Source organism: Monodelphis domestica, chromosome 2, assembly GCF_027887165.1.
Source record: "Monodelphis domestica isolate mMonDom1 chromosome 2, mMonDom1.pri, whole genome shotgun sequence".
Lineage (NCBI taxonomy): Eukaryota > Metazoa > Chordata > Mammalia > Didelphimorphia > Didelphidae > Monodelphis > Monodelphis domestica.
This window is the reverse complement of record NC_077228.1, coordinates 373,380,278-373,668,635: the sequence shown is the minus strand read 5'-3', so window position 1 is coordinate 373,668,635 and position 288,358 is coordinate 373,380,278. Positions and strand designations below refer to the sequence as shown.

General features: G+C 40.3%; 1 protein-coding gene across 1 annotated transcript; it reads right to left on the bottom strand.

The window, feature by feature from the left end:
* Positions 1 to 122,224: 122,224 nt before the first annotated feature.
* FOXO3 (forkhead box O3) lies at positions 122,225 to 283,107 on the bottom strand. The gene is made up of 3 exons (XM_001368456.3): positions 280,699 to 283,107; positions 151,019 to 152,463; positions 122,225 to 127,367 (listed from the first exon to the last, which is right to left on the bottom strand). The coding sequence occupies exons 1-2, from the start codon at positions 281,380 to 281,382 to the stop codon at positions 151,054 to 151,056; spliced, it is 2,094 nt and encodes a 697-aa protein (XP_001368493.2). The 5' UTR covers positions 281,383 to 283,107; the 3' UTR covers positions 122,225 to 127,367; positions 151,019 to 151,053.
* Positions 283,108 to 288,358: the final 5,251 nt, after the last annotated feature.

Genomic DNA, 288,358 nt, shown 5'->3' with positions numbered 1-288,358 from the left:
AAAGAAAGGAAGGAAGGAAGGAAGGAAGGAAGGAAGAAAGGAAGAAAGAAAAAAGAAAGAAAGGAAGGAAGGAAGGAAGGAAGGAAGAAAGAAAGAAAGAAAGAAAGAAAGAAAGAAAGAAAGAAAGAAAGAAAGAAAGAAAGAAAGAAAGAAAGAAAGAAAGAAAGAAAGAAAGAAAGAAAGAAAGAAAGAAAGAAAGAAAGAAAGAAAGAAAGAAAGAAAGAAAGAAAGAAAGAAAGAAAGAAAGAAAGAAAGAAAGAAAGAAAGAGAGAAAGAAAGAGAATCTACAAGTTTATGGAGAAAAATATCAAGTTCATCAATGAGACTAAGGACTTAGCAGTATCCAATGCCATCTACATCTTCATCTATGCCATGCCCATTATATCCATAGACTAGGTCCAAAACAAGACCATGTCATCAGCACTGCATGATGTATTGTTCATTGCTCACAGTCTCAGATTAATCCATCTCACACTCAGTAATATTATAGACAAACTACAGTACTCCAAGAACTACACACATGAAAAATTCTTCCTTGAATACTCAACAGAGCTAATATTTGATGTCTCCTGCAAAGAAAACCAGACTCACCAAGCCACATCTTAATATTTTATCACATTTTGATGACAGCTCAGTAAAGACTATAAGGAACAAGATGACATTCTCATCATCGAACTCCAGAAGGGATAGGAACTCAGAATACAAGCCTATGCTAAGAAAAACTTCATCAAGGAACAGCAGCGATGGCCTTTAAATAAGCCCCTGATAATATGTGGTGGCATTCAGTTGATCCAAGTTAGAAGAATAGTCAAAAAGTGAGATTGAAGGAGATGAAGCCTTTGCTCCCTAGGATTAGGTCTTTAGTATATCTCTGCTTTGACTCTCTTTGTTGTCAGTTTTATGGGAAAATATCTTTTCTCAAAAGCTATCAACAGCCAAAGAAGGAACTGTTGGAGTCTGATTGCAAATCAAAGTATGCCATTTCCCCCTTCATTTCCTTCATGGATTTTTATTGTATATGTGGTATATGTCTTCTTTCACTGCATGAGGAATGTGGAAATATATATCGCCAGCACTGGCATAACCTCTGTCAGACTTCTTACTGCCTGGGAGAGAGGGAGGTGAAGGAGGGAGCAAAAGAGGAAGGCATTTGGAAATGCAAAATGTCAGATAATAATTGTCATAATTTGTTTTTACATGTGATTGGAAAAACCATTTTTAAGTTTTTTTAAAAATCCCTTCTCCAGGTTGAAGATACAATCTTTCCACAGTGGGTTACTTTATTTCCCAGCCTAGAGTTGAGCCTTGTTGGGTACAATGTTTTCCCTTGCTGCCAGGGAGCTAGCTTCCCTGCTGTACTTTGAAGTGCCCCATTCTAGCCAAAAGTCCCCAGGATAGACCCACCACTGTCATAGCCACAAACCACTACTGATGGCAACCAGAATTTGTCACTTAGTTGGGATATGAAAGCATTCCTCAATAATTCCTTGATGAGGGTGGATTGGTCCTTGTGGTAGGAACAATATGCTAAACCTTCCCCCAAGCAAGTTCAGATGGTTTTTCCTTCAAAGGTATTAATAGCTTCCTCAAGACTTGCTTGATGGGGCAGCTGGGTAGCTCAGTGGATTGAGAGGCAGGCCTAGAGATGGCCCAGGATGGGTTCAAATTTGGCCTCAGACACTTCTTTCCAGCTGTGTGACCCTGGACAAGTTACTTAACCCCCATTGCCTAGTCCTTACTACTCTTCTGCCTTGGAACCAATACACAGTATTGATTCCAAGACAGAAGGTGAGGGTTTAAAAAAAAAAAAGACTTGGTTGGCTCAGGGGACTAACAGAGACCATTGACTTCCTTCCTTATCACCGAGTACAAAGTGCCACAAGGAGCTCTGATCCTTGGCCAGTGCATTGCTGTGGGTCAAGTAAGGGAGCTTTGTTAAACTAAATCAGTTCAAGAGGTGCTCATTGATTATCCTCACTGAATATCCATCTTTTGCAACAGCTCTTTATGTTAACTGTTAAATGATCTATGAGATCAGACCCAGAGCTGAACAATTCTGGCCCTACTCCCTTGGCTCTGAGAGGAAGAATGACAGCAGAGCATCATTATGGCACCTAGTTAGATGAAAAATCACAGAAGTAAATCAGACAGTAAGATTCATTTATTGAATAGGTTATTTTTAAAGATTTTCTTTACAATATGCAGCATATAACTTTTTTAACCCTTACCTTCAGTCTTAGATTCAATACTGTATATTGGTTCCAAGGCAGAAGAGAGGTAAGGGCTAGGCAGTGTGGGTTAAGTGACTCGCCCAGGGTCACACAGCTAGGAAGAAGTGGATGAGGTCAAATTTGAATCCAGGACCTCCTTTCTCTTGACCTGATTCTCAATCCACTGAATTACCTAGATGACCCCTATAACTTTCTTTTTGAAGAAAGAATGGAAGGGAGAGGAGGGAGAAAAGAGAGAAAGCAACAGAGACAGAAAAAGAGAAAACAGGAGGGAGGAGGAGAGAGACAGAGACAGAGAGAGATAGAGAGAGACAGAGAAACAGAGATAGAAAGAGCAATAAGAGAGAGACCTGGACAAAAATATCATGTCAGGAGATAACTGGTCAAAAATAGCATGTCAGAAGATGTTTGTGATCTGGATTGGTGGTGAGCACACCCTCAAGGATGAGCTCATGGATTCATGGATCCATGAAAGTATCACAGTATCATTGGTTTTTCCAAGGTGTCTGTTTTGGGACTTTCTACTTCCAGGATCTCCACTCTCCAATTCATTCTCCAAATGGCTGCTATATTGATACTCTTCGACACAGATCTGCCTGGTTAAGGAGCCGCAGAGGATTCATAGCTGGAGAGGACCTTAGACATTATTTGTTCCCATTATCGTATTCTGCAGATTAGCAAACTAAGCCCTCAAAAGATTCAGTGACTTGTCCAAGGTCACAAAGGCAGGAAGTTCTAGAGCTAAGATTTGAACTAAGGTTCTCTGACCCTTGAACTTTTATTCTTTCTGATATACTACAGTGGCTTCCAAAACAAATTTCAATATCATTGAAAGCTTTCATACTTTGGCTCAAGACTTTTCAGATTTTTTTCCCTATTACTCTTGTTTTCCATTACTCCTTCTCTCCTCACACACCTGGCAAAGCCCACTGATACTGTGATACTTCCATGGATCCATGAATCCATGAACTTGTTCTTTTGGGTGTGTCTCCCCCATTCCAGATCAGAAAATAACATACTTGCTATTTTCATTTTAAGGATGCGAAAACTAAAGCCTCAGAAGATGATATGCCTTTTTTCATTTTCTAAAAATATTTGATTTTTCCTCAATTATATGAAAAAAAATTTTAACCTTTGTTTTTAAAGTTTGAGCCGAATTTGTCTCTTCCCCCCTCCCTGAGACAGCAAGCAGTCTATTATAGATTTTATGTGTGCAACAATGTAGAACATTTTTCCACATTAGTCACATTGTGGGAGAGAACTTGAACAAACAAACAAAATGACAAAAGAAAGTGAAATATAGTATGTCTCGGTTTACATTCAGACAATCAGTTCTTTCTCTGAAGACAGATGGCATTTTTCATGCTGAGTCCTTCCAGATTGTCTTGGATTACAGTATTGCTAAGAATAGCCAAGTAATTGGCAATTGTTCATCGTATAATATTGCTGTTACTACATACAGTGTTTTTCTGGATCTGCTCATTTCACTCTGCATCAGTTCATGTAGATGTTTGAAGTTTTTCTGAAATTTTCCTGCTCATCATTTCTGATATCACAATAGTATTCCATTACAATCACATACCACAACTTATTCAGCCGTTCCCCAATTGATGGACATCCCTTTAGTTTTCAATTCTTTGCTACCAAAAGAGCTGCTCTAGCTATGTGATATGACTTTCTTAAGCTCACACAGAAAGTAGGGATTTGCCAATTACCTTATATTTATTTAATGTATATTCTGAATATACTTATATATAAACATGGTCTCTTCTTCTTGGATAGTATGAAAGTAGAGATAATCTTAATTTGGTGTTTGTGCATAGCACTGCGCCTGAGACATAGCAGGTCCTTAATCAATATCTGTTCATTAAATGAGAAGCAGCACAACACAGTAAATAGCAGACTAACCTTGGGAGTCTGGAAGTCTTGAATTCAAGTTTTGCCTCTAGCACAAACTAATTGTGACCATGGATAAGTCACTTAATCTCTCCATGTTCCTAACAACTCTCTAAGACTAAATTACAGATCTTCATTGGTGGAGATGTTTGCCAATGGGTAAACATTATCCAATATGAAAACACGTGAAATCACATGTGTGGACCACCCCCTCCTCAACTGATAATGATGGCCAGAATCTCCATCAGTAGGGTGATTCTTCAAGTAGAGCTCCATCTCCAATTTCCCTGCCTTGACACTGGCTATACCCCATATTTGGTAGGCTGGCTATGGGAGCAATCTGGATATCTCTCTAAAATTTTAACATAATGGAAACACTGAATTATGGTTTTCTCTTGGGAGAGGGAAAGTAGTAAGCTAAGTGACTCCAAAGAAAAGTGGGCAGAGGGACTTTATATATGTTATCAGAAGGCTTCCTGATTTCCTAGATTTCCTCTTGTGAGCCTTTTGTGGACCAAAAAAATTTATCTAACTGACCATATTCTAAAATTTATTTGGGAGTGTCCTGAGATGCTAGACACCGGGGTTAGGAGATTTTCAGACACTAGCCTAGAGGCAATCAGCCCATCCACACTGGGTTTAGGGCCAAAAGCCAGATAGAATAGCTAAGTCTGAGTCACTTAGTTGGGACTGGGTAAACTCCATAGTCCTCCCCCTTTTATTACATTTCTCAGATTCCTTTACCCTGTTATGTTATTTTTGAATGTGCATATTCTCATTAATTTTGTGAATAAATATTAGGGAAAAAAGAAAGAAATGATGTTTGAACTCAGGTCATCTCACTACAGAAAGTGTTCTTTCTACTGCTGCCTTCTATGATCCTGTATTGTTTACAGCTTGATTACAGTCTAACAGGGAGAATTTGGGATCTGGAAGATCCCGACTCCAATTCTGCCTCTGATACTTACTGACTCTGTAACCCTGGGTGACCTCCTAACCTCTCTGGGACTCATATTCCTCATCTCTAAATGAGAATACTATAAATCAAGCACTATCCTCTCTATATGAAGTCTCTCCTGATCCCCTGGTCCCTAACCCCTAATTGTTGGTATCTTCTCTCCAGAATTACCTTGTATTTATTTTTGTGTTTATTCTCATATATTTAAATGTTGTCTTCCTCCTTAGAATGTGAGCTTCTGGAGGGCAAGGACCTTTTGTGGTTTTAATAAAAGCTTGTTTCCTCCCTTCTTTCTCTATCTCTTTATCCTCCTCTCTCTCCCTCTTCTTTCCATTAATATGTCCTTCCTTCTTTCCTTCCTTCTTTTGTTTTTTCTTTAATATTCTTACACCTTGGGGAAATTTCTTGACTATCCTGAAAAAGGAATGTGGGACAGCAAACTCTCTGTTTCCTCTGTTGTGGTTCAGATATGTCTGACTCTTCATGATCTTTCTTCTGTTATAATTAAAATTATTTTGAGGGACTGATTTTGGATAAGAATACACATTTAATGAGTAGGCAAGCATCATAACCAATCAAATAACAAGTCATTGGCCCTCTCAACAACCAAAGACCTTGAAGATTCTGGATCAGGAATATTATATATATATATATATATATATATATATATATATATATATACAGAGAGAGAGAGAGAGAGAGAGAGAGAGAGAGAGAGAGAGAGAGTTCATTACTAAGCTTCTCCTTTGAATATTCCAAGATATTTCTATTTGGGAAATAGTTAATTAAGAGGTGGTCCATCAAGTTCTCAGGCCTTTCACATCCCCATTTAATGAGGAACTTGTACACAGAAAAAGAATCTCTGTCAGTTAGCCAGACTTTGGGAAAGGTACATATTCCTAAGGACAAACAAAATGCCCAAATCTGCAGACTGGATGGTTCCTGAGGTCCAAGACTTTAACTCAGTAATCTTCTCTAATAATCAAGGATTAGGGTCTTTCTACTTCAGGGCTTTGTTATAAGAATCAATACAATATATGAAAAATACATTCTCACACTAGGCAAAGATATGGAGTGATTTGGTATTTCCTTCTCTAGCTCATTTTACAGAAGAGGAATCTGGGGCAAACAGGGTTAAGTGACTGGCCCAAGGTCACATAGCTAGTAAATGTCTGAGGTCAATTTTAAACTCAAGACTTCCCAACTTCAGGCCCAGAACTCTACCTGGTGTGCTATCTAGCTACCCCTTTGCTTCTTCTATGGACCTACTATAGTGACAAGAACAATTTCCTTATCTCATGAAGATCTATCTTCATTGCTATTTGCAGAGTGATCATCATCTCTGTAATACCTTCTATAGCATCTAAAACATGGTGTCCTGCCCAGGTGTTTGTTAGATTGGGTTATTTAGATTTAGCTTCAAGGTTCCAGGAGACAGTTTTGTGCCTTTACCAGATTCATCTGTCTGAAAATTTCACAGCGGTGAAGACCTTTTTGACCAATAAGACATTTCCATTCTTCTGGTCATGCATATAAGAGACAACCACCTAGGGAGGCAGGCAGGGATGGAGATTTGTAGATTCCCTCCATTTTCGACTGCTTCTCCATGCTCCCAATAACTAACAATCTGTTCACAGACTTTGATGAGTAAATGATTGGAAAACAAATAAAAATGTGTATGTTGTCCACAAAGACCAACTCTCTAAGTTGGATGAAATAACTGGAAACATGAATGTTGACTAGAAGTATGTTTCTGCTCATTCGAAAGTCTAAAGCAATGTTGAAACTCACAAATCAGCTAGAGAAGCTTATAGAAAGTGAGAACCCTCAGTATTTATGGGTATTAAATTTAATTGCAATGTCATCTCCAGATTTTCCACCTTGTCTTGGAGCTGTGTCCCATGACTAACTTTGGCCATTTTATTCATTTTATTCATATGCTTTCTCAGTTTTTCTATGTGCTACTTTAAATTTCTTTAAAAATAATTGAAAAGGGTAGCTGGGTGGCTCAGTGGATTGAGAGCCAGGCCTATAGATTGGAGGTCCTAGGTTCAAATCTGGCCTCAGATATTTCCTATCTGTGTGACCCTGGGCAAGTTACTTAACCCTAATTGCCTAGCCCTTATCACTCTTCTGCCTTAGAATCAATACATTTTTTTTAAAGGAGAAAAAAAAAAGACTGGTGACTTTATTGGAGGTGAGGCAGATTGTGTGTGTAGACGGTTAATCTCTGGCTTTTTGTTAATATACTAAAAAATGTGCATAATCATGTTTAATTTACGGAAATACTTTAATATCTATAATTTCATTTTTATCTTCATACATGGTATTGATTTGAAGACAGATGGTAAAGGTTTTTAAAAAATAAAAAAACAAGCAAACCTTATTGGGTTTGCTCCTCTGAAAAATAAAGGTGTTGCTCTTCCAGCTCTAAATTTGTGATCCTGGAGGAAGTTCCCCCTACTAATGGAGAGATTAGGAACTGTTCTACAAATTCTTAAAGAATTTCCTGGAGAGGCAGAGTCAAGATTGTGGCATAGAGGCAGTGAAAGTTCAGACCTCTGAAAACCATTCCTTACTGATTAAAAATCAAATGCTCCTAGGGGACTGAAAACTAAACCTAATAACAGGTCAGAGCCAAGGAACCATCCTGCTGGATTCAAATGAAAAGATACACCCCCCAAAAGCCTGAATTTGAGAACACTTAGGTTTAAGGAGAAAGAAGAAGGAAGGTTGCAGGACCCCTCCCCAACCTACAGTACTGAGCCTCCAGCAGTGGCTGGAATCTCTGGGCAGGCAAGGGCACCAGTCTGGAGAGAGTACCTTGAGGGCAAAGCTGTGCCAGGCTCAGGGCATAGAACACAAGTGGTGGGGAAGAAGCTGAAGAAGAAGCTCAGAGCAGGCAGCCTAGTCCCAGTGGAGACACTCCATATTGCCACCCCCATTGAGGTTCCTCAGGGCACATCTGCTCTGCAAGTTCAACTTTGCTGGGCTTAATCTTATCAAGCCTTCAGAGGACAGGGAAACTCAAGCTCCAACACCCCTCCCCCACAGACTGCTCTGAGTGCCTTGATAAGCTCCAAGGGTGAAGGTTGACAGAAAAGCCTAAACCCACAGATCCAACACATAATGAGAGGAGCAAGAGTGCAGGCAACTACAGGGGGAAGAAAAGGGGCAAATATGAGCAAACAACAGAAAAATAAAAAAGAATTTATAATTGACAGCTTCTATCCAGGCAATGAACAAACAGCAAATGTAACAGAGGAAGATCAAGGAACACCATGCAAAAACACAGAAATTCCAGCAAATTGGACATAGGCTTTGGACAAACTCAAAATACAATTCAAAATACAATTAAGAGAGGCTGAAGATAAATGGGAAAAGTACTTAAAAATCAAGATAAGTCATCTGGAAACAGAGGCACTTGAACTAAAACATGAAAATAGTGTCTTGAAAGTCAAAATTAATCAGCTTACAAATGAGGCAAAGGAGATGAAAGATGAAGCAAGAAAAATGAAAGATGAGGCAAAGAAGATGAAAGATGACCTCCAAAGAAAATCAGACCAGAAGGAGGATGACCAAAAACATAGGGATGAAATTCCGTCTTTAAAAACCAGAATACAACAATTAGAAGCAAGCGACTTCACAAGGCAGCAGGAAACTATAAAACAAAATCAAAAGAATGAAAAAATTGAGGAAAACATGAAGCATCTCATTCACAAAACAGGAGATTTAGAAAATTTTTCCAGCAGAGACAACTTAAGAATCATTGGTCTACCAGAAGACCATGACAAAAGAAAAATCCTGGACATCATCCTACAGGAAATTATCCAAGAAAACTGCACCAAAATTCTAGAACAAGAGGGGAAAATGGAGATTGAAAGAATCCACAGATCACCTCCTGTACTTAATCCCCAATTGACAACACCAAATTCAAGAACTACCAGACCAAAGAAAAAATATTACAAGCTGCTAAGAAGAAGTCATTCAGAAACCATGGAACTACAGTGAGGATAACACAGGATCTGGCTGGATCTACACTTAAGGACCAAAAGGCATGGAATATGATATTCCAGAAAGCAAGGGAACTACATCTACAACCAAGAATCAACTATCCAGCAAAACTGACTTATTCTTACAGGGGAAATTGTGGTGATTTAATAAAATAGCAGAATTCCAAGCATTTGTAAAGAAAAGACTAGATCTGAACAGAAAATTTGATCCCCAAACACAGAACCCAAGAGAATCATCAAAAGGTAATTTAAAAAGAGGGAAAAAAACAAAACAAAACAAAAAACTTTTTTTTAAGGGACCCAATAAGTTAAAATGATATGTAACCCTATAAGAAAAGAGGATATTGGTAACTCTTAAAAATTGTTATTATCACCTGGGTAGCTAGAAGAATTATAATTAGAGAGAACAGTGACAAACTGTATAGGATGAAATGCCAAGACATAAATATGTATATAGATATATGTATGCATAAATATATATGTGTGTGTACACACATACACACACACACATACATACACAACTAGAGCTAAAACGAGAGGTTAATACTAAGAGAAATGGGAAAAGAAACAAAATGGGGTAAATGTATACATCACAAAGAAGTGCATGGTGGGAGGGGTGAAGAACATCAATACACTGGAAGGGTAAAGAGGTTGGAGATAGGAAATACTCAATTCTTACGTGCATTGAAATTGACTCAAAGAGGGAAGAACAATCCAATCCATTGGGGCAGAGAATTGATTTGCACCCTATACGGAAGTCAAAGGTTAACAAACAGACTTGTGGGGAGGGAAGCAATACAAGGGAGGGAGAGGGTGTGGGGGTAGTTTTAAAAAGAATGCAAAAAAAAGGGGGGGGGAATAAGAAAGGGAAGTAAAATAAGGGTGGGAACTAGGGGGACTGATTAAAAACAAAACACTGGTATACAAGGAAATAGTGAAAGAAAAAGGGCAGGACTAGGAGTGGAAATCAAAATGCTGGGAAATACACAGCAGGTAATCATAACTCTGAATGTGAATGGAATGAACTCACCCATAAAACTCAAACAAATAGCAGAGTGGATTAGAAACCAAAACCCTACCATATGCTATGTACAAGAAACACACATGAGGAAGGTAGACACACATAGGGTAAAAGTAAGAGGATGGAGCCAAAGCTATTGGGCATCAGTGGAGAAAAAGATGGCAGGAGTCTCAATCATGATATCTGACAAAGCCAAAGTAAAAATAGATCTAGTCAAAAGAGATAGGGAAGGTAACTACATCCTGATAAAAAGCAGTATAGACAATGAGGAAACATCAGTACTCAACATGTATGCACCAAATGGCATAGCATCCAAATTTCTAAAAGGAGAAACTATGGGAGCTCAAGGATGAAATAACTAGAAAAACTATACTAGTGGGAGACCTGAAACTTCCTCTATCAGAACTAGATAAATCAAACCAAAAAATAAATAAGAAAGACGTAAGAGAAGTGAAAGAAATCTTGGAAAAATTAGAGTTAGTAGATATATGGAGAAAAATAAATAGGGACAAAAAGGAATACACCTTCTTTTCAGCAGCACGTGGTACATTCATAAAGACTGACCATGAGGGGACAGCTGGGTAGCTCAGTAGATTGAGTGTCAGGCCTAGAGACGGGAGGTCCTAGGTTCAAATCTGGCCTCAGCCACTTCCCAGCTGTGTGACCCTGGGCAAGTCACTTGACCCCCATTGCCTAGCCCTTACCACTCTCCTGCCTTGGAGCCAAAACACAGTATCGACTCCAAGACGGAAGGTAAGGGTTTAAAAAAAAAAAAAGATTGACCATGTACTAGGGCATAAAAACATTGTAAACAAGTGCAAAAGAGCAGAAATAATAAATGCAAACTTCTCAGACCACAATGCAATGAAAATAATAATTAGTAAGGGTAGATGGAGAGGTAAATCAAAAATGTATTAGAACTAAAACAATACAATTCTCCAAAATTAATAAAAGAACAAATCATAAAAACAATTAATACTTTCATTGAAGAAAATAACAATTATGAGACATCCTTTCAAAATATATTGGATGCAGCCATAGCAGTACTCAGGGGGAAATTTATATCCTTGAGTTCATATATTAATAAATTAGGGAGGGCAGAGGTCAATGAACTGGGCATGCAAATTAAAAAACTAGAAAGTGAACAAATTAAAAATCCTCAGATGAAGACTAAATTAGAGATCCTAAAAATCAAAGGAGAAAATAATAAAATTGAAAATCAAAGAACTATTGATTTAATAAATAAGACTAGAAACTGATACTTTGGGAAAAAAAACAAATAAAATAGACAAAGTACAGGTCAATCTAATTTTTAAAAGGAAAGAAGATAATCTAATTGACAGTATCCAAAATGAAAAGAGAGGCCTCACCTCTAATGAAGAGGAAATTAAGACAATCATTAAAAATTGTTATGCCCAATTATAAAGCAATAAATATGGCAATCTAGGTGAAATGGATGAATATTTACAAAAATATAAATTGCCTACCTAAACAACCCCATATCAGAAAAAGAAATCAAAGAACTCCTAAGAAAAAATTCTCAGGACCAGATGGATTAACAAATGAATTCTATCAAACATTCAAAGAACAATTAATTCCAATATTATACAAACTATTTGATAGTATAAGCAAAGAAGGAGTTCTACCAAATTCCTTTTACGACACAAATATGGTATTGATCCCAAAGCCAGGCAGATCAAAAACGGAGAGAGAAAACTATAGACCAATCTCCTTAATGAACATAGATTCAAAAATCTTAAATGGGATACTAGCAAAAACACTCCAGCAAGTGATCACGAGTGTTATTCATTATGACCAGGTAGGATTCATACCAGGAATGCAAGGATGGTTCAATCTTAGGAAACCTATACACATAATTGACCATATTAAGAAGTAAACTGACAAAAATCACATGATTATCTCAATAGATGCAAAAAAAGTCTTTGACAAAATACAACACTCATTTCTATTGAAAACACTAGAAAGCAAGGGAATAGAATGGCCTTTCCTAAAAATAATAAGCAGTATATATCTAAAACCATCAGCAAACATCATCTGCAATTGGAATAAACTAGAAGCCTTCCCAATAATATCAGGAGTGAAACAAGAATGCCCATTATCACCTTTATTATTTAACATTGTATTAGAAACACTAGTAGTAGCAATTAGAGAAGAAAAAGAAATTGAAGGTATTAAAATAGGCAATGAGGAGACCAAGTGATCACTTCTTTGCAGATGATATGATGGTCTACTTAAAGAATCCTAGAGAATCAACCAAAAAGCTAGTGGAAATAATCAACAACTTTAGCAAAGTTGCAGGATACAAAATAAACCCACATAAATCATCAGCATTTCTATATATTCCAACACATCTCAGAAGCAAGAATTAGAAAGAGAAATTCCATTTAAAATCATCCTAGACAATATAAGATACTTAGGAATCTATCTGCCAAGATAAATGCAGAAACTATATGAACACAACTACAAAACACTTTCCACACAATTAAAACTAGATCTAAACAATTGGAAAAACATCGATTGCTCATGGGTGAGACGAGCTAACATAATAAAAATGACAATCCTACCCAAATTAATTTACTTATTTAGTGCCATACCCACTGAATTACCAAAAAACTTTTTTACTGAATTAGAAAAAGCCATAACAAAGTTTATTTGGAAGAACAAAAGATCAAGGATATCCAGAGAAATAATCTTCATAACAAAAACTTAAAGGTCTAATTACTCAAATTTATAAAGAGCTAAATCAATTGTACAAAAAATCAAGACATTCTCCAATTGATGAATGGGCAAGGGACATGAATAGGCAATTTTCAGTTTAAAAAAATCTAAACTGTTAATAAGCACATGAAAAAGTGTTCTAAATCTCTTATAATCAGAGAGATGCAAATAAAAACAATTCTGAGGTATCACCTCATACCTAGATGATTGGCTAACATAATAGCAACAGAAAGTAATGAATGCTGGAGGGGATGTGGCAAAGTTGGGACATTAATGTATTACTAGTGGAGGTGTGAATTGATCCAACCATTCTGGAGGGCAATTTGGAACTATGCCCAAAGGGTGCTAAAAGACTGTCTGTCCTTTGATCCAGCCATAGCACTGCTGGGTTTGTACCCCAAAGAGATAATAAGGAAAAATTCTTGTACAAGAATATTCATAGCTGTGCTCTTTGTGGTGACAAAAAATTGGAAAATGAGGGGATGCCCTCCAACTGGGGAATGGCTGAACAAATGTGTGGTATATGTTGGTGATGGAATACTATTGTGCTAAAAGGAATAATAAAGTGGAGGAAATCCATGGGAGCTGGAATGACTTCCAGGAATTGATGCAGAGTGAAAGGGGCAGAACCAGGAGAACATTGTACACAGAGACTGATACACTGTGGTACAATCGAATGTAATGGACTTCTCCATTAGTGGCAATGCAGTGATCCTGAACAACTTGGAGAGATTTATGAGAAAGAACACCATCCACATTCAGAGGGAAAACTGTGGGAGTAGAAACACTGAAGAAAAACAACTGCTTGATCACATGGATTGAGGGGGATATGTAGTAGTAGTCTCTAGGAAGCCGAGAATGACTATTGTCTTTGTGCAATTCTAAATGATCATCCTAGTGCAAACATCAATAACATGGAAATAGGTTCTGATCAAGGACACATGTAAAACCCAGTGGAATTGTGGGCCAGCTATGAGAAGGGTTGGGGGAGGGGAGGGAGGCAAGAATATGATTCTTGTAACCAAGGAATAATGTTCTAAAGTGACTAAATAAAATTAAAAAATAAAAAAAGAATTTCCTGGAGCCCTGAGAAGTTGTGACTTGTTCTGGGCAACACAACCAGACTGTCAGAGACAGAACTTGAATCCAGATGGTCCTAACTCAGAGGCAGGTTTCTAATTCACAGTGGCACACTGCATCTCAGTTCTGTACCAAGCTTTTGTTATTGTTATTGTGTTCATCCAACTTGATTCTCCTTCAGGTTACAGACTGTGTCTCCTGATTAAAGCATCATAAGAAGTAGGATTTTAAGCCAAAGGGACCTTGGAGGTCATCTAATCTAACCCTTTCCCTTTATGGATGAGGAACCTGAGTTCCAGAGTGATTTGCTTGAGATCACCCAGCTAGTAAGTTTCTGAGGCAGAATTTGAATTCAGGTTTTCTTGATTTCAAGTCTATCCTCTCTATCCACTGAACTACAGATGTAGTTGTTATTCTACAGAGATAGTTTAATGTCCATACACCAAATCTTACCCCAAAAGAACAAAAACTCTTCACCTTTTCCCTAGATTATTCATAATACCAGTAACGACAGGTAAGCTGCACAAAGTGTTCAGAGAGCACTAGTACTTCTGGTGTGAAGGCTCAAACCCTTTCCAGAGCTGTTAATATGCCTTGGGCATCCACCTGTTACCAGACTCTCGCCATGGCTCCATGATACTGTAGCATGAGCTTCAGCCACACTCCAGTCAAACACTCTCAGAAGATGGGCTAACCAAGGTTGAAGGTGGCTAAGAGGCTTTCAAGCCATTGGTGATCTAGGGGGATGTCCACCCCCATGCATGTAAAGACTTCTCCCAGCTGAATGAGTAGATGAGGACAATGTGTTTCAATGGCCATGAAGGCAGCTGAAGCAAGTGCTGCTGGAGCACATTGAAGACGCCAAAGTCATCCACTGCATTCCAAGCCATCACCAGTCATCCTGACTTTGTCCTGTCACTGCACTTCAGTGACTCTATAATAAAGAGTAAATTTGCAGGTTCAGAGGATTGAGAACCAAGCCAAGAGACAGGAGGCCCTGCATTCAAATGCAAAATCGGACACTTCCCAGCAGTGTGACCCTGGGCAAGTCACCTATATCCCCATTTCCTAGCCCTTACTGCTCTTCTACCTTGGAACCAATATATGGTTCTCAGACGGAGGTAAGGGTTTAAAAAAAGAGAGAGTGAGAGTGATTTTTATGCAACTCTGCCTAACTAAATCCAATTCATTCACAAGTCAAGACATCCCTCATCGTGATGTCATTGATCTTCTTCGAAAACAGGATGAACAACAATGAAGAGTAGGAATAGACTAGCTAATCAGAGGCAAGAAATAATCAAAACAATCACCCAAGTCAGTAACTATCTTTAAACCAGTTTCACTGTCTTCCCACATCAACATGATATGCCAAGAGAGCCAAGAGCAAAATCAACCAGGTTTCATTTCCCCTCTATCCTCCTGGCCAAAACGTTAATAAGCGGTGAAATGGTCCCAAAGCAAGCAGCGTGATGGAGAAAGAGCTGTAAAGGACCAGCCCCAGAATAATCAGGAGCTGGTTGTCTACATACAGAGATGTACTCTTTTCAGTGGTCACCTACAAACACTGGCACAAATGTGTATGATTTTAATGATTATGAAAGAAAAAGTAGCATTGACCACTGTGCCAGTCAAGGTATGCGATTTGACAAAAGAGTCTGGACGTTAGCACAAGTGCCATCATAATTTACACATTTACAAAGTGTTCTGCTTCAAGGCAACTGGGTGGTGCCATGGAGAGAGTGCTAATGAGCCAGGAAAACCCAAGTTTGAATCCTGTTCTTAATGCATATTAGATATATGACCTTAAAAATTCACTGGAGGCAGCTAGGTGGTTCAGTGGATTAAAAGTCAGGCCTAGAGACAAGAGGTCCTGGGTTTGGATCTGAACTCAGATACTTCCTAACTGTGTGACCCTGGACAAGTCATTTAACCCCCTTTGCCTTGCCCTTACCGCTGTTCTGCCTTGGAAACACATAGTGTTGATTCTAAGACAAAATGTAAGTTTAAAAAGAAAAAAAGAAAAGTCATGTAAGCTCTCAGTGCCTCAGCTTTCTCGTCTATAAAATGGATGAGTCAACTTAGTGACTTTAAGTTCCCATCCAGCTTTGAATTTATGATCTCTGTGCATCGAAGATGAGCTTGAAGGCAGGGAACAAAAGATAAAACAAAGAGTAGCAAGAGTGCTTAAAGGACAGTAGTAGAAAAGCTAAGATCCAGATTGTGCTGAGGCTAGCCATGAATGCTAGACAACCAAAGGGGGGCAGGGAATATATGTCTCTGCTCTTTGTTCTTTGGGTTTTGTTTTTAAGCTACTTAGGGACAAGGGGAAGATCAAAGGGAGAACTATTGCTAGGGATGGATGAGAATGAAGAGGGCAGTGAGAAGGCTAACTTACTGAACTTTTATGTTGCTTCTGCCCTCTCTTTTAAGGAGATTAATTTTAGGGCTGGAAAGAAGAGAACAAAACGGGCTAACAGTGGAAAAATTAAAATTAATGTACAATACTTTCAAATATTATATTTTAAGAAATTTATTCATGATCATTAGAAGTAGCAAAATAAAAATATAACATTTCTAATTACACAACAGAGTTGGACCTGAATATGAGTGACTGAATCCATAGCCTTTCTTTTGTCTCTTAGCTTCCTTAGCTTTCTTCAAGGCTTAGCTCAGGTGCTACCTCCTACAGAAAGTCTTCCTGATATCCCCCATTTGTCTGTGCTCTTTCCTTCTTGAAAGTATATTGTATTTATTGGTTCAAATGTTGCATTTTCTGATAGACTACAAGCTCCATTTAGTCAGGGACAGTTTTTCATGTTGTCTCCCTTGCTCAGAACCTGGCACCATTCTTTGCACATCGAAGGTACTTAATAAGTGCCTGCTGAAGGAATGAATGAAAGAAAAGCAAGAGGGAGGTAGAACCAAGATGGTAGAATAATCCTTACTAGGATGTGGTGGGGGTGCAGGAAATAGAGCTTAACATTCCTATGCATCACCTCCATAAAGATCTAGAAAACACACCAGATTGAGACTTTAATGGGAAATCTAAGAGAAAAAAGATCACAGTGAATCATATTTCTAATCCACGTCAGCACAGGGAGACAGAGAGATCTGTAGATGCCAGAGGTGTCATTTAGGGCATTCCATTGCACAGGAATTAAAAGATGACTGGGGCTGTGTAACAGGGCAAAAAGAGGTCTCATAGCCATACAGAGGACTTTTACCTTGTACAAGATGTGGGAATAGGTACCAACTGGTGACATCTGTTGTTTCCTACATAGATCTGAGGTGGATTCAGGAAAAGAATGGGTGATGGTCTAGGGTGATAGTTATAGGTTATAACATATACTAAAAGAAGACATTCAATAACAAATAGTAGCTGTCTGGCTCAGTCCCCAGGAGAGCAGCAGGGTCTCAGTTTTAGCCTCAGCCCACACTAAAGTCTACAATTGAATAATCAGGGTAGGAATCCCAGATCAAAGGGGAGCCTGCAGTTCTGTCACTCTGAACCTGTAACGCTTTCCAACTGGTGATGGTGGAATCTAGCAGCAGTATATTACAACATCTGACCAGGGACAAACTCATGAGTATTGGGCAACTTTTAGCTTTCAGAAGAGAAAGGCAATGATCAGATTTTGCCCTGGAATGACCTGCTCTAGGAACTCTGAAAGCTTCCAGATCTCAATCCTGAACCATCTCTGATATTGTGGAATGACTCAATATTCAATAAAAAATACAACACTCAATACTCCAAGAAAGTAGCAGAAGGACACAAAAAGACAAAGGCTTACACAAAGCATAGTAGCCCCCTAGCAGTATATAGAGGCTAAAATAAGGTCCTAAATTAGGAAGTTGGAAGAATGAACAAAGAAAAAAAGAATCCCATGATAAAAAGCTATTATAGTGAAAAGGATACTCAAGAAACATACTCAGAAGAAGGGAATAACTCCAAAATATCTACAAACCTCAAAGAAAATTTAGCTTGGGCACAAATTCAAATAGAATTCTTGAAAGAGATGAAGCGAGAGTATTTTTTTTATCTAAAAATGATTCTTAATGACAAATGGGAACACTAGAAGGGGAAATAAGAAAAGAAATGAGATCTACAGAAAAAAGATTTAGAAAGAAAATTGATACCTTTGAACAAAAGATACAAACAAAGTCCAGGAATATTAGAATGGACCAAATAGAAACTAATTACTTCATGAGACAAGAAATATTAAAATAAAGTCAGAAGCGTCAACGAATTTAAAAAATTGTTATAGCTAAAACAACTGACATGGAAAACAGATTGAGGAAATATAATTTAAAAATCATTGGATGACCTGACTATCATGACCAAAAAAGATAAACAAATCATAAAACTTCCCAGGCCTCTTAGGACCAGAGAGCAAAGTAGAAATCAAAGGAATCCATTATTCACTTCCTTAAAAAAAAAAAACTCTCAGGCGAAAACTTCTGGAAATATTATAGTCAAAATTCAGAAATTCCAGGTTAAAAAAAAAAATACTTCAAGCAACCAGAAAGAAAACATTCAAGTACTTAGGAGGCATAGTTAGCATCACACAAGATTTAGCAGTCCCCACTATAAAGAACTGGAGAACGTAGTATTTGATATCTCAGAAAGGCAAAGATATATGTTTACAACCAAGAATAACTTATTCAGCCAAAGTGAGTACAAGGGGAAAATAGATCTTGAATAAGATAGAGGACTTCCAAGCATTCCTGATGAAAATATTACGTCAGAGTAGAAATTTTGAAATATAAACACATCAAGTGAAATATAAAAAGGTAAGCATCAGTGAATAATTATAAAGGACAAAATAAGAATAAAAATTTTATACTTAAAAAATAAACCCTTACCTTCCATCTTAGAATCAATACTATATGTTGGTCCCAAGGCAGAAGCGCAGTAAGGACTAGGCAATGGAGGTTAAGTGACTTGTCCAAGGTCACACAGCTGAGAAGTGTCTGAGGTCAGATTGAACCCAGGACCTACTGTCCTTAGGCCTAGCTCTCAATCTACTGAGCTAGCTAGTCACCCTTGTTTATACTTTTAATATGAGGAGATGATGTCCAAATTTCTTTAGAATTCTATAATCATCAAGGGTCATAGTGGAAGCCAAATCTGACATAGGGTCTAAGAATGTTTCTGTTCTATTTTGATGATCTTAAAAGAAAAAGAGAAAGGGAGAAGAGGAATACACTTGAGGGTAGGGGAAGGGAGATAAAAAATATAATTCACATAGTTGGAAGTGTGCAAGTAGACATCCATATAAACAAAGAGGAAGGGGTGAGGGGAAGCAAACATTAATTGAACCTCACTCTCATCTGAATTGGTCAAAGGAAGAACAGATACAAACATAGTTGTGTATAAAAATTCATTTCTCTCAACAGGGAAACAGGAGGACCCTGGGAAATGTATGTGATATAAAAACAAAATATATCAATAAAATTAATTTTTTTAATTTATAAGAAAAGCAGTGAAAACATTTATTTGCTTTTCAAAATGGATTGAAGATGAACTCCAGTGGTACTGTAGTCTGTGATGCTATTGTACAGTTTGTTCTCTGTTCAGGAAGAGAAAGAGCTTGCCCATATCATAAGTGGAGCATAAAGCCATTTAAATTTATATAATCTTAAAAGTAGGAAGAGTACTTTAGAACCATTGAACCCAATGTTCTGGATTGGGAATTTCCTTCTCGATAACCCTAAAATATGGTCATCTTCCAATTAGCAAGCAGCTAATGATCTCACCATGACACAAGGTTATCCATTCTGTTGTTGGACAAGGTCACATTATCTGGAAAGTTCTTCCTTATAATAATTGACATTTATAAGATACGTTACAATTTATGTAGCTTTTTCATATACATCATCTCATTTGATTCTTACAATAGTTTATGCCATTGGCAGGAAGGTACTATAAGACCTCAGAAGTCTAACCCCCTCATTTTATAGATGAGGACAGGAAGGACCAGGAACATGAAGCCACCTGCCCAGGGTCACAGAGCGAGTAAGTGTCAAAAGAGGGACTTAAACCCAGCTTCTCTGATTTCAGACCAAGTGTTCCCTCCATCATATCCATTTTACAGGTAAGGAAATTGAGGCTGAAAGTATATGATTTGCTCAGTTTCACACACAGAGTATGTGGTAGAGCTAATGCCCAAACCTAGGTCTTCTTATTGTCAATCCAAAATTCTCTGTTACACATCATCAAAATTTACTTTTCTATAATTCATCCATTGGTTTTGCTCTTTGGAAAAACACAATGTCTACTGCTTTTTTAGAAGACAGTTGTCCAAATACTTTAAAATAGTGATTTTGTCTAACACCTTTCTTCTCCAGCCCTGAATCACAAAATCCTTCAAGTGTTTTGTTCCTCAATGGTATTATTTTGAAGCCTCTCACTTATAATTATTTTCCTCCTCTGTACACACTATTTTGTCAACACCACTCTTAAAATATGGTGTCTGGAACTGAACACAATTCTCTGAGCTGTGGACAAATTAGATTGTGCCACTTCCGTAATCTGTATACCACTGCTAGCCTAAAATTATTTTTGATACAGCATCTCACATTACTGGCTTATAAAAAGTTTGTGGTCACCTAAAATTCCAGTATCTTCTTCACTTGAACAACTGTCAAAGACAGTGACAATTTTGAAATGGAAATGTTAAAATTTTAATTTATCTCTGTTGATTTCATTTTGTTGATTTTAGCACATGTTTCAGCCTGTCAAGATCATTTTAAATCTTGACAGTCATCTATCATTTTAGCTATCCCTCCTATTGGGTCATCCAAAAATTTTATTAGGATGTCTTTTAAATCTTCGTCTAGGAAATTAATAAAAATGGCAAACATGTAGAGGCTAAGGACAAATGCTTCTAGAATCTACCATCCCAGGTTGGCATTAGCCCATTCATCAACATCCTATGAGTAAATTGTCTAATTGGCTAGCTATGAATCCAATTAGCTGCATATCCAGATCACATTCTTTACATATTACGGGCTATTTCTACTACCCTAGAGTCCTTCCTTTACCCTTGTCCCTCATCCCCTAACCCAAAGAGTATCTGAAGTGCTATTACTGGAGATTCCTTCCTCTCCTTTAAAACCTCTCTTCAAATGTATGATTAAAGAAGAAAACTATTAAACTGATGCCATCTAAGGTGTCTAGGATGCAGAGAGAGATCCACAGGTATATGGAGGGAATGAAAAAAGAGGTGGGAAAGATAATGAGCAATGGATGGCCTCAATTTTTTTCAGTAAAGTAGTAGGCAAAATAACCTATGGGAGGAGAGGGTTTGGCAGGACAGTGGCAATATCCAGAGGGAGCCCTGGAGCATGGTTAAGTATCTTGTTCCTTCCCTGTAGTGCTGCAGAATGTCCCTCTGAAGAAATTCAATGTAACTCCCATTTTGAGGGGGGAAAGGATTGGAGAAGGGAGTTAATGATCTCCTCAGACTCATAACAACTTAATGAGAGATCTGAGAACAGCCATCTCAAGTCCCCCATTTTCAGCCCAGTATGTTCAAACTCCACATCTCTCTTTGCATTGAATGGATCTATCTGTAAGACTGAATAAATCCCAAATTTGTCCTCTGCCAAAATGCATCCTATTTGGGTGCCATTATCACCACTCATCCTAAATGCAGGCAATCAATAGCAAATGCTTCTTTCTAGGGTTTTTCTGCCATTAAGCATTCTCTTCTGACAGCTAAAGCAGAGAGAGAAAGAGAGACAGAGACAGAGACAGAGAAAGGAGAAAAGAAGAAAAAGGCTAAAAAAAAGTCTAATGCCTGTGAAATGGCTTTTCTTTAATGCTGAATGAGAACATGCTGTTGCTAGGTGCCTACTTTTTGGCTTTTCAGCTATAAAGTGACTAATAGGATACATTCCCTAATACATCTGCAAGTATAGTAGTTATCCTCATACTTCAGTGCCCTTTAAAATATTATTATCTAGCAACACTTGGACTCTGTGCTAGTATGCAAATTAGACATAATAAAGAAAGGAAAGGGGTTCTTTGCTCCTGGATAATCACATTTATAAGGTTAATGAGATTTATATATTACATCAGGGAGCTGAGGTTAGAAAGGAAGATTTTTTTTTTTAATATAATAGTTGGCAACAACAAAGATTGCCTGGTGCTTTTCCCTAAATGAGATCAAAGTTTCTCATCTACACTGTCAGTTTAATTAGGTGAACAAAAAAAAAATCCCTACAAATCCAAAATGCTTTGAAACTGACTTCAGAAACAAGTCAGAAAGATCCTAAATTGAATCTATTTTAACTATCAGAGCTGGGAAAAGGGATGATATCAAAAGAAAAAAAAAAGAAATGTATCGTGTTCCCCATTAAAGCTGAGCATCAAAAGAGAATACTCTAGTTAAACGCTATCAATTTAGCCAAAAGAGGTGGCCATCTTTGTGCTTTTTTTTCATTGGAAGAAGGGCAAAAAGCTGGGAAGTCCCATCTAATGAACTGGAAGACAAATACATTCCCAAATTCCCTTAGTCATTAGAAATGTTTAATCATTCACATTATCATAATATGTGATGGTTTATGAAATGCTTTATTTATAACTCTGTGGCGTAGCTAGAATAAGGATGATTTCTGACTTGGTTGAGGTTCTCACAATTAGTAGGCATAAGAGCCAAGACTTGATTCCAGGTCTGGTCTTTCCAATAAAAGACAAGAGTGCTAATTGAAGAGGCCTCTTACATCTTCATGTCCCAAATCCTCATTCAATTAATTCACTTCTAAAACTGGTTATAAACACTGCCTACATGCCCCAGTAGCTACATGTCACAGCATATAGAGTGCTGCCTTGAAGTCAGGAGGACCTGAGTTCAAATCCTGCATCAGACATTTACTAGCTATGTGACCCTGGGCAAGTCACTTCAGCCTCTTTGCCTCTGTTTCTTCATCTGTAAAATGAACCAGAGAAGGCAATAACAAACCACTCCAGGATCTTGGCCAAGAAAATCCCAAATGGGGTCATGAAGAGTCAGAAATAATGAATCTCCCGTACCATATTAAGTCTGGAGCTACAAAATAAACCAGCCCCCATCCTCAAGAAACTCCCATCCTATAAGGCAAGGGAGAATGAAATGTGTATATATGAATTAATACAAAATAGATGAAATACTTTCCAAGGGGGATATACAATTCCAATCTGAAGCCCAGTTAGTTAACAAGAAACTAAGATTCAAAGGATGGAAGAATTTTGAGTAAGGATACATGACGAGTTAGTGCCAAGTCCAAATCTCCTGACTAATACCTATGCGCTTTCTACTATGGTACATTACCTCTTAGGAAATGAAGTAATATATTTAAACATGAATGTTTTATATATATATATATATATATATATATATATATATATATATAAAGTAGATAGATAGACATTCAGATAGATAGACAGAGGGGCAGATAGGCAAATAGATAGACAGACAGACAGACAGACAGATAGATAGACATTCAGATAGATAGAGGGGCAGATAGGCAAATAGATAGACAGACAGATGGACAGACAGACAGACAGATAGATAGATAGATAGATAGATAGATAGATAGATAGATAGATAGAGAGATAGAGAGATAGAGAGATGGATAGATGGATAGAGAGAGAGAGAGAAAGAGAGCAACACACATATAATCTTAATACTAAGTATATATATATACTAAGTATATATATATAAAGTATACACACACACACACACACACATGGATATGCTTAGTATTAAAATATAATTGTTGTAAGGGGGCAAAGGGGTTGTTTTATTTTTTAAAAAAAGGTTGGACTAGATTATATTTTAAATAAGGTCACCAGGAATTTAATTTATTCCAAAGAGATTTCTTTATAATTTATTTACAAAATATAGAAAGAATAAAGTAGGAAAATCAGAGAGAAGATAGGGTAAGATAACCTTAACCAGAGAGGTTTCGGTCCTTGTAGCTGAGGACCTGGGGATGCAGGGAGCCTCTCTCAAGAGGATAGGTCTCTCAGCTCTTTCACTCACCATGTGTCAGTCCAGAGGGAGAGATTTAAGAACAGTCTCACCAGGAACAGGGTCTGGGTCCAGTCAGCAGATTCTTCTCCAGTCTCAACTCCAAAGAATGAAGAACTGCCTCTCACAGTTGTAGTTATAATTCCTTTTAAAGACACTTTCTTTTGCTTCACTTCCTGTGCCTTCCCCTAATCTTAGGTCTACCAATCACAGTTGAAGCTTTGATTTAGGATTGCCCAGGGGCAGTCAGTTTAATTCTGATTCGTCACCCACTATTGCACACATGGGTCACAGACCTCCCCCACAAAATGATTAAGTAGGATGTTTACACTTTTGGTGATTAAATCTAAAAATGGGCAGGGGAGTTCATTTAATTTTCACAACCAGGGGAGGGTTAATTAATTTAATTTTCACAATCAGGGGAGAGTTAATTTTAATCTTCACATGTATTTCTTCAAATATTTAGAATGCAATAGAATAGGTTCAGCACTGAATCCATATTGAAAAAGCTAAACTGTTAATGGATTAAAAGCTACTTGGATTTTGCAGCATCTCCATATTGTCAGAAGGATCATCAGTTCAGCAACATGTATTTATTAAATGCTTACTCTGGGCCAGGGAGGTACATACATATAGATAGATAGATAGATAGATAGATAGATAGATAGATAGATAGATAGATAGATAGAGATAGAGATAGAGATAGAGATAGAGATAGAGATATAGATATATAGAGCAATATATCTCAGCTATAATTTGTTAAACATTATCAGATGGACAGGTGTTCAAGGAGGACTAGAACCTCTGGTGTGAGGGCCTGTTAAGCCCTTTTCAGAGCTGCTCATCTATCTTTAGTGTCTACCTTGGCGTTCAATTCTCACCTGTGGCCACATCTCAGGAAACCTGGAAGATGGGCTAAATCAGTTTGAGTATAACCAATGAGACACAAGCCCATAGGTAGGTCTGAGGGGTGTCTACCAAAAGCATGCGAAGACTTTCCCCAGTGGAACAGGCAGATGACAACAATTTGCTCCAATAGCTATAACAAATGGCTGAAGCAGGCACTATTGAGTACTTAGACCAGGAAGACACCAAGACCATTCACTACATCCCAGGGCATGACCAGTCATCCTGACTTTTATCTCGCTGCTACCTCTTGATGACTCTAGAAGAAAGAGTGAGGCCAATGACTTTGTGCAACTCTGCCTCACTTAAATCCAATGCATGCACAAATCAAAGAATCACCTTGTGGTATCCCTGGTCCGTTTAAAAAAATAAGGAACAAACAACAATTGTATGTCATAAGATTTAGAGGTGGGAAAGGTCTGAAGGTGATCAATCACCTCAACCTCTTAATTTTACAAATGAAGAAACTGAGGGACAGAGACATAAACATATTGACCCAGTATCACCCAGGTAGTAAATTGCAGAGTTAAGATTCAAACTTAGTTGTTCTCACTCTAATTCCAGTACTCTTTCTACTATAGCATGCTTCCTTCTCATGTGGAAGCATCATAACACTTCCAATTCTGTTCTTTGAATGCCAGATAAACCAACAGATTACCCTCAAAAAGAATAAGCCAAGTGACCAGTAATCAGCTGACTCATTGGTATAGCCAAAGCACAATGTAATTTGTATAATAAGAGGCAGAGAGAAGCTTCAACAAGAAAGTACCAGACCTGTGACCAGAAGGAACTGGGTAACCCTTATTCAATGATCCTAGAAGTATGACCCTGGACATATAATTTAACTTCTCTCAGCCTCGGTTTCCTCATCTGTCAAATGGAGGTGATAATAGGACCTAATTCACAGGGTTGCTAGGAGAGCCAACTGAGATCCTATATGTAAAACATCTCCCAAACCTTACAATGTTATATAAATTTGCTGTTGTTCAATAATATCCAACTCTGTGACCCCTTTTGAGGTTTTCTTGGCAAAGATACTGGAGTGGTTTGTCATTTTCTTCTCCATTTCATTTTATAGATGAAGAAACTGAGGCAAATTAGGTTAAGTGAGTGTAAGACCATAGCCTGGTCTTCTTGACTCCAAGCTTCATGCCCTTTAAGCTGCCCTCTTCCAAAAGTTACAGTGTTATATAAATATCAACTATCAATATTATTGTTATTTTTTTCTTCTCCATTGTGCCTGAAAAGCAGGAGCTCCATGTATACATTTCTAGGATGACTCTTAGAACTTAATTTCTATTCCTTCTTTAGGTCAGAGTAACAGCCCAAGTAAGAGTAAGAATACTAAATAGTAGTACGTGGGCTCTTTAGTAAGAGCCCAAGATTAGGGGAGCTGACTAAGGCAGGCCATTGTTGCTCTCTGCTTCTTGCAGGGGCATTGGATATATTAACAGCTCACTACCATCTTGCCCAATGCTATAAATGTTCATGGCAACATGGAACCTATTAAAGATAGTGTCCATTGGCCTAGAAATAATATTAACATCCAATTGATGTGGGAGTTTATTCCATAAGGCATAAAATGGCCTGGATTATTGTAAAGATTAAATATGGCTCTGACTCTTTCAGAATGGATGCCTTCAATTTCGTAGTCTGACCTGTTACTCAGTTTCTCCAGGGTCAAACAAGATTGAATGGTTTCTGGTTTAAATGGCCTACTCTGAAATCAGCCTAGCATTTGTGTCTCAGTAGGGATGACCAGGAGTTAAAGAGCAGCACTAACATTTTATGACTCCATGGACATCTTCTTCTAATAAGAGTATGTTAATATGGTAGGTCAATGGATGTGCCATCTAATCAATGAAGCTATGGCTTCCGACAATGAAGATTGCAACCTATCTATCCCTGGCCATTCTGGGCTCTTTTCCATATGCTCTCATAAATCTGACATAGAGGGATCTACCTAATGTTCTGGGGTTCTTCCTTATCATATGTGGAAATTGCATGGACACTCATGGTATCTTCATTGTACTACTTAAGTGACAACACAAGTAGAGAAGGTCTTATTCCTTCACATCTCCCTTGAAATATTGGAGTAATTCAAGCTTGGGCATAGAAGGGGTAGCACCAGAATAGATTTAAAAAACAAGCAAACAATGAGGGACTTAGGTGGCAAAGGGACATAGGGCTGGACTTGGATTCGGAAAGATCTGAGCTCAAATCCTGCCTCAGACTTGGTCCTGGTTTGCTACTGTTGGCTCCATTGGTTGCATACAACTCACTCTTCAATATTACAACATCAATCCTTTTTTTTTTCCCTTGAAGAGATTCTAAGTGGTTGCACATCTATCTTCTCATGTGACCTGGTAAAATTTAGGGCAGGTAGAGGCATGTCTGATTAACCCTGTAGAATACAAATAAGAGGCAAAGAGAGATTAAATCAGTTGCTCCAGGACCCTCAGTGAGTCAATGGTACAGCCAAGTCCAGAACCTGGCTGGGCTTCTGACTCTTAGTGTGTTCTATCTACATCACACTACATTTGTTAGAATATAAGTCTGAGACAAAAAAAAAAAGGCAGGGGATTTTTTGGGGGGAGGAGGAGGGAGAGAGAAGGCAATACAGCAAAAGGGAAGGGAAGAAGCATTAATATAACACCTACTATATACCAGACTTCTTCAGGACTGGAAGGAAGCCAGTGAAACCAGGAGGCAGAAATAATTATGATTATGATAGCAGCTTGCATTTATACAGCATCTACTCTATGCTAGGTACTGTGCTAAGGGCTTTACAAATAATATTTCATTTAATCCTTACAACAATCCTGTGAAGTACATGCTATTACCCTCTCTAGTTTATGGTTGAGAAAACTGAGGCAGACAGAAATCAAGTGACTTGTTCAGGGTTTAAAAGCTAGTAAGTGCCTGAGATGGGATTTGAACTCAAGAACGATCTTCCTGACTCCAGGCGTGGAGCTCTTTCCATCGTACCACCTTGTTGTCCCTCAACAACACAAAACTAAATGAGAGCATCGCACCCTAAAGTCCCTTCCATCTCTAGCATCCTATGATTTTAAGTAGACGCCCATTTTCACACCACAAACACAAATAGCCCAGTGCCACCGAAGCAGGTGAGCCAAAGAACTCTACAAGCAGATAGCCCCAGTTCTTGTCAACTGGCTCAGTTTAGGAGATCGATAACCTTTCAAATACAGGCCAATAGAAACACAAAATGTGAATCCAAATAATGCCACTGCTTCAGGGGATTCATAATTTGCACTAATTGGGACCTAGTGGTAGCTTCAACTATATGAAGTCTATCTTCCACTTATTCCTTAATACAGTCATTTTCAAACTTTCTTTTTCTGACAACACAATGGTAGCATAACTTAAAAAACAACAACAACAAACTTTTACCTTCTGTCTTAGAATTGATTCTAAATATTGGTAACAAGACAGAAGAGTAATATAGTTAAGTGACTTGTCCAGAGTCACACAGCCAAGAAGTATCTGAGGTCAGACTTGAACCTAAGACCTCCTGTCTCCAGACATGGCTTTCTATCTATTGAGCCACCTAGTTATCTCTATAGTATTATTCTTTTTTTTTTTAAACCCTCACCTTCCATCTTAGAATCAACACTGTGAATTGGTTCTAAGGTAGAAGAGCAGTAAGAGCTAGGCAATGGGGGTTAAGTGACTTGCCCAGGTTCATACAGCTAAGAAGTGTCTAAATCCAGATTTGAACCTAGGACCTCCCAAGGCTCTCAATCCACTGAACTACCTAGCTGCCTCCTCTTATTCTTATTCAAGGAATTGTGGCATGCTGGGTCTGGAGTCAGGAAAACTCATGTTCATGAGTTCAAATCCTCAGAGACTTACTAGTGGCATGACCTTGGACAAGTCACTTAATCCTGTTTTCCCATTTCCTCATCTGAAAAATGAACTGGAGAAGGAAATGGGAATCCATTGCAGAATCCTGACTCTAGGTTCTCATCCAATTTTATCTCTAACTCTTAGAATATTTGGCTTCTTTCAGAACCTCTCAAATGAGTACCAATTCCTATAAGAAGCCTACTTCAATTCCCTCAGTTGTTAGATCTTTCTTTCTCCCCCTTCCTCATATTTGCATTTATTTTGCTACTTGCTACTTGTACAAATGCTCTTTCCCCAGTTGAGTCTAGATTCCATGAAGGCAGGCAAAGCTTCATTTTTTTTTCATCACTGTATCCTTCTGGGTCTAGCAAAGTGCTTAGCACACAGTAGGAATTCAGCAAATGCTTACTTGTTGTTGAAATTGGTGGTGCTCAGCTTGTGCCATTCCTCAACAAAGACAGATTGCCCGGGCCAGAAAAGGATCTGCAGCAAAGCTCACTTGCCATATGGAATGGGCAGCCATGCCAACTTAGTCATTTGGTACTCCAGAATACCAGGCAAGAAGCCCATGAGCATCCTCCCCTCTTTGTGCTCAGGGCAGCCCATGCTTTTGTTTCCACTGGCAACCTCCTGTGTATTCAGCTCTCTTTGGTAAAGCCTCTCAGCACAAAGTGGAAAGAACTTCCAGAATCTGGCATATTCTGGGGTCTTATTTCCAAAGTGGGGATGAGAAGACAGAATGTCTTTCGAGGTTTTGTTCAGAATATTACAAGGGATGCCAAAGGATGTCTTTTTTATGTTCTGTGGGCTTCATCTCCTAATGCTATTTCAGGAGGCTTACAGTGGAAAGCAATTGAAATGATACATGACATTCAATTTCTGGGTGGTGATTGTTGTTGTTTTTGTTTCTAAATGAACTGAGGGGGAAGTCTTAAAATCCTTTTCACGACAAAAAAGAGTTTTGACTGACACTAACTTTGGAAAAATAGCACCGAAAATTGCATCTTCCAAAAGCTTTTTTTTTTTTCAAAGCAAAAGTAAATGCCAAAGTAAAAAAAAAAATCTCAGATTCAGGTGGTGTCCAAGGAAAATGAGTGGTAATGGGTAATCAAGACTCCAGGACACAGTTAGAACTTTCTGAATGGCAAGACTATTTCCTGAGAGTGCTTTTACAGATCCTAAGGAAAAATGAGAACAAGGTCGAAATTGTTAGAGGAAAAAGGCAACGTGCTCACTAAGGAGGAGAAAAGCTGAGAAGAGTCAAAAGCCCCAGACTTAGGTTGAGTTTTATATACAAATAGAAATGATGCCAATGACGTTTTGTTTTTCAATTTGTTTTTGTGTCCCCTGCCTGGCACAGAGAACGTGTTAATTAGTTGCTTGTTGGATTCAAATGGCAAGGTTCAAATTCTCTATATTAAGCACATGAAAAATGTGTATTTAAAGTCACACAGATGAAAAAAAGTGCATGGAAGCTGTTCCAGATTTCCTTCTAACCTCCTATTTGCCCCCTCTAGTTTTCTAGTACCCTTCAAAATACTATTCCGTTCACTGTAAGCATTTGTCACGTACTTATGTGCCAGTCTTGGTGCTAGACTTCTGAGATACAAGGACAAGAAGGAAGCAAACTCGCCATCTGACTGGGGTCTGGGTGGGATGTATGCATGTAAATAAATATAAAGGAGTGTTTCCTAATATGATCAGAGAAAAGGAAAAGAACATATATTCTCTCATTTCTAGCAACTCTCTTTGTGATGGCAAAGGAGGGAATTGAAGGAATCCCATTAATTGGGGAATGATTAAACAAGTTCAGGCTCATGATTGTGATGGAATACTACTGTATCATAAGAAATAATAAACAGGTTAATTTTGGAAAAAAACATGGAAAGACCTACATGAAATTATGAAGAGGGAAATGAGCAGGATCAAGGGAACATTACACACAGCAACAGAAATTTTGTTTAAGAATGCCTTGTTTTTGTCTACTCTAGAGAAGGAACAGATAAATAGAAATAAGATATGAATTTATATACACATATATCTTTTTGTCATAGGATGCTTTCTCTAATGGTGGGAGGGGAATGATGGAGAGAGTTAACTGGGTATTTTAATGTAACAAACAAATAAATGAAAAAATACAAAATAGTCGAGTGGTGGAACAATAGAAATTGGGGAACAGGAAAAGCTTCTTGTATCAGGTGAAACTTTAACTGGATGTTAAATAGAGCAAGGGCAAGAATTCTAAATCTGAGGCCCTTAAACCCCAAAGGGATCCCAGGATAGGCTTCATCAGATCCCTGAATTTGGAACGTAAGAAATTATATCTTTATTTTCACTAACTTCTAACTGAAATTTGGCATTTTTAAAATTATGAATGTAGGCAATGAACCACAGCATTTTAAAATATATTTTATTTCAATTAGCAAAAATTCACTTTCTTGGAAAGTCTTCCTAAATCAAAACCTGTCTGCCTCAATTAAAGACTCTTATTATAACTAGAAAAAAAACAAAACAATGAAACAAAAACAACACTTCCCCCCCTCCTCTTCCAACTGAGAACAAAAGAAAGAAAAACATAATCTTACAAATGTAGAATTATCCAAAACAAATTTCCTCATTGACCATGCCCCCCCCCCCCAATGGTCTTATTCTGCACTCTGAGTCCTTCGCCTCTCTATCAGGGGTTGAGTAGTGTGTTTCATCATTCATCCTCCAGAATCATGAAAACCATGATATTATTAATAGAACCTGCAATGAATGGCCAAAGGGGTAAATGATACAAAAAATTTTTTAAGATCCACAAGCTAAGGATTTTAAGAGGTGGTGATGAGGAAGGAAAGCATCATGGGAAAAGCCTTATGCAAAGTTGGGGGACAGAATATTATGTTCAAGGAAAAGCAAGTATTATGATTACTATCTCATGAATGCTACTCTTATACTGAGCAGGGTTTGTTTGTTTGCTGGCACCCCCCCCCCAAAGTTTTTAATATTTTCAAAGGTGCCACAGCCCTCTTCTAAGAAGTCTTTGTCTTTTATTCACAGTCAATTAAATTTGAAAACCATTTATTAATTATTATTATCCTATTACCAGACTCTGTATATATAAAGACAAGACAGAAACAGTCCTCACTCTTAAGGAGCCTGCATTCCATTGGGTGGATACCCAGATTTTATCTACTTACTACTTATCTACACAGATAAGAACAAATCATCTGTTAGATAGAGATATTAAGGCACTGGGCCTTAGCCAAGTCCTTTCAATGTTTTACTGGAAGTCTTGAGGTCTGTCCTACGCACTAACATCTTGAAGAAGAGGCATTAGAGGGAAAATGGCCAGAAGATGAGTGGTTAACATGGCAATGTGGGGGAGGGGGCAGTTGGGTAGCTCAGTGAATTGAGAGTCAGGCCTAGAGATGGGAGGACCTAGGTTCAAATCTGGCCTCAGACACTTCCCAACTGTGTGACCCTGGTCAAGTCACTTAACCCCCAATGCCTAGCCCTTACTGCTCTTCTGCCTTGAAACTAATACCCAGTATTGATTTGGAGAAGGAAGGTAAGGGTTTAAAACAAATAAATAAATAAATAAAAATAAAAACAACTCACTGCTTCATATGCAATTTGCTAATAACCCCAATACCTAACCCTTATCTCTCTTCTACCTTGGAACTAATACACAATATTGATTCCAAGACAGAAAGTAGGGCTTAAAAACAAAAACAAAAACATGGCAATGGTTGTAGAGGAACCTAGCTCTCACAAAGAAACACCCCAACAAAAGAAAGTCAAAAATAGTAGAAGTAAACTGGCCTCTTCAGTAAAGAATTGAACAAAGAGATAGCCAGAACCTATCAGAGTCAGGGAACAATTCTCACCAAGGAAGTTGGCCAAAAGTAAACAGACTTTAAGCCAATAATTGCTAAAAAAGAAAACAAAAATTTTAAAAAGATTTGTGCCTGGGAAAATCTAAGTAAACAGAAGATCACATCCAACACAAAGAACAAATTGATCTAGAGCTGAAAGGAACCTCAGAGGCTATCCAATCCAACCTTCTTATTTTACAGATGAGGGAAAGGAATGCCTGAGGTCACATGGGGGCTTTGAACCCAGCTCCTCTGACTCCTCTGACTTAATAAATGCTCATTGACTTGACCTTGACTCTAGAGTCAGCGCTCTTTCAACTAGACCATGTTGATTAAGTAAAACCCAGGAGGTAATCCCTGATGAAAAGAGTAATCCCACAGCAAGCACCAGCAGGTTTATAGAGAAAAAAGAATGACTTGACCACAAGGAATACAAGAACTAAAGGTCTGAAGAAATGAAGCAAGAGGTAAAAAATAAAATTAGAATTAACTACCAACTCTGTAGGGGGGGAAAAGGGAAGGTGAATGAGAGTAAAATCTACTTAGAATAGCTCTCTGATGATTATGGAATGGGAATATAAAGGCATATACATATTTTTTGGCTGTGCATGTTGCTTTTATAAAAATTGCTCATTTTTTAGTGCATAACAACTTCATATACAAATGCAATTATTGAATATTGCAATGAAAAAATAATCAATAAAAGGTATTTGAAGGGCAGCTAGGTAGCACAATGGATAGAGTGTCAGGCTTGGAGTAGGGAGGACCTGGGTTCAAATGTGACCTCACATACTTCCTAGCTGCATGAACCTGAGCAAGTCACTTAATTCCATTTGCCTAGCCCTTGCCCTTCTGTCTTAGAGCTGTAAGAATTCTTAAAAATTAATAATAATAAAATAAAGGGCATTTGACAAAATAATTCAAACTCTAAATCTATGATCCTGATAGGTCAATCCTCCTTCCTCCCAACAAACATCAAAGAAAATTACAGCAGTGAGACAACATTCCAAAAATTTGGTGAGCAACCCTTGGGGGGGGTGGTTATTTCTAAACCTTTTAATCCACAAAAAAGAAAATAAATATATCAATGAATAAGGCAAGCAACTAAAAATACTAGCAAAGTCATACGTCTTGCTTGGTAAAAATCTTCCTTTGTGATCCTTCCAAAACTGATGTTTGTTTTGCCTGTCACTGTTCCTTCTCTGGTTCTGTCTTCCTTCTTAAATCTTCCTTGCTCCTTTTCTGCCTGCTTATTTCATCATTGAATATGTTTCTACATTAAATTGTTTGTGCATGTTTGACCCACTTATGTGAGATTCAGATATTGCCTCATCCACCTTTTCATTTTATTCTAATATTTCTTGTTTTTCTCCTGAAGTCATCAACTTCTACTTGGTCCAGTTTATTTTTCAGAGTGTCTATGACTTAAAGAAGGGAGATTTTAAATAATCATTATTGGGCCTTGCCACTATAATAAAAACTGTAATACTACATAAATTAACTTATTCAGGGCTATAAAATTCAAACTACCAAGGTTTCTACTTTGTAGAAGTAGAACAAAAGTTATAAAATTTGTATTTTAAAAAAAGGGTCAAGAATCCTAAAGGATTCTTGGAAATCGTGGGGGGAAAAAAGGAAATTGAGGGGCTTAGAACCACTAGCTCTTAAGCTGTATTTCAAAGCAACAATTAAAAAAACAACTTTTAATCCCAAAGAAAACATATTTATCATTTGTTTCCAGGGGTGTATGATTTGCGGTTTTGGTTTTAATAGATTACTTTATTACAAAAATGAATGACCTGGAAATGGGATTTGAGTGATAATGCATGTATAACCCAGTGAAATTGCTTGTCAACTCCAAGAAGGGGGAGGGTAAGCAACAAAAATCATCTAACCATGGAGAAAAGATAAAATAAAATAAAACTATTTTAATTTTAGTTGAAAATAGGGAAAAATTAATCAGTAGAAAAGATTCACTGACCTAAGATCCAGAAGCTCCTGAGTGATGGAATAAACCCAAACTCCCCAAGTGTTGGGATAAAAAATTACTATTTGGCAAAAACTGAAGGAAAAATTAGAAAGCAGAAAAACTGGAAGAAATTAGATTTAGCTAGACATCTCATACCATATACTGTGATAGAGACATGAAGAGAGAAAGGTTTTGCAGAACTTGTGGACCAAGATGCAGGGCTGGAGATCTAGCTCTAGATGTCAGTCAAGAGAAAATTCCAATGGAATGTTCCCAGGAGGGGCAGTTGGGGGCTTTTGCTGGCCACACTGAGAAGAGAAACTGGGCTTTTGGACTTGGTCTCTGACTGGAAGTCGCACTCTCTTTCCCTGGAGATTTGAAGCTGACTGAAAGACTTTTGTGAGGTTGATTTGGTTTTTGGGTTTCTCTGGTTCTGAGCAGTTGAAGTTGACACTAAAAAACAGATTTTCTTGGTGAAGAAGAAAGAAGATTCAAACAGTTGTCCTCCATCTCCCTAACTGTCTTAGAGTCACAGCTTGTGACTGAAATACTTCCTCAAACCTTTCTAAAATTACCCCTGTAGTCTAGGGAAATCCTCATCCCTCTTACCTCAGTTCCCCATCCTGTTATCCCAATAAATCCCTTGACTGAGAAAGCAACTGGAGTATCTTTATAGTTCACTCAGGAGGGAGGGAAGGAGCAAAGGCTTCAAGAAGATTTGGGAGGTAAGGGAGGCAAAAGGGAGAGGTTGGTTAAGGGATGGAGTGAGGGAGGAAGGGGTTAGGAAATAGATGGATTCCTATCACAATACAATGAGACCCAAATGGATACTGGATCAAGCTATAAAAGATTATATAATAAACAAGTTAGAAGAACTAAGAAGGAAATGCCTTTCACAACTGTGATAGTGGGGATGAGTTTTTGTTTAAAAAAAGGAATACAGGAAATATAGCAAACCTGGAGTCAGCAAGTCCTGAGTTCCAAATCAGCTTTGGATATTAATTAGTTATGTGACCTTAGGCAAGTCACTTAACCTTTGTCTGCTGCAGTCTTTTCATCTATTCTGTTGTTGTAGAGACATTTCAATTGTACCTGACTCTTCATGACCCTATTTTGGAGTTTTCTTGGCAAAGATACTAGAGTGGTTTACCATTTCCTTCTCTAGATCATTTTACAGATGAAAAAACTGAAGCAAACAAGGTTAAAGGACTTGCCCAGGGTTACACACCTAGTAAGAGTCTGAGATCAAATGTGAACCCAGAAAGATGAGTCTTCCTGACTCCAGGTCCAGGACCCTATCCACTGTGCCAAGTAGCTGCCCCTCTTTTTCATAGATAAAATGTAAATAATAAAAGCACCTACCTCCCAGGATTATTATGAAAATAAGAAAATATTTATAAAACTTTTTTAAAGTGCTACATAGATGCTAGTCACTTTTAATATTGTTATTTATTATCACAAAAAGTAACATGGATAACAAAATGGAAGTTTTCATAGAAACAAAATCAGTACTGTTAAAATTAAGAGGGAAACAGTTAGTTACCTGGGGGAAATACTTGCAACAAGTTTCTCATAAATATCTGATATTCAAGATTCATAGGAAATGGATTCAAATAAAATTAGAAAAAAAGGTTATTCCTCAACAGATACAGAACAGAAGGATATTAACAGGTAACTCTCAAAAGAAAAACAAAACAAAACAATTTATCAACAACTTAATAGGAAAAAATAATGTCCCAGATCACTTATAGTAAGAGAAATCCATATAATAACAAGCTGGGAATTCACTTTACACTGGTCAAATTGGAAACGATGGCCAAAAAAGGAAAACAACAAGGTTTGGAAGGATTGAGAGAGGACACACACTAATGGGAACTGGTCTAACTACACTGGAAACCTATCTGGACCACTTAAATTTCTAATTGTTTCATACTCTCTGATCTGGTTAGTGATGCCACTACTAGACTAGTAGCCCCCCAAAGAGCAAAAAATTCAAGAAAGAATCCATAGGAACAGTAATGTTTATTCCTTTAGTTTTTGTTGTAGTAAGAAGTTACTTAGAAACAAGGGAGGGGCCTATCAATATGGTTATAGCTAAGGAAATTATGATACATGAATATGATAAAATATTGTCATACCACGAGAAGTGATGACAGGGATAGATAGATAGAGAGAAGCTGGGAATGCTTGTATGCACAGAGACAGAGGGAAGTAAGCAGAATAAGGAAAACAATTTATACAATGACTATTGTATAAAGGAAACAACTTTACAAGACAAGAACTCACATTTATAAAATAAACAGCTATGACTCCAGAAAATGGGTGACGAGTCATATTTCCCCCTTTTTGACAAAGTAATGAATGAAACATACATTTTCTGATGTAGTCAATGTGGGTTTTTTTTTTTTGCTTGACTATGCATAGTTTAGAAGAGAGGCAACTAGGTGAAGCAGTGTATGTGACTAGACAGAGTCAAGGAGACCCAAGTTCAAATTCTATAGCAGATGCTAACAATATAATCCTGGGCAAGTCACTTAAACTCTGTCTGCCTCCCTTTCCTATAAGTAAAATGGGGATAATAGTATTAATACCTTCAAAATGTTGATATGAGGATAAGGTAAGAATTGCTATATAAATGCTAACTATTATTATGGGAGGGTTTTTTGTTGGGGAAGAATTACCCCCAATGGAAAGGGCTAGTAATAGTGATACCCCTCCTCTAAAAAAAAAAAGAATGTAGGATCAATGAAACAATCACAAAATAGGCAAAAGAAAGCAAAAATATGTTCAGAAAGGGACACAGACAAGAAGAACCATATTGAAATTAGCTACATTACCTTTGTCATTTTTTTTAAAGTGCTATATAAAAATATAAAAGTAAAGACCCAAGTTTGGGGGATCAGAATTCACTGTTTGGTAAAAATTGTTGGGAAATCTGGAAAGGAGTTTGGCAGAAACTAGATATAGATTGATATCTTGTACCATTTAGATAAGATCAAAATAGATACATGACCTAGGTGTTGTTGGTTGTCTCTCCAACCGAGGATGACGATTGTCTTTGTGCGTTTTTGTGCACAAAGACACCTGTGCACGAAGATTTAAGTGGAAAAGTCGATGCACAGAGACAGTCCCACTCTCTCAGCGTTGGAAGCCTGGATCCAGTGGCATGAAAAGTCGTTACACCTGGAGACTTCCTCAGCTGCATTGGATGGTCGTGTTGTCCTTTGTGCTCCATCACGCCCTAAGCACTCCACAGTGCCTTGCTGCATCGCCATCTCAGCCATTGAACCTTCTTGTTGGTTTCTTCCGCCTGTTCTGCTGAAGCAGTCTTCACATGCTGGGTGAGCAAAGCCCTGGTTCACCAGGGGTCGACGTCGACCCGATGGCTACCCTCACAAGGTCCGGCCTGTGGAAGCCGTTGCCCGGGTTGTGGCCGCTGCCGCATGCTAGCAGCTACTAGGAGCCCGCCACAAGTGGGAGCTGGGTGTCAGGTGAGGGTCAGTGGCTGGAGAGCTGCCCTAGAAGGGCACGACAAGCCCTCCATACCAGAGATATTACCCCTCCCTGAGCACCCCATACACCCCCTGAAGAGAGATATAAACAAATGAGAACAGGGTGCATATTATTTATCAGATTTATGGTTAGGAGAAGAATTGATGAATAAACAAGAGAGAGAAAGCACTGTGAAATGTAAACTGGATAATGTTGAGTACATTAAATTTAAAAGACTTTGTACAAATAAAATTAATACAGCCAAAATTAGAAAGAAAGCAATAAGTTTTGGGGGGGGGATTTTGTAGACAGTTTCTTAGATAGAAGTCTCATATATAAAATATATAGAAGAGGGGAAGCTAGGTGACTCAGTGGATTGAGAGCCAGGTCCAGAGACAAGCAGTCCTGGGTTCAAATCTTGTCTCGGACACTTCCTAGCTATGTGACCCTGGGCAAGCCACTTGACCCCCATTGCCTAGTCCTTACTGCTTCTCTGCCTTGGAACCAATATACAGTATTGATTTGCATATAGAAGGTAAGGGTTTAAAAATAAAATAAAATATATAGAGGAATTGTCAAATATATAAGAATATGAGCCATTCTCCAATTGATAAATAGTCAAAAGATATGAATAGATAGTTTGAGGATGAAGAAATAAAATCTATATTTAATTTTATGGAAAAATGTTCTAATTCATTATTGATTAGAGAAATGCAAATCAAAACAACTCTGAGATGTCATCTCACACCTATCAGATTCGCTAACATGATAAAAAGGCAAAATGACAAATGTTGAAGGGGATGTAGAAAAATGAGGACCCTAATATATTGTTGGTGGAACTTGGAACTGATCAAACCATTTTGGAGAGCAATATGAAATTATATTCAAAGAGGTATAAAACTGTGTATACCTCCTGATACCACTATTAGGTTATTTCCTAAAGTAATCAAGAAAAAAGGAAAAGAAACTATATGTTCTAAAATATTTATAGCAGCTCTTTTTGTCCTGGTGAAGAACTGGAAACTGAAGGGATGCCTGTCAAGTAGGGAATGGTTAAGCAAGTTGTTGTATATGATTGTGATGAAATAGTATTGTGCTATAAGAAATGACAAGCAAGATGATCACAACTAACCTGTAAAGGTTTATATGAAGTATTATATGAAGTAATGCAAAGTGAAGTGAGCAGAACCAGGACATTGTACAGAGTGACAACAATAATGTGTGATGATCAACTATGAATGATTTAATTATTATCAGCAAGGCAAAAATCTAAGATAACTTGCAAGGGACTTATGACAAAAAAAAAAAGATATTCACTGTTATAGAAGAAGCAGACAAAAATTGAATGCAGATTAAAATGTTATTCTTCACTTTATTTCCTCCATGAATTTTTCTCTAGCATAAGCAATATGTGTTTTATTTCACAACATGACGAACAGGTAAATATGTATATGATAATATATATACCTTTTAGTGGAGGGTGGATGGGTGGGAGGAAGGTAAAATAATTTTTTAAAGTTTTAATTCCTTGTTGAATAGAAGAATTTTGAAAGAAAGTAGAGTTAATGATAATCTTATCAAAAAAAGAAAGAAAAGATCATTGATTAATATGGAAATAGGTCTTGATCAATGAATGATACATGTAAAACCCAGTGGAATTGCATGTCAGCTGGGTGGGGAGAGAAAGAACATGAATCATGTAACCATGAAACAATATTCTTAATTAATTTTAAAATTTCCAAATTTAAATATATATAAATTTAAAATATAAAAATTTAAATAAAAAAAGAGAAAATAACATTAAAGAATCATTTCAAAATAGAAGTAAGAAAGTAAAAAACAATGTAGAATGGGACTCAGACAAGCAAAGCAGCATTAGAACTACCATTTTAAATTTGAAATATGGATGTTTTTAAAAGGTATGTGATCCTTTTTCTCCCTATTCTTTGAATATAGAAATGTTCATGTTTGTTAATGCATATAAGGTTCATAGTAATAAATGAGAAGAGTCTCGTGAAATTTGCCTTGAGCCTCTGGTTACATATATTCAAAATAAATATTTTACTATAAAGTAGGTAACTTAGCCTTGAGCCCCCAGTTATATATACACATTGATTGATTCGCCATTGTAGGGTTAGTAATTGGCTTAATTTTCAATATTGCAGTGACTCAGGGAATAGGGAAGCCTAAGAAGAAGGAAAAAAATGAGGGGTCCGTGCTACCACGGGTCTTTGAAGTAGGCAGAACACACACAACATTTATTGATCAAGCTTGCTGTCTTACACACAGTTTGTGGTACCTTAAAACAACTGTAACATCAAAGATCGCTGATGAGAGCAGCTAGGTAGCACAATGGATAGAGCACCAGGCTGGAATCAGAGCCTATCAAATCTGGCCTCAGATACTTCCTAGCTGTATGACCCTGAACAAATCACTTTCCTCCTTACTCTTCTGTCTTGGAATCAATACCTAGTATTCCAAGACAGAAGGTAAGAGTTCTTAAAAAATAAAAATAAAATCATTTTGTATTTACTTGCATGCTTGTCAACATTTATCTTATCAGTAGAATATCAACTCCCTAAAAACTGAATCTGTTTAATTTTTCTATTTATGCCACCAGGGCTTAGCACACACCAACTCTAATACCTGTCACATTTAATAATTGCTTGTTGAGTTAAATTGAATCGAATGACACCTTAGTGATTAGCTGGTCCAATAGTGCCTTACACACACATACATAGTAAATGCTCAATAAATGTTTATTGAATTAAATTGTTAGACAGCCCATATTTTATAGATGAAAAATCCTGAGGTTCCATTAAGTCATTTGCCTCAGGTCACACAGGTTTGTAAATGGCAGAGAATGTCCTGGCATTGGGAGTGAAAGGCACATATTGAGTCATAACTAAGCCACTAAGTTAGTATACAAATATACAACCTTTTTCTGTCCTGGAGCAGGTCTTCTCTTGGCTTTTCTTCTGAATATACATTTATACACTATGTGAAAGGAATCAGGGTAGTACAGTGGTGACTGTTCTGAGTTTGGAGTTGAAGACCAGGGTTCAAATCTTAACTTTGTTATTTGCCACCAGCGAGACACCTCTTCTCTCTATTTACATTGCCCCCACCTTATACCTGGACTATTATGGATCCCTATTGGTTGGTCACCCTACCTTATGGATCCACTTCAGTTTATCCTCCTCTGAGATCTCAAATTGAGCTCCCTTAAATATATGTTACAATGATGCTCTCCCATCCCCCCTTATTTGACAGACTCCAATGGCTCCCTATGATCTCTGAGATCAAATATAAAATCCTTCATTTGGCATTCAGAGCCCTTCACAACCTGGATCCTTCCTACCTTTCCAGTCTTCTTATACCTCACTACTCCTCTCTACCTCCCTATGCTTCCATTTCTCAACTCTGGACCTTCTTTCCCTGGCTGTTCCTAATGCCTGGAATATTTTTCTTCCTTATCTTAATCCCTTGATTTCCTTCGCCTCTCAGCTAAAGTCCTCTCTTCTTAAAAAAGCCTTTTCTGATACCTAATAAGGCTAATGTCTTTTCTCTATTGATTCTCTCCTATTCATTTATCCTGTATATTTTATTTGCGCATAATTATTTTCATATTGTCTCCTCCATTAGACTGTGGATTGTCCTTTTTCTTTCTTTGTATCCCCAGAAGTTAGCACAGTCCCTGGTAAATTCTTTTGTTGTAATTTAGTCATTTTTCAGTTGTGTCTGTCCAATATTTCACAACCCTGTTTGGGGTTTTCTTGACAAAGATGCTGAAATGGGTTTGCCATTTCCTTCTCCGGTTTATTTTACAGATAAGGAACTGAGGCAAAAAAAAAAAAAAAGATTAAGTGGCTTATCCAGGGTCATTCAACTAGTAAGTGCTTGAGTCTGGATTGTGCTCTATCTACTGTGCCACCTAGCTGCCCACTGGGCACATAGTAAGTTCTTCATAAAATACATATTTGAGTGGCCAGTTTCCCTGAACTTCATGTAAAATGCTCTAAGATTTCTTCAACCTTGTCTGAACCCTATGATTCTAGGAAAGGACAAAGCTTTATTGGGGAGAACTGTTTCCCAAAGAGAATTTAATTCCCAAAGAGGAGAATGTCCTCTTGAGGGCATTTTTAGTCCATTTAGTCCATTCCTTTAGTCCATTGAGGGCAGGGGCTGTATCACTTTTGTCCTTGTATCCCCAGCACCTACCACATAGGAGGGACTTGGTAAATGTATGCTGAACAATTGAATTCAAAAGAGACAACATAGTCCATGGATAGAACTAGAATTCAGGAAATCTGAGTTTAAAGAGCTGATTTAATTCTGTTTGTGTTGTACCTGACACATGATAGATGTGTTTAATACATGTTACTGATTAATTGGTTTTTTTAAACCTGCATCTTCTTGTCTTAGATCAACTCTAACTATCACTTCCAAGGCAGAAGAGAGGTAAGAGTTAGGCAATTGGGATTAAGTGACTTGGGCAGGGCACAGAGCTAAGAAGTGTCTGAGGTCACATTTTTTTTCTCACCTTCCATCCCAGAATTAATACTATATATTGGTTCCAAGGCAGAAGAGTGTTAAAGACTGGGTAAGGGGAGTTAAGTGACTTGCCCAGCTAGAAAGTGTCTGAGATCATATTTGAACCCAGGACCTCTCATCTCTAGACCTGGCTCTCAATCCATTGAGCCACCCAGGTGCCCCCATGAGGTCACCCAGGACCTGCCATCTCCTGACCTGGCTCTCTATCCAATGGGCCACCTGGCTTCCCCTTTACAGATGAACTGTTAAGATTGATTAAGTAAAAGTTACAAGCCTTTACATGCTCAGGCTGAGGTTTCCAAAATTCCAATTAAGACGACAATAAATGGCTATAATCATAGAATTTGGGAGCTGGAAAGGAACCACCTCCTCCTCCTCCCCTCTCAAGCAAGGAAGCTTGAGGTCCTGAAATGAACTAGCCTCAAGTCCCAGAACAAGTAAGTATCAGAACAGCAATTTGATCCTCTCTATCTTTTACCTCCCAACTCAGAGCTCATTGGCTTACCTGTGTGGTCAAATACCAGCGAATTCCTGTCCAGCGCCCAACCCTAGGTACACTCCGGTGCCCTGAAACAGTGTTTGGCATAGAGGAGATGCTTAAGAAATGTTTGTTGACTCACTTTATCATCACAGTTCCTTAAACAGAGCAGCTAGGCAAAAAAGCTGCCAAATGTGCAAACTGGCTCAAGTGGTGAGCCCCAGGGCTACTCATAGCCTCTCCTCATTCCTCTATTTTCTTCCAAAACCTCCCCCATCCCCTCCACTCGAGCACCTGGAGTGTAGAAGGAAATAAAAATTTCGGAGGCTTTATTTTGATGAAAGTCGATTCAGTAGCAACCCCGGGGCCATCCTTAGGATTCCGCCTGGAGGAACACACTTACCTTTCCCCGGTGCTGCGGCTCACTCTTCTAGAAACCTTTACTGGGGGGGGGGGGGGGGGGGGGGGAGGGGGGGGGAGGGGTAGAGGCTTTCCTTCTATGGGTTTTCAGAAGCCAAAGGAACTCCCTCCACCAATTCAAATCCACATATAGTTTTGGAGAAGTGCCTGGGACACGGTGAGGTTAAGTGATTTACCCTGAACTACGGACAGGTATTTGCCAGCGGCGGAACTAACCCGAACTCTTCCTTATTTGGAGGTCGGCTCTCTACCCGCTATGGCCCCGGTATCTCTGAAATCCAGTATAAAATCCAAATTGTCGATGCCCACTGAAGTGGGCAGAACCAGAAGGACAATGCATACGGTTACAGGAATATTATACCATGATCAACTGCGGAGGACTAAATCCTTATCAGCAAAGCAAGCCTCCAAGATAATCACCTGGGACTCGTGATAAAAAGGTTAGCCAAGCCAGAGAAGGAAGGGTTGGAGTCTGAGTGCAGATCAAAGCTTGCCACCTTCCACTATATTTCCTTCAGGAGATTTCTATTCTGTGTGTGATGTGGCTTCTATCATGGCATGTGAGCAGCATGGAAATAAGTATGGCATGAAAATATGGGCATAACCGAGATTAGACTATTCACGGCGGCACGATGGGGGAGAGGGCAAGGAGCGAGGCAGTCTGGATTTTAAGAGGTCAAAAACCAATTGTCGAGGTACTTAAGAAAAAGAATGCTCTCCACGGCTAGAGAAAGAACTGTAGGAGTAAAAATCCAGAAGAAAACATGGTCCATCACTTGTTTCTATGGGTATGTGATTTGGGGGGTTGGCTTTAAAAGATTGCTCTATTACAAAAATGAAAAATATGGAAATAGGATTTGAGTGATAATACATGTATAACTCAGTGGAATTGCTTGTCAACTTTGGGAGGGGGAAGGGAAGAGAGGAGGGAGACAACAAGAATCATGTAACCATGGACAAAAATTAAAAAAAAAGTTTTTTTAAATACAATTGTCAAAAATAGTTTTTATATGTAACTTAAAAAGGGGGAAGCAAAAATCTAATTTGATCTAAATATAGGAAACCATAAAAAAATCCAAAATCAAATCAAATCCAAATTGCATTTTTAAAACATAATGATTATGATTGAAAAAGTGATAAGCAGGCTAAATTTTTTTTTTAACTTGGAAAGAACTACATAGAATAATGAACAGCAAATGAGTAGAATGAAGAGAGCATTATACACAATTACTGAATTGATACTGGAAGAATAAATTGTGAATCTTACCTCTAAAAAGTGAACTGAAAGATGAAAACATGAAAGACTTAATTCATATGAACATGTTGGTCTCTCTGGAAAGATTCCTCCTTGGGAGAGGAGGAAAGGTCTGGGACACTTGTGGACAGGATTTGTTATGTAGATAAGAAAAAAAAAAGCTAGATGTAGAAGAGATTTGTGGTTTCGTTATTATACAATCTTTTCTTTGTATATGGAAATACTTGTTTTATTTGATTTTGTAAAATTTGGAATGAAAAAATGAAAAAAATACCTGCACTTAGAATCACAACTCATACTCCGAATCTACTTAGGATCTTTCTTTTCTATTTAAAATTCTAATCAGTAAGCATTTATTTTGACCTACTATGTGCAAAGTCTTCCACACAGTCCTGCTCCACTAACTAACCCTGAGTTCTCCTAGGTTGCATCAGCAGAGTAAAAACCCCATGGCATGCTGCCATGCTAAAAAGGCTTCATGTACAGCTCTGGGAACAGCCTGTGTCTGCTCTCAAAAGAAGAGTCTAGTTAGACAAGAAAGGCAAATCACCAGTTGACTGGCCACAGCAACAGACGAGACAAACAAAAAATGACTTTCATTTCTGAGTGGCCTCTTCTTTTGGAAAAGATGGTGACAGAGGAAAATAGGAGAGTAGGTCCTAAGATTTTAACTGTCTTTAACCTGTCTATAAACAATATAAATATCAGCAATTTAGGTGAGAGATCCATGTCCAATGACCAGAAAGTAGACATACCCCTGGAGGAACTGAAATACATCAGTTTTGATAATTTTGCCAGAAGCAAAACCAATAGACAGAAGAAAGTTGTAGGGAAATGAAAGGATAGATTGCAGCTTTTCCTATGAGAGGCAAATACCAGTTAGATTGATTATATGTTCAAAACTAATAAGAACCATCATTCCAGGGAATATTTGGTAATTTTACATTGCTGTGTTCATTGTAATTGTTTACAGAAATTATCAGCATGCAAATTATTATACTTTATGCACCCACATCTGTTGTAGAGGATAAAGAAATAGAGAAATTCTATGAAAAACTTGATAAGACCTTGATAAGACCATTTGATAAAAAGGAAAAAAGGGGAAAGTTAGAAAAAATAAAAATAAGAAAAAATATGGCATGTAATATGAAAATAACTCCAACTCAACCTATTGGTATTGAAAAATGAGAAATGGATGAAAGAAAGGACATTGACTTTGATTATAATAATTTATACAGAAATTTTACCAGCATAAATCAAATGCTATAAGATTAGCCCCCCAAACCCTTAGTAATAATTAAACACTTGACTTACTTGTCTAGAGATAATATATTGCAACTACACACTTAAAAAAATCTATTTAGATTTTGACCTTACTTGTCTTTATAATATGATAGTAGAAAATTATTAGCAATACTACCTCATAAAGAACTAGATAGTAAAACTAGTCTTTAGAAAGCTTTGCAAGCAATCCAGCTAAGTTCAAATAATTACAATGGCCTTGAAATGCTATACAAATCTGGGCTTGGTTTATTGTTTTGTTGAATGTCTACTTAAGAAAGAGACAAATAATGAAAATGCTAATTAAAACTGTAAATTAAATTTAAAAGTGTGTTGTAAATGCATATTTTCATCCATGAGCCAGTTAACATTTCCTCAAATGTAGTGACTTCAATAGAAGAAGGGACATTAGGAAAAGATATGGGTTTGGGTTGTTTTAAAGGAGCGCCTAAAGTCAGCATCCTGTTAATTCAGGTCTGATATCAGGGTGAAATAAGACACTAGTAAGTCAATCAAAGTTAACAAGGGGGAGCAGCTAGGTAGCACAGTGGAAAGAGTGCTAGGCCTGGAGTTGGGAGGTCCTGGGTTCAAATCTAGATTCAAACACTTCCTAGCTGTGTGACCCAGGGGCAAGTCACTTGATCCCTATTGCCTAGCCCTTACTGCTCTTCTGCCTTGGAACCAATACTTATTATTGATTCTAAGATTGAAAATAAAAGTGTTTTTAAAAAAAGAGAAAGAAAAGTTATCAAAAGGAACTTTACTATGACAGAGCAAAAATATAGAAGAAAGATACAATGGTGTTTAGTTTCTTTAGATATCCCCACCTCTACATCCTCACACTCAGCATCCGTAGAGAAATGCATCTGGTCCCTAGAGTATGATGACTCATGTGGTTTTTAGAAATCCACCAAGTTGGAGGAGCCCCACTTCTATCTGCTGGGATTTCTTATGCTCTAAAGTGAACAGAAAGCTCAGTTAAGGGAGACAGGAGTTAGTCCAATCTCATGGATATCTTTACTATCTTTCAGAAAAACTGATCTCAGTTACAAAAAAAAACAAAACAAAACAAAGGAACCCATGTTTTTCACACAAGCATAACATCTGGATTTTAACCAAAAAAAATAAGGCCATTTCCCCAAGAATAACATTGTTTATTAATGAATGTGTGCATCTGCTAACAAGGAATGAATCTTTTACCAGCCTTTTCAGTCAAAAGACCCTTAGTCCAGCCTGATTTTTGCTTTTATAGGAAGCTATGTCCTCTTTCTGATTGACCTGACAGTTTAACCTTTGGTCAGCCCTTGACATTCCCCATTGGTGGATATTTCAGAAGAAGAGGTGGACTTAGAGGCTTCAATTCCTCTCATTATTTCATCACAGGAGAGGTGGGATAATAAGGATAACACCAAGACCCATCTTGCTTCACAAGCCATGGAAATGTGGCTGGTTTCTCACAGTCTCTCTGTATCTCTCCATCTCTCTCTGTGTGTGCCCCTCTGTCCCTCTGTCTCTGTCTCTGTCTCTCTGTCTCCCTCTCTGCCTAGCTCTCAATCCACTTAGTCTCCTAGCTTCCCCCATCTTCCTTTCAAATGGGTCAGAATTCAACAAGACTGACCAACTAAGCCTTCAAATGCCTTTAATCCTATCAAAGTCTTAACAAAAGTCAGGAAGTCCTAACCCAGTTTGATAGCTTGGGTTCTGGGAATAATCTTACCTGGGAAGTAGGCTATCTCAGACTGACCTTGGGAGGCTAAGGGGTTGGGGAAATGATTTCACATAGAAATATTACTAAAAATGGCATGAGTCAATATTAATTTTCCTCACAGGAGGAAAAATGATGAGTTCTGTTTTGGGCATGTTGGGTTTGGAGTGCTTAATAAATATTCCATAGGCAGTTGATGATGAGGAATTAGAGCTGAAGACAGAAACCAGGGCTGGATATATAAATCTGGGCATCATTTGTGCTTGAAATGATAATATCTACCTATGAGAACTGAGTTTACCACTATGAGAGTATAGAGGGATAAGAGGACCTAGGAAAGATGGGAGTAACCTGGATGATGATCTAGCAAAGGTGACAGAGAAATAGTCAAACAGGTAAGAAAAGAATCAAGAGAGGCAATGTCACAAAAATCCCAAAGAGTATTTTGATTAAAATTCTCTGGAGACTATATATTAATTTATAATTATTTATTAGTAAAAAAAGAGAGAAAGAAAATCACATGAGCACCTGGTCTAATTAATCTGACTTTGCCACACTTGTCTTTGGAGCTAGCCAAAAGCAGCCTCATCAGCTCCAGGCAAGAGAGCGGAGAGCTGAAAGTCCCCCAGAAAAGACCTTCCCGCTTTCTCAGTCCCTTCTCTTATAAAGTCAATGACATTACTCCTTCTCGGTTTCTCTGGTTGGACAGACTTGACCTGTGTGAGCCAAGTCTTCCGGAAGACAGGATTCATACAAGACTAGAGGCCAGCCTCTTCTGAAAGCCAGGCAGCCACAAGACCTTGGGCATCCTCCCATAGTACGTATGCTTGCCCAGTCAAAGGATGGGGCTGATACAGACCAAAATGGGTTTTCAAAAGGAATAAGGGGTATAATTTATATTGGCTTCACATAAGAGGAAGAGAATTCAGGAGAAGAGTATGTCCAACAGGAACAAATGATACCAGTCACTAAGAATAAAGATTAACAAAAATCGAACCTCCTTATTTTATAGATGAGGAAACAGGGCAGAATGATTCAGTAACTTTGAGAAATGTAATTCAGTTAATGCACCACCACTCTATTACATGGACAAGAGACAAAGAGGTATACTAGAAAAAGGATTCGAATGGAGAGTCAAAAGTCATAGGTTCAAGATTCACCTTTGGCTCACTTCATGATCTTGGGTGAATTCCTTCTCTTTGGGTCTCAGTTTTCACATTTGTCAAATGAGAGCTATGTGGCATAGCAGAAAAGGTACTAAGTCATAAGTAGTAAGTACAAAAAGTATTAAGTCATTAAGAGTCATAAGACCAGAATCTATCTTCTGCCTCTGCTATTGTGTTACTTACTAGCTGGGTGATTCTGGGTAAATTATTTAACTTCCCTCCACTCCAGTTTTTTCCTTAGTAAAAGGAGGAAGGCAGACTAGACCACCTCTAAGGTAATCTTATGATTTTATGACTAGATAACCCCTTCAATGTTTAATTGTTCTATGAATAGAGAATAATTTTGTAGATGAATTCATTTGAAACATAACATACGTTCCACTCCACTCGGGAACCACTTGTTAAACTACATCAGTGTGGCATTTTTTGGAGTAATCAATTATACAAACTGTCTTGAGCACCAATCTGGTATATTCTCTATCACCAGATAAGGTTTGAACTATAAAGAAAATAGCAAAATGTCTAATTAAGACAGAATAGCAAAATAGCAGTGTAGGAAAATCAAGTAATAGAATCATTCATAGCACCCTGTTTCCCAAATCATAAACCAACTTCTACCCTGGAGGAGGAAATATTCCTTGGAGACTTCACACTTCAAGGTTAGAAAGGCTTTTGGCAGGGCTGCAAGATTTTTATAATTCCATCCCTCCACAACGTTCCTTGAGAATTTTCAGCCTCACCTTTCACAGTTCCTTTAGCAAAGTCCCCAACTCTTCTTGCCACTGATTTTACTCTGCATCTGAAATAGCACTTTGCTAATTGTTAATAAATAAATGATAACAGCTCACACTTATATAGGGCTTACTACATGCCAGGCCCTGGGCTAAGCACTTTACAATTATTATCTCGTTTGATCCTCATAACAACCATGAGAGGTAGGTTTATTATTATGTAATTATTATCCCCATTTTACAGATGAGGAAAAGGAGGTAAACAGAGGTAAAAGGACTTATCCAGGATTACACAAATAGGAAGTGTCCAAGGTCAAATTCTAATTCAGGTCTCCCTGACTCCAAGTCCAATGTAGCCCTCTTCTTTTGCTGTGGCTTTGCCAAAGGTGTTAGAGAGAATATTGGAGAGGAGTATTATTATTATTCTTTTCTGAGTTCTCTCACAGGACAAAATGTCTCAGACACTAGCAACTAATAATGTTGACCCATATTGTTGTTGTTTAGTCTGACCCTATTCTTTGTGACACCATTTTGGGGTTTTCTTGGCAAAGATACTGAAGTGGTTTGCCATTTCCTTCTCCAGCTCATTTTACAGTTAAAGAAACTGAGGCCAACAAGGTTAAATGACTTGCCCGGACTCACACAGCTAGTAAGTATTTGTGGTTGGATCTGAACTCGGGTCTTCCTGACTCCAGGCTCAACATTCTATCCATCTCTCCATCTAGCTGCACCATTAATCCATATACTTAAGACCTTTTATTAGGCAGATCCATAGCCACACCAAGATTCACTGGAAAGGACCAGGCAAGCTGCTCTCAAGATGTTTGCTTTTCAACTTAGCCCCACAAACAAAAAAAAAATCTCTCTGCCTTTGATCTCAGCTAAGTTAAGGAGGGCAAATTCCTGAGTAGGGGTGGGAGAGAGTAGAGGGGAGTGCTGCTGACTTTGGGCTTGAGCTTCCAAGGCTTATCTGAGAATGGGACCTACTTTGTATTCAGAAAATAGAAGTGAGTTCATATGGAAAGAAGCTAAAGAGCACAACCCTACCAATCAGAAGTCCAACAATTCTTTATTATAGGGGAAGTTTCTGCAGTGGGATAAACAACCTCTTTCAATGTGGCTTTGACATTTTCAAAGCTATATGGACATTTGGGCCACAAAATTCAGTTTCTATTTCTCTGCCACATATACAACTGAGTAGCAAAATAGATCCCTAAAATTCATTAATATGCAAGAAGAGGAAACCAATTTCCATGCCCTCAACAAAATGGATCTTTAAAAAAAGGTCTGACTTCCATGACTTCTCAGTCATATACTGCCTTTCCACTGTCCCAAGGACTTTTCTTCCCTGAATCTGATGTTGGGATGAACTCTTCTTGATCCTTTTATTTCTTTCCTAACTAGTCAGGGAAGAAGGAAGGAAACAGGCATTTATCCTGTGCCAGATACATTGCTAAGTATTTTATAAATAATATTTCAGTTGATCCTTACATCAACCCTGGGATAGGAGGTAGGTACTAGAATTATCCCCATTGAATAGTTGGGAAATGGAGGTAGACAGAAGTTTAGTGACTTCCTCAGGGTGACAGAGCTATTAAGTGTCTGAAGCATGATCTGAACTCAGATCTTTTTGAGTCCTGACCCAGCCTTCTATGCCCTGCACCTCTTAGGTACCTCTTAGTTCCTGATGCTGTCATCTCCTCTTCCTAGGTGTAGTCAGAAAAATCTGACAGTCTTAGGATCATAGGATTTAGAGACCATTTAATTCGATCTCTCATTTTTTATACTAGATGAGGAAACCTAGACCCAAATAATTTGTCCAAGATCACCTAAATAATTCAATCAGATCTTCTGAGGCTAGATTTAGTCTTTTCATAATAGAATATGTTGTGGGGCTGCTAGGTGGCTCAATGGATGGAACCTGATTTCTAAGCCTGATTTTAAGAGGACCTGGTTTCAAATCTGACCTCAGACACTTCCTAGCTATGTGACCCTGGGCAAGTCACTTAACTCCAGTTGTCTAGTCCTTACTGTTCTTCTGCCTTAAAACCAGTATTTAGTAACTATTCTAAGACAGAAGGTAAGAGTCTTTAAATAAAACAAAATTTAAAAAATAGAATGTGTCGAATGCTGAATGCATCTGCTGACTATGAACTGATCTTGCAATCTTCCCTGCCTCCCCAGCCTCTGGCTATTGCTGCCCTTTCCAGTTTCTCTAGTCTCCTTTACTAAGGTACTTCAAAGTCCCCCTGGTTGACCTTGAATAACTGAAACAGGAAAATGAAACTTCCAATGAGGGTGACCTGACTGTATCTCATTTGATCCTGACAATAACCCTGGTAGTCAGGTGCTGTTATTTTACAGTTGTGGGAACTGAGGCAGACAAAGATTGATTGTCCAGAGTAACACAGTTAGTAAGATTCTGACGACAATTTGGACTCAGGTCTTTCTGCCTCTAGGCTTAGCCCTCTAACTACTGTGCTGCCAACGGCCTCTTCAGAATAGTTGCTTTTTTGGACCATACCTGGGATTTCTTCTCTGGCTGCCCAAGAGATACTTCCTCTACTAAAACATTCGCTCTCAACTGAGAGTCTTGGAGAGCTGACCAAGGTTCTGAGGGGTTAAATGTCTTGCTGTGTACTCATCACATAACCACCAAGTGTCAGAGGTTGGATTTGAACCCAGGTCTTTCTGACACCAAAGCCAGCCCTCTATCTACTACAATAGGCTGCCTTTCTTTCCTTCTTTTTTTAAAAGCCTTTACATTCTGTCTTAGAATCAATACTAAGTGTTGGTTCCAAGACAGAAGATCTGTAGGGAATGGGCAATGGGGATTAAGTGACTTGCCCAGGAAGTCTAGGAAGTGGCTGAGGTCAAATTTGAACCCAGGTCCTTCCATCGCCATTACCTAGCTGCTCCCCATTCCTTCTAATACCATGCAATTTTTCTTCATGTCTTTACCAACTCAAGGCATCAAAGGAGTTTCACTCTTCTGTTGTCTTTGGAATACCAGTGCAATACTCCGAGTTGTTGACTCTCATCTCTACAATGTGACCAGTCTCCTTTTCTGGCTATACATGGCCTCAATGATATCTTTTCACTCACTTCTTCTGTTCATGACAAGTTTAGATGTCTTATGCCACTAGTCTTTTCCATTGTCCTTTGGATTACTGTCCAAAAAGTCATTTTGACTTTTCCAATTTCTAATATCCTGTGTATAGAAAGCCCTTAATAAATGCTTGACTGAATGACTGACTCTTTCAAGATTGCACTGTTCTGTTTCACAATTCTATCCCATTGCTAGAATAGTGGTGGTAAAGAAATGGACTTTTGTGTATTTTATCATTGAAAGTCCTGGGAAGTTTTCCCTATTTGATCCAGCCCTGTCAACAACGATTTCATTCTAGACTCAGCTCACTATCAATCTGAAGCTTTATACAAGATGTGTGTATGTATCTATATATGTCATATATATATATACATATTAGAATGCCCCTTCTTCTAGATGTCATAGTTGTACAATATATATGGGAAGTAACATGCTTAGGAAAAGCATAGGATTTGAGAGCTAGGAGATTTCTGGGACTGAATCCTACCTCCAATTTATTGTAATTGTTGTTTAATCATGTCTGATTCTTGGTGACCCTATTTTAGTAGATTTTCTTGGCAAAGATACTGGAGTGTTTTGCCATTTCCTTCACCAGCTCATTTTACAGATGAGGCCAATAGGGTTAAGTTACTTGCCCAGGGTCATATGGCTAGTAAGTATGAGGTTCAGGTCTTCCTGACTCCAGATCCAGCACTCTTGCTGCATCACTAGCTTCCCCATCACCTGCAATACCTACTACTTGTGCAACCTTCCCCAAGTTGAATCATCTCTCTAGACCTCAATTTCCTTAAATGTTAAGTTATGAAAAAATGCTCCAAATCACTAATAATGTGAAAAATGAAGACCAAAGGATCTCGGATCTCTCAGATTTTATTTCACATCCATCAGATTGGCAGTTGATAAAAAAAGAAAATGATGATGTTCTAGGGGCTATGATAAAACAGGCATATCAATGCACTATTGGTGGAACTGTGAACTGGTAGAGCCATTCTGGAAAGCAATTTGGAACTATGCCCAAAGGTATCCTTTGACCTAGTGATCCCACTGCTAGCCCCTTCAGTTGGGAAATGGCTGAAAAAACTTGTATATATGCTGTTAAAAATGACCAAAGAAACCTAGGAATATTTGCACCTGAAATGAAGCAGACTGAAGAATCAAGAGAATGATTTATATGATAACAACTTTATTATAAAAACAATTTTGAAAGATTTCAGATAAACACAGTGATCAAGCATGATTCCAGAGGACTGATGAAGGATGCCACCCTCTTCCTCTTAAAGAGGTAATGGAGGGGGTAGTGTGGTAACTGAGTGGATTGAGAGCCAGGCTTAGAGAAGGGAGGTCCTTAGCTCAAATCTGAACTCAGACATTTCCTAGATAGGTGATTTGAGGCAAGTTATTTAACCCCAAATTGCCTAGCCCTCACTGCTCTTCTGCCTTGGAACCAATACACTGTATTGATTTTAAGATGGAACATAAGGGTTTAAAAAAAAGTTAATGGATTAAACATACAGAATGGTTGGGGAAAGACTGATCAAATTGTGGTAGATGATGGTGATGGAATGAATACTAGAATGCTGTAAGGAATAATGAACACGATGATTTCAGAGTTGGAAGGACTTCCATGAACTGATGCAGAGTGAAATAAGCAGAACCAGGAGAACATCATACACAGTAACAGCAATACTGTGGAATCATCAACTGTAATAGACATAGCTATTATTGGCAATACAATGACCCAGAACAATTCTGGGGGATTTATGACAAAGAACACTGCCCACCTCCAGAGAAAGAACTGTTGGAGTCAAAATGCAGATGAAATCATATGATTTTTCAATTGTTTATTTGGGTTTATGTTTTGGGAGTTTGCTTTTATATGATTATTCACTTACAGAAATTATAAATATGGAAATACATTTTGCATGATAATAAATGTATAACCCAGATTAAATCACCTGCCAGCACTGAGAGGGAGAAGGGAAGAGAGGGAAAGAGTGAGGGAGATAAGTTCAATCATATAATTTAGGAAAACTTGTGTGGAAATGTATTACATATAATTGGTAAAAAATAAAATAAAAATATACTTAAAACCCTTAAAATAGGGGGCAGCTGAGTAGCTTAGTAGATTGAGAGCCAGACCTAGAGATGGGAGGTTCTAGATTCAAATCTGGCCTCAGACACTTCCCAGCAGTGTGATCCTGGGAGAGTCACTTGACCCCCATTGCCTAGCCCTTACCACGCTTCTGCATTGGAGCCAATACACAGTATTGATTCCAAGATGGAAGGCAAGGGTTTTTATAAATAACAAAAACAAAAACAAAAAAAAAACCCTTAAAATAAATAAACAGGAAGAATGGAACACATACTTTTAAACATGGAAATTTATTTTGCTTTATTTATATCTTATTTGTAAGACAAGTTTTGTTTTTGTTTTCCAGTGGGGAGAGAGAAGTTCAGGAGGAGAAAAAAATTTAAAAAACTAAAGCTCTTAATTAAAAAAAAATTTGTTAAAAATAAAAATCATTGGGGTTAGGCTAGATGTTCTTTAAGGTCTCTTGTATCCCTACCATCTTATGATCACTTAGTTCATATTATTAACTCTAGGTGCTTTATCTTGTGCAACACCACCCCCTCAATAGACTGTCATATTCATGAAGTCTGAATCTTAACTTTGTAGCTCCATCAACACCTCACCACCTGCTCTGGATACAGGAGGTATTTAATAAATGTTTATTAAATCGAATAAAATAGAATCCTAATAGCCACTAACTAGTGTTCTAGGAAGACTGAGGGCTTTGATCCCCCCCCCCCAGTCCCTGCAGGGGGCACCGATATGTACCATTTTGCTAGGGACAGTCATTACTTACTAGCTACCTTTCACATCCTTGACCCAGAAGTAGTGCTCACTCTCACCATAACCAGCTCCTTTTGTGCCTAGGATAGCAAAAGTAGAAAGTGCTCTCAGTCCAGGACAGCAACCTCTCTGGGTGGAGACCTCAGAGAAGCCCTCTGGTTGTGGGAAGAATTCACCTGAATGTGACCAGATGCCAGGGGGTAGGGGAAAAGCAGCCATCTGGTAGCTTTTTCAAATCATTCTTGCTAACTAGCTGCTAGTTTCTGTTGTTTATTCTGCTGAAGGAAGGAGAACTTCCTTTAAGTCCCAACTAAAACTCCCTCTTTTACTGGAATCTTCCCCTAACCCCTCTTAGTCATTCACCTCTGTTCATTATTTCCAGTTTAGCCCACATAAATCTTGCTTTGTACATATTTGTTTGTACATTGTCTCCCCCAGATTGTTAGCTTTCAGAGGGAAGGGTTTGTCTTTTGCTCCTTTTTCTATCTCCAGTGCTTGGCACTTAATAAATGTTTATTGATTGATTTTCTGTGTCCTCCAAATTCAGTGGCCCGAAGCAAAACCCTAATAACTTTGGGTTCCTGTCAGTTCTGTTCACAGTCTCCTTTCAGGAAAGCAGCAAGGAAGAAATAACTTTTGGCTTCAGGAAGGCTGTTGGCCTCCGTTCTATGAAAGCAGGGATTGTGTTTTATCAATTCAATTTAATCTCCCCATAATACCTTGTAATGTTCTCTGCATAGAGCAGGAGCTTGGTAAATGTTTGTTGACTTGCCTTGATACTTTTCAGGCTGCTCTTCCATTTGTGCCCAGGGAAATGCTGGTTCAGGAATGCAGTGAACTTCCTTTTTGAGAAGCTGCTCTATCTACGTGGAAAGCTTCCTTACTCCCTGAGATGTAGCAGATATATGGAGCCCAGGGGTATTTGGCAGCCCATGATTAGATTCTGTGAATGCACTACTCCACTCTCCTGTGGGGACTTGTTTCCCCAAATGACTTCCCATCCTTCAGGCTGCACAGCATCTCAGCAGTCTCACCTCTGGCAGCCAGTCACCATCAACTGCCTGAAGAGGGAGGAAGGGTTCTAAATAGAGAATGGCAGATTCTGCTCCCGTTTAAATCTTACTTCAGGCCCTTAATAGCTTGGAGATTTTAGGCAATCCACTTATCATAATCTCAATCTCAGCAGGGAATGGAAGGCTCAGTGGAGAAGGTAGCCATTTGGTTTAGAGTTAAGGGTGACAAGAAGCTCAACAACCAAGAAAGGCTCAAGGATCCATGATAGGATGACACCATTGTAGGAATGAATCAAGCAAACGTCCCCCACAACTCCTGTGGGAAACTGCTGATTCTGGGGAAACTTCTGAAAAATCTCTCTTAGAGCTGCTCAGTCATGACCTGGTAACTTTGACAGTCAGATAGGGACCAGGTTTTATCAGCTGAGCAGAAGACCTGGTCTGGGAAGTAATTAACAGATTAGACCAAATCCATCCTATGGGCAGTGCCCGACAGACAGCACTTGTCTCTGGTCAAACAGCCCGGATGAATCTGGCCCCACCTTGATTTTTATCTCTCTTTCTGGGGATTGCAAGCTCTAGGAATGTGCTCCTGGAGATGACTCAGAGTCCTACAGAGAATGGCCCAGAGCAAGCATCCTGGTAATAAGAGTAGGTCAGATTCCTTTGAATTTAGTAAGGACACTCCTGGAGGGCTGTCTTTTGTCATCCAAGGTACATAGTTCACCTTTAATAAGCAGAAAGTCCAACCCCTCCCCAGCAGCTAGGTGGTACAACCAGTTACTACCAAGCTTTTTGTCCAGACCTTTCAAGTTTCCACCCTTAGTGACTACAAGCACGTGAGCTTCCTCAGGCTGAAAATAGGCTGAAATGGGTTCCACGCCCAGGGAAGGATAGGGCAAAAGACTGGGCTTGGCCAAGGAAGTCAGGAGAAGGGATTACGACTTGCTCTTCCTCTGTCCCTCCCTCCTATGCCTTTGGATCAATCACTCCCTGTTGATGTCAGCAGGAAGTTCAGGAATACCAAACCCAGCAGTTTGGGCACTGTGTCTTGGGCAGTTTTATAGGAAACCTATTTAGATTGTAAATGGGAAAGCAAGACTGCAAGACCAACCAAGCTTTTTTCTACTTACTCTGCCCTGAGCCTTCAGACTGTAAAGAGAAACGCCACCCTAAGCATAAAAGAAAGCAAAAAGTTAAAGCTTCTCACTCTTCCCAAATTTGGAAAGCAATGGTAGACAAAAGAACATATGTAAGACCTCTGTTGATTCTGCTTCCACAAAAACTCACGCTAACACCTCCTCTCCACTCACAATGCCACAATCTTGGGAGTCTTCTATGTTGTTGTTGTTCAGTCATGTCTGACTCCTCATGACCCCATTTGGGGTTTTCTTGGCAAAGATACTAGAGTGGTTTGCCATTTCCTTCTCCAGCTCATTTTACAAATGAGAATCAAAAATTGTATATCATTCAAAAGCTAATAAAAGGCATGGGTATAAATAGTCTGCAGAGGGATCTGAAGATCATAGATTAAAAAAAATAAAATAAAGATCATAGATTTAAAAGATACAGTTTTCCCCCCCTGTTAAAATACAGCCCCCAAACAACAGATATGAAAAATAAAAGGAAAGTATGGGTGCTATGTAAGTGTAACTAATCATCTGGCCTTTTTAGTTTAATTTGTTGTGGCTCAAATTCACTTACAAGCCTGGGAAACTCAAGACTTCTAATCCTAATTCAGAGAGTTGTCTAGAATAGAGGACTTTGATATCTGCCAAGACAAAGGCATCTTAAAGGAAAAAAACAAAACACAATATTGGGCTAGGAGTACATTGCCTGTTTTTGCTAGCTATAGCTAAAGAGCTTAAAGCTCTAGATAACCATATGACCAGGAAGCAATATGGTATGATCTCTGATTCCACAGTCAGAGGACTTCAGTTCAAATAAAACTTCTTTTACTTTCTGTCTGTGTGATCCTGGGCAAATTATTCCTCCTTTCTAGGTCTCTTCTTCCTCATCTATAAAAGCAGGAGTTTGGACTAGATGACTTCCAAAGTCCCTTCCAGTTCTAAATCTATACTTTCTAAGGTCTCTCCCAGCCTTGTTCTATGATTCCATAAATGTTTTCTCCCAATTTGACCTTAAACCTCAACTATAAGTTATATGTCATTATTTGAACAGATAGAATGCCAACAATAAGTTCTTGGACATTGCAGTGGATTTTTTTTTTAGATGTACAAAAGAGAAGGGAATGAAGGGTAGTCCCCAAATCCCTCACATAAAAGGTAATGCCCAATTGCCTTCTGGGCTAGTCTAACCCTACACAGTGAGAACTCAAAGTAAAAACAAAAGCAAAAAGTTCTGGGGTCTAAATTGTAATCGATTCAGGCCAGCCACCTGTGAATGGAGGAATCACAGGGAATATGGAAATGATGCCCATCCAATAGGTTTTGGAAAGGAAAGGAAACTTACAATATTCAAACAAAACAAATATATTCTAAATTGATTTTCCAATTCTTTAGTAGACAATCATAGAATAAAATAATTTCAGAGTTTGACAGCCCCTCAGTGCCATTCTATCCTGTCCAACTCATTTCCAAAAGAAAATCCCTACTAGAACAAACCACAAAAGTGGTCATTGAAGACTGCCAGTGAGAGGAAACCTCATACTACCAGGGCCTGCCCATTCTGTCTCGGGGAAATTCTAACAGTTAGACAGTCTTTTCCTGACATCAAGCTTAAACTGTTCTCTCGTCACTCTCCTCCCCATTTTCCTGGTCTTGCAACAAGGCCAAACAGAAGTCATAGTTCAGTTCTACCTATAGCTCATAAATACTTGTCCTCCCTCTTCCTTATTATTGGTGAATAATAAGATCTCACAAATATTTGAGGAGGGGCACTATGAAATAGTGAATAGAGAGATGGTGTGTGTGTGTGTGTGTGTGTGTGTGTGTGTGTGTGTGTGTGTGTGTGACTCAAGTCAAATTAACCTCTGAGTCCAAAGAGCTTTCTAATTGGTTTGGCTGAGGGAGATGCCTCATTCAGAGTTCTCTATGCCAATGAAATTACAGGTCAAGTCTAAAAAAGAGAGGAAGATTTGTATAAGCTGAATAAAAAATTTTAATGTATATTTGAACCATATAGTTGGTGCCTACTGTTTTGCGCTTAGAGGAAGTGGTTAAGATTTCATTTTCTCTTCAATACAGGCAACTTGGGTTTCCTGCCAGTTCCATGCCCACCACTGGAGTTGAAGTCAACAGCAGCTGGGAATGCATAACTGAGGGCAGAAGTCAGCCCAGTATGAGGTTAATTGGACCAAATTAAAGCTATAGGAATTCAACCAATTCTGTCAGAGCTCTCCAGTGGACAGCCTTTAAGAGGGTTTCCCCCAACAACTTAAAAGTGTTTGAAAGAGACATTGCCTTTGGGAATGTAAATAATATTTAGAATAATCAGTGGCACACCACTATCCCTACTGTGTTTTGAAAAGCTATATAAATGCCACCTAATTTTTTTTCCAAAATAGCAGCTGAATAGGGCACTGTTCACAGAGGAGATGTCACACCATACCTCCTGCCTCATGCCCACTCCTTAATCACTGGGATCAACATCCCAGGTAATGCAGCCTACTTGGAATGGATCCAGGGAACCCAGGACACCTTTAAATGAAAGGGAATTTCCATAAAGTCCTCTCTCTACAAGTGTATTTCCCCCAAGAGTTTAGAAAATTATAAAGGCAGGGTAAGTGAGACAAATGGCATGCCTGATTTGGATAAAATGTTTGAAATAATAATAACAGCATTTTTTCTAATGACTACTATGCACGGGGTGTTCAGGAAGGACTAGCACCTCATCTGCCTTTAGTATATACCTTTCACCAACCCCCAATTTATGACTCCAAGAAGCAGTAGCATTCATAGTAAAACCATCTTGGCAGAGAGGTTCGATCAGGTTGAGGGTAACTGATGGATCTCAAACTCATTCATGAATTAGGAAGACTACCCCAAGCATGTGAAGATTTCCCTTGATGAAATGGAAAGATGAGAACAATTTGTTCCAATGGCCATGAAGGAGGTTGAAGCAGGCACTGTGGAGGGCTTAGAGCTTGATCAGACATGGAAGACACCGAGATTATTCACTGCATTCCAGGCTATCTCCAGTCATCCTGACTTTTGTCTTGCTATTAGACTTTGGTGACTTTGGAAGAGAGAATGAGGCCAATGACTTTGTGTCCCTCTGCCTCACTTAAATCCAATTCACTCGGAAGTCAAGACACCACCCTCTAAGGGCATTGGTCCTCTTTGAAATGAAGGATGAACAACTAAAACAACTCTGAAGCAAGCACTGTACCGTGCTTTACAAATATTATCTCATTTGATCTTTACAACAACCCTGGGAGGTAGGAGCTGTTATTATCCTCACTTTGCAGGTGGCATATAAATTCCCTCATAATCTGGATATAATTTTCCAGACTGATTTCATATTACTCCCCTTCAGGTACTCTCCATTCTAGCCAAATTGGCTTAACTTGGTATTCAAAGATAGGGCACTCCACCTCTTGCCTCTGGGCTATTTCCCATGCTAGATAGCTCTCTTTCCTCACCTTAGGCTTCTAGAATTCTTAGTTCCCTTCAAAGCTCAGCTTAAATGCTGCCCCTTGTGTGAGATCTTCCTGATTCCCATGGTGGTGAAGATTGGAATTAGATTTACAGATGGAGATAGAATTTACCTACCCCCCCAGTTCTTCCTGGGACTCTTCCTGGTGGAGTGTCATAAGGAATATATATTTTAATGGGTGAATTCATCACTTTCTTGAAATATTGTAAATATTGACAGGACCTGGAAATGGATTTGATATGGTGTGAGAAACAGTAAGGAACTGAGGATGACCCCTACCCTGGAGAACAGAAAGATTGGGGATGGGAAGAGAAAGAGTATAGATTTGGATACATGGAATTTAAGATATCTCTGGGATATCCTGTTCAAGATAGCAGAAATAAGAAATTGGAAGCATGCTATCATATCACCGAAAGAGAGAGCAAGAGGCGGGGCTACACCAAATTTATATCCTCCCTACCTTAGCACATAATGGTGAGAAGGAACATGGGATGCTGGGAATTGGAGTTCTAGGGTACAGAAATTAATTATACAGAAGAAGAGAAAAGGACTCATGATAGAGCCTTATTGTTGTTGTTCAGTTGTGTCTTCATCCTTGTAACTTCATTTGGGGTTTCCTTGGCTAGAGTGGTTTGCTTTCTACAGGATAAGGAAACTGAGTCAAATAGAGTTAAGTGACTTGTCCAGGGACAACCAGCTTGTGGCTGAGGCCAGATTTGAATTCAAGAAGAGGAGTCTTTCTGACTCTAGGGCTGGCATTCTATCCACTGTGTCACCTAGTTACCTCTAGAGCTTTGTGGAACACCCATAACTAATGGGTATGACTTGTTTGAAGATCCATCAGAGGACACTGAGAAGGAATAGGCAGATTAAATTATAGATTATAGATTGACTATAAAATACAAATATCAAGTTAGACACAAGAAAAGTACAACCCTGGAAAATGAAGATACTAACAGGTGAAGAAGGAAGGAAAAATAGAAACCAAACTATTCTGCAGGTTATTGGTTCCTCAGTTGTGCTTCTTGGGAGGAGAGAGCAGTGTTACAGAGAATATCTAGAGACAGTTTCTAGAAGAAGCCAATCCATGGTATCAAAAGTTGTAGAGAAATTAAGAAGGAAAAAAAATTGAGAAAAGACCATTAGATTTGGCAAGTAAGATATCATTGGTAACTGAGAAGAGAACATAATTTTACTTGAGTGAGGAAGCTCAAAGCCATACTGCAAGGAGTTGATAAAGATGAAAGGAAATAAAGAAAGCAGTTGTGGGTGACCTTTCCATGAAAGTGAAGAGATGTATGAGATGATAACTAATAAGGATGAATAGTTCAAGTAAGGATTTGGGTTTGTTTGTTTTTTGGAAGATGGAGGAGACATGAAATTGTCTGTAGGTAGTAGAGAAATAGCCAATAGGCCAAGAGAGATTGAATATTGGTGGGGAAAATATAGAGAAGGCAGAGGAGGTACAATCTTTATGAGAAGTGTGAATGTTAAAAATTGTAAATGCTAAAACTGTAAAGGTTTTGGCCAAACTGTAAAGATAATTTTAGTGTCTTGACTTAAAATCTAAATAAATGGTCGCCACGGGAAATTCCCAAATATGAAAATACCCAAATCAGCTGGGATTTATGGAGATTTTAATTAATATAAATGAAGGAATTAAGGGAAGGGGAGAGAGAGAGAGAGAGAGAGAGAGAGAGAGAGAGAGAGAGAGAGAGAGAGAATGAGAGAGAGAGAGAGAGAGAGAGAGAGAGAGAGAGAGAGAGAGAGAGAGAGAGAATGAGAGAGAGAGAGAATAGCCAAGCAGTAGAAAAGGGCCTAGGCTAAAATGGCCTAAGCCTGAGCCTAAGGGAGAGCGAGTCAGTCTTTATCACTCACCAAGAAAGCTCCAGTCCTCACTTCAACTCCAAATTCCAACTACCTCCAACTAACTGACTTCCAATCCAAAAATTTGCATTACCTGAACTGACTTCTCCTTTTAAAGAAATTTTCTCTCATGTCACCTCCCCTAAATTTTCACGTCTACCAATCACAGTAGATGCTTTTTCCCAGGACTGCCCATTCTTAGTTCTCATCTTCTTTTGTTCTCACCTCCTCTGGTTAGATTAAATCCTCTGAGTACTTCACACCTCTTTTGTTAAGCTTGCCTTTTGTAAGTTGCTTGACCTTTTAGGTACTAATTTAACCTTTATAGGTACTTAGTACCTTTTTGTATTTGATCTAAAAATAGACCTAGCTTAAGGTTCTAGCTTTACTATAAATATGAGTTAGGGACTTTTCATTGTTTAATCAGGAGTTTGCAACTTTATCTTCCACTAAGGCATTGTCTGAGTAGGGTGGAGTAATTTTTAAAAGTTTTCAATACATTTCTGATCAAGTACCTCCATTGTTAAAAATGGGGAATAGCTTAATCAAATCTTCTGAAGTAGAGTCTGAGTAGTTTTAAGTTTCACAGAAGAAAGGATGGAATGGGGTCATTTAGGCATGTCAAGGGACTCATCTTGGCAAAGAGAAGGGTCACATCTTCCTATGAGACTGGGGTAAAGAAAGAGACAAATGAGGAAAGATATCTGAGTGATGTTAGGTGAGGAGGAGGAAAGAAAAGGTGGCTCTTGGCAAATGGCTTCAATTTTATCAGTACAATATGTTGTAAGGTTCTCCACTGAGAGGGTGGTGGGAGCGGAGCAAGAAGATGTTTGAGGAGCATTCCTTAGGGTGGTTACTTCACAGAACGTGTTCTCCAGCCATTTGGGTACTGTCCTGAGAGCCAATAGACTTGAAGCCACAGCTCAGTCCTGCCCTGTTCTTTCTGTCATCTAAAACAGTTCATACAAGCTCTCCATGCCACGCTATCTTTCTTCTTCTTCCTTCTTCTGGACCCCTACCAAACCAAGCAGAAGAACATTTAGAGGAGTGAGTGGAGGGGCTGAAGTTTAGAGAACTGAAGAATGTTTACTTAGCACTTTAAGCTTCTGGGAAAATGCACTGGAAATGGAGAATATGAGCTCAATTCTCCAAAGTGTCTAAGTCTTTGTCCAATAGAAATTTAGGGGTTCAGGGAGGTGGCTTAACCCCTTCGTCTCACCAATGCTGCTCCTTAGTATTAGCAAAATAGACGCATCCATCCAGACAGCGAGACCATCAGAAGCAAACAGTTGGAGAGATGCAGGTGCAGGCTTCTCCAAAAGGGCCAGCAAGGAACAGGTGCAGGTGAGTCATACCCACAAAGTAGACAAGCTGCCTCCCTCACAGTTAGGAGTAAGGGAATTAATGAGTAAGCTTTAAAAGACCTTTGAGTCCCCTGGACAAAGGGACTTTGTTTTCTGGAGATTGTCAAGAGGTCCCCAGGACTTCAAAGCTATGACTCTATGTCTGTAAGCTTTTAAGATTGAACCCTCAACTATCAAATGCAAACTTCAAGGTGGACACAAGAAAAGTGCAACCTGGGGAAACAAAGACACTAACAGGTGAAGAGGAGGAAAAAATGGAAACCAAACTTTTCTGCAGGTGGTTGGTTCCTCAGTTGTGTTTACTGGAACATAATCTGGCACCTCGCAGAAGAAAGATTTCTATATATAATATATGTAATATATTATATATAATTTATATAATATACAAAAATATAATAATATACTAATATATTTAATATATAACTTTTAACATATTTAAGTATAACTTAGTAACCCTACAAAAAGGTACAATCCTAGCCTCCAATATTTGGAAGATGGATTTCAAATGTTACCTTAGTGATGGGGAAGGAGTTTATTAATTTCGCCAGAGATCTTTGAAGCAATGTAGTTCACCTGCCTATAACTTCAAGTGTTCATGTCTTAATTTCATATGAAGGGATGAAAAGTTCAGGATAGAACATATTTCTGTAGTAGGTATAGTTAAAGAAAAGAGACCATTTCAGCCAGGCCAAGAGTCAGAAAGACTCATCTTCCTGAGTTCAAATATGGCCTTATATATACTTCCTGGCAGTGTGATCCTGGTTACTTAACTCTTTTGCCTCTGTTTCCTCATATGTAAAATGGCTTGCAGGAGGAAATGACAAACCACTGCAGTACCTTTGCCAAGAAAACTCCAAATAGAGTCACAAAGAGTTGGACACAACTGAAATGAATGAACAACAAAATTTTATTTCCTGCAATTCTTGGATTCCAGAGAGCATTTCTCATTGAGAGAAATTCCCAAACCTACCTTTCCCAGGTCAATGGTATAGTTTTGGGGGATAAGTCACCCAATTTCTCTGATACTCAGCTTCTTTGTCTGTAAAATTGGGGAGAGGGGATAAACTAGATGAAGTTGGCAGTTAGGTAGATAGATTACTGGACCTGAAATCAAGAAGACTTGAACCTCAGACACTTTAGCTGGGTGTCCCTGGGCAAGTCACTTACCCTCTGTTTGCTTCTCTTTCCTAAAATGAGGACAATAATAGTATCTAACTCCAGGGGTTATTATGAGCATCAAATGAGATATTATCTGTGAAAAAGCTTTTTTCACATTGCTTAGCCCATGGTAGATACCTAATAAATGCTTGTTTTCTTCCTTTCTCTCCTTCCACTAAGATTCCTTCTAGTTCTGAATCTATTCTATTAATATCTTATGAAATTCTGATAAACTGAAAAGATGATTGGGGAAGGTGGGGATGGTTTCCAGGTAGTCTTCACTCACAGATGAAATACTGCCTTCCCTCTCTTGCTGAAAGAAAACAGGAGACATTATAAAGCAGACAATAAGACAACCTTAGACTCAGGAGCAAAGTTGTGTTTTGTCTTTCATTTTTGGAGAGGACCAATGACATCATAAAAGGATGTTGTGACTCTCGTGTGAATTGGATTGAAGTGAGGCAGAGTTGCACAAAGTCCTCAGCTTCACTCTCTTTTCCAGAGTCATCAAAGTCCAGTGGCAGGACAAAAGTCAGGATGACTGGCGATGGCCAGAGAAGCAACAGATGACCTTGTCTTCTTCAATATCTAACCAAGTTCCACAGCACCTGCTTCAGCTGCCTTCATGGCCATTGGAACAAATTGTTTTCATCTACCCATTCCACAGAGGACAAGCAGAAACACTCTTGTAGCCCTTGAGAATGACTAATGCCATGGCTCCAGTGAGAGGCAGGAAAGCAGATTCAAACATCTCCATTCAATATCTTAGAAACTTACTTTCTGAAACTTTCAGATGCTACCATTCCATTCAAAGCAGGGATGCCCTTGAGACATGTAACAACAACAGTAAATAGCTAACATTGATACACTAGCACCCATGATGTGCCACATACTTTACAAATATCTCCTCTGATCCTCACAACAACCCTGAGCGATAGTTGAAGAGATAATTACCGTTGAGGAAACAGAGAGAAATAGAGATTAAGTGACTTGACCAAGGGCACACAACAACTGTCTTAGGCAGACTCTGAATTCAAGTCTTTCCTGATTCTGGGTCTAGCACTTTATCCACTATGCAACCAATATGCAACCTATTCTCCTACTTTCTATGGTTTTCAAGATGCCTCTACCACTGAAAGATCCTCATAAGGATCTCAGAGGCTGTTTGGTCCAAACCTCTTTTGATGAGATTACTATTTACCAAGATATCCTATTCACATAGTTTAGTTCTTTCCCAAAGAGATAAGGAAGCTGTCTCCATGATGTGAGTGGCCTAAGGGACAAGGCTCAAGTCCTATTTCCCTTGATATACCTTCTGGATGGCTTCTGGTTATTTTTATATGGCTTCCTGGTCACTTAAGGGCATAAAATAGTCCACCCAGTTGGAATTAGTGCCCTTCAGACATGGCAGATGTCCCAAGGCTATGTGAGAAAATCACTACACCTTTGCCAACCAGACAGTTTTCCATATGAAGGTGAGTAAGGCAGGCTCTAATGTATCGAAATGCCTCAATGTCCTTGTTGAATAATCTTTCTATGATATAGCTAAGTACATCTTTTTTAAAACCGTTAAATGACCTATGAACATCTTTCTTCATTCCAATTTCAAATCTAAACTAATAGGGGTCAGATCTTCCCATCAGACTTCTCATTTTAAGAATGAGGAAACCGAGACCTAGTGAAATTAAGTGGATGACTCAAGATCACACAACTAGTAAATCTCAGAAGGGGCATCTGACTTGAGACCACTATTCTTTCCAATGTACTGAACTGCTATTTTCAGATCTCTTGGACTTCTAAGCAGCTAAGTGGATCAGGGGATAGAACATTGGTCTGGAATCAGAAAGTGCTAAATTCAAATATGGTCTTAGACACTTAATAGCTCAATGACCCTGGACAAGTCACTTAACCTCTATTAGCCTCAATTCCCTCATTTGTAAAATGGAGATAATAATAATAATGCCTACCTCTCAAGGGGTTGTTGTAAGAATCAAATAAGATAACATTTGTAAAGCACTTTGTGTCGTACTTGGCACATAACAGGTGCTTTATTCCTTCATCTTTCCCTCTCTCCTTTGGTTCATCTAACATATAAACCAGAAGGCAGAGGAAAACCTTTCAGAGTTTTTTAACTTAAAAAAAAAAAGAAGTTTAAAATACCAGAAAAGAAAGATCTTCATAGATGATAATGGGATCAGCTCTTAATATTTTTAAATTCCAGGAGACAGTTTCAACATAACCCCTGAATCTTACTTTTAGAAAATGGTAAACAATCTTGCTTAGATTTCCATTAAGCTGGCAATTTAAATCTCTTGTAAGTAGAATGAGTGACAATAGGGTGGGCTCAAAATTCTGTCTGCTACAGTTTTCTAGAAATGTTTTAAAATGAAAACCAGACTGCCTTAATTCCTCATCAGGGGGCAATTTTAGATTGATTTAGGGAGTGCCAAAGGAAAAATCAGCAAGGAATAGTGGTTGGAATATTATACTTGGGATCCGGAAAAGCTGAGTTCAAATTCTATCTCTTGAGACTTACTGATTTTATGACTGTGGGAAAGTCACTTACCCTCAGTAAAATGAGGGGATTGTGCTAGATAATGTTTAAGATCGCTTCCACTTCTAAATCCATAACCTTATGCTTCTGTGGCCTCCCTAGGGGTAGCAAGGTGGTACAGTAGTTAGAGTGCTAAGCCTAAAATCAAGAAAATCTAAGTTCCAGTCCAATCTCAATTCCTCTGAATTCTAGTGCCTTTCCTCTGTTAATTATTTTCTATTTATTCTGTATATAGCTTGCTTTGCGCATGTTTGTTTGTACATGATTATTCCCATTAGATTGCGAGCTCCTTGAACACTGCTTTTTTGCCTCTTTTTGAATTCCCAGGGCTTAGTATAGTGCCTGGCACAGAGGAAGCACTTAATGTTTATTGAATGATTGACACTGATTAATCTATATTACTAATATTTTCTCCATGGCTTTCTTAAGCCTAGATAATCAATAAGATAATAAATCAAGCCCTGATTTGTAACCTTGCCAATTTCCAATGTGTAAATGCTTACAATGAAAATTCAACAATCAGCTCCTTTCTAAGGTGAATTGGCTCCAGCACATAGGGCATAACCACAAACTGCTTTCAGAGACCACCTTCTTGCTGAAGACTTGCAGGGCCAGGAGGAATTAATTCAGATTATTCACTGCAAGGTCAAATACAGAAATGGAACCTTAAATACTTTGGCTACATAATGAGAAGATAGGACTCATTGAAAAAGTCCCTGATGTTGGGAAAGATTGAAGGCAAAAAGAGAAGGGGACAGCAGAGGCTGAGATGGATAGATAGTGTCATGAAAGCAACAAATATGAATTTGCACCATTTTCAAGAAACAGTGGAGGATAGGAGGGCCTGGAATGCTATGGTTCATGGGGTCACAAAGAGCTGGACACAACTCAACAAGAACAAGAACATAAGAGGAGCAAGAAGGGAGAGGGATATTTTTAGCTTTTTTCAATATTCCTAAATTCACTGTCACTGGTTGGTGAAACTATCAATTGACATAAAAATAGCAAGCCCCTTTTTTGGCTTGTTTGTTTGTTTAAACCCTTACCTTCTATCTTTGTACCAATTCCAAGATAGGTAAGGGCTAGGCAAGTGTACTTAAGTGACTTGCTCAAGGTCATATAGCTAGGAAGTATCTATGGCCAGATTTGAAAACTCTCTCTGGTTGACCTGTTGATTCAACTAACTAATGACACTGGTTTACTCATGTAAGTCTTTGTATCTCAATCAGATTCTACAACTTGTTCATCCATTCTCCAGCTGATGAGTATCCCTTCACTTGCCAATTCTTTGCCATTGCAAAAAGAGCTGCTGCAAATATTTTTGTATGAAGAGTTCTTTTTCCATTTTGTTTTTTACCTCTTTGGGAAACAGACCTAGTAGTATTCCTGAGTCAAAGGGTATACACGAATTTATAGCCCTTTGGGCATAGTTCCAAATTGTTCTCCAGAATGATTTATCAACCATGTCTTTAATATTTTCTTCTAGATTTTCCAAGAATTAAAGATCAAGCTCACCAGCTTATAAGACTTGGGTTCCAATCCTGCTTCTGCCTCTTCTACCAGAGTGAGTTTGGAATTAGAGTGCTGGACTTAGAGTCACAAAGACATGAATTTAAATTCTAACTCAGATACTTACTAGCTATATAATTCTTAGCATGGGACTTACCCTTCCTGGGCCTGATTTTCTTCATCTATAAAATGAAGGGGTTAAATTGGATGACTTCTGAACTCATCTCTAGGTCTAAATCTATGATCCCTGGCTTCTATGACTAGTAATCTTGATGGAATCAGGTTCAGTTCCTGTAATGACTTGGGAGGACGATAGTCCAAAGGGTAATGTGAGTCCTGATTGTCTGGAGGATGTAAAAATTAAAATTAATATACAATAACTTCAAATATATTTTGTAAGATTTTCTAATAATCACTAGAAGTAACAAAATAAAACCACATGCCTATGGCTAATTTACCTGCTCAAACAGCCTGCTCCACCAGTGTCCCAATCCAGGAAGGAAAGAGAGCTAGCCACAGAAGCCACCCAATTCATCCCCTGTCTATGTCTGTATGTAATGACAGGAAGTCAGTGGGATCCTGGGAAATGTAGTTCAAAGGCACAGGATTTCAAATTATACATTCCCCCCTGAGATTTCTTTGAAGACTAGTCTCTCCAATGGATCTTGTGAACATAACCAACTTTTAAATTACAATAATTTGAGGATAAGGGGAAAAGAGAACAAAACCAATAATTGCTTTCTTAATAATGGCTTTCTGAAGCTTAGATAATCAATAAAATAATAAATTGACAAAAAGCCAATTAGGGAGCCATCCCCTTCGGCATAAGAGTATACATACAAAACAAATGTATTCAAACCCACATAGTTTAAATCACCACATCTCAAAGTTCACTCTGGATCTTCTGGTGCAGCATGCAATCTGTGCAGGCTTCTTCATGGTGCCTTCTCCAAACAGCTCACTTTCTGGATTTGGAGAGGCAGCATGTTTCTTATCCTAAAATTACTCTCAAAAAGAACTTAAACTTTGTATTATAGGATATTAATACATTCCCCCCTGAGAAGGATGTTGAAAAACACAAGGATCACTCAGGAATGGATGGCTGAGTTATGAGGTATTTGAATCAATTGGCAAAAGAAAATAAAAAACATCAAAAAAATCCAAATAAAAGAGAAAAAAGTAACTTATGGATGATATATAAAGTATCAAAGTAAAAATCCTTAGTACTGGATTGGGGGTTGGAATGCTCTAAGTGCAGGGATTTTAGGGAGAGATGCTAACAGTTCAAAAGAAAGGAAGAGAGACCCTGAATAGAAAATCCATATAGAAGTGGCCCTGAGTTCTCAAAGGCCAAGATAATGGAATAAAGGCAGGCTGTGGCATGTAATCCCATGACAAGCTATGCCTGCTATCTAAGGACTCACTTAGCTAATGATGGAGAGCTCATCCCCAGTGGTATGGGTATATTAACCAGTAAAACTGGACATGAGACTTTGATGGTAAAGTAAAAGAACTAATCCCTAGTAAAAGAACTAATTGCCAGAAAGTTCGAGCTGGACCAAGGGGAATTCCTGGGATCACAACTGAGTCAAGGGGCAGGCCAACAGGTGGCTGGCCCCTGGCAATCTGTCTCCCTGGTCCTGACTAGTCTCAATAGGTGTGGGTCCTGCTGGCAGCTCCAGGGTGAATAACCTGCTAAACCTGTTTAGAAATAACCTCCAACTTTCTGGTTTGTGCCGCCAATAAAATGGAAGTTCTCATGTGTAATACACAGGCTCATAAATGGAAGGTTTATTGGAGAGTGTGCCCAGAAGGATCAATGAGGGCTTTGGGGTTTTAGTTACCCACCTGGTCAGCTCTCGGTGATCAGCACGTAGACTGTGCAAGGCTATTTTTAAGCCTTTGTTGGCTCGCTCCTCTAGCTAGCAAACACCTGGGCCAACCAACTCCCACTACCAGGCCAGAGTGTGCTAAGAGAATGCAAATTTAATTAGCTTAAGTGAGACATAATTAGTAAGCTGAGTCAGCTGCAGTGTCATCATCAACTTTTTGCCATAATCCACTTCACTCAAACTTCCAAAGCCCAAGGGAAATTACTTTGTCTGGCATTTATGTCCCATCACAATCTGGACAATTTGGCTCCAACATGGGCTTTCCAGCTGTGTGTGTTGTGGATGGGTGTTTTTATCAAATGTGTAGGGGGTGCTCCCTATAAGGAACTTGCTCTAACAATGGAAATTTCAACCTGCAATCTTAGAAAGTAACCTGGGAGCAGCAAAGTGACTCATTGGATTGAGAGACGGGAGGTCCTAGGTTCAAATTTAGCCTCAGACATTTCCTAGCCATGTAACCCAGGGGAAAGTCACTTAACCCTCACTGCCTAGTTTTTGCTGCCCTTCTGCTTTAGAACCAATGTATAGTATTGATTCTAGGACTGAAGATAAGGGTTAAAAAAATAGTCACCTGGGGCACTATTTTATGTGACTCTTAGAGTCACCAGGCCAATAGATTTCAAAGGCTAAACTAGACTAGACTAGACTAGAATCAAGTCTTTCCAACTCCTGAGGCTTGTTCTGTATCTTCTTCACCCATGCCTCTCTTTCCACATAGCTCACATTGTTCCCCTTTGTGTAAAGCACTTAGCACAGTGCTTGGCACAAAGCAGGTGTCATTGTTCAGTGGTGCTAGATTCTTTGTGACCCCATTTGGGGATTTTCTTGGCAAGGATATTGGAGTAGTTTGCCATTTCCTTGTCCAGCTCATTTTTTGTTTGTTTGTTTAAACCCTTACCTTCTATCTTAGTGTAATTTCCAAGATAGAAGAACAATAAGGGCTAGGCAATTGGGGTTAAGTGACTTCCTCAAGGTTATATGGCAAGGAAGTATCTGTGGCTAGAATTGAACCCAGGACCTTCTGCCTCCAGTCCCTGCTTTCTATTCACTGAGCCACCTTTTCCAGCTGCACTTTTCTAACTCATTTTACACATAAGGAACTGAAGCAAACAGGATGACTTGCCTGTGACCACATATTGAGTAAGTGTTTGAGGCTGGATTTGAACTCATGAAGGTGTATCTTACTGATTCCAAGCCTACTACTCTATCCATTTTATCACTGCCTCCATGTACTCTATTGTAGCCAATGGGGTTACTTGCTATTCTCCATCTCTATCCACCATCTACCAACTTCATGCATTTACTTGGACTGTCTGTTGCCTTCTCAAGTCTATCTGTCCAAATCCTATTCTGCTAAGGTCAGTGGCATTTTTTCACTGGAATATTCCATCCCCCATCCCCACCCCCTAATTATAATGGTTAAAAGTATTCTCTTTTTCATTTAGTTCTCCTAGAGTGGTTCTCTTTTGCCCCTATCATTGTCTATTGCACTTATTTACCTGTGGATGAGTGGTATCTTCCATCCCTTCCCTGAGTAAACCATAATCTCTCCTTAAGGACAGAGTGGCACCATATTTTAATTTTTGTATTCCTAGAATCTAGAACACTACTGTAAAAGAGGAGAAATGAAGGGGACTCTCCTCTCTTACTAATGGAGAGGGGTGAACAGGTTTTGACTCATTGGAGGGATGTGTTTCTCCAGTGAGAGGTTAAAAGGGAGAGGTGAAGGAAAAGGATGTGAAGGAAAGCTGAAAGGTCTAAGGAAAGATGGCTATGTCTTTCCTTCCTCAAGGCTGGCTGACCTTAGAGCTTTGGATTACTCAGATAGAGACAGGAGAAATCTGTCTACCTTCACTTCTCAAGGATACTGAATGTGGGCTCAACTGCTGGGAAAAAGGTTGAATCCCAGACAGTCCTTTCCCTTTTTATTGTTAAACCCTTCCCTATAAAGCACAGTGACAAGCTGGATGAAACAAGTTTCACCTTTGGTCCTGTTCACAATTTACTCAACTTCTGTCTTCTCAAGAAAACCCCAACCAAGCTCCAAACTGGCATAAACTGAAATGTATTTGAAGAAGATGGGGAATAAAAAGGTCGGAGGGTTAAGGCAGCAGGATGGAGGGATAGGAATGCCCTAACAACTATATTCTACAGCAGCTGGTATTCAGTGGTCCTTGGCCAGAGGTTTGCGCCTCCAGCCTTTCCCCAACACCCTGTTTCTTATATCTCTACACTACAATAACTTAAACTAATATCTCTATAATCTACCCAAAGAAAGGCAAGAAGGGGGAGACCCAAAGGGACTCTTTTCTCAGTCTTGAGTAGCTGGAGGCAAGTCAAGGGGGGTTGGAGAGGATTTCTAGCTGGAGACAGGTACACCACAGGAAGGAAATCAGGTTCTTTCTCCCTCCTGAGGCTTCAGATATCCTCCAACCCTCAGGAAAAAGCTCCTTTCAGTTTCCTTCCAAGGCTGGTTGAATCCTTTGGTCAGAATCCTCTCAGATCCCAGTTCTTTTTCCCAGAATCCTCTTGCTCCCTCTCCACTGCTTCTCAGCCAGCTGCCTTGACCAGGCTAGCTGTTCACCAAACAGCAGGATTCTCTTTATTGTTTCTTTTTTCATATATTACACTACCTTCCATAGAGCAAGCACCTAATACAAATTTGTTGAATTAAGTTGAAGTATTAACTTTCTGCCTTTCATTGGTACAACTCATTCAGTATATTGAAATATATATCAATAAATATGTATTTATGAATATTTATAAATACACATGGACATATAGGTGGAACAGAGGATAGAGTGCTGAATCTGAGTCAGGAAGACTTCCTGTCTCCAAATCTGAGCTCAGACACTAGCTGTGTGAACTTGGGTGAGTCACTGGACCCTGTTTGCCTCAGTTTCCTCATCTACAAAATGAATTGGAGAAGAAAAAGGCAAACCACTTTAGTACCTTTGCCAAGAAGATTCCAAGTGTCCAATAAAGAGTTGGACATGACTGAAATAACTCTGCATGCATAATTTAAAATGTATAAAGAAATAAATATATATTAAAAATACAGCTATGTGGTGTAGTGGAGAGAGTGATGAACCTTAAGAAAGTTAAATTTGTTCTTATTGAGACTTTTTCTCTAGATATGTCCAACTCTTCATGACCCCATTTGGTGTTTTCTTGACAAAGATACTGGAGTGCTTTGCCATTTCCTTCTCCAGCTCATTTTACAAATGAGGAACTGAGGAAAACAGGGTTAAGTGGCTTGCTCAAGAATCACACAACTAGTAAGTCTCTGAGGCCAGATTTGAACCTAAGAAGATGACTCTTCCTGACCCCAGGCCTGGTTTCTATCCCTTGAGCTGCCAATTAGAGTGCTGGTCAGCAAGACCTGAGTTCAAAGCTGACTTCTGACACCTATACTAGCCATGCAACCCTGGGCAAGTCACTTAACCCCTGCTACCTGACTTTCTTCATCTATAAAATGGGAATATTAATAGCACCTACATCCCAAAGTTGTTATGAGGATCAAATGAGATATTTGTAAAGTGCTTGGCACATAGTAAGCATGACATAGACATAGCTAATATTATTATTAATCAATAAACATTTATTAAGCACCTAATATGTACCAGGCCTTCTGCCAAGCACTAGGGGTACAGAAAGAGGCAAAAGACAATCCCTGACCTCAAGGAGCTTACAATCTAATGGGTTATTATTATTATATATTTCACTGAATGGCTTGATGTTTTCATTGCCCTGTATCATTAGCCTTCATTCATTTCTTCTCTTCATTTCTCCACTAATTTCCCTCTCCATCCCCACCTCTGCTAACAGCTCTTTAGACTTACAAATGGCTCTTATTAATCGCTGCTTCCCTTTCTAGATGTTCATCAACCATCTCTTTAATTACTTTTATTAGAATTTTTCCAGGATTAAAAAGTTAAAAAAAAATCTGTATCCAAATTCTAGTTCAATCCCTTCTACTGTCTTTGGAATTAGAGATCTGAAATTGGAATCTTGAACTTATAGAAGTTAGTTAGTGAAAGTCAAAAACATAAAATTGGCAAAAATTCTCTCCCCAAAGTAGCAGATAACTGGATCCTGTTCAGCTGTTTCTCAATCATTGCCAATTCTTTGTGACTCATTTGGAGTCTTCTTGACAATGATCAACTCCAGGGGGGAGTTAAGTGAATCAGCTAGGGAAATTGAGAGCCAAGCCTAGAGACAGTAGGTCCTGGGTTCAAATCTGGCCTCAGACACTTCCTAGCTGTGTGACCCTGGGCAAGTCCCTTAACCCCATTGCCTAGCCCTTTACTCCTCTTCTGCCTTGGAACCAATACATAGTATTGATTCTAAGATGGAAGGTAAAGGGCTTAAAAAAAAAAAGATCAATTCCAAAAGGGGGTGCAAAGAATTGGACACAACTGAAATGACTAAACAAAATACACATATAATTCATAATTTATAAATCCAGCTAGGTAGTGCATTGGAGAGAGTGCTGGGCTTGAAATTGGGAAGTCCTGGGTTCAAAAATGACTTCAGAGATTCACTAGCTATTAGATCATAGCAACATAGATTTGAGCTAGGAGGGCCCATCCCATCCGGCATTTTGTAGATTAGGAAGAGAGGCCCAGACAGGTTGTGTCTTTTTTTTTTTATTTTTAAACATTATTTTATTTGGTCGTTTCCATACATTATTCACTGGAAACAAAGATCATTTTCTTTTCTTCCCCTCCCCCCCCCACCTTTCCCTCTCCCATAGCCGACACACGATTCCACTGGTTATCACAAGTGTTCTTGACTCAAACCCATTTCCCTGTTGTTGGAATTTGCATTATAGTGTTCATTTAGAGTCTCTCCTCAGTCTTATCCCCTCCAACCCTGTAGTCAAGCAGTTGCTTTTCAGCGGTGTTTTTACTCCCACAGTTTATCCTCTGCTTGTGGGTAGTATTTTTAGATCCCTGCAGATTGTTCAGGGACATTGCATTGATACTAATGGAGAAGTCCATCACCTTCGATTGTACCACAATGTATCAGTCTCTGTGTACAATGTTTTTTTGGTTCTGCTCCTTTCGCTCTGCATCACTTCCTGGAGGTTGTTCCAGTCTCCATGGAATTCCTCTACTTTATTATTCCTTTTAGCACAATAGTATTCCATCACCAACATATACCACAATTTGTTCAGCCATTCCCCAATTGATGGGCATCCCCTCATTTTCCAATTTTTGGCCACCACAAAGAGCGCTGCTATGAATATTCTTGTATATATTTTTTTCCTTATTGTCTCTTTAGAGTACAAACCCAGCAGTGCTATAGCTGGATCAAAGGACAGACAGTCTTTTATCACCCTTTGGGCATAGTTCCAAATTGCCCTCCAGAATGGTTGGATCAATTCACAACTCCACCAGCAATGAATTAATGTCCCCACTTTGCCACATCCGACAGGTTGTGTCTTAACCAGAGATTGTAAGTAGCAGATCTATGATCTTCTGACTCCAAATCCATCATGATTTCCACTGTCCCATCTTGTATGGGGAGCTGCATATTTCCCTTCCTTTCTTAGAATTACTATAGATAGACTTTTTATTATTTATCTAAAAGAGATTTTTTGAATAACAAGATTTAATGATAGAGAGGTGGGAAAGAGCATTATTAAAATTAAAACACTGCTCCAGTAATGGCTTTGTGTATTATCTGTGCTCATTTGACTAGAAGGCAGGGACTTTTTCTTTCTACTTGCCTTTTTATCCCCACAATTTAGCAAGGTACCTAGCATATAATAAGGCTCAATAAATGCTTGATAACTGACTGATGAAGAATTTTGCAATTACATAAATAATGTTGGCATGAACATCTTTGAACAGATAGCTTTTTTGTTTTTGAAAACATTTTCAGGGTACCATGTTGGTTCAATGATAACTATGTTCTTATCTAAATAATCACAAACCATCCCTTTAATAACAGATTTTTAAATATTGCCAGGAATTAAAGGCTAGGTAAGAGACCCATAATTTAAAGACTCTATTATCTTGTCTTTTTTAAGACAATCAGTATATTTTCCAACCTCTAATCATAGAATCATAGATATGGGGCTAGAAGAACTCTCAAAAGCCATCTAGTTCTGCCTAAAGGCTAAGTGACTTATCTCTTCCATTTATCATAATTTTTCTATGGTAATTTCAGTCATTTTTTCTATAGTCCCCCATTGCTACTTTTCTGACTGCTTCCTCTTTGAGTGTGGTTCTTTGGGCTGGATCCTAATGCCATTTTAGACTCTTCCCATTCTGGGAAATTCAGGGCCCAATTCAAGATTCATCAGTCTTGGTCTCTGACCCAAATGACTTCTCAGGAGACAGAAGTAGCCGCAGATAGATGCTGGGCTCTTTTCCTCTGGCTTAGTGTAGTACTACATAGCCCTGCCCTAGTTTGTTCTGTTATCAGTTCCATCTGTCTGAACACTGTTGTAGCATAAAGCCTTGCTACAATCTGAATAAGCATCTGCTTTTGTTTTTTGCACACCCCCCCTTTTTTGCATAGTATATCATCCTAAACAGCTTACTCCCACATCCTTTGTCTATGTATCCTTCAAATTGCTATGATGATAAAAATCTTAAGTGTTACAACTATCATTTTTTCATGTAGGAATATAAACAGTTTTGACCTTAATGAATCCCTTAAATTTTCTCGTTCTTGTTTACCTTGTTATGCTTCTCTTGAGTCTTGTATTTGAACATCAGATTTTCTGCTGAGATCTTGTCTTTTCATCAGGAATGCTTGGAAATATTCTATTTTATTAAGTTACCATTTTCCCTCTGAAAGAACACACTCTATTTTGCTGGGTTGGTGATCCTTGGTTGTATTCTACTTCTAGTTGGCCTTCCAGAATATCATATTCCAAGCCTTCAATGAATAAGCTACTAAATCCTGTGTAATACTGACTGTGGCTCCATGATATTTTAATTGTTTCTTTCTGGATGCTTTCAGTATTTCTCGTTGGCTTGGAGGCCCTTGAATTTGGCTATAGTATTCCTGGGAGTGTCATTTGAGGATTTATTTCAGGAGGTGACCAGTGTATTCTTTCAATTTCTATTGTACCCTCTTGTTCAAGAATATCAGGGCAGTTTTCTTTGATAATTTCTTTTTTTTAATTTAACTTCTTTTTGTTACAATAATCACTTTATTTCCCTCCCTCTACCCCAGCTACCCTTCCCGTAGCTGATGAACAATTTCATTGGGTATTACTTGTGTCCTTGATCAGAACCTATTTCCATGTTGTTGTTTGCACTAGGATGTTCATTTAGTCTTCATCCCCAACCATATCCCTTCGACCCATGTATTCAAGCAATTGTTTTTCTTCGGTGTTTTTACTCCCACAGTGTTTCCTCTGAATGTGGATACTGGTTTTTCTCATAGATTCCTCCAAGTTGTTCAGGATCACTGCATTGCCACTAATGGAGAAGTCCATTACATTCTATTGTACCACAATGTATCCATCTCTGTGTCCAATGTTTTCCTGGTTCTGCTTCTCTCACTCTGCATCACTTCCTGGAGGTTGTTCCAGTCCCCATGGAATTCTTTCAGTTTATTATTCCTTTGAGCACAATAGTATTCTATCACCAACATATATCACAATTCAGTCAGCCATTCTCCAATTGAAGGGCATCCCCTCATTTTCCAATTTTTTGCCACCACAAAGAACGCAACTACTAATATTTTTGTACATGTCTTTTTCCTTATTATCTCTTTGGGGTACAAACCCAGCAGTGCTATGGCTGGATCAAAGGGCAGGCTGTCTTTTATCGCCCTTTGGCATAGTTCCAAATTGCCCTCCAGAATGGTTGGATCAATTCATAACTCCACCAGCAATGCATTAATGTCCTGACTTTGCCACAACCCCTCCAGCATTCATTACTTTCCTTTGCTGTCATGTTAGCCAATCTGCTAGGTATGGGGTGGTACCTCAGAGTTGTTTTTATTTGCATTTCTCTGATTACAAGAGATATAGAACACTTTTTCATGTGCTTATTAATAGTTTTGATTCTTTAACTGAAAATTACCTATTCATGTCCCTTGCTCATTTATCAATTGGAGAATGGCTTGCTTTTTTGTACAATTGGTTTAGCTTTTTATAAATTTGAGTAATTAGACCTTTGTCAGAGGTTTTTGTAATGAAGATTGTTTCCCAATTTGTTGCTTCCCTTCTAATTTTGGTTGCATTAGTTTTGTTGTACAAAAACTTTTTAATTTGATGTAATCAAAATTATTGATTTTACATTTTGTGACTTTTTTCTAGCTCTTGCTTGGTTTTCAAGTCTTTCCTTCCCCAAAGATCTGACAAGTATGCTATTCTGTGTCCACCTAATTTATTTATAGTTTCCTTCTTTATATTCAGGTCATACACGCTTTCTGAGTTTATCTTGGTGTAGGGTGTGAGATGTTGATCCAAACCTAATCTCTCCCATACTGTCTTCTAATCTCCCCAGCAGTTATTATCAAATAGTGCATTTTGGTCCCCAAAGCTAGGATCTTTGGGCTTATCATGGACTGTCTTGCATCTATTGAGATAATCATGTGATTTTTGTTGGTTTGCTTGTTATTATTGTCAATTATGTGGATGGTTTTCCTAATATTGAACCATCCTTGCATTCATGGTATGAATCCTACCTGGTCATAGTGAATAACCCTTGTGATGACATGCTGGAGTCTTTTTGCTAGTATCCTATTTAAGATTTTTGCATCTATATTCATTAGGAAGATTGGTCTATAGTTTTCTTTTTCTGTTTTTGACCTGCCTGGTTTTGGGATCAGTACCATATTTGTGTCATAAAATGAATTTGGTAGAACTCCCTCTTTGCTTATTCGGTCAAATAGTTTGTTTGGGATTAGTTGTTCTTTGAATGTTTGATAGAATTCATTTGTGAATCCATCTGATCCTGGGGATTTTTTCTTAGGGAGTTCTTTGATGGCTTGTTCAATTTCTTTTTCTGATATGGGGTTGTTTAGGTAATCTATTTCTTCCTCTGTTTTTCTAGGCAATTTATATTTTTGTAATTATTCATAAATATCACTTGGATTGCCATATTTGTTGCCATATAATTGAGCATAATAGTTTTTAATGATTGCCTTAATTTCCTCTTCATTAAAGGTCTCCCTTTTCATCTTGAATACTGTCAATTTGGTTTTCTTCTTTCCTTTTTTAATTAGACTGACCAGTACTTTGTCTATTTTATTTGTTTTTCAAAGTATCAGCTTGTAGTCTTACATATTAAATCAATAGTTCTTTTACTTTCAATTTTATTACTTTCTCCTTTGATTTTTAGGATCTCTAATTTAGTCTTCATCTGAGGATTTTTAATTCGTTCACTTTCTAGTTTTTTAATTTGCATGCCCAATTCATTGACCTCTGCCCTCCCTAATTTGTTAATATATGAACTCAAGGATATAAATTTCCCCCTGAGTACTGGTTTGGCTGCATCCCATAGGTTTTGAAAGGATGTCTCATCATTGTCATTTTCTTCAATGAAATTATTAATTGTTTCTATGATTTGTTCTTTGACTAACCAATTTTGGAGAATCATATTGTTTAATTTCCAATTAATTTTTCATTTACCTTTCCATGTACCCTTATTAATTATTATTTTCATTGCATTGTGGTCTGAGAAGGTTGCATTTATTATTTCTGCTCTTTTGCACTTGTTTGCAATGTTTTTATGCACTAATATATGGTCAATCTTTGTGAATGTACCATGTGCTGCTGAAAAGGTGTATTCCTTTTTGTCCCTATTTATTTTTCTCCACATATCTACTAACTCTAATTTTTCTAAGATTTCACTCACTTCTCTTACCTCTTTCTTAATTACTTTTTTGGTTTGATTTATCTAGTTGAGATAGAGGAAGGTTCAGCTATCCCACTAGTACAGGTTTTCTAGCTATTTCATCCTTGAGCTCCACTAGTTTCTCCTTTAGAAATTTGGATACTATGCCATTTGGTGCATACATGTTGAGTACTGATATTTCCTAATTGTCTATACTGCCTTTTATCAGGATTTAATTACCTTCCCTATCTCTTTTAACTAGATTTATTTTTACTTTGGCTTTGTTAGATATCATGAGTGTGACTCCTGCCTTGTTTTTATCAGTTGATGCCCAATAGATTTGGCTCCATCCTCATACTTTCACCCTATCTGTATCTACCTTCCTCATGTGTGTTTCTTGTAGAAAGCATATGGTAGGGTTTTGGATTCTAATCCACTCTGCTATTCACTTGCATTTTATGGGGGAGTTCATTCCATTCACATTCAGAGTTATGATTACCAGCTGTGTATTTCCCAACATTTTTATTTCTACTCCTAGTCCTACCTTTTCTTCTTTCACTATTTCCTTCTATACCAATGTTTATTTTTAATCAGTCTCCCTAGTTCCCACAATTATTTTACTTCCCTTTCTACCCCCTTCCCTTTTTATTCCCCCCTTATTTTCTTTGTAGTATTTTTAAATCTACCCCCCCTCTCCCTCTCTTATGCTGCTTCCCTCCCCACCAGTTCATTTGTTACCCTTCTACTTCCCTATAAGGCACAAATCAATTCTCTGCCCCAACGGATTGTAACCTCAAAATTTCTTAGACTTATAAATGTTGGAAAATTTCACCATTGGGAAATTTCATACTTGAAAAATTTCCTATTGATAGTGGGTCTTGGCTATTGGAATGTGAACCCCATTGGCATGAGAGTTTCCTCCTCCTCCCTTCTTAAGATTACTTTAGGACAGAAACCTTTTGCTGAACAATGGAAAGGACTTTGACCTATGCTTAAGCATAGAACAGGAATTTCTTTGAGTCATGATTGATTTTAGAATTGATACAATGGAGATACTTGGAATCAATCTCCACCCTACTCAGTCCTAACAGGATTGAGGAAGGGCTGCAGCATAGATCAAAATTTAATTATTCCAATCTCTACCCTACTCAGGTTAACAGGATTTAGGAAGGGCTGTAGCAAAGGATCAAAGATTTAATTATTTGAAAATATGACCTTCAACAGACATGTGCAAAGCCACAGACCTCTGGGCAGTCCTGGGTTAAGCTAGAGCCTCCATTGGCACAGGGAAATTGATGGACAGTGATTGGTAGATGTGAGAACTGAGGGGAGGGAACTTGGATGGGTTCCTTAAAGAGAGAGGGGTCTGAAGACTCAGGGTGGTGGTTGAAGAGTTTGTCTGAGTGGTTGGAGTGTGCTCTGAGAAGCTTGCTCTGAAGGAAGCTGAAGGTGGGGGCCTCTGAGACTGTTTCTCCATTTTGGTCACGTGAGTAATAGGGACTGATCTCCTTTCTTTGCCCCAGCTATCTAAGGGCTTGGGCCTTTTGGCCCAGCCTAAACAGAAGGGGTATTTAAGCCCTATTCCCTTCTCTCCCCTTTCTCTCTCCCTCTCTCTCTCTATCTCTAATTCCTTTCTTCCTCCTGTTTGTAATTAAACTCCATAAAAGGTTGACTGCTGACTTGAGTTTTCATTTAGGAATTACATAGCTGAATTCCTTGGCGACCTTAAATTAATATATATCAGTCTTTTCAAGTGATTTCGTCACAGGATTTGATTGTTCTTCCCTCTTTGAGTCAATTTCAATGCACGTAAGAATTGAATATTTCCTATCTCCAACCTCTTGACCCTTCCAGTGTATTGATGTTCTTCCCCTCCCACCATGAGCTTCTTTGTGACATATAAATTTACTCCCTTTTGTTTCTTTTCCCATTTCTTTTAGTATTAACCTTTTTTTAGCTCTAATTGTATATATATATATATATATATGTATATATATATACACATATATACAGGTATATGTATTTATGCATACATATATCTATATACCTATTTATGTCTTGATATTTCATCCTATACAGTTTGTCTCTGTTCCCTCTAAGTGTAATTCTTCCAGCTGCCCAGGTGATAACAACAGTTTTTAAGAGTTACCAGTGACCTCTTTTCTTATAGGGATACATATCATTTTAATTTATTGAGTCTCTTTAAGACAAAAGTGGGTTTTTTTGTTGTTTTGTTTTATTTTTCTCTTTTCCCTTTTTTTTAATTACCTTTTGCTGATTCTCTTGAGTTCTGTGCTTGGACATCAAATTTTATGTTCAGGTCTGGTCTTTTCTTTACAAATTCTTGGATTTCTTCTATTTTGTTGAATGACCATACTTTCCCCTGTAAGAATATCATCAGTTTTGCTGGGCAGTTGATTATGTAAACCTTAAAATTTCTTAGACTTATAAATGTTGGAAATTTCACCATTGGGAAATTTCATACTTGAAAAATTTCCTATTGAGAGTGGGTCTTGGCTATTGGAATGTGAACCCCATTGGCATGGGAGGTTCCTCCTCCTCCCTTCTTAAGATTACTTTAGGACAGAAACCTTTTGCTGAACAATGGAAAGGGCTTTGACCTATGCTTAAGCATAGAACAGGAATTTCTTTGAGTCATGATTGATTTTAGAATTGATACAATAGAGATACTTGGAATGACAGAACCAGGTCTTGGAAATTACAATCTCCACCCTACTCAGTCCTAACAGGATTTAGGAAGGGCTGCAGCATAGATCAAAATTTAATTATTCCAATCTCTACCCTACTCAGGGTAACAGGATTTAGGAAGGGCTGTAGCAAAAGATCAAGATTTAATTATTTGAGAATATGACCTTCAACAGACATGTGCAAAGCCACAGACCTCTGGGAGGTCCTGGGTTAAGCTAGAGCCACCATTGGCACAGGGAAGACATGGACAGTGATTGGTAGATGTGAGAACTGAGGGGAGGGAACTTGGATGGGTTCCTTAAAGAGAGAGGGGTCTGAGGACTGGGGGGTTGGTTGGAGAGTTTTGGCTCTGAGTGGTTGGAGAGGTGCTCTGAGAAGCTTGCTCTGAAGGAAGCTGGAGGTGGAGGCCCCTGAGACTGTTTCTCCATTTTGGTCATGTGAGTAATAGGGACTGATCTCCTTTCTTTGCCCCAGCTATCTAAGGGCTTGGGCCTTTTGGCCCAGCCTAAACAGAAGGGGTATTTAAGCCCTATTCCCTTCTCTCCCTTTTCTCTCTCCCTCTCTCTCTCTATCTCTAATACCTTTCTTCATCCTGTTTGTAATTAAACTCCATAAAAGGTTGACTGCTGACTTGAGTTTTCATTTAGGAATTACATAGCTGAATTCCTTGGCGAACTTAAATTAATATATATATATATATGTATATATATATGTATATATATATACATATATATATATATATATATATCAGTCTTTTAAAGTGATTTCCTTGTCACAATTATTGGTTGTAGACCTAGTTGCCATGCTTTCTGGAATATCATATTCCATGCCTTTCGGTCCTTCAGTGTAGATACAGCCAGATCCTGTGTTATCCTCACTGTGGTTCCATGGTATCTGAATGATTTCTTTTTGGAAGCTTGTACTATTTTTTCCTTGGTCTGATAGTTCTTGAATTTGTCTATAACAATCCTGGGTGTTGTCAGTTGGGGATTAAGTACTGGAGGTGATCTATGGATTCTTTCAATCTCTACTTTTCCCTGTTGTTCTAGGATATCGGGGAAGTTTTCTTGAATAATTTCTTGTAGTATGATGTCCAGGCTTTTTCTTTTGTCATGGTCTTCTGGTAGACCAATGATTCTTAAATTGTCTCTCCTGGAATGATTTTCTAAATCTTATGTTTTGTGAATGAGATGCTTCATATTTTCCTCATTCTTTTCATTATTTTGGTTTTATTTTATAGTGTCCTGCTGCTGTGTGAGGTCACTTAATTCTAATTGTTGTATTCTGGTTCTTAAAGACTGGATTTCATCCCAGCTTTTTGGTCATCCTTCTTCTTCTGGTCTGATTTTCTTTCGAGGTCATCTTTCATCCTCTTTACCTCATTTCTCATCTCCTTTGCCTCATCTTTCATCTTCTTTTCCTCATCTTTCATCTCCTTTGCCTCGTTTTCAACCTGGTTGATTTTGGCTTTCAAGACACTATTTTCTGTTTCCAGATGACTTATCTTAGTTTATAAGGTTTTTTTTTTTTTCCCAATTGTCTTCAGCTTCTCTTAATTGTGTTTTGAATTGCATCTTGAGTTCTTCCAAAGCGTGTACCCAGTTCCCTGGGATTTCTGATTTATCCTTTCATGATCCCTCCTCCTCTGTTCCATTTGCTCTTTGTTTGTTGTCTGTATAGAAGCTGTCTATTGGAATTTCTTTCTTCTTTTTCTGTTGTTTGCTCTTATTTATCCCTTCTTTACTCCCCATATTTTTCTGTGCTCTTGCTCCTCTCATTTTTTTAGTTTTGGGGTTTTCTGTCAGTCTTCCCTTTTGGAGCTTTGACAGAAGATCTCTCCATGCAGTCTGTGGGGTAGGGGTGTTGGAGTTTGAGCTTCCCTGTCCTCTGGAGCCTTTTGATTGGATTAAGGTTCAGGAGTCTGTGGGGGAGCAGTGTTGGAGCTTGGGAATCCCTGACCTCTGAAGACTTTTTTTTTAAACTCTTACCTTCTGTCTTGGAGTCAATACTGTTTATTGCCTCTGTAAAGATTAAAATTTAGGGGAGATGGGGAGACTGAGGCAGGTAGAAATTAGTTACTCTCTGCAAGGAATATTATAATTTTTAGAGGTTTATTAAAGTTTAAAGATTAAGAATATACAAGTAAGAAACATGTGCCTAGGCCAGAGGCCTAGACAAAATAACCTCACATCATGGAAGAGATGCCTCTGCTCCAAACGCGGAAGTCCAAAAAGCCGAGCCCTTCAAAAGCCTTTGCTTAAATATCTTCTCGATCTCGGCCCAGGTGAGATTACAAGGCATTCTGGGGAAGTGGAGCAAAGGCTCATGGGGATTGTAGTCCTGTATTCGAGTCTATTTTTTACACCTCCAAGGTAGAAGAGTGGTAAGGGCTAGGCAATGGGGGTCAAGTGACTTGCCCAGGGTCACACAGCTGGGACTCTGAAGACTTTTGATGGGATTAACTTTAGTAGGGTTGGGCTGGATGTGTTCTGAGGCCAAATCCTCCTGGAAGGACAGAGCAATATGGAGGGTCTGCTGCTGTAACCAGGCTGCCTGCTCTGAGCTCCCTCTCCAGCTCTTTCCCCACCATCTGTGTTCTATGCTCTGAGCCTGGCACAGCCCTGACCTCAAGGTACACCCTTCAGACAAGCGCCTTTGTGAGCCCAGAGGTTCCCGCTGCCGCTGGATACTTAGTGCTCTAGGTGGGGGTGGGGGGGAGCAGTCCTGGTACCTTCCTTCTGCCTTCCCATTAAACCTGAGTGTTCTCGAATTCTGGCTTTTGGGGGGAGTACCTTTTGTATTGAGTCCAGCAGGAGGGTTCCTTTGCTCTGTGTTGTTGTTAGGTTTGATTTTCAGTCCCCTAGGAGCATTTATTTTGTAATTGGCAAGGAAGGATATTCAGAGGTCTCAACTTTTTCTGCTTCTACACTGCCATCTTGACTCCACTCTCTTTGATAATTTCTTGTAAAATGATGTCTAGACTTTTTTTTTAATCATGACTTTGAAACAGTCCAATAATTCTTAGATTGTCTCTCCTGGATCTATTTTATAGGTCAGTTGTTTTTACAGTGGGACATTTCATTTTTTAAAAATTCTTTTGATTTTGTTATTGTTTCTTGATGTTGCATTAGCTTCTATTTGCTTAATTCTAATTTTTAGGAATTATTTTCTTCCATGAGCTTTGGAAACTCCTTTTCCATTTGGCCAATTCTGGGTTTTTTTTTTAAGCTATTATTTTCACTTCTCTTTCTCATTTTTCCTCTATCTCTTATTTGATTTTGAATTCTTTTTTGAGCTCTTCCAGAGCCTGAGATACTCCCATTTTTCTTTGAAGTTTTAGATGTGGCTGCTTTGATCTCACTTTCCCTTACTGAGTCTGTGCCTTGATCTTTTTTGTTTCCATAATTATTTTCTATGGTTAGGAATATTTTTTGCTATTTGCTCATTTTCCTAGCCTTTTTCTTTTTTCACATTTACTTTTATCTTAAAGGTGAACTCTCTTTTTAGTGTAGAGGAGGTACTCTAAAACTCCAGTTTTTCCCTGCTATTACTCTCAGTTCTAGTACTAAATTTCTGCAAGTTTCAGTTCTTCTAGGGTGTTATGATGGCCTGTGGGCTGGGAGTTCTAAAAGCCACCTCCCACTGCTGATTCATGCTTCTCTAGGGACTGCTGATGGCTTGGAGGGCTCAGAGCACTATGCACTACCTTGTGATGGGGTTCAGGACTTCACCTCAAGCCTAGGCAGAGGCTCTGGACTTCACCCTGAGCTTACACCATCCAGGTACACTGTGAACTGTCCTGTAGTGGAGCTAGGGTTATCACATGCTTAGGCCAGGGCTCTGAATCTCTCCTTGGGCTTGCATGGGCCAAGAGTAGCACAGACTGCCTTGCACTAGGATTTGGAATTTCTTTTTTTATTATTATTATTATCACATAAGACACATTTCTATATTAGTCATTGTTGTAAGAGCACACTCATAAAAAAACCAAAACTTCAAAATAAAACTGTAAATGCACTGATATGAAAGGCAGTATTCTCTGATCCACAGCCATCTTACTCCAATAGTTCTTTTTCTAGAGGTGGATAAGCATTCCCTGTCATTAGTCTTTCAGGATTGCTCTAGATCATTGCATTGCTGGGAGTAAATTATTGATTGTTTCTATAATTTGTTCTTTGAATCACTCCATTTTTAGCATTAGATTATTTAGTCTCTAATTTTAATTGAGTTTTCATGAACCCTTATTGATTATAACTCTTATTGCATCATGATCTGGAAAAGATGCATTTATTATTTTTGCTTTTCTGCATTTAGGAATTTTTATGTTTTTATGTAGGGCTTGGAGCTTCAAGGGATTGGCATGAAGTGCTCTGCTTTTGACTTGACAAGGTCTTGGGGTCTCAGAGTTGGCTTAGACCTAGGTTCAGAACCTGGAGCAATAGGTGGGGGGGGGGGGTGAGTGGCTTGCTGTTGGCTTGTGTTTATACTCTTTGGTGCCATTTTGCTGCCAGCTGCACACCCCTCTCAGCCCAGTGAAATAGACCTTCTCTGCCTTTCAAATTATTTTCTATAGGAGAGTTACAATACTCCATTCCTTGTTGGTTCTGTCACTCTAGTATTCATTTTGAGGCATTATTTTAAGGTGGGTTGGAGAGGATTCTCAGGCTACTTTCAGCTTTCTGTGCTTCTCCTCTGCCATCTTTGCTCCACTTACTGCCTTTGGTTTTTCAAAACCAGATTTGAACTCATGAAGATGAATCTTTATGACTTTGGACTTGGCACTCTATCCACTGTGCCACCATTATATTTATATTCCATATTCTTTTAGCTGTTTCCCAAATGATAGGCACCCCCTTAGCTTCTAGTTCTTTGCCACCACAAAAATTAGCAGCTATAAGTATTTGTATATCTGGAGGACCTTTATTTCTCTCTCTTTGGGGCATAGGGATGAGGTAAGATTTAAATTCTGGTCCCCTTAGAACGTCAAAGAAAAAATAAGATACCCAGATTCAGACTTTTTCCCCCTATCATAAGAATCTATCATATGAAAGTACTTGAAAGGTATAAAATATTATTAGAATGTAAAGTTTATACAACTCAATTACTTTATAGCAGATAGTAAGCATAGTGATTAGAGTGTTGGACTTAGAGACAGGAAGACATGAGTTCAAATCTGACATTACACATTTACTAAATGTGTGACATTGGACAAGTTACTTAACCTGTAGAGGTATGCCTCAGTTTCCTCATTTGTATAATGAGTATAATAATAGCATCTACTCCCCAGATAGGTTGTTTTTATCAAAAATGAGAAATTCATAAGTTTTTTTGCAAATTCTAAGGCACTATTAAATGCTAGTTATCTACTACTACTACTACTACTACTACTACTACTACTACTACTACTACTACTACTACTATTGTTGCTGCTGCTGCTGCTGCTGCTGCTACTAGTGTTGCTACTATTATTATTACTATTACCACTACCATCACTATTACTCCTACTACTTCAAAGATTTTTTATTTTATATCTACTTCTACCACTTCTAACTTCAAGGATTTTTTTATTTTATACTTTGGTTTATCATCAACTAACCTTGAGATGAGGTCTATAAGAATTGTTTTAATCTAAAAATTTGCAAGCAGGTTGTTGATTAACCTTGATAAAGATAATTAGACAGACAGGCCCTTAGACCAGAGATGTACAGATGATCACTGAGCTCATATTCAAAGTTGCATCAATGTCACAGGACCTATAAGAGATCCTGCTACATGGACACTGCTTTTGAAAATCAAGGGTCACCTCCACACTAAATAAGGTATCAGGGCAAGCCTAGTGAATGAATAATTCATTTGTTAAATGAAAATAACATGGAAAGGCAATTGTACTCTGACTAATTGGGATGACCAATATCTCCCCAGAGAACTGATGATGAAGCATAAACCTCCCCCCACTCTGTAGGGGAAGGAGGCAGAAAGAGGTATATGTTGTCAGCCAAGATTTCTAAATTATTTGGGTTTCCTTAACTTTTTTTTCTTTGTTATAAATAAGAGGTCTATAGTAATGGAGGGGTGCAACTAAGAAAAAAATTATTTTGGTGGGAAAAAGACCTCAATAAGGCTTTAAAAAATATTTCTGCAGGGCAGCTAGGTGACACAGTGAATTGAGATCCAGTCCTAGAGAGGGGAGATCCTGGGTTCAAAGCTGGCCTGAGTTCCTTCCTAGGTGTGTTACCCTGGGCAAGTCACTTAATCCTCATTACCTAGTCCTTGTCAGTCCCACTGACAGGGGTTTGATGAGAGGCAAATGAGGCAAGAATGAGATGGTGGTATAGCAAAGCTTTATTAGAGGAAAAGAGGGGGCAGAGGGGAATAGGAGGCCATTGGCAGTAGAAGTTGCAGTAAAGTGGGGGCTATGGAGGAGGAAGGGAGAGTGAGGGGGGAGCCCCAAACCAGTAGATGGCTAGGGGTCTCTTCCAGAATGGAGAAGGGGGCAATCTCTTATAGGGTGATTGTCTGGGAAGAAATAATCTGTGTTGCCTCTATTGGTTCAGGTGAAGTTACTTGGGTGAAGGTCATTGGATGGCCCTGAGGGGAACCTTGGGCTCTGGGGGTGGGAAGTTCTTTGGCCTGATGGTCAGTGATTCCAGAGGCCATTTGTCTAGGCTTGCCAGGTTTTTACTGGGGCTTTGTCTCACAGTTTAGACAGGTGCTAGGGAGGGAGGATTTTGGTCCCATGACCTATCAGTTCTTACTGCTCTTCTGCCTTGGAACCAATACACAGAATTGATTCTAAGATTGAAGGTAAGTGCATGTGTGTGTGTATATATATATATATATATGGAAATGGAATGGAAGAAAGTGAGAGAGAAAGAAAGAAAGAAAGAAAGAAAGAAAGAAAGAAAGAAAGAAAGAAAGAAAGAAAGAAAGAAAGAAAGAAAGAAAGAAAGAAAGAAAGAAAGAAAGAAAGAAAGAAAGAAGAGAGAGAGAGAGAGAGAGAGAGAGAGAGAGAGAGAGAGGGAGGGAGGGAGGGAGGGAGGGAGGGAGGGAAGAAGGAAGGAAGGAAGGAAGGAAGGAAGGAAGGAAGGAAGGAAGGAAGGAAGGAAGGAAGAAAGAAAGAAAGAAAGAAAGAAAAAAAAAGAAAGAAAGAAGAAAGAAAGAAAGAAAGAAAGAAGAAGAAAGAAAGAAAGAAAGAAAGAAAGAAAGAAAGAAAGAAAGAAAGAAAGAAAAGAAGAAAGAAAGAAAGAAAGAAGAAAGAAAGAAAGAAAGAAGAAAGAAAGAAAGAAAGAAAGGAGGAAAGGAGGAAGGGAGGAAGGGAGGAAAGGAGGAAAGGAGGAAAGGAGGAAGGGAGGAAGGGAGGAAGGAGGAAGGAAGGAAGGAAGGAAGGAAGGAAGGAAGGAAGGAAGGAAGGAAGGAAGGAAGGAGGAAAGGAGGAAGGGAGGAAGGAAGGAAGGAAGGAGGAAGGAAGGAAGGAAGGAAGGAAGGAAGGAAGGAAGAAGGAAGGAAGGAAGGAAGAAGAAGGAAGGAAGGAATCAGTGACAGAAGGTGAAGTGTCTTGTGGGAAGAATAGTAAGTTGGCCAATGTAGCCGGATGCATATGGTAAGTAGTTTGGAAAGGTGAGAAGAAGTCAACTTATGAAAGGCTTTAAAATGCCAAATGGAACATTTTATGTTTGGTCTGGAGGTAAGAAGGAGCTAGTGGAGTTTATTGAGTAGAGTGTTTGCATGATCAGACCTGAACTTAATGAAAATCCTTTTGGCAGTTTAGGAGGATGGGTGGAAGTGGGGAGATACTTGAGGCAGAGAGATCAATTAGAAGGCAATGGTCCAGGCATGAGGTAATAAGGGGCTGTGCTCTGCTAGTGACTGTGTGAGTAGAGAGATGAGGATATAAATGAGAGACACTGAATATGAAGAAAATGACAAGACTTGGCAAGACTGAATATGTGAAAAGAGTGGGGAGCCAAAGATGACCTTGAGATTGTGAGCGTAGGTATCTGGGAGGCGGAGGAGGGTGCCCTCAAAAGAGATAGGGGGATTGGGAAGGAATAGGGAGGGGAAAGATAATGAGTTTTGTTTTTTTTGGACATTGAATTTTCTTCTTTCCATCAGAGCAGAAGGGTATCAATTCTGATTTCAACAAATTAGAAGGTAGAAGACTATGACATAAGAGAGCAAAAAGGCAACCTTCAGAGGAGGAAACCACTGCTTATTCTCCAAAAATGATGATAGTGGGCCCCAGAAGTGCTATGGGGGAATATCATCTAGTAAAGGTCAGAGGAAGGAATGAGGAACTGTGAAGCCTGGTGACCCTTTGATGAGCCCAGAGGAGGCATCTATTTGTTGATCTAAAAACAAACAACAGCAGGGAAGTTTGCTGTCTTCCTCAGGGCACGGATCCAGGAAATGACAGAGAATCTCCCCAAACTTGTCAAACCAGATGATTACCACCCACTCCTGGTTATTCAGATGGGCATAAATGATGCTGCCAGAAGGAATATAGAAAGCATTGCTAAAGATACCTAGTCTTGGGCAACAAACAAAAGACCTTTGGGATCAGGTGATTTTTTTTTTAATTTTTTTAATTTATTTATTTTTGGTTAAGAAGAAGGTTGCTGAGGAAGGATTTGGCTTTTCTTCATCACAAATTAAAATACAGACATGAATAGCTTCAAGCCGGGGATGGAGATACCTAATGAGGGCTAGTATGAACATATTTGCTTGGAGACTTGCAAATTTAACCCAAAGAGTTTGTTTGTTATTTTTTAACCCATGACCTGCTGTCTTAGAATCAATAGTGTGTATTGGTTCAAGAATTGGTTAGGCAATGGGGGTTAAATTATTTGCTCAGGGTCACACTGATGGGAAGTGTCTGAAGTCATATTCGAACCAAGGATCTCCCATCTCTAGGCCTGGCTCTCAATCCACTGGGCAATCTAGCTGCCCCTCAAAGGGTTTTATATTGAAAAGGAAGGAGCTAGCCTACACTAAGCTATACAGGCTGTCCCAGTGGTCTTATCTTGAAGCTTTAATAGTTTAAAAATGCTTCAACTTCACTAAGACTTGCAATACATCCTATTTACATGCCATAGAGCAAGCATTCTTAACTTTTTGATTTCATAGATTCCCTTTACAATCTCGTAAAGCCTTTGGACCCCATCTCAGAATAATGTTAAGTGTATAAAATGAACTGATTACAAAGGAAGTTAATTATATTGAAATACAATTATGAAGATATATTTTTTCTTGTCTAAATTTTCTTTTCCCTTCAATTACATGTAAAAGCAGTTTCCAACATTTTGTAAAGAATACTGTCTCAAATTCTCTCCTTGTTCCCCCCCCCCCAACTTTGAGATGATAAGCAATCTCCTATGGATATTACATGTGCAATCATGTAAAACATTTTTAAAAAATATCTATTTTTAAAAGATATTTTATTTACCAATTACATGTTATAACAATTTTCCATGTCTGTTTTCTGAAGTTATAAGATCCAAATTGTCTTCTTCTCTCCCTTTGTTCCCCCTTCTGGAGATGGTAAGCATTTTGATCTGGGTTATGTATGTATTATCATGCAAAAATATTTCCATATTAGTCCTTGTTATAAAAGAATACTCATTTAAACCAAAACCCTCAAATAAAAACCTAAATAAACTAAAGTGAAAAATCACAGGCTTGCATGCTGACATTCCAACTCCAGTTCTTTCACAGGAGGTGGATAGCTTTCTTTGCCATAAGTCCTTTAGAATTGTTCTGGATCATTATATTGGTGATAATAGCCAAGTCTATCAGAGTTGGTCATTCCACAGTATTGCCATTACTGTGTACAATGTTCTCCTGGTTCTGCTTATTTCATTCTACATCAGTTCATAAAATAAAATACTTATTTTTCAAACCAAGTTCATAGACACCAGTTAAGAACCCCTGCCAGAGAGTCACTGGAATGCAAGAAGAATGACATTTGGGATACCTAGAAATTCAGAGGATCCAGAATACAAGAAAGAACTAATAAAATCCACGCCTCAGATGTCCGCACACAAATGGACAGGATAGAGATCATAAGCAGCATGAACTGCTAACAGAAAGATGCAACCCTGACCTCATCAGTCACCAAACCTAGACTAGAGTATTGCTCTGGAAGAGTATTCTTTATTCAGAAGGAAAAGGAGCAGCATGGTAGTAACACTGTATACATGCAAACACACACATATATGCATAGTAGTAACATTGTGTATATAGATGTATAAAACTTTACTTTCAGTCTTTGTATCAATTTTAAGGGAGAAAAGTGGCAAATACCAGACAATTGGGGGTTAAGTGACTTGCCCAGGATCACATAGGAAATATCTGAAGCCAGATTTGAACCTAGGATCTTCTGTCTCTAGGCCTGGCTTTCTATCCACTATATTACTTAGCTGCCCCCAGATTTTGTGTGGAGAGAGAGATGGAGGGGGGTAAGGGGGGAGGGGGGAGAAGGGGAGAAAGAGAGAGAGATGGATGAACAGATAGATAGATAGATAGATAGATAGATAGATAGATAGATAGATAGATAGATAGAGACTTTTTTTTTAAACCCTTACCTTCTGCCTTGGAACCAATACTATGTATTGGACCAGTAAGAGCTAGGGAATTAGGGTTAAGTGACTTGCCTAAGGTCACACAACTAAGAAGTATCTGAGGTCAAATTTGAACCCAGGATCTCCCATCTCTAGGCCTGGCTCTCAATTTATTGAACCACCTAGCTGTCCTCCAGGACTGTGTATTAAAAAGATATACTCTTGTGAGAAAATTCAGGAACTGGAGGAAGGAAGTTTATTGCATATCTAATAAGGTATCTATTAATTGGGGTAAAGATTAACAGAGGCAGAGGCAGAGAATAACTGGGGAATACTAGAATCTATCTGGATAGAAAAAGGAAGGAATTCACTGTGTTCGCTATTGTTTTCACAGAACAATATGGACCTATGAGGGCAGGAGACACAATATTCTTTAGCCAAAAAAAAAAATACACAAGCAAATATTTTCCTGCTCACAGCCATGGATGGATTTGTGGTCAGTGTGGTAAGACAGATTCATTAGGAGATTCTCCATTTCTGGAGAAAAGTTTTAGCTCAGCTATTTACTGTTTGTCTAACATTATGTGAAGTTTATCAAGGGAAGCAGCTTTCCCTCATTTGCTTAATATCTATTTCTTACTTGGTATGGGACTCGACTCCATCTGAGATGGCTTAGACGTGCTCAGACAGGACTAGCCTCAAATATTTTGGGGAGAACAGTGTCTACACAAATTACAGAACCCTCACTGACCATCTAGTCTCACCCCCTCCTGGAAAGGTATCTTTCCTATATCATTCCCTGCAAGCTGTCCCTGAGCTACTACTTGAAAACCTCTAGTGACAAGAAAACACTATCTTCTGAGTCAGGCCACTTCCCTTCGAGAGTAGCTCTAATTGTTAAGAGGGGAAGTTAGGAGGTGCAGTGTAGAGAGAGCCTAACCTGGGGTCAGGAAGACTCCTCTTCCCAAGTTCAAATTTGGCTCCAGACCCTTACTGGCTGTGTGATCCTGGTCAAGTCATGTAACCCTATTTGCCTCCATTTCCTCATGTGTCAAATGAGTTGGAGAAGGAAATGACAAACCACTCCAGTATCTTTGCCAAAACCCCACATGGATGACCGTAAATTGGATCTATTTTCTGTTTGAAATTTAACAAGTCTAATTCCCCCATCCTCATGATAGCTCCTCAAATACTTGATGACAGTTATGTCACCTGGTCTTCTCTTCTCCAGTTTAAACACCCCCAGTTGTTTCAATTGAGTCTTATATGTACTAGACTCAAGACCCTTAGCCATTTTTATGACTCTCTTTTGAATTCTTGGAAACTTTGTCCCCCAACAACGATCAAACGGAGGAATGTAAAAATGGATTGGAATCCAGGACTTCAATCCCCACAAGCCTTTGCTCCACTTCCCCAGGATGCCTTGTAATCTCACCTGGGCCGAGATCGAGAAGGGATTTAACCTGATTGCAAAGTCTTTTGAGCTCTTTTGGACTTCCATTTTGGGTCAGACGTGGCTCTCTCCATAATGTAGGTGAGGTCTTGTCTAGGCCTTTGGCCTAGGCATGTGTTTTTTCTTAATTGTATATTCTTAAATTCTCAACCTTTAATAAACCTCATAAAATATAATACTCCTTGCAGAGAAAAACTAATTTCTACCTGCCCCAGTCTCCCCATATTCCTAAATTTTAATCTTTACATTCAGTGCTTTTAAAGTGTTATGTAAGGTATTCTCTGAAGGTCAAGTCACTTTGGGGATTCCTTCTAAACCTTTGGAAAGACTAGAAATGAGTTGGAATCCTTGTCAGCAGGACTCGGGGAGATCTGACTATGGTTCTGGAGGTTGGACTGAGCATCAGCACCAAGGATCGGATCCCTGGGTATATCAAGGATGCCTGCAAAAATAATAAAAGTGGGGGAAGCTCAGTGCCTCATTGGATTGAGAGCCAGGCCTAGAGATGGTAGGTCCTAGGCTCAAATCTGGCCTCAGACACTTCCCAGCTGTGTGACCCTGGGCAAGTCATTTGACCCCCATTACCTAGCCCTTACCACTCTTCTGCCTTGGAGTCAATACACAGCATTGATTCCAAGATGGAAGGTAAGGGTTTAAAAAAAAATAATGGAAGAAAAGGGGTCCAAGGAGGTATTGGTGTCTCCTAGTCAGAAGTCAATGATCTAAACACAAGTAGTACATATTCTGGATAACAGACAAACCAAAGAGCTTCATTAGAAGCAGCTGCCAGAGGGATGGAGAAAGCTAAGGCCCTAAACCTTGACAAAGTCACTGCGTACTCAAATAATAATCAACTTGTCACCAAAGGAACGAATGAATGGATTAACAAATGGAAAGTAAATGATTGGAAAACAAGCAGAAATACGGATGTTGTCCACAAAGACCAATTCACTAAGTTGGATGAAATAACTTGGGACATGAATGTTGACTGGAAGTATGTTCCTGTTTGTTTAAAAGTTGAAGGTAATGTTGAAATCCAGAAATCAGCTAGAGAAGCTTATAGAAAGTGAGAAGCCTCAGTATTTATGGGTATTAAATTTAATGGCAAAGTTATCTCCAGATTTTCCACCTTGTCTTAGAGCTGTGTCCCATGACTAGCTTTGGCTATTTTCTTCATAGACTTTCTCAGTTTTTCTATGTATTACTTGAAATTTCTTTAAAAATAATTGAAGGGGTCAATTGGGGAATGGCTGAACAAATTGTGGTATCTGTTGGTGATGGAATACTATTGTGCTCAAAGGAATAATGAACTGAAGGAATTCCGTGTAAACTGGAACAACCTCCAGGAAGTGATGCAGAGTGAGAGGAGCAGAACCAGTAAAACATTATACACAGAGACTGATACACTGTGGTACAATTGAATGTAATGGACTTCTCCATTAGTGACAATTCAGTGATCCTGAACAACCCAGAGAGCTCTATGAGAAAGACCACTATCCACATTCAGAGGAAAAACTGTGGGAGTAGAAACACAGAAGAAAAACAATTGCTTGATTCCATGGGTCGAAGGGATATGATTGGGGATGTAGAGCCTAAATGAACATCCTAGTGCAAACAACAACATGGAAATAGGTTCTAGTCAAGGTCACATGTAATACCCAGTGGAATTGCATGTGGGCTACGGGAAGGGGTGGGGGAGGAAAAGGAGGAATAGAATATGATTTTTGTAACCAAGGAATAATGTTTGAAATTGACCAAATTAAAAAAATAAATTAAATAATAATAATTGAAGGGGGCAGCTGGGTGGCTCAGTAGATTGAGAGACAGTCCTAGATTCAAATGTGGTCTCAGATACTTCCTAGCTGTATGACCCTGGGCAAGTAATTTCACCCCCATTGACTAGCCCTTACCACTCTTCTGCCTTGGAACCAATACATAGTATTGATTCTAGTAAGAGTTTAAGACAAAAGGTAAGACAAAAGGTAAGAGTTTAAAAAAAATTTTTTTAAAATAATTGAAACAAAAATAAAAAGAAGGCAACCAGACAATTTTTAGTGGTTATTTACTAATTTTGTATAGTAAGAAAAGTTGGTATAAAGTACAGTGAATACATTCAGTTTAGGATCAGCTATTGAAACTGTTAGTGATCTGATTTTGCAGTAAGAAGTAGTTCCAGCCATTGATAAATTATAAAATTTAGGATTAATGGTAAACTAATCATTTAGATATGAAAATAACCATATAACTGGCTGTTTGTCAAAATTCCCCTCCTTTCCCCTTTTGGAATTCATTTCTTACAAGTTAACTACCTATTAACCAAAAGGAAGAGAGAGATTTCTTACCTCACCAAGATGGGATCCTCTTTTCAAGGGGGTTGTCAAAACCTTCCCTTTCAAAATAGAATAACCAAACAATGGAATATACTCCTATCCAATCCAATGTTAGAATTGTCAGCAATCTCACCTTAGACACACCCTGGACCCTCCCTTGTCAGGGTTAGCAGCAAAATACTGCAAATCACTTAATCCTGGAATCCCTATCCACCCACACCTCACTTTTGTTTCCTTGATATAATCCCTGTCTTTGTTCCTCCTATAAAGAAAATCCTGTCTTCATACCCACTGACTTTGTATGATCTGCTTCTCTCATTAAAGTCAATGGCCTGGTTAAAAAAAAATAATATAGTGTCATCTAACTAAAGTACAGAGGGACTAACTCTCATGTCTTTATTCCTAGAAATTCTCTCTGTCTCTCTTAATCTGGCCTGTGATTACATTAGCAATTATTACATTGCTGACTCACTTTGAGATCAAAATCCACTGAACTCCTTGGATCTCTTTCAGACAAATTGCTGTCTGGTTTTACTTTCCCAGTCTTCTATTTGTGACGTTGATTTTTGTTCTTGTTTGTCCAGGAGGGAATTTTCTTTGATAAATACATATGTATAGTTGATTTTTTGAGCCCAAGTTTTAAGATTTGACATTTATCCCTATTGAATTTCATTTTATTGGATTTGGTCCAGTGTGCTAGCCCAGTAGTGTCAAAGTCAAATAGAAATAAATCTCTGCAGGTCACATATTGCTTTAGAAAACCACCAATTAACATTATCTGTGTTTTATTGTATTTTTATTTAGTTATTTCTCAACTACATTTTAATCTGGTTTGGTCAAGCTGGGGAGTTTTACAGGCCCTATGCCAGGCTCCAAATTGAACACCTCTGAAAGTTTGTCAAGATCTTTTTTTGGATTCTGTCACTTGTCATCTGATTGGTAGTCATCTTTCCCAGATTTGTGTCATCTGCGAATTTGAAGCCAGATTATAAGGGGTTGAGGAATGAACAAATGACAACTTAGAGACATTGAGTATACACCAATTCCTTCTTGCAGTTTGGCGGGAAAGAAATAGGAAGGACAGGATCACAAATAATCACCCTATTTTATTTTTTAAATAAATGCTTACCTTCTGTCTAAGAAGCAATATTATGTATTGGTTCCAAGGCAGAAAATTAGTAAGAGCTAAACAATGAGCATTAATTAACTTGCCAAGGGTCACACAGTGAGGATGTGTCCGAGAGTCAGATTTGAACCAAGAACCTTCTGTCTCCAGGCCTGACTCTCTATCCACTAAGCCACCTACATGTCCCTCAAGTTACCCTATTTTAAGGATGGTTGATATTCAGTTATTTCAGTCATGTCCTACTCTTCAGGACCCCATTTGGGGTTTTCTTGGCAAAGATACTGGAGTGCTTTGCCATTTCCTTCTCCAATTCAATTTACAGACAAATGGATGCAAACAGAGTGATGTGACTTGCCTAGGGTCACAGAGCTGGTAAGTGTCTGAAGTCAGATTCTAACTCAGGAAGGCCTGGCACTCTTCTCACTCCACCCTCAGATGCTTCTCCTAACAATCAGAGCTATGCTTTAGGGAAGTGGGTTGGCTCAGAAGATATAGTGAATTCTCTGCCAGTGTGTCATTTAACTTCCCCAAGTGATGCTGTACAAAATGGCGGATGGGAAGATGAAATGTACAGACCAGCTTTGTGGATCTAAAGATCAGCTCACTAGGAACCCTATCTGGGACATAACTATTAGTGACTGTGGCTATCTAGTTTTCTGGGGGAACGTAGCTCATCGATGGATGTTATTCTCTTCCCTGAGCTCTGTTGTGACTCCATTTCTTTTTCTCTGACCTGCTTATAAACCAATTCATTCTTAGAACATTGTGAATTATGTGCTTGTGAGGAGAGCAAATGTCAACATGCTATGTATGCATTTAGGAATGAGATTTCTAGATTTTCTAGATGAAAGCAATAAGCGAAAGAAGCAATAAGCAGGGAAATCCCCTGAAGGGGTTCACCAGACCCTTTGACACAGGATTACATGTAAAATGAGGGAATTAGACCAGCTAATCTCAAAGGCCCCTTCCAGCTCTAAATCCCATGATCCTGTGTAAGGCCAGCTGTTGAATGGTCTTTGGGTAAATTTTATTGATGGAATGCCAGCTAATAATCTCACTGCTTCCTCTTGTGACTCCCACTCTCCTCCTTGCCTTATCGTATTTCTTATTGACATCATAGATTAAAAAATCCACTTCAAAAGAAGGCAAGCTAATATAAATTTGACTGCTTCCCTTTCCCTCATCTCTCCTAGTCCAGTTTAGTTTAACTGGAACCAAGTCAAGTCATTACTTTCACCAGACTTCCCCACATGGCAAAAATACTCTATGACTTAGCCCGTCTCAGTGTTCACTGTCAACTTCTAAATATATTGGTCAGGACTTTACCCAGTTTTCTTCCAAAGCTTGTGGGTAAGTATAATTCAGCAGCATGAGGTAGTGCAGCCTAATTCTGTGCCAAGAAAACCATAGCTTTTCATTTTTGTTCTGTAAATAGCAAAGACACAGGATTAGGATTTCATGGTGATGAAAGAACAAAGATTCTGCCTTCTTTGGACTCTCTCTGGGGGGGGGGGGGGGTTTAGCCTAGGGCCAAGAATCTGGCCCTTGCTTGAGTGAGTGTGGCTTAATTTATGTAATGTGTTAAGGATTTGGGAAAACACTTTCCATATATTATCCCATTCAATCTTCACAGGAACCTAATGAAGTAAGGTGGTATTATTCTGCCTATTTTACAGATAAGGAAATCAAGGCTTATGAAGGTTAAATAACTCATCCACAGCCACAGCATATTAGGTGCCGTTGTCATTGTTGGGTCACTTCAGTTGTGTCTGACTCTTCGTGACCCCCATTTGGGGTTTTCTTGGTAAAGATCATGGAGTGATTTCTGATGTCCTTCTCCAGCTCATTTTATAGATGAGGAAACTGAGACCAACAGAGTTAAGTGACTTGCTTAGAGTCATACATCTAAAAAAATGTCTGAGGACAGATTGGAACTCAGGAAGATGAGTCTTCTTAACTCCGCGCTGGGTACTCTCTCTGCTTTGCCATCTAACTGCCTCTATTAAATAATAGATTTAAACCCAGGGTTTTCCTGACTCCAGGACCTGTATGGGTTTTACAATGCCACACTGCCTCTCTTATAGAGAATGTCAACACAGGCTTCACAAGGTCTCGAGATTGAAAGGGACCTCAATAGCCAGCTTAGTCTTACCGTAGCTAGGAAAGAACACTTTATATCCTATCTTTTAATTCATCAGTAAACATTTATAGAAGACAAAAAAAACCCCAACCCCAAAACGGACCAAGGACAGTTCCTGTGCTCAAGGAGCTTACAGTCTGATGGGGAAGACAATCATCTAGCCTTTGCTTGAAGACATTAATGAAAGGGAGTGTGCTGCCTCACTAATAAGGAGACTTATTAGTTAGGATGGTGAATAGAGGGCTAGACTTAGAGTTAGGAAGACTCAAATTTGAAATCTGTCTCAGACACTTAGCTGTGTGAGCCTGGTTCGATCACTTTACCTCTTTCTCTGCCTTGGTTTCCTAATTTATAAACTAGAGATGATACAAGAGCCCAAATCCCTGGAGTTTTGAGAGGGCCAAATGAGATAGTAAATATAAAGTGCTTTGTAACTCTTAAAGCACTATATAAATGGTGGTTGTTATTATTAGGCAGCCCATTTCACAACAGGCAAAAATCTGTCTCTCTATAACTTTTGCCCGTGACCTCTAGTCCTGTCCCTTTGGGCCCAATGGAAAAAATCTAATTCTAAACCTAAGACCAAGTGTGCTGGATTCAGGTGCCTCATGGTCTCTGTCTCTACTCCCATCATTATGTTCATCAGACTCCACCCAAAAGGCAGATGAGAACAATTTGTTCCTAGGGCTGTGAAAAGAGCTAAAGCAGGCTATGGAGTGCTTAGAGTCAGACATCAAAGACACCGAGATCATTCACTGCATCCTGGCCAGAAATCCTCTTAAAAAAAAAAAAAAAGAAATTATTTTTGTTAAACCCTTCCCTTCCATCTTAGAATCAATATGGTGTGTTGGCTCCAAAACAGAAGAGTGGTAAAGGCTAGAAAATGAGAGTTAGTGACTTGCCCAGGGCCACATAACTAAGAAGTATCTGAGTCCAGATTTGAACACAAGACTTTCCATCTCAAGGCCTGGTTCTCAATTTCCTGTGCCACCTACCTGCCTCCTTGAATCATGCAAAACACACTTCCATATTGGTTATTGTTGTAAGAGTATATTTGTACAAAACCAAAACCCCCAAATAAAACTATAAATACACTAATGTGAAAGAGAGGATGCTTCGATTTACATCTATCTGACTTCAACAGTTCTTTCTTTGGAGGTGGATAGCATTCTCTATCATAAGTCCTTCAGAACCGTCCTAGATCATTGCATTGCTGAGAGTGGCCAACTTTTCACAGTCTATCATTGTACAATATTGCTGTTACTCTGTACGATGTTCTCCCAGTTCTGCTTATTTTACATCGGTTCATGTAGATTCCTTCGCCAAAGTATAACACGACTTGTTCAGCCATTTCCCAGTTGATGGGCATCCCTTCAATTTCCAATTCTTTGCCACCACAAAAGAGCTGCTATAAATATTTTTGTACAAGTAGGTCCTTTTCCCTTTCTTTGGATCTCTTTGGGATATAGACCTAATACAGAATCAAAGTTCCAAAGATCATAATTTCACTAACAATCTATTAATGTCTCAATTTTGCTAGACTCCCTCCAGCATTTATAATTTTCCTTTACAGTCATATTGGCCAATCTGATAAGTGTGAGGGGGTACCTTAAAGTTGTTTTAATTTGCATTTCTCTAATCAAGAGGGATTTAGAGCATTCTTTCATATGATTATTGATAACTTTGATTTCTTTATCTGAAAACTGCTTGTTCATATTCTTTGACCATTTGTCATTTGGGGACTCATCCCCAGCCATCTTGACTCTTATCTTGACACTGAACTTGGATGATTCTAGAAGAGAGAGATGTTGACTTTGTGCAATTCTACTCACTTAAATCCAATTCATATGCAAGTCAAGACATCACTCCCTGATGTCATTGGTCCTCTTCAAAAATAAAGGACAAAGAACATGAATCATGTAACCATGGAAAAATATTCTAAATTAATTAAATAAAAAATTTCAATTAAAAAAATAAAGGACAAATGACAACATGTCACCTAGCCTGAGGATCTCTTCTCCAGGAAGTTAAGTAGCACCTGAGATAGAGCACAGATAGAGTCTGAAAGACTAGAGTTCAAATATGACCTCAAACATTTACTAGCTGTGTGACCCTGGGCAAGTCAATTAACCCTAGCCTGGAGGGTCAAACAACTCCAGTGATCTTTACCAAGAAAACCCCAACAGTAGTTCATTCAGGGGATCATGTAGAGTTGGACATAACTGAAGGACTGAAGAAAAACTCTTGATGCACTTGATATACAATTAGGTATGCAGTAAGGACCTTTCTATGGTGAGAAAAGAATATGAACTGATGTAAAAAGAGAGGATTCTGGGCTTGGGCCATCTAGGGTACCATGTCTCTGGTCTTCTTCAATTTCCTCATCATAACAGCAAAACAGATTTTGTCCAACCTATATATAACATGTTCTACTTTCCAGTAGACACCCTTGAAGAGTGAAGGTCAGTGCGTACAATCATGATCCATAGCACACTGAAGTTTTAGGTCAGTGAACACATTGACCATGAGCTGATATCCCATCTCGTTCCCCATCAGCCCAGAGGGAATCATGCAGAATTGATGTGAGGCTTTGGTTCACCATGCTGCATCTGAGAAGCAAGATAAATATCATAACTACTTAAGCAAGCATGACCTCATGATCAGGGAAGTGTTTTTTAAAGTTTTTTATTGATATCTTTTTTTTTTAATAAACATTACCTTCATTTCTGAACATGTTCTCCCAACTCCTTTACCCAGGAGGCTATTTCATATAACAAAATAAAAGGAAGAAAGGAGGAAGGAAGAAAGGGAGGAAAGGAAGAAAGAAAGAAAAGAGGAAGGAAAGAAGGGAGGAAAAGGAGAAAGGGAAAAAAGAGGGAGGGAGAGGAGAGAAGAGAAAGAAATTCAGGAAAGCTAATCCACACAGATCTTAATTAGACAGTACATACATAGGCAATGCTCCACACCAAAGTCTACGATCTCTCCAATAAAGGGATGGAGGTACATTTTCTCATTTCTTCTTCAAGGACAAGATTGGTTATTATAATTGCACATTGTTTGGCTGAGAAGTATTTTCAATGAGAAAATAACAATTTACAAGTCTGCAGCACTTAAACATTACAAGGCATTTTTTTTTTCACAATGGTCTTAAGGCAGGAATTCTCTATTTTAGAGATGACAAAACTGAGGCCTTTCCGAGGTCATACAGTTAGGAAGTGGAAGAACAGGGGACTTGAACTTAGGTCTTTGGTCCTATAACTTGGGGCATAGTAATATTTTGAAAAACCTTTTACATATTGATCCTCACAAGAACTCGGTAAAGTGGGAATAACAATAAATACAACTGACACACATGTAACACATTAAGGATTGCAAAGCTCTTTATATAGATCATTCTAGAAATATTATCCTCATTTTATAGATAAGGACCTGAGACTCAGTTAATAGCTGTCAAAGGAAGGATTTGAACTCAGATTTTCTGATTTCAAGCCTAGTGCTCCATTTACCAGACACCTTGCTGAAGTCAACCAAAACATGGGCAAGAGTCAATGGATCCTTTTATTATTATTATTATAAGTTTATTTATTTAATTAATTGATTTTTCATGGTTACATGAATCATGTTCTTTCCCTCTCTTCCTCCTACCCCCTCCTGTAGCCAACGAACAATTCCACTGGGTTTTACATGTGCATGATGTAAGATACATGATCCTTTTCTTAAAAATTTTAAAAATAAAATTTTCTTTTTCATCATGGATTTAGCAACTATCAAAAATATGAATACCTTAATATTTTATGTAAAAAAGAATTAGATAATTTCATAGGAAACTATGACTTTTTGTTAGGTACAATTTGTTTAAGTTTGTATACCACCCTCACTTCTCTGCCATTCTCACTCTGTGTGTATATATACATATGTGCATATGTATATGTATATAAAATATGTGTATGCATATATATTCACACATATACACCCTATATATTTAATATACATTTAATATTTAACAAGAAAGTAAAAAGCCTTGTTCTTAATTCTTTTACACATTTTAAAAAATGTTTTATTGATGTTCTTTTTCTCTTTCTGCATCTCACAGGTAACTAGTTTTTTGTTTCTCTTCTAATCTAGGTTGCATTGGTTTAGTTTGTGCAAAACCTTTTAAATTTAATGTAATTGAAATTATCCATTTCACTCGCATAATGTTTTCTGTGTCTTGTTTGATCATTAATTCTTCCCTTATCCATAGATCTGACAGGTAAAATATTTTGTACTCCTCTAATTTGCTTTTGATATCCTTTATTTCTAAGACACATTTCCATTTTGACTTAATCTTGGTACATGGAATGAGATGTTAGTCTATGCCTCATTTCTGCCATGTTATCTCACAGATAACCAAAGGTTCCAACCCAACCTGTCACTCCCAGCATCTTTGCCTACAGTTAAATTTGCAATTGATAAATAAATGCTATCTAATATTTTTATTGTCATTTATCATTATGAGTGTCGGTGGGTCCATGTTACTAACAGAAACCCTCTATTTAATAGTCCTCCCATGCAGTCAACATTTATTAAACATATAGTATGTGCTTAAAAGTTTCTCCACCTCAAGAGATGGCTCTGACCAAGTACTCCAGAAATCTTCTAGAGAGAAGGAAGATCATGAATGACAGCATATAGAAACTTTTCACAGAAGAGAAAAATTGCGATTGCTCTCCAAAACACCAGCCATTAGGCTAAGTCCAAGGGCAGAAAAGAGACAAATATTTATCCCTGCCCTCAAGGAACCTGCCTTCTAGTGGGAAAGACAATATGTGAAAAATTGTATAAGATATGTGCTAAGTTAAATAGAAGAAAATCTAGATTTTTCTCCTCTCTAGACAGTATCTAGATGCTGTCATTCATTATTTCCTTCCTCCTCTGTTCTCCCTGGCTCAACTCAGCTATGAGTCCTTGGACCCAGCCATGATTTGCGGTGGGTCCACAGGATGTTAAAGGATGGATTTTGCCAAAGGGCATCTGTCCTCTGGGTTGCCTTTTTTTTTTAAGAGCACCAGTTCCTGAGACCTCCCTTGTCCTTTCTGAGACAAACCAGCCATAACAGATCTAATCTTTCACCCCTAGGTCCAGAACAAAGGGGAGAGCTGAAGCAATGCTATAGGTAATGCCAAGAAAGGAGAAAGTGGAGGGCTCACCTGGGTGTTTGTCCCAAATCTCTGCTTGGCTTGTGGGGACACAGCCCAGTGAAGCAAAAACATCCCATCCCATCCCAGGCTGGAAAATCCCATCTTCTACCCAAGCCAGCCAACTGGCCGAGAACCAACATCAGCCTTGCTCTGTGTCATGCCACACAAGGGGTGGCAAGCAATTTACTGGATTTACTATGGGTGCTGCTGGTGCCAGGGCTGAAAAACCATGTTCAAATAAGAGCTCACAGCTCCTCTCTGGAGCATAAAAACCAAACCAAAGTTGTAAATAAGAAAAACAACGTTCCCTTCCCAAGTTTCCTCCAGTAACACACAGTTCTAGCCGCCCCACCTCACAGCTGCCTGTTGCCTTCTCCTGCCTATCCCTCCTTCCATACTAATGATCCCCAGCTGTGCCAGCAACCAGAGTCACATTAACCCCTTGTTTCCCTCCTCATCCCAATGGGAAAGTAATAACTATAATGATAAGAAGGCATTAAGGCAGTGTGGTGTGGTGGTTAGAGAGTTAGCCTCAGAAACAAGAAGGCTTGTGGTTTCAAGTCCTGACACATACTGGCTATGTGATGCTAAGCAAGTCACTTCTCTCAGTATTCTAGGCAACTCCATAGAGTAAAGATTCTTAACTACGGTTTCATAGATAGATTTCAAGGGGTCCATGAATTTTGATGGAGGAAAAATATCTTTTTTTCCCCCCTAATCCTTGGTTTCTTTTATGCCTTTTATTTGGGGCATATATGATACATGTATGAATTTTGTTTTATGGATTTGGACATATTATTCTGAGAAGGGGTCCTTAAGCTTCCAAAGGGGTCTATGATACAAGAATAACTAAGAAACTCTGCTCTAGAGTCAGAGAATTCTGGTTCAAATCCCTGCCCCTGAACCTTGCTGTCTTTGAGATCCCAGAAAAGTCACTTAATCCTGGGCCTTAGTTTCCTTATCTGCAAAATAAAGGAGGTTGAACTAGACAGTTCTGAGGTCCCTTTGGTTTTGATCTGTGACTCTCCATGCAGTGTGGTAGAATCTCTCTGGTCTTGGAATCAGGAAGACCCCAAGTTTTTCTGTTTCTGTTTTTGTTTTTGTTTTTAACCCTTGCCTTCAGTCTCAGAATCAATACTAAGTATTGGTTCCAAGACAGAAGAGTAGCAAGGGAGACCTCAGTTCTAAACAAATCTCAGATATTTGCTAGTTGTTTGAGCCAGGACAAGTAAGTTAATGCCTCTCTGCCTCAGTTTCCTGGTCTTAGCCTCTAAAACTGTTCCCAAGTGGGCTGCCCACTACATGAAGCCTTCCGTGATCCCTCCAGGTGTTAGAGCGATTTCTCTCACTCCTCAAAATACTTTTGAGCTTATTCATCTGTGAACACACTATCTATCCTTCCAGTGCTTTCTTTGTGAGCAAGGACTTTGCCTTATCACACTGCCTACCCTGGACCTACTACAGTGTCTGCTACACTCTTATTTGGAAAGAGAAGGGGAACTGGTGACTGATTTCATTAGAGCAGGAAAATCCCCTGTCAAATGTAGCTTGGGGGAGAAGAGGAGCTATGAGGATGGGAGAGGGACCCAGACTGGAGGCAAGGGGGCTGGGGAAAGGAGAGAAAAGTCCCTGGTCTGCTTCTCTCCATCCTTTCCCTCTCTCCTACTGGACTCTGACCTTTGCTGATGATGGGATGTGGTGAGGTGAGGGGCAGCGAGGTTCCCCTCATACTCTCCTTTCGTCTTTATTGGTCTTAAAGGGCAACCACCACCACCACCTCCTCCCCTCCCCCCCCCCCCCCCCATTAGCAACAGCAGCTCCAGTTTCAGGGAACTTTAGTTTTAGAACTTTTAAAAACTTAGTTCTTAAGTGATTTTTGTTGCTTGTCAGACATTTTGGACATTTAAATTTTTGTTAAAATTGAAGAAAAGGCAACTTGAGCCATCACTAAGTCATAGCGCCACAGCAGGATTGACCTCCCAATAAATAATGTTATTTAACATTATTAATTAATATTTAATAACAGAAATTAATGAATTAATATTAATTAATAAATAATGTTCTTGTTTTTAAAAACCCAAACAAATGTAGCTTGGCATCTTTTCTGCTACCTAGAGTTTTAGACAGTTGCCTAGACTAAACCTTCGTTTTTGTTTAGTTGAGTCTGACTCTCCAAGACAGATTTTTTGGGATTTTTTGGGCAAAGATACTGGAATGGTTTGCCATTTCCTTCTCTAGCTCATTTTCCAAATGAAGACACGAAGGCAAACTGGGTAAGGTGACTTGCTCAGGGCCAGTCAGTGGGCATTCAGGTCACCAGGGGTATTTTTTTTTAAGAAGGTGACTCTATTATCCTCAGTGAGTAATGACAATCAGGGCAGCTTCTGCCATTACATGTGGAATTTATTATATTCTCTAAAAAGGAAAGCAAGCTTTTTCCATAACGGAGATTTGCCTTTTTGTGTCCAGTTTTCTCTTTCTGTTTAATATTATGGACATTCTCATTTTATTCTGTGTTTGTTAAATTTGGAATAGAAAAAGAAAAAAGTGATTGTTTTTTCAATAGATAAATAAAGCACTTATTAAGTGCTTCACTATATGACAAGTACTGGAGATATAAATACCAAAAAAAAAAAAGACAGTCTCTAACCCTTAGGAGGTATCTACTAGCTAGAGTGCTAGACTTAGTCAGAAGGACCTGAGTTCAAAAGTGATCTCAGTCACTTACTAGCTGTGTGACCCTGGGCAAATCACTTCGCCCTATTGACCTCAGTTTCCTCCTCTGTAAAATGAGCTGGAGAAGGAAATGGCAAGCCACTTTAGAATCTTTGCCAAGGAAACCCCAAATGGGGTCACAAAGAACTAGACAGATCTGAAAGAACTCAACATCTCCATTCATCTTTCACTCTTCAGTTCAATAGAACATTGACTCCTTGAGGGCAGGGATTGCTTTTGTATCCTCAGTGCTTAGCACATAGTAGGTACTTTAAAATATTTGTTGACTTGAGAAACCTTGTGAGGCAGGTAAAATAAGTATTATTATTCCTTCTATTTTACAGATGAGATCATTGGAAAAAGCTATGACTTGGCCAAGGTCATACACCTTGAGTCTGGTTTCAAACTTACCTCTTTCCTGGCCACTAGGTTTTTGTTGTTTGTTAATTTTTTGGAAACATATATATCCCTTTGGAGATGGGGCTCAAAATGTTACAAACATTCATTCCACTGAGTTCTCTTTCAAATGTGGTATCACCATGTACACAACTCCCTCCCCTGTTAAGGCACCTTTGTTACTGGGCTGGTCCTCTACTGAGCTGGATTTAGCAGATCATTCTTTTCTTTTTTTAAAATAACTCTTATCTTCTGTTTTTTAACTAAGTATCAGTAAGAATTGGGGTAAGGGCTAGGCAATTGGGGTGAAGTGACTTGCCCAGGGTCACACAGCTAGACATGATCTGCTTTCTGATTTGAACCCAAGACCTCTTCTAAGCAGTGTTACAAGGGAATCACTTTAAAAGACTGATATATATTAATTTAAGGTCGCCAAGGAATCAGCTATGTAATTCCTAAATGAAAAACTCAAGTCAGCCGTCAGCCTTTTTGGAGTTTAATTACAATAGGAGCAAGAAAGGAATTAGAGATATATATAGAGAGAGAAAGGGGAGAGAAGGGAATAGGGCTTAAATACCCCCTCTGTTTAGGCTGGGCCAAAAGGCCCAAGCCCTTAGATAGCTGGGGCAAAGAAAAGAGATCAGTCCCTTTCACTCACGTGTCCAAAATGGAGAAACAGTCTCAGAGGCCCCCACTTTCAGCTTCCTTCAGAGCAAGCTTCCTCAGAGCCCAGGAACCACCGACCAAAAACTCAACCACCCCCCGAGTCTCCAGACCCTCCTATCTTTAAGGACACCATCCAAGTTGCCTCCCCTCAGTCCTCACATCTACCAATCACTCTTCATCAATTTCCCTGTCAATGGAGGCTCTCGCTTAACCCAGGACCGCCCAGAGGTTTCTGGCTTTTGCACATGTCTGTTGAAGGTCATATTTTCAAATGATTAAATCTATACTCCTTTGCTACAGCCCTTTCTAAATCCTGTTAACTTGAGTATGGTAGAGATTGGAATAATTAAATTTTGATCTAGGCTGCAGCCCTTACTCAATCCTATTAGGACTGAATAGGGTGGAGATTTATTCCAAGTATCTCCATTGTATCAATTCTAAATCAATCAAGACTCAAAGAAATTCCTGTTCTATGCTTAAGCATAGGTCAAAGTCCTTTCCATTGTTCAGCAAAGGGTTTCTGTCCTAAAGTAATCTTAAGAAGGGAAGAGAAGGAACCTCCCATGCCAATGGAGTTCCCATTCCAATAGACTATCAGTAAGAAATTTTCCAAGTATGAAATATCCCAATGGTGAAATTTCCAACATTTATAAGTCTAAGGAATTTTGAGGTTTACAGCAGGTCATTCTTTAGGGTTCCAATGATGCCTCCCCCATCCAGATCTAACAGTCTCTGCCATGTATTCCCTTCACTGGACCTCCACTCTTCCAGCCTTCCCAGTTCTCACAAGGGTCTATTTCAGAGTCAGTAAGACCTTGGTTCTGACTGTGGGATCCTGGGGTCATCATTTAACTGCTCAGTGCTCTGGACTGGGCAACTGTCTAAAAATCGAAGTTGCAGAAGATACCACCCTACATCTGCAGGGGGAATTTTCTCCCTGGGAGTTCCTTGCACAAGGAAATTGCAAGGTGCGTGGTAGCCTGGGAGCTTGTGGCTTTCTCAGCATCACATAGCCAGTCTATGTCAGAAGTGTATTTGAACTCAGAGCTTCCAGCTCCAATGGCAGCCCACTGGACCCCCTCCATAAGAACTCATTAAGATAAAAAGTTTATCTTTTTAAAAGATGAAGCCCAAAGTCATGTAACCAACCCCAGCTTGCCTCCCTTCTGAACCAAATCCTCCTTCCCCTTCTCCTCTCCCTTCTGTCTTAGCGCAGGGTCAGGGAGCATCTGAGGCATGGCAGGAGGCACAGGAGGGCCAGATGGATATGATGGAGCAAAGCTGAAAGCAAAGGAGGCGCCCTGTTCTCCTTGGAAGCCAAGTTAGCCAAAAGAAAATCCAGTCACCTGTGAACAGCAGGAAGACTCTAGACCCTGTGGAGAGTGTAAATTGTGAAGCACTCTCTCTCCGTTTGTGCCATCTGTGTGTGTGTGTGTGTGTGTGTGTGAGTGTGAGTGAGTGTGAGTGTCCATCGACACTTTCCTCTCTGCTGGCTGGCCTGGGAAGGGAAGGGGTCCTCCCCCTCTGGGGCTCTCAAGGGAGGGAGAACTCATATGGAATCTGTTTTCAGGAGGTTCGAGGCTTTGTCCATTCTGGGTCTAGATGCTCAGGGAAGCCTTTTGGGGTTCAAGCCTGTTGAAAGTGGTTGCTTCTGGGCTGTGCCTGCAAAGGGTGAAGAGGGTTCCCTGGCCGTAGATGTATCTTATCCAGCAAACATTCTGATGTGTGGCATGTTCATGAGTGAGGACTGTACATATCAGAGGGCCACTAAGTGGAACTGGAGGCTAATGGAAAAGAAAGTGGGCAAAGCCCTCTCATAAACATTGTCGATGGCATGTCCGGACCACGTCTCACAGTCTCTCTTGCATATCTGGGGGTCTGAGGGCACAGCAACCCTTGTCCCTCCCAAAGCCATCTCCCCAAGCCCACGTTCCAGAGTTTTCAGCATCATTTAAGGATGGTAACATGAGTCCCCCTTGGTGTAAGGGTTTGTATGAACTTGGACAGATGAATAAATAAAACTCTTGCCACGGAGCTAGAAGGGATCCCAGAGGCCATCGAGGCTAAACCTCTCTCTCCCTTTTTTTTTTTTAACCCTTACCTTCTATCTTAGAGTCAATACTGTGTATTGGTTCCCAGGCAGGAGTGGTAAGGACTAGGCAATGGGGGTTAAGTGACTTGTCCAGGGTCACACATCTAGGAAGTATTTGAGGCCATATTTGAACCAGAACTTCCAGTCACTAGGCTTGGCTCTCTATCCACTGAGCCACCCAGCTGCCCCCTAACCCACTCATTTTATAGACTTACCAATTTGCCAGTCTTGCCTCCACAGCACTGAATTGCTCCATTTCTTCAGCCCATCTTCATTGCCTTCCCAGGTCTCAAGTATTAGGCTGGATCATGGCCAGAACTGGTACTTTATCAAGAAACAGCTCAGTCTTAGGGCAAAATGGCTTTTCTACAAGGGGATTCTGGGTTCACTTGCAAAGCCTCAAGGCAGAGTTATTTCCCCAAAAGATTCAAGGGTTGAAAGTGACTAAGGAGGGGGCAGCTGGGTGGCTCAGAGAATTGAGAGAGCCAGGCCTGGAGACAGGAGGTCCTGGGTTCAAATCTGATCACAGACACGTTCTAGCTGGGTGACTCTGGGCAAGTCATCACCTAGCCTTTATGGCTAGTCTGCTTTGGAACTAACACACAGTATGAATTCTAAGATGGAAGGGGAGGATTTAAAAACAGAGAGAGGAAAGAAAAGAAAAGAAAGTCCCTGAGGAGCTGGAGGGAGTGGGGGCATGAAGGTGGGACAGAAAGTACCCTTCTCCCTCCCCCACCCCCATAGGCTGATGGAGACTCTTCCCTCCTGCTGCCTGGGCTGGATTCAGCTTGCAGCCTTTCTGTGGAGAGCACCCGCCACTGGCAGGGACTCAGCTTGGCTTTCTGTCAGCTTCTGACAGACATTCCAGCTGAGCTCTGGGCTCCCGTATCAGCTTACTTCTTCAGGACAGTGAGACCTGGATGGAGCACGTCCCAGCACGAGCTGGCTCTCAGGGCTGCCCGTCTGGGCCCAAGGCAACTGTCTCCCCAGCAAATATCAAGAGGCCTCTCCTTTTCTTCCCCCCTCTTTCCTTTGCTCTTAATCTTCCGGCTTTCTCCATCTTCTCTCCAGTCTTTGTCCCTCTTTTCTCTGGTTTTCTTTCTCCTGTTTCAGCTCTCTGGGGCCTTCCTTTTCTTTGAGATATGGCTAGTAGGCAATGTAGAGTCAAGAAGACCTGAGTCCAAGTCCTACTTCTGATACAGGCTTGACTGTGTGATCCTGGTCAATCATTTTCTTTTTTCTTTCTTTTAAAAAAAATTTTCCCATGGGTCAATCTTTTTCATCTACTAATGCTCCAGGCAACACTAAAAACCAAAACAAAACCAAAAAAAGACTATAAATGACAAATGTTTAGCAGTTCCCTAAACCAATGAAATAACAGGCTTGGTTGTTGTTCAGTCATGTCTGACTCTTCATGATCCCATTTGGGTTTTCTTGGCAAAAGGTATTGGAGCACTTTGCCATTTCCTTCTCCAGCTCATTTTACAGATGAGGAAACGGAGGTAAACAGGGTTAAGTGACTTGCTCAAGGTCATACAACTAGCATGAGGCTGGATTTGAACTCAGGAAGATTGAGTTCACCTAACTGCTGATAAAGTCTTAGTTTAAGAAAAAAATGGGAGAAGAGCAAAGGGGTAGAAAAAAACATCTTTGCTGACAATATAGTAGAAGAGAAGAGTGGCATTTGGAGTCAGAGACCTTGAATTTATATTAAGCTCTGCTATTTACTGTGTGACCCTGGGCAAGTCATTTAATCTCTATGAGACCTACATTCTTTATCTACAAATTGAGGAAGTTTGACTAAATGGCCCTTGAGGTCCTTACTAGCTGTGAAAGTGTAAACCTGGATTGGGCAAAAGAGATAGCAAGCAGCTAGCCTTTGGGGAATGCCTACCACAGTGTTTTATGATGCTCTAAAAATACTAAGAGATGCACAAATCTCTGTATTTTTTTTTATTGCCCTTTTGTTGTGAGGAGCTCATAAAGTTACTCAATGATATCTCCTTAAAAACACTTGTGAGGAGATGGAGTCATAGCAATAGCTCACATTTACATAGTCTCTTCCTCCCTCCCTCCCTCCCTCCTTCTCTTTCTTTCTTTCTTTCTTTCTTTCTTTCTTTCTTTCTTTCTTTCTTTCTTTCTTTCTTTCTTTCTTTCTTTCTTTCTTTCTTTCTCTTTCTTTCTTCCTTTCCTTCTTTCTCTCTCTCTCTCTCTCTCTCTCTCTCTCTCTCTCTCTCTCTCTCTCTCTCTCTCTCTCTCTCTCTCCTCTCCCTCCCTCCCTCCCTCCTCCCTCCCTCCCTTCCTTCCTTCCTTCCTTCCTTCCTTCCTTCCTTCCTTCCTTCCTTCCTTCCTTCCTTCCTTCCTTCCTTCCTTCCTCCCTCCTTCTCTTCTTTCTTTCTTTCTTTCTTTCTTTCTTTCTTTCTTTCTTCTTTCTTCTTTCTTTTCTTTCTTTCTTTCTTTCTTTCTTTCTTTCTTTCTTTCTTTCTCTTTCTTTCTTTCCTTTCTCTCTCTCTCTCCCTCCCTCCCTCCCTCCCTCCCCTCTCTCTCTCTCTCTCTCTTTCTTTCTTTCTTTCTTTTCTTTCTTTCTTTCTTTCTTTCTTTCTTTCTTTCTTTCTTTCTTTCTTTCTTTCTTTCTTTCTTTCTTTCTTTCTTTCTTTCTTTCTTTCCTCTCTCTCTCTCTCTCTCTCTCTCTCTCTCTCTCTCTCTCTCTCTCTCTCTCTCTCTCTCTCTCTCTCTCTCTCTCTCTCCCTCCCTCCTTCTCCCCTCCCTCCCTTCCTTCCTTCCTTCCTTCCTTCCTTCCTTCCTTCCTTCCTTCCTTCCTTCCTTCCTTCCTTCCTTCCTTCCTTCCTTCCTTCCTTCCTTCCTTCCTTCCTTCCTTCCTTCCTTCCTTCCTTCCTTTCCTCTTCCTTAACTTCTGACTTAGCATCAATTCTAAGACCAAAAAATGGCAAGGGTTAGGCAATCAGCGTTAAGTGACTTGTCCAGGGTCACACAGATAGAAAGCATCTAAGTCCATATATGAACCCAGGTCCTCCTGACTACCATTTTCAGTGTTGCGCTAAGGCTGGGATATAGAGAAAAGTTAAAAAAAATAAAAAAGACAGTCTCTGCCTTCAAAGAGTTCACATTCTAAAGGGGGAGGCAACATGCAAACACCTCTGACCAAACAAGTTTTATTCTTTATAAACTGAAGATAAACAACAGAGTGAGAAAGTCTTGCAACAAGTGGGATTTATGGAAGGCTTGAAGAAAGCCAGGGAAGCCAGGCAGGGCAGCAATGAGGCGGGGTGGGGGGATATTATATACATTTTCTCATTTCATTTGACCCTTATTTTATATCCCCAGAAGTTACAGAGGGTCTGGCACAGAGTAATGGCTTTCTAAATGTTTGTTGAATGACTAATATAGAAATGAATTTTGTATGACTGTGCATGGATAACTAATAAAATTGCTTGCCTGTCTCAGGAAGGAAGGAAGAAACTCAAAACAAATGTTTAAGTATGTTAAAAATTGTTTTTGCATACAATTGGAAATAAAACAAAAGCATTTATTTTTAATTTGATAAATATTTAAATAATCTTTAATTTGATAAAAAATTACACAGAATTTTTAACGTTTTAAAAAAAATTCTGAGCCCTGGATTTTCTCCCTGCCTCACCTTCCCAGCTTTTGGGACAGTAAATAATCAGATATAGTTTTTATGAAATACTATTTGTATAAAATGCTTGTTGACAGAGGTCATAATTTTTATTTCCATTTTACAGTTGAGGAAACCGATTCGGAGAGGTTGTGACTTGCCCAAATCACCCAATTAGTAAAGTATTTGAGGTTGGATTTGAATCCAGGGCTTTCTTGGGCGCTCTATCTACTACGTGATAACCTAAAATATTGGGAAACTGAAACTGACCCCGAGTGGGTCAGTGAACCACACTCCGGAGCCAAATCGCAGTCTCCTGCTGCCGGCCCCGTTCTCGGCGTCTTGTGCAATCTCTCCATGAGCAGGTTCGAGGCCTGTGAAGCGGCCCTTGCTTGCCTTTCCTCCCGGGCCAAGGAGCGCCCAGGTAACTGACCTCCACGGGCCCTCTGCTCCAGCTGTGGCGTGAGGGGGCGTGGCGCGGCCGGCTCGGCCCGCCGCCGCAGGACTGGAAGGGCGGGTTGGGAAGGGCTGGCCTGGTATTGTTTCTCCTAACTCTCCTCGGATTCAGAAGCAGCCCGAGCCGGCTCTCTGGCCTCTCTGCGCAGTAAAGGGGAGAGCTTGTCTCCAAATCGGGGTGGCGAGCCCAGCTGAGGGAGATTCTTGTCTCTCTCCGTGGACCCAGCTGTAAAAAGGGAACCTGGAAGATGTGCCAGCCCCTGCTGGTCCACTACACCCTCCTCTGACTGCTGGTGACGCAATCACTTCTGAGGACACCTTAGGCACTTCCCTGGGGTCCTTCTTTTTAAACCCTTACCTTGCATCGTCTTGGAATCAATACTACCTACTCGGTCCAAAGCAGAAGAGCAGTAAGGGCTAGGGAATGGGGGTTAAGTGACTTGCCCAGGGTCACACAGCTAGGAAGTGTCTGAGGCCAGATTTTAAATCCAGGATCTCCCCTTTCTAGGCGTGGCTGTCAATCCCCAGCGCCATGGAGCTGCCCCAATGAAGGGTTTGAAGGAGTTAAGGTAGAGGCTCTTGGATCCTCAAGGCTCCATTCCCCAAACCTCTTCTGCTGGCCCTTGCCTAGGAAGGGGCATGCGCAATGAACACAAGGAGTGTACCTTTCCCAGAGCATTAGTAACCAAGCACAAGCCGCATCTAAGCCGCACTCCCAACTGGTTTTTTTGGCCCTCTCATTTCATCGGGAAGGGAGGCTCCCAGTGGGGAAGTTTTTCAGCTAAATACAGGCTTGGCAACTGCCCTGCAATATGGTCTTCGTCCCCTAGGCACACTGAGAGCTTTAGTCACTTACCCAAGGACTCGCAACTAGTACGCTTTGGAATTGGAGCAAACCCAAGCTTTCCCGACTCTGAGGCTGCCTCTTTTTATAGGTAATCAATCCATCCAATAACATTGATTAGTTCCAGGCCAGGCACGGTACAAAATGATAGGGATAAAAAAAAAGGGTCAAGAAGCTTCCATTCCAGCGACACAGAAAACTTGTGCTTAAGTGGGTACACCCGCAAGGTAGCCATAGAGAAGAAGGCTTCCTACAGGATGGGACACTTGAGCCAAGCCTCGAAGGAAGCCAGGCATCCCAAGAGGCAGAGGTAAGGAGGGAGGGCCTTCCTGGAAAGGGACACACAGGGCATGAGAAATGCAGTAAGTAGGCCAGTAGAGGCATGGACGGGAGGGATGTGTTAAAAGACTAGACAGATCAAAAAGGGGTCAAGTTGTGAAAAGTGCTAGATGCCAAGGAGTGAAGTTTATATTTGATCCTGGAGGTAGTAGGGCGCCATTGGAGTTTATTGAGTAAAGAATACTAGGGCCAGGCTAATGATTTAGGAAAATCACTTGGGCAGTTGGGTAGAGGAGAGATTGGAGTGGGGAAAGATTTGACACAGGGAGAGCAACTTGCAGTAGTCAAGGGGGAAAATGGTGAGGGTCTTCACTGGACTGGTGGTGCCCAGGGAAGTGGAGAGAAGGGGCCAATTTATGGTGATGTTATAGTATGCATTTTGCAAATGATTGGGTATTTGGGAGGGCTAATAGTGAAGGAGGCAGGTAGGTGGCTTAGTGGATAGAGTGCTGGGCTTGGAGTCAGGACCAGCTTTGGATGCTAACTGTGTGGCCCTGGGCAAGTCATTTAACCACTATTTGCCTGACAAAAGAGTGGGAAATGGCAGACCACTAAAGTATCTGTGCCAAGAAAACCTATGGATATCTATGGTCCACTGAGTCACAAAGAGTCAGACACGACTGAACAACAGAGTAAAAGTAGGGAGTTGAGGATGACCCTGAGATTGTGAACCAGAGTAATCAGAAGGAGGTGGGGAGGGGAAAGTTTGGGGATAAAGACAGCATTTTGTCTCAGACGTGTAGAGTATGAGATGCTTCCAAGACATCCATTTTGATACAGCCAGTAGACAGTTGGTGATTGGAGACAAGAAAGGTAAGAGCCAGGTAAATGGATTTGAGCAGAATATTTGGAGAGCTCCCTGAGCCACTGGAGCTGATAAGATCATTGAGAGAATAAAAAGAGAAAAGAGAAGGCTGCACAGGCCCTAGCGGCCTGGAGGATCTGACCTGGATGGACATCTAGAAAGGAGACAAGAAGGAGCGGTTTATCAGGGAGGAGGAGAACCAAAAGATAGCTGAGTTGATAAGGCAGAGAGTATCTCCTATGGGCCAGGCATTGTGCTAAAGAAGAGTAAAAAAAAAAGTCCTTGCTCTCAAGGAGCTTATAGTGTAACGGGAATGAAGAACATGCAAATAGCTAGGTCCCAATCATCTATCTTATGTGCATGTTACATGTTTATACTCACACATGTATATCTTACTACTTATATACATACTATATATACTATATACATATACTTTCTGCCTCCCTCTCTTTCTCCGTCTTCCTCCTTCCCTCCCTTTCTCTGTCTCTCTGTCATCTGTCTCTCTCCACACACACACACACACACGCTATAACTTTGAGATCATCTCAGAGGGAAGGTGCTATGATTAAGGAGGACAGAGAACTGCTTGTTGCAAATAGTTTAGCTGCGACTTGAAGAAAACCAGGGAAGCTAGGAGGCAGAGAAGGGGAAGGAGAGGGTTCCAAGCATGGGGGGAGCCAGTAAAGATGCTCTGAGTAGGGAGATGGAACGTCTTATAGGAAGAACAAGGAGGCCGGTACGGCTCAATTGCACAGTATGAGATGGGGATTAAGGTATAAGGATACTAGAAAGGTAGGAAGGGGCCAGGTTATGAGGGGTTTTAAAAGCCAAACAGAGGATTTTATATTTGATCCTGGAGGCAATAGAGAGCCACTGGAGTTTTTTTTTTTGAATAGGGGGATTATATAATTAGACCAGAGCTTTAAGAAGATCAATTTGTCAATTGAGTTGGAATAAGAGATTTGAAGCAGAGAGACTAACCTGAAGGGCAATAAAATAGCAGATGTGAGGTGAAGAGGGGCTACATAGGGCAGTGTTGGTGTCAGAGAAGCGTATTTGTGTGTGACAGTGTTATAAAGGTAGAATTGATTAGCCTTAGCAACTGATTGGGAGTTGAGGGTGAGAGTGAGGAGTCATCTAGGTTGTGAGCCTGTATCCTTGACTGAAATAGAGAAATTTAAATTAATGGAGAGGCCAGGGTTGGCCAACCCTAGGAGCTGAGATCTACGAATCACCTGGAGGACAATAATGAAATCTGTGGAAATTGATAACCCCAAATAAAATAGTATAGGAGACGAAGAAAAGATGATCCACGGAAGAGCACTGGGAGATAACCACCGGTATCAGGTATGTTTTTGTCATTTTTCAGTCATATCTGACTTCTCATAACCCAATTTAGGGTTTTCTTGGCAGAGTTCCTGGAGTGGTTTGCCATTTCCTTCTCCAGCTCATTGACCGATGAGGAAACTAAGGCAAACAGGGTTAAGTGTCTTGTGTGGGGTCACCCTACCAGGAAGTGTCTGAGACTAAATTTGAACCATGGAAGATGAATCTTTCTGAATATAGGCCTGGCACTCTATCCACTGTGCCACCTAGCTGCTCCTTCCATGACCTAGATGAAAATCCAGCAAAGGAGATTAAGAAGGAAATCAGATGGAGAAATTAAGGTGTGGTGACACCAAACCTAAACAGAAGAGAGTATCAAGGAATATCCAAGGCAGCAGGGAGGTCAAGAAGGATAAAGATTGACAAGCAGCCATTAGATTTGGCAACTAAGAGATCATTAGTGACTTTGAATAGAGCATTTCAGTTAAATGATGAAGTTGGAAACTAAATTAAGAAGTTAAGAAGGCAGTGTTCAGAGATAAGAAGTTAAGAAGATAGTGAACGAGAGGAAAGAAAATGATGGCACTCATTGTAGACAGCCTATCTAAGTTTATCCGAAAAAGGAAATCGCCCTTGGAACCAATATACAGTATTGATTCTAAAACTGAAGGGTTTAAATAAAATAAAACCAACCCAGGGCAGCAAGGCAGACACTTCCTAGCTCTGTGACCCTGGGCAAGTCACTTAAACCCAAATTGCCTAGCCTCGCCACACTTCTGTCTTAGAATTGATACTCGGAAGGTAAGAGTTTTCCAGTGGAATTGCACCATTGGCTATGGGAGGGGAAAGGAGGGGAGGGGAGGGGAGGGGAGGGAAAGAACGTGAGTCATGTAACCATGGAAAAATTTTCTAAATTAATTAAATAAAAAAAAATTTTTTAAAGAAAGTAAGGGTTTTAAAGCAGAAAAAACCCTGGAAAACATAACTTGGGGGATTTCTAGAAGCTAACTTATTTTTTCTAAAGGATTTAGCTATTAAAAAAAATTTAACAAACCAAAAAGAATCTTGAACTAAACTACTAAGAATAGTTTTACAATGTTGTGAAGTTCAGCAGCAGCAGCAGCAGCAGTTAAATGAGAAGCTCCAAACACTCCATAACCTTGAGTTTTGTGTGTGACTTGAGGTAGAAGGATGTGTGCCAGTGAGCTGTTTCTTTCAGTGTGCTCGCTTGCCACAGGTAGGTCTCCATGTGAACTTTGACTAGATCAAAGGCCCCAGACAGCAAAAGGTTCTGAAGGTTTCCTCCACTTGGACACTGGTGTAATAGAATCTTTACTTAGGAATCCTTAGCATCATACAGACCTCAGACACCTTGGGAGATCTTAATATTTTGATTTTGCTAAGGTGTCTGGGTGTTCCAAAGGACCAGATTGTTGGCATTTTAAGATTTATACATTCTGTTCCCAAATCCTAAAGGTCTTGGGCTGAATATTCTTTTTTTTTTTTTTTTAAGAATCAATACTAAGTATTGGTTCTAAGACAGAAGAGTAGTAAGAGCCAGGCAATTGGGGTTAAGTAGTGACATGCCCAGGGTCACACAGTTAGGAAGTGTAAGAGTCTGAGCCCTTCCATCTCTGGGCCTGACTCTCCAGCCACTGAGCCACCTAGCTTCCCAGGTTGGGTAGTCTTAATTGTGTGGAAGTTACATGGCACAGTGGATGGGGCAGAGCTTGAGTTAAAATCCAACCCCCAATACTTGCTAGCTGTTTGATCTTGGGCAAGTCACCTAATCTTGTTTGCCTCAGTGTCCTCATCTGTCAAATGAGCTGAAGAAGGAAATGGCCAACCACTCCAATATCTTTGCTAGGAAGACCCCAAATGAAGTCACGAAGGGTAAAATCTGACTAAACATAAATTCTTAATTGTATGAACCTTATTGGACACAAGACTGGCTCTCTTATACTATTTTCAACCAACAGCGTGAATCTGGGGGATTCAGTTACTGAAAGGGGCATGGAGTGGAGGGGGAAGGAATAGGAGAACACCACCACACTTTCTAAGAGCAGGGTAGAGAGTCATTATGCTTTATTTACATGCGGTCACCATCTCTTTTACAAACTAGATTACAATTGAAAATGGAATACACAATATGATATCTACAGATCAACACTGAGGAGAATGAGCAATGAATCTCTATTTCGTTTGGAAAGATTCTCAAATCAAAATGGTTTGATCCTCCTAAAGAGAGAGAGAGAGAGAGAGAGAGAGAGAGAGAGTGTAGAGTTGGTTAGTTAATCCATGGCAACACAGGGTTGGAGACAAGATTCTCAGTGAGAATGCAAGGATAGTGTTCACTCTAAAAGAAAGGATGAGGCACTCACTACCAAAGAGAAGTTAGTAGGGGCCTCTTAGCTCTTAGGTGTTTTCACTGTGGCCATGCACCAAAGACAGGGGTTTTAACATCATTCTAGTCTGTACAGGTTGTTAGCAAGAAACTAAAACAGAGAAGATGATTTTACAGATACTGTATACAGATACTCTTTTTCCATTCATGCAACTTTTTTTTTTTCTTAAAAAAAAAGTTCAACATGTGAAGCCAAAATGCACAATACATTTTTTTCCCAAAATATTAACTAATTTATCTGGTCCTCCACATCTGTTTACATTTCCAATGCACATGATGTACTAAGACAATTATATGAGAGGAGACTGATTGCCAAGCAATGACATAATTTTAGAGAAATAAATGTCCTAACATAGAGCTTTTTAAAGCAATGGTACAAATATTTCTGGAGTTAGGCAGAAGCCTTATAACCAATCGTTCACAGAAGAAAAAAAAATCACAAATAAAATTAAATAAGAAAAATACACAATCGTTCAAATTGCATAAATGTTACCACTTTAGATGCTTAGCACTTATGTATTAAATATTAACACTAAAACTCTTTAATAACTTGTGTATCTGCTATAAGATCTTATTTAATGGACATGATTTCAGGAAAACTAGTCTTTTTCCTTTATTTCCCCTTTCCCCAGAGATGCTGAGCTTCGTACCTCTTTGCCAAAGATTATCTCCCCATAAACCAACTGGTTTTCTTGATTTAAAAAAAAATCATAATCATATATTTTCCAAAATATTCCATGAGCAAATAGAATCAGTGACTTTTAGTATTGGAAAGATTAGTTTTCCTTAATCAGAGTGAAGACATTAGAAGAGACTTTTTTTTAAAAGGAAAGGCAGAGATTTTGATTTTGGTTGTGGAAAGCCTGAAGGCCTGAATTTCTCTACTGCTTTTTCCTTTTCCTTGCCCATCCCCATGGAGTCCCTGACATTCCTGTGGGGAATAATTAAGTGGCTGTGGTACTTTGGTCTTGGTTGCATCTTTGAGAAACCCAAATGATGATCGTTAAAAAAAAAAAAAGAGAGAGATTCATGAGGCAAAGATAATCTTGTTCTCATTATCCTTATTCCAATGAACACAAATTGTTAACCAACTTGAAAGCTTACTCCTATGAATGGAAATATCTGCTGGTAGTAGTGAGAGCCACCATGAGCTTCATCTTCAGGGAAGGGAGGCAGTAGATGTGTTTATTAAAATCAACACACACACACACACACACACACTCACACAAATAATACCACAAAGCCCGCTTTGTACTGTATCCAACATCCTCCTCTGATTAAAGTAAAAAAAAATTTAATAACAACATACATCCACCAAACAACTGCTTTTCAGCAAGAATAACATTATGGAAGATGAGGGAGAGAAAGAAAATTAAAAAAAAAAAGGAAAACATCAGATTCATTCAGATTCTGCACTTGAGTATATACAAGGAAAGCTTGTGATAAAGCTGTTTCCTAACTTTGGTAAAAGATGTTTGGGCTGGGGTCTCGGAGGGGAATAGTTCCCCAGAGTGCATGTCTAATTAGGAGCCATTAGTTACTCTTCTGGTTTCCTTATTTAAAAAAAAACCAAAAAAAACAAAATGGCAGCCCTCCCCATACTGTCCTTAGAGATGGGGGCAAGGAAAGGAGGGTTAGGAAGGGCTGGAATTTGGTGGCTGGTGCCAGTGACCAGATCACCTATGTGAACTGCATTTTCTATTTAGCAGCCTCTATTTGAAAATGGCCAGAGGGAGGAGGATTCACTACCTTGACTTCAAATTTTGTTCTACTGACACAAATCAGTAACGGTATTTCCACTTGGGTGCATGGGCTGAGCAGACGTTAGACCGGATTTTCCTTTAGGTCCGGTCTTTCAATGAAAGCCAGAAGTGGCACTTTTGTACCAGCTCAGGCTCATAGAAAGAACTCTGGCTTCAATTCTAGCAAGGATCTTGCTTCTTCTCTCTTTGGCCTTTTAGCTCAGTTTCAGTTTCTGGGGCTCCCCTCTTTGGGGCACATAGTTTAGGGCAGGGAGAATTCAAGCCAGTAGGATGCTAAAGGAGAGAACTGTAACCACAGCTTTAGGTGCAGAACTAGATGGGATCAGACTTTCCCCCACCTTGACCTTGCAGCCCTCCTGAGTCCTCATGTTTAAGCTGTTGTTTCTCTGAGTCATTCAGTAAGGGCAGGGGGACTTCCCTTCAGTTCTATGGCTCTCTGATCCCATGCTTTCTTGCACTCAGCTGTCTTAGATTAAATTCAAATCTGGGTTCAAGACATTTCTCAAGATAGTCTCTGATTAAAACCCAACAAGTGTGGGAAAAGTAGAAAATAAATGAGATACTATATAATTAGTAACTGGGGAACGCAAAGCCATTTTTATTTTCAACTGAAACATTTAGGGTTTTTTTCACCCATTTCCTGCCCTTCCCCCCCAAACAATTCTTGGGGTCTAGAGCAACAAAGAAAATAACTCAAGAACTGAACTCTCTAGGCTCTCTGTCTGGAACACTCTGGACTCTCATATAGCCTAATAGCTCCTTCCCACCCAGCTGGTTCTACTTTGGCCACCTGAGAAAATAAGTCAAAACAGTACATATCCCCTTCTCTGGCCCACTCCCCATGTTCCCAGCAGCGTGGCTAGCATCAGGACTGAGGAATGAAAATGGAGAGAGGCATGTGTTTTCCAATAATGCCTGACCAAGTAGTCCTTTCAGTTTTCAGAGATGTCTAGTAAACAAAATTTGATGAGTGCCTTATTTGTACAAATTTTCAAGAGTGTTGGCTATGGTAAAGGAACACAAGAAGCAAGTCTCTGCTATTGAAAACTGGACCAATCTGAATACCTTCTGCAAAGAAAATGGTAAGATCTTAAGATGTTCCAAAAATGGGTATGTCCAGGTTGGTCTACCATCACCACGACTGCACGAGCATTTACAGATTCTGTCAAAGGTGATGAAACAAACAGGGTCATCACTCAAAAAGGACAATATAAGCATGGCGGAGGTGGGGGGGGGGCATGAAGAGACCAAATGGAATACCCAATACCCCAGCTATAATTTCTACCAATATTGGGCCCCAAGATAATATAAAGGAAAAAAAAATGGGGCTCATTGGTAGACGGTGGCAGGTGCACGTGTGTGTTTTGTGAGTCATGGAAGGAAGTTGCTAGATGGTGCATGGGGCCAATAAACAGTGAGAACTTCTGCACTGAAACTTTGGGCTGGAATACAGATTTGTATTCTTACCACCCATGCATAATTATTTTTTTCTGTACTCTACATAGTAAAATATATTTATACATTTATATGCATAAGGATTTTATCCAAAGTGGGAAAAAAAGTCTTCATGGATCATATTGGACAAGTGCTCCAATGTTGGGCTAACTGGAGCTGCTTCTTACTGGGTTCTTCCTGTCCCAAAAGAACAGCCAAATTGCCTCCCTACCAAAGTAACTAACAAAAATAATCACACTTTCCAGGTTAGACAGAAAGCACCTATACAGCACCATTAACTTTAAAGAAAAAAGAAAGGAAGAAATCTGGAAAAGCCTGAAAAATAAAATGAAAAGTTTAAAATGGCCTTTCATTTCCATTGTTTCATTTCTTCAAATATAATCCAATCTTACAAAAAAAAAAATCTGTGCGGTATATAGTCTCTCTCCCTTGTACAGTTCTGGGAGATCTGATTATACATCAAGGTGGAAAGTGATCATAGAAAGGTATTTCAAGAAATATGAAAGACACAAACTCCTCCCCCCAAACTTGTTTACACTCTTCCCATGGGTTACCCATTTCGGATCTGACATATACCTGTGAAAAGCTTATCTCACATTCAATGCAAAATAAAACTATACCCCCCCCCCACCCATTTTCCTCCTTATAAAAAAAAAGGAAATTGCTAAGTGGCATTTGGCAATGAATGGGCATCTTAGCTTATTTCTCTCCTGAAAACAGTGGCGCTTCCAACCAATAAATAGATGTTCCACTACACTGAATGGGGATCAATCCACGAAAACCACAAGCCATCCTGAATTAGACAAAAACAGATCAGCTTTGGGGTCTCTTTGGTGGACCCTCTAAAAAGAATCTCCTCATTCAGAATTTAAAAAAGCAAAACAAAACACTGTATAGGATGAATTGTTCTTCTCTTCTCCTGTGCTATATCCTGTTTTTGGAAAATGACTGTGCCATTGTTAGGTTTCTAAGAAGAGAACAGTTTTCTATCAGAAAAATCACAAAAGAATATGCTCCTTAGATTATTCAACTTGTCAGGCTACCGAGTCAGAGGGATCCATAGGTCTGGGACTCCTGAAGCAGGAACTTAACTGGCAAGAGTGTTTGCTTCTTTCCAAAGTTTTAGACTTGCCAGAGGAAAAAAAGGGCAGATGAATCTAATTAACAGAAAAAAAAGGTACTGGTTGGGCACAGGAGTGAGAAAACAAACACAAATCTCAAAAGAGCCCATAAACCATCGCTATATTATAACACCACATAATCACTGGCAGAGAACTATGGTTAGAGGGTACACAGTGTGTCTTGACAAGATGGCGCAGAGGCGTTGGGTGCTGTGTCCACGGAAGGTGCGGTGCTCCATCATCCTGTACAGGGAACATTTTGCATACGTTCTCGAGTTCAATAGAAGCTTCGATGGGGGGGTTGAGGGGGCCATTAACAGTCTCTGCTTGGTTGGGAAGATGATGCAGGATTGATTCACAAAGGTCATTAAGCTGTAAACGGTGTCGCTGTCCACTTGCTGAGAGCAGATTTGGCAAAGGGTTTTTTTTATTTCCTCCTCTTTAGATCTTGTGTCAGTTTTTGAGGGTCTGAAGGAGAAAAAGAAGGAAAGCAAGAGGATTAAGACATTTAATCCATACCGTGGGATTTCCTAATGTTATCCATATAACCAAATGCCCTCAATTCCTGAGTCTGTTTTGCATTTATTTTGTATAGCTTGGAAGACAGCGACTGTTTCTGGTGTGTGTGTGGTTAATTTTTATATCCTTAGTGCAATGACAATTTACAGATGAGGTCACAAAGGTGCTAAGAATCAGAAGTAGGGTCACAGGCTATAGATTCGGGGCTGGAAGGGACATGAAAGACCTTCTCCTCTGACCTCATTTAACATACAAGGAACTTGGTGTTAAGTGAATTGTCTGAAGTCACGTACAGCCAACAAGCAGCTGAGCCAGGATGCAAATCTAGGTCTTTCCACTGCAAATTTGGGATACTTCCTATTGCACCATAGGTTGGAATTTCTTTGAACCAGGTCTAGACGCCCCTACCAATGCTCTTCCCACTGCCCCGTGCTTGCTTAGAATTCTCAGAACCCTCCTCTCCCTCAGCATTTTGGCCCTTGGAGTCATGCTTTCCACAGGGCGCCCCAACTTTTTCATTAACTCTTCATTACCAGGTGGGTTAAAAACTGCCACCTTTGAGAAGTGCTAATTTAGTTTGCAGTGGTGGGGGGATTTAAACTCCCTACACTATGGGAGGTTAATTAACATCTAAGTAGAAAGTCCTCCAAATTTGATGCTTAAGTCATTAAAAATCAGAAGAAAAACATATGTGTACACACACACACACACACACACACACACACACACACACGCAAAACGAGTCCAGAATAAAACAACCTGATCATCCACAAACATTGCTGCCTCCCACATTCTTCTCAAAGGAAAAATAGAAAGATACTTGAGAATGGAACTGAATAGACACAAAGCAGAGTCTTATTGAGATTGCAAGTGGCCACTTGATATGAATTGATGTGACAAGAAATTGTATGTCTGCAGAGAAGTGAGCAAAAGTTGCCACCCTAAGAGCTTTTCATGGAAGCAAAGAACTGGAAACAAAGGAGACGGACACTGATTGGAAAATGGCTAAGCGACGAGGCAAGGGAATATTATTGCACTTTAAGAAATGGATATGGAGACGTCAGAGAAGCAATGGAAGACTTACATGAATGAATGAGATGGGAAGGGAAGTGGAAATCAGGAAATAATGTTACCCTTTGACAATAATCGTGTAAATGGAAGGAGTGGCAGTAAATCAAAACTGAAGGCTATGAAGTGGTAACAACTACATTTGGTCCCCAAGAAGAGTTAACATGGATTGCACCTATCCTTGCTGCACTGGAGGAGGTTTGGGAGAGAAAAGGAGATTATGGATGTCAGACTATACACAAGATGTCAGTTTACATTAATATGCTGGTTAATTTTTCTAAATTGCTTTTCCCCCTTTTAAAATTTTTGTTTCTTGCTTTAAAGGACAGCTTTCTGGCATGGAGGAGGAAGTAGGAAGAGAAAAATATTGGGAAATACAGGTGATGCAAAACAAAAGATATCAGTAAATTAAAAAAACAACAACTGCTACAATGACAGGCCTCTGGCCACCAGTTGTCTTATTTTTGTGGGAGGGTGGGAGAGAAAAAATTAATTTAAATGGATACACCACAGCCTTGGTAGTATAAAGTTCCATAAACAGACAGCAAAGATGGAAATGAAGCAATCATCAAGATACACTAGCTGCCCATCTTTTTACCAGCTTGAGAGAGCAGGTGATGAAAGATCCATCAATATATTCACAAACAAATATGTCACATACATCTGCAACTTCCCATTAGGGGTGACATTAGCGTAAATGCATTTGGAATTTTCACAAATGTACTTGTGACTTTAAGCCTCAATCTGTCCCTCTGAAATGGCATCTTTGCTTCAGTCACACTCTTTGTATACAAATATGCAGGAAGCTAGCCTAGTCATGTTTCATCTCTAGAACAGAACACACCCATGGGCATGGGAGCCCTTGTTAACTGCCATTCAGTCTAGCGGAAAGCTTGTTAATGGGTTTCTTTCTTTCTCCTTTCCTTTTTTCTTCCTTTCTTTTTCTTTCTTCCTTTTCTTTCCTTCTTTCTCTTCCTTCCTTTTCTTTCCTTCTCTTTATTCCTCCCTCATTTTCTTTCTTTCCTTCTAGCTCTCTTCCTTCTTTTCTCCTTCCTTCCCCTTTTTTCTTTCTTTTGAGAAAAGGGAAACAAAGGAAATGACTGATTCCTCCCCACAACCCTTCCCTGTGGCTTATTTTCTTTAATCTTGGTGATTTCAGAGATCTCAAGCTGCTCTGTAGAAAAAGGAACCAGGCTTACCTCTTGCCTACGAGTGTGCTTCCTTTATTGAGAGGGAGAAAAGACTCAAAAACAAGTGTTACCCCTAATGTCTCTTCATCAGCCTGCTGATTTTTGGAGGGCCCCAACCATTATCTTTTGCTTTGCTGTGACTTGGTGGGTATTTTTTCTTTTGAAACTAACATTTCATAAGCCACAGACTAACATCACTATGCAGTGAGTCAGCAGGGAACGAAATCCCTCAGGTTCTGGTCTTAACTTACTGCAAAGTGCCAGGAGAGAAGTGGTAGCTTATTACCTAATTCAGGTGCTTCCCCCCCACCCCCCTAGTTCCCCTTGGTGTTAATTAGGAGGCCCTGAAAGCAATTCTGAATGGAAAGGTGACACACTTGGCTCCCCAAGTGGAGAGGCAGAATGATGTATGCCCCTGATGGGGCCTGGCTGGATGGGGTGCAGTTGGGAGGGTAACCAAAACAATCTGGCAAAGGTGTTCTGCGGGAGGCTCCCCGTTAGCCCTAAAATAGTCGGGGCCTCGTTCCCCAGGCCAGGGAACCTGGAAACAATTCCCTCATCAGAATGAAAAGTCTTCAGGGGCCTTCTTCAAGCAAGAGAGATTAATCATCATCTCAGAGAGAATATACATCAGTATTCTTCTTGTTTTCTTTCTTGGCCCATTACTGCCTATGACAATACGTCAAAGAACCTTTTGCAGGTTTCATAGGTAATGGAGCTCACGGGGAGACCTGCTCAGGAAAATCTTCCCCCCCCTCCTTTCCCCCCTCATCCTCTCTCTCTCTCCCTCCCCTTCTCCCTCTGACTCTCTCTCTCTCTCCCCCTGACCCTATCTTTCCCTCTCCTTTCCTTTTTTCTTTCCTGACTCAGAAAGGAACAGGCATACTTCAGAGATGGTCTTTGCAAAGGGCAAATTTAAGAAAGGGAACCCTGGTGTTTCTTTGCACACTTATTGGGCAGTCTATAAAGAAAAGGAGATAATATGGCACAGTGGAGAGAGTCAACATGGCTTTAGAATTACAAGTTTGGGGTTCAAGTCCTGCCTCTGACACATACTCTGAGCAAATCCCTCAACCTTTCAGCATCCTATGTTATCTTGTAAGTTCCTGAAGAATTGGTCATCTGCATTAAAGAAGTTTTGAATTCTCTATTCTAAATGATACTACAGGTCTAGAGGAAAAAAATAAAAATCCATAACAGGGAACCCCCCCCCCCCAAGCACAGTGGATAGAGGAGCAAGCCTGCAGTCGGTAAGATCTGGGTTCAAATCTGGCCTCAGACACTTTCTAATTGTGTGACTCTGGGAAAGTCACTTAAATGTGATTGGCTAGCCCTTGCCACTCTTCTGTCTTAGAATTGATAGTAAAACAGAAGGCTAAAAAAACAAAAAACAAAAACAAGCTGATATCCCTGTGTTAAAAGGAAAGCTGAGTGCAAAATATTGTGAAAACACTACTTAATATTGTGTAATTTTAATGCATCATTTGAACAGCTCTGGCCTTAGTACTACCCTCATTTATAAAATGAAGAGGCTGGGCTAGATGAGTTGTAGGGCTCCTTCCAGTACTCCCTCTCTGATGCTGTGGGTACAGTGGATAGACTCAAGAGTCCCAAACCTGCAAGACCTCTGTTTAAATCCCATCTCAGTCACTTATTAGCCCTGTGACCTTAGACAAGTCATTTAACTTATCACTCAGTTTCCTCATCTATAAAATAAGAGTTGTACCATATGGCCTGTAAGGTCCCCTTCTAGTTCCAAATCTATGAAATTAAGATATTATGTGCCAGTGAAGAATAATCTTTTAAGTAACAAGAACAAAACCCCTCACACCCATAATCCACTAGAAAGGAAAACAAGGGGGAAAAATAAACAAGAGAAAGCTGTATTGCATCTTGTCTGATTCCTCCTCACTCCTTTGTGGCTTAAAGCTGTTGCACATTAAACTGGCTCAAGCTTGGATTGGAATCTTCTGGCTCATTTTGAGTCCTGAGTGCTCAGTATGGTGTCTGGCACATAGTAGGTAGGTAATAAATGTTTACTGACCGACTGACTGGAGGAGCAGAGGAAGAAATAAAACATTTTGTTAGCCCAGGAACCAAAACGGTGGTGGCTAAAATGTAAATTGTTCTTGATCGCTTAAAGGGAAAAGGGTTTTAGGGGAGGGAAAGAGAGTCAGACAGACAGAGAGAGAGACAGAGAGAGAGGTTTTTAAAATACAAAATGGATTAAATATTAAGTCTTTGGAAAGGAAAGCAAGTTTCAAGACAACAAAGTCCCTAGACCTCACTGTTCTCAGGCATATGTCACCAGAACAAATGCTAATATATAATTCTTAACTACCATTATATTATACTGCTGTGGTGGGCAGGGGGGAGAAGTACCCCCCAAGAGCTTTGCAAAGCTCTATCCCTCAAAAGAAACAGATTTCAAAAATCAAGATTCTGTTGGATACAAAGAGAAAAGAAATGGAGAGGCCAAATGATGCAGCCGGTTCTAAAAATATTCGTTTATGCTGTCATCTGGTGAGAGTATGTCATCCTATAATCTTGGCATCTGCAGGGACAGCAAGTTTCTGCCTAATTATCACCAAGTCACATGACTACACATGATGTTCTAAGAACGGGAAACACCCCTTGACCCCCCCTTTAAAAACCCTAAACAAAAACATAAAAACCCCCAACCTATTCAAGTGGTAGAACATGAGACCATAAATGTTTGTATTGCTGTCCTCCCACAACTTAATTCCATGGAGAAAAACATGAATTTTTTCAAAAGGATTATTTTTATCTTTGTGGCAAAAGGAAGGGAAAAATTGGGGAAAAAATAGGACCCCACTGCTGAACATATCACAGTGAAAAAACCCAAACCAGCAGGATGAAAGCCTCACAACTCCGAATCTATTAAGCCCAATGATTCTTTTCTATAAGTGATTCTAGCAATATTAGTTGAAAAAAGCTCTAGTTACAGTGGTCAGCTAAGGCGATGTGAAGGGCACTCACTCTGTCTCTGTCTCTCTCTGTCCCTCTCTGTCCCTCTGTCTCTCTCTGTCTCTCTCAACAGATAATTTAAGCCCATTTCCCAGCCTGGGCAGGGGGTTGGGGAATGGAACAGGGACAAAAAGGGAAACAAAGCAACGATAAACTGATTTGAATACAGAAGTCTTCAAATGGATTCTAGCAATTGGTGGTGATAATGGGGGTTAAATTTATTTATCCCTACAGCCCAAATCAACACAGGTACAAGTGATCTGGCTTGCTGTCTCTGAAGTACAAGCTGGATCACATTTAAGGAGAGTTGAACCTGCAATGAGTTACCTTCGACACTGAGTCTGGCCTCCTTCCACTGCTCTAACTTTGAAGAGCATCCTCTAAGTTTTCCCAGCGTGGAGGTAGGGTGGTATAATGGAAAGCGCCCCTAGACTTTAGAGTAATGGGTCACAGTGGTAGGACCCTTTAGTTTAAAAAAGATTTAGGCAGAATTCCTGTAGTAAAAATCACCTAAATTGATTGCTTTTACTGACTATTAATAAACAACAAAATGTTCTCTAAAAACCAACACATTGTGGTGTTTCTGGGTTCCATGTAGTAGTTTGGAAACCGCGTTCAACTCTCAGATCTGCTCACCTGTGCAACCGCGGGCAACTTATTTCACATGCCTGTGAACCTCAGTTTCTCCATGTGTAAAAAAGGGGGAGTTGGACAAGATCTCTAAGAACGCTGCAGCACTTTTCAAGCTAACACAAGGCTTGAGTCAGGAATATTATCTGGATTTGAATCCTCTGCTCAGATATTCCATCTCTCAGCTCTAGGCATTCTCCTGCCTTGTCCTCTATGCCTGGAATTCTCTCTCTTCTCATCGCTGCCTCCTGGCTTCCTTCAAATTCCAGTTAAAATCCCTCCTTCTACAAGAAATCTTTCCTGATCTCCCTGAACACTGAAGCCCTCCCTCTTATGATAACCTCCAGTTTATCCTGTATATCTCTTATTATTTCATAGCTGTTTGCACATTGTCTCCTTTGTTAGACTTGGAGCTCTCTGAGAACAAGAACTGTCTTCCATCTTTCTTTGTATGCTCACACATGCCTGGCACATAGTAGGGCTTAATGTATGCTGGCTGACTTAGCTAGCAGGCAAGTCCTTGTGACCTTGGGTAAGTGACCTAACCTCCTGAAGTTCAGTCTCTTCATCTGTAAAATGATGATAACAGTTTCTAGCTTACAGGGTTGGGGAAAGATCCAAAAGAGAGCATACAAAGTAGGGGAAGCTAGTGAATAGAAAGCCATGAAGTCTTAGGTTCAAATCTGACCTCAGATACTTCCTAGCTATGTGACCCTGGGCAAGTCACTTAACCCCAAATGTCTAGCCCTGACTGCTCTTCTGTCTTAGAAATGATAGGTAGTGTTGATTCTAAAATAGAGGGTAAGAGTTAAAAAAATAAGTATCTACTTTGCAAATCTTAAAATACTATATAAATATTATTATTATTATTGTTGTTGTTGTTATTATCATTACAAGATGTTGAACAGCAACTGTGCAGGGGAACCTATACGTACAAAAAGTTATGCCTTAACTTAATACATTGTCAGACGTTTTCTAGGTCCAGGGAGAGAGTTGAGGGTGGCACACATCAAAAAGAAACCATTCAGTTGCAAAACTGGAACCTTCCTGGCCAAAACTGGGACTGATTGTTCAACCCACTGTCCCTTGAACACATCAAACACCAACCACCTCTTGTTTTTCCCCTCTTGCTGTTTCCTCTGCTTGGAATGCCCTTTCCCAGCATCTCCACTCACATAAATCCTGCACATCCTTCCGGGCCCAGGTCCAGGCTCATCTGCCTCTATAAAGCCTTTCCTACACTACGAAGACAGAACAGCATATACATACACTGTCAGATAATTTCTGTAACAGATGTTTTTGCTTAACCATCTCTTTGTCACAGGAGGGTTTGATCTAGTGGGGGTGCGGGGTGGTGAATGACCATGGCGTAAAGATAAAAAGTATCGATAAAGTGGACTTTTAAAAATACCTTTCCTGATGGCATCAGCCACAAAGATCTCTCCTTTCTCTCACTTCTCTACTACTCATTCATCATTGAATCTGGCAGAGTTTTGTATTACTTTTTTTAAAAAAACCCTTCCTGTGTATTTGTTCCAAGGCAATGGGAATTAAGTGACTTGCTCAGGAACCCAAAGCGAGGAAATATCTGAGTATTTCACTTGTGTGGGGGGGTGTTTTTCAAAGAAATTATAAACTCCTGTCATCAAGTATTTGCAGCCTGTTTGCAACTTTTTACAAGTATTTTTTGTGAGTAGTTATTCAAAGGCATATGAGCCAAGGAGATTACAATGTAGTTGAGGAAACAAGCCATAAATATATACTTTGTATTCCCTAATGAATCTACTCTACCCGACTTAAATCCAAATTCACTCCAAGTCAAGACATCATCGGTGCTCTTTGAAACAAAGGACCATCTTACCATCTTGCCTAGCTCGGGGCTAGGGTATGTGGTTGGTATTCGATCTTTGTTGACTGAATTAATGAGGTTCTCCTCTAGAATGTCCATCTTCCAAACCTCTGCCAATCTAAGTAGCTTCTTCTCAATCCCTCCATCCACTGATATATCTATCATTAAGCATGAATTAAATGCCCACTATTTGTGCCACCCATCATAGTAGGCACTGGAGATACAAACACAAAGCACCTCTGGTTCTCAAGTGTTCGTACCAGTACAATGATATTGGGTTAGATACCTTCCAATTGCTGGATGCCCTCGAAGGGATTTTTCCAGGTGTAAAACTATAATCCAGTGAGTTCACAGAAATCTCTTCTTCTACAGCACTGATGGCTGTTCTGTGTAATTTATTGCTTACTTTATATACTATCTTATATTGTTCTCTAATTGTTTTGCAGGTGGATCACCTTCCAAACAAGACTAAGTTCTTTGAGGGCAAGAATTAAGACATACACATAAATCAAGATGGCTCACTGGATAGGGCATTAAGCTGGAGTCAGGAAGACCTGAGTCCAACCTAAAATACTTCTTAGCTATGTGACCCTGGGCAAGTCACTTCACCCTGTTTGCCTCAGTTTCCTCATCTGTCAAATGAGCTGGAGAAGGAAATGGCAAACCACTCTGGTATCTTTGCCAAGAAAACTCCAAATGGGGTCGTGAAGAATCAGACATAATTGAAAAACGACCGAACAACAACACTATATGCATACATATGTACATGCACACACACACACCTATCTACAGAATCCCTCACTGCTCCTAGAATAGACATTTAATGTTCAATAAGCCTTATTTGTAATTTTCATAAGTATTCAACAATTTCCTCCCTATCATTCTTTGAGCTCCAATCACACTCTTTTACACCACTTTGAAATTAGGAACGTTGTCTATTGAATGATGTTGAAATGAAATAAAATCCTTAGTTCTAAGCCTCAAGCTGCTGCCCTGCTAAATCTGCTAAATTGATTCATAATTTAAAACAAAAGGGAATGAGAGGAAATGCTTAAGGTCATAAACCACATCTTGAAATATCACAATGTTTATGTTCACTGGGTGTGACTCTAGCTTGTTCCATGCGTCACTGAATTAATTGAAAATCCCTTGGCTAAGCAGTTGTCAATTGTTTGAGTAATGAGGGGAGCATGCATGTTAAGATTGGGGTGCCCCACATTCTCACCAATGGTGATGACAGGTAATGCCTGATTGCACAATATTTGGTTTGGAGGGTCCCGATATTAAAAGGAGAGACTCCTTTCGAGGCTGGAGCGGAGCATGGCTGGAAAGTGTTTGAAGGGTACTAAAGCCACATGCATTAATTTTCCCAAGTCATACCAAAAGTGGTTCTGAAAGGAATCCTGGTCTTAATTATTTAGTAGCACGCCAAGGGCCCAAACTGAGAAAAATCTCTGAGGATGTAGCCAAAGAGCAGCTGGCGGCATCATTACGCTGACCGCCCCCCCCATCCCAAATAGCTCAATGGGACATGACAACTCCTTAAAGGCAATGGATAACAGAAGGGAGAAAAGAAATAGAAAAGAATGAATATAGATGAGAAGGCCCAGTGGAGAGTACATACGCTATGATAATCCATAAAAGAATGCATCTCTGTCAGTGGATTTAATTGGAATATAGATTTCAAGTTGTGATAAAAATTCATGCTCCAGAATTTTCTTTTAAAACTCTTACCTTCTGTCTTAGAATTGGTACTAAGTATTGGTTCCAAGAGTAGTAAGGGATAGGCAATGGGGGTTAAGTGACTTGCCCAAGGTCACACAGCTAGGAAGGGTCTGAGGCCGCATTTGAACCCAGAACCTCCTGTCTCTATAAGCCTGGCTCTCTATCCACTGAGCCACCTGGCTGTCCCTGCCCCAGAATTTTTAATCAGAAATGAATTAGCGACATTACCAGCACTAAATGGACCAGCAGCAGACTAGCTGGGACCCTCCCCAGGGGCCCTATTGAAATTCTGAACTCTTTATGGGTCCAAGAGATGAGTCCACTGCCCATGAGATCAAAATAGACAGGTGAAGAGATGAGGAGATATTTTAACCCGTAGTTAACAAACACACTGCCGACTTGTGGCAAGGGCTTATTAGCCAATAATCACTTATTGATTATCCTAAAGTACCTAAGTCTGTATTATATCTGTTTAATCATTTGAAGATACCATTAATATGGTTCTCTCTCAGCAATGGTAAAGTATATTAAAAAAGGAGGTCTGAATGAAAATAAACTTAAAATCCTAATTCAAAATTATCAGACTTTACCTACTGGTCTTTCCTTCCACATCCTTAATTTTCCCAAAGAACTCAAACTGCATTCATCCTTAAAAACACAATTTAAAACAACCAAAAAATCTCTTACCTTCTGTCTTAGAATCTAATATTGGTTCCAAGGCAGAAAAGCAGTAAGGGGTTAAGTGACTGCCTACGGCCACACAGTTAGGAAGTGTCTGAGGCTGCATTTGAACCCAGGACTTTCTGACTCCAGGTCTGGTTCTCTATCAATGGCTCAGACTGTACCCATCATTAAGCTTTCATACAAGCACGCAGATTTGTGTATATATATATATACTTTATATATACACATACATATTTTTAAATATATTCATTAATATAAATTAAGAGCTATTTATTAATTTATTAAATAAGTTATATTAATAAATATATTTATTATCTTATATCCTACCCTTCTGTCACAAGAACACAAGGTGCCTATGCCAATGAGAACTTATTAAACAATGACTATGTGCCAGACACTTTTCTAGGCTTGGGGGATAAAAGTACAAAGAATGAAATCACCCCTAGTTGGAAGGAGCTTCCTTCAAACCATGAAGTGAATTGTATTTCTTAAGATATTATTGGAACTTTTACACATAAGGAGTTCCTACATCTTAATCCCAAATATTGAAGAGTGACTCACATTTCCACCATACTTTAAGGTTTATTGTGTCTTCATACACTATCTCCATAAAGATAAATAGTGCAACTATCACTATGTTTATTTTATAGATGAAGAAACTGAGCCTCTGGGAGGGGGTGGCTTGCCCAAAGGTCACACAAGCAGCATTGGGGACATTCAAACTCAGGTCTTCTGATTCCAAGTTTTAGGGCTTTCCCCACTACACCAGTCAATTAAAAATGAGAGGCTAGGAGAAAAGTTTAACAAGGAGAATTTATAATTGGCCTTTCGTGCCTTTCTATCGCTGGAAAATAAAAATTTAAAAACTTCTTTTGCCTGATTTTTCTCACAGAAAAATAAAAAACCCAAACCAAAAACTAAAGGTAATCAATTTGAATAAGGAATATGGGGCAGGCAGGTTTGATCTTTCAGGGAAATGCAAAAATGAATGGCTTACATAGCAAGTGATTTGAGGTAGCTTAGTAATAGGATGATGAAAAATCTAGTCCCACCCCCTTTCTTTTGGGAACTGATGAAATTCTTGGGGAATAGGTATAATGGAAGAGGAATGGGACTAGAGTTTTTTTTTTTTAATTTCTAATATGCATTCAATTTAACACGCATCTATTAATTGCTCACTGCATGCAGTGCACTGTGCTGGACCAGTAAGTCCTTGCCCTCAGACAGCTTACATTTTCCTGGATGTAAGCAGGAACATCTAGGATGCTTGAACCACTCATGTGCATTCCCCAGTCTTCATTAAGGTATGGGGCTCTTTATCAAATGCTGTTTTAAGATCCAAATGAAATAATTTAGGTTCTGACCACCTATGACTCCCTCACTCCTCTGGTGACCAATGAGCCCCTGTGGGTCTCCAGGGAGGCACGGTACCCTTGGCCTGAAATGACGACTTGGAAGCGCTTCACCAAACCTCAGCCCACTCCAAATCAGGCAGTTACAAAAATTTTATTATGAAAGAAACCGTAAAGGATTCCAAATCACTGAGGCATCCAGGTATAAGGCTGGCTTTTCTTCGCATTCCCTTCATCTTGCAATTTGCTCAAGCAGACTGATTTCACTTGGCTGTGCTTTTAATAAGTCCAGTGAAACCATCGGGCACTATTAATCCTTCCAGGCAGCATGGAATCATGGAGAGCTGGCCTTGGAGGAAGGAAGACTTGGGCTCAAATCCTATCTTGGGCACACGAGCAAATCATCTAATTTCTGGAGCAAACTCTCTTAAGTTTGTAGGTTTCAGAGACGGTGCCGGCTGGCACGGACAGAGAAAGCAGCTTCCTGTAGTGAGGAAGTCACGGGTCGCATCAAAAATGGAATTGCTAAACCTCTCAGGATCTCATCGACGAGGTCTCTCAAATCAATAGCACTTCTCAGCTAGAGGGACTTTTTAGGAAAACGTGTGTCCCCTTGCTTTTTGGGGAGATGCTCCAGGCCTGTGTTGTGCCATTCGAGGAAGGGGGCTCCTTTACGGAGAAAGGGGTGCATCTTCTCTGCATTCTTGGGGAAACACGGAGGGCGAGGGTGTGAAATTCTAAATGTTCCCATCTCTATAGACAAGGATGCCAAAGGGTGCGGGGATGCGCTCGCAAAGCAGAGTTAAATTTTACTCACATCTTAAAAAAAAAAAATCAATCTATGTCGTAGGGCACTTTGGGGGAGGGAGGAGGAGCTGAGGAGAAGATGGTGAGTTAATCATGAACTTCTTCAAACGCCAGAAAGGCTGGGAATCACAAGGACAGGGCAAAGGATGAAGCTAAGTTCTGGGTTGCAACAGTGAAAAGAATATGAAATTTAGTATCCAAAGTTGAGAAATCGAGTCCTGCATCAGGCAAGTCACTTCTTCATCCCTAAGAGGAGGGAGGTTGGACTAGAGACCCTCTAAGGTCCTTCCCCCCTCTGAGCTCCGATCTTGTGACAAGGATTCGAATTCTCCAGTGAGGGCAGTGAGGCAATCTCCCTGGAGCGTGGCCCCTGAGCCCTTGGGGCTGTCGGGCTCACCAAGTTGACAATGCCATGTACCATGACAACCACTCTCTCATTCCCAATGAAAGCAGAGTTGGTCTGAGGGTGCATCACAGACACAGGCAAGCATGGAAAGTTTGCTCGCCTTAATTATAGGGGTTGGGATGGAGATTAGGTGTTCTACCAAGGACCCATCCACTCCTTAGAAATATTTGTGTATGAAATGGGTCCATGCAAAAATTATTCTCAAGGATGCTTTTTGCTTTGCAATTAAAAAAAAAAACTTTTGAAAGGCACTTATAAGAGATTTCTCATTTCCATGCCCCAATCTAGCAAGTAACAATGATGCAGAAATTTGGGTTATTTGGTCCATTCCCTCCCCTCCTTTATTCTTTTTTTTTTAAACCCTTACCTTCTGTCTTGGAGTCAATACTGTTTATTGGCTCCAAGGCAGAAGGGTGGTAAGGGCTAGGCAATGGGGGTCAAGTGACTTGCCCAGGGTCACACAGCTGGGAAGTGTCTGAGGCCATATTTGAACCCAGGACCTCCCATCTCTGGGCCTGACTCTCCATCCACTGAGCCACCCAGCTGCCCCCACAGTCCTTTATTCTTTATAAGAGATTCTCTCGCCATCACAGGCTACCCCCTTTCCAGAAAGCTAGTCTTCACCATGCTCAGGGGAAGCCCCGGGAGCTATTTAGAATCCCCACTTTCAGCAGACAGGAGAGTAGAAACTCCTTCTCTAATGGATGCCCAGAGCACCAGGAGCATCAGAGGCCAGGGCCCTGGAGAAAAGAACGTCCCTAACTTAGAATGCCAGTCCTCTCCATAGCAAAACTCTCTTTCAGCCCCATCAACTTTCTCCCAGCAAGGAGAGAGCCTCGGACGAGTCCTGCCTCTCAGAATGACAAACGTTCAGACGCAGGGCTTTTGAAAAGCCTGCGGTGAATGAGGGTTCCCTGCGGGGGAAGCATCTTTCTCCAGGAAAGTCTATTCAGAGCAAAAGCTGTATAGTCAGAGGCGAGCACGAGCAGGCAAAGACCCAACACGGGGCCACTTTGCAGAGACTCAGCCACAGCCAGAGGTCAAACCGTGCCTCCTTGGAATGCAAATAACCACCTGGAGAAAAGGCGCCACAGACCGGGCGTACCCTGGTCCTAAATCCCACCACCAGCATTCAACAGACAGAAAAAACGGAAACTGGGGCAGCTCAGAGCAGCAACTTCTGGGAAGGAGGCAGGCTATAAAATTCACACACACACACACACACACACACACACACACACTCACTCACAAATACATAAAATTCTAGGAAGGGAAGAGCCGTTATTTATGGAGGATTAAATCTTCCCTTCCTAGAATGCTCAATCACGGGATCTCTCACTGGGGCTACTGACTGGACCATGTGTAACATACCAGGTTTCTATAGCGACACAAAGCTGGCTGGACCCCTTTAGATCTAGGTTTGAATTCTGATTCAATACTTCCGATCGGTGTAACCCTGGAAAAATCATCGGATCACTCGGGAGTCTGGGTTTCTTTATCTCTGATCCCACGTAATTAACACCTACCTCACACGAGGCTCAAATGAAATAAAATATATAAAGATCATATATGATAGACCAAGTATTTGGAGTTTTATTTTTTTCTCTGTAACTTCATGCCCAGTACAGTGCCTGGCACATAAAAGTTGCTTTGTGATTAATTGCTTGAAGTATTTTGCAAACCTTGAAGCACTATATTAGGTTGTTTGGAACCTTTTTTAAAAAGATTCTGGACCCTTTGGCAATCTGGTGAAGCTTAAGGAACCCTTCTTATAATGTTTTTATTTTTATTTTATTTTATAATTCTTACTTTCTGTCTTAGAATTGATACAGAGTATTGGTTTCAAGGCAGAAGAGGGGGAAGGGCTAGAAAATTTGAGTACACTGATTTGCCCCAAGGTCACATAGCTGAAGTCACACTTGAGAACCCAGTTCCTCCAAATTCCAGGCCTGGCACTCTATCCATTGTAATACCTTGCTGCCTCCTCATAATGTTGTTTTGTTTTTTTTTTAAACCCATACCTTCATCTTGGAGTCAATACTGTGTATTGGCTCCAAAGCAGAAGAGTGGTAAGGGCCAGGCAATAGGGGGGTCAAGTGACTTGCCCAAGGTCACACAGCTAGGAAGTGTCTGAGGCCAGATTTGAACCTAGGACCTCCCATCTCTAGGCCTGGCTCTCAATCCACTGAGCTACCTAGCTACCCCCTCATAATGTTTTTAAATGCAAAAAATAAAGAGTATGTTTACATGTGTGTAAACATATATATGTTTTAAAATTAAATACACAGAATTTCAAAGAAATTGAAATAATTATAAAATTTTTAAAAAGCCCACAAATGTTTTGTTTGATTGTACATATACAGCCTATATCAAACTGTTTGCTACCACAGGAAGGGGAATATAAAGGGAGGGAGGGAGAAAATTTGGAACCAAAAATTAAAAAAGAAAAAACAAATGTTAAAAATTGTTTTTACATGTAATTGGAAAAAAACACTTGAGCAAAATTATTTTTAAAGATTAAAAAAAATAAGTCTACAGATTTCAGGTTAAGAGCTCCCACTCTACAAGATCATAAGTTTAAGAGTTGGAAGAGGCCTTAAAGGTCATTTAATCCAAATCTCCTTATTTAAAGTCAGAAAACTGAGGCACACAGGTGATGTTGGCAGAAAAAAAATGGCGGCAATGACATTGAATCTAAGTCCTCTTGACTCCAAATCCGGCTTTATTTTTCCATGGTGCCATGCTAATTCAATTAGCCCAGCCAAGACTAGGCTCCAGGGTTCCATTTTGGGTCAGACTCTCTCACTGATGGTTTCTGTGCTTGGCTTCCTAGTTATTTGACCCTCGACTGCTCACTCCACCACTGGATGCCTTAGTTGCCTTAACTTTGAAAATGGTTCATAGGGTTGCTTGGAGGAAAATTATTTGTACACCTTAAAGGAGTGAAGTATGTGTGTGCTGTGAGCATTGTCAGTTGCTGCTGCTCGGCATTCCATGCTTTCTACCTTAATAATGTCAATCCAATTGCTGCTTGGATCTATTAGCTAGGTCTGATTCTACAACTCATCTCATTCTGCCGTCAGACCAGGATGGGATAGAGTCTGGTGCCTTTTGGCTGGACAACTCGCTTAATCTGCCTGGACCTCGGTTTCCTTATTTGGAAAAGAAGCAGAGTTGGAATGATCTCTTCCAATTCTAAATTTATGATTCTATTCAGGAACAAGAAATTAAGAGACTGTGCTCCGTCCTGCAGTGGACCAGTGAAGCAGAGAAACCCTGGCATGAAATAACAGATGGTGGGTATAGAAACGGAGGCAGGAAGGCTAATTCCTGGGTTCCTCAGGAAGAAAATGACAGGCGGATGACCTCAAAGCTCCACAAGTCCCTTTGCCACACTCCCTACTTCTGCTGCCACCCTGGCAACGGTAGATGTTTTCTTGGCATCCAGAGTCAGGACTCTGATGCCCCACAGAAATACTCACCCTACCGAGTAGACAGATTCTCTGAATCTCCTAGCATGGTATAATACTTTTTTTTTTTTAGGTCTTTAAATTTCAAAGGATGAGGCTGAATGTGGGTCCTGCAAAACCAAGCTCTATCACAATGTTGTAAGACAGATAGCATAGTATTGGGTAAAGAATGCTAATTCTGGAGTCAGGGATTCAAGTTCAAATCCTGGGTCAGTCACTTCCTAGTTGTGAGAAGTTGGGCAAATTCCTTAATTTCTCCAAGATTCTATAATGAGGAAGTTAAATTAGATGGTATTTTAAGGCCCTTTCCAGGTCCAAATCTAAGATCCTAAGATAGTTTAAGGAGCAACTGGGGACAAATAAATTACCCAGCGGTCAGCACTAGTGAGGAGTCTCTGTGAATCTAGCCATGTTGGATCCTCAAAGAGTCATACCATTCATCCCTGGGCCCGAATTTGAAGTTCTTCTATCTTGGTAGAAGGTAAGTCAGAGCCTTGGAGAGACCAAGGTCACCTCTATGCTATAGGAATCCCTTTAATCTGAAATCTTCCCTCTGCTAACAGTTTCCTATTTATTCTGCATTTAGTTTATTTGTACACATTTCTTTGCTTGTTGTCTCCACCATAAGATAATGAGTTCCTTAGGGGCAGGAACTGGCCTTTGCTTCTTTTTTGTATTTCCAATTGCTTAGAACAGTGCCTGGCACATAACTGGTACTTAATAAATGTTTATCGATTGATTAATAAGGCATAATAAGGTACCAGAAGAAGACTTATTGGAAGTTTATAAATTCCTTGGGAGTTAAATGGATTTGAATGGGCTAGCTTGGGGGCCATCACATATAAGGCTATTTTGACAGAGAAAAGAAAACTAAGGTCTAAACAGCCCATTTACAAAGTAGTAGAATGTAATATATTTCAAAAGTCAGGGCGGACCAAAAGAACAATTCTGGGCACAGGGTTAATGTTTATGGCCAATCTCAACTAGGTTACCTAAACCACAGTGGAAAACTACCCTGAACTTTATTTACAGTGACCATCAATTTACAATGACCAAGAAGTCTGGCCATGGAGTAGAGTTGAGAAAATGCACCTTTCCCCTCTCAGCAGAGATGGGAAACTACAGATGTAGAATACCTTTATTGTCAGAACCAACTGATATATTGATTAGTTTTGCTAAATTGCTTTTCCCCCTTTTTCTTTTTCATTACTCTTTGTTACAAGGGATGGTTCATTGGGATGGGGAAGTGGGAAATGCTATATTAAGAAATGAAGATGATTTTAAAAATCCAATGTAGGAAACATTATCTACACAAATAAACATGGTATTAAGGAGGTGAAGTTAACAGTTTTAGGTGTATAACCAGGGGACCTGGATTTGAATTCTTTCTGGCTCTAATAATTATTTTTACCTGTACTTAAGGTGTGTATTGGGAAGAAGTGTGTGGATATAGATAACAGGAAATTATCATGGCCCAAAACTCAAAAGCATCAATAATATTTTTAAAAAAGCCTAAGAACTCAAGAGGTCACTTTCAATTGGCTTTGAATGCCAGAATCAGTTTATACTTTATCTGACAAACAATGGAGATCCCCCTTTTTTCAAAGCCCAATTCAGAGACCACTTAAGCTTCTTCCTAAAACCCTCTCCTTTACAAGTTGGGCAAAAGTCACCTTTCTTTTCCAATTTCTCATTGCACCCTTAGGACTCTTCTCAATTTCAACATGACCAAATCAGTAGGAAAGGGAGGACTCTGGGAAGAGTGACAGGGAAAGTAAGCCTATTCATAGAATCATTGAAATTTAGAGCCAAATAGGGCCCTGAGACCAAAGCCCTCATTTTACAAGTGAAGGAAATGAAGCCCAACGGGTGTTAAGTGATTTACCCAAAGTCAGAGAAGTAGCAAGGGGCAGAGTCAAAATTCAAATCCAGAGCTCTTCTACTGTTCTAAGGATTCCTTTTTTTTTTTTTAACAAAGGAGAGCATAATGAGGGCTGGAAAGAACTTATCCTTTAACACAAATGCCTTATTTTTACAGATGAGGAAACTAAATCAGCCTATGTCTCAGTTTCCTTTAAATCTCTTGGTGTCTCAGGGACTAAACCAAGGCCACCCAAGCAATTAAGTGGAAGAACTGGGATTTGAAACCCCAATTCAGCTCTTGGTCCAGCCAACAAGAAATGAGGGCAGAGGGACTGGAGAGATTACTGTCATAGTGAAAAGGAGAGGAAGGATGGGAGAGATATTAGTGTTAACAGAGACAAGACTTCAAGTAATCGTCAATAGATACTCATTGAAAAAAAAAGATACTCACTGAATGAGCAAATGTGCTTTCTGTCATGTAAGAGGAGAAAGAGGCTGTTTTTACTTCAGAGAAGAGTAACAAATATTCAAGTCAAGAAGGTATATTTCTGGATGGGTGTGGGAAGGCTCTGCACTCACTAAAATTTCCACTGCCAAGATGGAAGCAAGAAGTTGTCAATCTCCAAATTTGTTCATAGAATGTGAGTGGTCTCAGTGCCCAGGTGGCTGACCTTCCTTCTCAGACAATCAGGTAAAAAAGATGTCTCCCCAATCTACAGTAAAAGGCATCTGGAAATGTGCTGTGCCTCCTGAAAGAGATTCACCACCATTTCTCTCTGGCAAAACACTTGGGTTGCTCAGAGAGAATTGTTCCATTGATACTGTGAACAACATGGCTCAGAATGACTTTCTGTAAGTCAGCCAAGAAATGTCTGGTGGAACATGGAGAGGAGGAATAAAAATGATTATGATGATGATAATAATAATAATAGGTAACACATATATAGCCCTTACTGCACTTAGCACTTTAGAATTATTATCTCATTGGATCCTCACAACAAGTCCTATCATCTCCATTTTACAAATGGGAAAACCAAGGCAGGCAATCTAAGTGACATGCCCATGATCACACAGCTACTAAGTGTCTGAGGCCAGATTTGAATTCAGATCTTCCTTGACTCTTGGCTCAGCACTTTATCTACTCTACGACCTAAAAGGACGAGTCAGAAAACATCTTCTGGAGTAGCTTTAGGGCCTCTGAAAAGCTTCATGAAAGCAGACACTGAAAAAGGCATCCTAGGTTATTTCCTCACTTCCTCCATTCTTCTGGATGGGACAAAAGTAAAGTGTTATACATAATACAGACTTGCTTTGATGTCCCATGCCTTGGCAGAATTAGGAAATCTATCCCATGTTAAAAAACTTAAAAAAAAAAATTTCTGTATTTGGATCTTATTGGCCATTTTCAGAGTTTTCAGTCTTCGACTCTGCTTGCTATAAGTCAATGATATCAGTAGAGGCATTCAAGAATTGGATTCAGGAAGTCCAAAGTTCAAATCTAGCCTCAGACACTTTGCTGCATATGTTTAGAACTAGAAGAGTCTCAGGGTATGAAAGTCCAATCCCCCCATTTCAAAGAGGAGGGAAATGAGGATGGGGACTTGCTCAGGGCCACATAGCTAGTAAGGCATTCCTGAGGCAGGTCTTATTGACTACAACTACTGCATTCTCCCACCATACCACCTGCCATGAATATCAGGTAGTCCAGTGTCCTCACTTTACAGATGAGGAAACAGATCCGGAGTTATTAAGTCACTTACTCAAAGTAGTAAGTAGCTAGGTCAGAAGTGAACTCCCATCCTCTAATACCAAATACAACAACCTTTTACCACTGTAGAACAATGCTCACAGGGTGGCAGAAAGCCACCAGATGATGTATGTCTAATCCTATAGGAATGGGGTCTCTGTCTCTCTCCCTCTCTACCTACCTTCCTCTCTCTTTACTTTTTGTCCTAGTGACAACTCTAAGACAGAAGGGGAAGGGCTGGGTAAAAAGGGTTAAGTAAATTACCCAAGACCACACAGCTAGGAAATATCAAAAGGCCTGATTTGAACCTAGGTCTTCTCCACTCCTGGTCTGGTGGTCTATTCACTGTGCCACCTAGATGGTCTGAAATTTACTTAGGATGTGCCCAATAGTGAGAAGCCTTTCAAGGTCATTCTACCCTGTAATTTCCTAGGTAGATCTAAATAATAAATATTGGACAAAAGGCAAAACCCTCTGATGAAACTGCTTCTTATTTTTGGTTTTTAAAATTAAAAAACTCTTTTAGTCAAAGAGAAGTGCTTCAGACCAACAATCCTCAAGTAAGTCCCAAAGAAAGTTGGAGTTTGGGGGGGGGGGGTTTAAAGGGAAAAGCTACTATTGGGTAACTAGTTTGTATCACTTCCCCAAGACAGTGTATTTGACCCTGCAAAAAAGGAATTCTATCTCAAAATTAGTTAGCTGTTTGTCACTACTGACACCAAATTTAAAAAAAAACAACGGAGGACTTTTTCTTCTCCTTTGAAGGTTTTTTTTTTTTTTTGTGAGCGTGTATGTGCCTATCTTTCAATCAGACCAAACAAGTGAATTGTTCGACTCAGGGGAGCTTCAGATAGGTTGTCTATGTGACCTTGGGTAACTAAGAGGGTTTCTCATCTGAAAAATGAGGCTTGGGTGATTGTCACAATTCCTAACAGCTGGAAACATGATCTGAGGAAATAAATATATAAACTGTCTTGCATATTTATTCTCTGAAATTATTCTTTTAAATAAGGTCAAAAGAAGTCTTCCTACCCCCAAATTAAACTTTTCTATCCTTGACACATAAGTCTCTTCTTTGTAATAGAGACCAAAGTATTTAATTTAGTCTTCCAGAACTAAATATGTAAACTTCTGAAGTCAATGTCCCATCACACTGATGTGGGCTCCAGGCATTAACAGGCTGGCAGGGAAGGAAGGGCTGTCACCCTAATTAGTAGCTTCCATTACAGACTCCTTTACCATCTCAAAGACTATTAAATCACTGAAAACAGATGTCTGAATTACATTAGGGTCCTGCCAATGCCTGGGAAAGTCGAGAAGTTTTACAATTATCACACTCCTGACATTCCCAGACTTATAACCACCCATCCACTGGGGCCAGTTTGTCTCTAAGAGACCCCTGAAATCTTTGGCTACAGCTTGTTGTTTTTGTTGTTCAGTCATGTCTTACTCTTCATTACCCCATTTGGGGTTTTCCTGGCAAAGACAATGGAGTAGTTTGCCATTTCCTTTTCCAGTTAAGTTAATGGATGAGGAAACTGAGGCAAACAGGGTTAAGTGATGTACCCAGGATCACGTAAGCTAGTGTCTGTGGTCGGATTTGAACTCATATTTTCCTGTCTCTGGGCTTAGCGCTTTATCCACTGCATCACCTAGCTGCTCCTAAACTATAGTAGAATAGGCCAAATAAAGTTTTAAGTTGTTAACAGCTTCTAATTTTAAGGCAGAGTGTTATCAGTGATGAACTTGGTATAAAAGGACCTAGATGCAAATCCTGACTTTGCTACCAACCATAGGAAATTCCCATTACTTCTCTTGGCCTCAGTTTCCCCACCTGAAAAACACAGGGGTTAGGCTAGGTAGCCTCTGAGGTCCAGTACAGTTCTTGGCACATAGTAGGTGTTTAATCAATGTTTAATGACTGGCCTCCTAGTTCCTATGATCCTATGATTAGATGACACCTAAGTTCCCTTCCAACTCAATACCTGTGACCATCGAGCTTATGATCATTCCTCTTTTTTTTAACCAATTACTGATAAAATCCTTGGCTCACTGTGGGGAGAAGCACGGGTCCTGAGAGCTTTAATTTGCCCAATTCTGCTGAGCCCAGACCTCTCTCCCTGAGAGGGTAGAAGTTGGCCAAACTTCAAAACAAAGTCTGGCTACACCTTGGCATTTGGTGAGAAGTCTTCCTTACATTTGGCCATCTAGATATAATCCCAAAGAACTGCTATGGTGGCAAAGAGTCTGGGAAGTCTTGAGATCAATCCCCATACTGTGTCTAAGTCATCCATCAGGGTCTCAATTAGCCTTCCAGCCTCGATGGACATCACTCTCCTTCCCTAGCTCAATGGTCCAACCAAATAGCCTTCTCTTTGTCCCTTACCCACAATGAACACTCCCCGTCCCAACTCCAACTTTTTCCACCAGTCATCGGCCAGCCTATGTGTTGTCTCCATGAGAAAGTAAACTTCCGCAGGGCAGGGCATGTTTTTGCTTTTCTTTGTACCCCAAGTCCTTAGCACAGGGCCTGACTCAGAGTAAGAGCTTAAAAAGTGGTCCTTTACCAAGTGACTGATTGGAATACACCTCAGAGAGGTGCCGTCTTCTCCACAAAGGCTTTCCGCTAGCATCCTCTAAAGGGCACTTCATTGCTTTGACATACTTCCTAAAATTTCACGAAGGCTTTTGGGACACCTTTAATAGTTATTAAACTTCATTAAGTTTAAATAATAGCGACATCAATCTCTAGATGATTATATATAACATATTACTATATATAATAATTTAATTTAATAAAAATTTAAAATTTTTGAGAAATCCTGTATTTATTCACCTTCTATTCATGTGGTCTGTCTGTCTACCTATCTAGATATAGAAACACCCAGAGATACGTATGGATCTCTTCTGATAGAACATGAGCTCCTCAAGGCCACAGAATATTTTCCAGTGTCTTTGTATCCCCTGATGACATAATAAACACTTAATAAATATTTGTAGATTGATCGATTATCTAGTTGCTAAAGGGAGAAACTGAAGGCACATTTACAGAGTTTTACCAAGTGCTTTGCTTCTAAATATATTTATTTATTTATTTTAAAACCTTACCTTCCATCTTGGAATCAATACTGTGTATTGGTTCTAAGGGAAAAGAGTGGTGAGGGCTAGGCAATGGGGGTTAAGTGACTTGCCCAGGGTCACACAGCTAGGAAGTGTCTGAGGCCACATTAGAACCCAGGACCTCCCATTTCTAGGTCTGGATCTCAATCCACTGAGCTACCCAGTTGCCTGCTCCCCGCCCCCCCATATTTTTTAAACTGACATCCGCATCATCCTATGGCTCATGCGGTTGTAGGAAAATAATTAATGAGGTTTTGTTTCTAGCAAGAAGATCCCTACAAAAATTAGAGCTTGAAGAAAATGTTTGGAAAGCCTATTTAAAGGGGGGGGGGAAACCCCACTGGTAAGACTGAAGGGAGGCAGGCTGATACCACATACAATTGGATCAGGAGGTGAGGAGAGGGTGAGTGGGGCTAAGCTGCCTATCACAGCCAGCAGAGATGCTGAAAGCACGTGCTGGGAAGATGGCGGCCAATGGACCAGCTTGTAGGGTTCCTGGCTAAGGAGCGGGGCAGAAAACAGTTTCCTATTTGTGGGTCCTTCGCGCGAGGGCCGTCGCTTGGCACGACCAGTTTCTCCATGAAGAGCCTCCCTTCCTAATGTGTTCTAAAGACCAAAGTCTGGGCAAAGGGAGGAGAATCCCCCCGGCCCGGGCCACCCACCCGCCTTGGAGGACGCCGTCCCGGCCCCGGGGCACTGACCTGCTTTGCCCATTCCCCCTTTCCTCAAAGGTCCTTCAGCCCGGCACCCAACTCTGAGATGAGGCCTGCTTAGCACCAGTGAAGTTCCCCACATTCAGAGTGACAACGTTCTGAGCGGAGATGAGGGAATCAAAGTTAAAATCCAACCCATCGGCATCCATGAGTTCACTGCGAATGATGGATTCCATGTCACATTCCAAGCTCCCATTAAAAATATCCAAGTCCAAGTCGCTGGGGAATTTGTCATGGCCCATGACGGGGAGGTTTACGCTAGTGGAATACAAAGAGGACCCTGAGAGTGAGTCAGAAAGGGTTTGCATAGACTGGCCGGCGGGCGACGGCTGCTGGTGCTTGGCCGAGCCCAGGCCGCCGGCGTCGCTCAGGCCCAGGCCGCCGCCGGCGCTAGACAAGGCACGGTTGCCGCCGAGAGGACTCTGGGCCGGGTGCTGCTGGTGCAGGAGGTTCTGAGCCACCAGACCCCCCTGGCCGGACTGGGCCGCGAAGGACATCATCGGGTCGCTGCGGAGCATGACGCTCCTGCGGGAGTTCTGGGCCGACACGGCCGTGCTGGCCTGGGACATGAGCGGGTCCGACTGGGTCATCATGACGTCGCTGTGGCTCAGGGAGTCCGACGTCAGCAGGTCCTGCAGCGTCTGGTTGCCGTAGTGCGACATGGAAGAGAAGGTGGCCGCCTTGTTCTCCTGGATGGTCTGCATGGGGGACTGGCGCAGGGAGTTCAGCGACGAGGGGCCGAACACGGCGTTGCCGAAGCCGCCGGACGGGGAGCCCAGGCCGGAGCCCTTGGCGGCGTACGGGAAGCTGGAGCTCCGCTGCATGAGGCCCGCCGACGGCGACGGCTGCGAGGGCGGCAGCGTGATGTTGTCCAGCAGGTCGTCCATGAGGTTGTCCGTCAGGCCGTCGTTGAGGTTCATGGTGCCCGCCATGTCGGTGAGCCGCGGGAGCTCCACCGTGCACGGTTTGCTGACCGACGGGGACAGGCTGGACGAGCTGCTGTACAGCATCGGCGAGAGCGGGGGGTCGTCGTCCTGCACGTCATCCAGCTCCGACGTGGCCAGGATGGGCGACAGGCGCCCGCTGATCGTGCTCGCGTTGGAGTTGGTCCGGGAGCGGAAGTCCGTCCAGGTGTCCAGCTCGTCGCTGCTCCGGGAGGTGGGGCTGCCCGGCCACTTGGCCAGCTGCGACAACGATGACGGGCTGTCCTCGGGCGCCTCCTGGGCAGCCTGCAGCGACGCCTTTTTCTTAGCCGCCCGCCCCCTGCTCTTGGTGTACTTGTTGCTGTTGTCCATGGAGACGGCTCTGCGCCGGGGGGCCTTTCCGCTCTTGCCCCCGTCCGGATTGATCATCCACCAAGAACTTTTCCCGGTCCCTTCGTTTTGTACCCTTTTGAATCGACTGTGTAGGGACAAGTTGTGCCGGATAGAGTTCTGTAAGCGGGGAAAAAAAACCAATGTAAATTTTAGGAAAAAAAGGTCCAACCCTCCTCCCCAACCCAAATCTATTTAAAGTCTAATTAAAAACAGACATATTGGAACGAAAATGAAATATTACACGAGGACAGAGTGAATTTGTCCTCCAAATGGTTCCTTTTCCTTCTGCTACTTTTTAACCTTTCCCCTCTGTCCTAGTATCCATACTGCACATCAGTCCCGAGGCAGAAGAGCAGGAAGGGCTGGGCAAAGGGGATTAAGTGACACGGAAATGTCTGAGGCCAGACTGGAACCCACGATCTCCCACCGAGCCCCCTCGCTGCCTCCATTCTTAATTTAATCCCCCCATCTCCCCCATCATTACATGACTCATGTCGTCTCCCTCCCCACTCCCGCAGCTGACAAGCAATTCCACTGGGCCCCCACTCTTTACTCCTTGTTGGTAGGATGGGTAAAATAGCCCTGTTGGTGTGGGGGTCCACTCCTCCCCACCGATGACGTGACTCCCCCAGAGGGACAGAAAAGTGTGCTGCAGCCTTAGGCGGCGGGAGGCAGAAGGAACCCCGGCCCCATCTTGCTCCGTCTTCCCCGCCACAAAAAAAAGCCCAAATCACAGCATCTGGCCCCAAATAATCCGCTCCATCTGGGAGAGAAGCACACCTGACGAGTATGACCCAGTTTCCAAGCCCAGCTTCCTCCCTGTCTGCCTCCGGTGACCACGGATGCGTCACTCCATCAGTCTGAACCCTGACGCCTCCATCTTCATTACAGTCCCGAAAGTACCTGCCCCCTGGCTCCCCGACAGGGAGGAGGCCGGGATAATGCGGGGCAATTGAGGTAAAAGCCCTTCGGTGCCTCAGAAACAAGGCTATCTACCTCCTTGGGGATCAGGGAGTCCGTGGGGTGCATCCGGAGGGGGACGGCTTACACCCCAGCACAGACAGACCCTAATTTGCTAAAGGCTTCTCAAGAAGCCCAGGAGACAGAGGGGACGGGAAAGGCCGGCGTTCTCCCGGTCCAGTCCTAGAGGGCGGCTGAAGGAACCCAACTTAAAGAGGAAATTGCTCTCTTGGCGCTCTATATTAAAAAGAACAAATTTAAAAGTTATCTGAGTTTTAGAAAATTGGCAATCGCCAACTGTATTTATGTAGACGATACAAATCCATGTGTTCCACCAGAATGTCTTTAAAAAAACAGAGAGTCAACAGGATTTTACTATAAGCAAACAACTCCAAACATTCGAAGCCTGTGATCTCATGGAAGACAGGACTGCAGTTCTGATGGGGCGACATAACCAACAGCCACAAAGCCAGTACCTTTGGCACTTCTACAGGCGCCCTAAAGAAGCGAGTGAGAGAAGAGTGATGAATGGCTGAACGATGAAAACAATTTTTTCCTGGGAGATTTTATTCTACAGTCTTCTACTCTTACTGTTGTCATTAAAAAAAAAATAAAACTCTTACCTTCTGTCTTAGAATCAATACTGTGTATTGGTTCCAAGGCAGAAGACTGAAAGAGCTAGGCATTGGGGATTAAGTGACTTGCTCAGCATCACACAGCTAGAAAGGGTCTGAGGCCATATTTGAACCCCTAGGTCTGGTTCTCAATCCACTAAGCCATTTTGCTGCCCCCTCTTACTGTAGTTAAAGAATATTTCTTTGCTAATGATTTGAGAAATTATATGTCTTTAAAACATGAAAAGAAATTATATTCCTATGTTTCTTTAAAAGCATGAAAAATGATATTTCTATATTTCTTTAAAACATGGAAAGAAATGATATTTCTATATTTCTTTAAAATCTAAAGAAATTATATTTCTATATTTCTTTAAAACATGGAAAGAAATATTTCTATATTTCTTTAAAACATGAACAGAAATATTTCTATATTTCTTTAAAACGTGAACAGAAATTCTCTTTCTATATTTCTTTAAAACATGAAAAGAAATATTTCTATATTTCTTTAAAACATGAACAGAAATTCTCTTTCTATATTTCTTTAAAATATGAAAAGAAATATTTCTATATTTCTTTAAAACATGAACAGAAATTCTCTTTCTATATTTCTTTAAAATATGAAAAGAAATATTTCTATATTTCTTTAAAACATGAACAGAAATTCTATTTCTATATTTCTTTAAAATATGAAAAGAAATATTTCTATATTTCTTTAAAACATGAACAGAAATTCTATTTCTATATTTCTTTAAAATATGAAAAATATTTCTATATTTCTTTAAAACATGAACAGAAATTCTATTTCTTTAAAATGTTTTTTGAATTTTCCTATCAAAGAAATGAGGAACACTGAAAAATATAGATTAAAAAGAACAACAACTGGGAAGCAAAGTTAAAAAACTGCCCTGGTTCAAGGTAGCTCTTCTATCAAAATTGACACAAATTAAGAAAATACTTTATGGAAGTCTTGAATCTTATTAGGAGACAACGTGGACAAAGACTATTCTTTAGATCCAACAGACCCAGGTAGGCAGCAGGTCACCACCAAGACATAAGCCAACCTTTCACCAAATTAAAGCATGTTAGAAATTTTTGGCATCATTCAGCTCTTTCACATTTAATGGGTCTAGAGCTCCCATCTGATGTAAGAGAGAAGAGTTCCAAATGACACCTACCACCCAGAAGATGCTCTTTTGGGAAATCAAATGTCAACCACTAAGAACCAGTCAGACTTGTTTTCTTTTGAGGAAGCCTACTTGTGCCTCGTGGCTCTGTGGGGTCTTGGATGTGGGCTTTTCTTCTATCCATGAAGCTTGTCATCTACTTATTCCTTTCTTATCTGAGATATTCATCCATGTCTTTCCAGAGAAACTCTTCCCCTTAGGATGCCTTCAGTGTGCTGGAAGTCTTTTTCCATGCACCAAATGTAAAACTAAGAGAGAGCAAGGTTTTTGTTTTTTGGATGGAGAATGTTTTTTCAAGTTTTGCTAAATCTAAATCATCTAGGAAAAAGGAGATTTATTGGAGGAAGGGGGTGCAGTGTGGAACAGGGACATTTGACTTAATTTTAAGATGTCCTTTAAAGAATTCTCCTATGTAAATAACCTTTTATATTACACACACCTATTCATGAAAGTCAGTGAGGTGGCCTCCAAATATCAGGAATGTGGACTTAAGGCTTCCCTTTGGCACAGAGTGCGTGATTCTGGGACAAGTCATTCCTGGCACCCCATGAAACTCTAAGACTAAATTCCAGAGCAGATAATAGTCTGTATTCATTGAGGAAGTTTCTTTACCAAGAGCTCCCTACATTGATAAAACCACAGCTCCACTCACCCTACCCCCACCCCCTTTTTAAAAACCTTACCTTCTGTCTTGGAGTAAATACTGTATATTGGCTCCGGGGCAGAAGAGTGGTAAGGGATAGGCAACAGGGATCAAGTGACTTGCCCAGGGTCACACAGCGAGGAAGTGTCTGAGGTCAGATTTGAACCTATCTTTAAGCCTACCACCCTTTTTAAGCCTATACTTATCAACCAGAATAATTCTTTTAGTTTTCATTTGGAGATCTAGAAGAAGTATTTTTTTTCCCCATTCAAGTTACTATTCAGAGGGGGTATGAGGCAATGGTTAGAACATTTCTCTCCAGAACTAAAGACTTGAGTTACTTCATTACATCTTACTTTCTGGAGAAAAGTTTTCAATAATAACCAGAAATGAATAACAGTTAGCATCATTTCATTTCATATTTACAAAATGGCCAGGGGGTAAATTCATTGCTCTTTAAAATATTTTAAGCTCATTATTAAAAAGGGGTTGTCTTTTAAAAGAGTAGCTTTGAAAAGTGAAGCCCTTAGCTTATACCCTCCTCTTACTTTATCATACAGCTGTCTTTTTTTTTTTAAATATATTTTATTTGATCATTTCCAAGCATTATTCGTTAAAGACATAGATCATTTTCTTTTCCTCCCCCCCACCCCCCATAGCCGACGCGTAAGTCCACTTGGGCATTAGATGTTTTCTTATCATACAGCTGTCTTAAGCTTGTTCTTGCCACTAGTAAAGTGACCATTATATCATGCTAAAGAGTCCATTATGGATTGTACCTAGCAATTTTGATTTTCCTTGGATTCTGAAATGAAATCTAATTTATTAAGTAGGTGACTTATTTCCACGTCCCAAGTCTGCAAGAATCATTTTAGAGTTTATTAGTGACAGAATATATTCCCTGAGGCATCTCATTAAATTACCTAATAAGATCCAGACTGGTTTTTCCAGTAACGTCAGTAAAATACAACACAACACACACACACACTCACACACACCCATTATCCCCATCATTACACACCCACATGTGAATAGCTTTTCAGATCCACAGACCTTCCATTGACACGGCTCACACTCTATATGGTAGAAAGTTGCTAAAATGTCTAGAGAGGATACCTAATTGCTTAAAAAACTACTTTATCTTTTACTGTCGTCTTAAAAATGGTCAAAATTAGCAGCTCCAAGGAGGGCTGGCATTCTTTTTGTGGTTGTCATGCTTTTGTTAGCAGAGTTTAAATCTTGTCTCAGATCTTTACTAGGCAAGCAAGCCACTCGACCCCTCCCTGCCTCAGTTTACTCATCTGTAAAATGGGAATAAAAGCATCAACACTTCCCAGAATTGTTGTTGCAAGGATAAAACATGAGACATGTGCAAATTGCTTTACAAACTTTAAAGTGCTCCATAAATGTTACTGTTACTATTCATTATTGTTGTTACCAGCTTCCCTACTAAAACTTCCAACTATCCTGGAAAATCCCAGTGAGAAGGAACCCATTCCCATTTAAAGCAGCTCATGCCACTTTGGAAGACAGCTATCATGATTCCCAACTCCTCCACTCCCCACTAAATTTTTTTCTTCTAGGCTAAATATCACAATTTCTTTTTACTAAGCTCCAGTTCCCTCTCTTACCACCTTGGTTATCTTATTCTGGAAACATTCCAATTTGCCTTCATTCTTCCTAAAATGTGGTGCACAGAATGGAACTCTGGCCTGAAAATATGTTCTGATCAGGATAGAATATAATGCAATTTATCATTTCCTCCTTAACATAAGATCTCTCTTAAAGGAGTCTAAGATGATGCTAGATTTTTTTTTTACCTGCCAGTTTGAAGTCCACCAACCCCATGCCTCCCTATCTAGCTGCATACCATCTATTTATATCTATGAAAGTGATTGACTGAATCAAATGTAGGAATTTTTAAGCTATTCCCACTGAATTTCATCTTACTGAATGCTCTAAATCACTAATAAGAGAAATGCAAATCAAAACATCTCTCAAGTCATCACATGCAGCAGAATGGCAAAGATGAAAAAAGATGGGAATAATTAATGTTAGAGAGGGAAACAATACATTAATGCTCTGAATTGGTCTATCATTCTCAAAAAGCAATGTGGAATCATGCAAATAAAGTAGCTAAAATGTCTATATTATTTGACCCATATATTCCATTGCTAGGAACATATTCTATGGAGATCAAGAATATAAAAGAAAGGTCCCTATATGCCACCAAAATGTTTATAGCTGTGCTTTTTTATAGTAGCAAAGAACTGGGAACAAATAAGATGCCTATCCATAGGGAAATGGCCAAACAAGTTTCAGTGCATAAACAAACCTAATGGAATACTACTGAGCTCTAAGAAACAAGGAATATGATGAATACAAAGTATGAGTAAATTTATATGAACTGATGCAAAGTGAAGAAGGCAGAACCAAGTTAACAAGAAACATTTTCAACAATGTAAACTGAAAGAACAATAGCAACAAAGTGATCAAAATTGTGAATGATGTGAAATTAGTTGAAATTAAATGAAATTTGGGCCCCAACTAGAACCCAAAGAAGGTGAAGGTGGGAGGGATGAGGGAGAAGGAGAGGAGGAAAGACCGAGGGGAGGAACCACAGGTGTAGAACAGGTAAACATCAGACTTTTTTTCAGGATGTTAGTTTTTATGAGCCTTTTTTATTTTATTTTTAAAACAAATTTTAGTGTAAGGCATGATTCACTTGGAGGGATGGAGGGAATAAGGAGAAAAAGAAAAAAATTGATTAAGCACTTACAATATGCCAGGCATCATGCAAAGCTCTGGGAAATATGGGTGATACAACCTAGATGGTTGTGTTAAGGACTTTCTTGATCCTGATTCTGTTTTCCCATGTGTTATCCTATCCAACTTTGCATCATCTTCCCATATGATAGGAAATATCCTTATGCCTTCATCTAGGAGACCAATAAAACTCTGGCATGGCACAAAGTCAAGCACTGATCTGAAAGTCATCCCATGAGAGACTTTCCTCCAAGATGATACTTTTTGAGTCTGGTCATTCCCCTAATTCCATATCTGTTATCCTCTACCATATATTGTTCCATTTGGTCCCAAAGGATAGCATGAGAGCCTGTCAAATTCTCTGCTGAAATCGAATCATGCCACGTCAATAGCATTCCTCTGACCTGTCAGGCTAATTACCCTGTCAGAAAGGTAATGAAGTTAGACCAGCATGACTCGCTTTTGATGAAACCATGTTGGCTTTTCCAGACCACTGCTTTCCTTTCTTAAATGCTCACCATTCATCTCTTTAATAATAATATGTCTTAGAATACTGCTAGGAGTAGAAGTCAAAATGCTTAGGTATAAAGACTACATCTATTTCCTTCTTTCAAAAACTGGACTGTTTGTCCTTTTCCAGTAAATGAAAATACTTATTAAAATGTCACAGCCTATCCTGCATGCTGAGGATACTTTAACAGATAAAAAAAGTTCTTGCCCTCATTCAGTTTCCATTTTATTGGAGGGGAAACAAGATACATGTGTGTATGTGTGCTTGTTATTTAGTAATTTTTCAGTTGTGTCTGACTCTTCATGACCACATTTGAGGTTTTCTTGGCAAAGATATTAGTGTACTTTGCTATTTCCTTCTCCAGTACATTTGACAGATGAGGAAACTGAGGACAATAAGGTTAAGTGACTTGCCCAGGGGAACACAACTAGTGTCAGAGGCCAGATCTGAACTCAGGAAGATGAATCTTCCTGACTTTAGGCTTGGTAGTCTATCCATTGCACCACCTAGCTGCTTGCACTCTTACTCTTGCTCTCTCTCTGGAAACAATACATATACATAAATGTATGCATACACACTTATATGTATATTTATAGATATATTTGCATACACACATACACACACACAAAAACCCTTCCACGATATAAATTTTTAGGGAGAGGAATTAGAAGTTGGAGAAAAGACATTATTTAGGAAATCTTGCTTCAGCCTACCCAGGAGGGAAAGCAGTCTTTCATTTAATCTGATTCTCTTCTCCCCTTTTATGGATGAGAAAACTGAGGTTTTAGAGTGGTAAAATGATTCATTAAATCCACACAGGCTACAATTGGCAGATCCAGGATTGATGTTTCATTTATTGTCTTTGCACCCCCAGCACCTTGCCTAGGGAGTGATACTTGGTAGGTGATAAATGTTTGTTTTAAAATTATTTTTTAAATGTATATACTGTTTTAATTTATCATTCATAATTAACCATTCATTTATTTAAGTTTATTTGTATTTAAATTATATTTTAAATTTTAAATAGATTGCTGACCCACTGAATTCTATTCCTCTGATTAAAAAATCAGCACACTTTTCCATTTTATGTCTATTGTCCAAATGTTGGGGCAAAGGGGGAGAGGGAGGTGGGGAGGGAGAGAGGGAAAGAGAGAGACACAGAGAGAGAGAGAGAGAGAGAGAGAGAGAGAGAGAGAGACAGAGACAGAGACAGAGACAGAGACAGAGACAGAGAAAGAGACGGGGTGGGGGAGACAGAAAAAAGAAAGAGGGAGAGGGGGGTGAGAGATGGAAACAAAGACAGGGAGAGGGAAGAGGAGGGGACAGAGAGAGGGAGATGGAGAGGGGAGGGAGAGACACAAACAGAGAGAGAGGTAAAGAGGGGAGAGACAGAGACAGGGAGAGGGAAACAGAGGAAGGGGAGAGACAGAGAGAGACTTGGACCTTCTTGAGTTTGAATGCCTAAGTTTGGAGAGGCTCATCACTAGAAAGTTAGCTACTAGGTCCTGACAAATTACCCAACAGAAAGAACCTCTCTGGGAAGGGTTCAGGATCACAAATAGTTGTTTTAGTTCCAAAGCAGAAGAGCTGTAAGGGCTAGACAATGGAGGTTAAGTGACTTGCCCAGGGACACCCAGCTAGGATGTGTCTAAGGTTGGATTTGAACCCAGGTCTTCCTGACTCCAGGCTGGGCTCTCTATCTATTGTACCACCTACCAGCAGGAACCAGGAGGACCTCTAGGGTCCTATGACCCAAAGAAACTAGCCTTGGATGAAAAGAGAATAATGCATGTACGAGCTGTACTCTAAGGTTTGCAAAGCACATTAAATGTATATTGTCTCATATCCTCCCCACAAGAATCCTGTGAGGGTAAATGCCACCATTATCCACATTTTACAGATAGGGAAAAAGATACCCTGCAGCTCAGCGGACAGATCTGTCGGGAGCTATACAGCAAGGAAGCATCTAAAATCGGACTTCCTATTTATTCCAAGCCTCGTGCTCTAACTACCACATCAGATAGATAGTGGAGAAATCATCACGTAAATAATTCATATTGGGTATTAAAACTGAAGATTTGGGGACAGCTAGGTAGGAGATGGGAAATCCTGGATTCAAATCTGGCTTCAGACACTTCCCAGCTGTGTGATCCTGGACAAGTCACTTAACCCCAATTGCCCAGCCCTTGGCGCTCTTCTGTCTTTAGAATTGATACTAAGACAGAGGGAAGGGTTTAAAAACCATCCAAACAAATAAAAAACCCAACAAACTGACATCTGCTCACACCAGAAGTTGAAATATCTATATCTATTTGTATGTATTGACTTATTTATTTTTATCTATCTATCTATCTATCTATCTATCTATCTATCTATCTATCTATCTATCTATCTATCTATCTACACATGTTATTTGCCACTAAGGTCCTCTGCTTTTTAACAGCCCCACGTGGAGCTGAAGTCACTGAGAGTGGAACAAACTGGGGGCTTCTTTTGAGTGTTTCGCGGGTGCTGGTACGGGGCAGGGGGCGAGGGCTGATGGCTCCATTCTTCTTGGTCTTATAAATGCAAGAATTCCCCGACTCCTCCTCTCCATGTCTGTTTTAGCCTCTTCCACACTGTGTTTACCTTGTGAAGCCTGTCCATTAACCCAGACACCAGCTGCAAGGGCTTCCAATGCAAAACAGAGACTTTTTTGTCTAGAAGCAACATGTGGTATCAATTTATCATTCTCAGCCACAGCAACAAGGAATCCACTCACTTTAAAAATAAAAAGAGAGTTGTGTAACTTAACTCTTAAGAGCTTCCCCCCTTCCCATTTTTTTAAAGGGGGGAGGGTGTCACGGGGAGAGAAGAGCAACAACATGAACTGCAGCTGGCCATCCCCAGCCCCCTTCCATGGCCGTGAGTTTGCAGGTCACCCTTCAGGACAAGCGACTCTGCCTGCAAACAGGGCACCCGCAGCCTCCTCTTCTCCCCTTCCCCCAGGGAGGCACGTGGTCATCCACAAGCTCCAGTATTTCAACTATCTTTCTGCTCGACTTGTGGTCACTGATAAGGCAAAATGAGACTGCAAAGTCTTAATTCTATATTTGCATCTGCTGAAGTATGGGAGATAAGAGTCACATGGGTACTAGGGTGTGGACCAGAGTGCAGAAAATGTCAAGTTACACCTTCACTGGGAACATGAGAGGGCCAGCGAGGTGACGTCATGGAGAGAAGAGCCAGGGTCTAGAGACGAGACGGGAGGTCCTGGGTTCAAACCTGACCTCAGATACTTCCTAGATGGGTGACTCTAGGCAAGTCACATAACCTCCATTACCTAGCCCTTACCGCTCTTCTGGAACCAATACTTAGTCTTGAATCTAAGACAGAGGTATGGGTTTAAAAGAGAGACAGAGAGACAGACAGACAGACAGACAGACAGACAGACAGACAGACAGACAGACAGACAGACAGAGACAGACAGAGAGAGTCAGAGTGAGAGAAAAAAGAGAGCAAGAGAGACAGAGAACAAAAATGAGAGAGTGAGACAGAGAAAGAAAGGGGGTAGGGAGAGAGAGAAAAAAAGGGAAAGGGCCAGAGAGACAGAGACAAAGAGAGAAAAAAAGTCAGAGAGAGACAGAGACAGAAGAGATAGACAGACAGAGAGAGAGACACACACACACAGAGACAGAGAGACAGACGGAGAGGGGAGAGGGAGAGAGAGACAGAGAGAGAGACAGAGACAGAGACAGAGACGGAGAGACAGACAGACAGAGAGAGGGAGGGAGAGACAGAGAGACAGACGGAGAGGGGAGAGGGAGAGAGAGAGGGAGACAGACGGAGAGGAGAGAGAGAGAGACAGAGAGACAGAGACAGAGACACAGAGAGAGAGAGAGAGAGTCAGAGAGTGAGAAAAAAGAGAACAAGAGAGACAGAGAACAAAAATGAGAGTGAGACAGAGAAAGAAAGGGGGGAGGGAGAGAGAGAGAGAGAAAAAGGGAAAGGGCCAGAGAGACAGAGACAAAGAGAGAAAAAAAGTCAGAGAGAGACAGAGACAAAAGAGACAGACAGACAGAGAGACACACACACAGAGAGACAGAGAGACAGACGGAGAGGGGAGAGGGAGAGGGAGAGAGAGACAGAGAGACAGACAGAGAGGGGAGAGGGAGAGAGACAGAGAGACAAAGAGAGAGAGGGAGAGACAGAGACAGACAGAGAGGGAGAGAGAGACACAGAGACAGAGAGAGAGAGAGAGAGAGAGAGAGAGAGAGAGAGAGAGAGAGAGAGAGAGAGAGAGAGAGAGAGAGAGAGAGAGAGAGAATGCTGGGGAACTGACTGACTTCAGGCATGGAGCACTTCACAAAATGTCAGACTTTCCTATCAGAAAAGTCATTGATTAGTTCTGCAGGTACTTAATTATTATTTATTGACTGACTGAGAAATAGGGACAGCTAAGTTGTCCTGTTTGAAACCTGGAAGACTTAAAGTTCAAGTTCTGACTGGCAGGCTGGCCCTGTTGTCCTGGGCAATTTACTTAATCTCTCACACCTCAAAGATTTGAAAAGAATTGGGGAATGGCTGAACAAATCATGGTATATGGTGGTGATGGAACACTATTGTGCTGTAAGAAATGATGAGCAGGATGACTTCAGAAAGAGCTGGAAAGACCTACATGAACTGATACAGAGTGTAATAAGCAGAACCAGGAGAACATTGTACATAGTAACTGCAATGTGTGTACATGATGAGCAACTGTGAATAACTTAGCTATTTAAATCAATTAAATAATCTAAGACTTATGATGAAAAATGCTGTCCAACTCCAGAAAAAAGAGCTGATAAGAATCTGAATATAAATAGAAGCATAATTTCATCATCTGGTTTTATTGTTTTATTTTTGGCTAATGACTACACATGTATAATCTATACCAAATTGCTTGTTGTCTTAAGAAGGGAAGAAGGCAGGGAGGCAAAGAGAAAATTTGGAACTCAAATAAATTTAAAATGAATATTAAGGGACAGCCAAATGGCTCAGTGGATAGAGGTTCAGGCCTAGAAAGGGGAGATCCTGGGTTCAAATGATATCTCAGGCATTGCCTGGTTATCTGACCCTGGCCAAATAACCCCAACTTCCTAGCTTACTGCTCTTCTGTCTTGGAACCAAAACTTAGTATCGATTCTAAGACTGAAGGTAAGAGTTAAAAAAAATGTTAAAATTGTTTTTATATATAATTAGGAAAAAATAAAACTAGAACATGCTTTAAAAAAAATTCTCATGCCTCTCATTAAACCATCTAGGATTATAAATTGCAGAAGAGCTGACCTACACTGATCAAGAGAGTTTTATCATCTGGGAATTTCTCATATCCTCAATCTGGGAATTTCCTATATTATTGAATCACCAATCTGCTCCCTAATCCCTTATAAAGGATGGCTCTTCTTGGGAGTCTATCTGATATCTTTTACCTTCTAGCCCTAGAAATGAATTCATTATCATCATGTTCCAGTCAAGCCTAACCTCAGATAGAGGCGGGGACCGAAAAACAAAGGCTATGAATAAAGACTCTTAGAGCGGGATGACAGAAGGGTCCAATCCAACCTTCAGGAATAGACTCTTGCTTTATGTGGGGGGCCACAGAAGAGCCCCTGCCTTAAACTTTGAGGCCTGAGAATGTTATCTGAGCAGAGCAAATCCTGGCTGTAGCTGGGAATCAGGGAGACTCAGGCTGGAATGGTGCCTTGGACATTCACAAGCGAGCTGTGTGACTGAGTTATTTAATCTCTCTGGGCCTCCTATGTAAAGTGGAGATAATACTACTTTTAGCACTCATTACCTTGAGAGGTTGCTACAGGTCTTAGAGAGATAATGCATGTTGAGTGCATACCCAAAGCTTAAAGTACTATATAAATGCAATATACATATAAATATATAATTTAAATATCACAACTATTATTATGGCACAGTGAAAGTGGCCCTTAAAGTTCCCATAATTAAGGTTATAAGGATAGGCACTCACTATTTTAAAAAAAAGGGCGCTGCACACACACAAGTGAAAAGAGGAATTGAGGGAATTATCTAGCTAATTAAAACACAAATTGACTTTTACTTGAAAAATTCAGTTGAAGCAAAAAAAAGTATTTCTAGTATTTCTGGGTGCTGAGGATACCAAAAAAAAAAGAAAGAAAACAGTAAAATAAAAGTTTTTGTCCTGGAAGAGTTTTTACACTCTCCTGGAGGTAATGGGTATAACATACATAAATCCACAGTTTTCTTAATCTCTTTAATAATTTGTATGCACATAGCCCGGAAATGTCTAGTGCAACTTAAAAAAAATCCCCCCCCCCTCAATGTAGCTCTTGGAAAGAAACATGGGTTAGGATTGGGCTGAAGGACACGGAGGTGACAAATTAATTTCTAATGCCTGAAGGTATAAAATATCAGATCCACTCTCTTCCCTGGAACTACTTTCACTCAAAACCTTCATCCTCCAACTAAATTAGATTAAAAAAAAAAAAGATTGGAAGAAAATCAAAGGAAGGATACCAAGTCCCCAGATACCAGAGGGCAGCTTAACTTATGGTATATCTCCTAGGTGATGGGATATAAGAATTCCATTGGGATGCCAGGATAACTTCAATAGTGAAAAAGAGCCTGGTTCTTTTCTCACTGCCTGGTGGTGGTAGTGGTGGGTTGTTTTTTTTTAATCCATACCTTCTGTCTTAGTATCTTTTTAGTTAGTTCTAAGGTTCTAAAGCAGAAGAGCTAGGATTAAGAGACTTGCCCAGGGTGGCATGGCTAGTAAATGTCTGAGGTCAAATTTGAACTCGGGTCTTCCTGACTCCACTGTGCCACCTCTCTAGTTTAGCCTGGAGACCCATGTCCAGGGTCCTGACACTCACACTACTTGGGTTCTCAGCCTTAGCGACTGTAATCAAGCTCAGAATAATTTAGAAGCAGGTTCAAAGGATGATATTTTGAAGAAGGAAGGGAAGGGAAGAAGATGGGCATTTATGAAGCACCTAGTCTGTGCCAGGCTCTGTGCCAAGTGCTTTTACAATTATGACCTTTGATCCTCACAACACCCCTACGAGGTAGATGCTATCACTATCTCCCTGTTGCTCTAGTCCAGGTATTTCAGTAGTGCCCCACTCTGTGACCTCATTTGGGGTTTTCTTGTCACGACCTCATCTTATAACTGAGGAAACTGAGGCAAATGGCGAGTAAATGACTTGCCCAGGGTCACAAGGCTAGTAAGCATAAGAGGCTGGATTTTACAGTCGGGTCTTTCCCCATCCATCGCTCCACCTACTAGGTGAGTAAGGTAGAAACCTGCCCTGGTGGATGTATGGATGCCTGATAGAAGGCAATGGAAAAACAAGCCCAAACGACTTAAATAAAAGCCCAAATGAATCCAGCCTTTGTGTAAAGAGGTTGTGAAATCAAAGGAGATCTGTGAGAGCAGAGCTGCCAGACCAGTCCCACTCTGAATCTTGTCTAAAACACCAAAAGTTTAAACCCTTAAAGTGGGATGGGGGGTGGAGGGAGAGGGATGATGGGCTGAAAATAAATACTGTCAGGGACTTGGCTGAATTAATCGCGTTTCCAGTTAGAAGCAAGATTTCCAGTTAATTTGCAGACAACAATCCTCTGCCCATAAAGATCTTTAATAAGTAACATTTGGTTCAAGTTTTCATTGAGTACGCAAGTGGCAGGTTCAACTCACTCATAAAGGGGAATGAGTAAATACATAAATGTGTATATATATATATATATATATATATATATATATATATATATATATATATGTATGTATGTATATATATCTGGGACTTGAATAATACAAGAGGGCTCCCAGAACAACAAGAGGGAAGCTTGTTCTCCCTCTTCTCCCTCCCATCTCTCTCTCTCTGTCTCCCTCCCACTTAATCTTCCTCTTCCCCTCCTTTGGCTCTTTGTCTCTCCCTCCTTTTCTCTCTCTCTCAATCGCCCTTCCTTTCTCTCTCATCCCTTTCCCTCCCTCTCTTCTCTCCCTCTCTTTTTCTCTCCCTTCCTCTCTCTATCTCCTTTCCCCTTTCTCCCTCTCTTTCCCTCCCTCTCAACTGTCTCAATTTTTCTCTCAATCTCCCTCCCTCCCTCCCTCTCAGCTGTCTTAATTTCTTCTTCAATCTCTCTCTCTCTCTCCCTCTCTCTCTCTCTCTCTCTCTCTCTCTCTCTCTCTCTCTCTCTCTCTCTCTCTCTCTCTCTCTCTCTCTCTCTCTCTCTCTCCCCTTTCTCCCTTTTTTCTCTCCCTCCCTCTCTCAACTTCTCCTTCAATCTCCCTTCTTCCCTCAAACTCCCTTTCCTTCCCTCCCTCCCTCTCTCTCTCCCTCTCCCCTCTCCTCTCCCCATTCTGGGTAGGGTGGAGCTGTCATAAACCAAATCCACAAAGCAAAGTCTTCCTTATCCCCTTTCCCAAAAGGAAATGAAGAACTAGAGTGGGTAAGAAGGGACTTTTTAAATAGGATGAAAACAGATGGCTATCACTATATCCAGTCATTTTTGCCTGGGTGTTCTGTGTGTATGTTTTTAAATTCAGTCTTTTTCCCCCTTTCTTGCTTTCTTTTCTTTCTTTTTTTTTTACAACCTCTTCCCCAGCTGTTTCTGTTCTTGGAGGGCAAGAGAGAACATTCCATTCCTCAAAGCCAAACCTGAACTTCCGTCATACGAGGAACATTCAAAATGCTGCTTTGGCAACCCTCTGCCCACACCCACTCCCCCAACTCTCGCCAAGCCCCACTTTCCTCCTCCCCAATGCCCTTGTCCTTGCTTCTTTTTTTATGGTTCATTTATTTTAGTCACGTCTGACTCTCAGTGACCCCATTTGGGGTTTTCTTGGCAAAAATACTGGAGCAGTTTGCCATTTCCTCCTTCAGCTCATTTTTATCGATGAGGAAACTGAAGCAAAAACAGAGTGAAGTGACTTGCCCAGGGTCATACAGCTAGTCAGTGTCTGAAGCAGGATTTGAACTCAGGTCGAGGAGTCTTCCTGACCCCAGGCCAGGTGGGGCTTTAACCACAGTACCACCTAGCTGCCCTCCTTACCCCTTATTCAAGGCCAGGATCTGTCTTCCTGTTGGAGTGAACTTTTGGGCAACCCCTCCTTGGTCAATATCAACAATAAGGCCCTGGGAATAATGCTGGTTCTGAATCCAGAGGGTGGGTTTCACTTTAATGCATGGTTCAAATCCCAGCCCTGCCCCTTGCTATCTGGGTGGCCTCAGGAAAGGTCACTCTGCCTGAGCCTCATTTTCTGCATCTGTAAAAAGAAAGGTTTAGACAAGATGGCCTAAGAGGTCCCCTTCCACCTTTATATCTGTGATTTTATGAAGATATATCAAGCATAGGTATTTCAGAAATACACTTTTATTAGAAAAAGAACTCTCACTTTGATAAAAATAAAAATTGGATGTCTTCTTAGTATGACATTTCATAAGGATGGAAGAAAAGAAGGGAATTAGAATTAATCAGCTCAGGAGTTTTTCTTATAAATGTGATTAAAATTTTTTTAATTTTTAATTTAAATTTAAAATTTTTTAAATTCTGAGCTCCAAATTTTCTCCTTTCCTTTCCTCTCCCCAACATGAGAAGGTAAACAATCTGAGATGGATTATACATGTGCGATCATGCAAAACATATTGCTATATTAGCTACATTGCAAAAGAAAACACAGATTAAAAAATAAACAAAAACCAAGAAAAATAAAGGAAGTTTAAAAAGTATGCTTCGATCTGTATTCAGACTTGCTCAGGGACAGCATTTTTATTTTCTTTTTTAAACTTTTACTGAATGTGAGCTAGAGTTTTCAGTCTCACGCTTTGATAATCTCTTCAAATTACATTACAATTTAAAAATGTTAGCTTTAGCCTAATAAATTAGATCTGAAGTCTTCTGCAAATAGATTTCAAAATAATATTTATTACTTTATCATAATATTTATTAAGGGCCTATGACGTGCAAAGCTCTCAACTAGTTCTGGGGAAATGGGGATACTTCTAGAGGGAAACTAGACACATCCTCACCTTCAAAGAATTAACCGTCTAGATATGAGGTGAAGATAAGGCCACAAAACCCCCCAATAATACAAAATATAATATAGCAAGTGCAGAGGAAGCATCACAGAGAGAGGTCTGAGGAATCACTTATAAAATGAAAAGGGGAATCTGAGGCTCTAGAAGAAAGAAAGGATGTCAAGAGGAGAGCCACTGACCAGGGGATGGGATGGGAAAAGTGTGAGCAAAGGTATGAAGTGAAAACTGGTTGATTGTTGTGTGGTCTGTTTATTCACCACCTGGAGGGAAAAGGGCTCCCTAAATCCATCCAGGTTATGCCACTCATTCACTGGTTACTCTAAGAAGTCATTAGCCTAAGATCCCACCAGAACATTTTCAAACACAACATCCCCAGGAACAGATTCAAAACCACTGTATGTTCTGAGCAAATAGGGAATAAAAATCTATATTCATGAAAACTGGACAGCAATGTTTTTGAGTGCAGGCTGAGTTGACAAGTATCCCAGTGTCTCTATTTGCCAAATATTATACCTGATGAATATCAGAATCACAGGAAATGAAAGTGGAAAAGAGGGAAGGAATAAAAAAAGGAAAGAAAGAAGAGGAGACAGGTAAGGATGGAGGGAAAGAAGGAATAAAAAAGGAAAGAGGGTAGATGGAAGGAAAGAAGGAAGAGAGAAAAGAAGAGGATCAAATAAAAAAGGAAAGAAGGAAGAGGAAAGAGGGGAAGGGGAAGGGGAAGGGGAAGGGGAAGGGGAAGGGGAAGGAGAAGGGGAAGGGGAGGGAAGGGAAGGGAAGGGAAGGGAAGGGAAGGGAAGGGAAGGGAAGGGAAGGGAAGGGAAGGGAAGGGAAGGGAAGGGAAGGGAAGGGAAGGGAAGGGAAGGGAAGGGAAGGGAAGGGAAGGGAAGGGAAGGGAAGGGAAGGGAAGGGAAGGGAAGGGAAGGGAAGGGAAGGGAAGGGAAGGGAAGGGAAGGGAAGGGAAGGGAAGGGAAGGGAAGGGAAGGGAAGGGGAGGAAGGAAGGAAGGAAGGAAGGAAGGAAGGAGGGAGGGAGGGAGGGAGGGAGGGAGGGAGGGAGGAAGGAAGGAGGGAGGGAGGGAGGGAGGGGGAAGAGGATAAAGGAAAATTCTGAAACCCTGTTCATTCAAACCATGATTATATTTCCACTTTTTATTTTAATAAAAGAGACATTTTACCTCTGGTTCTTACTTCTTGTGAGTGGCCTTGGCCAAGTCACAAACTCCCTGGATCTCAGGTTCCTGATCTGTAAAATGAGGGGATTGGAATAAATGGCCTCTGAGATCCTTTCGAACTCTGGATTTATGGTTTTACGATTAAGCAAACTCAAATTGGACATGATTTGCATGCTGTGGCCTGACTTGGGATGCTGAGTTCACTTTTGAAGATTAACATGGTAGTAGGGAAGGCACATTGCTCAATACTTCTTCTTGGGCCATTCTGCAAGGTCTGCTTTAATATCTAGAGGCTTGCATTTGTTGGTTGAGCTAATCTGAGCCTGCATCAATGGACTGATCCACTCTTCACCCTGCCAGTCCTTGCAGGCCTGGGCAGGCTTCACAGTGGCTGGAATAGAGCTCCAGAACTTGCAGAGAGGCTTTTGGGCAAATGGTGCTCTTGGGCTGGACCTTTCTCTTATGAAGCTTAATCTGCACGGGAGACACTGCCTTGTACTATTTAAAATATGGAATTAGTTTAAAATTGAGCCAGGAGAGATCAGCAGCTTCCAAACTATCTGAATTTTTAAAATATAATGCAGTCAGGACTCTGGTTAGCCTCCACCAGCCTCTGGGGGGATGTGAAACGTGGTACTTTTTTTTATTCTGTTTTGCTTTGCCCCTAAATTTCTTCTTCTTTTTGCTCTGTTATTTCTTCGCAGGCACAAGAATCCTTGGCTTAATTCAAAGAGCCGGTGGAGATGGAGCCAGAGGAACTGAGTGAATGAAACAGCTTGAAAGTTGGATTTGTAAAAGTTCAAGAACCCCCCCTCCCCCCCGTTAGCTCTTGAATCTTCTGGCTTTACCACGATGGACCAACACGCTATTTCCAGTTCTTTCCACATTTTGGCTTTGGAATTTGCCACTCCTCAACCCCTTCCATACACACTATTTTTGGGGGGTGGGTGTTATTTCAAGAGCAAATCCTTACTGCTCCTCTGAAGTGGGTCCCACTGTGTGGGCATAGATTCCTTTTGACTGGGTCCAATTTATACAGCCGTACCTAAGCACACACCCTGGAAAGACTGGGAAGGACGGAGGTACATTTTTTGGTTAAATGGGAAAGATGGAAAAAACCAGGGCTGCTATTTACAAAACAGGCAATGGTGCCTGCCGTTTGGAAACTGGCCATCTTTTGTACTTTGGTTTCAGCCAAAGTAAAAATCTGAGCAATAACAGCATCAATAATTTGACAAATATTTATTAAACACTGACTGTGCACCAGGTGTTAAGCTGGGTGGTGGGATGACCAAGAGGAAAAAAAAAAACCAAACAGTCTCCATCCCTCGACCGTCCCTTCTGGGAGGTGAAGAGGCAGTAAGTAAATACTAAGTAATTTGAAGAGGGACAGCACTAACAAGTAGAAGATAGATAGGGCATTAGCCGTGATTGTTAGGAGGATCTGGATTCAAATCCTGCTTCAGACATTTTACTAGGTATCTGGCCTTGTGCAAATTAGTCAACTGATTCTGTCACCATGCCTCAGTTTCCCTATCTGTAAAAACAAGGTGGTTAGTCTCTATGACCTATCAAGTTCCTTTAGATAATAATTAGATCCCTTAATACACATTATCTCACTTGGACCTCATAACAATGCTGTGAGTTAGGTCCTGCTCTTGTACCCATTTTAAAGGTGAGAAAACTGAAGCTCAGAGTTTACATGTCCTGGCCAGAGTCCCACAGTCAGTACGTGTCGGAGGAAGGGCTTGAATTCAAGTCTTCCCAACTCCACATCTGGTGGGGCATCCATTCCATCTCACTAGTGGCCTCAGGTTTCATGGAGGAGAGAAGGTGGTCAGGCCCTCGGACGCTCGGCTCTGGCCCCCTTTCCACGCTGGCACGTTATCTCTCGAGTCTGACCCTGCAGAGGCAGGAGAGCCAGAAACAGGACTCCAGTCCTCTTGCACGAGGGCAGGACTTCCTCTTTTGGGGGCCAAAGCTCCCCGGCCGTGACTCAGCCAGAGGAGCGCTAATGTGCCACGCTGGCTGCCTCCAGTATTTCCTGCTGCTCCTGTCCTCCGCCAGGGCCCCTTTCGGCACCGGGGAGGCAGATCTTGGCCCAGCACACCCTGGGCATGGGGAGGGAGAAGGGGCTGGTTTGGTTCAAGCTGTCATGTTGAAAAAAAGGAAGAGAAATGCCCTGGCAGGTGAGGATACAGACCCACATAAGTGACTTGAAAAGCTGATCACAGAGGAGTCATCTAAGGAAAGGACTATTTACTATTATTATTATTATTATTTAAACCTGTACCTTCCATCTTAGAACCAATACTATGTATTAGTTCCAAAGCAGAAGAGCGGTAAGGGCTAGGCAATGGGTATTAAGTGACTTGCCCAAGGTCACACAGCTGGGAAGTGTCTGAGTCCAGATTTGAACCCAGGACCTGCCATCTCTAGATCCTGGCTCTTTTCTCCACTAAGGCGCCTCGCTACCCCTCTCGTGTCTACAGTGAAGGTATAACTTGCCATTTTCTGCATCTCTAGGGCTGGTTCTCAATCTACTGAGCCACCCAGCTACCCCCAGGACTATTTATTATAGAGGGTCCAAAATACAGAATACAAGAGGAAACCCACTGGAACAAGACCCTTCTGCCCGGGAGGGCTCTTCTCAGAAGGAAGGGAGCCAAGGTGTGCCGGAGAAAAAGAGGAAGTGACCTCCTTGATATCATTCTGCCATCAAGAAACTCTGAAACCGAGCCCTGGTGGGGACGAGTGCGGTGCGAAGGGCTGGGGACCACCCTGATGAGGACTTCCTCAGCGATGCTCACTCCGTGTGTGCACGTACCCATATGGACACAAACACACCGAGATCTTCTCATCTTCTTACTCAGTTTTTACATAAAACTGATTTCTAAATATATTTCTCCTCCCCTCCCATAGTCAGCAAACAATGGCGTTTAGCAAAGAACTCCAAAGAGAGAGAAGAGTTATCTCAGCAAAATCAACCAACACACGAGCCATGTCTTGCAGCATATACAATATTCTATATCCTCCCTCTCCACTCCTGCAAAGAATAAAGTCTCTCACCACCGCGCCAGGGCTAATCTTGGTCATGAGAATGATGTTGTTCTTTTGGATGGGGCGAATCCTTCCCACTCTGTACTCTTTGTGCATACTGTTTTCCTAGTTTTACCTACTTCATTATTACACTAATAATTTAGACCCTGATGCAAATTCTCCTTTCTAGCATTTCTCCTTTACCCCCGTCCCCCATCTCCCTTCGCTGGTCCCCTTTTTCAGCACACCTTACTGACAACAACCCCCACCCCAAAACAACAACAAACCCCCAAACAAGTTTAGGAAAGGAACCCTGGGCCATGAGTCACCAACTATATTTCATGAGGGACGCCTTCCCCTTCCCCCATTCCATGATAATTAACAAAATTAAGGGTCACTGTGTCTCATGTGGGGTTCGCTTTCTGGGGTGCTGGATTCTAACTAGAGGAGATCCTGAGAGTAGCTATTTGTCTATGAAGCTACTGATAGCAAAAATATCCATTTACCTGTCTACCTGTCTGTCTATGCCTAGCTATCCACATACCTGTCTACTTATCTATCTAATCATCCTTCTATCTCTTTATCTATCCATCCACCCATCTATCTTATCAGCCTGTCTGTCTCCTCCCTCCCTCCCTTCCTTCTTCCTCCCCTCCCTTCCTTTCCCCCTCTTTTCTTCCTTCCTCTCTTGCTTCCTTTCCTCTTTTCTTCTTCCTTCCCTTTCTTCCTTTCCTTCCCTTCTTTTCTTTCTTCCTTCCTTCCCTCCTCCCTTACTCCTTTTCCTCCTCCTTCCTTACTCCTTTTCCTCCTCCTTCATCCCTTCCTTCCTTCCTTCCTTCCTTCCTTCCTTCCTTCCTTCCTTCTTCCCCTCCCTTCCTTTCCCCTTCTTTTCTTCCTTCCTCCCTTGCTTCCCTTCCTCTTTTCTTCCTCCTTCCCTTTCTTCCTTCCTTTCTTTCCTTCCCTCTTTTCTTCCTCCCTCCCTCCTTCCCTCCCTCCCTTTCTTCCTTACTTTTTCCTCCCCTCCCTTCCTTTCCTTCCTCTTTTCTTCCTCCTTCCCTTTCTTCCTTCCTTCCTTTCCTTCCCTTCTTTTCTTTCTTCCTTCCTTCCCTCCTCCCTTACTCCTTTCCTCCTCCTTCATCCTTTCCTTTCCTTCCTTCCTTCCTTCCTTCCTTCCTTCCTTCCTTCCTTCCTTCCTTCCTTCCTTCCTTCCTTCCTTCCTTCCTTCCTTCCTTCCTTCCTTCCTCCCTCCCTCCCTCCCTTCCAAGATAGTACAGTGTGGTGTGTTTATACACAAATGAAAAGTTAGGAGGTTATCAGAACCTTTTTTAAAGCTAATGTCTGCATGACCATGGGGCCAGTCTGACTATAAAGATCCCCTGTACAAATGATATGATGAGAAAAAAAGAATCAAAGGAATAAATATGACTTCACCAATTCAAAGGTTTAAGGGGAACTTCAAGTAACACACTTCCAACCCCCGAGGCTTTCTGAGAGATGAAAATGTACCATATTAATGATTTCCACAAAAACAAGTTCATCAGGTTCATTCAATCACAGCCATGACCCTGGCTGGCCTTTCAAAGAAAAAGGAAGCTGAGTCACAGATGCTAAGCTCAAGCCTGAAAGAGAGTCAGGATGCTCCCTTGCTAAAACCTAAATACAGTATTTAATGTCATTTACAAAATAAAATTAACAAGCTGGTTGCCTTTGGCTTATAAATCACTGCTATGGTGGCAACGTCATCAAATGACCTCAATACATGAACAGGGAAGGAAAAGAGTCACTGGTGGAGAGAGGGATGGGTAGGAGGGAAAGGCAAGATCAGAAGCAAAAGTAAAGTGTATGGAGAGAACAGGGGAGCAGGCATTTTGTGGGGGGGCATTCTGGCAAGTTCTGCCTATCCATTCTGGGTAGTGTGGAGAGCCACATATGGCTAAAAAAGGAATCTCGTTTATAAAACAGGGCACAGAGAATAAAGGGAACAAAGCATACAGGGAGATTTTTTAATTAAATATAACAAAGTATTTGTTAATGGCACAATTGTTAGGTCTTTCTCATTCTCCTTATCTAGTCCCAAAAGGACAATTAAAAACCTTAGAGCCTTCTAACCCTGTCGTCCTCCCCACAACCAAATGGGTTACTTTATCTTCTAGTGGTACTAGTGGTGATTAATATTTACTAAGTGTTCACAGAACACAAGTCACTATCTGGAGGCTTAGGGTATCTCCGAGAGAAGAACTCTCCTTAGTTCACCCTGCCTGGCTGTGGGCTGCCCTGAATTTAACCTCAGTGGAAAGCTTTGGGCCAGTTCTCCTCACATAGACCATGTGGTTCTGATCTATCATGAATGGTCAAACAAGAGGATTCTTCCTTCTTATCACCTAACCTTTTAGCTCTTCTATGAAGAACACAGAGTCTGTCATTTTCTAGACAGTCTCTAGCATTTATAAATCTACAAGAAAAAGAAAAGGAATATGCAGGCTCCATAAATTCATGAGTGAACACTGGGATGCTTACAAATCTGAACATATCTCTATGCATGTATGAGTAGACACTCACATTTCTAGAATAACCTGGAAACAGGTAAAATGTCAATTTTCTAGATTATCAACCAGGTTTTCTCTTTAAGTAACAAAATACAAAATTCAATCAGAAAAAAAGATTTCAGTTGCTCCATTTTTTTTTACCACTAATTTAGGTCAGATATGTATTTTGGTACAGCCATGAAGGCTGGTTTCCACCTTCCATCCCACTAAGTCCTTTCATTCCTCCCCCCCAATAAAGTATTTCCATTCTTGGCAAAAGGAAGTCTATTTACTAAAGTGCTTGCATATACCTACCTATCAAACACCTCTGGATTGTTGCCACATGTCCAAATAATTCGCTCTTTGAAAATAATTATCAATTAGAAGGCCATAAAACGGCTCAGCGGTTCAACTCCCATCACACTGTGTGGTATTTTGGCCACCAAACACAAGAAGCTTTCTCTCGTTCTTTCTTATACGAACCAAAACGTTAGTGCAATTTGTTGGACGCTGTTTGTGGTAATGTATGGAAAAGGAGAAATTAAAGGAGCAAAACTGGACCAAAGGACTCATCTCAAGTCAGGAGCAGACAAAAGTCACTTGCACGTGGGTACCACAAGTCATCATCACAAGGGATTCCTCTTACTGGAAGGTACGGGGGCTTAGGGGGCAGCAGACGAAATATACTTAGATGAATAATAACTTTCAAGTCATCAATTTTGATCCCGTGTGGCTGCCAAAAGAATTTGGCTAAAACTGTAATTTTCAAAGCATTTTCTTAAAGCTAGACGAAAATACTTTTATTATAGCCCACATGAGTGGGTTCTTGGTTTGCTGTCTGAAAAACTCAAATGAAATAGACAGCGTGAGAGGTCTGAAACAAAAGGTCTCGATCTTTGAACGAGCAGTCACGACCTGGAGTCTTGAAAATAGAACAATTTGCCTGGCTTGGTGCTTTTAAAATTAAGATGTGATCATGAGAATGACGACTAATATTTCCTGAAAAACTAGCAGAAAAAAAATCCTTCCATGTTTCTGATTCATACTTTGATGCATCACTGATGATACTCTCTCCATGAATACAAATCATTGGAGAATTCATGCCTTCTCTTCCTGTGCCAGGCTTGTCTGTGGCCCTAATTGTCAATCTCAAACTATCGATCTGTTCCCCCTGCTCGAGGCCTGCTCTATTGATCTCTCGACTCACAGGCTATACATCTGTGACCCCTTATTCTAGCTAGATGACTGGCCTGACTCCTTTCCTGTGGATAATCTGAATAGCATTCTTCATTGGCCTCTCCAGGGCCATTTGGATGCATCTTCAACTTCAATTCTTTAGAGACAACCTTAGAGCATCCCCAGAATGGCCGCTGGTTGATATGGGGCCTGGAGTCAGGAAAACATGGGTTCAAGTCCAACCTCAGGTGTTTATTAGTTATCTGACCTTAGGCAAGTCACTCAATTTTGCCTCAGTTTCTTCAACTGTAAAATGGAAACAACAACAGCTACGAGACAGGCGAGGATCAAATGAGGGCATTTGCAAAGTGTTCATCTCCTTTGATTTTGAAGAGGATCAATGACCTCATGGGGTGATGACATGACTTGCCTGAGAATTCGATTTAACTAAGGCAGAGAGGCACAGTCATCACCTTTACTCTCTCTTCTAGAGTCACCAAAGTCCAGCAAGAAAAAAGTCAGAAGGACTGGAGGCAGCCAGGAAGCAGCAGAGGACCTCAGCATCATGAAGAACATCCACAAAGCTTGAAGCATCCCATAGTGCCAGCTTGCCTTCCTAGCAGCTAGAACTTAAATGCTCATTCTCTTTCCTTTTCTATCAGAATAAAACTGATTATACAAAGAATGGATATTCAACTTTTATTAAAAAAAAAACCTATGAAGACTTGTCAAACAATTTCATTAAATAAGAGACGACTATAGCTGTTTTGTTTTTTTTCCTGGCAAGAGGGATATAGCTGGCATATTTTGTCTTACTTTTAATTCACTTTTGCTGAAACAAAGGAGTACCTAGAAGAAAGCTCATACAACCTAAGGGTTTTCTTTGCTTTATTGACTTTGAAAGAATTGATATATCCTTGTACCTAGGTTTTGCTTTTTTTTAAATTTTTACCTTCTGTCTTAAAATCAATACTGGGTATTGGTTCCAAGGCAGAAGTGGCAAGAGCTAGGCAATAGGGGTTAAGTGGTTTGCCCAGGGTCACACAGCTAGCATCTGAGACTAGATTTTAACTCATATCTTCTTGATTCTGGTTCCAGCTCCTCGATTCATTGTACCCATCCTACACCATCCCTACGAGGCTGATACTACAGGTATAATTATCCCATTTTATAGCTATTGTATAATTATTATGTGTTGTATATTATATTGTAAATATTGTATAATTATTTCCATTTATAGTTGGAGAAACTGAGGCTCAGAGGGGCTAAGTGACTTCTCTAAAGTCACTCTAGTTTAGTCTGGACTAAAATCACAACTAGTAAATGTCAGAAATGGGACTTGAACACAGGCTTTTCCAGACTCCAAATCCAGAATGCTAGATCAAATCAAAAGGCAGAGGGCTCTGAATTGACTGAATTGGTCTTACCTCAGTTCAGAAACTCCCCTCTTGACCTGAGGACTAAATTTAAAAGAGGATAATGAAATCTAAAGAACAAGAAATTCACTCCTAGCCAATTATTGTCTTCTAGAAGTTGCTGTGAATTCTCAGAACCTGGTAGTTCCCCCCACTTCCCAATAAACTACTTAATCATCTCTTTTTCTGTATCGCACTGGAAACTCAAAGCACCAAGGATGCACGGTACAGTAGGGAACTCAGATTTCAATCTTTTGATTATAATTATTTTGGTAGGCTCTTTTTTCAGGTCGACACTGCCCACAATCCAGAATTCCTGAAGCTTTTGATAAGACTACTCAATTGGACCCAGACATGATAAAATTGTATCTCCAGAGCCTAATACAAGGAGAGGAACCTAGTAGGTGTTTAATAAAAACTTGCAAATTGCACTTAAGTCCAAAAAAATCAAATGCATATGGTAGTTATTTTTCTTTCTTTGGGGGGGGGGATAGAGAGAAGATAGGAGGAAGAGCAAATAATTTTGTTAGTTGAAAAAATGAAATTTAAAAAATAAAAAAATGATTAAGTGCTAGATGGAGGATACACTATAGGTTGTTTTGGTTTTTTTTTTTAAATCTAATGTGCAGATACAGTTTCTTCTCTAGGTATTAAGTTTCCTTATTGGTAAAATTGGGGGGGAGAATAGGGATATTCCCTGTAACCTATAAGAGTGCTACAGAAATATGAGCTATTATTATTGTTATTATTAAAGCAAAATTTTACATTTGCTCTCCCTTTATATAGACTGGCCCCCAACTCCAAACAAACCAAACAAAAAGTTGTATTGTTTCTGTACTTAGAACCAAAAGCTTTCCTGATCAAAAAAAGCTAATGCTTTTATGTAATGAAACCAATGGAATAAATATTTTCTCTCTCAGAGTGGTCCTTGTGCTAAGATTAAGTTTTGCATATGAATGGCAAGTTCTCTTGGGTTCTCTTTTGGTGTGTGAGGATAAGAGGGCCTTTAAGAAAGAGAAGGATGTGATGGGAGCTCCCAGAGCAAACACAGCTGGCCCTGAGCCAGGTACCCCAGGTGTCTTCAGCACATAAGAGCAACTCAGATCCCCTCTGCCCTCTTTAGCTTAGATGTACAATCTCTAAACGAGAGGTAGCTGGCGCTCTGCTCTAGGACTCACCGGATCGGAAACTGTGCTGAAAAGTCTGAGATCCATGGCTGGTACGGGCAACAGTAGGCTGGGGCTGCCTGCTGGCCCCAACTCTTTTTAAGTTGTCTTAAACCATCCCAACCTCCTTTTTTAAAATGAGGGTTTTTTTTTTAAGCTAAGTCAACTAGACTCATAACTGTGTTTTTTCTTTGACTTTTTTTTTTAACTAAAGAAGCTTCAAAAATAACCAGTATTAAGAATTGATCATCCTCAGTTTTATTCTTCCCAACACCAAGTAAACTCTTTTTTTTAACCCATATCTTGGCTTAGTATCAATTCTAAACCATAAAAGGGGGAAGGGCTAGGCAACTGGGATTAAGTGACAAAGAAGGCTAAATTTGAACCCAGGTCTTCCTGACTCCATCTACTTCCTCAGTAAACCCCTAATAAAAGAACTTGCTTGCAGACAGGATAAAACAGTCATGGGAGGGCTTCAGCTACTTGGGCATCTCTCTGCACAACTATAGCTAGGCAACTGAAAAATCCTCAACTTGCCTTTTTGATTGCTCCATCCATCACAAGGTAGAAGATGCAGCTGTTCTGGACTCAATTCTTTAAGTATCCCATTTCCTCTTTTGTTAATCTAGGCATTTTATATTTTTGTAAATATTCCCCCATTTCTCTTAGATTGTCATATTTAATGCCATATAATTGGGAAAAGTAGTTCTTAATTGTCTTTAATTTCCTCTTCATTAGAGGTGAGATCGCCCTTTTCATTTTTGATACTGTTCTTTGATTCTTTTTTAAAATCAGATTTACCAGTACTTTTATCTGTTTTATTTGCTTTTCCAAAGTACTAGTTCCTAGTCTTGTTCAATAGCTGTTTTACTTTCAATTTTATGGACCTAATTCTTAACCAACAAGGAGAAATGGGAGTCCTTGAAACAGAACTGGTAGAACATTCTGGGAAGTCATTGTGTGATCTTTTTAAAAAATATTACTGATGTTTTTTACACAGTTGTTTTTAGAACATACATCCCTCTCCAGCCCATTTGGAATTCTGTGAGCTTTCTCTTGTAGCAGAGGAAAGGAAAGGCTGAGCAAACCCCAAAGACCCCATTGGAAAGCATTCCATCTCAACAATCTACCCTCTACCAGCAACAACAGAGGGAAGTGGATTTCCTTATCACTTCTTGGAAATCAAGATAGGTCATTAGAATGACACAGAAATTCTACTCCATTAGATAGTGATTTTTATTTACATTTTTATAGTCATGTCCATTTTTTCCCCCTAGGGTCTTAGACCTGTGCAAGATAACATTTCTCCAAGTTCCCGGCAGTCCTCATTTCTTATAATATTCCATTATGTACATAGGTCACCACTTGCTTTCATCAATTTCCCAGTCAAAGGACATTCCCTTTGTGTCCAGCTCCGTCACCACAAAGGATATTAAGGCCTGACTATCTTGGAATGTGTGTCTGTGATCATCCTACCTGAGTCAGTGATTCTCAGAACTTTCTGTTCTCAGGACCCTCTGGACACATCTACACTATGGATTAGGCCAGTCCTTTTATCCCCGAGCCCAGGCAAGTCCATGACCTGTTTGCCTCAACTTTCTCATCTGTAAAATGAGCTGGAGAAAGAAGTGGCAAACTGCTGCAGTATCTTTGCCAAGAAAATCCCAAAGGGGACACGAATACGCTGTTGGTAGAGTTGTGAACCAATCCAGCCATTTTGGAGAGCAATTTGAAATGATACCCAAACAGTTATAAAATTGTGTATATACCTTTATACCCAGGAGATCAGGGAAAAAGGAAAAGAACTTGTGTACCAGAATATTTATAGTCGCTTTCTTTGTGGTGGCAAAGAATTGGTCACTGAAGAGATGTCCATCGATTGGGAAAAGACTGAACAAATTGTGGCTTAGGAGGGTGATGGAATACTGTGTCATAAGAAATGATGAGCAGGTTAATAAAAAAAAATACCTTAGAAGAAACTAAATGAGTAGAACCAAGAGAACCTCATATGCAGCTATAGATTTAACCCTCGAAGAATAAATTGTGGATGTTACTTCCAGAGCATAACAAGAGAGGTGGAAGACATCATTTCTATGTCCACATCTATCTCCTAGGTGATGCCTTCAGTAATGCAGGGATGGGGGAAAGGCTGGGACATTTGTGGATAAATTTTTTAAAAAGAAAACCCCAAATGAAGTCACAGAGTCAGACACATCAGAAACCACTGAAGAACAACAATATGCAGATAGTTGTAGGGAGGGAAAATACGCAGAAATAGTAGGGAATATTGATTGAAGGAGAAAGTATTTCTAGTTGGGGAAATCCAGAAAGAAGCTGAAAGCTAGGTCAAGGAAAGGAGCAGGAGCCCGGACACAATCTGAGGATAAAAAAAAAGGAAAAATGGATGACAAAAGGGTTCTTGGAAGAGGAGATTCCTGAAGTCCCCGAGCCCTTGAAGACAAGAATAGCTTCTCCCTCTACTAGGAGCCCGGGACATGTAGTCAGCCCGTCTATCCATCTCCTTACCCCATCATCCAGGACTGAGCTTTTGAATCAATAGAAGCATTCAGAAAGGGATTACATCACTTCATTATAGGCAGCCTTTGTGGCCCAACAATCAAGGGGGTTTCAAAGACAGCAGCCAAATACAGACATCTTTACTTAAGAGACAAGGTCCCAGAAAACAAGGTCTAGTACAATAAGAAAGGAAAAGTCAAAATGAAGTTCATCTGAAGTGGGAATCACAGAGGCAGTCTTTCCAACACTAAGGAACAGGTCCAGCAGAACAAGAATCTATTGATTTGGATGGCTGCTGTCCAGGGCATTGGATAAAATTTACTTTCAAAAACTTTCCCCAAATATCACTAAAATAGCCAGATAACTGAGGAAAGAAGAAAAATATAAATCATTTCTTAGTAAAAAAGAAGATGCAGTCTCATGTCTTATTTTCTTAGCAAGTTTTTTGGGGGAAATCTTTATTCTTTGTGAACTAAAAGAAAGCACAGATGTGCAAATAGATAGAACGCAGCCCTGTACCCACCATAGTTCCAAAACTAACTCTTTAAGACAAAGGCTGGGTCTCACGCCCTTCTCTCAACAAGCAGCACCCATTCAAGGTATCAGTAAAGATTTATGAGTAAATATATCAGGAAAATATATTTGCATGGCAGTCCACTTAAAACTGATGCCATCCAAACTGATGCCAACTGGGCTGCAACAAAGGAAAACTGTGACCTGTAGATTATTTTACTTCTTTCTTTCACAATATTAATAAATATTTGAAGTCCTGTTATGTAGGATCATAGATTGAAAGTTGGGAAGGGCCTTGGAAGTCATCAAATCCAACTCCTCATTTCATAAAGCTGACTAACTTTGCACAGTTCTTTATCTAAAACTTTTTTTTTTAAACCCTTAGTAACAGCTCTTAAGACAGAAAAGCAAAGGCTAGGCAATTGGGGGGAAATGACTTGCAGGGATCACACTGCTAGGAAGTGTGAGGTCACATTTGAACCTAAGTCTTCCAGACCCTGGCACCCTACCCACTGTGCTATCTAGTGGCCCCAGGACACTGTGTTTTTGTGGATTGGCAGGGCAGGTAAACTATTCTCAAGTTTTAAGTAAGTTATCCAACTTTCCTTAATGAGAAATCAACATGGTCTTAAATTTTAAACAGGAAATGGAGAAACTGGGAATAAAGGTGCCTGGAATCCACCCATACTTTGCTCCTTGCCTCAATAAGCCACTTATATGGCATGTAAAAAAAGAGACAGATCATGCTGTTTCTGCCTGAAAGCATGTGATCCTTTAAGTTCAAGAACACAGGATGGCCACATCATCAAAGACCTTATTGTAACCTCAAACACAAAAGGGCACAGAATTATGGTAACTGAAGCATCTGATCTTTAACACAGTAAAGAATGGTCTTAGATCAAATTTTTAATCATTCATAAATGGTTATGAAGTTTGCTTTTAATGGATTTTTAAAATTTAAATTAAAAAAGATTTCCTTTAAAATCTCCCCTGTCTATACACAAATCTCTCTTCTTTCCTTCCTTTCTTCCTTAATTCTTTCCTCCCTCCCTTCCTTCCTTCCTAAATTCAGCATTTCATTAGCTTACTAATTAAAGACACCTTTGCAAATCTTAAAATGCTATATAAATGCTAGTTATTATTACTATTCTGATTCTGGTTATTATATTACACTGGCCTACTCTAATAATGTATAATATTAAGATATTTTATAATAGAGCAAATATAGGTTATATATTTATATTATTATAATTATATATTAATATATTAATACATTTATTACATAAATTATATATATAGAATAATGATGTGCCTATGAGTGTGTCTGGTTATTTAATTAATTAAATTTATTGTTAATATCAATTTATTTGTATTTTTATGTATTTTAATTATATTTTCATAATTATATATAATATATTTTGATATATTTAATATATAAATTTAAAAAGTGAATGGCCTCAGGTATTCATTTATTCAATCAATAACCATTTACTAGTATTAGAAAGTCAGTGGATAACATGCCGCGGCTACAGTCAGTTCAGATCTGGCCTCAGACATTAGCTATATCACCCTGGGCAAGCCACTTAACTGGTTTGCCTCAGTTTCCCCGTTCGTAAAATGGGGATCAGAACAGGGCTGTAGTGAGGACAAAATGAGAGGATGATTGTCAAGCTCTTCGTATAATGCCTGATACACAGCAGGTGCTGTATAATTCTTGGTTACTGTTATTAAATACCTTTGAGAGATTTCCCTCCCAGTCCAAACCCAATAGAAGCTAATTAAATAGATGAAACCTGCAACAAGGGGAGGCTGGACTTGAAGAGGCTCAAAATGACACGGGCCCTGTTGGGGTCCACTGTGTCCCCAGCCTGAATAGAGCTCAGAAGGCTCCCCACAGTAAGGTGGAAGGAGGAAAAGAAAAAAATACTGAATCACAATAGTGCAACCATCAGTGCCCCTAAGGATAATTCATAATGGGTTATTAAAGCAGATATGCATCCCAAGGATGCCCTATAATCAGAGAGATAATACAAGGTTGAGCCAGGGGTCTGAGCCACAGTAATAATTTTGTGTTCTTAGGACTAATAATTTATTTTCTTTCCTCCCCAGAATTCATTTTCTGATAAGATAATGTCACCCACAGATGTGGGGGAAAAATGAAATTTTATATTATTTATGAGACATGCTATAGCTACATAATTGGGCCGAGACAAGCTACACAGAACAGATTGAACCAAATTCCCATGACACTAAATCCCTAGATAGCATTTCTGGGGGCAGATGTGGCGGCTACTGTTCCCTGCCCCACACTGGGAAAGCAGAAAAGTTCAAGTTATCCCATAATAAAGCGAGCAGATGTTTCAAATGTTCTGGGGGGGGGGGGGGTACGGACACCCTGAACACTTTGGTTGTATTTAATCAAAAGCTGATGATAAAAAAAAAGTAGATTTTTTTCTCGTGTTTTTGCTTTTTGAGTCTTTCTTATAACTTACATATGTTTAAATTTACTTTCTAGCCTTCCCTACTTCTTATCCTCTTCTCTTTCAATGACCCCCACCTTGGCCTATGGCTTCCATCACTTTTCTCAGCCCTTCTGGGTTTTTTTCCTTCTACCCAATTTTTCCATCTCCTTACTCTTCATTCCTTCTGAATCTCTTTCCTCCAGTTTCTTCGTTGGTATTCTGGAGTGGTGGGATCAAACTCATTACAGATTTCTCATGCCTCCCATGCTTTTACAGAAGGCCAATGCTGATGCCCCATATGGGAGAACAATCTTTCTATCAGCTGCTGAGGTCCATTCTAGCTACTCAGAAGGAATTATCACTAAAGATTAGTCACCCAGTGGATGAATTTTTTTTTTTAAGGTTGTAGCAACTCATAGGGACGGATAGGGAGTTATAAGATTATTCACTTACAAAAATAAATAACATGAAAATGTTTGGTGTAATATGAATTGTTTTGCTTGCCAACTCCAGGAGGGGAAGGGAAGAAAGGAGGGAGACAACATGAATCATATCACTTTGGAAAACATATGTGGAAATTTATTATTTAAATAAAATTAAGACATTAAATTTTTTTTAATTAAAAAAATAGAGACAGTACCCATACCTGGAAATCCCAGCACCTGTGACATGGATAATATTATGGTATAATTCCATGGTATGACTTATTTATAGGAGAGCTAGAGGACAGTGCAAAAAGTACTGGACCCAACGTCAAGAAGATCTCAGAAACTTACTGTGTGACCCTGGGCCAGTCATTTAACTTTGTTTACCTCAGTTTCCTCATTTGTAAAATGAAACCGCAAACCATTTCAGTATCTTTGCCAAGAAAACCCAAAATGAAGTTATGGAGAATTGAACACAATTGAATAACTCAACAATAACAACACAAGCCTGAGTTATGAATTTCAACATTTCTCAAATAGTCAATCACCTGTGAATATGAATGCTTTTAGGTAAAAGTATGGTTCTAAAATCACCCACAATTGCCAGCCATGTCTTCCACAATGCACCAAAAGGATCTCATATTTCCTCAGTTTCATATAAACTGTCAGGAATGAACCAAAACATGATTTCTCCCCTGTTGCCTTCCCCAAGACTCGTTGTAGCCCTCAACTGCTGTCCCTGGAATTTCCTCTCTCTTCATCTCCCCCTCTTCTCTTCTCTCAATCCCCAACTAAAAGCCCCCCTTAATTAAGTGATTAATGTCCCAAATTAATTAATTAATTAACAATGCCTTTCCTCTGATAACTAGATCCCATTTATCCTGAGTATAAGAGCTCCTGTTGTCCATAGCTGTCTCCTCCATTAGCCTGTAAACTCCTGCTCCTGAGAGCAAGGATTTTCTTTTGTCTTTCTATCCCCAGTGTTTTAATTCAGTGCCTGGAACGTAGTAGGCACTTCATTCATGTTTACCGACTGAGTGCCCTCGCAGCTGACACTCCAACGTCTTATCTGCAAAGCAGCTCGGTTAAGATTTAACAACCGATGATTCCTGGAACCAAAAAACCGAGGAAAGGGCAGGCACTCTCAACTGTATCAGGGAGGGCCTGATTGTATCATTTCCTCTCTGGTTATATAAGCTCCTGGTTATCTCAAATAACAAATGACCTCCTCCCATGAACCATATCCGTTTATCTCTCACACCTGTGCTAAAGGTATGAAGTCAGCCAAGAATAAAGACTGAAAGCCTAAGAAAAAAAATGAAGTCTACCTTGAAGGAGTAGCCCATATGCCAGAGAACTGGGACTCCTTGGTAATGAGGATTAGGAGGCTATGGTTACGGGTTCCAATAACCCAGCCAATACTGCTTCTGAGACTCGATGACAGATCCATCCCCTCCTGATAATAGCCCTTCATTAAGAAGACTCTGAACTTAGTCCAGGACTGGGCTTCCAGAGAACTCAAAGCAATCTAATGAAAATTCCTGAGACTCCAACAATGTAACTGGAAGTAACAAAAAAAAATAAAAAATAAGGATGAGAAGCGGAGCCCTGGGAAATTACAAGAAATGTGCCTGGTCCCCAAAAAAGAGATGGGAGAAGATAACTCCACACCCCTGCTTTGCAAAGACTGTGGGACACTTTACAGAAGGTAAGGCTTTGGGGATATGTTGGCTAGTTTTGCAGAACTTCCCCCCACACACACACACACCCTTGTTTTGTAAAATCAAAAGCTATCAATAAATATTTATTTGGAAAAAAAGATACAAAGTAAACAAAACAAGGACTGTGGGACACTTTACAGAAGGTTAGGCTTTGGGGATATGTGAGCTAGTTTTGCAGAACTTTCCCCGCCTTGTTCTGTAAAAACAAAAGCTATCAATAAATATTTATTTGGAAAAAAAGAAACAAAGTAGTCAAGACATACACAGCACTTAGCTTGGAGCTTTGAAAGTCAATCTTTGTGTGTTGGCACATTGTAGCGTGTAAAGTTGGGAAGACTCATCTCCCTGAGTTTCAATCTGGCCAAGGACACTTGTTAGCTGTGTGCCCCTGGGCAAGTTTCTTACCCTGGTGGCCTCAGTTTCCTCATTTGGAAAATAACCTGGAGAGGAAATGGCAAGCCACTCTAGTGTCTCTGCCATGAAATTCCCAGATGGGCTCATGAAGATGGGAAATGACAATTAAAGACAGGCTGAGGCTGGCTGGTGAATCACGCACTGGAGCTGGAGAGTTTCTGGGTCCCCCAGGCTCTAGTTTAGCTTTAACTTCATGGCTCTGATTCAGGCATGTCTTCCCTTTTCTCAAACATTTCTCAGAGAGTCCACCTCAAAGGACCCTGCCCTCCCTCCACCTATCCCAATCAATGATTCAATTCACTTACAGGAGAGGGGAAAAAACTGAAAACTGTGCTCAGAAAAGTCTGAAATGTGGTCTGAAGGCCACTCTGGGATGGAGTACTATCTTCCAGGGTGTTTTTAAGCAGGATTATCCCAACAGGTTTGGGGAATATCACTGCATCACTAATAATGATGTTCATTTTTATAGTTCTTCCCATGGGACAATTTTAATCCTCATCATGACCAGCCAGGAGGGAGAAACAAGCAAGGAAAACAGGAGATTTTCAAAGAAGATAACCTCATTTGTCCAAATTGTAGCTGAAGAAATTTTTGAGTATTAATTTCAAGATTAGAATTTTGGAGATATGAAAACTGTGGCATTAAAAGTTTTATGACAAAAATGATTTGGGGGGTAATTAATTTTTTTTCTCACTTTGGACCCCCCCCCCCAACTTTTAATTCCCTTGGATTGATACAATGGCTTTCTCTTTTAAAATCTGAAACGTTATACAAATGTTAATGGATTTATTTTTTTGAGATACAAGAAAATCAAGGAAGGTAAGTATTATTTACTATTTAATTTTACTGACACATTGTTTTTATACAATAATCACTTCCCAATGAATAAAACTCTGCTAAAGTGCCTTCCCGTTACAAAAAAAAGCCCAATATATTGACTAGGAATGTTTGTTTTTTAAATTATTATCTTCCTGTAGATCATTGATATTAAGTTTCTGTTACAAGGCAGAAGAACCCTAAGGGCTAGGCAATAGAAGTGTCTTGAGGCCAAATCTGAACCCAGGACCTCCTGAATCCAGGTCTGGCTTTCTATCCACTGAGCCACCTACCTGTCCCTTAGGCATGTTTTTTAATTGGTCATTTTCTTATGTGAAAGTGTATTTTATCCAACTCATCTGGAACCAACAAAGGCCATAAAGGAGGTAGGTATTACTGTCCTTCTTGAGTTTAACTAAATTAGACAACACATTTTTTAATGTACCATTGTTTAGATAGACCCCAAAGGAGATATATGAGACAGGAGTTTTGGCACAAAACAGAAAATGATGAGTGTTTAAAAATGGAATGACAAGTGATGAAGAGAGCTACAAACTGCTAGAAATTCTAAGAAGGAGGAATAGGAGCAAGGACTCCTTTGCATGGAAAAGGTGAGCTGGCCTTGAAGGGTGGGTAGAAATTCTCTATATATAGGTCCAGCTGGTAGATGGAAATGTAGGTGAGAAGAGATCAAGAGAGAAGTTAAGGGAAAAGACATAGACCTGGGACTTATCCTCCTAAAAGGAAGGGATGAAGCCATGAGAATACTAAGAACCGATAGAGAAAACAGGAACTTGGGAAATGCCTTTATTAAAAATTAATATTAAATTTTAATATTAATTAATATCAAAAACATTAAATATGTGTATGGGTAGGAATGAACAAAGAGCTTAATACGAATATGGGGGGACTCATGGATAAGCCATTATTGTCAATAATTTCAATATATTTTAAAATTTCATATCATTTTTAATATAGATATACATTAGATTTATGTTATATTCATAATACAAATTTTATGAGACATCGATCTATAAATGAAAATTATTATCAACAATAGTCAAGAAGAGACTAGCCATCTGGGAATTTAAAAAAAGTCATTGATTGAAAAAAACCCTAGGAAGTAAAAATTATTAAACTTTTTGTAGGAGATTTAAGTATTTGAGTACTCTAACCAGTCCAGGATTTGGCCAGTGTGTTTGGTACTCTTGAAGGCATGGCTCACCACTCCTCCATGCCTTAATAAAGGGTCTTCGTGGGTGGTTATGACCAAAAAAAAAATTCACCCACTGATAGCTAACTTTTTGGTGATGAGCCTCACCAAATAGAGGTAGGTTGGTTTTTGGATGGCAGGCATATCCAGTCATCTCCTTTAAAAAAAAAAAAGATTTACCTTCAGTCTTAGAGAATACTAAGTATTGATTCTAAGACAGAAGAGCAATGAGGGCTAGACAACCAGGGTTAAGTGACTTGCCCAGGGCCACACAGCTAGAAAATTTCTTGAGACCAGATTTGGACCCAGGACTACCTAATTCCAGGTCTAGTGCACTATCTTCTGTGCTATCTAGTTAATCCTATTCCCATTTTATAAATGAGATAACATAATCATTATTGAAAATAAGAAAAGAACAATTCTGAAAATACTCTGGCTTATTTTAATTCTAATCAGCCCCCCCACCCCCCCAATTAGGATGCTCAGAGGGATGCATTCCAGAGTTTTTCTGGGCACATTCTCAGAGAGAGAGGAACTAGGCTAGTAGTGTTCACCAAAAAATTTTATGGTTTTGCTGCATAGACAATCAATCAATTAGCGAGTCTGGGATCAGGTGGTCAACATCAGGCACTCAGGGCCATCAAATAGTTAAGTGAGTGAAATATCTGGTCCAGGATTTTTAAACAATTTCAAATCACAACAGAGAAAAAAAAAAACCTCAGGAAATTTCAACATTTGCTTCCATTCTGCCAAGGAAGCATTGTGCTTTATTTCATCTCCTGGTTGATTCAGGTGTATGTTTTTGGTTTGGTTTGTTTTTTAACTAGTGAAGAAATAAGGATTATTTTGAGAGATATAAAGTAATTCTAAAGCTTAAGCAAATGGAGGCAGAAGCTTCAACCCTTGGACCCTTCTTGGTTATTTCATTTATAGGAAAGTGGCAATCTCTGGTCTTACTTCAAGACAACAACAAATAGGCACCTGCCTTTCTGAACAGGGAATAATCTTTTTAAAAACTGCTTTTATCCTGGATTCCTGGCTCTCCTCTTGCAATATTTTATCAGGTGAGTACCCTACTAGTCTGGTACACTTGATAATTCCAACCAACACTGCAAGATAAAAATATAAAACCTAATCCTCACTTACCCTATCTTGGAACTGTGCCAAAATATTTGTATCTTCTCAGAGCAGACTTAAGTTAGGCCTTCTGCCATTAGTTTGCACCAGGAAGGTCTTGTATGAGCACCAAAAGAGGAAATTCTTTTTTTTTTTTTAAATCATCCACAAAAGGTGTCAAAAAGTCTTTTGCCTACAAGACAGGAAGTGCCCTACAAATGTCAGGTTAACTATAATATTTTGGTATTAAAACATGGGCCTTTGCTGCAAGAAAGCAAAATCGATTTTAGAAAAAAATAACTTTTACCTTCTGCCTTAGAACTGGTACTTGATATTTGTCCCAAGGCAGAAGACCACTAAAGGCCAGGTAATTGGGGTTAAGTGACTTGCCTAGGGTCAGCCAGCTAGGAACTATCTGGGGGCCCTATTTGAACTCAGGACCTCTCTTCTGTAGTTCTGGTCCTCTATCCACTGAACCACCTAGGCACCCCATAAAACCAAATTTTTCCTAAAGAATGCTCCCTGATTCTGCCTTTGGAAGAGTAAAGGACTCCTTAAGTCAGTTAGCTAACATTTATTAAGGTGCCAGGTAGGTCACCTAAATGGTACAGGGGATACAGCCCTGAGCCTTGGGTTAAGGAGGATCTGAGTTCAAATCTGACCTCAGACACTTATTAGTTATGTGACTCTGGGCAAGTCACTTTATCCTGTTTGCCTCAGTTTCTTCATCTGTAAAATGAACTAGAAAAGGAAGTCATAAATCACTTCAGTATCTTTTGCCAAGAAAACCCCAAATGGGGTTATTAAGAATCCAACACAACTGAAATGACTTAACAACAAATGTGCTAGGCACTGGGCTAAGTGATGGGAATATAGGAAAAGGCAAAAAACATTCCCTGCTTTCAAGGAGCTCCTGATCCAAAGAGAGAAACAGCATTCAAAACAACCATCTATCTCACTATCTGTCTATCTCTGTAACTACCTGTCTGTTTGTCTGTCTTTCTATCTATCTGTCTACTTAACTATCTGCCTACCTGTCTATCTCTCTGTCTACCTATCTGTCTACCTATCTGTCTACCTATCTGTTTGTCTATCCATCCATCTATCTATCTATCTATCTATCTATCTATCTATCTATCTATCTATCTATCTATCTATCTATCTGTCTGTCTGTCTGTCTGTCTGTCTGTCTGTCTGTCTGTCTGTCTATCCATCCATCTAACTATCCGTCCATCCATCCATCCATCCATCCATCCATCCATCCATCCATCCATCCATCCATCCATCTAATTAACTATTTGTCTGTCTGTCCATCTATCTATCTATCTATCTATCTATCTATCTATCTATCTATCTATCTATCTATCTATCTATCTATCTAATTATCTTTCTATCCATCTATTTGTCTATCTGTCCATCTATCTATCTATCTATCTATCTATCTATCTATCTATCTATCTATCTATCTATCCATCTAACTATCTATTTGTCTGTCCATCTATCTATCTATCTATCTATCTATCTATCTATCTATCTATCTATCTGTCTGTCTGTCTGTCTGTCTGTCTGTCTGTCTGTCTGTCTGTCTATCTATCTGTCTTTTCTTTCTCTCCCTCTCTACATCTGTCTGTCCATCGGTCTACCTCTCTATCTATTTGTCTCTCTATCTAGATCAAACAAGATATCTATCTATAAATATAGATCTATATCCAGGATAAAGCTGAGATAGTTTGATAGAAGGCATTAAGATGGGAGGCAAGGGGAGCAGCATGGTATAGCTGGGTAGCTCGGTGGATAGAGCCTCAGCCCAGAGACCTAGATTCAAATCTGACCTCAGACACTTCCGAGCGGTGTGACCCTGGGCAAGTCACTTAACCCCCATTGCCTAGCCCTTACTGCTCTTCTGCCTTAGAATTGATGCTAAGACAGAAGAAGAGTGGGTTAAAAATGAAGAGCCATGGGAAATAATTGTCCCTTTCTGCTTGGTTACCCAATCCACTCTTCAGTGGGTTATTAGAATGTTGGTGGCATTCTGTGAACTCCGGCACACAGAGGAGTTTCTCATTTCTCAGGAACTCCTTCTAATGTAAAAATAGTGAAATGGCCATACTTCAAAAATTATTTTGTTTTTATTTTCTAAAGGCTCATCTTTCTAGGCATTCCCGACACGTGGCATGATGTGCTTGATAAATACTCGGTGACCGGCGGATTACCTGCTCCGCGGGTAGGAAACCTTCACGCAGCCGAGTGTCTAAAAGGAAGAAAGGTCTTCCCCATTAATTCCCATTGATGAATCCATAGCTACTGACCTGAATTTCCTTCCTTCCTATTCCACAGAGTCTATAGCTGAGATTATTTACTCCTTAATGAAACCACCACCTGACAGATGGGCAGAGAATTAATTACATTAACAAAATATACAGCCCAGATGCATGTAGACTTTATTAGTTAAAACTATTTTCTCTATAAGCTCTAGAAAAATGAAGGCTGAAAGATTAAGATGCAGGACTGATCCTTCTGCCTCCCAGGGAAGAGACTGACAGGGACCAAATCACAGGGTCACAGAACAGGGATGTAGGGTCAACCAGGAGGCCTGGAGCCAGGAAGACACATCTTCTTGAGTTTAAATCCAGCCTCGGACACTTATTAGCTGCATGACCCTGGGCAAGGCACTTGACCCTGTTTGCCTCAGTTTCTTCATCTGTCAAATGAACTGGAGAAGGAAATGGCAAAGTGCTCTACTATCTCTGCCAAGAAAACCCCAAATGGGATCACAAAGGATAGATCATGACTAAAAATGACTCCAAAACAAGGATGAATTAAGAAGTCTTCATAGATAACCTGAAGGAATTCTAGCCAAAAAGGACTTAGAAAAAAAAATCTACCTATGAGAAGCAGTGCCAAGTCTTGGTCTTACGGTCCGTATGATCTAAGTTCAGGTCACACCGTTGACCGTGGCCACTCATTTCTTGGTGGGAGCCCCAGGCAACTCTTGGAGAGGATAAACTGATGGTCAAGTTGTCCATCTGCATCAGTGGGAGTAATTGAACCCACACACTGACATTACCAACCATTTCTCTTATCCTTTTATGTTAAAAATTTTATGTTGCTTTTCTGATTTTTTTTTTACAGGTATCTATGTCCCCAAGTCTCAATCTTTAAATGTGTGTCCAAGAATCAGAGAGGCGGGCTGGAGGATGATATAAATGGTTCTCAAGTTGGACTACACTTCTAGAAAGCTGAGGATGGTGAGGCTCCCAAGTCACAAGATCTCATTCCATGGCAGGCCAACGTCTCTAGCTATTTTTTTTAAACCTTTACTTTCTGTTCGAGAATCAATATTGTGCATTGGATCCAAGACAGAAGAGTGGTAAGGGCTAGGCAAGGGCTAGGCAATGGGAGTTATGTGACTTGTCCAGGGTCATTCAGCTAGGAAGTGTCTTGAACCCAGGACTTCCTGTCTTTGAGTCACTTTGCTGCCCTTCCCTTGACCATTCTTGAGCTACCAGCACTAGGAAGCTCTTCAGGGTACTATCTCCATCACCACTCTAATTAAAAAAGTAAAAGCTTAGTCTAACCATTGGTCACCACAGAGCCACTAATGTGGGTTTGGCCTGGGGGGGGGGGGGGAGGGAGAAATGGGATAATCTGAGTGAAGAGCTATCCCAGGGTCATGCAAACCAAATCCAGTGCATTTCCAAGGGAGTGAAGCCTCCTGAGAACCCACTCAAGGAAGTCTTTGAAATGCAGAGTCAAGCCACTGGTCACCAAGCCTGTCAGCCTCACTCTTGGGCTTGGGGGTCTGAGGATGCCAGATATCTCTGGTTACCCCCCCCCATCCACACTCCATTTATTCCACAACCCTCCTACTCTCCTCCGGGAAGAGGAGCCTTCTCAAGGCTCTGCTCAAGGTCCATTCCGTAGGTTTCTGGGAAACCAGGGAGGGGAATTTCTGAAAGAATGCATGAATGAGGGATCCAGCATCTGAGAGTGCAGGGCTCTCAGACGTCAGGGTCATGAGTCATTCTCTCTGTGCCTGCTACTGCTACTACCACATTTGTTTAGAGAAAGAGTAAAATAAATTGATTTGGAGGGAGCCCCACACGAGAAACACCGACCCTTAATTTTGTTAATTATCCTGGGATGAGGGAAGAGGAAGGCGTCCCATGTGAAATACAGTTGGTGACTCATGGCCCAGGGTTCCTTCCCTACGAAAGCAAGTGGATTTGTTTGAGGGTTTGTTGTTGGTTGTTGGGTTTTTTTGGGGGGGGTCGTTAGTGAGGTGTGCTAAAGAAGGGGCCATGGAAGGGAGATGGGGGCATAAAGGAGAAATGCTAGAAAAACACTGGGAGGAACCAACAGCTCTGTCACAGACTAATGATAAGGGCAGTCCACTGGCTACCACTGATTTCTGTCTTTATTGCTAGGAAGTTACCCAAGAATTCCTCCCTCTCCACATGTTGCTTCACTCTGACTTCTCTGCCTAGAAGAGAATTCAAAACAGAATAAACTGGTTGTTCTTGAGAAGAATGATGCCTCTCCCTTGCTTCCACCTCATCCTCTTAACTTTCTGCCTGATGATCATTAACTTTTTGCCTTTTTCTTTCTATACCAACGGGATAAGAAATTGTGAAACATGCTGGGAAATGGACTCCACAGAGCTACAGCTCAGCCCTCACTCTGCCATTTGGTTCAAGCTGTGGGCAGGGGAGAGCCTGAGAAGATGCTGAATGGTTTCCCACCATCAAAATAGCCTCCTTCCCCTTCCCCTGGCCTATTGCTCCAAATCACGTAGGAAAACATTCATTCGGATAGAAGGTGGTACCTCGCCTTGAGAAAGGTAACGCACGAAATCTGTTCATCCTTGAGCAGATCATTTCATCTCCCTGAGCCTCAGTTTGCTGATCTGTACGTAAATGACAGCTAGAAGAGACGACCTTTAAAGTCCCCTCTACAATTCTGTACTTCTATCCATATACTAAGCTTTAGATTCTAAAATATCAGCTACTAACACTTTGGTGGGAATTAGTTTGTGACACCAGAGAGAAAGTGAATGGGAGACAAGAAAAATATTTTGTTTATTTTTTTTAACCCTTACCTTCCATCTTAGAATTAATACAGTGTATTGGTTCTGAGGCAGAAGAATGTTAAGGACTAGGCGATGGGGGTTAAGTGACTTGCCAGGAACTCAGGAAAATGAATCTTTCTGACTTTCTGCCTCTAGCCCTGCTGCTCTATCCACTGCCCCACCTACAAGACAGGAGTCTGAAAGACTTGAGTTCAAAACTTTCCTCAAACACAAACCACCTGGGTGACGTTAGGCAAAGTGCTTAATCTCTGTCTGCCTCTATTTCCCATCTGTTCAATGGGGATGATAATAAAGCTTTCCAAAACTGTTATAAAAATAAAATATTTGTAAAGCACTGTGCAAACACCCCCCCAGACATATTTTATTAGTATTTATTATTATTATTTTTTTATTCTTGACAGGGCCAATACACATTCTCCAGATAGTCTAATGTTCTGTACTCTTCCTATGTGAAGATGATACTGCTGATCCACTGTCAGCAGGACACGCACTCAGAGCTATTTTTCTTCTAGTCACAGTGATCGGATGAATCGAGCCAACCCCAATCTCTTGCCCAATCCCTCTTGTGACCAGCAGTGCGCATCGGCAAGAAGACTGGCGAAGATTCAAGTTTCTGCCTTTGTCCAAGGAACAGAGCTTTTTCTCTGTGGGAAGCTAAACTAGACCATATGGAGACTGAACCAATGGCCTTGGCCTCGTTGGCCAACCAGGTAGCCACTTGAAACAAAAGCAATAAAACTCTACTGATCTAGCTAAGGGAAAAGAACACCAATTTTAAGTCTCTTGGTAGAATTAAAAAAAAACACCCAATAAAAATGTATGGCGTGTCCACTATGCATGTGCCAGGCACTGGGAAGGGCTGGTGATGCACTCCAGTGCATCCTTTAAAGATTCCAAACAGGACTCGCACAAGTCTGGGGTGCTCCTGAGTGTAAGGGAAAACTCCCATCATGCCATGCAGACATTCTGTGACTTCATTCATTCATTCATTCATTCAGCAAACATTTATTAAGTGCACCCCCCTAGATGCTAGATAAATAAGACACAGAGGGTTTTAGAAACCCTGCAGGGATAGGATTAACATTATAGCTACCAGCCAACAAGGACAAACGGGTAGGGGTTTTTGTTGTTGTTAAAGATGTTCAGGGCAGCTAGGCAGCACAGTGGATAGTGAGCCAGGTCTGGAAATAAAAGGTTCAGGGGTTCAAATCCAGCCTCAGACTCTTAGCTGTGTGACCATGGGCAAGTCACTTAACCCCAATTGTCTAACCCTGACTGCTCTTCTGCCATGGAATCAATATTCAATATTGATTTTAAGCTGGGAGGTAAGGATTAAAAAAATTTTTTTAAAAGATATTATCCCCATTCTTGAGGAGTTTGTACCTATAAGGAAGTAAGACAGAGACTCTTAAAAGGACAGATAATAGTAGAAGGCTGTGCATAGAACATGTGTTTTAGCTTTATTTCCACACTTTCCTAATGCTGACAAACTTTAGGAGAATGTGATTTGTACCAATTTTACAGTTCAACTGGGTATTTCAAATATGATCCAGAAAGGTACCAATCTGGTTTTGCTGCTTGCACCACACAAGGAGTCACCCTGCAAGGCAACCCATGAGGAACGGGGGACTCCCTGCATCACCAGCGAGGTTATGATTTGAATGAGCTGCAGAGGCAACTCCCAGCTTTTCAGGCAGAGCAAGGATGCTCAGACCTTGCTTCTAGAACGCCAAGTGGCCATTACCCTGCTTTGGTGATTCACTAAGTAGTACAGGATGTGCCCAATTACAGGCTGTATTTTTCCAATCCTGTTTCATAAACTCCAATTGCATAAGGGCAGAGATTCTCCATTAAAACGAATTCGTATAAGGATATCCTACGACTTCAGCAAAATAAATTCAATCTGGACCAGCTCAAAGTTATCCTGGCTGGGTCCTTTGGTGACCACACCATGGGCTGCTGGTGGCAGTGAGGAAGCATTTCTTACAAGAGCCATCGGGATCAAGCCCCTATCCTATATAAGGCAACATGTCAAAAGGCTTTTTGGGGGGGAAGGGGGGCATTAATTCTTATTTGTCCTGCCCCCAAACCCAGAGTAAAAACAGCACCCAAACTTTTAGTAAACTGCCAACAGCAGCCACTTCAAGATCAGGAGGAATGAGAAGTAAAACTGAATTGTTATGACTAAAAACAAACTATTAGTTCTTTCCAAGATAAATAATTACTTAGTGTTCCCATAATCAGTCTCAGAAGTGTGGCTTAGAACACAAAATTGTTTTACCAGCACCAGAGAGATAAAGGGGAACAGATAAAGGATTTGATTTTGGGGAAGGGAAAGGAACTTTTATATCAGATGATTTCTAACAACTCCCTGCTTCACGTTTTTTTTAAAAATCTCTTTCAAAACTTGAAACGGGGGCAGCTGGGTGGCTCAATGGATTGACAGTCAGGCCTAGAATGTGAGATCCCAAATTCAAATCTGGCCTCAGATACTTCCTACCTTTGTGACCCTAGGCAAGTCACTTAACTCTCATTCCTTAGCCCTTACTCTTTTGCCTTGGAACTAATACATAGTATTGACTATAAGGGTTTAACAAAAAAACTTGAAACAATCTCTCTCTCTCTCTCTCTCTCTCTCTCTCTCTCTCTCTCTCTCTCTCTCTCTCTCTCACACACACACACACACACACACACACACACACACTTTTTGGCTGTATGACCCTAGTCAAGTAACTTAATCTCTGGTTTCAACTGTGAAATGTAATAATAAATAGCACTAACCTAAGGATTATTGTGAGGATGAAAGGAGATATTTGTAAAAAGCTCTTAGCACAAAGTAAGCACCATATAAACGCTTATTTTTCTTCCCTGGTGTTTGTTTTATCAAAAAGCTGAACCACCAAGAAACTAAAGATTGCATGTATGTTTTGGGTTTGCATGGGGGAGAAATGGGGGGTGGGGATGTAGGACTCCATATAAAAGAGGCTCCAGTACAAGTTTGTTAATTACCTGTATTCTTTGGGATTACAAAATGCAAACAGGTAAGACAGGTCAGTTTTCTGGCCTTGAAAATGTCAAGGCACAACAGTCAAGGTCTCTAAATTTTGCAGATTGGTGTTATTTAACTCCTGAGAGCAACTTCTGGAGATGCTGGCCCAGCCCAGCCTTCCCTCCCTTGCTTAAAGCCCCTCCCAGTCTACATTATGTCTTTCTCCTGCATGATGCACAAACCCCAGGGGGGTGGTGCCAAGGGACAGTCATTTGTCAGGCTTTGCAACCAAGCTTAAATGAGACTTAAGAGTAAGACAAGCCAAATTAAAACTCTTAAAGCCATTAATCACACCCCCGTGACTTCAGATAAGGTAGTGAAACATATGCTTATGCAGGGCTGGTATTTAGTTTTAATCAGAGACACAGGGTTTGTTAAAACAGCAATGCTGCACAAGTGGGCATTCCTGTTAAAATTCCCTGTAACTTTTTTTTTTCTAAAATAATAACAAAAACAGCTTTATGACCGTGAACACAAACAGGCAGATGGTCACTCAGGAAATGAGGTTCTTGATGGTGTACCCTCCTGCAGTTAGCTAAGAATAGGATTTAATAAAGGCTGACAGTCATAGGTTTGTGAAGTGACATGCTGTACTCTCTCATTGGGATCCTCACTGCAACCCTGAGGAAAGGCAGGTAGACACTATTATTATCCCCATTTTATAGAGGAGGAAATAGAGGCTCAAGAGGGAACACAATTCTCTACAGATTTAAGTCTAGAACCTTTTTCCTCCCTCTTTTTAAAAGGGTGATTCTAGATTCCATTTCTACTTTCTAAATGTTAAGTCCTATAGAATGCAGGCCAAAAGGTCCAACTGTTAACCCAAAGTGGAAATTTATCTAGAATAAACTTGGCATCAGTCAAGGGCTGGGGAGTAGAGGAGTAATGCTTTGCATGCACCCCACTATCCACCCAGTAGGTGTCTAATAAATCCTAATTGTCTGACTGACAAAGACAGGCCAGCAAGAGCAATTATTCAAATGATGACTGGAGGAAATTCAGGTGTCTCTCTTGAAAATTGCAAAAGCCCTGAGTCAGAAAGAATCCTACCTTATTTGTGGTACACAGGTGGAATATTATCTATCATTGTTCCACAATTAAACAAACAAATTCCAGGTGGCTCTTCCCTCCCTTGGTCAAAACTATATCTAATAGGGCTAATATATGCTACATGGTTTACAGAGAAACCACATTTTTGTGGTCTTAAACAAACAAACAAACAAGCCAGTCAAGTTTGGAGATAGGTCAGGTTCATTTTTATCTCCCAGTACATTCATAAGAGTGCTTCATGCAATGATGGGAGAAAAGCATTCATCCCTCCAGAGGCCTACAGATGGTCTGTATTTTAGACTAAGTGGATCACAGTCTCTTCTCCCGGTGCTTGAAATGCCCTCTGTGCCTGCAGTACCTCTAAAGGCTGGAATTCTTGCCCAATTCTTTAAAGCCCAACTCAAATGCCACCTTCTGCAGGAAGCATACCTTGATTCTCTGTTGTTCCCTAATTGCTAATGACTCCCTCCTCCCAATCTTAAATACTAGTTTGTTCTGCATCTTTCTAAAGCACAGTATAGAGGCAACTAGGTGGCACAGTGGACAGAGCACTGGGCTTGGAACTGGGAAGACTCCTCATTCCTGACGATAATAAGAGCACCTACACCTCTGAGGATCAAATGAGTAATATTTGTAAAACATTTAGCTGAGTGCCTGGCACACCGTAAGTGCCAAATAAATGATTCTTCCCTTCCTTCTTTGCAGAGAGGGGATTATTTTATATAAAGTAGTATATATATTACATATTTATAAATATAAATGTAGTATATTTTATATATGTATATAGCAACAATATATACACACATTCGACATATAATATACATTTATATGCAATAGAACATTATATATAATGTAATTAATTATACATTATATATAATACAACCACATTATATTATAATATAATTATAGATTTTATATATAAGAATACATATATCTATATATACATTAAATATAATGTAACTGCATTATAACTATACATTTTATATATAATGTAAGTATACATATAACTACATATACATTATAAGTATACACATAATATAACTATGTTACATTATAATGTAACTATACATTATACATAATGTAACTACATTTAACTATATATTGTATATATGCTGTAACTATATTAGATTATGTTTATTTTCTATATAATGTAACTATACATTATATGAAAAACTATTATACATTATATCATAATATAGTATACATTCTATATAAAACTATACATGACATATATTGTCACATTCGGAGGATATGCATTTTAGCTTTTCTTCCTGGCTTCCCTCTTTCCTTTCTTTTTAAGATTTTTGGTTACAAGAGAATGAGGAAGGGATTTATTAGAAAATGCAGGACAAGTTAGAACAAAAGGTAACATTTTAAAAGCAGGCTTTCAAAAATAAATGACCTGCATAAACATATATGTACGCATATTTTGGTCTGGAGACAGGCTTGGGCTCTTAAAGCAGGTAATGGGAGTGGAGAAATGAGAGGAAGCAGACAGGTGAGAACACCACACTTCCATCCAAAGAAAGAAGATATTCTTCTGGCCCATGTGGCAGACCCAGAAACCCAAGTGCCTCAGCCCTAGAAGGTGATCTCAGGCATTAAGCGACAAGGCCAATGCAATTTAAATGTAAACTAAACCTTTCAGTGAAAGCATTAAAAATCTCTCCCATTAAAAAAAAAGGGGGGGGGGATAGGCCATGTTGCCCCTGTCAACAGAGTCAAAAGTCAGCCTGCTTGGACACTTTCTCCATGTCCTCCCACCTCCAAAGCCTGGGTGATGAAACAAAGCAGGCTTTGTGAGTGCAAGAGCAAACTTATCTGTAACATAGAAAACAGATGGAAAAAAAGATAGGCAGAGATAGGGCTGAAGAATAGGAGCACTGTGGCCTGGAGTTTCCTGAGCCTCTCTTCTCCCTCTTTCTGAATAACAATAGCACCTCCAGATTTAGAAAGGCATGCAGTTGGACAAAGTGGATAAATTCATTTATTTCGGACTCTAGAGTGGGAAGAGTCCTCCCAGGCAATCTAAGCCATTCTCTTCCATTTACAAAGGAGGAAACTGAGACCCAAGCAGTTTAAGTGACTTCTCCCAAGTTATAATAAATGTCCCCAAAACACGATTTCTTAGTTGACCTCTACTGTGTGTCAGATGCTGTGTTAAGGGCTGGGGAAGCAAAATACAAAAATATATTAGGAAGTCCTTGCCTTCTAAATTATAAAAAATATATTTTATTATTATAACAATAAAATATAAAAAAATGAATGAATGAATAAGGGAGGGGCAACTAGATGGCACAGTGGATAGAGTGCCAAGTGCAGAGTCAGAAGAACCTAGGTTAAAATCTTTCCTAGCTGTGTCACCCTGGGCAAATCACTTAACCTCTTCTTCCTAGCCTTTGCCCATCTGTCTCTCAGAGTTATTACTAAGATAGAAGTGAAGGGTTTAAAAAAAAAGTTCTTGCCCTCAAGGAGCTGACATTCCTTTGGGATAGATGCATAGCATATGTGATATGACGGCTTATAGAATATAGATGAGCTCAAGCTAACTTTTAAATGAGACTTTAAGGACCTTGCAAAGGCCCATTTCCTCATTTGATCCTCATAACCACCTTCTTTGGGTTAGTGCTAAAGATAACATTCCCATTTTATAGAAAAAGATATTCAGTCTTTGAGATTAAGTAACCTGCCTATAGCCACAGATATATCAGGGTGTGGAGACAGAATTTGAACCCAGGTCCTCCTGATTCAGGTCTAACATTCTCTTCACTTTGCATTTATTGTTTAGTTGGGTTTGTTTTTTTCCCCCAGACCTGTCTGACTCCTCTTTTTGTGATACCTGTTGTAGGAATAGAGAGATAAAGGAAAATGCAAATTTTTCTCTAAAAGGGAAAGAGGAAAAATTAGCCATGAACCCCGGGAAAAGATTCTGGAATGAGGACTAGAGAGGAGAGTTTTCGGAGTAAACTGTCACTTACTGGTTTTCCTGTCCCTGAGCTGAAAGGGAGAACAGCAGTTCCATCAGCTACTGTGACCTGAGAAACTTGGGAGGTTTCTGCCCCTTGGAAGATATTTAGGAGGTGATCTGGTTTTCCCTGCAGTGCTGTGTCAATTTGGCTGACATAATCCAAAGATTTTAACATCTGGGATTTGGGATTTGTACCTTAGAAGCCAACCCCAGGCTTGGGGAAGGACTCACTCTACCTGTGGATCTATTCTCAATAGCCTTTTAGAGAAAATTTAAAGTTAGCTTATTAACAATCTGGGAAACTTAATCTAGGTAGTTAGTCAGATGTTTTTTGGGTTTAGACAAGAACAGGGAGCTGGTAGGAAGGTTTTGGAAGATCAGAAGAGCTCTCTGGTGAGAGAGGAGTAGAAGTTGGTTGGAGATATAGCTCTGTAGAATCAGGGACATTTTGGATCTTGTCTTCTCAGTTCCCTAACCTAAAGTTGCAAAATAAACTTAAGTCTTGTGTTTTTTCAATATAGTTTCAAGGGGTTTTGCACTTCACTGGCCCTGGGAAGGTTCTTAGATGGATTTTTTTTTACCACCAATTCATCTATGTCCTTCACTATATACATATCTCCTTTTGGAGAGCCACTTCTTTTTTCACTGTTTTCGAGTTTTCTTGAGATACTGAAACAGTTTGTGGTTTCTTCCAGTTCATTTTACAGGTAAGGAAATTGAGGCAAAAAGGATGAAGTGATTTGTCCAGGGTCTGTCTTTTACTAATTTTTATATCCCTGGCTCATAGCCCAATGCTTGGCACATAGTAAGTGCTTTAATAAATGATTATTGATTGTTAAATAAAATGAATTATTGGTCATTAAATTAGAATTTTTTTAAAAAAACCTAAGTATCAGTTTCAAAGCAGATCTGAGTGTCTGAGGCTGGATTTGATTTCAGGTTTTCCTGACTCTAGTCCCAGTGCTCTATCCACTGAACCATCCTGCTGCCCTTCACATGCAATCCTCTAGTGACAGCAGAGCCACTGAATGCTAAAAGCTGGAAGGTGTCTTCTAAACCATTTGGTTCATCTTCACCAAGGTCTCCCAGCTTATAACCATCAGATCTAGGATTCAAACTAAGCTGTCCTGGTCCAAGTCCATCACTCTTCCTGTGAACCTCTGCCCTGTCCAATCTGATCCTCACAACTGTATGAAATGGTCTGGGAACACTGTCCTTATTTCATGAGATGGAAACTGAGGCTCGGAAATGACCTGCTCAACATCACAGTAGTGACCGACAGCAGAGCAGAGACTAGAAATCCAGTGTCTTGACTCCTCCTTTGGTGTCATTTTATAATCTATGACCTTTCAACAGTCTATCTCATGGGACAGCCAATGAGGTGGTTCAGTGGCTAGAGATGGGAGATCCTGGATTCAAATAGGGCCCCAGACACTGTAGCAATTCTAAAACAGAAAGGGTTTTTTAAAAATACATACCCATAAGTCAATAATAGAGGCGGTTAGGTTATATAATGGATAGAGTGCTCAATCTGGGTCTAAGAAGATCTGAATTCTATTCCAGACTCTGATACTTAGCTGTGTAAGCCTGGGCAAGTCCCTTAACTCCAACTGCCTGGTCCTTGCTACTCTTCTGTCTTGGAAATGATAACTTACTTTGGTGGTGGTGGTGGTGGTTTTAATGCTAGCTTAATGACCAACAAGTCATTTTATTTATCTATCAATAAACATTTATTAAGCACCTACTATGTGCTGAACACTAAGCTATGAGCTGGGGATATAAAGGTAAGGGTGCTTTTTTTATCCTAGTTTAATGACCAACAAGTCATTTTATTTACCCATCAATAAACATTTATTAAGCACCTACTATGTGCCAAGCACTGGGCTACAAGCTGGTGATGTAAAAAGAAACAAAAGATAAGTCTCTGCCCACAAGGAGCTAACAATCTAATGAGAGAGACAACATGCAAACCAACAGGAGCAAAGCAAGCTATAGTCAGGATAAAGGGGAAATAATTAACAGAGGGAAAGTCCTGGGATTAGGAGGGGTTAGGAAGCCTTCCTGCAGAAGGTGGGATTTTAGTAGGGACTTAGAAGGTCAGGAAGGTCACGGGGGAGAGCGATTATTCCAGGCATGGGAGACAGAGAAAATGCCCAGCGCTGAGAGATGGAGCATCTTCTCCAGACAGAGGCAGCTTCCCAAATTCAGGCCTTCTGTCTCTAAATCTACCTTCCACCGCCTTCCCAGGAGGGTCCCCCGAAAGAAAAGTCTCTTAAATTAAATGGCGAACTGGTTCACAATCCACTTCTCTTTGTGGCAATGACAAAAATAGTATGGCCTCAGAGACTAACCCACTCACTCAGCTTTACCTGTTTACCTGTCAATACTTCTTTAGTCAATGTGGGATAGGAAATGGGTGAACCTCCAGTAACCTCTTCTGTACCACACGTTTTGGCCACTCTTTGTTTGAGTTAAGGTAGAAAGAAAACTAAGCCATTTCTATCAGTTTCTTATGCTTCTGCTCATGAAACATCACAGACACGCCACCTCAGAGATCTATCTGGCTGCTGCTTCCTGTTACAGAGGAAGTCACGCCATATGCCGCCAAACATTAACTCTTTACTGGCTAGCCAGAGCTAGACAGCAAACTGGCTTGTGAACCTGATCAAGTCACAGGTGCTTGGGTTTTTCTTTATAACAATGACTAAGACTTAGACAGTTACTATCTGTGTGACCTTGGGTATCCTCAGCTATAAAATGGGGAAATGGGGCAGCTTGTGGCTCAGTGGATAGAGAAGGTTCAAATCTAGCCTCAGATACTTCCTAACTGGGTGACCTTGAACAAGTCATTTAATCCCAGTTGCCTAGCCCTTTCTGCTCTTCTGCCTTGGAACCAATACTCAGTATCGATTTTAAGATGGAAGGTAATGGTTTATTAAAAAAAAATGGGGGTAATAACAAGACTTCACAAAGATGCTTTGGGGACCAATTATGTAAAGATCTTTGCAAACCTTAAAGCACTATATAAATTCTAATAATCATCATCATCACCATCACTGCAATGATGATGATGATGATGATGATGATGATGGCGATGAGAGATCATTCTCAATATGGAAACTCCTTCCCCAGATGCACATTTAAATCACCTCTTACTTATGGCATTAGAGAATTGTCTATGGCATTGCCCATAGTCCCATAGCTAGACACAAGTCTTGAACCCAGTTTTCCTGACTCCAAAGCTGGCCTTCTATAATCGTTTTAACAGTAGGTTGGCCAAGAAAGCCAACTACTACTGAATCACAGATTTTAATCGATGAAAGGGACATCACAGAAGCCAGAGTGCAACCCACATCCTAAAGGAATCCCCTCCCTCCCTCGGCCTCTCCACACTCCAAGACTCCATAATTCTGTGACAATGGTATCAGTTTCCTGAAGCAGAGAGTGGTAAATGAGAAACGTAAACTTGTGTGGGTAAGTGATGCATTATTTTCCTGAACTTGCAAAAGTCTCCCTTAACTGTTTGGAAAAGGACTACTATTAGAAATACTAAACCCTCATAAAAGGTCGGGACAAGCTCTTTTAAACACTCTAGCTTACAACCATAGTGGAAGATGTTTTCAAACAAACCAAATGACAGCTCAGAGAACTCTTAAATAGTACACTGTGTTCAGAAACCATAGAGCTGGCTAGCAGGTAGGATATCTGGTTTCCTGGTTTCTGCTCGTGTATTTTTGTTTCTGGGTTTTGTTTTTGCTGAAGAAATTGCAGCAGTATCAGGAAAGGTTTCGTTTTGGGGTTTTGGGGGGGTGGAACAGAAAGTTTCTGCAAAGTTATTCTAACTTTAACCTTCTCCCACCTGGAAAATTTGGGTCTTGGTCATATCTTTGAACAATTTCCTGTTTGTTTACCTTTTGGGGCAAAAAAGATAATTCCTTGGTAAGCCTTATCTTCCTTGGCAAAATTACCTATGGAATCTGGGAATGGATAGAAGATAACCAACTCACAATCACTTTTAAATGAAGTGACTCAGTCCCTGGCCAGGGTCTGAATAAGCAAGTCCAACCCTAAGGTCAACTGGAGGTGAAAGGGAAAAGCTACAAAATTCAATGACCAAACCGAGTGGTGAGTATGAAGTTTTGAGAAAATGCCATAAAATATTGGCACAAGAAGGGGCCTTTAGAAAACACTTTGGGCAACTGCCTCCATTTTGCAGATGGGGAAACTAAGGCCTGGGGAAGTAGTAATTTTCTCAAAGTTACATAATATATTAGTACTATGTACTGGGCCAAGACATTTATTTATATAAGCCAGGAAAGTCTGGGAAACGGTCCACTTCCCTCCCCCACCAAATTAGAAAATTGCGTTGGTACTATCCATCGAAGCCTTTGAGACTTCACTGCCACAAGACCTGACACTACCCAGAACCAGAGACTCACGGACTGGAAGGAACCTCAGAGACCATCGGGTCTAACCTGTACCTGCAGAGGAATCCCCCTACATTGAGAGAAACCTGGTAAAATTTGGAGGAACGATATAAAGTGAAGTGAGAACCATGGGAACAATTCACAGAACACCAACAGTATCATAAAGACAACTTTGAAGAACTTGGGAACGCGGATCAACCCAATGATAAACCACAGCTCCAGATGATTCAGGAAACACGCTCCCCACCTTTAGATAGAGTGAGCTAGACTCAAGAGTAAAAGGCCGAGGCCTATTTTTCTTGGACGTGGTCAGGGTGGGAATTTGTTTTAATTGACTATACATGTTTGGATGGGTTTTATCCTCCTTGCTTTCCTTCCCAAGAAGGTGGGGAGAGGAATAGAAAAGAGACGAGAACCCGAAAATAAAATATAATTGAATTAAAAAATAACAAAATCAAAATGAATAGGAAATCCCTCTATAATTGCTTCAGTAACTAGCCATATGGCCTTTTGGACAACTCTTAATTCTTCAGAAATTTTCCCCTAAGCACAACAGAAACACATCTCCGTAACTCCTATTCACAGGTCCTGGTTCTGCCCTTCCAGGTCAAGCAGAACTAGTCTAATTCCAACTGAATAAATCCAATGAAATTAAGTATGGTCGGAGGTTGTGAAAGAGCTCTGTAACTAGTAAGACAGAGGGGAAAGCAGGTCAGCATTTCCCTAAATCTGTATGCCCTGCGTGCCACGCTTTGGGCTGTATAAAAGGCAAAAATGGAAATTACTGTTCATGCTCCGGAAAACTCTTTTCAGTAGTTTCCTTGATTAAATAATACTATTTTCCTCTCCCACCAGTGTTTTAAGATTGAAAGATAGACTCACCAAAGATAAACTCACCAAAGAATTTGATAAATGACCTCTGCAGAGATGCTTGCATTATAATTACAGTACAAGGATTAGAAGGGGGGTGGTGTTGATATTCTGGACTTTTGAGAAGAAATGAAGATAATAACCCAGGTTTATCTAAAGTCTTGGGCCTTATTGTTGTGTCAACCAAACATGTATAAAATGTGCTTAAGTTCCATTTTCCAAGACTTAAACCCTTGACCACCAAAAAAAAAAAAGACATTTGTTTGAGTTGGAAGGAGGTGGTGGTGATTGGGAACCATTACTGTTGGTATAGCTTAGGATGATCTGATAATAAATCTCTCAGCCCCTAAAAGAAGGCCTCTATTTACCTGGGGTGATAACTCATTAAACACGTGCCCAGCTAAGTCTGAAGAGCTAGGTGAGAACATGCTTGAATTTCATGTTCCCAATCTTCCAAACACAACAGACCAGGCCCAGGGGTTCAAGATTTCTAGGTGCTAAACAATTCAATCACCCTCAAGAGCCAGATAATTTTGAGCCCCAGTTTCCTCCTCTGTAAAGTGGGGGGGATGCCCTAAATGGCCTCGTTGGCTCTCATTTTCTGATCTGTAAAAGGAGGGGGCTGAAAAAGAGCATGTTCAAGGCCCTTTTCCAGCTCTAAATTCTTTGATCACTTCCTACTCTCATGAAAACCCTGAAGCCCGCTGGATTGAGTTACCCTTGCCTCCTTCAACTCAGGTTTCCATCTATTTACTTGCATATGCTTTCACAGTTGGGAATAAAAATTCCAAGTACACCGGCGAGGTAACTTCTGTGAATCCGATACCTTCCTTCCCTCAATTAATCAAGCAAGTTTTATTAAGAGACTATTAGGTGTTAGGTAGTGTGCTAGGCTTAGGATAGAAAGACAAACATGACCCCAAGAAGTTTGGTCTAATTGGGAGTGGTGTTGGTGGTGTTGTAGAGACAGGGTGTATAGACTTGTATATACAAATCCCAAAGGAAATCCAGGGGACCTTTGGAGGTTGAAAGCACCTGGCCTTTGGGAGAGAGCAGAAAAGATCTCAAGGCTTATCTAAGCTTAGCCTTGGGAAAATCTTGTAGAAAGTCACATATTCCAAGAGGTAGAAATGAAGAAATCCAGGGAGAGAGACAATGAAAAGGTGATGGAGTGGTGTGTGTGAGGAACCACACAGAAGCCTGGATAATGACCACATTTATTTTTTAATTACCTTATTTTTTTTCCTTCCCTTTCCTTCCTTCCTCTTTTCTTTCCTTCCTTTTCTTTTCTTCTCTCTCTCTCTCTCTCTCTCTCTCTCTCTCTCTCTCTCTCTCTCTCTCTCTCTCTCTCTCTCTCTCTCTGTCTCTGTCTCTCTGTCTCTCTCTCTCCTTTTCCTTTTCCTCTCTCCATTTCCCTTCCAGAAGACTTACAGCTCATCTCAGAGGTTATAGTTCCAGGACTGTATAACCTAAGACCTTAGTTTCCCATCTGTAAAATGGGGAGGAAGGCCGAGAAAGACTGTAAGTTCTCTTCCAGTTCCAGAACTATTATCCTAATGGTGTGAAGAGTCTTCCCTATTACTTCCTAAAGATAAGCCGTATAATCACAAAGTGTCTGTTCTGGGGGTACAGCAGCAGATATAGTAACACGGGCTGACTCATCAGCTTAACAAGGATTTCTTTTTTCTTCTTTCCTTTGTGACTGTAGTATCATGAACCAAAGAAGAGAGTTTGGGGCCAGGAAGAAGGACTTCACAGACAGATTTGCATAGCAGAAACCACTGGCCTTTCAGGAAGACTTGACTTAGTGTTTTTAGAGAATTTTTCTGGAAGAGAAGTCAGGGCCAAGCCTAAGACTAAAAAGGGAATATCTTGCAAAAAAATTCACCAATTCTTTTATCTCCAAACCTTCTGGATTTTTGCACCAGATAAGAAGCTAAACACAAATCATTAGATTGACTCTCAGGGGAAGAAGCCTCTTCTCCACACCAGATGGAACTCTACTCTCCATACCATCAATCCTAAATTAGTTTCTTTTCTGATCCTGCCCCACCTCTTCTACATCTATAATTGTTTTGTTTCAAACCTAAGTTGCCTTGTGGCACAAAGTGACAAGATCTTAATTTACTTGTAAAAACCAGGAAAAAAACAGCAGCAACAACAAACCCCCAATACATTCTCCCAATAATTTGCAAAACAATTAATTATCTTGCATCACAAGCTCACATTACAATACAAAACAATTTTTTGTCTCTAAAAACAACACATTTTTACACTTTAATTGGACCCTCTGCCTCTCCCCAATCCCATTTTGTTCTAATTTGCTATTTTACCCATCTCATGCTGGATACCCACCCCCTTTGGAATTGTTCAGTTATCTAGGCTGCTTGATACACCTATGGAAGTAATCAAATTACTGATTAAGTGGCCCAATTTACTCAGCTCCCCAAATTAGAACAAGGACAAAAAAGCCTCTACCCCTCTACAGGTCAGTTTCAGTCTGTCCTGTGCCTTCCAACCCTGTAAAAGAAGGTTCACAGAATATTCCTGGCAAGATTTCCTTTGGAACTGAATTTATTTTATCTGAAAGTTCGCTCAGGCCTAAGAAAACTTCTCGATTTTTTTTTTTAAGTAAATAAAGCCAGGAGGGCAGCGCCCTGTGGAACAGTCAGGAAAAATCCACAAAACAGATGGCAGCCAGTTTAAAATAACTTTTTTCTCCAATCTTTTCATCAGACCATCAAAAGTTATAATGTGCAGGTGTACAGCATCAGTAACTGAAAGGAGAAGAAGGCTCTGAAACCCCTTATGTACACAGTGCCTAAGTCTTATAGCCAAACATTAAGGTTGTGTGTTGACAAAGGAAAGTTTCAGTGGAGAAAAGAAACAATTATGCAGAGAGTGCAAGCCAAGAAAACCTGCTTCTGCAGGGAAAAAAAGATTTTGGGGAGGACTTGAATGATCCAGATGGGCTGTTTGTTTTGGCTCAATTCAAAGTTTGCTCCAAACCACCAGTCAGGTCAGTGCAGGCCCACTTTTCTCCTCACATATGTGTCAAATAGAAATGAACTGTATTCATGCCGAGATGAAGGACAACACACCTACACCAAAACAAATGCCACAGAAAAATCATGTGGCTGCTTCTCTTGAGGTCTCTTGCTGGGTTATTTCTCCATCTGGATCAGCCTACTCTTCTCTTGAAAAAAATAGCATGGATAGGAACCAAGGGCATTTAATTTGCCAATGGAAAAACAAATCATCATATAGCACTTCATATCTGTACCATGCCCAGAGTGCTGTGTCCAGAATGGAAACCCACACCAAAAAACCCGGATGACACCCTCCCTTCACCTCTAATTAATGTACTCAAGTGTTAAAGAATGTCACCCAAGTCAAAATCATAAAATCCAGGACACCCAAACACAGTCCAGTGAGAATTTTTTCTTACAGAGGAATCCAAAAGGTCATATAAAAATACACCTCATTGCTTACTAATAAATACTAAGCAGATTAATATAATTTTTCTTCCTCATTTAACATTTAATCTTGAGTAACTTACTAACAAGCTACTCTTCTCTTCCAAATCCATTTTATTTTTATTACTGACCAGAACAAAGAGCTCCATGTTTTTTCTTAAGTCCTTGGGAATGACTTTTTCTTCTTTTTAGAGGTCATATCGAAATAATCAAGTTTCTCATCTGTGCAATAAATCTTGATTTTTTTACAGAAGAGGTAACATGGTCTATTGAATTCAAATCCGGGCTCCATCACTTACATAATCTTCTAAACCCCAGTTTCCTCGTCTGTAAAATGAGAATAATGCTTATACTACCAGTCTCCCAAGGTTATAAGGAAAGTGTTTTGGAAACTTCCAAATGCTACACAAAGTCACCCCCTCTGAACTTCTGATTTCCCATGGCTATAGATTATATATTGTTTTCTTTTTTTCACGAATATGATTATAATTCAAATCCTGAATATATTTGTGTACAAGCTCTATTATTAAACCATCTATATGACCACTTAACTTTTCTAGGTCTACAACATACCGACACAAAAACAAATGCCACCCAGAAAAATCATGGGCTATTTCCCTTGAGGTCACTTGCAGGGGTTATTTTATCTCTTTTCTAATGGAATGAGGGCAGGGAGAGGTATTGGGTTTGAACTCAGGGATCTAACTAGGATCTAATTGGGGGTAAGGAATTTAGAATGAATTGACAGCACCGGTGGTCCTTAGGGATGCTCTAGGGTGAGATCCTCTCCTGCCCCATCCTGCTCCCCAAACCTCACCCCAAGGGGCCACCTCAGCAGGCCGGTGTCTCTCCCTTGATTCACCATGGGCATCTTGCATGTCACTTGTTCCAAGTCACGACCATCCTGAAATAACTGAGCAATTAGCCCCCTACCGAGCAGCCTCCATTTAAACCTATACTACAACAGCCATTCTGACAACCATGATGTTTTATTTAAGTAGAAAGGCTTCCTCTTGATTCTGGTCCCATGGTTGGAGAACACTGAACCCACGAGGGGATGGCAGCTCTCCAAGGAAAAACAGATGAAAAGGGGAAAAAAAGGCACAAGATTGGAGAGTCCTGTTTTCAGCATCAAACAGGGAGCATCTATTATTCCTAGTGTGTGTTCCAGGCACGAAAGACAGACAGCCTCTGACTTCAAGAACTTAGAAAACAACATGCTCACCCATAAGTAAATATAATAAATTTAAATGTATAGTATTGGAGGAAGCAGAAAAGAAGGCCCCTCCTTGAAGGGGGGCATGGCAATGGCCTGAACCCTGAAAGGAGCCCCGGGAGTTGGGGAGAGAAACTGTGGATTTGGGATCAAAAGGTCTAGCCAGTCTCGGGTGCTGACTGCAACACTTAGCTAATGTTACTTTGGGAAGTCAAGTAACTGTTCTAGGCCTGTTTTCTCATCTTTATAAACGTGTACTTATCTACTCTGCAGGGTTGTTGTAATGAGCAAAAGAAATAATTTATGTAGAGTGCTTTTTAAACCTTGAGCGCAAATATACTTTCCATCCTCTCTCTCCTATTCCTGCTAAATCACTCCCTAGTCGCACAGAGAGAAACACTCAACAATTTAGTGCACGAAGGGAGAGAATTAAGAGCATTTCACCTATCTCTTCTTTCCCTGGGTACTTCCATTAAAAAGCCACTTAACCCTTAGCTCTCAGACCCATGGCTAAGATGCACCCAAAATTAGTATCTATTCACTGATGCTTTTTAGATTAATCATTCTTCGTATAGTGTTTCACATTCAATTCCATCCACGTTTAAGCATCTACTATTGCTGTATAAAGCACCATGCCTCACAGGCCCTTGGAATAATATAAATTTTTTAAAAAATCATATTCCAGTTCTTAAGAAGCTTATAACTTACTTGGGAGAAGACAGATGTAAATAAGGATGATTTAAGGGTGAATGTGGTATAAAATTAAAGTGATAAAGGAAATTTTAAAATTAAAAATTTTAATTTAATTTTAAAATTAAAAATGATGAAGGAAAATTAAATATGAAGGAAACCCAAAGTACAGTAAGAAATTCAAAAGGAGGAAGAAATCATGTTCGAATAAGGGAAATGGAGAATACTCCTATAAAAAGGGGATTCCTAAACTGGGCCTTTTGAAAGAAGAGAGAATTAAATGGGTGGAAATATGGAGCTAGTATGTTAAAATCACAAGGAAAAACTTGTGAGACTTTAGAGCTGAAGGGTATGGAAAGATAAGTCTAGTCTAACTGGGATAAATGAATGTGGAAATGAGCTAGACCCTAGAGGAGATAACAAAGTTGTAATAAGACAATGCCCTCAACCTTGGGAGCTTGCAGGAGTGACCACTCTGAGTTTTTAAGGGTGAATGACTAATCCAGTCATAGAAAGAGGAAAGATGGAAGAAGGGGCAGATCTGTGGTTGTAAGAGTTTTTATTTTTATTTTTTTATTTTTTGTTTGGATGAGTTCAATTTTGAACATGAGGTTGCTGGCAGGACAGGCAGGCAGAGATGTGTAGCAAGACATCTTTAACATTTAAAGTTAGCTACAACAATATTATTCCAGTCTGGTGGTTCAGAATACGAAACCCTATGACACAATAAGGCAAAGAAAGGTAGTACGCCCACTGTGACAACACAGTTCCGTGAAAGGGCCAGCTGTAATTCCTCAAAACCGTGCTCTTCCCCACCCCAACCCCATATAAACACATGCTCAGAGAAGCTGGTGATTAACACCTTGAACACAGGCTTTTACCACTTTTCTTTCTTCAAAGCTTTTTGCAAAAACAGTCTTAGCAGCTTCTTCATGATCCTAAAGGTTAAAAAACGATTTAGTAGCTGAGATGGAAAAATCCATGACTATTCCAACATGAGCCTAATAAAGGCGAGAAATCATTCTGTTTTTAAAGTAAGGGATCTTCCAAATATCCAGAGAGGTGAACCAGGTTCTCAAGCCTCTAGGAAGCCTATATGTCCAAAAACACTTCTGATATCTTTGAACAACCTTGGCTTTATTGTGGGGTTCAAACACAACAATAACAGCTCTTTACATATACAATCTGATTCTATCTCCCCACCAAAATGACTTCTTACTCATTTTATACATGCTGGCTTCTTTGGATGGAATGTAAGCTCATCAAGGGTGGTGTGCTAAGTGTTGGTGGTAGTATTAGGAGTGATAGTTGTAGTAGCAACAACAATAATACTAACACCAGTACCACCATCAATAGATAGCATTTATATATTGCCTTAAATTTTAAAAAACACTTAATATTATATTTGTATTATATTATTTACCATAATTTATGTTACTATATTATAATATATTCTATCTAGTAATGATATAATTATTTATATCAATTTATGTTTATATTACATATTAAGAAATTTACAATAATATTTCATTAATTTGTATTAATTATAATAATATTCAAAACAACCCCAGGAAAGAGATCCTATTATTATCCTCATTTTACTGGTCTCCAGCACACTGTGCAGTATCTTTATAGAGAATGAGCAGAAAGACCACAGAAGACTAGAAATGGACAGAGGTGAAGTGTCTTGCCCAAAGTCACCCAGCTAGTAAGCATCAGGGGCAGGAATAGAACTTGAGTCGTCCTGACTCCACATACAATGTTCTACTCTAGCACCTAGAATAGTGTCTGGTACACAGTAGGGATAGGGACTGGATCTGGGATTTCTTTTTATTTTATTTCTTTTTTAATTTCTTTTTCAAATTTTTAAATTTATTTAGAATATTTTCCCATGATTACAAAATTCATATTCCTTCCCTTCCCCTCTTCCAGAATCAATAAGCAATTCCACTGGGTTATACATGTCATTGTTCAAAACCTATTTCCAAATTATTGCTATTTGTAACCATGTTCTTCTAAAGCCAAAACCCCAGTCATATCTCCATTGAACCACATAATCAAACATATGTTTTTCTTCTGTGCTTTACTCCCACAGTTCTTCCTCTAGTCATGAATAGAGTTCTTTTTCCCAAGTCTCTCAGGATTTGGACCTGGGATTTCAGGGACAAAGAACACCTTGGAGAGAAAACTCCCATTGTCAATGAAGGTCAACATCTTCCCTATGACTTAAGTTACTTGAGTTGCCAGAATTAACTGACTTGAGCCCTAGTCTTCCTAATTTCAAGGTCAATCCTCTATCTACAATGTTAGAGCTGCCTCACTGACCATAGCAGGTCATTAGTAAATGCTTATTAATTGATTAATTGATTGGTGGTCAATCAGTCAACTCAGGTCCAAGTATTATTATTATTATTTTGATTTCACTCCATTTGATAGAAAAAAGCAGACATAGTAGGTCATTAGTAAATGCTTATTAATTGATTAATTGATTGGTGGTCAATCAGTCAACTCAGGTCCAAGTATTATTATTATTATTTTGATTTCACTCCATTTGATAGAAAAAAGCAGACATAGTAGGTCATTAGTAAATGCTTATTAATTGATTAATTGGTTGGTTGGTCAATTGGTCAACTCAGGTCCAAGTATTATTATTATTATTATTATTATTATTTTGATTTCACTCCATTTGATAGAAAAAAGCAGCTTCTAGAATGTCAAATGGTGGCTCTTCTCCCTTCCAGCCCAGTGTACTCTCCACTCCAGGGTGCTTTGCCTTACTACTACCCGACCAACAGGATGAATTCTTGAGTGTCTTCCGTACGTGTAGGAAGCAGCCAATAATTTTGAACATTGAGTGCTGCTATTGTATCAAGATAGCCTTGAGTCTATGGAACTGCCTGAACCAGTTTTAAAAATAGAAACTACTTATCTAGTTTGTGGATAATCTGGAGCTGTCACTGACTGACTACTGGCCATTTTCTAGAGTGCATTTGCACTAGGTAGAGGCAAGGTACTCTCAAGAACCGCTTCATCAAATTTTGTTTAGAGTTCTGGTAAACGGTCGAGGATAGAAAAATAATAGGAATGATCTGCTAAAAATGGGTTTCAGAATTATCATCGATGGGTTCAAAGTTTTGAGATTTACATGTATTTTGTAAAAAATATTCTTAAGTGGGTTGGCTCCATTTTAACATCAAACACAGAATGATATCGTGCATCGACTCAGCAACAAGAGACTGGGTTATTTTAGGTCTGAAGTAGCCATGGGACCCTAAACAATTTCATTTAATCCCTTTGGACCTTGGTTTCCACATGCATAAAGAGAATAGAGTTGGATTAGGGCTAGCATTTCCCAAAATAATTTAACCATGGGACACAATTGTGGGGGCTTGAAAGTCTTCAAGGTTCCTACCTTTCCTAGGTCTTCCTCCTTACTCCAATGATCACATACACACTTATCTGTTTACTGGTTTTCTTCCAGAAGAACATAAATTCATTGAGGGAAGGGGCTAGCGGTTTTTTGGTTTGCATTTGTATACAAAGAGCCAAAATACACTAATAAAAACCAAATTTTCACAAAAGGGCCCACTTAGAAGAAATCAAAACAATGACAAAAGCAACAAAATATATAACTTCATCAGTTACCCATTTTTTAGAAGTATTTGAGTTTTTCTTTCAGCTAAAAGGATACTGATAATACTTGTTAAATTATTCTTTCGTTTAGTATCTTGTTGCCACAACCTCCTTCTCATCTCTTTCTCCATAAAGAGTTGTTCTCACTAAGAATCAAAACACTCTAAAATGAAGCCCTTTTTAGCCATGTCCCAGTCTGCTTGTCTTGTTCATCTCCTCAATACCAGAACACAAGAAATCTATGCTAAGTTATGAACTGAAACTGTTATTAGAAAATCCGTTACTCTTTGGATAGATGATAAACAAAGTACCTATTTTCAACTTAAATTATACTTTTAACTGGTAAAGCATGACTGAGACCCAAGAGCCAATTTATGATTGCTCTTGGCTGGAAAAACACCAGTGGCCTTGGAGACTCAGCAAGCAAATTTCTAGAAAGATCCTGCCTGGATACCACAATCCTATTGCCAATATCTCTAATGAAGAAAGGAAAAGAAAAAAGTTATCAGCTTGTATACACACTCATTCTTTTGGATAAAGCAGTTCTCACTAGACTTATTAAGTAATAAAAGAAAGTGAAGGGAAAAGGAGTTTTTTATAAGAGGTTTTCTCTGACTAAAAAAAGAAACACCTACCATGCTGTGCTCTACTGCCTTCACTTTCTCCACTCTCATTCACTTAAAATGGGTAAATTAATCCACTGTGTATTTTGGTTTATGTGTTTTTGTTTTGCTTTGCATGTTTTTTAACCTTTTTTTTTTTTTTAATACCAAGGTGGTCAGTAAGTCAAAACGGATTGCACTGAAGTCCAAGTTAATTAGATTCCACTCTTTAAATAAGTGATCTTTTAGGCTTCATTTGAAATTCTGATTCTTTCTGGAAAGCGTATTTCTGGACACACTATTTATTGTTTATTAGTTCATGTAAAGTGGAAGAAGAGGGCATCTAACTACTAGAGAAGTGTCTGAATGTATCATTAAAGATACTAAAGTGGGAAGGGGATGAGAAGAGAGGGGATTTCAAAGAGTCCTTATTGTTGCCTTATAAAGTAAAAAATACATATAAAAGACAAGGTGAAAGACTTTTATGATCAAAAAGGTAGTAGTCAAGCTTGAGAGAATGTAGGTGGGAGCATCCAATGGTCCTATAAACATCTAGAAAATAATAAAATATTTAGACAGTGATGGCAAACCTTTTAGAGACCAAGTGCCCCAAATTGCACCCTCACACCACCTGTGAGCCAACCTCCTTACCCCAGAGAGGGGAGGGAGGAAGTGCTCCCATTGGGTTGCTGAACAGAGGGGAAGGTCATATGATAAATGTCTTCAGGATTGCATGGAGAGGAAGGAGAGAGCAGCCCCCTCCAGAACATGTGCCAGAGGTTCGCCAACACAGACCAGACCCAAGAGAAAGTCTCTAGCCCATTGGGCAGAATCTCTATAAAGGATATAAAGAAAAAGACTAGAATTGGACAGGTAGAGATGGGCTATAATCTACCCCAGACAAAAAAAACAAAAAACCTAGCCATAAAATTACAGATCCATTGGAGTAGGCTGAACTAATATAATAAAAATGACAAATTTACCCAAATTAATTTATTTATTCAGTGCCATACCAAACTCCCCCAAAATTATTTTATAGAACTAGGAAAAAAATAACAAAATTCATCTGGAAGAACAAAAGGTCAAGAATATCAAAGGAATCAATAAAAAAATGTGAAGGAAGGAAGTCTAGCAGTGCCAGATCTCAAATTGTACTATAAAGAAATAATCATAAAAATATTCTGGCTAAGAAACAGAATGGTGGATCGATGGAACAGATTAGATATACAATATACAGAGATAAATGACCATAATAATCTAGTGTTTGATAAACCTAAAGACCCCAGTTTTGGGGATAAGAACTCACTATTTGCCAAAAATTGGAAAATAGTATGGCATAAGCTAGATATAGACCAATATCTCACAGGGTGATACTAAAAGCAAATTACAAGAACATAGAATAGTTTGCCTGTCAGATCTGTAGAAAAAGAAGAATTTATGACCAAATGAGATAGATAACAAAAAAAAAATTTGTACAAACAGAACCTATGTAACCAAGATTGGCTGGAAAACAATAAAATGGAAAAGTTTTGCAGTAAATTTCTCTAATAAAAGTCTCATTTCTCAAATATATAAAAAACTAAATCAAATCTGGAAGAATACAAGTCATTCCCCAATTGACAAAGGTCAAAGGATTTGAACAGGCGATTTTAAGATGAAGAAATCAATGCTATCAATAATCAGATGAAAAAAAAATGACCCAATTCATTCTTGACTAGAGAAATGCAAATTAAAACAATTCTGAGGTACCATCTCATACCTATCAGACAACAGTAAAGGAAAATGACAAATGTTGGAATGGATGTGGCAAAATTGGGATACTAATGAGCTGTTGGTGGAGTTGTGAACTGATCCAATCATTCTGGAGGGCAATTTGGAATTACGCCCAAAGGACTATAAAACTGTGAATACCCTTTGATCTTGTAATACCACTTCTAGGTCTGTATCCCAAAGAGATAATAAAAAAGGGGGAAGGACCTACTTGCACAAAAATAACTATAGCAGTTCTTTTTGTGGTAGCAAAGAATTAGAAATTATGGAAATGTCTATCAATTGGGGAATGTCTGGACAAATCATGCTATATGATGGTGATGAAATACCACTGTGCTGCAAGAAGTGAGGAGCAGGATGATTTCAGAAAAAGTTAGAAAGAACTACATGAACAGATACAGCGTGAAATACGCAGAACCAGGACAGCATCTTATACAGGAACAGCAATATGATCAATTGTAAAAAGACTTAGCTACTCCCAGCAATACAATGATTCAGGAGACTTCAGAAGAACTTAGGTCATTAATGCTATTTACCTCCAAAGAAAGAACTATTGGAGTTGGAATGCAAATGAAAGCATACTATCTTTCACTTTAGTTTATTTATGTTTTTACTTAGGGATTTTGGTTTTATATAGGTATTCTCTTATAACAATGACCAATGTGGAAGTATGTTTTGTATTCTAATACATGTATAACCCAGATCAAATTGCTTACCATCTGTGGGAGGAAGGAGGAAAGGAAAAAAAGACAATTTGGACCTTATAATTTTGAAAAATATTTGTTGAAAACTGTTATTACATATAACAGAGAAAATAAAATAGTTTCTAAAAAGGAAAAAATATTACAGATTCATTGAAGTAGAGAAGTTTTATTTTATTCCATTTGGCTTATCATTTTACTTTATTGAGACTTTTTTAGAATACAATTGTCATCTAACATATTATATTAGCTATCCCTCCCAGACTCCTGACATGTGCAAATCTATAAGAATTAAAGAGTATCATTTATGTCTTCATCTAAGTCACTGATAAAAATGTTTATTAAAACAAGACTAAAGAAAGGGCACTTACATTTTAATAAACTACTTTGTCTTATGTAATAAATGATTTTTTTTAATTAAAGGAAGAGTTTTATAAAACTAAATCCACTAAAACCCAGGCAAAATTCAGCATGATGAAATGTGGAAAGCCTTCCTTCTAACGAAAGGCCCATAAGAGCTTTCCTCAAAGCATAATTCTGCCATGGTGCCAGCCACTGGGCAAGACTAGAACTGTATGATGGCTATTATGGGTAGCATTATGGAAATCCCTTAATCTTAAACTAATTAAACCCTTGCTGGCTAGATTGAAAGTGATTCCTAAACTAGCTACTAAGGTTCATTCAATTGGATGGAAGTACAATTTTACATAAACCACTGACACCCAGAAACTCTTGGTCTTCATGAATATTCCCACTCCAGTCCATCTTCCACTCATCTATTAAAGGGATCTTCCTAAAGGCCAGGTGGGATCCATGCCACTTTTCTCTCTCCTTAGCCTTCAATAAACTTTAGTCACTCCCTATTCCCTACAGGATCAAATAGAAAATCTTTTTTGTTTTTTAAAGGCTTTTAGAACCTGGCCCATTCCTACCTTTCCAGTAGTCTTACTACTCTCCTTACTACATACTCCTCTTCTTGCTGTTCCTTGAACAAGAGATCAGACCGGTCCCAACTATATGGTGTTTTCACTTGGTTATCTTCCCTAGCTTCTTGTCTGTGTTTCCTGGGCTTCCCTGGTTTCCTTTCAATCCCAGCTTCTGCAAGAAGCCTTTCAGAACCCATCCTTAATCTTCGTTCCTTCCCTGATGATCTTGTTTGTACAGTCATTTATATGTTGCCTTCTCCATTTGACTGTGAGCTCCTTGAAAGTGGGAAATGCTTCTTGACTCTGTGTCCCCAGCACTCAGTACAATGCTTAGCACCCAGTCAATAATTAATCATTACCAATTCATTAATAATGCTAGTTAACTGAGTCGGGCTCTTCTCTAGCTTCTTTCAAGCCTCGGCTAAAATCCCAAGCTTCTGCAAGAAGCCTTTCGTTGTCCTCTTTAATGCTAATAATGTCTTTCCTCTGAGATTACCCAGTCTATCCTGTATATATCTTGGTATTAGCTTGTGTCCCCCCTATAAGACTGTGCTATTTTTTTTAGTTGGCTTGACTAGGTGTGACTATTAGCAATGCCAATCCACATTCAAAATGTAATTAGGAGAAACTGTTGGAAAAAAATATAACTTTTGATCCCTGGAACCCAATCTTTGTTCAGTCATGTCCAGCTTTTGGTTGACCCCATGGATTCTGTCCTCCACCATCTCTCCAAGGCTGGCCAAGTTCATGTGCTTTGTTTCCATGACACAAACTATCCCTCTCATCCTCTGTCATCCCTTTTTTTCCTTTGGTCTTCAGTCTTTCCCAACATCAGTTTTTTCCAAAGGGTCCTGTCTTTTCATTATGTGGCCAATTTATTTAAGCTTCATCTTCAGTATCTGACCTTCCAGTGAATAGTCCAATTTAATTTCTGTAAGTATTGACTGATTTGATCTCCCTGCTATCCAAGGGACTCTAAAAAGTCTTCTCCATGAGGAAGGACCTAATTTTTCCTCCAAGAAATCTTAGGCAACAACCCCAATTTTTTAAAATTGCATTTCTGGAGAATATCTTCAAATATGTGTAAATTTCAAGGGGCCATCAATGTTGTAAAGACACTGGAGAAAGCAAATGGACAGAAGGACTTCTCATTCTAGGAACTGGGACATGGCTCTCATTCAACTGTCTAATGAAATGAGCTTGCATCCTAAGTTTCTCATGAAAGAGAGTATCTGATAACTAACTACAACAGCTGTCAGGAACCTCTTAGAGGAGTTAGAACTAAAGAAAAAAGGAGAGAAAGCGCATGCCTGAATAACGTTCACCTTCTCCACCTCCCCAAAGATAGGTAAAGTACAGGCTAAGCTGTAAAGTTGGTCTTAGGAAAGCCCTTGATAAGTCAGTGTGAATTACTAATATTACTGTTATTACATCCAGCAGGAAGTCAGGTGTTGGTGGCTAGATAGTAAGGAGTAACTGTTCAAATCTTGCTGAAGCTAGAAAGCAAGATTCCCAGCTAAAGTCAAGAATAAATTTGGTTTGCATTTCTAAGAAGCTCCCTCTGTCTGTAGCCACTGAATTCCATCAATAGGAAGCTCTGGGAAATTAATTATGAAGTCTTTCCTTATTTTTTTTTTCTTATTTTCAGGGGGCTGAATTTCCACTATAACTCTGTATTCACATGATCACAAATTTGGGGATGGAAAAGTCCTTAGGAGTCACTGAATCCAGTTCTCTCATTTTATAGATAAAGAAACTATAGAACTCAGTTCTGTGTCATATGTATGAGTGTATATGGGGGGGTGGGGGGAACAGGAGGGATTCTTTACAGATTTAGAGTTGGGAGGGATCTCTGAAGCTTCTATTCCTCTTTTTTTACAGATCAGAAAACTGAGGCAGTGGTAAAGTGAGTTGTCCAGGGTCACACTACGGCAGAATTTGGACCCAAGACTCCCTGACTTTGGGTTCATAAATCTATGCACAATAGGCTAATACTGTAGAACTGTCCAAGATGCTACTTTGGACATATCTTCTACTAGGTGATGCTATTTAAAAGGAGAAAAATCCTTCTTCTGAAGGAATAGTGTTCTCAAGCTGGAATTTTTGCCTCTCATTTCTCTGAGAATCTAAAGTAAAACTACATTACCTAAACACCTTAACACTATGCTTCCTGATTTCACTGAAGCTTTTCTTTTGGGTACTACTCTGCTTGGGATTGCCTCATTTCAACCACCACTCAGGAAGTGCTTGCTCATCCTTTGGTTGTATGTTCTCTATATGTGTGTGACTCAACAAGATTGAGAAGGAAATCAGCAGGACTGGACCATCCAAATCTTTGATGGGACAATGAGAAAGGAAGAAACTCTTAAGGACCAAATAAATGTGAATGACAGAAGGACAAAGTCAGGCAAATAAGGCTGTGCAAGGTAGAAACACACACAAGAGACTGGGGAACAAAGCGAGGAGGCAGGGGCAATTAAGGAATTCACAGGATTACAGATTTACAGCTGAGATCTGAAGCCATCAAACTGCCACTTTCATTTTACAAAAGAGGAAATGAAAGACAGATAGGTTAAGTAACTTTCCCAGGGTCAGTGCCTGAAAGCAGCTTTTGAACTCAGATCTCCCAGACTCCAAATCTATCACTTTTTCCACTTTTCCAAAACAGAGTCTTGCCCAAACATGCCATAAGAATTCCTGATAGGAGAATCCTCAAAGGAAAGCCATTCCAACTTAACGAGAACTTTTGGATGCTGGTTCCATCAGTATACAAAGTTACAGCTTTTTCTAGTAGTTTTGTAATAGTATTTGGGGTTGAGGAGGGACCCTTCAGCTTGGGTTTGTGAACATCCCAACTAAAATGCCACCTTCTAGAGGAAATCTTTCCTGGTCCCTCTTAATTCTAGTGCCTTTCTTCTGTCCATTATTTCCTCTCTATCTCTGTATATAGCTGGTTTGTATACATAGTCTGCTTCTTTCCTCCCATTAGATCATGAGCTTCTTGAGGGCAAGGATTGCCTTTTGCCTTTCTTATCCCTGGCACTTAGCGCGATGCCAGGCACACAATAAATGCTGGATACGTTACTGATGATTATAGCTTTAAAGTTTGGATTAAGAAGAAGCAAGAAAACTGGAAAAGGAAGTCACTTTGCAATGTATCTGTGGTTCAGCATTTTGTATTCAGGCTGAGCAATCTGAAAATAGGGAGCAGGAACCACCTAAAGCTTTTTAATGCAAAACTCTTTAATGAGCACAGTCTGTGGCAGGCAGCACAGAATAGTGTCAAGAGCCCTGGATCTTTTTTAAAGTTTATTTATTGGGGGCAGCTGGGTCGCTCAGTGAATTGAGAGTCAGGTCTAGAGTCAGGAGGTCCTAGGTTCAAATCTAGCCTCAGACACTTCCTAACTATGTGACCCTGGGCAAGTCCTTACCACCCATCTGTCTTGGAACCAATACACAGTATTGATTACAAGACAGAAGGTAAGGGTTTAAAAGTTTATTTAATTAATTTGGAATATTTTTCCATGGTTACATGATTCATGTTCTTTCTCTCCCCTCCCTCCTGCAGCCAATGAGCAATTCCACTGGGTTTTACATATGTCATTGATCAAGACCTATTTCCATATGATTAATATTTGCACTAGAGTGATCTTTTAGAGTCTGCATCCCCAATCATATCCCCATAAGTCCTGGATTTTAAGTTGAAAAAATGGCTTTGAATTCCAACCCTGACCTTGACTACCTTAATGTGATATTTAGGCAAATCATTTCATTTCGGGGTACCACTATTTAATCATCTGTAAAATGAGGTTTGGCCTAGATTACCTCTTGAGGTCCCTTCCAGTTCTAAATCTAGTATTCTATGAAAACATTTGTAAATAATCCATTTAAATAAGCATCAAACAAGAATCCTATGACACCCAGAGGCCCTGGTAATGAGTAATAAGGTTCTTTGTTCTTTATATTATCTAAATTCTTCTATATTATCTAAAGTATTCTTCTATATTATTATATTTATTCACTCATATCTATTATGTCTACCATCTTCTATATTATGTCAACATGGAATCTAGGAATCCCAAACTTGTGGCCTAGTGAGATCTGATGAGCCCCAAGTTTCAGGACTAGCATCTAGGTTGGAGACCCCAATATTTGTACTTGTTCCCTCTTCCCATGGGAATCCACCCTGAGGGGAATCCCAGAGGCTAGCAGTTTCAGACTGAATGGAGGACTCTCAGGGGAATGGCAATCCTAGTGGGATGAGACCATGCATATGCTAAGGACGCTCTTTGTTTTAGGTAATCTCCCCTAAAGTATCAGACCCTTTCCCAAGAAGATCCACACCTGGGCAGGAACCTTCCTTTAGTATCCATTATGTGTAGCCCTTTTCTCTTACACCCTAGCCTCTAGCTATGGTTCCTTTCCCAAGCTTACTTGTATCCAGTCAATGTAGTTTGAATACTTCCATTTCCTTGTAGATATGGAAATGTCAATCATCTTTCCTGGTCCCTGGATCCCCAAATGGTATAGAGGAGCCCCAAATTACTTGTCCCCTGGATTCCATCTTGCGTGGTGGCATCCCAGGGGTCAGTGACCAGGACGGCCAGAGTTTCAATCCTTGGACTCTGTGCAGCAGCTCTGTGTCGAGGCCCACTAGCACTGAACCCCTTTTGCCCTTGATTAAAGAGTGATTTTAACTATTTAATAGTTCTGTGTTTTTTCAAGTCAACAATTATCTATATCTATATTATCTAAATTATTCTAAATTCTATCATCTAAAATTTTACTAGGAAGAGCAGTAGTAGCATTGAGCCATTACCTCAAAAGTGTGTCATGATAACCAGTCGGTGCTCAGTGGGTACGTTAGGGCAATAAAAAATAGTATGTTCATTGTTGTTTAGTCCTTTTCTCAGTCATGTCCAAATTCTTTGTGACTCCTTCAGGGATTTTCTTGGCAAAGACACTAGAGTAGTTGGCCATTGGCTTCTCCTGCTCATTTTATGGATGAAGAAACTGAGGTCAACAGGGTTCAGTGACTTCCTAGGGTCACCCAGCCAATATCTGAGGTCCCACTCCAAGGCCTGAGCCACCTAGCTGCCCACGTAATAAGAAATTAATTTCTCTTAAAAGGAAATTGAGAGGATGAAAGCAAGGTTGCTTTCCAGTCTCAGAATAAGGAATGACATTTTCTTTTGGATAAATGTCATGGCCTTTGATCTCTATGACAGCCTCATAGTTTGGGGCTCCCAGAAATGTATACTTAAAGAACAAATGAAAAAGATGCCACAGAAACACATTACTTCTGAGTCAGAAGGGTTCTCAGGGGCTATCTAATGCAACTGAACCTGAGCAAGAACGTCTTCTCCAACATCTCAAAGGTTGTCTGTTCAAAGCTTAGAAAACCTCCAGCAATCGGGGAATTCACTGATATGGGAGATGCTCACATTTTGGACTGCTCCAATTTGGAATTTTTGTTCTTATTTTATCAGGCTAGATTCTGCTTCTCTGAGGCTTCTATCCACAGCTCCAAGTTCTGCCCTCTGGGGTCAGAGGCAAATCCAATTCCTCTTCACTTGAGAACTCTTCAAATATCTAAAGACAGCTAACTAGCAATTTTCTTGACTGAATTAAATAGCCCCTGCTCCATTCATTGATCCTAACGTGAAATGATTGTGTGATATGAAAATCACAAAATGTATCTGAAATAAATAGGTTGCCATTTTCTGGGAGAAGGCACTAATAGCTTGGGTGTGGAAAAGGAAAAGCCTCATGTTTAGAAGGTGGCATCTGAGTTGAATTTTCTAAGAAATTAAGGAATCTAAGAGAGAAAGGTGGGAAGAAAGGCTTGGGGGAAAACTGTGCAAAGGCCCTGGGATAAGACTGTCATGTGTGATGGACAGCAAAAAAGAGGCCAGTTTGGTTAGACCAAGTCAACAAATATTTACAATACACTATATATAAGGCCTCATGGAAAGTATTGGTGACACAAATATGAAAACAGAATAGTTCCAGATACCAAGTTTTTTTGTTTCATTATGACAACCCTCTGAAATTTTTATAAAAATATTTAGTCCCATTTTACAAATTAACAAACTGAGGCTCAGAAATATCAATCGAAATGTCAAAAGTCACAAAGGATAATGACTACCAGAGCTGGATCATGAACCCAAATCTTCTAAGACTAAAGATGTTCCTTACTATGATACTCCAACATCTATCTGATGCACAATAGACTTCCTTTTCAGTTTTCCAAGACCTATGTGGTAACCAGCTAAAAGTGACAAAACTTTTCAGTTAAACCAATTCAAGACTTTTCAGTTAAACAGATTCAGAGCAGGCTTTTTACTTATACTCTTCTCCCCATTTCTACCATTCTGTTCTGTCAGTAAATTTATAAATTATGATAAGGTATCATGGATTATTCCAACGCATTAGATTAGATTTGGAAAGAATGTGTGGAAGGGACAAATGAAAAGATGGTGTCTTTAAACATGTAGTTATAAATACAAATGCAAATTATAGAGGAAAGCCACTGTGAAAAGTGAAAAAGCTACCAGAGAGAGAGACAAAAGATTCATTTGTGCTTCTATAGCAAGGGTTAAACTGGAGTATGCTCTATTCACCAAACATAGGAAGTATCTGACTAGCTCTTCCTGAGATGAAATCTAGTCTCAGACACTTACTGGCAGTATGACCCTGGGCAAGTCATTTAATCTTGTTTGCCTTAGTTTTCTCATCTGTCAAATGACTTAGAAGGCAAACCAACTCAGTATCTTTGCTAAGAAAATCACAAATGGGCCAGGAAGTGTTGGATGTAACTGAAAAAACGACAAAACTAAAAACCTCTGTGACAAGACAAATAACTTGTTACTCTTTCTGAAAGTGAGTTTCTTCATCTAGATAACTGGAACAATACTAACAAAGACCAAAATGAAATAATTCCTAACTTCTAGGATCTTAAATTCTACTCAGATCCTTATAACAAGTTGAGGGTAGAAAATGCCTCAGGATCTTGCAAAGTATATGGCAATATATATGTTGAAATAAATGTGTTTTACCTTTCAGGCTGGTTTTCCCAGAAAAGGCAATTTAGGGAAAGGAGAAAAGAAGGTGGGTTTGGATCAAAGGGATTAAAAAGTTAGGGATAAACTTTGCCACCACCTTTAAAATACTCACTTTACTTGATATAAGTGTTTAATAAACCTAAATTTTAATGTAGATTAGTTTCCAGGGAAATGAAATTCTAAGAGAAAAAATGTATATGAGCTTATATGTAATAATTAAGGACCACATGACAATATTCACAATAGTTATAACAATGTAAACACAAAAAATAAAACAAAACTGAATATTGTATAATTATAATGACCAAGCCTGGTCCCAGAGAACAGTTGAAAAAATGGACTTCCCTTCAGCTTCAAAAGAAGTAAGTACTGACTAATGCTAAACTTTCTCATTATTTTAAAATCTTTGTTAGAGGGAGGAGTTCCTGGGTTACTGGGAGGTAAAGGAGTATTTTTGGAAATCATTATGCTATAAAACAAAGTATTTATACTTTTAAAAATGAAAAAAGGGAAGAAAATGGCACAGAGGCATAAGTAGGCCCCTCCTCCCAGAAGTACAGGCTGCTACAGCTGTAATTTCATGCAAGAAGTAGCAGAACCCTTAAATAGGCACCACAAACATAGAAACACTGGGCTTTTCCGAAAACCCCAAGGACTAGGAGACACAGCGAAGCCTACACAAATCCTTTGCTTCCTTCAAATTCTCTATCCTGAAAACTTTCCCCATCAAAAGAGTCAATAAATAAAAATCTCCTCTCTCTTTTGGAGGAAACAATACATTCTGAGGAGGTATATTAGAAACACAACTCATCTCCGTAGAGGAATGCTCTTAAATACATTATATACATACTTTCTGGTGGAGACAATACAGAAAGCATCAGGAGTACAAAATGATGACTGTAACAGAAACTGAAAAGTAACTCTATATATAGTCTGGGTGACAGAGCAAAAAAAAAAAATCCTCTGGGTTGGCTTTTGTTGGCTCTTTAAAAATAGATACTTAATCGTGCTATATTTTCACAAAACAATGTCTGCATTTGGAAAAGTAAATTCCTCAAACACTGAAAATTTTCACAGGTCAGCAGTTAAAATTAGATGAAATCACAGATACAGAGGTGGCAGGCAGCTTTAGTCGAAGGGTTCTTTCCCCCCTCCCTTCTTTTTAAGATCCTTCCTAAGTGTTCCTAAAAATTCAATTTGCATTCCTCACCAGGGCCCCAAAATACTATGTCTGCGTGCTCACACCCCTCACAAACCAGGGGAAACAACAACAAAAACAATTCTAGAAGCTTGCAGCGTCTGAACACTCTTGGTCTAAACCAAGGGGTTGCAAGGCTCAGCTGCTTGAAGGAAGGGGGGGTTGGGGTTGGGAAGACACGCCTCCACAAAATATCTCTCCTTGGGTAGAGTATTAAAATACCAAGAGGATAAACTGAACTTTTAGTTCTTGCTTGTACTGTTTGGGGAAGCACCGTGAAAATGCCTTAGATTAATCGCCTCTCCTCTCCACCAAAGGCATTAGTTACATATTTGTTCTAGTACTTAGGGAAAAAACATGTTTTAGGACACATGTTTTAATCTTTTACATTTCTCTATTTTCGAGGTATATTGAGGAAAGGGGGACTGGGGAGAGAAGAGGAGGGGGGAAAACCCCTACCAAACTTGGCTCCTGTGAAGCCCGTTCTTATCACAGCGCATGAGGCTGGGCAAGAGTAGTATTTAGAAAGGACTGGAGCCCGGCCAGATTAAACAAAGCTGGATTTGGGAATGAGAACAGCTCGTCAATTCCACATTGCGATACTGACCTATATTAACTCTCAGTCAGCTGAGCCAAGCTAAAGCCAGTGGGCCAATGAGGCAAGAGGGAGGGGACCAACAGAAGCCTATGGGGGAGCGGCCATGAGGACAGGGCTCAAATTTGCTTTATATATTTTTAGAGGCAAGGAAGCAGCTAGAACAAAAACAACATGGAAGAGAGAGGAGGGGACAATGCTAACTGACTGTCTCTCACTTGACAGAGACCTCTTACAAAACTTAATGCTGCGAGGTCACGTCAGACCTGTAGGTTCTATTAAAGAACAAGCCCAGAACGCTAAATGATCCCCCCCCCCCCCCGCTTCTTTTAATTTCCAAACTTTGGACTTTTAAAACATAATTTTTGACGTGTCTTGTCTCCCTTGGGAGAAGGGAGCGGGTGCGGAGGAAGAGAGAGAGACAGAGGGTGGAGAGGCAGGAAGAGAGGGGACAGACATACAGAGAGACAGAGGGAGGGAGAGGGAGAGAAAGACAAAGGGGGAGAGGGAGGAAGAGAGGAGACAGGGAAAAAGAGGAAGAAAGGGAGGGACAAGAAAAGAGAGGGAAGGAGAGGGAGAAAGATTAACAGGGGAAGAAAAAAAGGGGGGAGATGGAGGGAGCTAGAGAGGGAGAAAATGGGGGGGGTTGAGAGGGAGAGAAGAGGGAAAGGAAGTGGGTTTTTAAAGGATACCTATTTTCCCCTCTTTCAATACCTTTCTTTTCAGTTACCCACAATATCTGCTTGGGTTGGGGGGAGGGGGAAGAGGAAAGTAATTTCAAAGTATCTTCTTTATAAACTCACTTTTTAAAAAGATGGAAGGGTGGTTAGAGTTCAAGAGAAATGGAATATTACTCCAATGCTATATCCCTCCTAGTAGCAAAGTTGCAAGGAAACATAAAAATCAACAGAAATGTGAAAAAATAAAGAAGGAAATGCACTGGGTTCATTTTTTCTTGAATTTTACCTTTTGACATAATCATTTCCCATGAACTCACCCACAAGCTGTTCTATATAAAGATAGGGATGATCTAAACACTGTCAACCCCCATTTCACAATCAACTTCTTCTGATACATTTAGAAAGCAAAGGAAGAAATCTTGGTATTATAACATGTAATCTTTCCTTCTAAGAAAACTTCACACCCAAATCTTCTAGCCACCTTTGTCCATGAAAAATTGCAAGGGCCTGCCTGTGCTGATTAACACATTAAATTTCCATCATTTTCACTCAACAAACACACAAGCCTCTGGCTTAAAAAATAAAAAAGGCACATCCCTTCCCCCTCAAAACCCAGACATCTGATGACACTGAATTATCTATTTTTTTGCCATGGACCCATTTCTCCATGAGCACATTTAGAAAAGTAGCCCTCCCTCAATAAGGATGCTATGATTAAGAGTAAAGATTGGCAGCTGTATCATTGAAAGTTGTTATCCTCCCCTTAGGGCTCTGAAATTATTGCTTTCAATGACCATTATCAGAGCTCTCACAGGAACTAGGCTGCTAAATGATTTCTCAGATGGTCTCTGAAATCTGCAACAAATGGTGAATTCTGAGGGCCCAGCTGTAGCCAACAAATGCTAGACAGAAATCTGTGCCGCCCCATCCCCTCTAACCCAGAAGTTGAAACAGGTGTGAATAGGTAAAGCGAATCCACCAGAAAAAGTACAACTGAAAATCCAGATATGTTGCTACTCCCCAAAATAATCAGGCTCCTTCCACCCACAACAATCCCATTCCAAAGATGTATTTCATGCTTAGCCTAAGCACATAGACAGACTCACAATAACCACAGTGTTGATTTAAAAACACAGTTGCCCACTTAGATAAGGGATCTGAGTTTCTGAACAGTAAGAATTATTGTTGCTCATTCTGGATATAATTTCTTTATTGCAATATTATGGGATGAGAAAGGTGAGGTGGAAGGGAAAGAGATGGCAGACCTATTTGGTAAGAAAATAACTAGAAAATATAAAACCAAAAGGGCACGGCCACTATTGCTATACTAAGTCGGACCAATAGTACTGTACTAAGACAACACCAGGGATAGCTAGGTGGCCCAATGGATAGAGAGCCAGACCTGGAGACAGGAGGTCTTGGTTCAAATGTGACTTCAGACACTCACTTTCTAACTGTGTGACCATGGGCAGGCAAGTCACTTAACCCCAAATGCCTAGACTGTATCACTCTTCTGCCTTAGAATGGACCCATTCTAAGATGGAAGGCAAGGGCTTTTTAAAAAAAAAAAGTAAATAAAGGCAACACTAAGAACTCTTTTTCATAATGGAATTTTTTGAGCCTTATAGATAGTATTAACAGTAAGGCATAGTAGGGAAGGTGGCACAGTGGATACAATGCCAGGCTTGGAGTTGGGAAGACCTCAGACACTTACTAGCTATGTGATCCTGAGCAAGTCATTTACTGTTTGTAAATGTTTGTCTCAGTTTCTTAATCTGTAAAATAAGCTGGAGGAGGAAATGGCAAACCCAAACTGCAATGTCTTTCATAAGAAAACCTCAATAGAGTCATGAAGAATTGGACCCAATTAAAAATGACTGAACAACAACAAAAATAGAAGGAAAGAATGGATATTAGAAAAGGGATCAAGGATTTAGTAACCTGGGCATTAGGCTAAGTACTTACAAACAAATTATGTCCTTTGTTCCTCACAACAACCTTGGGAGGTGAATGCTATTATTATCCCCATTTTACAGTTGAGAGAACTGAGGCACTTGGCACAGTTCATGGCACATAGTACTTAATACATGTTTATGCATTGAGGAAGGCAGAGGTTAAGTGACTTGTTCAGGTCACCCAGCTTTTAGGTGTTGGAGGCTGGATTTCAACCCAGTTTTTCCTGCCTCCGTGTCCAGCACTCTTATCCACTATGCCACCTAGCTGCCTCTTAGTCCAGTACTAGACCAGCGAAAACCCGGGGTCAAACCCCACCTGTGACACATATTAGTTGTGAAGACCTTGGGCAAATCACTTATCATTTCAGTATGCTAAGCAAGATTGATAGGACTATAATAAATTCTTTTTAAAAATTTTATTATTTTCAATTATCCAGCACTCATTTTTTCCTTCCCACTTCTCATCCACTGGGGGGGGGGGGGGGGGAGAGAAATACCAATTCCTGCATCACATAAACACAAGACAAGAAACAACATTCCTACATGATCCAAAAATCATTTCTTATTCTGCAAATTAGTCTAACACTACTTAGTCAAGAAATGGAGGGGGCTTTGGGGCTTTGGTTTTACTCATTTTTAGCAGGTTTCCAGTTTGTATTGCTAGAGGGTATTTCTATTCCAGGAGTTTCCTACAGTAACAAATCACAGGTCTGAACCTTGGCTTTCAGACCCCAGTGCTAACCTAGGCAGCTATGTGGCATAGCTGATAAGTGCTGGGGCCACCCTGTGTCATTCCTATCTTAAACATGGAGACACAGAGGGTTCAGATGTGAAGTGGACTTACCCAAGGTCACAGAGCTAGTCACAGTGAATCTAATGCTAGCAGCCAAGTCTCCTGACTTTCCAATAGGCTATTCCTTCCACAAAGTCAGTACCTTAGCCTGTGCTGTTCCAAAACCTCTGGCCCCAGAAACACAATATGCTGCCTGCTTAATTTGGTTCCCTGTTCTTTTACAGTCCTATCTTTTCTTTCTTTTACCTGTTCAACAGCTCAGAGGGGCTTAAATCAGAGAGAAAGAAGAATATAACCCGAGTTTTGTTTACTTCCAAGAGCTCAAGTTATTATTTCAAGCCACTAAAGAGCTATGAGGAAATAGTGCCTGGGCAACTTTTCATGCACTGTTTCCTGAATTCCTGACCCAACTGTGAACTTCAGGCTAAGTTTAATATGGGTTCTGATCCTTATGCCTCTTTACAATTACTCAGAACTTTGGGTTCGGAACACCCCTGGCTCTCCTTCCTACTTCCAGAATTTACAAATCAAAAAGTAGCATTATGGGGGGAGGACAAAGGGGGGGAGGGCTGGGGGTGTGAGAAGGAGGAGAAGGGAGGGCACTAGTTTCAGCACATGGGATTCCACTGCTGTCCCCGGGGGAGGAATCCTATTTCTAGAACTCAATGTTCTCAGACTTGCTTGTAAATGGAAGACTTTCTGGATTAAGCAGAAAGATTAAACAGTGTACATTGGCCACTCTTCAAATGTATTTTCAGATTAGGATTCCATCCCTTCTGTAGGAAATGTCTGCCCTAAAATGTTGGGTTTTCCAGCGAAATATCACAGTACAGCTGCTACTGACTCCTAAGTTTCCCCTCACTGTTTTTACTCACAACACCCCCCCCCATCCCAACACAGCTGATCATCTAAATGAAGCAGTTTATAATTGAGATATGGTTTTCTTTTCTTTCCTCCTTTCAATTCCTCACTGAAGAGTGGGGGGGGGGAGGGAAAGTGTGGGAGTTATATGCCATTTTCATAATAAAAATTTTAACCTAGTTAGTAAATGAAAGAGCCAAATTCCCTTTAGGAAACCAGCCACTCCCAAGCCTGAGAACACAGAAAACCTCAGAAAACACTAAAATGAATTTTAATTACAGTTTAAAACATTAAAAAAGCAAACCATAAGAGAAAGGAATTTTCTGTCTGCCTCTCTTCAAAACACACCCAACTCTTTCCTTCCTCAAGCTTTTTTGCTGCCTAGTTTTCAACTTGGCTCATAGTAAGCAAATTGCCCCTTTTCTCCATAAATTCCAGGGCCCAATATAGTTTCTCACCTTTGGGACTCAAAAGGAAAATAGGTTGTTTTGGTTGGCAAGTTCAACCACTTTCAGTGGTAGCAATGAGCATACAAAGGAAAAATGCTTAAGAAAGCAATTCCTGTCTGTCAGATTGGCGTGTTAACAGAGAACACTGGTACCATTTAATAACTCTGCTCTTCTCTATCCTCCAGCCCAGCCACAAAGTCATCTGTGACCACAAACTTGACTGGCCATTCCCCCACTGGACCCTGTTGTGTTAAGACAAGGTATTTGGCATTGGTGCTGTGATTGGGGCTGATTGGAAGTAAACCTTTTAAATCCATCACTCCCCAAGCCCTCGACATCTCCGGTGTCCTTGGCGTTGTACCATGGAAGGCACTGGAGGGAAACAAAAATGAAATGGTTTCTGCCCTCAAGGAACTTTCCATCTATCAGAAACACATTTATAAATGTATGGAAACAAAATACAAGGTAATTGGGCTGATTCAGGTCAGAACAGACCCTCTGCAAAACGAGGTACTGAGGCTGTCTTAAAAGAAAATGGCCATTCAAGGAAGGAAGAATTCTTTTCTTCCAAAGCGACAGAAATGGACTGTACTGTACCAGGGGCATCAAGTAGGCAGGTCTGGCTGGAACAAACCCAAGGCAAGTAAAGGGGAAGTATTATGTAATGAGCCTGAAAAGGTAGGCAAGGCAAATTGGGAAGTACTTTAAATGACAAGGTAGTTTGTATTGCACGCTAGAGGCAATAAGGAACAGATTGGCGCTTCTTGAGGGGAGGCCTGATCAGACCATTAGCACAGTGCCTGGCATGTAGTATATTTACTGACCAGGGCAGCTAGATGGCTTAGAGGATAGAATGCCAGACCTGGAGATGGGAGGTTGGTCCTGGGTTCAAATGTGGCCTCAGACACTTCCTAGCTGTGTGACCCTGGGCAAGTCACTTAACCCCAATTGCCTTACCACTTACCTTACCCACTCTTCTGCCTTGGAACTAATACAATGTATTGATTCCAAGACATAAGCTAAGAATTTTTAAAAGAAAATTCTGGGGCATGAATTTTTACCATAGTTTGAAATCTATATTCCAATCAAATCCACTGACAGAATAGGGATTATCCTAGTGTACCCTCATCTGTCAAAGGAGATGGGGAAAGAGAGACACAGAGAGACAGTAGAGAGAGAGAGAGAGAGAGACAGACAGAGAGAGAGAGAGAGAGAGAGAGAGAGAGAGAGAGAGAGAGAGAGAGAGAGTCAGAAAAGACAGAAAGAGAGAGAGAGAGACAGTGAGGAGACAGACAGAAAGAGAAGAGAGAGACAAAGAGAAAGAGAGACACAGACAGAGAGACAGAGAGAGGCAGACAGAGAGTAGAGTCAGACAGACAAAGAGAAGAGAGAGACAAAGAGAAAGAGAGACACAGACAGAGAGACAGAGAGACAGAGAGAAGAGTCAGACAAAGAGAAGAGAGAGACAAAGAGAAAGAGAAACAGAGACAGAGATAAAGACAGAGACAGAGATCTATTGATCAGTATTGAGATCAAGCTGTGAGTGACCCTTCCAGCAGGTGCAAGATAGAGACAGCCTCAAAAAGCAAATAGCTATAGGAATATCCCAAGTCCCCTTCTGACAAGTGAGGATCTAACTGGGGCATTCCTTACCCACTCTTTGCTAGGTAGAAAGTTACTGGTCTGTGTTAACCAGGTGAATCACTGGTAGAATCAGGAGGACTCAGGAGGAGCCCTGGATTCTTTGAAGCTGCTTCTGTCACTACTTACTAGTGTGACTGACCATGTAATAGAGGTCACATAATCTTATATTTAAAGTCAGAAGAGATCCTAGAAAATTGTCTTACCCCTTTCACCTGACAGATGTGGTCTCTGAGATCAAGAGAATAATTAAGTGACTTGTCTAAGGCCACAAAACCATAAGGAAAACTTGTTGCTCAGTCATTTTTCAGGACCAAAGACACTAAAACAGTTTGCCATTTCCTTCTTCAGTTCATTTGACAGATGAAGAAACCGAGGTAAACATGATTAAGTGACTTGCACAGGATCACCCCACTACTAAATGTCTGAGGTTGAGTTTGAACTCATGAAGATGAATATTCTTGACTCCAGGTGTGACATCAGTAGAAGAATTAAAACTTTTCAAACTTGGGTCTCTTGACTCCAAATCCATTACTCCTTCCACTACACTTTGTTGTCATGATATAGTCAAAGTGCTGTCGAGGGAAGGCTCTTAGCCTCAGTTTCCTTTTTGGTCAAGTAAGAGAATTAAAACCTAAAAACCTCAAAAGTCTCTTCCAGCTGTGAAGATACGTATTTAAAGCAAAGGATTATGGTATAATGGGAAAAGTACTGGTGTCCAAATCATAGGATCCGGGTTTTGAGGCTGCTTTAGATGTCTGCTACCTCTGTGACCTTGGTGACAGTTTTTTCATCTATAAAATTTGGTGACTAAAATAGATGGGCTCTGCAGTCCCTTCCAAATCTAAATAGTATAAAATTCCTGTTACATTAAAAAAAATACATATGTTCCATAGAGATGAAAGGAAATGGATCTGTGAATTAATTAGTATAAAGAAATTCTCAGATGAGGAAATTCCCTTTATGAATGAAGGGCAGACCTTGTTTCCAACTTCGGGATCTTAGTGAGTTTCTGTATTATAAGCAAATAAAATAAGCAAATGTGAGAGCAAGAAATTCAAATCTCCTTCCAAAATTTTTTGTCTTTAAATTAAGGTTTTTCCTTCCCTCTATTAACTTTCAGAATTTTTTCATCTAACTTGGGTAAAAAAATACACACACAGACAAGGTCAATTAAAATCTCTTACATCAGTTCCAATTTTAAGATTTAACTTTATATTTATACTTCTCTAAGTCTCTCTCAATATTATGGTTGTTTAGATTTTGATTCATTATGATGACTAAATGTGGCACAGGATATGATCATTTTCTTTAAATAGGAATGAAATCTCTTCATGCCAAAGAGAACATAGGGGGTTAAAAAAACAAACCCATTCTCTTTTGCCCTAATAACCTGACACCTTGATTTTGTTTTGATTACCCATGGCATTGACTCACATATGAACCAAATATGATGGAGAGAAAAAGTAGTGAATTTTAATTCAAGAGAACCTGAATTCAAACACTAGCTCTTCTATTTCCTTCCCACCTGTATGACCTGGTTAAGTCACTTCTCTCTGGGTCCCAGGTACTTCTCCTATAAATGAGGCATTCTAATTAGATGGGATCTAAAGTTGGGGTACTTAGGTACTTAGGTAGTAGATAGATTCCAGAGCCTGCAATCAGGAAGTCTCATCTTCAGGAGTTCAAATCTGGCCTCAGACACTTATTATGCTGTATGACAAGTTATTTAACACTATTTACCTCAGTTTCCTCATCTGTCAAAGGAGCTAAAGAAGGAAATGGCTAACCACGCCAATGTCTTTCCCAAGAAACCCCAGTAAAATGAGCTGCAGAAGGAAATGCCAAACCACTTCAGCATCTTTGCTAAGACAACTCTAATTGGGGTCAACTAAGAGTTGGACATGATTGAACAACACAAAGGTTAGAGGCTAGACGGGTCTCTATGGTTAAAGATTAAAAGATGATTTCTACGGCTGGAGACCAACTCATCCATCTACCCCACTCATTTCCGAGCAAGGTTAACCAGGACCCTAAAAGAAGGAAGTGACTTGCCAAGTCTACATACAGTAAAAGGCAATATTTGAACTTGGGTCCCTCAGACTCCAAAGTCAGTGCTCAGTTTTACTGTTCCATGCCCACTATGCCTTTAAGCCTAAATTCTATAGGGAAGTTTTTGTACATTTAAAAATTGACACAATTTTATCCATTTGGCAACATTGATACATTATACATTTTCTATATTTAACAATTTTTATGCATAAAAATACACGTTACACATTAGGAGCCTTTCTATGACACTCCCCCACAAAGCACAAACTTTACAAGGCAACAGTGTATAATCAGTTCAAAAGTCCCAGGAGTTTCTGATAAGCATACAAAGAAAACATCGCTTTCCTAAAGAATATTACTTCCAGAACAGTAACGGAAAGCCCAAGCAAGCCCCATGAATCCAACAAGACCTGCTCTCCCCGCCTGACTCCCCTTCTCTCAAACCAGCTACTTTTCAGCCCTGGGTTAAATTGCATGGAAATGAACCTGCAAGTCTGTACTAGATTCCTGTAAAAGTCTAAATGATTAGAGAATAATGCCTGCACTCTAAGAACAAAAGCCTCCCTTACAGATTAATAGCTTTCCAAGACTGGAAAGGAAAGATAGGCTTGAGAGATAAATCTGGCAGGAGTGTTTATGCAAGCATATCAGCCTCCTTGGTACTGAACGTCCTGACCAGCCTTTCCAGAGGAAGTAAACAATGCCCTCTGTGTGTGTGTGTGTGTGTGTGTGTGTGTGTGTGTGTGTGTGTGTGTGTGTGTTCGTTCAAGCACACAGGCCTCGCTGGGATTGCCTGCAAAAGAATTCCGGACTCAGAATTAAAGAGAACATGCGTCATAGGGTCTCCCAGGCGTGGGCTGTAATACTTCGTCCTAGAAAACTGACACAAAGTCTAACTCAGACACAAACCTACATGTCTCTCTACTACTTTCCATCCCTCGTTCTATATGAATCATCAGTGCTGTTAAAAAAAAAAAGAGGGAACCAGAGAAAAGCTGGAGAGAGAAGAGCAGCTGGTTAGCTAAGCCAAAGGGACGGATCCCATCCTTCCTCTTCCCCAGAACAAAAGTAGCCCCAACAAACACTAACACGGCTCCCACTGGGGATAAAAATGCTCTGTGTATCTTAGCATTGGGGGGCTAGGTAGAGAACGACTCTGAGGGTCAATTCAGACCCAGGATTTCATCCATGGGGGTGTTTCTCTGAAAACTGCCCCTCTACCACCCCCAATGATGATGCCCATGAGTGAGCTACCTGCAGGTCATGGTCTCCCAGAATTGCCTGCAGAATGTTAAGTGAGCTGCCCACTGCTAGTTAAGTTTTAGAGGCATGACTTGGACCCCAAGGCAGAAGAGGGGTAGCCTTCATTTGAGTCAAAACTCTGCCTGGGACACTAAATCTGATGACCTTTCCCTGTCTGAATCTGTTTTCTCCTTTACAAAATAAAAAGGTTGGCTCAGAAGACCTGTCTGTGATCCCTCTGTGTACTCTGCCCTACCTGTTCTGTATTATAAACCTGCCAAGCTCTAATTCAATGTACTTCTGTGGAGCCTACAGCATTGTTTGCATAGTCAATGTTAAATAAACTGAGGTAGAATAATAATTCTCTTTCACCAAAGTTTCTCACGTTCCTTCAAACTTTTCCAGCTGTACCAGAACAAACTAGGTGTTTGTTTTTGTCCCAGCTAGAGAAAATCACCCTAGCACAGCAGAATCTGGGAAGCACTAACAGCACCCCCACTGCTCTCCCCAGGGCTGACCGCCTGGGGTCCGAGCTCATCCAGACTCTCTTTCAGTGCTGCCAGCCTGTATGTTTCCATCCAGCAGACCAAGGCACTTGCAAATCGTCATAAAAACATCAATGCCTTAACATTCTGCATTTCTTTCTGCCAGATTCTGTTTTAAATTTACTTCCCTTTTTAAAGTTTTACATTGAATTTTACAATTTATTTTACAATGAATTTTACTAAGCATTGGTTCCAAGGCAGAAGAGCAATAAAGAACTGGAGTCAAGTGATCTGCCCAGGGTCACACAGCTAGGAAGTATCTGAGGCCAGATTTGATTCTGATTTCCCTCCTAGCTCCAGGGCTGGCTCTCTATCCACTGACCGCCTCACTGTCCCACTTGTGCTAGTTTTTTACCAGTTTTGATGGAAGGTTTAATTGATAGGAATTATGACAGGAAAAGAAGGGAGGGTGGATCTGGGAGTATGTATCAATTAATATGGGTTTATCTCACCCTGCATGATAAACATGTTTTCTGCAAAGTTGAATATAAGCTGAATTTTTTTATCATGCAAACCTCATTTTAAATTTGTTAGGGGAGCCAATTACTTAAAGGAATACAAGTATCCCTCAGGCTACATTGTGGAGGTTATGGGTGCAGCACCCCTGCAATCTGATCCTCTCTTCAAATCAGAGATGTCTTGACTTTTTAAAAATTAAGTTTATTTATTTAATTAATTTAGAATATTTTCCCATGGTTACATGATTCATGTTTTTTCCCTCCCCTCCTCCCACCACCCTCCCTTAGCCAATGAGCAATTCCAGTGGGTTTTACATGTGTCATTAATCAAAACCTATTTCCATATTATTGATGTTTGCACGAGGGTGATTGTTTAGTGTCTACATCCCCAATCATATCTCCATCAAACTATGTGATCAAGCATTTGTTTTTCTTCTGTGTTTCTATTCCCACAGTTCTTTCTCTGGATGTGGATAGTGTTCTTTCTCATAAGTCCCTCAGAATTGTCCTGGATCATTGCATTGCTGCTAGTAGGGAAGTCCATTTCATTTGATTGTACCACAGTGTATCAGTCTCTCTGTACAATGTTCTGCTTCTGCTCCTTTCACTCTGCATCACTTCCTGGAGGTCGTTTCTATTCACATGGAATTCTGCTCCAGTTCATTATATTGAGCACAATATGAACTTTTTCTTTTATGGGGTGTTTGCAGTACCTTATATGCACTTATGACCTGCAAGGCTTTTTAAGACATCTCTAGCTATAATGTATCATCTGCTGGCTTTTGTGTTCTTTTCACAAACTTTAACTTTAAAAAAAAGAGATTTTTTTTGTATATTTTTGTATTAAAAGATAAAATATGTTGATACAATACTATACATATGTTTTGTGCATTTCTGAGTTTCTAAACTTTTTCTGTGTCATCTGCTGGCCTTTTGGGTGGCTTCTGCAAAACTCCTCCAAAATTCCCACTAATTTCTTATGTCCACTTTCTATATATTGGAACTGCAGTAGGGAAAATAGTGATGTGGAAGGGAAACCTGGATATATCTGTATATCTTTGAAAAGGATTATCCTTCTCAATTTATCTTTTTTATCTAATGCTTAATTTTTTTCACAAATTATACTGAAATGGATCTTTGATCTCATTGATTTGAGAGCTCTCTCCAGTGATAAAAATTGCAACATTATTTATGCCCAAAGTTTACCAAAAGAGATCCTCCCAAAATGAAGGGATCTCTCAGTTTCTCCTGACACTGCAAGAGTAAGAATGAGGTAGTTTGTCAATCAAGACAGTCATCTACCAGTTATTAAACTCCTACAATGTGTTAGGCACTCTGCTAAACACTAGTGATCCAGGGAAAGACACAAAAATCAGTCTGTGCCCCCAAGAAGCTTACAGTCTAATGAGGGAGATGACATATAAACTAAGTACAAACAAGATATACAGATATATATCTATACACATGCATGTAAGATATAGATGTAGGTGACAAACTGAGGAACTCTCAGAAGGAAGGCACCAAAATGAAGCAAAAACTTACTAGACTTTAGCTAAGACTCTAGGGAAGTCAGAGACTTAGGAGTTGTGGATTAGGAGGGAGAGCATTTCAGATTGAGGGACAAAAGGTGTTCAACAAAAGCATTTTGAAATCTAGCCTACTCACATTATTCATCCATTTGGTCTTTCCTGTATGGCTAAATAAGCCAAACCACTTTGAGAGACTACAGATCCCTTCCAAGCCTTTAGGCTTGATGAGACCAACACATCATCTCCAAACAGGAGCATCTGGAGGATCTCCCTGTCCACAAGGAATTTCTTCTTGACCTGGGTCTTCTAGTGAGCAAACTTCTCCCAGTTTGATGCCTCTGCTGATGTTCAATGGTCAGAGGTCACTGAACAGTAATTTTAATTGTTCTCTCTATCTTCTAAGGAATCTTGAATGAGTGATCTTTTCAGATAGAGTATCTACATCTTGATTTTTTTCTCCAAAAGATTTACCTTACTTAAAAGACATCTTAGAGCCTCAAATGAATAGAAACTGGTCCATCTGCAAACGGACAATTCCTTAGGCCAGTGTGCAGAAAAGCTGGCAGACTGGCAGACAGAACATGCCAAATACGGAGGAAAAGTTTCATCTTGGACTTTTAAAGTAAGAATCCTAAGAGCACCCTCCAGAGCTCAATATATTGTTTAATGAGTCAATGAGCTGCATAATAATCTTAGAGACAAATTAAATATTTCACCAAGGGTTTCTTATAACAACCCCAAAGGAAGGGAGTTTATTGTAGTTCAAACAATGCCTTGTCTATTTAGGGCATCATTCCTACCCAAGTGGGGGAAGAAGAACAAGGACAAGCTTTCACCTTGAAACCAAACTGCCAAATACTTTTTATATACAATCACGGACAAGGCAATATACCCAACCAACAAGAGACATACATGCTCTATCAATGGGGAGCTCAAATCAGTCTGCCAGCTTATCACCTTAAAGAACTAAATGTAAAATGTAACTTGACTTGTGAAAAACAAAGCTGTTCCAGCCCTTACCATCAAGACCAGTCTTCCCTGAGAGGGTCAGCCAAGGAATGGCAGAGCATGGGATATTTCAATTTTGAGAAGTGGTGGGGGGCCTCAAAATGGGATGGGGATGATAATTAGAAATCTAATGAAGAAGCAGAAGCCCAGGAACATATCTCACACTCTTCCCAGAGAGAGAGCATCTTAGAACCTAGGAACACAGAAGTACTATAATAGCATGTAATATAAAAGAGGTTAGATCCTCTCTAAGTGAAATTCATTGTTCCAGGGCAAGAATGAGACTCAGGAGACTTTTAGTCCAACCTCTTCCATTTTAGAGATAAGGAATCTGAGGCCCAGAGAAGTTACAGGATTTACCTAAAATAATTTAGGAGAGAATAATAATATATTATATATAGTAATATATAAGAAGAAGAGATCTGAGCCAAGGTTTAAACCCAGGTGCTCTGACTCCAAATCCAGGCATCTTTTTCACATTTCCACAATGTTTCAACTCAAGGCTACTCTAGCTAAGAACTCTCTGGCTTAGGTTTTGCTACTTATATACCTTGAAGTTAATCTCACAAAGATGATGCATCTGGAGGCAATGAATTCCTGCTTGTGGAAGCAGAAAAGAATCTAATTTCTCTTTGTGGAAGAGGTTAAAAACTAGATACACATGAACTGATAACTTCCATCACTCCATAGCATATGCACAACAGCAAAGGTTCCCAAATAAAGGGAAATTCCTTGAAATCTTTCCAAATCCTTGAAATCACTGAGGGTGACCTCCATGTTGAAAAGTCTATAGCAGTGTGGGGAAGAAGACTGTCCTTGCCAAATGTCCTTCCCTCCCCCCTTGGAGACTAAGCAGAGAGAAAAGTGGTTCAGGACCCCTGCTTGAGTGTCTGAATAAAAAAATGGACACATTTCTAGTGGAACATGTTTTGAAAAGCAGCATAATAAAAAAATAATAATAATGGGGTGAGGCTCAAAGGCCTAGTCCTAGTTTTAACTCTAATCATGAAATAACAACTACAAACCATATTTTAAAAGCATTTTTAAACTTCCTAGCTGTGTGACCCTGGGCAAGTCACTTAACTGCAAATGCCTATCACTTACTGCTCTTCTGCTTGGAACTGGTACTTTGTATCAATTCTAAGTCAGAAGATATGGGCTTTAAAAAAAAGAAAAAAGGCATTTTTCAACATGGAATTTTTGCCACAATGATCCTTTGAAATAGGTAATAAAATATTATCCCATGTTACAGATGAGGAAACTGAGACTCAATGATACTAAATGCCCAAACTCTTTCCATTATACCACATTGGTTATCATCACTAATAATGAATATTAATATTTTGAGGATTAATTATGAAATTCTGAGCTCCATAGTAAAAGGCATATTATAGTCATATTCATTTGTATTCATCTACTTCCACTAAAATTCTACTCTCATGCTGCATCATGCAGGATTATGCCTCAGGTTCTCAGAGGGCACATCCTACCAGGCCCACAGTGTACCGAGTATAGGTTCAGTGTCAGAACTCTCACTCAAGGATCAGTCTCACTAAATCCAAAAAGTTTCGTCCAGAATGGCTGGGCACCAGCACATTTTTTCTCTTTGGACAGCATCTAATGAAAACATTTACTAGTGTCTAGATATATGTATATGGGAAGACACAGAGGGAAGGGATTTATATTTCTGGAAGAATTACCCATGTTGATTAAATAAGGGTTCTCTTGGAATATTTTAATCCATAACCTTTCTGGCTAAAGCAGAATCTCTAAGTACATGATGAAACGAAAATATAAACCATTTAAAATACACATTGGACTCAGTATCATCCAAAATTGGCCATTTTCTAGTAAATGTTCAAATTTCCAGATGGCAAGATTCTAGATGAAATCATCAAAATACTACAAAAGTGCCACATATTATTACATGTCTTCCACTCATTAATTCACACAACACTCCTGCATATCATGGAGGAGCCAAGTTATCTTTTTCGTGAAAGGCAGGCTCAGTGATTTTTACCAAACTTAAACAAAGTGCAAAGCCAAAGAGAAAGTGGGAGGGAGGTCTCCCAACTCCTTCTACCCAACAATATATCAAATGAGTCTATTTACATCATGTCCCTCGGGGAGCTGGAGAGGATCTAAATAGTGACACCTCTCTGGCTCCAAGAATGTGTTCTCTGCCACCGAGATATGGATCCCAGGAAATAAACATGCCTACGATGACGTCACCCAAAGGCCATGCCCACCAGGCACTTACAAACAGCAGGAATTACCTGCTGCCCCCAGCGGGAACCTGGACATGTAGGCTTGGAGAAGTAATTACTCAAGCAGGACAACTGAGGCACCCTTTCTCCTACATTCTTTCTTCTCCCCCAAGGAAACAACATCAGACTAGAGGAATCAGTGTCAGAGACACTTCTTTTTTTTTCCATTTTTAAATTTAATTAATTAATTAATTAGCTTAGAATATTTTCCCATGGTTACATGATTTCTGTTGTTTCCCTCCCCTTCTCCCTCATCCCTTCCATAGCCAACAAGCAATTCCAATGGGTTTTTCGTGTATCGTTGATCAAAACCTATTTCCATATTATTAATATTTACAATAGTGATCATTTAGAGTCTACATCTCGGAGACACTTCTGATGCAGGTGATCTGCTCTGGCTACTTTTGAACTTGGGTAAAACAATTTATTGCAATATAAAAAAACTGCTTTCTCACGAGCAAAAAAGCTCGCCTTTAAATAAGCCAAATGGTTTGGGGAATTCTTTTTTTTTATTAATACTCATTTATTTTTCTCTCCCTCCCACCTATTGAAACAAAAAAGAAAATAGACCCATATAACTAACACACATAATTAAGAAAAAGCAATTCCCACATTAACAATGCCAAATCTGGGGAGTTTTTTCACTTCCCATTATTACCCATGTGAGACTTTGTTAAAAAAATGTTCTGGTTTTTTTTTTTAGGTATAAAAAGCTTATAAATTCATCTTTAAAAGTCAGATGACTCTGGTATACACTCAGCCTAATTTTATAGGTCTCAGTTGCCATTGTATTACCATTAAAAGCCACGAATAGAAATAAGCTATTGTTAAGATGGAAATGTTTTGATGATATAATAAATAGAATCATTTTAGGACAGCCAAAGCTGGAAAAATAAACACATCTGAAAGTTATCTAGCTGGTGTATATATACAGTCTCATCGGTTGCCTAGGTCAATGTTTATGAAAAGTTTATCTGTAGACAACCAAAACAACCTTTCCTCAGTCTGTAAAAGGACGTAGGTTGGGAAGTTCTGGATCTTAGGTTTAGACTTGGAACTGCAAAAGCCATCTAGTCTAATTCCTTCATTTTACAGTTGAGGAAAGTGTAGCCAAAGAAGGTCAATGACTTGATCGTGATTATATATCTCACAGGTAGAGCTTGAACCCAGAGGAAAAGGGAACACAGGAAAAAAAAAAAAGGAAAATCACTTCCTCTCTATATTTATATGTCATTGTACATTTGAACTGTATTCCTAATCTAGAACATTTAATTCTACTAAACAATATTCCAGATAAGCACTGCCCATCATGGCAAGATTTGAGATGGTGCTAACAGATTTCCCTTAAAGCAAAACAATACCAATGAAAAGTCATCAATTTGGCTAAATGTGCCAACAACACCCCTCCAATCCATGGCAACCTTATACTATTGATTATAACATGTTGACATTATTAACAGCACTTATTACATAGCACTTGATGGATTATAAAACACTTTACATATACTCTCCCAACCTGGATCCTTATAATAATTCCATAACCCAGGTAAAGCATGCCTTATTCTTCCCATTTTACAGATTATGAGACCAAGTGTCAAAGAAGGCTGGTGACTTATATACAGACTCTGAAAGGGTTAGAAACATCTCCAGATTCCATCCCTAGTATCTTCTTTACTGTAGCACAGCTGAGTGTCCACACAGAATCCATATGCTCTCTCATTCTGGAGGTCCCAATGAATCTATTCACACTTGACTTGGAATCTGGAGACCTGCCACAAACTAGCTGTGGGACCCTATGTAAGTCACTTCCCTCTATGGATTTCAAGTTCCTAATCTGGAAGATGAAGTGTTTAAACTAGAGGGTGAGGGATTCTTCCCAGCTCTGAAATTCTATGAGGCGTGTAGGAATAACACCTAGGGCAGACACAAGGGGGTGGATTTTATAGAGAAGAGTGCCAGCTAGGGAGGCCCCAGGGCTTTGGAAATAGCTGGGAAAAGTTAGGTCAGGGGACAAAGAAGAAGAACCCCAGAATGGGCAGGAGAGTACAGTTTAACCTATTATTGGTCCTTCCCACAACCTTTCTGTAGGCACCATTTCCTGTAAGTCAAGTTCCTACATCAGAAATGGGGACTGCTAATCCAAGAATCATTAAATTCTCAGAGCTAGTCCTGGAGGCACCCTTAGAGAACACTTCATTCAAAACTCTTGTTTTAGAGGTGAAAGGCATGAGGCCCCCGTTAGTGTCAGAGCCAAGACTAGAACCATGTTAGAGCTCCATCCACAGGCCCATTCTCACAGACAAAGAAACTATGACCCAAAAGAGTTAAAGTGATTTGGGATCACAGGGTTAATTAAGTAAAAGAATGAAGGAAATAAAGAGTGACTTGTTAAACCTTTTCCTTTCCCCTCTGCCTCCCCCACCAAAAGAAAACTTAACCAAGAATCCAAGTCTCCTGATTCCAAGTCAAGTGTTAATAAATTAATTAGTACTTCCAAAATGATAGAGCATATTGTTACTAAATGGGAATGCAGAAATGTATTCCTTTCTAGAGCACATTCTTCAAAATGATGACGTTTTCACGAAAGGTGAATGCAAAAACCAGCCATCTCCCAAAGGGAAGAGAACTGGAACAGGGACTATCTTTTTCAATATGGCGGTCATCCTGGAACAGTATGAACCCACCATTTTACAAAAGGCAAGTCAGCCAATAAGAAGGGGAAATAGAGAGAAAGAAGGGAGAAAGAGAAAAAGGAGAAATATAGAAAAAGAGAGCGGAGAGGGATTGAGAAAGACAAAAAGAGAAGAGTGAGAGACACCAGAGAGAATAAAAGATAAATTCCTACATTCCAAAGTCAAGTCACAAAGAGTTTTATTCGATGTATCTGAGCTGGGTGCTGTTCTAAAGAATTCTAAATCCAGCTGAAGCAAAGCACAGGTTCAGTATCCTTACAGACCAGATAACAATAAAAACAATAATAATAATAGCCAATATTTAGATAGCCCTTGGTGTGCAGGCTGCTTTATGAATATTATCCCATTTGATTCTAATATAATAATTATGCCCATTTTACAAATAAAGAAATGAAGAGTTTAAGAGGCTTGCTTAAGGGCACACAACTTGTAAACATCTCAGGTGGGAGTCTAACATGAGTCTTTAGGATGCCAAGCCTAGCTCCACTATGCTCTTCCAAATGAGACAACGGCACTGAAAGGGGATCCCTGTTGGCACTTATTGAGCACCAACAGGCCAGGAATGGTTTCAGCCAGAGTGACAAGAATAACTGGCTTAAACTTGAACTGGCCTCAGTTTCCTCACTTGTAAAATGGGAATAACAACACCTGCCTCCCAGAGTTGTTCTAAGGACCATCTGTAAAGCGATGAGCATTTTCCTGGCACAGAGTAAATACTGCATAAATGTTAGCTGGTATGCTCCTCTGAGCCTGTTTGAGGAAGCCCCATCTCCTTTTAATGGGCTAAGATGAATTCCTAACTTGGCCTCGATATCAGTGTGACTTTGGGGCAGTCAGTTAATCTCTTGGAGACTTGGAATCTTCACTTGTAAAATGAAGGGCTAGATTGAGATGGTCTTTTCCAGGTCTAACTCTAGAAAAGGTGAGTCAGTTATGGAAGGAAAGGGGCAAAAGTGTCTAAGAACTAACCAAATACATTTAAATTTTTGTGGGGTTTTTCAGGGTTTGCTTATGATGTCATGAAGTTCTGAGTTTTGAGTCTGCCTCAGATGGTTCTTCACTAGCCTGGCCTTAATTTAATATCATATCTCTGGTAGCCACCTTCTTAGGTGGAGGAAGGCAGGTTTCAGAGTAGAAAGATGCTAGACTTCCAGAGAGACTAGGAAATCAAGTTTGAGTCCTGACTCGGACAATTACTATTTGTGGGACCTTAGCTAAGGCACTTAACCAGCTTGCCTCAGCTTCCTCATCTGTAAAATGGGATCACAATTATCTCCCAGGGTTATTAAGAGGATCAAATGACATAATATAATAATGTAAAGGGTTTAGCAAGCACATAGTAGGCACTATATAAATGCTTTCAAGCTGTTATTAACATACATGTAGCATTTTCTAAGTCTTAAAAAGTGCTATATTAATGCTCACTGTTATTTTAGTATGTTACCCCAATTTATATTCCTATAGTACTTTCATAAGGCAAATGCATTGTCCTATTTGAGCCTCACAACATGAGCACAGTAATCCCATTTTCTCAATGAGGAACCTGGAGGAATTAAATGACTTGGCTCAAGGATTTAAAAAGTGGCAAAAGTCAAAACTTGAGGCTAGGTGTCCTTCCTCCCATGACCAGTGGTCTTTTCCCCATCTCCAGTTTTCCACTTCTGGACTCATACAATTACTAGCTGTGTGACCCTGGGCAAGTCACTTAACTTTGTTAAGTCACTTAACTCAGTTTCCTCATCTGTGATATGAGCTAGAGAAGGAAATGGCAAGCCACTCCAGTACCTCTGCCAACAAAACCCCAAATGGGGTCACAAAAAGTGGAACATACCTGAAAAATGACAAAACATACTTTTCCACTAATGGCTGCCCATTGGAAGATAAGCTTCCCACGAGTAGGAATTGTCTTTCTCTTTGTATTTACATCTCGAGTTGTAGTTAGTAATTTCCTGGCACATAACAGGCACTTAATAAATGTATGCTGATTGATGAGTTGATTAATGATGACCAATTTCTGCCAAGCCACTCATTAAAAAGCATTAAGGTTTTACTTATTTTTACAGAATATGTGAAGTCTGAGGAGAGAAGGGGGTAGGGGGATTATTCCTCTAAATGTAAAGCTATTATTCCAAACCCATTTTCAAACACAGATAAAAAGTACTATAAAAGTAGTCTGCATTCTTATGAGGGCCTTTTCTTTGGGCAACATAGAGCCAGCATTTTTAACGTACTGAGCATTTATCTTTACCATTAATCTCAGGAAAATTGAGACATTGCTCATTTTTCACGCAGATGAGAAATACTCAGACATCTAAGTTCCTTTTAACATAGTCTTGGCAAGAGGCCACAATTTTTTTTTATTTTTATGAAAGGCTGACAACAGGGAAATAGATGAGGCCCTTGTCTGCAGTTTCTTATTTCTTCATTCTCACTACTTTGTCCCAAAACACTGGTGACTTTGGAAGGTTTTAAATTTTTTTAAAAATGTAACCCCTTCCGCCCAAAGGCCCTAAGCCCTATTAAAAAAGAAGCCATTCATAATTCTGCACCCTTTGGGAAGCATGAGCAAAACACTGAGCATTATTATTGCTTTCAAGCCACAGATAATTTAGCTTTCCCAATCTTCCTTCTAGTCTTGGGAAAAGGCTTCACTCTGCTTCCACCAAATTCCTTCTACTCTCCCATGTCTGAGCTAGGAATCATATCTTTTCTTTTCTCCCCACCTCCCTTTCTTAACACAATAGACTCTCAAGCTCAGGTAAGCAACAACCATATTTTCAAGTTATTAGAAAATTTGTTTCAAGAAAGAATGCAAAGGCATTTACCATCTCCAACATGTTTCCATATTCCATTACCATTTTTTTAAAGAGCACAGTTCCCCCATTACATATATAAATAAAACAATTATAAATAAGTGTGTGTGTATGTATAAAAAGCCTTATGGGTTAGGTCCACTCAAGGGGAAGCCTACTAGAATTCCATGGTTCCAATTGGAATCCCAGTCCCTCCAGCCCAATCTCTTCCTTAGCCATATAAGAGAGCGCCATCTTGCCTCCCAGAACACAGCTTCCTCTTCTTTGTTTCTACATTATTCAAACACCTGGCCACTTAACAATCTTCTTAAAAGATCCCTCGATTGTTGTGTCCTTCCCTTTATGGGCATCAACACTTGAAGCTGGGCTGAAGGATGAACCCTGGGCTCAAAGGTCTATTATTAGTTTCCAAATACTTCCCTCCTAGTTCCCACTTCCAAAAGGCTAAGGGCTAGACCCAGGATTTCATTACTATCAGGAACTCCTAGATGAGGAAATTTCTTTTCTTGATGCAGGTTAGCACCTTCTCTGCAACTTATTATAGTCTTAGAGATTCCTAGAGCATAAAGAGGTCACAAATGTATTAGAGGAAAAACAGATCCTCCTGAGTTTGAGGTTGATTCTCTAACCATTAAGCCATGAGCAGAGTTTTTAAAAAATAGCAGCTACTACTAAATTAGGGTTCAGTAATACAGCGAAGAAAAATCTGTTTTGTATCAGAATATATAAAAATGTCATAGGCCATTCTTTTGTTCTGAAGACCATAAAACCATAAGGAGCAAGCTAGGAAAGATCTATTCCTAAAAAATATTTATACATTATATGACTGTATGTGGAGGTTTTTTTTTAATGTTTTGGGTTTTAGTGAAAAGTTTGCCTATCATATAAAAGGGATGTGAGCTAGAGAAAAAAGCAGGTTAAATCAATCACAATTCAAAACAAACCCTCCTCTTTCTTGAAGCAAATCCAGATACTCCCCCTTCCTTCCCAACTAAACTAGCATGAGATAGGAGAGAAGAGCATTCTGACAAGGCCTTTGGCCCATGCTACAAACTCAAAACCTCAGTCGCCCAGGACAAATTACTCACACTGTAGATTTTATTTACTGACTGAAATGGAGACTTGGAAATTGTGGATAAATTTGCACTTGCACGCACGCGCACACACACATATGCACGCACGCATGCACACACACACACACACACACACACAAAATGTGCTGGCACTGACTTAATTTTTCTCGTTTTTCCTCCACAAGATCACTAAATGGAACAGAGAAACGGTCTTCTTCCCAAATCTTTACTCCTAGCTTAGTGGAAGAGCAAACATTCATCCACATCCGAAAAAAATGGAGGTAAATGATTACCTTTCCTTTTGGTGGGGTTTAAAATTTTCCTTTAAATTTCATGAAAAGTCACCCAACAATCATGGCATTTATTTCCCATTTAGTCCTATCTAGTATCACAGAAGTCAAAGAACAGAGCCTTTCTTCTTTAATCTACCAGAAATTAAAGGTCCATCCTATAGAAAGTAATTTTCAAAGATGAGTAAGAAGATGAACCATATTAAAGTCTTAAGTTCTGGCCCCTAGAATCTTTTCTGGGCTTCATGCCAGGTCCTCTGAGATTTGGCAAACAGACTTAAAAAAAAAAAAAAAGTGTGTCTGTGCATATGTGTATGTGTGTATACATACACATACATACAACATCATATTATTACATAATTATGTCTCTAAAGATATTTATTATATTTTAACATATGCATAAAGACATTTATTATAATATATTTTAACATATGCATAAAGATATTTATTATATTTTAACATATCATTAGAATATATTTCTATAACCTATAAATATATGATATACAGATTATTCCTAGAATTCCAATACTTTCATGTATGAATGATTTTATAACACAATGTTATATGTATATAAATATTTCAAAGCCTATTATGTAATATATCTTTTGTAACATATTTTTTAAAGTCTAAGATAGATAATTTGGGTTTTTTGTTTTGAAAAAAATTCTATTTCCAGGGCCTTTCGATATGTCCACCTTTCTCCTCTCCTCCCCTCCTCTCCCAGACAAACCCCAATAACCTTGCAAAGTAAGGCAGGTTTTCCTAGAAGATTAAAAGTGGGGAGGCCAGATTTCACAGAATCACAGAAACGCAGCATTGGATGGGCCCTCAGAGGTTGACTAGTTCAACCCATCCCCAAACAACAATCCTCTCTCTATTATCTCCAACAAGCAGGATTCAATGGAAGGCAACCCACCACCTCCCAAGCCAGTCCATTCCACTTTGGGACAACTTAAATTGATAATCTGTTCGTTCTTCCTTGCTGGTGTCTGTTCTTTTCCACGAGATCTCATTGTGGCTCTGGCCGTTCCTTTACCTTGAACTACTCCAGTTCCCACCATCCCCATCCTGGTGGAGAATAACAATCGGCGCACGCGCCATCTTCCCCACCACACTCTCCATGGAGACAACACTTTACAGATGGGCCTCCAAACTCTGTTCCCTCTTTGCCTGCAATTTTCTCTCTCGGCCATGTGGGGCTTTTTTATTCCCTATTTTAACACTCATACTTTGTATTTAAGAACCTTTCTGAAGGGAATTAGTCATCCTTAAGAGTATCACCTAATGGCCAACAAGCATCCCCGAGTTTCTCAAAGGAGCGTCTTCCCCCAACATCCAATCCAGCAGTCGTGGGAAGAGAACTCAGAGTCTCCAGCTACCGAGTTATACTGCCTCGAATCCCTAACCTAAACTTCACTGAGGAAAAAGAAGGCCTGACTTTAAGGGGAGCTTTTTAAACCACAAGCCAATTTTTTTTTTTTTTGTAAGCCCGTCAAGGCCACGTTCTGCTGCTAAGGCTAAGGAGGCGTTCTTGGGCTATTTTTACTCCTTGGGTCATCGGCTTTGTCTGATACGGCCACGGCGAGGTCCTTCCTGCAGCATTAAATGACGCTGATGAGCAACGGTAACTTGTTTTGAGCTTCACCTGGCTTCACCTTAGAGAGGGGAGGGAAGTCATAAGCTTGCTCAGACACGAGTCTAGATGGAAACTCTCCCTCCTGCCTTCCTCCCCTCCATTCCGAGGCTGCTCGCCTTGACTCGGGCCACTCTCCCACCCTGATTACACCCAGCAGGTTTTAGTCTTATCTCTCTCCCACATGTCCCCGACGCCTCGGGAAGAGTCAGGATGAGTCAGACAACTCCCCTGTCTGCTGCTGGCCTCCAAATGAAGACCATGTCCCAAAGACCAAAACAACAAAAGCCCAAAGAGAAGCCCTTCGGACCCAAAGCACACCCACAATGCTGAACTCTCCATCCTCCCAGTGGCACATCCCCAATGTTGTCACCTGGAAATAAGTTCTATCTCCCTCACGATGCTGAAGATAAGGGTGAGAAAGCCAGGGTTTTAGAGAGAGCATGGGTCAGTGGATGGAAAGAGGCCAGCTTTGAAGTCAGTGAGATCTGAGTTCAAGTCCTACCTCTTCTATATCATGTCTGTCTTTCTATCTGTCTGTGTATCCATCCATCCTTCCATTCACTCATTCGTCTATCCATCCAATCACCTATTCTATCTATCATCTATCTGTCTGTCTATCTATCAATCATCTATCTGTCTGTCTGTCTACATATATATAAAGGGAAGGAATCTGACATTATGTATATCTATCTCTATATCTATATCCATATATATATATATATATATATATATACATACACATACATACAACATCATATTATTACATAATTATGTCTCTAAAGATATTTATATTTTAACATATGCATAAAGACATTTATTATAATATATTTTAACATATGCATAAAGTTATTTATTATATTTTAACATATCATTAGAATATATTTCTATAACCTATAAATATATGATATACATATATATATATACATATATATATATAGGGGAGAAATCTGACATTCTGGGCAAGGCAGGTGACCCACTAAGATTTTTTTTTTAAACCCTTACCTTCCATCTTGGAATCAATACTTTGTATTGGCTCCAAGGCAGAAGAGTGATAAGGGCTAGGCAATGGGGGTCAAGTGACATGCCCAGGGTCACACAGCTAGGAAGGGTTTGAGACCAGATTTGAACCCAGGACCTCCTGTCTCTAGGCCTGGTTCTCAAGCCACCCCCACTAAGATTTTAAGTCAAAGAGCAGGTGACAAATCAGTCCTAGGAAAGGAAGGTCCTGGGCAAAGAGGTGGCTCAGTAGATAAAATACCAACCTAGTCTTTTTACACTTCTTGGGCAATGACTCAGAATAGCAACATCTCTTCTTTCGTATTTCTGGAAACGTTACCTGCAGTTCAGTACAGACTAGAAAAGGCGTTTTAAAATAATATAATTTTCCAACAAGCAAAAAGCATAAGACAGACATGGAGGAAAGTCTTGTTTGAATACAGTAAGTGGTGCCATGGCTAGCGCACCAGACTTCGGAAAGGGGAGGGCCCAAGTTCAGATCCCGTCTCTCTTTTGTGCAACTTAATCTGAGTTGGTCACGGAGGAGGAGATGGATTAGAGACCAACTCACAATCCTGAGAAAGTGGCAAAGTCAGAATTCAAATGCCTGTCCTCTGATTCTGAACTAATTCTTCTCATTGGAGGCTCATAAGACAATTCATCCCAATGATACATTGAATTTCATTGGTTTATGCTTCTAATGTGTCATAATAGTCCCGAAGTCAGGTTTAAGAAACAGAACAAAACTTTGGGCCCATGAGTTTCCTAACTCCATTCCAAACCTCCATCGGTTAAATAATGTATTTGATTTAATGAATTATCATCAGTTCTTTGAGGAAATTCAGAAGAATGTTTTGGATCACATTTTCAGTTCTCACACACACAAAAAAAAGGTTACTGAACTCTAACTCAATCTCTCACTAGGCCTTTGGCTTCTATGAGCTGGTATTTATTAGTTAGCTAGATATCACTGTGCATGCAAAGCCATTTGGGAAAAAAAAAAACGAATAAAACATTTTACTCCTAACATCAGGTAAATATTCTGCTTCAAAAGGGGGAAGAGGAAGAATCAGATCAGAAGCTACAAGGCAAGAAGTGTCTTCCTTTATGACCATATAAAAAGATTTTGGAGATGAGAGAACGCAGTTACTGAGCGACAAACAAAAATCTGATTTTAATTCCAAATCAACTTCCCTTTCCACTAGGTCAGACACTCCTTCAGGCACATGCTCAGCGGTGCAAGATATCAGAGTAAATAATAATAGCCAGCATTTTACAGGCATTGTTTCACTTTAATCTCATAACTACTCTGGGAGTTAGAGGTGGTATGATCATTTCCCTTCTACAGATGAAGGGCAACTAAGTGATGCAGCAGTTAGAAGGCCAAGCCTGGAGTCAAGAAGTCTCATCTTCCTGAGTTTAAATCTGGCCTCAGACAATGACCAGTGACCCTGAGCAAGTCACTTAACCCTATTGGTCTCAAATTTCCCCATCTATCAAAGGAGCTGGAGAAAGAAATGGCAACCCGCTCCAGGATCTTTCTTTGGTGAGAAAACCACAGTGTCAGACACGACTGAACAAAAAATTACAGACAAAGAAACTGAGGCAAACAGATTAAGTAACATGCCTAAGGTCACACAGCTAACCATGGTCTGAGGCAGGGTTTGAATTCAGGTCTTCCTGCACCCAGGTCTACTGTATTACCTAGATGCTAATAAAGAAAACCTAAAAGTAGTTTACCTGCAATCAGACATTTCACCAGAACTTCAAACTCACAGGGCTAAAAGTAAACTTCTTATTCTTCCACCCAAACCTCCTCGTCATTCTGACGTCACTTTCTGATGATGGCATTCCCATTCCTAGTCTCCCGAGTTCAAAACTTTCCTACTCTCTTTCTCTGGCTCACCTTCCTGCTCTCCCACATCTGACTAGCTGCCGAGTCTTGAATGGGCTACCCAGAAACATTGATCTGCTTCCCTTCTATTTCTTCTTTCACTAACCACCATTTGATATGACTTTGTCTTGTCGACAGGTGTTTCCTTTCATACATACGGTCCCCTGGCCAAATACAAATGTCTATAAGTATTTGAATAAATTGAAGATGTCTCAGGTTCTGGTCAGTCTTAGAAACAGCAAGGGCTGAAATACTAAATTTAAACTTTCAGTTCTTCTTACTAAAAGTAGGCAGTGGAAGTTTAGACTTTCTAAGTTTAGACTTTCGGTTCTTCTTACAAAAAGTGGGCAGTGGAAAGCATGGTAGATGCTCAGGTTAATAAATACACTTTTTAAAAACTTACTAAACAGGGCAGCTAGGTAGCACCATGGTCCTTGGAGTCCAGAGGACTCCTGGGTTTAAATCTGGCCTTAGATACTTCCTAGCTGTGTGACCCTGGGCCAGTCACTTAAACCCAATTGCCTAGATTTTGCCACTCTTCTGTCTTAGAATTAATACCAAGACACAAGGGAAGGGTCAACCCCCCCCCAAAAAAACCTAAATTCAGTTTCGTATATAATCCTTTTTTTTCTGTTCTCCCTTATGTACTAAAATAATTTTCCTGAAATCATTTCAAAAATCAAAATGGAAGTGATTCACATTTGTTGACTTTGCTAATAAATTCATAATAAAAATTAATTTTTTTAAATGAGGGGGGAAAGGCTGTTAGGTGGCTCAGTGGATAGAGTGATGAGCATGGAGTCAGGATAACTCATCTACCCAATTACAAATCTAGCCTCAGATACTTATACAAGTTGTGTGACCCTGGCCAAGCCACTCAACTCTGTTTGCCTCAACTGTGTAAAAGGAGCTAGAGAAGGAAATGACAAATCACTCTATTATCTCTGCCCCAAAAGTCCCTAAATGGGGTCACGAAGAGATGGACATGACTGAAAACGACTTAACAACCAAAATGCCAAAAAAAAATAAAAATAAAAAAAAGAATGCCAGCTATGGAGTAAAAGGACCCAAACTTGATTCTTGTCTCTGCCAATTACTACCTGTATGACCCTGAATAAGCTGCTTACTGGCCTTTTTCTGCCTCAGTTTCCTCACTTTTATGAAGATGCTGCACTAGAATGAGGGTGCTCAACGAGATGACATCTAAGGTCTCTCTTGGCTCTAAATCTAAAAATTGTCTGGAAGTGTGCTGCTGGGACTATAATAACTATATATAAACTATAAATATTAGAACTATTAGAAACAATAATAACTTATCCCCCACTCACCCAATACTTTCATGACAAGCCATGTTTCACACCATTATTATCAGATTAATCTTCCTTGGGTGGTAGCCTGATTTAGTCATTCCTGTCCTGCCTCGGGCATTCGGCCTCCCCCATCTGATAGTGCCCCACCTGTGGAGCTTTTTCTTTACTAATCCCTTCCACATACTCCATGCTCAAGCCAAAATTCATTATAAATGATCGAATCCTTATAAAGGTCCAGTTGATGCACAATTCTACAATTGGTGTCTGGACACTCACGAGAGAGATCTGAACATAATTGGAGAAGATGCTGGGAAATGACACTAACCAAACCTGCAGGGCACTAGGGCTGTCCCTCCTTTACACCCCAGATTCACCTGCATCCCCATCTTTCATGTGTTCACTCCCCCAGAATGCTATGATTCTCCCGCCCTACTGCACGCCCCCAGCATCTCTGCCTGCTACAACTTTACTTCCATCCAAAAATTCCCTCCTTTATGAAACCCTCCTGGATTCCTCCAGTTAGAAACAATCTTTCCTTACTGAGACCTCTCATAGCACTTTGTAACTATCACGATCTATTATGTATACAATTATTTATTTGAAAATTCTATTCCTCCCTGATAAACTATTAAGATAGTTTGGGGACTCAGTGAATAGAGTCCTAGGTCTCAAGTCAGGAAAACCCTGTGTGTGAGACCACAGGTCCTTCAGTTAACCTCAGTTTAACTCAATTTCTTCATCTATAAAATGAGGATAATCATAGCACCTATCTTCCAGGGTTGTTGTAAAGCTCAAATGAAATATTTGTAAAACAGTGCCTGGCACAAAGCAGTAATCTAATATATCTATCTCCTCCTTTCCTGCTTTAAGTTCTATGATGTCAGGGATTGTCTTTTTTCTTTTTTAATCTCCTTTCCTCTCCTCCCTTTGGCTAGCTTATTGTCCTGCACACAGCTGGAGCTTTTAAAATATTTGTTGAACCGTACTGCAGTGAGTTAACTGTCACTGAACATATGAGTGGTAAGCGATTTGTTTCTAGTAACTAATCAATCCACAGCATATACTAGACTGCCTATGTGCTAGGTATTGGGTACACACATACACAAAGAAACAATTCTTGCCTTCAAGGAATTTGGTAGCTCAGTGGATAAAGCAATAGATGTGCAGTCAAGAAAGACCTAAATTCAAGCCCAGCCTGAGACTTATCAGCTGTGTGACCCTGGGCAAGTCACCTAATCAATTTCTGCCTCAGTTTCCTTATCTGTAAATTGTTGATAACAATACCTACTGCCCAGGGTTGTTTTGAAAATAAAATGAGGGTCCTCTAACCACTATCTGCCTCAGTTTCTTCATCTATAAACTGAGGATCTATGATAATAGCAGCTATGTTCCAGAGTTGCCAAAAGGAAGAGATAATATTTTTAAAGCACTTAGCAAACCTAAAGGCATAATGTAAATGCTAGCTCTTAGTATCATTACAGAAAGAAAGACAGTTACAGCAAAGTGTGATTCAAACTATGAAAGCCTCAATTTAGTAGTTTTTCACTCTTTCAAATAAATAAGATTTATTCTTTTGTTTTTTAAACCCTTGCCTTCTGTCTTAGAATTTATACTAATTTATCAATTCTGGGGCAGAAAAGCAGTAAGGACTAGGCAAGGGGGGTTAAATGACTTGTCCAGGATCACACAATTAGGAAGTATCTGAGGTCAGATTTGAACTAGATTTATTCTTAATTGGGCTACCAGACCAAATAAAGAGTTAAAATGGTGCTAATGTAGGGAAAACAATTTACTTTAGCCAGCAAGGGTAGAACAGGGAAAAAAAAAAGCCATAGAGGCTCATACAGAATCTCAGAATTTTAGAGTTGGAAATAATCTTTGGGTTCAAGATCACATAGTCCAACCTCTTCATTTCTTAGATGAAGATTTAGACTCAGAGAGTTAAGTAGCCAAGGCTTACAACAAACTCCAAATCCAAATCTCTTAGTTCTATTTTTAAAAAAAAACAACACTTTAATCAAAAAAAATTTTAAATAAAAGACTAGGAAAAAGCTGAGTAAAATAAAGTGAGCCTTAAAGAAAATCATTAGACCAAGTTAACACTAGGTATGTAAAATATGGAACTGAGGAAATGACCTAGAAAATTTATGAGGTAGGGGGCATCAAGGTGGCTCAGTGGATTGAGGTTAAGTTCAAATTTAACCTCCAACACATCCTAGTCATGTGACCCTGAACATGTCACTTAACCCCCATTATCTAGTCCTTATTATTGCTCTTTTGGCTGGGAACCAATACAAAAGTATTGATTCTAGGATGGAAGGTAAGAGGTTAAAAAAAAAGACGGAAAGAAAAGAAAATTTATAAAGTAGCCAAAAATGTCACCCTTTGATTAATCTTCTGGAATATTCATGAACTCCACTTGACCCAGCCAGTGTAAACTAGGTCTTCAAGGTGATGCCTAATAAGTTTTAGAGAGCATAATTTTACTCCCTCTTTAAACGTGAATTATTAACTCCTGGCACCTTTCGAAGAGTGACTCTCAGCGTATTCAGTTATCAGTCAGAACCACTTGGCCTACTCTGTATTTATCAAAGAGCCCCAGAATGCAGACATCATCCAGAGGCTACTCCCCATCTCCACTCTGAACTTGGCAGTTCTAGAAGTTCTGGGTTGTTTTGTTTGTTTGTTTATTTTCCCAGAGTACCCAAGAACATGCAACATCATTCAGAGTTTATATGTCGCTAGTCTGTCTATCTTGGAACCGTGGAGATTCACATTCCTGAAGCAAATTAAAACCACCATTTTAGGTCCTGCTCCCACCACATTTTTTACTTTGAAGACAAAAGTAGTTAGGCATTTGCTGAAGAATATAAACATTTTGCTCTGGCCCGAAACTCATATTATGCAACATTATTTGTTTCAGCTTTGGCAAACTGCCATTAACCAGTGACTATAGCAAAGAGACAACCACCTCAGAAATATTTTTAATATCTTTAATTATGAGATCTGATTTGGCAGCCAAATTTCTACCAGCCAATTTCTCTTTACCCCTGAAAACTCTCTATTTTGAGGGGGAAGAAAGGATTGGCACTGTCTCCATTTGCCCTCTTCATTGAGTATTTGTAGGTCATGAAAGCTTCTCAGTTCTCAAACTTGGCATCCAAGAGTTTTTCTGGTGAAGGAAGAATCTTGGAGACCTCATGGTTCATCCCTTTCATTTTGGAGTCAAAAGACCTGAATTCAAATCCAGTCTCAGACACTTCCTAGCTATGTGATTCTAGGGAAGTCACTTAACCCTGTTTGCCTTAATGTCCTCACCTATAAAATGAGCTGGAAAAGGAAATGGCAAACTCCTCCAGTATCTCTGCCAAGAAAACCCCAAATGGAATCAAGAGAACCAGACGTGACTACAATGGCAACAACAATTATTTTTACTGAGAAACTCACTTTCTATAGCCCTCCATGCCTCATTTCACCCACCTCCATTCCAATCCAGAAACACAGAAAAAATATTAAAAGTATCAAACCCGAAAGATATTCACGGTCACATAAATTAGCAACCAGATTAGCAAACTTCAGGAAATTTACATCTCAAGCGGTTGACAGTACCTATGACTGTCAGTTTGTGAAACTTCCTGTGGTAGACATTCAATCAATAAATCAACAGCCTTTTGTGAAGTATCTACTATTAGGTTTTTGTGAGAGGTAGTGTTGCATAATGGATTGTGCTGGCTTTGACTGGCTTGCCACTGAAGGGAAATCCCTTAATCTCTCAGTGCTGTGGGTCAGTGGTGGCAAGTTCTAAAGAAAGAGGGCCACTAAATTATACATAAGGCTTCCTATGGGGACCCTTAGCCCAGAAAACTACAGATAAAGATTATCTATGTTTTATTTGGTTTTTAATTTTTTTTTTTCATACACTATTTTGATTGGGTTCTGGCCAATTTGGATTCAGATAGTTGTTTCAGGAAGCTTGTTTAGACCCCTCTCTACTACAAGACATTTTTTCCCTGGTCAGTCTGAGACTAGAACTGAACTCTTGCTTAGTGTTGATTACTCCTTAAAATTCACCAGGTATTTTAGTCTATTAAAAAAAATGCCCTCTAATACACTGAAAAGAGCTCAGAAAAGGGGGTAAAGGGTGGGAGGGTGGGAAGGTAGGTGGCACAGTGGACAGAGAGCCAGGCCTGGAGTCTGGAGGATCTGGGTTCAAATCTGGCCTCAGACAACTCCTGGGCAAGTCATTTAATCTACACTGCCCAGCCCATACTGCTCTTCTGCCTTGGAACCAATACTTGGTATCAATTCTAAGACAGAAGGTAAGGGTTAGAAAGAAAAGGGCTCCATAGAAGGGTTCTGTTCCATCTTCTAAGTCTAGGAAACACTGAATGCTGCAGCCTCTGGTGCTAAGTTTCCTCATTTATAAAACTAAATAATAGATATTCTACGTATATTCTATTTTTAAGATGTTTTCCTCATCTTAGGAACCCCAGAAGGTTAGAGCATACGTGTTTTATGTTTCCTTGTTCATTGATTTTCAGGCACATCTAACACTTCATGACCCTATTTGGGGTTTTCTTGGCAGAGATACTTGAGTGGCTTGCCATTTCCTTCTCCAGCTCATTTTACAGGTGAGGAAACTGAGGCAAACAGGGTTAAGTGACTTGCTCAGGGTCACCCAACTAGTAAGCTATTTGGGGTTTTTCTTAGCAGAGATACTAGAGAGGTTTTCCATTTCCTTCTACAGTTCATTTTTCAGATGAGGAAACAGAGTTAAGTGACTGGCCCAGGGTCACCCAGCCAGTAAGTGTCTGAGGCTGGGTTTGCACTCAGGAAGGGGAGTCTCCCTGAGTTGAGACTTTTTCTTTGTCTACTGCTAGCATCTAAGGTCAAATATGAACTTCTGTTTTCCTGATTCCAGAACCTACAATCTTTCCACTGAGCCACCTAGTCTGCCTGTGGCCAGACACTAGGCTTAAATCAATAACAACAACATACCTTTAGGAACTGAAGCACTCTAGGGCCATGTTGGAGTCCCATGAGGGCGTGGCATGGGGCGGGGCCTATAATAAGGCTACACCAATGGCCTTCCTCCAAAGCGTCAATGTCTCCATGCACAAGCCCCGCCCACACCCTACCGGAAGTTGGATCCTAAAGGAGAATTGGTTGTCCAAAACACAATTGACAACTTGAGAGCTGCTTCTCATTTCATGAATGCTCCAGGACCCAAAAGTCTGGTGCATCATGGAAGCTTTAAATAGCTGGCTACCCAACACAGAGCCTGGGCAAATCACTTTATCCCCCACTGTCTAGCCCTTACTGCTCTTCTACCTTAGAACTAATACACAGTATTGATTCTGAGATGGAAGTAAAGGTTTTAAAATAATAATAATAAAAGGATTCCATTTAGGGAAAGAAAAGAAGATAGAGAAGGAGCATATCCAGAAATGGCTGTGATGTAAAAACAAAAACCATAATAAAACTTATTTTTAAGAACATATATTTTTAAACAGATAGTCTCTAAGCTAGCACTTCATTAGCATGCAGGAGTTCTTTAAAGAGGCTTAATCACATCCCCAAAAACATCAGAATTGCACCTGACCTGCCCACACAGGAAACTTTTATCCTTTATCCATTCAAAACTATTTCTTTCACTTATTGTCTGCATCTGCCAAATGGGGTGGATATCCCCCCCCAAAAAAGTAGGATGATCTGCATATAGGCAGTTGTCAAATTTGCCACCTACTTCTGAAAGCAGACAGAACTCTGTTCCCTGACAATTGTATTTATCGTCCCAGCCTACATACAAAGTTGTAGCTTGAAATAAGTCATTAACATTTATTATTTAGAAGTGACTCGAGATCTACATCTGGTGTTCACTTGGGAGAAGGAGGGAAATAAAAGGAAAACAAGTGAAAAGTCAAGCCATTTGGAACATGGAGTTTGCATATTTGACAAATGCAGGATAAAGATTCCCTGAGCTGCAGTTCTGTCAGGGGAGGTGTCTCCACGGACCTTGCAGAAAACCTGGGGAATTATTCAGATAGTTCAATGAAATGGAAATCTGACTGGTTTCTCCATGGATCAGGATCAAGAGGTGGAAGGACCCTTAGAGATCATCAAGTTTGACCTCTTAATGTTACAGATGGAGAAACTGAGGCCAAGAAAAGTTAAATAACTTGTCCAAAGTCAGTCAATCAATAAATATTTATAGGGAAACTAGGTGATTCAGTGGATAGAGCACCAGGCCTGGAGTCAAGAGGTCCTGGGATCAAATCCGATCTCATATTTCCTGTGTGATCCTGGGCAAGTCACTTATCCCCAACTGCCTAGCCCTTATCACCACCTTAGAACTGATATTTTGTATAGATTCTAAGACAGAAGGTAAAAGAGTTTTTAAAAAGATTATTAAGAAACACATTACTGAGAAGGCAACTAGGTGGCTCAGTGGATTGAGAGACAGCCCCAGAGAAGGGAGGCCCTGGGTTCAAATCTGGTCTGAGACACTTCCTAGTTGTGCAAACTGGGCAAATCACATTTACTCCATTTTCCCACTCTTCTCTGCCTTAGACGCAATATATAGTGTTGATTCTAAGACAGAAGGTAAGGGTTAAAAAAAGACAGAGAATTGCACTACCAATAAGGTCTCTGAAACCTAGAACTGATAGTTTATTTTGAACTCCCTATTTGTCTTCCACTACTCGAACAGCTTTGCTTGATGCAAAGGGCATCCTTTTGTAAATGAGATGCAAGGGGTCAGCCTAAGCCCCCTCTCCCCAACCAGTGCTGTGACTTTTATGGTTTCTGAGGTCTCAAAAAATTGTGCTGAGATCAAACAACTGCCCTGTGTCTTTAACAACGAGTATGGGGGGAAAGCACAAAGACATCACTGCCCCATGCTAATAAGCCAGAGATAGGTTCCTTTTTTCCCCCCATCATTCCAAGTCTTTCTTGTGAAAATTCCCATGGAAAAGTGACTCTGTATTTCTATGCACAGTAAGTCTCTTCATCTTTCCCTCTCCTTCCCTCTTCCAGCTTCCATGAGAGGCAACCTTGCCCCTGGCTTCTCCAATCTCTAAGCTAGAAGAGAGGATCTCTCCTTCAGCTTTGATTTTCCAGTGGGAACCACCGGCTCCTATTCCATGTCTCACAAGCCACACACTCAGTCTGAGACTCGCCCCAGTGCTGTAGCATGAGCCTCCGGAGGCACCCTGATGACGGAGGGTCACAACACCAGCCCTACAGAGAAGGATGAAGATGACTGTCAACAACATACACATACACGCACCACTAGAAGGGAAAGATCTAAAGGATAAAATCACACCTTCCACCCTTTCCTCCCAGGACGTTTTAAGAATAACAATGATTATAATTGTTATTCTTATTAAATTTTTCTGTTTAACCAAAACAGAATCCATTATTCTCTTCCACAATTTACTCCGTATCTTCTCTAATTTATCCACCAAAAAGAGATTGGGGAGAGTAAAGAAAAACAAAATAAATAAATAAATAAAAGATTTCCCAAGGTTCCATCTCTACTTGGGTCAGTAGTTGAAAAAAATTCTGTTGGGAATCACATCAATAGTCAGCTCGATGAGGGGCAGTGGATAGCTCAGTGGATTGAGAGCCAGGTCTAGAGATGGGAAGTCCTGGGTTCAAATGTGACCTCAGATACTTCCCAGCTGTGTGACCCTAGGCAAGTCACTTAGCCTCCACTGCCTAGCCCTTAACACTCTTCTTCTGCCTTGGAGCCAATACACAGTATTGATTCCAAGACAGAAGGGTTAAAAAAGGGTTTAAAATAGTCAGCTAGATGGCAAAATAGGTAAGAGCACCGGGGCTGAAATCAGCAAGACCCTTGTTCAAATCAATCCTCAAACACTTCCTAGCTATGTGATCCTAGACAAATCACTTCCTCTTTGTCTTTGTTTACAGTATTCCCAACTGTAAAATGGGGATAATAACCTCTACCTTCCAGAGTTATTGTGAGGATCAAAGGAGATATCTTTAAAGTACAAGCACAATATCTAGCATACAGTAGGTTCTTTAAGAATGCCAGCTATTATTACTGTGATTATGCTTTAACATCCTCTTCCCATTGCACCCTTAAATCTGTTGTAGCTTTACTTAGAGGCTTTTACTCTGGATTTGGCATCTTTGGGGAGCCATTCAAGAGAAAGGTATGAAGATTGCTGCTGTTATTATCTTTGACTCATTACTAGAAAAAATGGTTTCCAGGGGCTTCTCCACACAGGGGACAGAAAGATGGAAAGAAACAGAAAGAATAGGGAAGAGCTAAAGTACAAGCAATACTAATCAAATATGGACCTAAGGAGAAGGGAAGAAGTGGCCAAAAAAAACAAGAAAGAAACCAAGAGATCAAGCAGAAAAGAAAGGGGGATAATTAAACAAGCATGGACACCAGAGGCAACATGAGTCAACATGGTACAGGGGAAAGAGTACTGGATCTGGAGTCCAAAGGCTTAGATTTAAATCCTACCCTACAACTGACTACACCTGTGTGACCTTTGGATGAGCTGCCCCATCTCTATGGGCCTCAGTTTCCTCACCTGTAAAATGAGGAGGCTGGAGTTAGACTAGTTGATCTCTAAGAATCCTTCCAGATCTAAATCTATTATCTTATGAAGAAATGTAACCCTATTCAAATCATACTAGGAATTCAATAAAGGCAGGGAGGGTTGACAGGGGATAAACTTCCCTGGCTCCTCCAAAAAGGGAGGAATTCTCCCTTGTAAAGTTTCCTATTTGGAGGAATAGATCATATAAAATTTAATCTCCATCCCAACTTTTAAAATCATTTTTTAAAGATTTAGAGTTTTAGTGCCTCAAGACTTTCCTCTCTAATGGTGCTGTACAAGAATAATATTCCTGTGCCTTAGAATTATTTTTAATCCAAGCGAGTATTTTAGCATCTAAAGAAAAAAAAAACAAGCTTTGGGAATAGCTTTAAAACTTGTACACTCCCTCTGCTGGCTCCATCCTCGAAGTCATCTCTTAAGTGCTGTAATCAATGTACTCAAAAGTCAAGCTATTCATTTCTCTGGCATCCAAAATGAGGGGGTGAGGACTGGGGGTAGGGAAAAATGGGCCAGTATTCTTTTTCCAAGATTTAAAAAAAAAAAAGCCCACACCCCTCTCTTAATTGTCAAAGGAAAAGGATGATTTATAGGGAACTCACTGAATATTCCCTACAGAGGAAGGCCACTATAATTTCTGTCAGGTGTTTTTAGACTCATTCCCTATTAGCAAAAGTGGTACTTCCTAGAAGATGGTTTCCCTCTACTACCCAGGAACTCAACTTTTTTTTTTTTGGCCTCAGTTCTTTCTAGAGCTTTCTGTGGTCAGAGGCCCTCATAAAAAGGACCTGTTTCTTCATCCCTGCCATCTAACTAGCTGAAGGAAAAAGTAAAATTACTAGAAAGGCCTTCTTCTTCAATACAGAAGAGAAGACAAAGACCAGATCACTTTCTTGGTCTCTACCCCACCAAAAAATCTCTGAATGGAAAAAAAAAAATCCCTATTTTGTGGGGTAGGATGGAGCTGAGAGATATTGTAGAAAAGAAAAAAAAATGGAGAGAAAAGAGGTTAAATTTTGAAACATAACCCAGTTTGGAAAGACAAATTCTGAATTTGTGAAATGAGCTTTCCACAGAGGTAGTTATACTATGCAGGTATACACATTTATAGAGATGGGAAACCTAAACGGATGGAGTCAGAATAGAAATTCTGGGTAAGGACATGAATTTTAAAAAGCTAAGGGGACAATGAGGCCACAGTTTCCTCTAGTCCAGTTGCTTCTATCAATCCCATTTCTCCCAAAGGTATTCATGTACACCCATCCAGTCTATCCTAGACTGGCAAACCATTAAGGGAGCAGCTAGGTGGTGTAGTGGATTGAGCACCAGATTTAGAATCAGTACATATTCATGAGTTCAAATCTAGTCTCAGACACTTATTAGTTGTATTTCCTTGAGCAAGTCACTTCACCCTATTTGCCTCAGTTTCCTCATCTGTAAATTCAGCTGGAGCAGGAAACAGAAAACCACAAATCTCTGCCAAGAAAACTCCAAATGGGGTTGCCAAAAGCTGGATACAACTCAACAACTGAGAACATGAAGCATAGAATATAAAAGAATTTTGGAATCATTGAATAAGGTATGGATTCTTGCCACTCACTGGCAAGACACTGTACACAGCTGTTTCCACACCAGTAAAATGAGTCAGTCCAGCTTTTCTCTAAGGCACCCCAAGGCTCCAACCCTTTATGACTAGGTGGTGGTCACAATTTCCTATCACGTCCATTTCCGAGGGCATCAATATCAAATGAGGTCAGTTTGTGGCCATCCCACACCTAATGGAAAGGCAGAGTGAAGAGAAGGGCTTAAGATGGAATCAGAGGATTTAATAAGTGATCATTGACCAGTTACCTCCGAGCCTCGCTGGACAGTTTGGACAATAAGAGCTGCAGTACTGTGACGGGGTGTGGGGAGGACCAAATGAGATAATGCAAACTTAAGTACTTTGCAAAAAACTTTTCACACATGATCCACAGCATGTCCCCAAAGTCTTAGTATGGTTTTAAATTTTAATAGTTTAAAGTTTTAAGTTATGATAGCTTAAAAGGTTTAAGATTTAATAACTTAAAGATGCACTAAGACTTTTGGAACCCTTTATGTAAATATCATTAATAGGTTACCCCAAATTTATTTAATATTCATTTATTTGCCATAAATGTGACCTATTATTTTCATTATTTACTCAAGGACTATATTCCTGAAAAGGTGCTTGTAAATAAAGTGTCTCTAAATGGAATCATATTTTAAAGTCACTAAGGAAAATCAAGAATTAAAGAAACTAGGGGGGGAGAGGAAGGAAAGAACATGAATCTTGTAACCATGGAAAAATATTCTAAATCACCTAATTAAATAAAATTTAAAGATATATTTTTAAAAAAAGAATTAAAGAAACTTTCTGCTTTGCCTATCTATTTTTAAAATAAAACCAGGTTTTTGCTTTCCTCAGAGAATTAAAGAATCAGGGCAAGGATAAACAGTAACAATAATCATTACTAACGTGCCACGCACTGTGCTAAGAGCTTTATGATTATTATCCCATTTGAACCTCACAACAAACTCGGGGGGTTAAGTGCTGTGCTGATCCCCATTTTACAGAAGAGTCCTCTAGACCAACTTCTCATTTTATAGAGGAGGAAACCGAGGAGCAGAGATTCAGTGACTCGGCCACAGTCACCCACAGAGCAAGTGACAGAAGCGCTCGGGTCCTCACGGGGCTCTTTCTACGATTTTGACATATTCATTCCCTCCCTGAATGGATAGCCATGATTGAGGATCTAGTCTATGGCAGGCCCCGTGCTAGGCACAAATCACAGGTTATATACAAGATGCCAGGATTGTCGCCAAGGCCCTATTTCCCCCTCCTCTTCTGCGGTAGTGGATGATGATGTTGCTTCTGGCATCTGCGAAGTCTTCCGGGACCATTAAGGTCGGATCCTCTAATCGAGCCCCCGAGGATGTCCAAGGATCATTTAAATTCTATAATGTATCATTTCAACAAGAATGCCGTTGGGTCCCAGGCCTGTGCCCTCCTCTTGAGCGCCGAGTGTCTTGAAGACTCCACTGCTGATGTCACTACATTCTTGATCCCCTAGGTCATCCTGATTATTCCTATTATTCCTCTCCAATTTTAAAGTCCTGGAACAGAGCCAATCTTACATTATAACTAAGGTCAGAATAACACCAGAAAAATCAGCCCTCCTTAGACAACACACACACACAAATGTAGGGAGGTGTGTGTGTAATCCAGATAAATGTGTATATTTCTATACACGAGCACAGAGTACTCTATTGGAAAAAATATTCCCTATTTAGAAAATAGAACATAATAATAGCTGATGTTTATACAGGCCTTTAAGATGTGTAAAATAGTTTACATAATTTCCTCATTTCTGCCTTACAAGAACACTCTAAGGCAATGACTATCATCCCCTTTTTACAGATGAGTTTTTTTTTTTTTTGGCTCAGAATATTGAGAATTTACAGTTAGTGTTAGCGGGGAACTGGAACCTGCCTCTAAGTCCCAGACACTTTCCATAGCCTTTTACTTACAAACCTGGAAAACCTTCACTTCTATAGAAACAGACAAATCAAAATCAGTACAAATGTATATAATCCAAAAAGTCTCATTTAAAAAAAAAGGGGGGGGGGGGTTTAAGTAGAGAAGGGGAAACTAGATAGCCCAGTTGGACACAGCGCTATACCAGGAGTTCAAATCCAGTCTCTGACAATGACTAGTTGTGTGACCCTGGGCAAATCACTCAACCCTGTTTGCCTCAGTTTCCTTTGCTGTAAAATGAGCTGGAGAAGGAAATGGCCCACCACTCCAGTATCTCTACCAAGAAAACTCCAAATGGGGTCATGAAGAGTCAGAAATAGCTGAAAACGATTGAACAACAATTAAATAGGAGGTATTGATTAAGTTCTGGTTTTAATCACAGAAGACTTCCCAAAAACAGGCTCCATAGAGACAGACTCAAGATGAAAGACAACCACATTCTCAAGCAATTCCTTTAGAGGGAACCAACAAGACAATTAGGCAAAGGATAACCAAGTGAAAATACTTCCACGATGCAATCATCCAGAAATAATGCAGTACTGATGGAGAGGCATCTGGGAAACAGTTATGACTAATCTCACAGGATAATAATGGTATCCTGGCCAGAGTCCTCAGTTCAAAGTCAAGAGATCTGGATTCTAAATGTATTTAGCTCAGTGGTCTTGGGTGAGTCATTGACCCTTCTCTCTGGCCTCAGTTTCTCCATCTGTAACATAAAGGGTGGGAAGAGTGAACTAGGAATCAAAGCTGTGTCATGCAGAAGTCTTGCCAACTACAGAAGCAGAATCCCAAATCATAGGATCATAGATTTGGAACTTCAGGATTATCCAGTCCAACCCTCTCAGTTCCCATTTTAGGAACTATATAGCACTGCAGATAGAGCCCTCAACCTAGAGTCAGGAAAAACTGAATTTAAATCCAATCTCATATATTTACTAGCTATGTGGCTCTGGGCAAATCACTGAACTTGTTTACTCAGTTTCCTCCTCTGTAAAATGGGATAATAATAGTACCTACCCCTTAGGGTTTACCCTGAAGATCAAATGAGATAAAAAAAATGCAAATCACTTATCACAGTGCCTGGCAAATAGTAAATTCTATAGAAAAGTTAGCTATGACTTACCTGTTTTCTCAACTGTAAAAAAAAAAAGAGTAAAACAGTACCAACCCGGCAGGGTTCTTGTGACACACACACACACACACACACACACACACACACACACGAACCTGGCCAGTCATGCAGACATTCAGTTTCAGGGCTGGGCTTTGGGATTCAAGATCCACTCTACTCTTTCCGCTATCGCCCCCCAAAGATGTTCTCGTTATCCTCCAGCATCTACAAGGACTTCTAAATATGCAGCTTGTGGGTAATCCAGTCAAGCTCAGCAGCAATGCCCCCCATCCCTGCTGCCACGTCTGCTTGGGAAGGTCCTAGCTTTGGGCTAATTCCCAACGTTTACACTTACTCTTCTTCCCATCTCTCTGAGACGACAACAAGGACGAGCCCTTTGAACGAGCAGGACAATTAGCTCCTTCCCGTCTAATGGAGACAAGAATAAAGGGCTGCTCCTGTCAATGGACTCCATTCTCAGTCTTTTGTGGCCCAGTCAAGAAGACAGGAACATAGTCATCCAAATTGGGATCAAAAGACAAGAGAAAGCCCACAAAAAAAAGAAGGCATTGAAGCCTCCCTTCTCTGGGGCTCCTTGAAGGCAGAGCAGCATCTTGTCTTAGCACACAGGCACAGGACTGTAGTGCTTGTCTTCCCTAGAGGAAGGCAACATAGTATGATGGGGAAAAGCCCTGAATTCAGGAATACTTTTTTTTCCCCCCCTAACTGCTAGCTAAAGTCTCTTCTGATTTCAAATTCTAGGGAAGCCAAGAGGGGAAGAGCCACGACTTTCCTCCCGTTAGCCTCACTGACAAGGGCTGTCTCTACTTCTAGATCTGAGACATTTAGGAAGAGCTTGGGGATCCACAGTCTACTTCAGCTCCAAATAAAGAGATTCAAGCTAAGCTAGACTGTGGGAGCCACCCTATGCTGGCCCTGAATCCCCAACAGTAGCATGAAATTCAACCAGTTTCTCTCTAGAGCAAAGTTCTGGGGCTGGAGGACCTCACACAAATTGGGGGGTTGGTGCCTATGTGGCTTTGGGCTTTCCCCACCTGTAAAAGGAAAAGGCTGCACAAGGTGGCCTCTGAAGCTCCTTCTGGTCCAACATCTAAGCCTGGTAGGGTCCTAGCTATTTTCCATGGCTCTGGGACAGGATCTAACTGGCTCCTGAGAATGGGAGAAGCAGGGTAAGTCTACCCAGGGCTTCTGACATGCAGGATGCTGCCACTGCTGGAGGAAGAATGATGGATTGTCTCTGTTTTTCCATCCACAAATAGCTACAACTAAGATTGAGTGTCGTACCATACCCAGGGGTCCTGGGGAAAAACAAAACAAAACCAGGCTGAGCGTGCTGCAGGTGGCAATGGGTATGAAGTTAATGACTACTTTATGTGGTTGTTCCCTGGTCCACTGGACAGAAAACAACAGCAAAAGCAGTAGAGTGGATTTGGAGTTAGATAGCATGTTGTACTTCGTGTTAGACGATGTGAGTTCAAATCCTGCTACCAGTTTATTATATCATCCTGGCCAAGTTACTTCATCTCTCTGGGTCTTGTTTATAAAATGAAGCATGTTTGGACTAGATGGCTTCTAATGTCCCTTTCCAGCTCTAAATTTGGGGTTTATCCAAAGAATTCCTAACCTGGGGTCTATGAACTTAAAAAAAACCTGATCATTATATTGCATTATAATTAGTTTCCTTTGTAATTCCTATGTATTTTATTTATTTAAAAACGTGATTCCGAGAAAGGGTCTATCAGCTTTAGCAGACTGCCAAAAAGAAACATCCCACACACAAAAAAGGAAAGAATCCCTAATTTAGACTGTTCCTATTTACCCCCATGTTGACAGAGCTGCCATTTGAAATAGCCTGTTTTCATAGATTTGCAAAATATTAACATGGCGTATCACATCTTGAAACATGAGGACCTGTTCTACATTTTTACAGCGACAGGTCAGGAACTGGCCAACCACTGCCTTATGCCCTGCAATTGGCAGCTATTATATATGTCAGTGGGACGGTGACCCACACCTGTGACAAGCTGATGCACTAACGCTGAATCAGAAAGTCCTCGAATCACACAACAACAGCAGTCTCTTCTTCCTCTTCCTTGGCCACCCCTCCAAAACAGCCTCATTAGATAGCAATCAGAGACAGCCACCAGCAACAACCCACCACCAAACACCCCCTACTTATCCCAGGTCCCAAAGCCATGATGAACATGAGCTAAATGACTAAGCAGCAAAATGCCGATGGACACAACGCAACAGGTAATTCTCCCAAAGAGACAGAAAAATATCGAGATAAATCTACTACTGGGGGATCCAAACAGGGTCCAATCTTCAGATGTTACAGAGGAAGAAACTGAGGCTCAGACACTTGAAAGACTTGAAAAACAGCAAGCTGAGCCACAAAGAATTGGGAACTACAGATGAGACAGGCGCTATCAGTTGTACAGGGAATGAGTCCCCAGAAGAGAAAACTTCCTCTGCCAATGTAGGTCAGTACCTTCTGGTCTCAGAGAGGAAGTGACTTGCCCAGGGTCAGAGAGAATCCAAATCTTCCTATGTGTGAGCCTGGCTCTCTAAGTCACTACACCACAGCTGCACAAATCAGATGGAGACGGGACCCGAACCCATCATTTCATTGGTAAGTTCTAAGAGGAAACTCCCACTACCAACACAGTCTGCATTTCTCCCCAATTCAGTTCTCTCAGTCTCGGAAATTATCTAGTAATCTGGAAAATTAAGTGACTTCTCCAGTCACACAACCAGTGCAGGTTTGAGTTTGAACCCAATGTGAAAGAAGAACGAATCCTACAGGAGGGAGTAGCAGAGACAGGATTAAATTTAAATCCAGGACCTTACTCCGAATCCAGCCTTCTTTCTACTACATGGTCAGAAAAAAACAAAACAAGAAGTCAAAGGCAGTATTAAACTCCTCTCCCAGACCTAGAAAGGGTATGAATGAGCAAGATTATTTCATTTTTCATTCCTATTTCATTCACTCATATTTCTCCCAGACCTAGAAAGGGAATGAGCAAGATTATTTCATATCCTGTCCTCATGAAGCATTTTACCTACAATATCTCATTTAAGCTGTACTGACAACAATGCCAAGAGAGTTAAGAGTCCTAACCTATAGTCAGTTCTATTTTTATTAGGGATATGCAGCCTTAGCGCCTGAGAGAGGGTATCTAATGAGGGTCCCTGGTCCCACCGGCTCACTGATAAGAAATGTGCTTACACTTTTCTGCCATGGCCTCTGGACAGAAAAAAATCAAGGCAAAATTTCTAAGAACTAAGAGAGGAGAGAGATGGATTTCCTCCATTATCCAAATGGAAATATCTGGCAGCTTCCCAGTGGGAATTACAAGTCAAATAGATTTTTTTTTAAGCTTGGCTATGGAAGATGTTTTTCCATGGAGTCACTTTCTTAAAAAGTAGAACTTGCCTAAAATCTCCTTAAAAAATATCCTCTGAGGGGCAGCTGGGTAGCTCAGTGGATTGATAGAAAGGCCTAAAGACAGGAGGTCCAAGGTTCAAATCTGACCTCAGACACTTCCTAGCTGTGTGACCCTGGGCAAGTCACTTGACCCCCATTGCCTAGCCCTTACCACTCTTCTGCCTTGGAGCCAATACACAGTATTGATTCCAAGATGGAAGATAAGGGTTGAAAAAAAATTAGATTAAAAAAAAAAATGTCCTCCATGGCTTTGCTTCATATTCCATGAAGGAGATAAGCATGACCCTACAGGAGTCATCTGTTCAAAGGATCCTCCGTGAGTGGGTTGGGGGCTCACAGATCAAAGGGCACAAAGGGCCAATTTTCTTCATTTCATAGGTCTGCGACACAGCTTGAAAAAGAGGAAAAACAGTCCCCCTAGTGTACTGCTGCTGTAGGAAGAGGAAGGAGATTCGTTTAGAATCACTGACGAGTTCAGCACCACTAAAGGAAATTACAAAATAGCCTTTTGGCAAGAGCCACCGAGCACAAGGCGGACGCTTTAGCCACAGCCACAACGGCCCTGCCGTGAGCTGCTCTAAAGCTCAGCCCTGAGTTCACATTTTGGAACCAGAGGAAAGTTATTCTAACTTTATCTTGATGACAGCTACAACACACACACACACACACACACACACACACACACACACACACACACACACACACACACAAACTGCATTAAAACACACTTCCCTTCATACTCCTTTTTTTTTTTAAACCTTTATTTTCTATCATGGTCACAACTCTAAAACAGAAAGACGAGGGCTAGGCAAACAGGATTAAATGCCTGGGTCAGAGTCACATAACTAGGACATGTCTGAAGCCAGTTTTGAACCCCAGGCCTGGCTCTCCACGCAGCTGGCTGAAATAGGACCAAGTGCACTCAACGAAAAAGAGGCCTGGAGGGGCAGCTGGGTGGCTCAGTGGATTGAGAGTCAGGCCCAGAGATGGGAGATCCTGGGTTCAAATCTGGCTTCAGGCACGTCCCCACTGTGTGATCCTGGGCAAGTCACTTAACCCCCATTGCCCAGCCCTTACCACTCTTCTGCCTTAGAACCAATAAATACCCAAGTATTGATCCTAAGACGGAAGGTAAAGGTTTAAAAAATTAAATTAAATTAAAAAAAAAAAGAGGCCTGGAAACCATGGGTAGAAATAAGCAGGGTAGGAAGACATCATTTGATTTTGCCACAGCTTGGAAAAGATTCCAAGAGCACATCTAAGGGAGAGTGTACACACTCTCCCAGATCCATCACTAAACACTCCCATCATCAAATACGCCACATCTTTTTGAGCTAAGGGAACAGAGATGGAAACACCACCCGGAAAGATGCTGCCCCCAGCACTCGGAAATTGGGCAGGCAAGGGGCCACCAAGTCCTTCTCAGGGGAGCCCTGGAGTTCTAGGAAGTATTCAGTCCTGGGAAGACGAAGCTCTGCTGGCTTCTGATTTAGCAACCCTTTAAGCAACGTCTCAATGGAGAATTCTGTGGCTGAGTATTGTGCAGATCAAGAATGATCTGAATGAAAGGAAATGATCATCCCCCCCCCCCCCCCTTAGCTATATCTCAATCTCCATTTCTCCTTTAATTCCAGGCTAAAGGAGACTTGAGAGATGGCCATCCCACAGTGGGAAGCGTGTACCTGAGCACAATAAGTCAACTCAGAGCTTCCTGCTTCTGGCAACAAGAGGCTTTCCTTCTGCCAGTGCTGAGAATATGTTCGTATTACTTAATATTTTCTAAGTATCCATTGCTCACCTTTTTATGCTGAAAATTAGTTTTTTATTACCTAACACTTTCAAAGTATTCATATCTTTGCATATAGTACTTCTCCCCTCAAACAGCCTTAGCTGATCAACTGAAATAATAGTCAAGATTTTTTTATTTACTACAAAAGCAAACATACTTTTTAGTAAAGCAGTTTCAACCTATTAAGTGCTTGGCAAAGACCAGGTGCTTAGTAAACGGTCGAATCCAAGAATTTGCATTATTTACCAAACTGGAGACAAGGTACAAGATTTAGAACAGGCCCTTAAAACTTCATCCATCCCAAAAATCATTAAGAAAAAGTCTTTAAGATATTATATATCTTTTTAAAGATATATAATAGTGAAAATTCTCTAATTGTTTCTTATTTTGTTTGCATACAAATAAATGAATTTTCTTTATAAGGTAAACACACCTTGGCTTTTGTGCTATTCACATAGAGGAAGGAACCAGGGAGGCTAGAATTCAAGCCCATTTTCCAGAATGTCAAGGAACTGATGCATCAGTATAACATGAAAATAGCTGAATTTGATCTCAGTCTCTCTCTGTCTCTGTCCCTCTCTCTCTCAATCTCTCCTTCCCTCTCTTTTCCCTCCCTTCCTCCTTCCCTCCAGAATGACTAACCATACTAGGAATCAAACTCTTGAAATCTGGATGCCTGGAAATAGGTCACAATTAGCTCCTGACCTCTCTTCTTTTCCTCCTCTTCCACCCCCACTAAACCACAGACACAAAAAAGGTTGGAAAACCAAACCAAGGCCATTAGTCATACTGGGTGTTCAGCACTTCTAGCCCGGGTTTCAAAGGGCCTTCATATTCAAAGAATATTTGGTAGTTCCTGCCTGGCTGCATCCTTTAATGAAGGTCATCTTAGGAAAACTTTTGAACTAAATTACCTCCCCGTGGTCTTCAAGGATCAAAGTTTTCATATGTTAAATGAACTCTAATTCCCAGCTACTTGTTGCCCAGAAGTGAAGTATCAAAATTTGAATTAAAATAGTCAGAAAGTCTGTCACCCTATTTAGGATGCTAGTTATCTGCCCTTTCAGTTGGGAGTATTTTATAACTGATGAGTAAAGATATGTGAGATAGCTAGAGGGAAAAGCAAAGCCATAAAGACAAAATATTGGTTATGGCCCAGTATTATAAAGGTCATGTCTGAAATTAACATCTCCTTTGGAAATCTTTAAATCGTAGAAGACACATTTGGCCAGTCTCAATCGGCAGCCACTTCAGTGAAAGAATCTATTTTTGCCAATGTGTAATCAAAGATAGGTATTAAATAACTATAGATATTTAAAGGTAAAACTGCAACTCCAATGAATATTCTCAGAATCTTAAAAACTCCAATGAGGATCCTTGAAATTTTGGAAGAGATCTTAAATGATCATCTAATCCGATTTACAGAGGCTTGACGCAGTGAAATGAATTGGACCAAGATCACAGTAGTATCTCCAGCACCAAAGCCAATGCTTTTCCTATGGTGCTGCTTCTCTTTAGAGATAAACCTCTTTGCTTATTAATCTTAAAAATCACAGGGAGAATGAAAAACTCCACTTACAATTAAACTTCAACTAAAAAATATCCTAGTCTGAATTCAAAAGAACAGTTTTTCCAAGACAGAAAAATCATGAAAATCTTCCCACTTTTTCAAACTCCCAAATCATGACTTTCTTGTCCAGTAAGCTCCACTGCTCCCCAGTCTCTCATCCTTATAATGCTAAAAAGACAGTGAAAAACAGCCATCTGAATGGCTTCTGCCACACACTCTAAAACTCACAGTCTTTCAAGGTACCCAACATTAGCATTTAGAAGAAACCGAATTGCTCAAATCTTGCCTCATTTGGAAACAGCACCTGTATCACATAATTGACATACCTTTGTAATGCTGTTAACACCATTCAATACAAGGTTGGTATAGCATGCTAGCATTTGGTGAGGTAGAAGAATATACTGGGGGGAGACATTCACAGATTGGTTCTAAAACTAAAGCATTTTACTTTTAAGTTCTGTGAAACAAGGCCTCGACAATATCTTCTTGCCCCCCCCCCCAAAGAAATAAATAGGCACTTTTCTTTTCAAAACCCTTATAAAGGCAAATTAAAATATAATTTCTTTCTGAGTCTTTCTCCTGAATGGTTTCTTCTTTTAAGATTGAATCTTATTTCAGACCTCAACCTTTTAAAGTTTCCAATAGGAACCTGGAGAGACAAGAATCCCAAAGATCAGTATGAGAAGGGAAGAGGGTTATCTCTTAAAATTAAAAAAAAAAAATCCACCACAAATTCTCCATAAAATCAGAGGATCATATATCTGGAGTTAGGAGAGATCTCAGGGGCTGTCTAGTCCAACCCCTTCATTTTTATAAGATGAGGAAGCTGAGGCCCAAAATGAGGATTAAGTGACTTGCCCAAGGTCACACAGGTAAGTCACAAAGGCAGCATTTGAACCCTGGTCCTCCCAGTATGGGTATATTGTAAAGAATGCCTGCTCTCTTACTTCTAGAAGTCGTCTTTTTTCTGCGTGGATGCCCTATGAAGTTGAGGGAGGAGGAGGAAGGAAATAAGAATAAAGGAAGGACCAGCAGTCACAGAGTTAATTTCTCTAGATGCCCAACTGCAGAAAGAGTCATTACATCATAGGCCTCTCCACACCTCCCTCTCAACCACGTGCCAGAAGCCCCAAGAGACCAAAAAAGAACAGGAGAGTCTCCCTCTTCCCGGTTCATTTACAGGTAGAAGCCATTATCCAAGTCTCTTGTCTCTCTTTGCTCCTCTGCCCGCCACCAAGGCGTCCTTGCTCCATCTCACTGATAAAACGTTGGGGCTCTGGCGTAGGCATTAATAGCAGTGGGACAGGTTCTGAACTAAGTCCAGACAGAAGACAAGTGCTGGACAGGCTGGAAAAAACAGTCAGGTTGGAGAGCTGGGACAGGTTACTCAGCCTCAGACAAACGCCCAAGTTGTTCCTAGTAGTCCAAGCCTTTCCTTCCTGCACAAAAGGCTCCTTAGGAGGCATCCCTAAAGCAAAATGCACTGCAGATGGATAAAGAGGGTAGTCGGTAGGAGAACTCTGGCAAGGAAAAGGGGCTTAGTAGGCCAGGAAAGGTTTAGGCTGCAATCCAAGATTTCTCTAAGTACTTCCTTCTGTTTTCCAAGGGATTTGATGCTTCCACAGGTACAGCTGGCCTCGGTTGCTATCTGTCCCAAAACTTAAACCTAAGGGCCACAGGTTGTCTCATCTGATCGATGCTGGGCCAGGACTCTATATACCCATTATTTTCAGAGAAACATTGAACTCCGCAGTACATGGAACCTCCAATCCCATCCTCACCTTCTTCCTGATCTACGTCCCTACATCTACCAAGACGTTCTGTGCAACACACACACACACACACACACACACACACACACACACAATATCTCTTTCTTGCCCTGTCATGGAATCACTAACTGAAGAATAGCCCTAACAAAGTTGGCCCTCTTCCCACCTACCTGCATCAGCGCTGTCTAGGGAATTCGACAAGTCACCTTTCTTTTCTTAAACTCCAGAGCACCCTGCTCTTTCTCTTTAACCATCCCCTCGACTCCAGAATTCGTCCCAAGGAGCCCTTCTCGACTCTCCCAACCAATTTCCCCTGCGCATCACAATCCCTTTCTCTCATCCCCACCAACCCCCGCTTTCCAAGCATCGCAAAGCACTGCTGCACCCCATCCCCTCCACCTTTCGTTCTTCAGAATCGTACAACACACACACCACCTCTTTATTTGCAATCTCTCACACTGCCTCCGCAACCTGCGAAAGCACTTGGAAAAGTACTAAGGGCTAGCACGGCCGTGCACTCCTCCCAATCCCACCTGGGGGGCAGTCCGTACGCACCTTCCAGCCGGCCGAGCTGTTGCTGTCGCCCTTATCCTTGAAGTAGGGCACGCAGCGCACCATCCAGTCATAGATCTGGGACAGGGTGAGCCGCTTGTCCGGAGAGCTTTCGATGGCCTGAGTGATCAGGTCGGCGTAGGACAGGTTTCCCCACGCGTTCCTCCGGGAAGAGCATTTCCTCGGCTGCCCCGCGGCCCCGCTCGCCCCCTGTTGCTGCGGCGGCTGCTGCTGCTGCAGCGGCGGCGGTGGCGGCGGCGGCGGCAGCGGCAGCGGCGCCTGCGGAGGCTGCAGCGGCGCCTGCTGCCCCCCGCTCAACACGCCCGCCCCGGGGGGCGCACCGGCCCCCGAGTCTTGCCCGCTAGGGGCCAAGAGCCGGGCCGCCTCCTCGGGGCGCAGTCCCGGGCCGAGAACGCCGCTCGCACCGCCCATGGCCATGGCCGTGCCAGCTCCTCCGCCGCCCCCAGGGACTCCGCAGCCTCCTTCGTCGTCTTCCTCGTCGTCCTCCTCCTCGGGGATCATGGAGTCGGCGGACGCTTCCCCCGAGGGCTTGGCGGGGCTCGCCTGCAGCTCGGGCCTCTGCAGGGGCCACGTACAGGAGCGGGGCCGGCTCTGGGGCTCGAACTCTGGGTCCAGCTCCACTTCCAGCGGCGACAGCGGGGCCGGAGAGGACGGCGCCTCTGCCATCTTCGCCGCCCGGGCCCTTGGGCTGCCTTTTGCCTGCTGCTGCTGCTACTGCTCGCTCCTTCGCTCGCTCTCTAGCTCGAGTGGTGGCTCTCCTCCTTGCTCTCTCGCTGGGGCGGGGTAAAGTGGGGGGGAGGGAAGGGGGGGAGAACAGGCTTAGGGATCGGAATCGCAGCCTGGGGTGGGGGGAGGAGGGCTAGGGGGTGGAGGAGAAAGAGAGGGAAATGGAGAGAGTTGGTTATCCTGAGCTGGAATGAAGTCTTTGGCGGACCTTTACTGCCACCGCCTCCTCTTCCCAGATCAGAACCTCACCAAGCCAGGGGAACAGGCAGACCTGGAAACGTCCCTTCCTGTGAACCTGGTAGAGCGAGCGACTCCCAGTCCTAAGCAGCCGCCGCCTGAGGGTGCGGGGTGGGGGTGGGGACAATCGGAGTAATAGGCACTGATGGGGCAACCCCCTCCCCCAGCTGCGGTCAGATTGGCAGGTCTCTCCTGGACAAGGTGGCTGGGGCGTGGAAGAAGGGAGGAAGGTAGGGCGGAGGAGGGAGGGGGAGGGGAGGGGGTAAGAGTAGAGTGGGAGGGGTGAGGGGGAAGTGAGGAGGTGGAGGAGGAGGGTACTGGGGAGGGAGGGTTGTCCCTTTAAAGCAAGAAGCAGCCAAACGCAGTTGAGTGGTGCAGCTCCGTGTCTGCTCTGCTACTGGGAGTGTGTGTTTGTTTATATTTCACTCCATGCAGATGCAAAAGTGCTACCCTTCCAAGGCTACGGAGAGAAAGTCTGTGGCGTCTTCCGATCTCTCTCGGACCCCCACCCTCCCACCGAAGAGGAGGCACCACCACCGCACAAATTACACTGTATCCATCAGAGAGCAGCCCAGGCTTCTTTCTTGCTTCGGCAGCCGAGGTTTGGGCTCCTGCATTATACCACGGTGACTTCCCCCACCCACCCACCCAGTTTTCTCTCTTCGTTTCGACTCGAAGGCAGCGGAGGGTTAATATGCATCTAAATTCATGCCAGTCCAGTCTGCACTACTTTCAAAAACCAGGATAGAACGGAGACTGCTCGCAAGAAGCCGAACTGGGCAAGGAAAAGCCACTTTTGGTTTTTTGTTTTGCAGTGCTCTTGCTGACGTCGTTTGCCTCTCAAGAAAAAAGGCAAGTCAAAGCAGAAATCTTCCAACAGGTCTGGAAGCTTCAAGTCTCCCCTAAGGCTGCGAGAAGATCCAGTACTAACACATTCATAACCTCCTTGCTCCTGCTGCTGCCATCTTGACAGTTTCCCCCTCTCTTCACTCAAGTCCTTTAAAAACACTAGAAAGAGAGGAAAAAAGGGAGGGGGAGGGAGGATTGGGGAAGACAGCGGAGGGGGAGAGAAAGACAAAGTCAAGGGGAGGGGAAAGGGAAGAACCTGAGCTTGCTCAAAAACAGATCCGGAGTCACAGGAGAGAAAAGCAGCAACCCCGTTGCATAGTTCCTGTGTCTATCGCGGCACCTTCCCTTTAAAAACGAAGGGGGAGAAAGCAAAATTCTGTACGTCTCCCAAAAATACAGAAAAGAGAAAGCGAAAAATCTGCGCGGGAGAAGGGCTTGGGCTTTTGCTGCTGCTGCTGCTGCTGCTCCTGCAGCTTGCACGGGCAGCCTGTCACCCTCCACACTGCTGACTTCCACATTCCTTCTCCTAACAACCAGCAGCAGCAGCAACACAAAGTTATAGACACACGCAGGGAGCCTCAACCTAAGCTGACAGCAGACAGGTCCCCGCCCAGGGGGAGGGAGGACGGAGAAGGCAGGCTGCAGGGAGGTTGTGTGTCTGTGTGTGTGTGCGTGCGCGCCCACGCTGGACAAGGAAGGGGAGGAGAAAGCTCGAGGGGAACCTGAAGCTGAGAAACTCCGTTGAGATCTTTATTAGAAGGATCGTTCTCGCAAGATCAAGTCTAATTTAGCTTCCAAGTTAGAAAGTGTCGATTTCTTCCTCTTTCCCCTCTCACTTATGCCATACTTCCCTAGAGCCAGAAAACTAAGAACTATTGTAAACATGTGTTTTGCTTTTTGGAAATTTCATTCAGGACTTCCGTGGAAATGGTTTCACAGGAGGAATGCCGTTGGAACCAATAGTTGAGAGCTCCCTTGTGTGCGCTTTGGAGGAGATTCCCCTAATGAGCCCAAGAGGAGATGAGAGATTTGATAACTGCCCATCTTCTTAGTAGGACATAGGCTGAAGACTGCCAGAGTGAACAGATCGGGGGCCAATGCACTCACCGCATACTCCATGACACCGTGAAGAAACTGTTGCAACTCGGACCAACTGACACAGGCAGAAACTCTCTGTTTTGATGTGGATGCCCTCGCGGGCACACACACATATTCACAAAGTAAACATCTTTTACCCCAGATGCTAACCATACACAGTTGTACTTGTAGGAAAAATGTAGATTTGCTTTAAGTGGCGTTGGGGGTGGGGATGGGGGTGGGGGTGGGGGGGAGAGGAGGCAGTGGATGAAAAGAGGGATGATTTAATTAATAAACAGAAAAGCATTTCCGAATAGACGAGCAGAGGCTGATAATCACTAATGGTTAGGAAATAATAACAATTTGAATCTTTAAATTATTTGAGTAGTAGTAATGAATATTGGCTTTATCTCAAAATTGATTTTTCTTCTGCGAACATTTTTCATCCCGCATTCATTGCGTGAGCCCAAAGTTGGACACCAAGCAACTTGTGTACATCTGTGCTACGTGAAAATTAAATACGAGACTACAGATTTCTTAACGGATACACTTTTTGTTATTATTATTACATTTAGTCCCAGAAAAGTTCCTGGGAACACGCAGCCAGTTAGCAGGCTGGTCCCTACCATTTGCAATCAGGAATTGTCCAAAAGCGCATCCATTGGGTTTTACCAGCCAAGCCGCGCCCCTCTACCCCCCGCCCCCGCCCCACCTCCATTTCCCGAAGCGGTCCGCTTTCGTGGACTCAGAGCTTTGCAGAGGGTCAGTCACTCAAGTGACGTATTTCCCCGCCCCTGCACCAAGCTAGTTCGACGCGTACAAACAGATGATGTCATTGTATCAATAAGCGCGTGACCGCCGCGCTGTCTACCGTGAGGCCATTCGCTGCTTTTCTTACCCATCAAGCCACGTCGTGCGCTGACTGGCCCAGGCGCCTGAGCTCCAGTCTCCGGGCCTCTCAACTCCCGCCCCTTTCCACCACTCCCCTCCCCCGCCCCGCAAATAATAAACAATCGAGTAAAATCTTGAGGAGCCGGGGGACTGGAAGAGAAAAAAGAGCGCGCGAGCCAAAAATGGGTTTTCCTTTTTTTTTTTCCCCACGTGCGCCTCCTGCAGGAAGAGATGCGGCAAGCAAATTGCTCCCTATGGCGTGCGAAGGACTTAGGCTAGCTCTAGGACCCCGGAGGCTCGGGAGCCCAGAGCTAGTGGGCGGTGTCCAAAGCCCCGGTGGCTAGCAGTAGGAGGGGAGTCGAAGCACAGGGAGGGGACTGAGCCGAGCCAGGGCGGTGCTAGGGAAGTCGGCGGACACGTGCGGAGGGGAGGAGCGGGCGTGCCGGCGCATGCTCGGCGGGAGCCTCGCGTGTTCTGCCGCGCGGCAGCCGCCCTAAGCCACCGCGCGCTTATTTACCCGTGCACGTGGGTGTTATTTATAAATGGAATGTTGTGCTGGCGGCGGCGCGCAGAGGTGGGGAAGCGTGGAACAGCCTCAGGCTGGCTGGGGGAAGCGGAGGCGCTCGATCCTTAACACCCACCCCCACCCCCCGCCATCATGTGTCTCCTCTTTTTCTCTCTCTCTGTCCCTGTCTTCTGTCTGTCTCTCTGTCTCTCCCCCCCCCCCCCCCCATCACCACCCTCCCCCTATCTTTCAATGTTCTCCGTTTCTCTCTGTCTCTGTCCACCCTCCCCCCTGTCTCTCAATGTTCTCTCTCTGTCTCCCCGCCCCCTCCCCTTCCTCCAGAGCCGCCACACACCCACCCGCAGAGTCTCCGGGTAGATGTGCGCAATGCCTATTCGCTCCGCGGAGCTTCTCCTGGGTTCCAGAGTCAAGTTCGGCCTGACTCGCAAAGAAAACCGCGCGGAGCTCCTGAAGCCAGTTTCCCTGGGAGTTGGGCAAATCCCGCTCCCCAGCCCAAGATCACTGTTGTGCCTTTTTTTGCGTGACTATCCCATTATGTCACCACTTTCATGTTTTGGCATGTGGCTACCACGTGGCCATAAAGCATTGATGAATTAAAGGAGATCTCAGTGCCCAAGTGGGTGGTCATGATTGGAAAAAGTCTTGAACTTGGGATCAGAGAATTTGAAGTTCAAAAGGATTTGACAATAACTCAAAGTCTATGAAATAATGTCTTTCCTCCTTCTATACTCTCCCAGTATTCATTTTTTAAGACTTTGAAGGGAACTTCTGGGTTTCCAGATACTCTGGCAGTTCCAATTTTGATATTTTAGGAGCATTAACTTACCATTTCTTCAGTATCCCTCTATAATTTATCCCCGCGCTAACTAAAAGAAATTTTGAGCTATGGTTTTGATAGTGCTCCTCAGATACTGGAAAGCCCCCAGTAGATTCTCTTATTTTTGTTTCGGTTGCTTCATTTCTACTCCCTTAGACTGTAAACTCGTTCGGGGCAGACTTGTTTTTTTGTCTTTCCCTCCAGCACTTGGCCCCCAATGGGATGCTCTGCTCTAGTAGGCACTTAAATCTGTTAGATTACACTATTGTTGAGTCCCTGGTTCTACTAATTTTCTGCCTGTACAACCCAGCTTTGCTAGGAATTCCTTAAGATTTCCTTGTAGAAACCACTCTCATCTTGTGGGCTAGCATTCATGAAACTCCTGTCTTGGGAGCAATGGTGGCATGTCGAAGTTGGTAAGACAAAAAAATGATTGAGCCACCCTATTGAATACTGTTAAGTTAAAACTAACAGAAGTCACTTGATACTCTTAACAATGTGTTGTTGAACTAGAAATCTGAGAGATTTCTTTCTAAGTGTCCCGGAAGTCATGGGTCTTAGAACACAGAAAAGAAAGACAAGGCATCATGGAAGAAAGCATTCAGACCTAAAAGAAAGCATGTGTTTACACTTGGATGTGCCTACTTCTATCAAGTTTTTCACTAAGTGAATTTAACTTAAAACAAAATCACAGAACCACAGATTTAGACTGGAAGAGGCCTCAGAGGCAATTTGGTTCAACCTCTTTATTTTGCAGGCAAGAAAAGTGAGGCCCATGGAGGTTTAGTGACTTGGTCAGACAAGAACATGTTAAGTGTTTGTTGAATGTTTATATTTCTCATAAATGGCAGAATTGGCCTGTTTTTTTTTTCCCTTCTAACTGAAATTTTACAAGTATTTAGTATCTATTTTGGTGCTTCATCCCTGCCCTACACACTGTACAACATGCAACAAAGTGTAAGATTGGACCACTGTCCTCAAGGAATTTGGAGTTTAACTGGGGAAATTATATCTGAAAATCAAATAAAAATAAAAGATTTCATGAAGGGCCTTATGATAAATGAGCTAAATAGGTGGTAAGCTTTAAATGATAAGCAAAGTATATGTGACTGTAAATATCAGATCCAGAAAATTTGTTCTTATAAGAATTTACCTTTGTTTACAAGAACAAACTCAGGATTACAGGCTTAATCTAACTGAGTGAGTTCTCCAAATGCAGACTTCTTTAAAGATTTATTGAAGTAAATTGAATTTTTTCCTCTAAAACCATGTACTCATCCTAACCCCACATCCTTGATATGGCAACTACTTTATCCACCTCTGATTTCTGTTTCAGAGGAGCAAAATAAAAATGATAGTTTATAGTTTATTCTCTAGGAATCCACAAGTTTAAAACTCTTAATCTAGTCCATTTTACAGATAAAGAAACTAAAACAAATTTAAGTGATTCTTTCAAGGTTCTACAATTAGAAATAAGTGAGAATTAGGATTTGAATCTCAGGCCTCTCACTCTAGACCTAATTGCATCGCATCATGCTGCTGTTGCACAAGTTAAAAAAACAACTAAAAAATTGGACGGGAGGGATGCTAAGTATTAGAGACAATCTTATACTTCTCTTTAGGCAGAGACATAATATAAAAGTACAGTCTGCCACTTATTCCTTATGTATATCGTGTGACTTACTCCTTATCTAACCAAGTCACTAAACCTCTTTGGGCCTTAGTTTTCTCATCTGTAAAATGAGAGAGCTGTAACATTGCCTTGGAGGTCTCTTCTTAGCACTAAAATCTATGATCCTATAATCTTATTTTAAGCTAAATTCACTTAGCCTGGGTGATAGTCATTATCAAAAAGAGCCATTTGTGCATGTGTTTGTGCTATATGCCCAAGATTCAAAAATAAGGACACTAAGCCTCAAATACTTCCTTTTAAGGTTATTTGCAAACCTCTGTGAGCAAGTCAGAGAATTCCTCCTTCCCTCAGTTTCCTCATCTGAAAATGAGGGAACTAGCCTAGATGACCTTTTGTAATTTCTTTTAGCTCTGAATCAAAAATCCTATGTGTAATGAACCTAGAGTGTAACTCAATTTTTTATATTCCTAGAAAAGGGGAAAGGGTATCCCAGAAGGATTTCAATGACCCAACTATTTCTCCAAGTCTCTTTACTATCTCAGATTCATCTCAGGGATATTATTTTACAGGTGTGACAAAGAAGGAGAATAAAAAAATAAAGCATCTGACCCAGACTGCACAGCAAATCTGGAGCAAAGTTGAAAGGAAAGGGAAAAAACAAAAATAAACAACAAACTAGCATTCCCAAAATGTAATCCTGTCCTTCCCAGTCCTCACATTGGGAAGTCCTCCCTTAAATGTTCCAGTTGCCTTCCTGCTCTGCAGTAAAATACCATATGCATTCCCCATGTGTTTTCCAGGACAGTTAAGTTTAACTTTCCGGCCAAAAATCTTCTCATGCAAACTAGATTTTTTTGGTACTCATTTGTTTGGAGTTAATATCCCC

Coding starts and splice junctions, on each gene's coding strand:
- FOXO3 (XM_001368456.3), bottom strand. CDS start 281,382: ATGGCAGAGGCGCCGTCCTCTCCGGCCCCGCTGTCGCCGCTGGAAGTG. Junction 152,464..280,698: donor ACAGCTCGGCCGGCTGGAAG/GTGCGTACGGAC, acceptor CCCCGCTTACAG/AACTCTATCCGGCACAACTT.